Genomic DNA, 288,358 nt, shown 5'->3' with positions numbered 1-288,358 from the left:
GAGGCAGAGGCTGGGCCGCCTCGACTGTCTCACCCTCCCCGGGGACAGACTCCTCCCGCCTACGGCGCTGCTTGGGGGCGCTGGTGGGGGACGCGGGACACGCGGCAGGCACCGACTCCTCCGCGGAGGGGTGTTGCTCCCCCTCCGCCTCAACGGAGCGGCGCCTCCTTTTGTTGCTGGAGGTGCGCTGAGGCAGGGAAACCTCCATGTCTGCCGAGGCCTCCCGCTCCGCCCCCCCCTTTTCCTTTTCTTGCCCCCGCCCGGGCCCCTCTGCGGTGTTGTTCAAGGGCTCGGGCACGGGCTCAGGGCACCCCGCGCTCGCCGGTGGCTGGGTTGGGCTGAGCGCGGTGGTCAAACTTTCCGGCGCACTGAGGGGACCCGCCTCTAGATGTCTCATCTTCTTCCGCGCCTTCTTTTCGATCGGACGCTCTCCCTCCCCCCCGCCGGAGGCCGTGAAAACAAAGGCCCCCGACGATGCCCGCGCACCTACGGCTCCCGGCACGCGGACGCAACTAGGGGGAGGGGTGGCGGTGGCGCCAGCCTTGGCCGCCCTCGGTGGTTTGGCGGCCTTGGAGGCGGGGCAGTTCTTACGAACATGCCCCACCTCCCTACAGGCATGGCACCGCACGCCGTCCGACGTCCAGAAGACGCGGTAGGCAGTCCCCTCGTGCACCACATTGAAATTTCCCTCCGTCGTCTCCTCCCGCGCCAGCCGGACAAAGAGCTGGCGGCGGAAGGAGAACACGTGGCGCAGGCTGTTCTCCCTGAGGCCGAGCGGTATGGGGTTGATCCCCGACCTTACCTCCCCCAGTTGTTGTAGGTGAGGGAGGAGGAGCTCAGCGGGAACAAAGGGCGGGACGTTTGAAACGATGACCCTCTGCGCGGTGGCCTCGAGAGGGTCCACCGGCAGGAACGTCCCGCCCACCGTGAGCCCCTTTTCGAGGGCCAGGGACACCGCCCGCTCCGACCCCAGGAAGAACACGGCCTTCCCAGACATCTTGGAGGCTGCGACAATGGCCGAGGGGCCGACTACCCCAGTCATCGCCCGCACGCACTCCTCGATGGTCATTGTGGGGTGAGTGTAGCTCTTGACCCCGTGTTTTTTTGTAATAAGTTGAAAAGGTGGCAGGGCAGCGGGTGGCGCAGGAGGTGCCGTGGAAGCGGTTGCCACCTGCGCATATGTCCTTGCTGGCCCTGCCACCGGCGTGGATGGGGTCGCCATCACGGGGTCCCTTTAAGGGCTACACCCACCCCAAAGTCACAGGCCTTAATGGTCTTAATTGGCCTCTTGTCTAAAGACTGAGCAGAGGAGCCCTTAACGAGGCACACCTCTCCCCTAGTTGGCAATTGGAGAGGGGCCTTGCTCCCTCTGCTCAGTTGTCTCAATTGTTTTTTTTTTAATTAATTTGGGAGAAAGGGGTCTCAGAGAGAGAGGGGAGAAACAGAGTAACAGAGAAAGAGAGAGGGGGGGTGGGAAGGGGGGGGAACTGCGAGGGCAGGTCTCCCCTCGCAGCTGTGGGTGGGTGCAATCCCCAGATGGCAAAAATCAAATAGTCTTTGGGGTGGTCTTCGGGTGAGGGGAGAAGACGTCTTCACCTGGGGCAGCTCGAGCCACCAGGCACGCACTCCTAACGATGTTAATAGGGTGATTAAGAAAAATCTTCAGCCTGGTAGCTCCAGCTATCCCAGGCTAGGCAAATGTGGGGGGTGGGGGGGGTTTCAATTGTGGGGGGCCTAGTTGTAAGCAAGGCCCCCACGCACACTTCCACACACACACACCCCCCGCGATGTTCCGGCCCTCAGTGGTCTTCTTTCCTCCCCCCACTGATACAACAAAGTCTTTTTGGGACTGCACCAATACACCCACCTGTAGAAGATGTAGAGTCTCCCTCCTTCCACACTGGATGTTGTTGGTCTTTCCCCCTCTCTCCAACTCTTTGCAGAATGGTAAAAAGTTGTTTAAAAGTTCTCTGCTTTTTCCTCCTCTCCCTCTGGGTGAAAGTTGGTGGTGAAGCCCCTGCCTTCCTTCTCTTCCTGGGCTGTTCTCAGGGCTCTCCAGGCAGGAGCTAAGGTTGATAGCTGCTCCTCTCTCTGCAGCTCAGCTCCAACTGAGCAGGACACGCCTCCACTGCTCCACAATTGGCCCTTGTGCATGAAACTCCCAAAAAGTTAGTTTGCAGGTGCAGCAGGTAATCAGGAAGGCGAATGGAATGTTGACCTTCATTGCGAGAGGGAAGGAGTACAAAAGCAGGAAGGTCCTGCTGCAACTGTATAGGGTATTGGTGAGGCCGCACCTGGAGTACTGCGTGCAGTTTTGGTCACCTTACTTAAGGAAGGATATACTGGCTTTGGAGGGGGTACAGAGACAATTCACTAGGCTGATTCCGGAGATGAGGGGGTTACCTTATGATGATAGATTGAGTAGACTGGGTCTTTACTCCTTGGAATTCAGAAGGATGAGGGGTGATCTTATAGAAACATTTAAAATAATGAAAGAGATAGACAAGATAGAGGCGGAGAGGTTGTTTCCACTGGTCGGGGAGTCTAGAACTAGGGGGCACAGCCTCAAAATACGGGGGAGCCAATTTAAAACCGAATTAAGAAGGAATTTCTTCTCCCAGGGGGTTGTGAATCTGTGGAATTCTCTGCCCAAGGAAGCAGTTGAGGCTAGCTCATTGAATGTATTCAAGTCACAGATAGATAGATTTTTAACCAATAAGGGAATTAAGGGTTGCAGGGAGCGGGCGGATAAGTGGAGCTGAGTCCACGGTCAGATCAGCCATGATCTTATTGAATGGCGGAGCAGGCTCGAGGGGCTAGATGGTCTATTCCTGTTCCTAATTCTTATGTTGTTATGTTCTTATGTTCTGGGGCCAGCCAGTCACTCATGGGCGTTCAGCAATTCGAGAAGCTATGGCCACTCAAAGCCAGTAAACCGAAATTAGAATGTATTGAGACACAATTACGATTTTACACTAAGGAAATCATTCCGGTGCTAGGCAGTGCAATGATGGCTGTCACACACAATGGGTTAGTGAACCAGCTGCCACTCTGGATTGTCCAGGGCAATGGTCCCGCTCTGTTGGGGAGGAGCTGGTTAGCCTAGATGAATTGGAAATGGGGGGATGTTCACGCATTGTCCTCAGTGGAGCGAAGTTCATGCTCACAAGTCCCACAACAATTCGAGTCACTATTTCAACCGGGCATCGGGACTTTCAAAGGCACTAAAGTAAGGATTCACATCACCTCGGATGCCAGGCCAGTGCACCATAAAGCCAGAGCGGTGCCGTATGTGATGCGGGAAAAAAATCGAGAGCGAATTGAACCGGCTGTTGCGAGAGGGCATCATCTCGCCTGTTGAATTCAGCAACTGGGCGAGCCCCATCGTTCCGGTTCTAAAAGCGAATGGCTCTGTCAGGATCTGTGGCGACTACAAGGCCACCATGAATCGGGTGGCCCTACAAGACCAATATTCGCTCCCAAGAGCGGAGGACCTCTTCGCCACGCTGGCAGGTGGCAAGCTGTTCACCAAGTTGGACCTCACTTCAGCCTATATGACCCAGGAACTGGCCAACGAATCCAAACTACTGACCACCATCACCACGCACAAGGGACTGTTTGCGTATAACAGGTGCCCTTTCGATCAGCGGCCGCGATTTTTCAACGCAACATGGAAAGCCTGCTTAAATCCATTCCTGGAATTATCGTATTCCAGGAGGACATCCTCATCACGGATCAAGATACCGAGGAACACCTCCACAACCTGAAGGAGGTGCTACGCCGACTGGACCGGGTAGGCCTGTGACTCAAGAAGTCTAAATGTGTGTATTTAGCTCCTGAGGTTGAGTTTCTGGGCAGGAGGGTTGTTGCAGATTGAATTCGGCCCACTGAATCCAAAACAGAGGCGATTCGATGAGCACCCAGGCCCTGCAACACATCGGAGCTGCGTTCATTCCTGGGACAGTTGAACTATTTTGGGAACTTTCTGCCGAACTAGAGCACGTTGTTGGAGCCGCTACACGTGCTCCTGCGTAAGGGTTGCGATTGGTTTTGGGGGGACTGTCAGGAACGGGCTTTTGATCGGGCGCGAAACCTACTTTGTTCAAACAAATTGTTGACCCTGTATGACCCCTGTAAACGTTTAGTTCTGACTTGTGATGCATCGTCCTATGGGGTTGGGTGCGTGTTGCAGCAGGGTAATGCTGAGGGTCAACTACATCCTATGGCTTATGCCTCCAGGTCGCTCTCTCAAGCAGGACAGGGATATGGGATGGTCGAGAAGGAAGCGCTTGCATGTGTCTATGGTGTAAATAAAATGCATCAGTACCTCTTCGGTAGGAAGTTTGAATTAGAGACAGACCACAAGCCACTCACATCCCTGTTGTCAGACAGCAAGACTGTCAATGCCAATGCCTCAACTCGCATACAGCGATGGGCCCTCATGTTAGCTGCTTATGACTACTCCATCCGACACCGGCCCGGCACTGAGAACTGCGCTGACGCACTCAGCAGGCTTCCACTGGCCACCACTGAGGGGGCAGCTGAGCAAAGCGCTGAGATGGTCATGGCTGTCGATGCCTTTGACAGCGCAGGCTCCCCCATCACAGCCCGCCAGATCAAAATCTGGACAAAAAGAGATCCCCTCCTATCCTTGATTAAGAAATGTGTCCTGACTGGGGATTGGGCGCCCGCACACGGAGCATGCCCTGAGGAGGTCAGACCGTTCCACAGGTGGATGGATGAGCTCTCCATCCAAGCCGACTGCCTACTATGGGGCAGCCGGGTAGTCATGCCCCAGAAGGGCAGGGAGGCATTCATCAGGGAACTCCACAGCGAGCACCCAGGCATTGTGATGATGAAGGCCATTGCCCGGTCACACATTTGGTGGCCTGGAATTGATTCAGACCTGGAACACTATGTTCACAGGTGCACGACGTGTGCCCAGCTGGGCAATGCCCCCAGGGAGGCCCCACTCAGCCCGTGGCCCTGGCCCACCAAGCCATGGTCACACATTCACGTTGACTACGCAGGTCCGTTCATGGGGAAGATGTTCCTCATTGTAGTCGATGCATACTCGAAATGGATCGAGTGCATCATCCTGAATTCATGCACGTCATCCACCACCGTGGAAAGCCTATGTGCGATCTTTGCAACCCATGTCTTGCCGGACATCCTGATTAGTGACAATGGCTCATGTTTCACGAGCTATAAATTCCGGGAGTTTATGTCGGGCAATGGCATCAACCACGTCAGGACTGCGCCGTTCAAGCCAGCCTCCAATGGCCAGGCGTAACGGGCAGTCCAAATCATTAAGCAAGGTATGCTCAGGATTCAAGGACCCTCTCTACAATGCCGCCTATTGCGCCTCCTGCTGGCCTATTGATCCCGCCCGCACTCGCTCACGGGGGTCCCGCCCGCAGAGCTACTCATGAAATGGACACTCAAAACTCGGTTGTCCCTCATCCACTCAGTCCTGACCGACATAGTTGAGGGCAAGCGCAAGTCATAAAACGAGTACCATGACCGTAATCCAAGGGGGAGATGTATCGAAATAAATTATCCTGTATTCGTCCTCAATCACGCCATGGGGCCCAAATGGCTTGAGGGCACTGTAATTGGCAAAGACGGGAATAGGATCATCGTGGTAAAACTCAACAATGGCCAGATATGCCGCAAGAATCTGGACAAAATAAAAAAAAGGTTCCGCATGGACACGGAGGAACCTGAAGAAGACCATGAGATGGAGCTCACACTAACGGCAGCGAACATGCAACAAGAGCAATCAGAAGAATGCACAGTCCCTGAGATCAGGCCGGAATCACCACAGGTGACAGACACTCACATCAGCGTCCAACAACCAGAGCCCCAACTGCGGCGCTCCACGAGGGAACGTAGACCATCTGAAAGACTGAACCTATGATCCCAGTAAGACTTTGGGGGGGAGGGGAAGGTGATGTCATGTTTGTAACTACAATGTAACACCACTGTATTACTGTATACACTCAACTTAGATGCACACCTTGACCACAGGGGGTGAACTTGTGGGAGACACTCCTTACCTGATCACACAGGTATATAAAGGGAGGTCCCATGCAGAATCATCACTTCTGGAGTCCTGTAATAAAGAGCTCAGGTCACAGAGTGGCCTTGTCCCTGGAATGTGCCTCGTGTGGTTTCATGCTGTAGAGTAAGGACTTTACACTAAGGGTTGGATTTTCGATTCTGCTCATTTCGGGGCAGTAATGGCGGCGGGACGGTGAAGTTTGCGCCAGGATACAGTTTGCGCCTCAGTCAGCAAAATTCATCAGCTGGGCTCTGAGTGTGGGGTGGAGCGCTAAGGGAGGACAGGGTGCCAGGCCGGCTGAGCAAGTGAAAATCTAGAGCTAAACAGCTGGCCTTGAAGCGCTCTAAGAGAGGCTTGGGAGGGGGGAAAAAACCTGGAAAAAAACCCACCAAAAACTTTCCCAATAAATAACTCACGTCACCACAACATAAATTCCCCCAAAAAACCAACACACTTACCTAAGGTCCACATTGCTTACCTCACTGTGGCCGCTACAACTCGGACCACCAGCTTTCATAAGCGGTCCCAGCAGGGCGCTCTATGGAGCGCTACGGATTCGGGCGAAAGCCAAAAATAGAGCCGGTGTTGCAACAAGAGATGTTGCACACCGGCTCACCTCTTCCGGGTGGTAATGCTCCGCTTCCCGTCAGAACCGGCACTGAAAGTCTCGGCGGGGCACTGGAAGCTGGTCGCCCGCCCGGAAGATCTTACCGCCACCTTTGCCGCCCCTCCAGAGCACGAATAGGGGCGGCAGAAGACCTAAAATCCAGCCCTAAAAATACACACAAAGAAATTGTTATTCTGGAGTGTTTTTCATATTTGCATCCATTCATTTTATCAGAATAAATCAATTGTTTTCTATTTGTAAAAAGGAATAAAACTGATGGAAATCTGAAGCAAAAACAGAAAATGCTGGAACAGCTCAGTCAGGATCTGTTGAGACAACTGACAAATTAACATTTGGGTGTAATCCTTCATCAGAATTGGAAAAAATGAATAGCATTTAAATAGGAACAAAACTAATCAATGGCCCCATGCCTCACTTCTTCAACCTAAATATCTGGAGATGTATTCCAACTTGCCAGCTGAAAAAAATGATAGGCTTCCTTTGACTTACACAACTTTGGCACGGTTTCCCAACTCCTATATGGCTCCTATAACTACTCCTACAACATACATGCAGCTCACCTTTTACACCAAGAGAAATGTAGGCTGCTCATTGGAATGCTCCTCCTGTTACTTCCTAATTCTTAAAGGGTCTCTTTCTTCTCTTTTCAGCAGTGGCGCTAACAGCCGCTGCAAGGTACCCTGAACTGGATACCACACTTAAGAGGCCATTTTGGGTGCTGCTCCTGAAGGTTGGTGTTTATTGTCTGCATAGCGATCTTTTGATAACTTGCTCTATTGGTGACTGCAAAGAAAACAAAGCTCCTGTGATGTTTCCACAAACGAGAATCACACCCGTCAGTTGCCGCACATCCTCAAAGATTTGCACTCAGAGCTTTCACATAGGTATGATGTTCCTCTAACTTCCTTCTTTTAGGGCAAGTACCAATGCCCTCTGGGTCCAACAACTTGGAAGCCCCTTTTTGTCCTCCTCTCTTGAATGTGCACCCATTGCTGGGCTATGTTCAACAAGTATTGATAGCCCTCCAGTTCTTGCACAAGTGGCCATTCTTGAAACATGAGCCTTCAAGTGAGTCCACTCCTATCCTTATCTAACATCCATACACTCGCATTTTCCATCAAGGAATGGAGGTCAGAAGCAGGACATCTGACTGATTTTATACATCCCTATCCCTGAGGTGCTGTGGTCAACTGTAACACCCCATCTGCGATGAACTAACTGAACATAAAGCAGAAATTGAACCTTGAACCATCCTGGGCTGTGCCATTCAGTTTAACATTGGGCTTTGCATTTAACCAATTATCCATTGAAGAAGATCCAAAAGTATATTTAGCTCATTTCACTGATCTTTAAAATCTGAACAACAAATTAATTTTGAATATTGTAGATTTTCATTTAATGAACATTAGAATTACCAAAAATCTGGCAGTACAGCTGTAGCCCAACCCGAAGATGCTTTTGTAAGATTTAATTCTCTCTTTCTCATTTGAGAGGCCAATATTTCAAAGGCACATAAAACCAGTATTGATTTAAAAATATAGTTGGAAACTGTTGTCTGTGATCTGGACATGAGTCAAAAGTCTTCAGCCCTTCCAGTGTACTGCCATCGTCACTCCTGTGGGAGTATAGTGGCTGGGCTTGCACTCAGATAAGCTGAATGGTAACCAAAGTTCAGAGTTAGCAATTTTAACCCTACCCACCTGGCGGAAAGCGGGTAAAAGCACATAGCTTACTTACCTGGCAGGATCCTGCCATTCTGCCGATTTTAACCTATGTTGGTCTTTACAATATGTATGTCAGGATCCGGCGAAGTCTTCGGCACCCAGCAGCAATTTTAGAATATAAGAACATAAGAAATAGGAGCAGGAGTAGGCCATTTGGCCATTCGAGCCTGCTCCGCCATTCAATAAGATCATGGCTGATCTGATCACGGACTCAGCTCCACTGCCCTGCCCGCTCCTCATAACCCTTTACTCCCTTATCACTCAAAAATCTGTCTATCTCTGCCTTAAATATATTCAATGACCCAGCCTCCACAGATCTCTGGGGTAGAGAATTCCACAGCTTTACAACCCTCTGAGAGAAGTTTTAAATGGACGGCCCCTTATTCTGAGACTATGTCCCCTAGTTTTAGTTTCTCCTATGAGTGGAAATATCCTCTCTGCATCCAACTTGATGAGCCCCCTCATTATCTTATGTTTCAATAAGATCACCTCTCATTCTTCTGAACTGCATTGTGTATAGGCCCAACCTACTCAACCTATCCTCATAAGTCAATCCCCTCATCTCTGGAATCAACCTAGTGAACCTTCTCTGAACAGCCTCCAATGCAATTATATCCATCCTTAAATACGGAGACCAAAACTGTCGCAGTACTCCAGGTGTGGCCTCACCAATATCCTGTACAGTTGTAGCAGGACTTCTCTACTTTTATACTCTATCCTCAGACCTGAGTGGGAAAGCCATTGTGCCAGGCCAACCTGCGACAGAAGAAGCTGAAAAGGTATGTGTTTTTTTCATCTGTGTGGCCAGGAGCAGCAGGACTCGCTTGCCATGGGCTTCCCGCCCCTTCCTGGATATAAGACCCCTGCACGATGGCTCCTTGTGTTGGTGGGCGGCCTCCAGACTGCACGATTTTCCATCACTTCCTAACAGGTGGAAAGTTGTCCAACGGGATTTAAATGAGGCTTGGGAGTAAAATAGCCCAAGTGAAAATCGTGGCCTTTGTTTGGGAGAAGAGTAACAGCATTCGTTATATCTCAAGCACTGTGTATTGGGCTGCTTCAAAAACTATTGTGGCTCAATTACCTTTAAGCATGTGCCTGATTATAATTCTGGGCACATTCTTTGGCTTGTGAGTTCACAATTACTGTCAGAGAAAATGGACATGGGGATTTCTGAATTGATCGCTCATCTCATTTGTGCTCACAGAATATATTGCTGGATGGGATTAAGTCTCTTGCTCTTCAAAACAAGACTAATGGGCTTTTAAATGGCTTTTTAATTGAACTCTGAAGTAAGGGTATAGAACAGCTCTAGAGACTTGCTGTCACATCCAATGAAAAGTCACAAAGTAGGGCACGGTAATCTATAGTTGCAAATTCAAAAATTGATTTTCAGCTTCAACTTCAGCGGCATCAGAATCTCACGTGACCTTTCTGATCAATTTAGGGTGAAGTACCTACACAGAGTGCTCAGTGTCCTCGAAAACCTGTCATGTTTTAATGCATCAAGCATTGATTTAATTGATTCATATGTGTAATTACAAAAATAATTTGGTATTACTATTGATTGCTTGTGTTTTGGAACTGGGCATTAAGCATGAATGCAGATATGTTGAATTTGGGTCTCAGATTAAAACGGAAATTTTCTCAATAATTCTGTTTTATTGCAAGCCCCAGAAAACCAAGTCATTGCAATTCATGGGCATCAGATCACTCACCTTCAGCACCTCAAACAGTGATACGTGATTGTGTGAAAGCTAGCTTAATTGTGGTGGCACCACTTAAAACAAGAATCAATTCAACTGATGCTTCAGCCTCAAAATACTCAGTAGCTCAGACAGTCGCACGAGGACACAAAGTGACCCACCCCTCAGTCATTCAAACCAAAGACCAGCCATTGGTTGTGTCTGCTTCCCTCAGTTCTCCATTCTCTGCCGGAGGCTGTCATGTATCTTACATTATTATATATAACTGTATCCCAACATGCTATACATGACTGTAATAAGATATGACCTGTAACCACCAGCATACCTTACCACCGGGGGTGCACTTGCAATAGACAGGTATATAAGCACAGGTCTCAGGCAAGTGCAGCATTCCAGAGCTGTGAAATAAAAGGTACAGGTCCAGAGTGATCTTGACTTCACTACATGCCTCGTGTGAATCTGTACTGAGGGGACAGGACTTTACAGTGGCGACGGGTTACGGGATTACAGAATCCACAGAATGGCGAACAACGGATCAGATGAAAAGTACAATGCGGGAGACAATTGGGAGGACTTTATAGAAAGGCTCCAACAAAGCTTTGTAACCAAAGACTGGTTAGGCGACGATACGGCAGACAAGAGAAGAGCCCATCTCTTGACCAGCTGTGGCTCGAAAACATACGCTTTAATGAAGGATCTGTTGGCATCTGAGAAACCAGCAAGCAAGTCGTTTGAAGAATTGAACACACTGGTAAGAGACCACCTGAAGCCAGTGAGCAGCCTACACATGGCCAGACACAGGTTCTACAACTACAGACGCTGTGTGGGCCAGAACATACCCGACTTCGTGGCGGAACTTCGGAGGTTGGCTAGTTTATGTGAGTTCTCCGATGAACTGAGGAGAGAAATGCTGAGAGACTTTTTCATTGAAGGAATAGGCCACGCAGGCATATTCCAAAAGCTCATAGAGACCAAGAACCTGACCTTAGAGGCAGCAGCACTGGTTGCACAGACATTCTTGGTAGGGGAAGAAGAAACGAGGTTGATTTACAATGCAGGTACGACAACTAACGAAATAATGGAACAAGGAGTTCACAGCATTAGAAAAGCTGCTACCTCCACACACAGGCAAAACCGGGAGAACAGACTTTCGACAGCAAGCAGTGGCAACAGAAGCCATCAAGGGCCACAGGAACGGCCGTTCACACCTCATCAACCCACAATGCGAGCAATCAACTACAAACTGAGAGAAGCTCAAGAGAGATCAGCCAGACGCAGCTCATTCTTTGCAAGCAGTCTGTGCTGGAGATGTGGGGGTGGGCACTCATCAAGGGAATGTCGATTTCAACAGGCTGTTTGCAGGAACTGTGAATATACAGGGCATTTGGCCCGCATGTGCAAAAAAAAGGCAGCTCGGCTGGTATACGAATCGGATGGGTCGGAAATCGGACCAGAAGACATTGGGGACAGTACCCGGGACACCGGTCTACAGCGGGTCAACACGATCAATGGCCGCTGCTCCTACGACGGGATGCCTCCTATAATGATGAGGGTCCTACTCAATGGGATATCTGTCAACATGGAACTGGATACAGAAGCGAGTCAATCTCTCATGGGCGCTCAACAATTTGAACAACTGTGGCCGCATAAAAGAGACAGACCAAAACGCACAAGGGTCAACACCAAACTAAGGACCTATACCAAAGAAATTGTACCAGTCCTCGGCAGCGCCATGCTCTCTGTCACACACAAAGGGACAGTGAACCGACTTCCCCTGTGGATTGTCCCCGGAGACACCCCAGCACTGCTGGGGAGAAGCTGGCTGGCAAAACTAATCTGGAAATGGGATGATGTCCATGCCATGTCATTAGAGGAACAGACCTCCTGCTCAACAGTTATAAAGCGATTTGAACATCTCTTTCAGCGAGGTGTGGGCACTTTCAAAGGGGCCAAAGTCAAAATCTACATCACACAGGATGCTAGACTGGTCCATCACAAGGCCAGAGCTGTACCCTATGTGATGAGGGAAAAGATTGAACACGAACTAGACAGGCTTCTGCGGGAAGGCATTATATCACCTGTGGAATTTAGCGACTGGGCAAGTCCCATCGTCCCAGTCATGAAGCCTGATGGATCCGTACAAATATGTGGGGACTACAAATCTACCATAAACAAAGTCTCCCTACAGGACCAGTACCCGCTGCCCAGAGCGGAGGACTTATTTGCCACATTGGCTGGAGGTAAACTTTTCTCAAAATTAGACCTCACATCTGCGTATATGATGCAAGAATTGACCGAGGAATCCAAGCTACTCACCACCATCAACACACATCGAGGCCTTTTCATGTACAATCGATGCCCATTCGGCATCAGGTCGGCAGCTGCCATAGTCCAGCGCAACATGGAGAGTCTGCTCAAGTCCATCCGGGGAAGGTTGTATTTCAAGACGACATACTTATCATGGGCAGGGACACCGACTCCCATCTCCGTAATTTAGAGGAAGTACTAAAGCGGTTGGATCGGGTAGGCCTACGAGTCAAGAAATCCAAGTGCCTGTTTCTCGCACCCGATGTTGAATTTTTGGGCAGAAGGATTGCCGCTGATGGAATCTGCCCAACAGAGTCCAAAACAGAAGCAATTCGCCTGGCACCCAGGCCCCGGAATGTCTCAGAATTGCGCACCTTTCTCGGGCTACTCAATTACTTTGGGAATTTTATGCAGAACTTAAGCACGCTGTTGGAGCCTCTTAACGAATTACTTAGGAAGGGGTGCGATTGGTTTTGGGGGGACGCCCAGGAACGCGCCTTCAATAAGGCACGCAACCTTCTGTGTTCCAACAGTGTTTTGACTTTCTTTGACCCAGGTAACAAGCTAGTTCTCACATGCGATGCGTCAGCGTATGGGGTCGGGTGCGTTTTGCAACATGTCAATAGTGCGGGCAAATTACAACCCATAGCTTATGCCTCCAGGTCACTTTCGCGGGCGGAGCACGGGTACGGAATGGTAGAGAAGGAGGCGCTCGCATGCGTGTACGGTGTCAAAAAGATGCACCAATACCTTTTCGGGGCCAAGTTCGCGTTCGAAAATGACCACAAGCCCCTCACGTCCCTCCTATCCGAGAGCAAGGCAATAAACGCCAACGCCTCGGCGCGAATTAAACGGTTGGCACTCATGCTGGCGTCCTACGACTATACCATAAGGCACAGACAACTGTGCCGACGCGCTCAGCAGGCTACCCCTGGCGACGAACAAAACTGTGAGATAGTCATGGCAATCAATGCCTTTGAGTCCACAGGTTCGCCCATGACGGCTGGCCAGAGACCCCATGTTATCCTTAGTAAAAAGATGAGTCCTAACCGGTGACTGGGCAGAGGCTCGCGATGCCTGCCCCGAGGAATTAAAACCCTTTCACAGGCACATGCATGAGCTATCACTACAAGCAAACTGCCTGATGTGGGGCAGCCGAGTAGTCATGCCTCTGCGAGGCAGAGAGGCATTTGTCCGGGAGCTCCACCGCGAGCACCCGGGGATCATTCTCATGAAGGCTATAGCGAGATCCCACGTCTGGTGGCCTGGTATTGACGCGGACTTGGAGCTCTGCATCCGAAGGTGCACCATTTGTGCCCAACTCAGCAATGTCCCCAGGGAGGCTCCACTGAGCCCCTGGCCCTGGCCTACCAAACCGTGGTCGTGGGTGCACGTAGACTATGTGGGCCCATTCATGGGCAAAATGTTCCTCGTAGTTGTAGATGCATTTTCAAAGTGGATCGAATGCACCATTTTAAACTCGAGCACAACCTCCACCACTGTGGAGAGCCTCGCAACCATGTTTGCAACGCACGGAATCCCGGACATATTAGTCAGTGACAATGGTCCGTGCTTCACCAGTGCAGAATTCCAAGACTTTACAATTGACCACGGCATAAATCACGTCAAGACAGCACTGTTCAAGCCGGCCTCCAACGGCCAGGCGGAGAGAGCAATGCAAATCATTAAACAAGGCATGCTTAAAATCCAAGGTCCCACGCTGCAGGGTCGCCTGTCGCGACTGCTGTTGGCATACAGATCTCGTCCGCATTCACTGACTGGGATCTCCCCCACGCAACTGTTGATGAAAAGGACTTTAAAAACAAGGCTCTCATTAATCCTCCCAGACATGCACAAAATCGTTGAGGCAAAGCGCCAAGTACCATGACAGAAATTCGAGGGAGAGATGGAATGAGATAGGGGACAAAGTGTTTGTACTAAACTATGGCAGGGGTCCCAAATGGCTTGCAGGGACAGTAACGGGCAAGGAAGGAAACAGGCTACTGGTAGTACAAATGGACAATGGCAAAACCTGCCGGAGGCATGTAGACCAAGTCAAAAGCAGATTTACCAGCAGCACTGCGGAACCAGAGGCAGACTACAATGTGGAACTCGCACCACACCTGGTGAACAGACAGAGGGACAAACCTGAGGAAAGGGCAATCCCAACAGACAGCCCAGGCGAGTCAACAACAATCACACCAATCGAAACAGACAGCCCAGGCGAGATACCAGCAACCACACCCAAAGAAAAACAGACACCAATGCAAATAACTGAACGTAGCGAGAGTGTAGACCACCTGAGAGACTGAACCTATAAAGACAATAAAACCTTGGGGGAGGGTGATGTCATGTATCTTACATTATTATGTATAACTGTATCCCAACATGCTATACATGACTGTAATAAGATATGACCTGTAACCACCAGCATACCTTACCACCGGGGGTGCACTTGCAAGAGACAGGTATATAAGCACAGGTCTCAGGCAAGTGCAGCATTCCAGAGCTGTGAAATAAAAGGTGCAGGTCCAGAGTGACCTTGACTTCACTACATGCCCCATGTGAATCTGTACTGAGGGGACAGGACTTTACAAAGGCGATGACAGAGAGAGCTTTCCATCTTTTCCTGGAAGGCTGTTCTCCCCATCAGAAAATGACCGGTGTCTGAAACTTCACAGCTCAAGGAAAGACTGCTTTGATCTCAATAGTGATGGATCAGATGATAAATGGTCAGCAATTTTGACAAATTAATTAAAGGTGCAACAAGTGATACTATTTACATTCAGGAAGAGCCAAAAGCAGAATCAGTAACTTACAAAAAGATGGAAATGTGCAATACTGAAATTTCAGCCAAATCAAACCTGACTGTCGTGAATCAAAGCTCATGTTTGAGCAAAACAACAGAAGCCAAGTTAAAATTCTCCCAGTTTTCTGATGAGCGCACAGTCTGAGTTTTGGATCCAATGAGCCTAAGGTCATTTGGAGTAGTGAATCTCAAAGACATAGAACTACCCTCAGCCAATTCATTTACAGAGGGTCTTCGAGACATGCGGCAGGTTCAAAAGATCTCTAATCAACCAGAGTGTGTGGGAAAAACCTATCTAGAAACAGACATAGACACCATCAAGAGTGAAGACACTGAAGAAGGGGTCGGTACATCAGAACAAACTGAGGAAGTTCTACACGGCAGCTGCACTTGCACGGAGAAGAAAGAAGATTCGGGTAAAACATAGAAACATAGAAACATAGTAAATAGGTGCAGGAGTAGGTCATTCGGCCCTTCGAGCCTGCACCGCCATTCAATGAGTTCATGGCTGAACATGCAACTTCAGTACCCCATTCCTGCTTTCTCGCCATACCCCTTGATCCCCCTAGTAGTAAGGATTACATCTAACTCCTTTTTGAATATATTTAGTGAATTGGCCTCAACAACTTTCTGTGGTAGAGAATTCTACAGGTTCACCACTCTCTGGGTGAAGAAGTTTCTCCTCATCTTAGTCCTAAATGGCTTACCCCTTATCCTTAGACTGTGATCCCTGGTTCTGGACTTCCCCAACATTGGGAACATTCTTCCTACATCTAACCTATCTAAACCCGTCAGAATTTTAAACGTTTCTATGAGATCCCCTCTCATTCTTCTGAACTCCAGTGAATACAGGCCCAGTTGATCCAGTCTTTCTTGATAGGTCAGTCCCACCATCCTGGGAATCAGTCTGGTGAACCTTCACTGCACTCCCCCAATAGCAAGAATGTCCTTCCTCAAGTTAGGAGACCAAAACTGTACACAATACTCCAGGTGTGGCCTCACCAAGGCCCTGTACAACTGTAGTAACACCTCCCTGCCCCTGTATTCAAATCCCCTCGCTATGAAGGCCAACATGCCATTTGCTTTCTTAACCGCCTGCTGTACCTGCATGCCAACCTTCAATGACTGATGTACCATGACACCCAGGTCTCGTTGCATCTCCCCTTTTCCTAATCTGTCACCATTCAGATAATAGTCTGTCTCTCTGTTTTTATCACCAAAGTGGATAACCTCACATTTATCCACATTATACTTCATCTGCCATGCATTTGCCCACACACCTAACCTATCCAAGTCACTCTGCAGCCTCATAGCATCCTCCTCGCAGCTCACACTGCCACCCAACTTAGTATCATCCGCAAATTTGGAGATACTACATTTAATCCCCTCGTCTAAATCATTAATGTACAATGTAAACAGCTGGGGCTCCAGCACAGAACCTTGCGGTAACCCACTAGTCACTGCCTGCCATTCTGAAAAGTACCCATTTACTCCTACTCTTTGCTTCCTGTCTGCCAACCAGTTCTCAATCCACGTCAGCATACTACCCCCAATCCCATGCGCTTTAACTTTGCACACTAATCTCTTGTGTGGGACCTTGTCGAAAGCCTTCTGAAAGTCCAAATACACCACATCAACTGGCTCTCCCTTGTCCACTTTACTGGAAACATCCTCAAAAAATTCCAGAAGATTTGTCAAGCATGATTTCCCTTTCACAAATCCATGCTGACTTGGACCTATCATGTCACCTTTTTTCAAATGTGTTGCTGTGACATCCTTCGTAATTGATTCCATCATTTTACCCACTACCAATGTCAGGCTGACCGGTCTATAATTCCCTGTTTTCTCTCTCCCTCCTTTTTTAAAAAGTGGGGTTACATTGGCTACCCTCCACTCCATAGGAACTGATCCAGAGTCTATGGAATGTTGGAAAATGACTGTCAATGCATCCGCTATTTCCAAGGCCACCTCCTTAAGTGCTCTGGGATGCAGATCATCAGGCCCTGGGGATTTATCGGCCTTCAATCCCATCAATTTCCCCAACACAATTTCCTGACTAATAAGGATTTCTCTCAGTTCCTCCTCTTACTAGACCCTCTGACCCCTTTTATATCCGGAAGGTTGTTTGTATCCTCCTTAGTGAATACCGAACCAAAGTACTTGTTCATTTGGTCTGCCATTTCATTGTTCCCAGTTATGACTTCCCCTGATTCTGACTGCAGGGGACCTACGTTTGTCTTTACTATCCTTTTTCTCTTTACATATCTATAGAAGCTTTTGCAGTCCATTTTAATGTTCCCTGCAAGCTTCCTCTCGTACTCTATTTTCCCTGCCCTAATCAAACCCTTTGTCCTCCTCTGCTGAGTTCTAAATTTCTCCCAGTCCCTGGGTTCGCTGCTATTTCTGGCCAATTTGTATGCCACTTCCTTGGCTTTAATACTATCCCTGATTTCCCTTGATAGCCACGGTTGAGCCACCTTCCCTTTTTTATTTTTATGCCAGACAGGGATGTACAATTGTTGTAGTTCATCCATGCGGTCTTTAAATGTCTGCCATTGCCCATCCACTGTCAACCCCTTAAGTATCATTCACCAAGCTATCCTAGCCAATTCACGCCTCATACCTTCAAAGTTACCCTTCTTTAAGTTCTGGACCATGGTCTCTGAATTAACTGTTTCATTCTCCATCCTAATGTAGAATTCCACCATATTATGGTCACTCTTCCCCAAGGGGCCTCGCACAATGAGATTGCTAATTAATCCTCTCTCATTACACAACACCCAGTCTAAGATGGCCTCCCCCCTAGTTGGTTCCTCGACATATTGGTCTAGAAAACCATCCCTTATGCACTCCAGGAAATCCTCCTCCACCGTATTGTTTCCAGTTTGGTTAGCCCAATCTGTATGCATATTGAAGTCACCCATTATAACTGCTGCACCTTTATTGCATGCACCCCTAATTTCCTATTTGATGCCCTCCCCAACATCATTACTACTGCTTGGAGGTCTGTACACAACTCCCACTAGCGTTTTCTGCCCTTTGGTATTCCGTAGCTCCACCCATACCGATTCCACATCATCCAAGCTAATGTCTTTCCTTACAATTGCATTAATTTCCTCTTTAACCAGCAACGCCACCCCGCCTCCTTTTCCTTTCTGTCTATCCTTCCTAAATGTTGAATTACCCTGGATGTTGAGTTCCCAGCCTTGGTCACCCTGGAGCCATGTTTCCGTGATGCCAACCACATCGTATCCGTTAACTGCTATCTGCACAGTTAATTCGTCCACCTTATTCCGAATACTCCTCGCATTGAGGCACAGAGCCTTCAGGCTTGTCTTTTTAATACACTTAGACCCTTTAGAATTTTGCCGCAAAGTGTTTTATGCCTCGGGTTTCTCTACCCTCCACTTTTACTCATCTCCTTTCTGTCTTTTGCTTCTGTCTCCATTTTGTTTCCCTCTGTCTCCCTGCATTGGTTCCCATCCCCCTGCCATATTAGTTTAACTCCTCCCCAACAGCACTAGTAAACACTCCTCCTTGGACATTGGTTCCGGTCCTGCCTAGGTGCAAAACAAGCCCACAGATTCCCATACTGCTGACGTCATCTCCAAGCACAACTTGCTTAAAATGCAGGTCTTCATCTTTACTCAAATATTAACATGGTAAGTTTAAAATTCAAGTTAAGATATTACATATTCTTATAAACACTAGCGGGTCAATGTTAACTTGCCAAAATCAGCATTATTGTGTTGATAATGCCCTGATAATGGGTCTGGTAGACTTACCGCTCCGTTAATGTCAATGCGATACCCGCTGCCATTTTTATAGGGGCATGAGGGTGGGAGACCAAACGCCTGCTTGTTTCAGAGGTTGGTCACTTTTAATATGGAAATCGGGGTCCTCTGATGTACATAGGACCTCCGATTGCCATTTTAGGATAGAACTGATTGAAGCATATGCCGTGCACTCCCTCTCTGTAATCACGAACCCACCCCCCCCACCAACCTACCTCGCTGCCGTCCATTTGAGACGGTAGTGCACCGGGTCAGGTTAAAAGAGGCCCGGATGAGCAGGCTTTCGGCACGCTGCACCAGAAGTTAAAATCAACCCATGGGGTGAAATTCAACATTGGTGAGAGTGCAAAACTCCTTTCCACTGTCTGAATGTTAAATTAATTCCATTGAAATAATGCATGTCAAAATTTAAGATGACAGATAAATATATTTAAAGTTTGATCAAAAAAGATTAAACATTTTTGTTTGACATGATAAAAAGCTGGAAAAATTGTATTTGTCCCAGTACTAACTGATGCATTCCATAATAGTACATTCTTTCCTTCTTCCTCGCCTGTCTCAAAAAGGTTTTCCTAATCTCATTACAATGCATATATTTCAAGAGACACAACAGTGTACTATGGTCAGTGTCGATGAAGCTCATTTGTAATTCAGTGCTGTGATTTATTCAGCTACATTAGTTGTTGACCCAATGAGCAAACTGCGTTTCTGCAAACATTATTTTTCCTTATGAATATATTAATGATGTTTACTGTGCAGATGGATTTATTGAGGTTTTAGAAACATTTATCGTTTTAAATCCTTTCTAAACTACCTTATCATAGAGTGCACACATATTTTAACTAAGCCTTTAATATTTATTATTTTTAATTTAATTTTCCTTCAGGTCCCAGTTGCCAAAATGGAGAAAATAAGGTATGTTAATCTGTTGCAAATGTTAACACTTTCACACCAACGCAGAGAAAAACAGTCAATTCCAATTGAAAATATTGGAAATTTCTTCATGGAAAAATGATGGAAGATGATAGGGTAAAAAGTATGATTTAAAGTTTGGGTTTCATTTACTGCTGTTTTTATTGTAAAGTCTCCAGACTGCAGTGTCATGTACTGTGACTCTCCAGACTGCACTGTCATGTACCGTCACTTGTCAACTCCAGTTTCACGAACCTGCAAGTGAAGCTATAATCGGGAGTATCATGGATGCCCACAGTCACTTTACACTCAAATCATAATTCAGAAAATTATTTGTAATATCTGCTTTAATAACGTTTGTTAACATTTAGCATATTGAAGTGCCTTAACTTTGTACACTTTGCTACAAGATGTCCCTTCAATGAGAATATCCATCACATTTTGCATCTGAGTATTTCTTTAGAGAAGATGAGCAAATGGCTCCTGAGGTTTGAGAAATGTATTTCCTAAATCCCTGGTAATCGAACAGTCTGTTATATGATTTCATTAATTTGCTCTAAACATTTTTGAACAGAATTCATAACTGAATTCAAAATGAGTATTTATAGAAAGTTAGATAACAAAAATATTAATTTTTAACTCAATTATTTTTAAATTAAACTAGACACAAGCATCTAATTTAAATAAATGAGGCACTAAGCATATTTATTCAATGAAAACAAAAACAAGTTCTTCAAAATTGTTCCAAATTATATAATAACTTTGGCAATCACACAAGAGCCACAGGTTAGTATAATTTACTTAATGTACTATTTATGTGTTGTGTCCCAAGTTATTATGTCTAATGTAGCATCCTATGTAATAGAGACATATTGAAACACGACAGTTAAATGTCAAGATACTGGCTTTTTTTTAAAGATATCAATCCTTCTCCACAATATATTATGAGCTGTCCTTTTCAAAAATCATGTGCTCCTTGTATTTTACTCTAAGGTTTTGGGAAGAACACATTCAATATGATAATATAAATTAAATCAAATTGTAATTGTACTACGGTTTATAGAGCAGAATATAATACGGATATGTTGAAATTGTTTGGTAATGCTTAAGTTAAAAAATATCTTTCAGATGTGTTGGCCTGATATGAAACCATGGCATACTAACATACAAGGGCTTAACACATTCATCTGAAATTCCTCTCTGTTATTTTAGCACCCAGCGTGGAAGTCCCGCCCCCGATGCTGAATTGGGCCTACTGCCACCTCAAAGGAAGCGGAGCGCTATCTCCGGCGTTCCGCTTCCTGTAGGGGCGGGTCTCAGGGTGCTACTGTGATGCTCAGTTCCACGCTAGGTGGATGCTCCACATAGCGCTGAGGCTCTACAACACCCCTCCTCTTCGATTAAGGGGGAGGGCCGCTGCGCACTCTGCAGGACCTTTGATGGCCGCCACTGGGCCACCAGGATAGAGTGAGACCGGGCCAGCAGCCCGGCTCCCAAGACAGAGTGCCGGGCTGCACGATGGCTGCTACGTCTATGCTAGGCCCAACATGATCGAGCCGACCCGACGAAAAAAACCACGGCCTGGGGCACTGGCACCCTCCCCTTTAACTACTGCCCTGAGAGCGGATGACGGCCTAGCGGCCCATGGGGCAATTTCCCCTGCGGGGCAGTAAGGGGTCAGCATGGGGCAATGGGGGGGTACCACGCATGGCGATGACATCATCGCCAGTTGCGTGGCAGCCTGGGGTGCTAATCGGGGGGCGCATCGCTGCTATGGCAGCGCCTCCACAATTTTCCGGGAGGCGGTAGTGCCAGCTCCCCTGGGCAAAGACTGCCTTGCGCCCCCACCCCCCCCCAGAGGTGCTAACAGGGCTATAAATAGGTGCACTCCCTCAGCACTGCACTGGAGTGTCAGCCTAGATTTTTGTGCTCAAATCCCTGGAGTGGGACTTGAACCCACAGAGGTGACTCAGAGGTAAGGGTGCTACCCACTGAGCCATGGCAGACACAAATAACTCTTGGGTCCGAATGAAATCCAGCAACCAAGAAAGTCAAGTATTGTAGACACATGACCAATGTTGGAGGTGTGGTCTTGAGCAGGAAGGAGGTTCAAGTCTACATGTTGCATGGATTGTCTGTTCTGGAGAAGCATACAAAGGGAATTTCTTTGGAACTGCTTCTGTCCCACCGTTGTATCTTCACCAGAAGAGCTGCGCAAACGCTGTTTACACACTCCTGGGATTGTCTATGTAGCACATACCGGAGATGGTAATCCAGAGTATTTCTTTTCAGATAATGTGTAGATAAATGTATAGGAATATCAGCATTAGGAAAGAATTCCAATGAAGCACCTCTCCTGCAACAGGGAAGAAAAATGTTTCTGCCTGAAGCAAAGTTAGAGATACCAGTATGCAAAACAAATGGTCAGCCTTCCCGGGTCCGTACACACTCCGCATGGATCTGGGGAGGCCGGGATTTCTAGGCCATTGCTATTAATGAGAAAAAAAAACAAACACACTACACACCATAAAGAATAAAAAACACACCTCAGATGATTAAAATTAACTGAAATTAAAATGTTTTAGAAAAATATATATGTTTTGGTTTTTGTTTAAGTGTTTCAATAGGGTTTAAAATAAACTTAGTGGACAGGGTTTTTAACATAAAACTGTTTTTAATTTTTATTTTTAGGTGTTTTAAAACTGTTATGCTGGTAAAAGTAGGCTATGCGACCTGCTTTAACCAGGTGCAAGGGTTTTAAGGACATTCGCTGGGCAAATAGCCCAATCTCGCCCGTGTGCATATCCTGCTGCAGGGATGCGTGCGATCTGTCAAGCCAGAACGTGACAGATGGGAAAAGCTGTTTTTCGGTGCAAGCGCATTGCACGCCAAAAAACGGCTTTTGTGGGGCCTCACTGGGTCTGTACGTATTCTGTACAGACCCGGCAAGGCCGGAATTTTGGCCCTCATAAGTCCCAGTTTAAAAAAAAACTGATTTCAACTTGTGCTGTATTAATTGCTCATATATGCCAATAAAAAGATACATTTTGATCTATCAATAACAACAACAACTTGTATTTATATTGCGCCTTTAACATAGTAAAACATCCCAAGGTACTTCACAGGAGCATTATAAAACAGAAGTTGATGCGAAGCCATATGAGGAAAAATTAGCGCAGGTGACCATCTTCATCATAGGCGGGCCCTCGAACGAGGATGACTTGCTTCCACACCAAAAGGGATGAGTTCATAGATGTTTCAATGGAGGACCTAATATTCCAGACCTGAACTCCAGGGGTGGAAAATGCCTGCATGTGGATTTTTTTAATGCGTGGTGACCGTTGCATATCAGCCACTCCATGGGCTTGACAGCGTGAGGCCTTTATCCAATGGCAAGGGTAAACCAGGACGAATGAGGAACTGCTCTGTTGCACAGACCTAGTGCACACACATGTAAGAAAATAAGAACATAAGACATAGGAGCAGGAGTAGGCCACACGGCCCCTCGAGCCATTTAATACGATCATGGCTGATCCGATCATGGGCTCAGGTCCACTTCCCTGCTCGCTCTCCATAACCCCTTATTCCCTTATCGTTTAAGAAACTGTCTAATTCTGTCTTCTATTTATTCAATGTCCCAGCTTCCACAGCTCTCTGAGGCAGCGAATTCCACAGATCCACAATCCTCTCAGAGAAGAAATTTCTCCTCATCTCAGTTTTAAATGGGCGGCCCCTTATTCTAAGATCATGCACTCTAGTTCTAGTCTCCCCTATCAGTAGAAACATCCTCTCTGCATCCACTTTGTCAAGCCCCCTCATAATCTTATACATTTCGATAAGATCACCTCTCAGTCTTCTGAATTCCAATGAGTAGAGGCCCAACCTACTCCTTTATCAGTAGGTAACCTTTATCATTGTTGCCAAATTAAGTTAATCTAGGGGTTAAGTCATGGCAGGAGAGCTCGGACACGTGTCATGCTCCTCCTGTGCTATGTGAGAACTCAGGGACGCTTCCAGTGTCTCTGACAACTACATATGCGAGAAGTATATCCTGCTGCAGCTCCTGACAGACCGCATTGCGGCACTGGAGCTGCGGGTGGATTCAGTCTGGAGCATCTGCGATGCTGAGGATGCCGTGAATAGCACGTTTAGTGAGTTGGTCTTACCGGAGGTAAAGGTTACACAGACAGATAGGGAATGGGTGACCAACAGGATGAGCAATGGAAGGAAGGTAGTGCAGGAATCCACTGAGGTCATCCCCCTCAAAAACAGATACACCATTTTAGGTACTGCTGGGGGCGATGACTCAACAGGGGAGGGCAGCAGCGGACAAGTCCATGGCACCGTGGGTGGCTCTGCTGCACAGGAGGGCAGTAAAAAGAGTGGGAGAGCTATAGTGAAAGGGGATTCTATTGTAAGGGGAATAAATAGGCGTCTCTGCGGCCACAATCGAGACTCCAGGATGGTATGTTGCCTACCTGGTGCAAGGGTCAAGGTTGTCTCGGAACGGTTGCAGGACATTTTGGAGGGGGAGGGTGAACAGCCAGTTGTCGTCGTGCATATAGGTACCAACGATATAGGTAGAAAACAGGATGAGGTCTTGCAAGCTGAATTTAGGGAGCTAGGAGTTAAATTAAAAAGTAGGACATCAAAGGTAGTAAGCTCAGGATTGCTACCAGTGCCACGTGCTAGTCAGAGTAAGAATTTCAGGATAGCTCAGATGAATACGTGGCTTAAGGAGTGGTGCAGAAGGGAGGGATTCAAATTCCTGGGACATTGGAACCGGTTCTGGGGGAGGTGAGCCCAGTACAAACCGAATGGTCTACACCTCGGCAGGAGCGGAACCAATGTCCTCGGGGGAGTGTTTGCTAATGCTGTTGGGGAGGGGTTAAACTAATATGGCAGGGGGATGGGAACCTATGCAGGGAGACAGAGGGTAGTAGAATGGGGGCAGAAGCAAAAGATAGAAAAAAGAAAAGTAAAAGTGGAGGGCAGAGAAACCCAAGGCAAAAATCAAAAAGGGCCACATTACAGCAAAATTCTAAAGGGGAAAAGTGTGTTAAAAAGACAAGCCTGAAGGCTCTGTGCCTCAATGCGAGGAGTATTCGTAATAAGGTGGCTGAATTAACTGCACAGGCAGGAATTAATGAATATGATATAATTGGCATCACGGAGACATCGCTCCAGGGTGACCAAGGCTGGGAACTCAACATCCAGGGGTATTCAACATTCAGGAAGGATAGACAGAAAGGAAAAGGAGGTGGGGTAGCGTTGCTGGTTAAAGAGGAAATTAATGCAATAGTAAGGAAAGACATTAGCTTGCATGATGTGGAATCTGTATGGGTGGAGCTGCGGAATACCAAAGGGCAGAAAATGCTAGTGGGAGTTGTGTACAGACCACCAAACAGTAGTAGTGAGGTTGGGGACAGCATCAAACAAGAAATTAGGGATGTGTGCAATAAAGGTACAGCAGTTATCATGGCCGGCTTTAATCTACATATAGATTGGGCTAACCAAACTGGTAGCAATATGGTGGGGGAGGATTTCCTGGAGTGTATTAGGGATGGTTTTCTAGACCAATATGTCGAGGAACCTAGACTGGATGATGTGTAATGAGAAAGGACTAATTAGCAATCTTGTTGTGCGAGGCCCCTTGGGAAAGAGTGACCATAATATGGAAGAATTCTTTATTAAGATGGAGAGTGACACAGTTAATTAAGAGACTAGGATCCTGAATTTAAGGAAAGGTAACTTCGATGGTATGAACTATGAATTGGCTAGAATAGACTGGCAAATGATACTTAAAGGGTTGATGGTGGCTAGGCAATGGCAAACATTTAAAGGTCACATGGATGAACTTCAACAATTGTACATCCATATCTGAAGTAAAAATAAACGGGGAAGGTGGCTCAACCGTGGCTTACAAGGGAAATTAAGGATAGTGTTAAATCCAAGGAAAAGGCATATAAATTAGCCAGAAAATGCAGCAAACCTGAGGACTGGGAGAAATTTAGAATTCAGCAGAGTAGGACAAAGTGTTTAATTAGGAGGAGGGAAATAGAGTGTGAGAGGAAGCTTGCCGGGAACATAAAAACTGTCTGCAAAAGCTTCCATAGATATGTGAAGAGAAAAAGATTAGTGAAGACAAACGTAGGTCCCTTGCAGTCAGATTCAGGTGAATTTATAATGGGAAACAAAGAAATTGCAGACCAGTTGAACAAATATTTTGGTTCAGTTTTCACGAAGAAAGACACAAATAATCTTTCGGAAATAATAGGGGACAGAGGGTCTAGTGAGAAGGAGGAACTGAAGGATATCCTTATTAGGCGGGAAATTGTGTTAGGGAAATTGATGAGATTGAAGGCCAATAAATCCCCGGGGCCTGATAGTCTGTATCCCAGAGTACTTAAGGAAGTGGCCCTAGAAATAGTTGATGCATTGGTGATCATTTTCCAACAGTCTACCAACTCTGGATCAGTTTCTATGGACTGGAGGGTAGCTAATGTAACACCACTTTTTAAAAAGGAGGGTGAGAGAAAACGGGTAATTATACACCGGTTAGCCTGACATCAGTAGTGGTGAAAATGTTGGAATCAATTATTAAAGATGAAATAGCAGCACATTTGGAAAGCAGTGACAGGTTCGGTCCAAGTCAGCATGGATGTATGGAAGGGAAATCATGCTTAACAAATCTCCTGGAATTTTTTGAGGATGTAACTAGTAGAATGGACAAGGGAGAACCAGTGGATGTGGTGTATTTGGACTTTCAAAAGGCTTTTGACAAGGTCCCACACAAGTGATTGGTGTGCAAAATTAAAATGGCATTGGGGGTAATGTACTGATGTGGATAGAGAACTGGTTGGCAGGCAGGAAGCAAAGAGTAGGTATAAATGGGTCCTTTTCAGAATGGCAGGCAGTGACTAGTGGGGTGCCGTAGGGCTCAGTACTGGGACACCAGCTATTTACAATATACATTAATGATTTAGATGAAGGAATTGAGTGTAATATCACCAAGTTTGCAGATGACACTAAACTGGGTGGCGGTGTGAGCTGTGAGGAGGCTAAGAGGCTGCAGGGTGACTTGGACGGGTTAGGTGAGAGGGCAAATGCATGGCAGATGCAGTAAAATGTGGATAAATGTGAGATTGTCCACTTTGGGAGCAAAAACACGATGGCAGAATATTATCTGAATGGCGGCAGATTAGTAAAATGGGATGTGCAACGAGACCTGGGTGTCATGGTACATCAGTCATTGAAAGTTGGCATGCGGGTACAGCAGGCAGTGAAGAAGGCAAACAGTATGTTGGCCTTCACAGCTAGGTGATTTGAATATAGTAGCAGGGAGGTCTTACTGCAGTTGTACAGGGCCTTGGTGAGGCCTCACCTGGAATATTGTGTTCAGTTTTGGTCTCCTGATCTGAGGAAGGACGTTCTTGCTATTGAAGTAGTGTAGCGAAGGTTCACCAGACTGATTCCCGGGATGGCAGGACTGACATATGAGGAAAGACTGGATCGACTGAGCCTGTATTCACTGGAGTTTAGAGGGATGAGAGGGGATCTCATAGAAACATATAAAATTCTGACTGGACTGGACAGGTTAGATGCAGGAAGAACGTTCCTGACGTTAGGGAAGTCCAGATCCAGAGGACACAGTCTAAGGATAAGGGGTAAGCCATTTAGGACTGAGATAAGGAGAAACTTCTTCACTCAGAGAGTTGTTAACCTGCGAAATTCCCTACCGCAGAGAGTAGTTGATGCCAGTTCATTGGATATATTCAAGAGGGAATTAGATATGGCCCTTACGGCTAAAGGGATCAAGGGGTATGGAGAGAAAGCAGGAAAGGTACTGAGGTGAATGATCAGCCATGATTTTATTGAATGGTGGTGCAGGCTCAAAGGGCTGAATGGCCTACTCCTGCACCTATTTTCTATGTTTCTATGTTTCCTGGCACCTGAAGTGGAGTTCCTGGGGAGAAGAATCACGGCAGATGGCATCAGGCCCACCGATTCAAAAATGGAGGCAATCAAAAACGCACCAAGACCACAGAACGTGATGGAGCTGTGGTCGTTTCGAGGACTCCTGAACTATTTTGGTAACTTCTTACCAGGTCTTAGCACATTGTTAGAATCCCTGCACTCTTTACTGCGTAAAGGAGATGAATGGGTATGAGGTAAAAGCCAACAAAATGCCTTTGAGAAAGCTAGGAATCTGTTATGTTCAAACAACTTGCTTGTGTTGTACGATCCATGTAAACGTTTGGTACTAGCATGTGATGCGTCATCATACGGGGTCGCTTACCCCGAGTCGTGCTTAGTTATCACACAAGACCCCACTCGCTCATCGGGGTCCCTCCCGCTGAACTGATCATGAAAAGGGCACTTAAGACAAGGCTCTCGTTAGTCCACCCTGATCTACATGAACAGGTAGAGAGCAGGCGGCTTCAACATAATACATATCATGATCGCGCAAATGTGTCACACGAAAGGTGAGTGGGCAAATGCATGGCAGATGAAGTATAATGTGGATAAATGTGAGGTTATCCACTTTGGTGGTAAAAACAGAGAAACAGACTATTATCTGAATGGTGACAGATTAGGAAAAGGGGAGGTGCAACGAGACCTGGTTGTCATGGTACATCAGTCATTGAAGGTTGGCATGCAGGTACAGCAGGCGGTTAAGAAAGCAAATGGCATGTTGGCCTTCATAGCGAGGGGATTTGAGTACAGGGGCAGGGAGGTGTTGCTACAGTTGTACAGGGCCTTGGTGAGGCCACACCTGGAGTATTGTGTACAGTTTTGGTCTCCTAACTTGAGGAAGGACATTCTTGCTATTGAGGGAGTGCAGCGAAGGTTCACCAGACTGATTCCCGGGATGGCGGGACTGACATATCAAGAAAGACTGGATCAACTGGGCTTGTATTCACTGGAGTTCTGAAGAATGAGAGGGGGCCTCATAGAAACGTTTAAAATTCTGACAGGGTTAGACAGGTTAGATGCAGGAAGAATGTTCCCAATGTTGGGGAAGTCCAGAGCCAGGGGACACAGTCTAAGGATAAGGGGTAAGCTATTTAGGACCGAGATGAGGAGGAACTTCTTCACCCAGAGAGTGGTGAACCTGTGGAATTCTCTACCACAGAAAGTTGTTGAGGCCAATTCACTAAATATATTCAAAAAGGAGTTAGATGAAGTCCTTACTACTCGGGGGATCAAGGGGTATGGCGAGAAAGCAGGAATGGGGTACTGAAGTTGCATGTTCAGCCATGAACTCATTGAATGGCGGTGTAGGCTAGAAGGGCCGAATGGCCTACTCCTGCACCTATTTTCTATGTTTCTATGTTTCTATGAAATTGAAGTAAATGATCCTGTATTTTTGTGGATTGCTGGCACTGTTTTGGCCAAAGAGGGGAGTAGGGAGTTTGTGGTCAAACTCGCAAATGGACTCACCTGCAGAAAACACTTAGACCAAACCAAACTCAGATTTACAGACTATCCAGAACAACCCACAATGGACTCTACCTTTTTCAACCCTCCAACACACACACAAGTGGCAACCGACCCAGCGGTTGACCACAAAGCAGAACCCATCACCTGCAGTAGCCCAGCAAGACTCACCACCCCCCAGCAGTCCAGCAAGGCCAGCTGCGCAGCAGCTCAGCGAAGGCCCAACAAACGACTCACCAACACCAGCATTTGAACCGAGACAATCAACCAGGGAAAGGAAGGCCCCAGATCAACTCACATTGTAAATAGTTACACTATTGACTTTGAGGGTGAGTGTTATGTATGTAAACCTGTAATTACTATGTCTAACCCCCATAGGATTTATCCGCTGGAGTCCCAAGGGATCCCACAATCCCTTGGGAGCACCTGTATATAAGGAGGCCTCACAGGCTGGAGAGACACTCGGAGATCTGGAATAAAGGATTACGGTCACATTTACTTTGAGCTTGTAGTATCTAGTCTGACTCTTTATCTAAGACATAACAGTTTACATGGGTCATAATGTACCAGCAGCTTGTTAGAGCAAAGCAGATTAGTGGCTTTCTTAAAAGGTCTGTCTTGAGACGCACCCCACACTCAATTATCGCCTTTTCTTAGCAGCATGTGCAGTGGTTCTAATAAGGTGCTCAATTTAGGTAGGAAGTTACTGAAGTAGTTGAGTAGACCCAGAAACCAACGCAGCTCCGTCACATTCTGCGGCTTGGGTGCATTCTTGATGGCCTTGGTTTTCAAGTCCGTGGGCCTGATGTCGTCAGCAGCAATTTTTCTCCCCAGGAATTCGACCTCTAGTGCCATGAAGACGTACTTAGAGCATTTCAGTTTGAGTCCCACTTTGTCCAGACGATGTAGAACCTCTTCCAGGTTGTTCAGATGTTCCTCGGAGTCACGACCTGTGATAAGGATGTCATCTTGGAACACGACAGTTCTGGAAACGGACTTCAGTAGACTCTCCATGTTCCTCTTAAATATTGATGCAGCCGAGCGAATTCCAAAAGGGCACCTGTGATAAATAAACAGTCCTTTATGCGCGTTAATGCACGTTAGTCTCTTCGATATCTCGACCAGCTCCTGTGTCATATAGGTCAACATCAGGTCCAGTTTGGTGAATAACTTCCGCCCGGCTAGCATTGCAAACAAGTCATCAGCCTTCGGTAACGGGTACTGATCCTGTTTCAAAACCCTGTTGATTGTAGCCTTGTAGTCTCCACAGATTCTGACTGTGCCATCACTTTTCAGCACAGGAATAATGGGGCTAGCCCATTCATTAAATTCAACTGGTGATATGATCCCTTCACGCTGAAGCCTGTCCAGTTCAATTTTGACCTTCTCCCTCATCATATACGGAACTGCCCGAGCTTTATGATGGACAGGTCTTGCATCCGAGTCCACGTGGATCTGCACCTTGGATCCCGTGAAGTTGCTGATGCCTGGTTCGAACAACGAGAGGAACTTGCTGGGTACTTGGGCACATGTATCTTTCTCCGACGACAATGCCTTGATGCCGTTCCAATCGCATTTGATTTTTTCAAGTCAGTTCCTGCCGAACAGCGTTGAGCCATTGCCTGGGACAATCCATAGCGGTAACTCGTGAACCGCACCATCATACGACACTTTAATTCTGCACTGCCAATCACCGTTATGAGTTCTTTGGTGTACGTGTGCAACTTGGCATTTACTGGACTCAGCCTGGTCCTCACAGCCTTAGTATCCCACAGCTTGTCAAATGCCCTCTGGCTCATTATCGATTGACTCGCTCCCATGTCCAGTTCCACCGATACCGGCACTCCATTAAATTACACATTGATCATTATCGGTTTGCTCTTAGTTAGGAACGAGTACAGTCCATACACTTCCTCCTCTGGTATCTTGGATTGCGTATCCGGATCCGCGCTAGTCTGACCATCATCCTCCATGTAGTGTGTCGCAGCATGCTTGCTCATCTGCGGACACTTGCGCTGGAGATGCCCCACTCTCAGACAGCCTTTGCAACTATATTGCTTAAATCAGCACTGCTGGTGCCGGTGATTTCTCCCACAATGCTAACACGGAGAAATCAGATGCATTCCCAATGGCGGACTTTGGGCAGCCACAGGTTTCGCGTACGCTGTCGGGTAGGCCCTGCCATGTGCTGCTCTGCCGAACGCCGAATCAATCATATTTACAGTACTTGCCGAGTTTCGATTTTTCACTGATATCTGCTTTAGACTTCTATCCGGCGTCATGCATGACTGAGCGATCGTGATGGCCCTGTTCAAGTCCAATGTCTCCACCACCAGTAGTTTACGCAGGATTACCTCGTGGTTGATGTCGATTACAAAGAAGTCCTGCAGCATGTCTGCCAACACAACCCGAACTTACACGGTCCCACTAGACGTCTCAGGTCAGCAACGAATTCCACTGCATTCTGGCCCTCTGAGCGAACGTACGTGAAAAATCTGTATCTCGAGATGATGATGCCTTCATCTGGCTTAAGGTGGTCCTGTACCAGTGTACACAATTCTTCATACGTCTTCTCTGTAGGACTCACAGGCAGGAGTAGATTCTTTATCAGACCATAAATTTTTGGACCGCAAACCGTGAGGAACACCTCCCGGCGCCGATCTGTGTCGCCGACCTCCTCCATTTTATTGGCCACGAAGAACTGGCTCAAATAGTCTGCCCAATCTTCTCCTTCCACAAATCACTCCAACAATCCAATTGTGCTCATTGTTGCATGCAAAGGTTCTTGTTGCCTCATCATCAAATGTTTGTGTATACAATAACTGTTAGACTGAGTACTGTTTAACTTAAGAGGTATGGAGTTATTAAGGTGCAAAGTGACTAATATACAAAATGGCTGGCCTTTTATACTTGGGCTGCAAACAATTCTGCAGCTTAATGGCCTCCAACAATGACGCCATCTAGTGGCTAGTGATCCCAAAATTACATACATGACAGGGAGGTTCAAGGATATGGAGGGATTTGAAAACAAGGGTGAGAATTTTGAAATCAAGGCGTTGCTTAACCGGGGGCCAATGTAGGTCAGCGAGCACAGGGTTGATGGGTGAATGGGACTTGGTGCGAGTTAGGACATGGGCAGGTGAGTTTTGGTTGACCTTAAGTTTACATAGTTTAGAATGTGGAAGGCCGGCCAGGGGCGCATTGGAATAGTCAAGTCTAGAGCTAATAAGGCATGGATGAGGATTTCAGCAGCAGATGATCTGAGGCAGGGGTGGAGTCGAGTGGTGTTACAGAGATGGAAACAGGCAGTCTTAGTTATGGCGCGGACATCTGATCGGTAGCTCATTTCAGGATCAAATATGACACCAAGGTTGCTGTCAGTTCAAGTGGTGACTGCTTGGTATGCCCTCAGATGGCAATTTATACATATAGGCCCCAAAATTCCACACAGCAAATTACACCGGATTGCATCAGTGAGACAGGATTTTCATCTATTGACATTCTGCAGTACTTGCCTTGCCATTGCTTCCTGGGTCAACTCATTTCAATATGCATAGGCAGTTTTCTAGAGCAAATCCCATATAAAACAAGAGCACAGTGCTGGGGTTGCTTGGAAATTAGAGTGTAGCCTTTCAAAAGCCAAGTCTGGCTGATGATTGCAGGCTGAGGGAGCAGCGGGTAAGCAAAGTATTTGGTTTGCTGAGTTGACTGTCAGATAGCTGCACTGGATGGCTCACATGTGATTTTTGTCCCAATATTCAGGAATGTCTACCATGGGAGGCACTGGCAGGGACAGTGTAAGAATGAAGAAGGCCGTATTTAAGTTATTGCAACCCTTATTTGTGGCAACATGAGAGAAGCATTTTTTTCATTGCAAGCATCAATAGAGCGTGTGCCAGTGTCATTGGTCCTCATTTAATAATGGAGATTTAATGGGCGGATGACAGAAAAGGGCTAAATCACATTTGGAAGTATGGGTGCATAATTTCTGGGGCAGAAAACCAGCAGAAATGGGTTCAATCTGTTGCTGGCCAGGAAAAGAGATGTCACAATCTTAGGCCCCAGAAACACCAAAATTGTAATGAGATTTCAGGACTATAATCTTAAACATTAATATTCCCACAATAGAGTGAACACCTTTCTTGCCTGCTTCCAGATTGTGATCTCTGAAAACCTTGCAATAAGTTTTTACAGTATCCATTTGAATGCTGAATGCCTGTTCTAAGGAGACACATAATATAAATGTAATTAACTGGAACTGAAAGCTTTTTGAAGTATTCACTACAAAAGCACAATGGTTTACAGCGAAGTCTGCAGCTATAATACCAATGTTCTGTCAGTCTAAGTAATGCAATGCAATGTTAATACAGAAATGTCCTTGACACATATATAAGCATTGTGACAATTTGAATAACATAATTTTTTTTTTTATTCGTTCACGGGTTGTGAGCATCCCTGGTAAGGCCAGCATTTATTACCCATCCCTAATTGCCCTTGAGAAGGTGGTGGTGAGCCACCTTCTTGAACCGCTGCAGTCCGTGTGATGATGGTACTCCCACAGTGCTGTTGGGGAGGGAGTTCCAGGATTTTGACCCAGCGACGATGAAGGAACGGTGATATGCTTCCAAATCAGGATGGTGTGTGACTTGGAGGGGACCGTGGAAGTGGTGGTGTTCCCATGTGCTTGCTTCCCTTATCCTTCTATGTGGTAGAGGTCGTGGGTTTGGGAGGTGCTGTCGAAGAAGCCTTGGCAAGTTGCTGCACTGCATCTTGTAAATGGTACACACTGCAACCACGGTGTGCTGGTGATGGAGAGAGTAAATGCTGAAGGTGGTGGATGGGGTGCCAATCAAGCGGGCTGCTTTGTCCTGGATGGTGTTGAGCTTGTTGAGTGTTGTGGGCGCTGCACTCATCCAGGCAAGTGGAGAGTATTCCATCACACTCGTGACTTGTGCCTTATAGATGGTGGAAAGGCTTTAGGGAGTCAGGAGGTGAGACACTCACCGCAGAATACCCAGCCTCTTGTTGTCACAGTATTTATGTGGCTGGTCCAATTAAGTTTCTGGTCAATGGTGACCCCCACCAGGATGTTGATGGTATTGTGTTCCTAACACAGATGAGACTGCACACAGGGAGGTTAAAGTAACAGTGACCTCAGTCTTTATTAAGACATTCCAGAGTGAGGAACAGGCCTTAGGGGGCCGGCTTATATACAGTGCTCCCGAGGGATGTTGGGATCCCTTGGGCCTTCAGGGGATGCGTTCCCTGGTGGCGGAACATGGGAGTGCATGCTTTACAGATACACAACATCACTCACCCCAAAGTCAGTGAAAACTATTTACAAGTTGAGGCGGTCGGGAGCCTTTCTTTCCCTGGTGGACCGCCTCAGTACAAATGTCTGTTCTGGTGTGTTGGCTGTGCCCTCGCTGGGCTGGCGTGTTGTTAGCCCTGCAGGGCAGCTGGGTGAGCCTGGCCTTGCTGGGCTGTTGGGCATGATGGGTTTGATTTCCTGCTCCGGGGTGGTGTTGTTGATCCTTTAGGTGTGTGTTGTGGGCTCGAAAAAGGTGGTGTCTGCTGTGGGTTGTTCAGGGTAGTCTGTGAACCGCAGCCTCGTTTGGTCCAGGTGCTTTCTGCAAATTTGTCCATTGTCTACTCCCTTCTTTAGCTATCACTGTGCCCGCGATCCACTTGGGACCATGTCCATAGTTTAGCATATACACAGGGTCATTCAGATCAATTTCCCGTGACACAGTGGCGCGACCATCGTTTACATTTTGTTGCTGCCGATTGCTCTCTACCTGATCATGCAGGTTGGGGTGAACCAGCGAGAGTCTGGTTTTAACTGCCCTTTTCATGAGTAGCTCAGCTGGGGGCACCCCTGTGAGCGAGTGGGGTCTCGTGTGATAGCTGAGCAGTACTCGGGACAGGCAGGTTTGGAGTGAGCCTTCTGTGACTCTTTTAAGGCTCCGTTTGATAGTTTGTACTGCCCGCTCTGCCTGCCCATTGGAGGTTGGTTTAAACAGGGCCGAGGTGACATGTTTGATCCCATTGCGGGTCATGAATTCTTTAAATTCTGCACTGGTGAAACATGATCCGTTGTCACTGACCAGTATGTCAGGCAGGCCGTGGGTGGCAAACATGGCCCTCAGGCTTTCAATGATGGCGGTGGCGGTGCTTCCTGACATTATTTCACATTCAATCCATTTTGAAAAAGCATCCACCACCACCAGGAACATTTTATCGAGAAACAGGCCCGCATAGTCGACATGGATCCTCGACCATGGTCTGGAGGGCCAGGACCACAAACTTAGTGGTGCCTCTCTGGGCGCGTTGGTCAACTGAGCACATACACTGCATTGCTGTACACGACTCTAAGTCAGAGTCGATACCGGGCCACCACACGTGGGATCTGGCTATCACTTTCATTATTACTATACCTGGGTGTGTGCGTGGAGATCTGAGATGAAAGTCTCCCTGCCCTTTTTGGGTAGCACCACGCGGTTACCCCACAACAGGCAGTTTGCCTCAATGGATAGCTCGGCCTTTCGTCGCTGGAACAGCTTGATTAGCTCTTGCATTTCAACGGGGATGCTGGCCCAGCTCCCATGCAGTACACAGTTTTTTTACTAGGGACTGCAGAGAATCTTGACTGGTCCAAGCCCTAATCTGGCGGGCCGTGACAGGTGATTTATCATTTTCAAATGCTTCCATGACCATCAACAAGTCTGCGGGCTGCGCCACCATCAACAAGTTTGCAGGCTGCGCCATTTCCACCCTCGTGGTGGGCAATGGTAGCCGACTGAGAGCATCCGCACAGTTCTCGGTGCCTGGCTTATGGCGGATGGTATAGTTATACGCTGATAGCATGAGTGCCCACCTTTCTATGCCGGCTGAGGCATTTGTATTGATCCCCTTGTTTTCAGCGAACAGGGATATGAGGGGCTTTTGATCGGTTTCCAGCTCAAATTTGAGGCCAAACAGGTACTGATGCATTTTCTTTACACCGAACACACACGCTAATGCTTCTTTCTCAATCATGCTGTCGGCCCTCTCGGCCTTAGACAAACTCCTGGAAACATAGGCGACAGGTTGCAACTTCACCACAACATTAGCTTGTTGTGATACACACCCGACTCCGTACGACGACGCATCACATGCTAGCACAAGTCTTTTACACGGGTTATACAATACAAGCAGCTTGTTGGAGCATAAAATGTTTCTGGCTTTCTCAAAAGCAATTACTTGTTTTTTTTCCCCTGACCCAGTTCTCACCTTTACGCAATAACACATGCAGGGACTCTAAGAAGGTGCTTAACCCCAGTAGGAAGTTACCAAAATCATTGAGAAGTCCCAGGAATGACCGCAGCTCCGCGATGTTCTGTGGCCTGGGTGTGTTCCTGATAGCCTCTGTCTTGGCATCTGTGGGCTGAATGCCGTCCGCCGCGATCTTTCTCCCTAAAAACTCCACTTCTGTTGCCATGAAGATGCATTTTGACCTCTTCAGCCGCAGCCCTACGCGATCCAGTCGCTGGAGGACATCCTCCAGGTTGTGTAGGTGCTCGACGATGTCCCGACCCGTGACCAATATGTCGTCCTGAAAAACCACCATGCGTGGTACCGACTTGAGTAGGCTCTCCATGTTTCTCTGGAAGATCGCTGCAGCCGACCGAATTCCAAACGGACATCTGTTGTAGATGATCAGTCCCTTGTGCGTGTTGATGCAGGTGAGGCCCTTTGAAGACTCCTCCAGCTCCTGCATCATGTAGGCCGAAGTCAGGTCGAGCTTGGTGAACGTCTTGCATCCTGCCAGCGTCGCAAATAGGTCGTCTGCCTTAGGTAGCGGGTATTGGTCCTGTAGCGAGAAATAATTAATAGTTACTTTATAATCGCCGCAAATCCTGACTGTTCCATCAGTTTTGAGTACTGGAACAATCGGGCTGGCCCACTCGCTGAATTCCACTGGGGAGATAATGCCCTCGCATGGCAGCCTGTCCAGCTCAATTTCCACTCTCTCCCTCATCATGTGAGGAACCGCTCGCGCCTTGTGGTGAATGGGTCGTGCCTCTGGGACCAAGTGGATCTGCACCTTCGCCCCGGAAAAGTTTCCAATGCCTGGCTCAAAAAGGAAGGAAATTTGTTAAGAACCTGGGTACATGAGGCCTCATCGACATGTGAAAGCACTCGGATTTCATCCCAGTTTCAGCGGATTTTACCCAGGCAGCTCCTTCCAAGCAGTGTGGGGCCATCGCCCGGGACAATCCAGAGTGGCAGTTCGTGCACTGTGCCCTCGTAGGTGACCTTGACCATGGCGCTGCCCAGGACAGTGATGAGCTCTTTGGTGTACGTTCTCAGTTTCGTGTGGATGGGGCTCAGGGCTGGTCTGAGTGCCTTGTTGCACCACAGTCTCCCAAACATCTTTTTATTCATGATGGATTGGCTAGCGCCAGTGTCCAGTTCCATGGCTACGGGTAAGCCATTCAATTTTACATTTAGCATTATAGGTCGACATTTCGTCGTAAATGTGTGCACCCCATGTACTTCAGCATCTGCCTCCTCTCTCTGAGGCTCGAAATTGCTTTGATCCACCATGGACCGATCTTCCTCTGCCACGTGATGGTTAGCAGGTTTTGCAGAGCTTGTAGCTCGTCTGCAAGCTCGTTGGAGGTATCCCATTGTTCCACAGCTCTTGCAAACATACCCTTTGAAGCGGCATGAATAGGCTGAATGGAAGCCTCCACAACACTAATAAGGTGTGAATTGCCTTACATTCATCATTTGTTGTGGACTCTAAGTCATCTGGGTCACCTGAGGCCTGCTGGCAGTTGCAGACTCGTGGTTTCTGCCCTGTACATTTCTGCTTGCAAACACAGTTCCAGTTAATTTATGAACATTGCTAGCACTTGTGTGCCGAGAGATGTATTTGGTGTTATCACTGGTGGACATAAAAGCCTGTGCTATCGCAATGGCCTTACTGAGGGTCGGTGTCTCTACAGTCAAAAGTTTTCGTAGGATGGTCTCGTGGCCAATGCCCAGTACAAAAAAGTCTCTGAGCATCTGCTCCAGGTAGCCATCAAACTCACATTATCCTGCAAGTCACCTTAGCTCGGCCACTTCCTGACCTTCAGATCGCTGGCACGTGTAGAACCGATACCTCGCCATCAGCACACTCTCCCTCGGGTTAAGATGCTCCCGAACCAGTGTATACAGCTCCTCATACGACTTATCTGTGGGTTTCACCGGAGCCAGAAGATTTTTCATGGGGCTGCAGGTCTGTGCCCCGCAGACTGTGAGGAGGACCGCTCTCCTTTTTGCAGCGCTTCCTTCTCCGTCCAGCTCGTTGGCTACAAAGTATTGGTCTAGCCATTCGATGTAGGCTTCCCAGTCCTCACCCTCCGAGAACTTCTCCAGGATGCCCACAGTTTGCTGCATCTTTGCGTTGGATTTGTATACTCGTCGCCAGTTATTGTGTTCCTAACACAGATGAGGCTGCACACAGGAAGGTTAAAGTAACAGTGACCTCAGTCTTTATTAAGACACTCCAGAGTGAGGAACAGGCCTTAGAGGCCGGTTTATATACAGTGCTCCCAAGGGATGCTGGGATCCCTTGGGACTTCAGGGGATGCGCTCCCTGGTGGTGGAACATGGGAGTACATGCTTTACAGATACACAACAGATGGTAGGAGATTCGATGATGGTAATGCCATTGAATGTTAAGGGGTGGTTAGATTCTCGCTTTTTGGAGATCGCCATTGCCTGGCACTTGTGTGGCGCAAATGTTACTTGCCACTTATCAGCCGAAACCTGAATATTGTCCAGGTCTTGCTGCTTGCGGGCATGGACTGCTCCATTATCTGAGGAGTTGTGAATTGAACTGAACACTGTGCAGTCATCAGCGAGCAACCCCACTTCTGACCTTATGATGGAAGGAAGGTCATTGATGAAGCAACTGAAGATAATTGGATCTAGGATACTGCCCTGAGGAACCCCTGCAGCGATGTCCTGCGACTGTGATGATTGACATCCAACCACCACAACCATCTTCCTTTATGCTAGGTATGACTCCAGCCAGTGGAGAGTTTTCCCCCTGATTTCCATTGACTTCAGTTTTACTAGGGCTCCTTGATGCCACACTCGGTCAAATGCTGCCTTGATGTTGAGGGCAGTCACTCCCACTTCACCTCTGGAATTCAGCTCTTTTGTCCATGTTTGGACCAAGGCTATAATGAGGTCTGGAGCCGAGTGGTTCTGACGGAACCAAAACTGGGCATCGGTGAGTAGGTTACTGGTCAATAAGTACTGCTTGATAGCATTGCCTGTGACACCTTCCATCACTTTGCTGATGATTGAGAGTAGACTGATCGGGGCGATAATTGGTACATCAGCGAGTTCACACTGGGGAGAGGCTGTTCACCTGCTATGAGTGTGGGAGGGATTCACTCAGTCATCCAACCTGCTGGCACACCACCGAGTTCACACTGGGGAGAGGCCGTTCACCTGCTCCATGTGTGGGAAGGGATTCACTCGGTCATCCGACCTGCTGACACACCAGCGAGTTCACAAGTGACTGCAAGGTTTGGATTCTGCTGTTATTTCTGCTGTTATTCATATCCTACTGAACTGTATTCATTCTGTTAGTTGGCGTTTATTTCTGCTGATGTCAACTAGGCTGGAGTTTAATATTTTGATATTTCAAATAACAGTGTTGATACTTGATGTCTCAAAGATAAGAGGGGACTAATTGATGTCCTGTTTCTGACTGCTCCATTTTTCATCGTGGCGGAGGAGCAGTGAGATTGGGGCCCAGGAGCGTCGTGATCGGGTCCCAGGAGAGCCGACAGCCCAGGGGCAGCACGGGCCAGCCCACACTGTGATCTATGGATAGTAGGAGCATGCGTGCGCACTAGGTCCGTGCAGCAGAGCTTGGTCTCCAGTCGTCTTGGTTAATCCTTGCCACTGGATCAAGATCTAGCTCTGTCAAGCCCGTGTGGTGGCTGGTGTGCAACGGCCACCCCATGTTAAAAGAATCCATGCACAGGCATCTTCCACCCTTCAGTATGTAGTTCAGGACCTAGATTGTCAGGTCCCTCATTGAAACACATGTGAACTCATCCCTTTTTGGTGTGGAAGCAGGTCATCCTTGATACGAGGGACTGACTCTAATTGTCCGGATTGCATTTGTCCTACTTTTTGTGGACAGGACATACCTGGGCAGTTTTCCACATTGTCGGATAGATGCCAGTGTTGTAGCTGTACTGAAACAGCTTGGCTAGAAGCCCAGCTAATTCAGAAGCACAAATCTTCAGCACGACAGCCGGTATGTTGTCGGGGCCCGTAGCCTTTGCTGTATCCAATGCCTTCAGCCGTTTTTTGATATCATGAGGAGTGAATCGAATGGGCTGAAGACTGGCTTCTGTGATGGCGGGGGCCTCAAAGGAGGCCGATATGGATCATCCACTCGGCACTTCTGGCTGAAGATGGTTGTAAACATTTTAGCCTTTTCTTTTGCACTCATGTAATGGCCTAGAAATTCAGGTATGGCCTGTTTGGGAGCGGTAACCCTCACGAGGTTGCGCAGCGGGCGGTCTTAGAATAAGGTGGAGGAGAGATGGGTGGGTGCAGCCTTTCTTTGCTGTTGCTGTTGTTATTATTGTTGTAACTGTTCCCAAATTTAAAGTTTTTTGTAAGCTATGTCAATTTACAAATTTGTAAGTGATTTTAAAGTTTTTAAGTGATCTTAAAGAGAGATCTTAAAGTAAAGTTTTATGCAAGAATAATTTTATTTAAGTTAAGTACATTGTTAAACTTTTAAATAAAATATATTTTACATTAAAACTGAATCATGTTCCATTAACATAACACAACATTACAGAACAGCTCCAAACAGTAAACATGTCCATGTGGAATAGTTGTCGCTTAGCCCTCAGGCATCAGTAAAGCGTTCACGGATGAGCTGCTGGCGCAAGGCTCGAGCAATCGTTAAAGGGGCACCCTCCTCCGCCGTCGTGCTCTGGCCTCAGGCACTTGCATGACTTCCTCAGCTTCATCGTCCTCCTCCTCCTGCTCATCACCTGCATCTCCACATCATTTATCATCAGCCACTCTCATCGCAGGTGCATCTTCCACTACCAGGTACTGCTGTCTCATGATGGCTAAGTTATGCAGCATGCAGCACACAACAGTGAACTGACCGACAATCTCAGGGGAGTACAGCAAGTAGCCTCCAGAATGGTCGAGGCATGGAAATGCTGCTCGAAGATGCCAATTGTCCTCTCTATGATGCTGCATGTCGCAATGTGCGACATAGTATATTCACGGTCAGCTTCCGTCCGGATTACGCGTTGGGGCATCATGAGCCAGGTGGCGAGGCTGTACCCTTTGTCTCCCGTAGCCAGCTCTGCCCTTCTGGCTGCTGCAAATGAAACATGAGGGATATAATGCTGTTGCGTAGGATGGACGCATCATGGGTGCTCCCAGGGTATCTTGCATTGACTGACATGATATGATGCAGCCAATCGTCTCAGGTCTGCAGCATATTTTGTGATTTCTTGGCCTTCGGGCCACCGGTGTGTGTAGAACCCATGTCTGGCTGTGAGGATGCTCTCTTTAGGCTTGAGCTGTTCCTGTATTATCGTTACGAGTTCCGCGAACATTTTGGTTGTCGTCTTCTCTGGGGCTAGCAAGTCCCTGACAAGGCCATGAACGGTGGGCCCACAACTGCTGAGCAGGATAGCTCTGTGCTTATCACCCAGTGAGGTCGGTGTGTCTCCAGCCAGGTCGTTCGTGATAAAGTAGTGTTTGAGCCTTTCCACAAAGGCATCCCAATCTTCCCCATCAGCGAATTGTTGAAAGTTGTCCAGGCTAGTCATTCTTCGCATAGAAATTCGTATTCTCATTGCCAGTTATTGTGTCTGTAAGCACTCTAGTAATGATTCCACGAGGTAAGGTATTGCACTTGAACTTTTGTGACCTTAGTCCATTTATTGCAGCTGCTGAATGAGGGTACAGTAAGGTGAGTTCCCTTTTATACTTGGTTACTTGCAGTGTGCAGGTGACCTCTGGGTCTCCACCAGTTGCACCCTCTGGTTGTACAGGCATACTGTATACAGTGTGAAGATACATTCAATGGTCTTATGTAACTGTACATTAAGTATACAGGGTATATACATACACAAGAGGAATCCTCCAAAGGTGCTCACAAGGTGATGTGGATACAATCAATGCAGCCCTGTACCTTTGGGAAGCCAGCAATCCTGGAGAAGCCCACAGCCCTGTCATAGATTGCTTGGATGGTCATGGGGAACTTTATGAAGTCATTCCTCCGTGCATATAGTTCAGCCATCACCTGGAGAATGCAGACATGTGTTGTATGTTGAGAGATGGCGCACGCATCCTCAGTTGTATCTTGAAACGATCCGGAGGCATAGAATGAAAGTGCAGCTGTAACCTTCACTTCAACTGACAAAGCAGTCCTCCTGATGCTTCTCGGTTGCAGGTCTGCTTTGACTAACACACAGATCTCAGTTACAACTTCTTTGCGGAAACACCGCCTTCTGACACAGTCTGCATCACTCAGGTGAAGGTACAAACTCCTGTCCCGAGGTGGGCAAGGTCTTCTGCCCAGCACCTTACTTGCTCTGATGTTCCTGATGTGATGAAGTCAAATCAATTGTCTCCTAAGTAGCACCATGATGAAGAAAGCTCGCACAAGGTATGGCATTGTCAGTATTACCCCCATACTTAAATTTAACCTTTGAAAGAAGCTCAAAATGGAAGGAAAGAAGGCAGGCAGGACAGGTTCACAGTTCTCTCCCTCCGTAAGGTTTGTATGGATGGACCACACCCAAAGGTCTTGTGACTTCTCCTCTCTCCCCCCCCCCCACTTAACTAAATGCAGTCATGTGACTTTTCCTCCCCCCCCTCTAACTAATTGCAGTCTTGTTACTTCTCCACTTCTCTCTCTCTCCCCCGTACCCTCACCCCCCACGCCACTCATTGCAGTCTTCAGTGCAGAAGGCTTCTGATCGGCCTCTCTCTCTCTCTCTCTCTCTCTCTCTCTCTCTCTCCTCTCTCCCCCCCCCAAGGCTTGTTTTGTAGCCGAGCCCCTGTGTCTTCTGCCGGCCAATGCTACGAACCCCCAGCCCTGCTTCAAGACATTCGGTGGTGGCGTGTGAGTGATAAAAAAATTAGAAAACTTCTGAAATCCAACACACTTACTATTGTGACAGGTAAAGAAAGTTGAACTTTATTATTGATTTTGACAGTGTTCTTGGCTCCCTCCAAAATCTTCGATTTAAAAACAATGGTGTCTTTCAGCATCGATTTGTGAACGTGCGCTGGTTTTTTTTTTAAGTGCCCAGAAGGTTTTTCGGGAGTGGCCAGATAGGCCGACCTAGGAGGAAAAAAGTTGGCCAACTGCAAAAAATGTTTAAAAATGCGCAGACATGAGGGAACGTAATGAACAAGATGACGTTAAAAAAAAACTGGCCTAGAAAAATCATAAATAAGTCAGTTACAGTGGCGCAGATCACAGAGGGAAACTTGGAAAGAAATAAATACGCCCAAAAAAACGGTGCAAATGACTGGAGAAAATTGAGCCCATGGAGTGGGTTCTTAATAAATCCAGTTATTTTCTCATAAGTCTTTTCAAGAAATGGGAACGTTGCAGGCTCCCATATCTAGATTCACAACTAATAACAGTGTGATTACTACTAGCAAGGAACTCATTTCCTGATGCTTAGATAACCAACATTTTCAATTAGTTTCATAACATTCATCCATGGAACTGCATATTTGAAACTTGATTTGGTTATTACTTCTCGTGCACACGTAGTCACTTGCGATAGACAAATCAAATTATTAATTTTTGCACAGGATTTTCTAAATAAATCATTTCTGTCACGGAAAACTATTCGAGTATTGTTGCAATTTAGGATTTGTATAGAACTGTTTTTCTCTCTCAAAGGTTTCACAGTGTTTCCTGTCAGTGAACCTTGTCCCTGAATGTAGAAGCCCTACCTTTTCAGTAGTCTGGGATTGAAGAATCCTAGGACCCATAGGATTAATCAGATTTTTTACTTTTGACGAATAGAATAGGAGCGATTTTCGATCCAGGCATAATGGGTGAGGCTGCATAATACAGTTAGTAGGATGGCCAATATCTGTTTGTGCTCAAGGCTCATTAACATTGAGTCGGCGATCTGCCACTGCTAATCAAGCTCCTTGTAGACAGCTCACCGATTGGGGAGTGGCGGGGGTGGAGGCAGGTAGGGGGTGGGAGAGTGGGACATCTGGTAAGTCCACTGATCCTGATGGGCCTACAGCAGTATCCTAAAGGGGCATGGTGAAAGGGAACAGCAGTGTACTGTGCCAGTGAAAATATTTTGCCTTCTATGGCAGCAAGGATATCAAAGATTGGAAGGCTTTAAGGCTGAAAACATACAAGTGACTGCATTAAAACTTAATGCCAGACCTCCTTCCAGCTTTCCCTGACTGCAGCTAAGAATCCCTTTAAATACCACTGGAAATGGCTGTCTTGATACTTGTGCCACCCAGGATTTGTGGTCGATTTGAGAAACTGGCAGTAGCAAATCATGTGGAGACAAAAGTAGCGTTGGCATCTGAACAATGTAATTTCCCCCCGATTTGTATATATTAATGAGCCACTGCCAATTACAAACAGGAGCTCAATCATGGACTGCCCAAAAATTGGAACGAATAGACAACAGTGGTAAGCCAGTGGGTCAATCCTCCTTGCGCTATTGGACCCTGGGCAGAGAAAAAATCGTTCTCATATGTCTGACATTTATCTTAAACTAACTTGCCTTATATGGAAAAGAAAATCAGACGCTGTGTAATTTTAATGTACATGAACAATTTGGAGGAAGGACTTGTCACACAAGTTGGAAGGATTATAAATTGTAGGAAACAGAAGAACCATTTAGGAACATAGGAAGAGGAGTAGGCCATTCAGCCCCTCGAGCCTGAGGTGTAGAGAGAACTGATGGGTTGAAGTGGGTTGATAACAGTCAATGCAAAAGATTCAAAGTCATGAAGCTGGGAAAGGGAAACAATTTGGGTGGAATTTTAACTTGAATAATGAGTGGGTTGGGAGCGTGAGGATAATTAAAATGTTAAAAATGTGAATTCCAACCTGACCCCGTCTCCAACCTGCCCACTTCTGGGCCGTGATATTGCCGGCCGAGGTAAGTGACGCATTGAGACCCTGCTCCCAGTTCTGTTGGTGATTTTGAACTGATTGGGCTTGTTAAGCCCGCCCTGCGAGGTTTCCAGCCAATTAACTGGAAGTGGGTCTGATGATGCCATTTGATAACGCATCATCAGCCGGTTTCCATAAAGGGACCAGGCCCACATTCATTTTGACAGTTGTGCTCTCAGTGTTCTACAGCATTGCGGTGCTGCAAACACTGACAAGCACTGCACAGAGGTGGATGGCTGCACCCAGGCTCTCCCATAACGCCCTCCAAACGCTTATGGAGAGAGTCACAGCATGCAGGGAGCTTCTCTGCCCTTCCCATGGGTGGAAGAGACCTCCCCAAGAGACCAACACTGCCTGGTTGCACATTGCACCAGGGGACACAAGCAGGGATGTTATCAGGAGGACCAGGCTTCAGTGGCACAAACCTTTCAATGATCTCAGTAGATCACAAAATGTTACTGCAAAGCCACACTCAACCTCATCCTGCTGTGCCACTCATGACATCCCCATCACTCTGCCTTCCCTACCCTACTCCTGCACATCCTTACTCACAACAACTTACCTTGCACCTCTACCCATCCCTCTCTCTCTATCTACATTATCACACCCCTCTCACGACCCTCATCCTTGTCCAATCATATCAACTAACAACACACAAGGGTAGGCACTTGGGTCTTTTAGCCAATGTTCAAGTCAAGTTTCTGTTAATGTGTTGTCGAACATTGAAATCTATATTTCAACACTTTGCCTTCTTGGACAGATCTGTGTGCACCTTTGGAAGTGGCTCAGTGAGTTGTAGTAAATGGTGAGACATAATGGTACCCCCCGCAATGGTGATGAGTGTGAAGGGAATGGCTTGGATATTGTGGGGATAATTTATGGTGTTGGTGTGGGGTGGTGCCAACCTGGCGCATCATGTGGCAACCAGGGTGTACAGCGCCAGGTAAATCTGACCATGGTGAGGCCATCCCTGGCCTCCCGAGCAGCAATGTGGTCATGTGCTGATGCCCTGTGTCCAGTTCAGCATCAGGTGATTGCGGAGAAGGTTGGTGCTGTTGTTGGTGATGTTGGTGTGCCTGTTGATGTTGGTGTTGGGGCAGATCATGGTGAGATACTGAGGACCAAGGTGAGATTTTTTTCAATGGTACCGATGCTGCTGGAATAGATGGCAGCTGAAGTTGAGATGACAGAAGTGATCTGTCAATGCTGAGATAAGTTGTTCTAAGGCGGCGACAGAGAATAGAGAATATATTCCAAAGGGAAGTGGCCCTAGAAATAGTGGATGCATTGGTGTTCATTTTCCAACAGCCTATCGACTCTGGAGCAGTTCCTATGGACTGGAGGGTAGCTAATGTAACACCACTTTTTATAAAAGGAGGGAGAGAGAAAACAGGTAATTATAGACCGGTTAGCCTGACATCAGTAGTGGGGAAAATGTTGGAATCAATTATTAAGGATGAAATAGCAGCGCATTTGCAGAGCAGGATTGGTCCAAGTCAGCATGAATTTATGAAAAGGAAATCGTGCTTGACAAATCTTCTGGAATTTTTTGAGGATGTAACGAGTAGAGTGGACAAGGGAGAACCAGTGGATGTGGGGTATTTGGACTTTCAAAAGGCCTTTGACAAGGTCCCACATAAGAGATTGGTGTGCAAAATCAAGGCACATGGTATTGGGCGTAATGTTTTGGCGTGGATAGAGAATTGATTGGCAGACAGGAAGCAGAGAGTCAGGGTAAATGGATCCTTTTCGGAATGGGAGGCAGTGACTAATGGAGTGCCGCAGGGATCAGTGCTGGGACCCCAGCTCTTTACAATATATATTAATGATTTGGATGAAGGAATTGAGTGTAATATCTCCAAGTTTGCAGATGACACTAAACTGGGTGGTGGTGTGAGCTGTGAGGAGGATGCTAAGAGGCTGCAAGGTGATTTAGACAGGTTAGGTGAGTGGGCAAATGCATGGCAGATGCAGTATAATGTGGATAAATGTGAGGTTATCCACTTTTCTGGCAAAAACATGAAGGCAGAATATTATCTGAATGGCGGCAGATTAGGAAAAGGGGAGGTGCAATGAGACTTGGGTGTTGTGGCTCATCAGTCATTGAAAGTTGGCATATAGGTGCAGCAGGCGGTGAAGAAGGCAAATGACATGTTGGCCTTCATAGCTAGGGGATTTAAGTATAGGAGCAGGGAGGTCTTACTGCAATTGTACAGGGCCTTGGTGAGGACTCACCTCGAATATTGTGTTCAGTTTTGGTCTCCAAATCTGAGGAAGGATGTTCTTCCTATTGAGGGAGTGCAGCAAAGGTTCACCAGACTGATTCCAGGGATGGCTGGACTGACATAAGAGGAGAGACTGGATCAACTGGGCCTTTATACACTGGAGTTTAGAAGGATGAGAGGGGATCTCATAGAAACGTATAAGATTCTGACGGGATGGGACAGGTTAGATGTGGAAAGAATGTTCCCGATGTTGGGGAAGTCCAGAACCAGGGGACACAGTCTTAGGATAAGGGGTAGGCCATTTAGGACTGAGATGAGGAGAAACTTCTTCACTCAGAGAGTTGTTAACCTGTGGAATTCCCTACCGCAGAGAATTGTTGATGCCAGTTCATTAGATATATTGAAGAGGGAGTTAGATATGGCCCTTACAGCTAAAGGGATCAAGGGGTATGGAGAGAAAGCAGGAAAGGGGTACTGAGGTGAATGATCAGCCATGATCTTATTGAATGGCGGTGCAGGCTCGAAGGGTCGAATGGCCTACTCCTGCACCTATTTTCTATGTTTCTATGTTTCTAAACACTTCCAAACTGCATAAAGCTCAAAAGTGTATTCCAGATCCTGAAGGTTCCAGCTTCTAAGATTGGAACATGAACAGCTGTGAAATGGTAGCTTATACAGGTACAACAACCCGAATCCAGAATTCCAAAAACCGGAATTGTCTGAAAACCGGACATTTTTTAGGTGGCCAAGGTGGTGACATCAGACAGTGAGGGACGAGGAAACTTGTAAAAAAGACAGCGCTGGGGGGTCGCGGATGGCGGGAATCGGCGGGCAGCGAGGACCGGAAGAGCAGTGGGAATTAGCGAGCGGCGAGGAGCAGAGGAGCGCAGGAGCGGCAGGAATCGGCGAAGAGTGGAGGAGCGGCGGGAATTAGCGAGAGGTGAGGAGTGGAGGATCGATGGGCGGCGAGGTATGAAATTCAGTAAAACTCGAAATCCGGCACAGATTCAGTCCCGTGGATTCTGTATTTCAGACAATTGATTTCCTTGTCCAAAATCCGGCAAAACCCAAAATCCGGCAGGAAGTTGGTCCTGAGGATTCCAGATTTCAGACGTTGTCCCTGTATACCGGTTTTGCAGCTGTCAACTAGTCAAAGCCATGGAGAGTCACTGAAAATCCAACATACTTACTTGACAAGATCCCCAAGCGACAGGAACCTCGTAAAAAAGTTGAAAAAATGGTTAGTAGCTGGTAAAATGTTGCCCTCTTAAGTATTTCAGTTGGCTCACCTGCAAGGCATACACGGCACTTGGGAAAACTTACAAGGTGGCGGGTTCAGAGTGGGATTCTGCCCCACTGTCAATTTTTAGATTGTGCCTCCGAATCCACCCTCTGAGCGGTGGTAAAATCCAATCCCTGGTTTTAACGGAGGTGGGACGGGGGGCGTGGTGTCAGGCAGCCAACACAAATATTATAATGAACAGGCAGCCTCTTTAACCTCTATTTTATGTTTAATTGTAGTTGGTCAGGCTTTACACACTTTGTAAAACCCAGCAGCTATAGCATGGCGAGGACTGCTGCATTCAGGAGGTAAGTGCCTTTACCTTCTGGATCCAGGGTCCCTTCCCATCCTATCCCCCCCAGAGATCCCACCTGAGGCCTCCTATCTTCCCACCTGGCCTCTGATTCCCCCCACCCAGCCACTAATCAGCCCTCACACCCACCCCCAGGCCTCCGATGCCTACATGAGGTCTTCGCCAGCCTTCCCCGCGGCCTATTTCCCCATGATCCTTGGCAGATCCCCACCCCTTTCCATCCCGCCCAACCCTAGCCCCTGATCCTCCTCGTAACCCCACTGCCCTGGCCTCCAAGCACCTGATTTTCCTCATATCCCCTCCAATCCTTCGCCGGCAGCCATCCGGTTTTCCTCTCCCCCGATCCTAAGCAACCCCCTCCCCAACCCATGCTGATCTCAGCCCCACCCCGTGTTCCTCCAGCCGACCCTGGCACTCCCAGTGATCCTTCCCGCCCTCTCTCTTCTGTGCGGCCTAGTGCCGCAGGTCTACCCACCCGGAGCCAGCCACCCTCTCAATCTGGCTGGCTGCAGGTGGGAAACAGACAGAGGCTTTGCATTCAAACCCCTCCCCAACCCGCCTTCCCCATCAAAATTCAGACCAATCAGTGAGAGCTCAAATGAATGGGAACAATCTACAGGGCACAACACCAGGAGGAAACTGATAGGTTTATTGGAATAAAAGCTTGAACAATCAGCCCAATGTGCAGCAGTTGTGCAAAAGGCAAACAGGATGAATAACTTGAGACAGAGCACAAGTTCCAGGAATAATTAGTTTGTGAAGATTACTGGTCCACATCCAGCTTGAGTACTGTGTATATGTATTGTATTTCAGGGATGGAATAGGAGTAGAAAGAGGAACTAAATTAATAAATGGGATTGTATGCCTATGGTATGAGTAAAAACTGTGGGAGCAACTTTCAACTTGGCAGAGGTGGAAAATTGAGATGGCCGCGGTGTGTAACAGCCAGTTGATCCACTGCGGCCAGTTTTCCACCCACACCGTTGTTAAAACTGATCCCCCATGGATACTAGGAATGTTTCCATTGGAAGAAAGGAAGTTTGCTGAGATATTCAAGATCCTAAAAAGAACAGATAAACTGTCCTGCCAGAGTAATGTTCAAAGTTACCACAAGCTCTAGGAGAAGGGAATATGGATTCAAGCTGAGATAAGAAAAGGTGAATAGACAGTTGCGGTGTAACTTGGTGAATATATAAAATAGCTTACCCAGCAAGGCAATGTACTTGGAAGATGTAACAACTTTTGAGAGCACGAACGATACATTTTTGGCAAACAGGGCTATTAAAAGATACTAGAAATAAAGTGGGGTGGGATGTGTTTGATCTTTGGGATAGGCTCAATCGATGAAAGTTGGATTTCCCAGACTTAATGCAGTTGTATTTAAAAAAAGTATTAAATAAAATGAGCAACCCCCCCCACTACCACAATCTGAATGACAATGAAAGATTCAGATAACAAGCAGTATCATGGTTATTAGCCAGCATTATACACCATGAGTGTTTTCCTATTTGTTGGATTTGTCTCTCAGCTGCCTCATTGTCCTGAAGCATGTGTTGGGAACAAAAAAAAAGGGCACTTGAATACTGTTTGGAGTGTCTCCGCCTCCCCCCCCCCCCCCCCACCCCTTTAATCAGGCGCACTTGATTTAATGTTTATTTTGTTTTCAACAAAAGAGTTGTATAGGTGTTAGGTTATAAAGGTTTTTTTTTAAACTCATTCACGGGATGTGGGCAATGTTCCCTGGCAGCTGTTTGCCAGGCCCGCCCAGCCCAGGACCGTTTTTTTCAATTTTAAGTTTCACATTTGCATCAAACTGTGAATGGCCGTGCAGACCCTTTAAAGGCGCCACGCAACCAAAAAGAAATTAGAGGGAACATTGGATGTGGGTGTCTCTGGCAAGGTCAGTGTTTATTGCCCATCCCTAATTGCCCTTGAGAAGGTGGTGGTGAGCCACCTTCTTGAACCGCTGCAGTCCATGAGCGGAAAGTATTCCCACGGTGCTGTTAGGAAGAGAGTTCCAGGATTTTGACCCAGCGACGATAAAGGAACGGCAATATACATGGAGACCTAAATTGACCTGATGGTCAAATTTCATCAATTAAATTTTCTCCAATTAAATATTGGGAAGACCAAAGCCATTGTCTTTGGTCCCCGTCACAAATAGTGTTCCCTAGCCACTGACTCCATTGCGCTCCTTAGCATCTGTCTGAGGCTGAACCAGACTGTTCGCAACCTAGGTGTCATATTTGACCCTGGAATGAGCTTCCGGCCACATACCCATGGCATAACTAAAACCACCTATTTCCATCTCCATAACATTTCCCATCTCTGCCCCTGCCTCAGCTCATCTGCTGCTGAAACCCTCACCCATGCCTTTGTTACCTTTTGACTTGACTACTCCAATGCACTCCTGGCTGGCCTCCCACATTCTCCCCTACGTAAATGTGAGGGCATCTAAAATTCGGCACCCCTGTGCCCACTGACCTACATTGGCTCCCAGCTAAGCAACGCCTCAATTTCAAAATTCTTATCCTTGTTTACCAAACCCTCCATGACCTCACCTCTCCCTATCTCTGTAATCTCCTTCAGCCTCACAACCCCCAGAGATGTCTGCGTTCCTCAAATTCTGCCATCTTGAGCATCCCTGATTATAATCGTTCAACGATTGGTGGCCGTGCCTTCAGCTACCTCGGCCTCAAGCTTTGCAACTCTCTCCCTAAACCTCTCCACCTCTCTACCTCTCTTTCCTCCTTTAAGACGCTCCTTAAAACCTACCTCTTTGATCAAGCTTTTGGTCATCTGCTGTAATTTCTTCTTATGCGGCTCGGTGCCAAATTTATTTGTTTTGTCTTATAGCACTCCTGTGAAGTGCCTTGGGATGTTTTACTATGTTAAAGGCGCTATATAAATACAAGTTGTTGTTGTTGACCTAAGTCCTAGAACCATCGTTGCCAACCTCCTCTGAATATTTTCTTTCATGAATGTATTTTAAGCATAGGATACTCAACAATGTATATTCTATTCTAAATGTGGCATCATCTACTTGTATAAGTTAAACAGAATCAAAATAATGATTTTGATTTACAATCACGTATCTCCCCCTTACTGCTTTAAGACTTATTTGTTGTCATTGATTTACAAATGATACATACTATTGGCCTCACCTAGTTCCATTTTATGTGATCTTACTCCTTTAGCATATCACTGCTTTTGAAAGAAAGAAAGACTTGAATTTATATACCGTCTTTCACGACCACCAGACGTCTCAAAGTGCTTCACAGCCAATGAAGTACTTTTGGAGTGTAGTCACTGTTGTAATGTGGGAAACGTGGCAGCCAATTTGCGCAGAGCAAGCTCTCACAAACAGCAATGTAATAATGACCAGATAATCTGTTTTGTTACGTTGATTGAGGGATAAATATTGGCCAGGAAACCGGTGATCACTCCCCTGCTCTTCTTCCAAATAGTGCCATGGGATCTTTGACGTCCACCTGAGACAGCAGACGGGGCCTCGGTGTAACATCTCATCCAAAAGATGAGATTTTGGGAGAAGATTATTTTGTTCCACTAGTCTCGGTTGAGATCTTGGCTAATCTTAATCATTTATTATATTCATTGTTGCAACGCCACGTAACAGAAGGCAGTAATCCCTCTAGAGAGCATCACTTACTCCAAAGTGTGCACATTACATTCAAAATAATTGTAGGATGGAAGAAATTTCACTACAGAAGGACGCCAATATAACCTAGGTTTATTATAAATTTGTGAAAACCTATTTTTCATAACTCCTTTCAGGTTTTATAAACCATTTTGTCCCTTCTGGGTGACTTGCATGCAATAATGACGTATTACAGGAACATCTCCTGATTCGAGAAACCACAGTAGTGTAAATTTTAGTTTCATCTCTTCAGAATTGTCTTATTACTTTTATTTGAAAATATAACTTATTCATAACATAATCACAAGTACCATTTAACGTATTAGGGGTTGAAAATCCATGGCTATTCCAGTAGTTTGCTGGGAAATTAGGCCAGAAAATGGATATGCCAGGTCATGACCTTATGTAGGGCATTCCGTGCACTTTGATAGAAACATAGAAACATAGAAATCTACAGCGAAGAAAGAGGTCATTTTGGCTCATCGTGTCCATGCCGGCCGACAAAGAGCCACACAGCCCTTAGTCAGCAGCCCTGAAGGTTGCATATAAACCTATGAACAATGAACAATGGCGGAAAGGCAAAGAGCACCCAGCCCAACCAGTCCGCCTCACACAACTGCGACACCCCTTGTACTGAAACCTTCTACACTCCACCCCAACCGGAGCCATGTGATCTCCTGGGAGAGGCAAAAACAAGATAAAAACCCAGGCCAATTTAGGGAGAAATAAATCCGGGAAAATTCCTCTCCAACCCATCCAGGTGATCAAAACTAGTCCAGGAGATCACCCTGGCCTTATTCGATTCCCTACAGTACTTACCATTATTTCTGCGCCGGCCAACAAAATGTTATCCAGTCTAATCCCAATTACCAGTAGGTCCATAACCCTGCAGGTTACGGCACTTTAAGTGCCCATGTAACCATCTCTTAAAAGTGGTGAGGGTTTCTGCATCCACCACTCTTCCAGGCAGTGAGTTCCACATCCCCACAACCCTTTGCATAAAGAAGCTTCCCCCTCAAATCCCCTCTAAACCTTCTAGCAACCACCTTAAAACTATGCCCCCTCATAATAGACCCCTCCACTAATGGAAATAGACCCTTACTATCCACTATGTCCAGGCCCCTCAATATTTTGTACACCTCAATGAGGTCTCCTCTCAACTTCCTCTGTACCAATGAGAACGAACCCAGCCTATCCAATCTGTCCTCATAACTAAGATTCTGCATTCCAGGCAGCATCCTAGTAAATCTCCTCTGCACCCTCTCTAGTGCAATCACATCCTTCCTATAATACGGCGACCAGAACTGCATGCAGTACTCCAGCTTTGGCCTAACCAAAGTATTATATAATTTAAGCATAACCTCCCTGCTCTTATATTCTATGTCTCGGCCAATAAAGGCAAGCATTCCGTATGCCTTCTTAACCATCTTATCCATCTGGCCTGCAACTTTCAGGGATCTGTGGACAAGCACCCCAAGGTCCCTTTGTTCATCTACACTATTAAGTGGCCTACCACTTAATGTGTATACCCTTTCCTTATTAGCCCTCCCAAAGTGCATCACTTTACACTTCTCGGAATTAAATTCCATTTGCCACTGCTCTGCCCACCTGACCAGTAGATTGACATCCTCCTGCAGCCCATGACTTTCTTCTTCATGATCAACCACACAGCAAATTTTAGTGTCATCTGCAAACTTCTGAATCATACTCCCTATATTCAAATCTAAATCGTTGATATACACCACAAAAAGCAAGGGACCCAGTACTGAGCCCTGCGGAACCCCACTGGAAACATCCTTCCAGTCACAAAAACATCTATCAACCATTACCTTTTGCTGCCTACCTCCAAGCCAATTTTGGATCCAACTTGCCACTTTGCCCTGGATCCCATGGGTTTTAACCTTCGTGACCAGTCTACCATGTGGCACCTTATCAAAAGCTTTGCTAAAGTCCATATACACTACATCGTACGCACTACCCTCATCGACCTTCCTGATTACCTCCTCGAAAAATTCAATCAGGTTAGTCAGACACGATCTTCCTTTAACAAATCCATGCTGACTGTCCCTAATTAATCCTTGCCTTTCCAAATGTAGATTTATCCTGTCTTTCAGGATTTTTTCCAATAATTTTCCCACCACTGAGGTTAGGCTGACAGGCCTGTATTTACTCAGCCTATCGCTTTCTCCCTTCTTAAACAAGGGTACTACATTAGCAGTCCTCCAATCCTCCGGCACTGTGCCCAAATCCAAAGAAGACTGGAAAATTATGATCAAGGCCTCTGCTATTTCCTCTTTTACTTCGTTCAACAGCCTGGGATGCATTTCATCCAGGCCTGGGGATTTATCTACTTTCAAAGCTGCTAAGTCCCCTAATACTTCCTCTCTCGCTATATTTATTTCATCCAGAATATCACACTCCTCCTCGATAGCAGTATCTGCATTGCCCCTTTCCTTTGTGAAAACAGATGCAAAGTATTTGTTAAGAACCTTCCCAACATCTTCTGCCACCACACAAAGATTACCCTCATGGTTTCTAATAGGCCCTACCCTTTCTTTAGTTACCCTCTTACTGGTAATGTATTTGTAGAACATCTTAGGGTTTTCCTTAATTTTACTAGCCAAGAATTTTTCATGCTCTCTCTTAGCATTTCTAATATCCTTTTCAATTTTGCCTCTTAACTTACTATATTCCTCTAAAGATTCTATAGTATTTAGCCATTGGTATATGACATAAGCATCCCTTTTTTTCTTTATCCTCCCCTGTAAGTCCCTAGACATCCAGGGGGCTCTAAAATTATTATTCGCACTTTTTTTTTTTTTTAAGGGCACATGTTTGGCCTGAGCCTTCCGGATTTCCTCCTTGAATGCCTCTTAGGGTTGAAGCCTGCACTTGCCTCTTACAATGCTGTAACAGATGAGGAGTTAGGCCAAGTGGGGGGGGGTGGGGGGGGGTGCGGGGGGGGGGGCCATAACGAGTGATTCCGTATCACTAGGGGGTCCAGTCTGGGATCCCTGAAGAAAGACGTGTTTTCAAAAATAGTTAAATATGCACCCCTTAAAAAATGACCCACTTGAGGCACTTCACCATTCTTTCTGGGATTCTCGACAACCCCCGCACCCCATCCCAATGCGTGCCCCCCCGCACCCCCCCCCCCCCGCCCCCGGAAGTCACTTTTCTAATGCCAATTGCCATTCAAATAAAGGGACTTCCACCTGACACCGTGAACATTGACATCATCAGTGGCTGATGTCCCAGATGGGTGCACTCAACATTTAAGGCAGGATATGCCATTTACCTTGACCTATATGGATTTTCAGCCCCTTTAATGTAATTACTTCAAATATTGTTTGTAGAAACTTTCTTTAAGAAAGACAGATCTTCCATTTATATAGCGCATCAGGTCATAACGTAGGTCCCTTGCAGTCAGATTCAGGTGAATTTATAATGGGGAACAAAGAAATAGCAGACCAGTTGAACAAATACTTTGGTTCTGTCTTCACGAAGGAAGACACAAATAACCTTCCGGAAATACTAGGGGACCGAGGGACTAATGAGAAGGAGGAACTGAAGGATATCCTTATTAGGTGGGAAATTGTGTTAGGGAAATTGATAGGATTAAAGGCTGATAAATCCCTGGGGCCTGATAGTCTCCTTCCCAGAGTACTTAAGGAAGTGGCCCTAGAAATAGTGGATGCATTGGTGATCATTTTCCAACAGTCTATCGACTCGGGATCAGTTCCTATGGACTGGAGGGTAGCTAATGTAATACCACTTTTTAAAAAAGCAGGGAGAGAGAAAACAGGTAACTATAGACCGGTTAGCCTGACATCAGTAGTGGGGAAAATGTTGGAATCAATTATTAAAGATGAAATAACAGCGCATTTGGAAAGCAGTGACAGGATTGGTCCAAGTCAACATGGATTTATGAAAGGGAAATCTTGCTTGACAAATCTTCTGGAATTTTTTGAGGATGTAACTAGTAGAGTGGACAAGGGAGAACCAGTGGATGTGGGGTATTTGGACTTTCAAAAGGCTTTTGACAAGGGCCCACACAAGAAATTGATGTGCAAAATTAAAGCACATGGTATTGGGGGTAATATACTGATGTGGATAGAGAACTGGTTAGCAGACAGGAAGCAGAGAGTTGGGATAAATGGGTCCTTTTCAGAATGACAGGCAGTGACTAGTGGGGTGCCGCAGGGCTCAGTGCTGGGACCCCAGCTATTTACAATATACATTAATGATTTATATGAAGGAATTGAATGTAATATCTCCAAATTTGCAGATGACTCTAAACTAGGTGGCGGTGTGAGCTGTGAGAAGGATGCCAAGAGGCTGCATGGTGACTTGGACAGATTAGGTGAGTGGGCAAATCCATGGCAGATGCAGTATAATGTGGATAAATGTGAGGTTATCCACTTTGGGGGCAAAAACACAAAGGCAGAATATTATCTGAATGGCAGTGATTAGGAAAAGGGGAGGTGCAACGAGACCTGGGTATCATGGTTCATCAGTCATTGAAAGTTGGCATACAGGTACAGCAGGCAGTGAAGAAGGCAAATGGTATGTTGGCCTTCATAGCTAAGGGTTTTGAGTATAGGAGCAGGGAGGTCTTACTGCAGTTGTACAGGGCCTTGGTGAGGCCTCACTTGGAATATTGTGTTCAGTTTTGGTCTCCTAATCTGAGAAAGGACATCCTTGCTATTAAGGGAGTGCAGCGAAGGTTCACCAGGCTGATTCCCGGGATCGCTGGACTGACATATGAGGAGAGACTGGATCGACTGGGCCTTTATTCACTGCAGTTTAGAAGGTTGAGAGGTGCTCTCATAGAAACATACGAAATTCTGACGGGACTAGACAGGTTAGATGCAGGAAGAATGTACCCGATGTTGGGGAAGTCCAGAACCAGGGGACACAGTCTTAGGTTAAGGGGTAAGCCATTTAGAACTGAGATGAGGAGCAACTTCTTAACTCAGAGAGTTGTTAACCTGTGAAATTCCCTACTACAGAGAGAGTTGTTGATGCCAGTTCATTGGATATATTCAAGAGGGAGGTAGATGTGGCTCTTACGGCTAAAGGGATCAAGGGGTATGGAGAGAAAGCAGGAAAGGGGTACTGTGGTGAATGATCAGCCATGATCTTACTGAATGGTGGTGCAGGCTCCAAGGGCCGAATGGCCTACTCCTGCACCTATTTTCTATGTTTCTATGTTTCTCAGGACCTCCCACAGCTAACAGTACTTTTGACATGTAGTCACTGCTGTAGTGCAGGGAATCATCGCCGAGAGCATGCAGAAATCAAGCGCAGGCAGCGGAAAGAGCGTGTGGCAAAGCAGTCCCACCCACCCTTTTCCTCATCATCTATCTGTCCCACCTGTGACAGGGAATGTAGTTCTTTTATTGGACTGTTCAGTCACCGAAGGACTCATTTTTAGAGTGGAAGCAAATCTTCCTCGATTCCAAGGGACTGCCTATGATGATGATGCAGGGAAATGCAGCAGCACTTTGTGCACATCATTGTCCCACAGATCACGTCAAAATGTATTATCATCACACCAATTGCTTGTGATATTATTATGAAAAAATGAAACATGGTCCCAAATAAAAAATGTTCACAAATCACATTTTGTCACGTTTTAGAGTTGGGGGAAAATACTTGATGTTGAGAATTATCTCTAGGTGGTTCTTGGCTAACTGAGCAGCATCAATGGAGAGAGCATGATTCTAGCCATACAAGAATCCAACCTCTCAGTACAGAAGATGCATGGAATTCTTAAAGATATGCTTTAAGCAGTTCGAGCAGTCAGTCGAGGAGGCGGGAGCTCGGAGCAGCGCGAGTCCGGAGTCGGCAAGAGGCCTATAAAGGCCAGCGGGAGTCGAGCAGTTCGAGCAGTCAGTCGAGGAGGCGGGAGCTCGGAGCAGCGCGAGTCCGGGGTCAGCGAGAGGCCTATAAAAGGCCAGCGGGAGTCGAGCACTTCGAGCAGTCAGTCGAGGCGGCGGGAACTCGGAGCAGCGCGAGTCCGGGGTCAGCGAGAGGCCTATAAAAGGCGTACATGTGCAGCTACAGGGAGAAGGCAAAAAAGAAGTAGAAAGAAACAGAAAGGTGATGTCACAGCCAAGGGGGTAAGTGATTGGCTGGTGATTGGTGAGTAGTTTTTCTTTTTTCTCTTCTACAACAGTTAGTAACTTTTAACATTGTTGTTGCCAATTTAAGTGTATCTAAGGGTTAATTCATGGCAGGGGAGCTCGGTCACGTGATATGCTCCTCCTATACCATGTGGGAACTAGGGATGCTTCCGGTGTCCCTGACGATTACTTGTGCGGGAAGTGTATCCACCTCCAGCTCCTGACGGACCGCGTTGCGGAATTGGAGCTGAGGGTGGATTCACTCTGGAGCATCCACGATGCTCAAGAGGGAGTTAGATGTGGCTCTTACGGCTAAAGGGATCAAGGGGTACGGAGAGAAAGCAGGAAAGGGGTACTGTGGTGAATGATCAGCCATGATCTTACTGAATGGTGGTGCAGGCTCCAAGGGCCGAATGGCCTACTCCTGCACCTATTTCCTATGTTTCTATGTTTCTCAGGACCTCCCACAGCTAACAGTACTTTTGACATGTAGTCACTGCTGTAGTGCAGGGAATCATCGCCGAGAGCATGCAGAAATCAAGCGCAGGCAGCGGAAAGAGCGTGCGGCAAAGAAGTCCCACCCACCCTTTTCCTCATCATCTTGAGTAGCTCATGTAGCGAGTTGGTCTTACCGCTGGAGAAGGGTCCACAGCCAGCTAGGGAATGGAAGACCAGCAGGAAGAGTAGTGCAAGGAAAGTAGTGCAAGGGTCCCCTGTGGTCATCCCCCTGCAAAAGAGATACACTGTTTTGAGTGCTGTTGAGGGGGATGACTCATCAGGGGAGGGCAGCAGCAGCCAAGTTCATGGCACTGTGGCTGGCTCTGTTGCACAGGAGGGCAGGAAAAAGAGTGGGAGAGCGATAGTGATAGGGGATTCAATTGTGAGGGGAATAGATAGGCGTTTCTGCGGCCGCAACCGAGACTCCAGGATGGTATGTTGCCTCCCTGGTGCAAGGGTCAAGGATGCCTCGGAGCGGATGCAGGACATTCTAAAAAGGGAGGGAGAACAGCCAGTTGTCGTGGAGCACATTGGTACCAATGACATAGGTAAAAAAAGGGATGAGGTCCTACGAAACGAATTTAAGGAGCTAGGAGCTAAATTAAAAAGTAGGACCTCAAAAGTAGTAATCTCGGGATTGCTACCAGTGCCAAGTGCTAGTCAGAGTAGGAATCACAGGATAGCGCAGATGAATACGTGGCTTGAGCAGTAGTGCAGCAGAGAGGGATTCAAATTCCTGGGGCATTGGAACCAGTTCTGGGGGAGGTGGGACCAGTACAAACCGGACGGTCTGCACCTGGGCAAGACCGGAACCAATGTCCTAGGGGGAGTGTTTGCTCGTGCTGTTGGGGAGGAGTTAAACTAATATGGCAGGGGGATGGGAACCAATGCAGGGAGACAGAGGGAAACAAAAAGGAGACAAAAGCAAAAGACAGAAAGGAGATGAGGAAAAGTGGAGGGCAGAGAAACCCAAGAAAAAGAACAAAAAGGGCCACTGTACAGCAAAATTCTAAAAGAACAAAGGTTGTTAAAAAAACAAGCCTGAAGGCTTTGTGTCTTAATGCAAGGAGTATCCGCAATAAGGTGGATGAATTAACTGTGCAAATAGATGTTAATAAATATGATGTGATTGGGATTACGGAGACGTGGCTCCACGATGATCAGGGCTGGGAACTCAACATCCAGGGGTATTCAACATTCAGGAAGGATAGAATAAAAGGAAAAGGAGGTGGGGTAACATTGCTGGTTAAAGAGGAGATTAATGCAATAGTTAGGAAGGACATTAGCTTGGATGATGTGGAATCTATATGGGTAGAGCTGCAGAACACCAAAGGGCAAAAAACATTAGTGGGAGTTGTGTTCAGACCTCCAAACAGTAGTAGTGATGTTGGAGAGGGCATCAAACAGGAAATTAGGGGTGCATGCAATAAAGGTGCAGCAGTTATAATGGGTGACTTTAATATGCACATAGATTGGGCTAGCCAAACTGAAAGCAATACGGTGGAGGAGGATTTCCTGGAGTGCATAAGGGATGGTTTTCTAGACCAATATGTCGAGGAACCAACTAAGGAGGAGGCCATCTTAGACTGGGTGTTGTGTAATGAGAGAGGATTAATTAGCAATCTCGTTGTGCGAGGCCCCTTGGGGAAGAGTGACCATAATATGGTGGAATTCTGCATTAGGATGGAGAATGAAACAGTTAATTCAGAGACCATGGTCCAGAACTTAAAGAAGGGTAACTTTGAAGATATGAGGCGTGAATTAGTTAAGATAGATTGGCGAATGATACTTAAGGGGTTGGCTGTGGATGGGCAATGGCAGACATTTAGAGACTGCATGGATGAATTACAACAATTGTACATTCCTGTCTGGCGTAAAAATAAAAAAGGGAAGGTGGCTCAACCGTGGCTATCAAGGGAAATCAGGGATAGTATTAAAGCCAAGGAAGTGGCATACAAATTGGCCAGAAATAGCAGCAAACCCGGGGACTGGGAGAAATTTAGAACTCAGCAGAGGAGGACAAAGGGTTTGATTAGGGCAGGGGAAATGGAGTACGAGAAGAAGCTTGCAGGGAACATTAAGACGGATTGCAAAAGTTTCTATAGATATGTAAAGAGAAAAAGGTTAGTGAAGACAAATGTAGGTCCCCTGCAGTCAGAATCAGGGGAAGTCATAACGGGGAACAAACGGCAGACCAATTGAACAAGTATTTTGGTTCGGTATTCACTAAGGAGGACACAGACAACCTTCCGGATATAAAAGGGGTCAGAGGGTCTAGTAAGGAGGAGGAACTGAGGGAAATCCTTATTAGTCGGGAAATTGTATTGGGGAAATTGATGGGATTGAAGGCCGATAAATCCCCAGGGCCTGATGGACTGCAACCCAGAGTACTTAAGGAGGTGGCCTTGGAAATAGCGGATGCATTGACAGTCATTTTCCAACATTCCATTGACTCTGGATCAGTTCCTATCGAGTGGAGGGTAGCCAATGTAACCCCACTTTTTAAAAAAGGAGGGAGAGAGAAAACAGGGAATTATAGACCGGTCAGCCTGACCTCAGTAGTGGGTAAAATGATGGAATCAATTATTAAGGATGTCATAGCAGCGCATTTGGAAAGAGGTGACATGATAGGTCCAAGTCGGCATGGTTTTGTGAAAGGGAAATCATGCTTGACAAATCTTCTGGAATTTTTTGAGGATGTTTCCAGTAGAGTGGACAAGGGAGAACCAGTTGATGTGGTATAATTGGACTTTCAGAAGGCTTTCGACAAGGTCCCACACAAGAGATTAATGTGCAAAGTTAAAGCGCATGGGATTGGGGGTAGTGTGCTGACATGGATTGAGAACTGGTTGTCAGACAGGAAGCAAAGAGTAGGAGTAAATGGGTACTTTTCAGAATGGCAGGTAGTGACTAGTGGGATACCGCAAGGTTCTGTGCTGGGGCTCCAGCTGTTTACACTGTACATTAATGATTTAGACGAGGGGATTAAATGTAGTATCTCCAAATTTGCGGATGACACTAAGTTGGGTGGCAGTGCGAGCTGCGAGGAGGATGCTATGAGGCTGCAGAGTGACATGGATAGGTTAGGTGAGTGGGCAAATGCATGGCAGATGAAGTATAATGTGGATAAATGTGAGGTTATCCACTTTGGTGGTAAAAACAGAGAGACAGACTATTATCTGAATGGTGACAGATTAGGAAAAGGGGAGGTGCAACGAGACCTGGGTGTCATGGTACATCAGTCATTGAAGGTTGGCATGCAGGTACAGCAGGCAGTTAAGAAAGCAAATGGCATGTTGGCCTTCATAGCGAGGGGATTTGAGTACAGGGGCAGGCAGGTGTTGCTACAGTTATACAGGGCCTTGGTGAGGCCACACCTGGAGTATTGTGTACAGTTTTGGTCTCCTAACTTGAGGAAGGACATTCTTGCTATTCAGGGAATGCAGCGAAGGTTCACCAGACTGATTCCCAGGATGGTGGGACTGACCTATCAAGAAAGACTGGATCAACTGGGCTTGTATTCACTGGAGTTCAGAAGAATGAGAGGGGATCTCATAGAAACGTTTAAAATTCTGACGGGTTTAGACAGGTTCGATGCAGGAAGAATGTTCCCAATGTTGGGGAAGTCCAGAACCAGGGGTGACAGTCTGAGGATAAGGGGTAAGCCATTTAGGACCGAGATGAGGAGAAACTTCTTCACCCAGAGAGTGGTGAACCTATGGAATTCTCTACCACAGAAAGTTGTTGAGGCCAATTCACTAAATATATTCAAAAGGGAGTTAGATGAAGCCCTTACTACTAGGGGGATCAAGGGGTATGGCGAGAAAGCAGGAAGGTGGTACTAAAGTTGCATGTTCAGCCATGAACTCATTGAATGGCGGTGCAGGCTAGAAGGGCCGAATGGCCTACTCCTGCACCTATTTTCTTTGTTTCTATGTTTCTATGCTTACAGCTGAGAAGATATTGACAAGTAATTGTCTGTCCAGATAGAAGGAGCTCCTAATGTTACATGAAATATCTGATACTTAAAGTTGTTATGATGCTTGAAATTACAAATGATTATCCTGCACAACACTAACATCCCACAATGTAGAAACAGACACTTTCTTCTACTATATAGACAACTAGTAATTACTTCAAGTAAAGAAAAACATGCAAATAAAAGAAAAGAGGCTATGTGGCATGTTATTCTTTCAAGTTACAGACAATGGCACCTAATGTTGAAAGAGAAGCAATTTATTGAAATGGAAAAAAAACTTACAACCTTGAAAATTTTCAATTAAAGACTTAATTTCTGCCAATTATGAAATGCACATCAGATTCGGGAGATAACACAACATTAAAATACACCAGCATGTGAAATAAACACTGATGCTACAGTACAAAATGTACATTGTTGCAGGAGCAATTTAATCTTAAGTACTCCCCTGGATTATCATGCTTATATTGTTATTTACTGAACTTCAAAGCATTGTTCAATATTAAAGGCAGTTGACATTTACTGCCAGTGAAGCCACAAAAAATAGCATGGTGGTGGTGACATGTTCCAAAGGTAGATTTTCCTAAGTGGTTAGAAACATGTAATTCTGATTTATATATGGAAGGGAAACTTGAAAAAGCAATCACAATGATATATTTTATTTCAGTTCTTCACAAACACAGAATGAGCAGCTGCAGAATCACCAACAGGACTCAGAATTTGACACAACTCACCTGTACCTGAAGACAGGCCGCAGCGCGCACAGGAGGAGCTGAAAAAACTGACAGGAAAAATTACAAAGGTTCATTTTCAGAGAAAATGGTTCTAGAAACAAAATTAACAATTCGATTAGACCTCAAAACACATTCAATTCTATTCTTTAATACATGTAAAATACTCCAATGAAATGTTTACCATTTTACCACTCCGACCAAAACAAAATGACTATTGTTTCCCAAAAGAGCAGTGACCACAATTTAATTTTAACTAATTTTGTAACAATTAGTTGCTTATTATTTCAATTTATTTTTTTAAGGAGTGCCTGTTATGTATCTGGAGCTAACTGGTCATCACTGTGACGGTGTTATTCTGTGGTAATGACAATAAGCATAATAATCTTAAATTGATACAATTTGGCCCCAATTTGTAACTGTCACTGGCATTAATTTTGTTTCATTGGGACTACGATGAAACAAAACATTGGCCTAGAATTTGGTTCACTGCCGACACGAACTAGGCACAGGGAAAGATTCCAGCACTGGAATGGATAGGCCCAAGGGATACCTGATATTGGGGAAGTGATCAGGAAGGTGGGAAGCGATCGTGAGGGAGGGTGACGATCAGGATGTGGGGGTGTTCAGGAGGGAGAGGATATGATTAGAAGGGGTCAAGCAGCAGCTGGCAACGGTCTTTGGCACTGCAGTGGAGCCGGGACAAATAAGCATTTTTGAACAAACTTACCTTTTTGGTGGCATCATCCATCGGTCTTAAGGTTCGGCCACATTAACCTAAATGGAACTGGCCTGGTGCCAATTTTACAAAGTGGGCCTCAAACAGATGTTATACCCCTTATTTACATATGCCTGTTTCAGGTGCGGCCCTCGACACCCCTTTTCCTGCATTTAACAAAATGCCGGGCAACATACTTCCAATGCAGAATGTGCTTGTGGGTGCTACCTGCTATATTGGATGAATTTCTGGGCCACTACTTTATTTGTTTAAATTATCAATTAGAAGTGAGTAATAAGGTGCAATGTTAACCCTGGGGGTTAGATAATGTCAATGAAACTATGGCAGCTTTGCTCATCTGTCTTATATTCTACAGTGATGTGGAGGTTGGGAACTGTACATAAGAAATAGGAGCAGGAGTAGGCCATTTGGCCCCTCGAGCCTGCTCTGCCATTTAATATCATGGCTGATCTGATCCTGGGCTCAGCTTCACTTTCCTGCCCTCTCCCCAGAACCCTTGACTCCCTTATTGCTCAAAAATTTGTCTATCGCCACCTTAAATATATTCAATGACCCAGCCTCCACAGCTCTCTGGGACAGAAAATTTCATAGATTTACGACCCTCTGAGGGAAGAAATTCCTCCTCATCTCAGTTCTAAATTCTTAAACTGTGCCCCCTAGTTCAAGATTTCCACACAGGGGGAAACATCCTCTCTGCATCTACCTTATCGAGCCCCTTCAGTATTTTGTATGTTTCAATAAGATCACCTCTCCTTCCTCCTGCTGATAATTTTAGCAAAAATGTCAGTGTGAGTACAAAATATGATTTCCCATTTGGTACTCTTGCCAACTTTTGCGACTAAATTATTGGCAGGAGAAACTTTACACTCATGGTGACTTCTAAATTCAATTAAATCGCAGTCTTATTACTGACTCCAACCATATCATAGTTTTACTTATACATGTACCATGCATATATCGGTGGTTTGTACTTCCACTGGTGCTACTTCTTTCCTTTGCAATAAATGGGTTTTATGATGCACCTGTTACTCACATTCTTCCTGATTGCACTCTCCAGAGGCTGGAATTTTCCCTACCGGGTCGGGTGCGTGCGAGCCGCATAGCTGGTTGGTCCCGCGATGTATTGATCAGCCCGTACTTCAGAGTGACATTAGCGTAACGGCCCCTATTAAGGCAGACATGCATTTTTCCCAGCCCTATTAAATGGTACAGGCCTGATGACATCATCGATGACTCATTTGCAATGGAGATATTTAAAGCAGCCTTGGCCACATCACATTTGCAAGTGTGGAGGGAGGATTGGAGAGGATTGTCTTGCTGCGGAGAAATAGAAAAAAATTACTTCCCAAAGACAGGGTTGCACCCCGCTTTTCTGATGAATTGCAACATATTCTTGTGGAGGGAGTCAGAGCACACAAGGAAGTCCTCTTCCCTGCAGATGGACAGAAGAGACCTCCCCAAGAGACCAAAAGTGCCTGTCTCCCAATTGCTGAGGAGACCAATAGCAGGGCTGTCGTAAAGAGGACTTGGATGCGGTGCAGGAAGTGCTTGAATGATCTGTTAAGATCAGGAAAGGTGAGTGCAAAGCCACACTCGCCTTTATCCTGTCCCCATCAGTCCTCCTTCCCAGGCCCACTTCTGCATATTATTCCTCACACCAACAAACCTTACACATCCACTCATCCCTCTCCCTCTATGTACATATTCACATTCCCATCTGACTAACCACCCCTCACTCTCACCCTTATCCTAATGTAATCATACCAAGTAACACCACATTTGGCATTTGGCACCACACTCCCACATAGTCACCCTCTACAGATGTAACCCACACATTCCTTACACTCATGCCATCACACTCATTCAAACTTCTCCTCTTTGCTTCCTTGCAGAAGACAGCTGACAACAACAGGGAGAGAGTGGACGTTGGCCCTCCATCCTTCAGTACTTTAACTGCAGCAGTGGAGGTGGCCCTGGAGGTCTCAAGAGTTGCAGAGCAGCTGGCGATGGGAGACGGAGAGAAGGAGAACTCTTCGCAACTTGCTGACAGAATTATATCGTATACAGCCACACGGCATGCACCAGTCACTCATATGGTGACTGATGTCAGCAGCCAGTGAATGTTCATTATGTGCATAATGGTATCCTCCAGCCTCTGAGGGTGCACTGTCAGCAGACCCAAGCGCACCCAGCACCAGCGCAGATACGCGCACCTTATTGGGTCCTGTAAGAGATAGATTAGTGTAAGAACATAAGAACATAAGAACATGGAACAGGAGTAGGCCATCTAGCCCCTCGAGCCTGCTCCGCCATTCAACAAGATCATGGCTGATCTGGCCGTGGACTCAGCTCCACTTACCCGCCCGCTCCCCGTAACCCTTAATTCCCTTATTGGTTAAAAATCTATCTATCCGTGACTTGAATACATTCAATGAGCTAGCCTCAACTGCTTCCTTGGGCAGAGAATTCTACAGATTCACAACCCTCTGGGAGAAGAAATTCCTTCTCAACTCTGTTTTAAATTGGCTCCCCTGTATTTTGAGGCTGTGCCCCCTAGTTCTAGTCTCCCCGACCAGTGGAAACAACCTCTCTGCCTCTATCTTGTCTATCCCTTTCATTATTTTAAATGTTTCTATAAGATCACCCCTCATCCTTTGGAACTCCAACGAGTAAAGACCCAGTCTACTCAATCTATCATCATAAGGTAACCCCCTCATCTCCGGAATCAGCGTAGTGAATCGTCTCTGTAGCCCCTCCAAAGCTAGTATATCCTTCCTTAAGTAAGGTGACCAAAACTGCACGCAGCATTCCAGGTGCGGCCTCACCAATACCCTATACAGTTGCAGAAGGACCTCCCTGCTTTTGTACTCCATCCCTCTCGCAATGAAGGCCAACATTCCATTCGCCTTCCTGATTACCTGCTGCACCTGCAAACTCACTTTTTGGGATTCATGCACAAGGACCCCCAGGTCCCTCTGCACCGCAGCATGTTGTAATTTCTCCCCATTCAAATAATATTCCCTTTTACTATTTTTTTTTCCCAAGGTGGATGACCTCACTTTCCGACATTGTATTCCATCTGCCAAACATTAGCCCATTCGCTTAACCTATCTAAATCTCTTTGCAGCCTCTCTGTGTCCTCTACACAACCCACTTTCCCACTAATCTCTGTGTCATCTGCAAATTTTGTTACACTACACTCTGTCCCCTCTTCTAGGTCATCTATGTATATTGTAAACAGTTGTGGTCCCAGCACCGATCCCTGTGGCACACCACTAACCACCGATTTCCAACCTCTGCTTTCTGTTAGCCAGCCAATTCTCTATCCATGCTAATACATTTCCTCTGACTCCGCGAACCTCTATCTTCTGCAGTAACCTTGTGTGGCACCTTATCGAATGCCTTTTGGAAATCTAAATACACCACATCTATCGGTACACCTCTATCCACCATGCTCGTTATATCCTCAAAGAATTCCAGTAAATTAGTTAAACATGATTTTCCCTTCATGAATCCATGTTGCGTCTGCTTGATTGCACTATTTCTATCTAGATGTCCTGCTATTTCTTCCTTATTGATAGTTTCAAGCATTTTCCCCACTACAGATGTTAAACTAACCGGCCTATAGTTACCTGCCTTTTGTCTGCCCCCTTTTTTTAAACAGAGGCGTTACATTAGCTACAGAGGTGTTACATTAGTTACATTAGGGTGCAAGAAGTTCCCAGCTCGGCTCAGCTGCATGCAGACGCTGAGCCTTGGGGGCCATCAAGAAAAAGGGTAATCCTGAAGGGGCAGCAAGAAATGCAGGAGGCTCTGGGAGGTTTTTCAGCTGCGATGTTTGTAAATGTGCAGAGAACGACAGAGTTCATCTCCAACATGAGCACCACCATGTTGCAGACAATGGCGGCGATATTCTATTCCATGGAAAGGATGGCCACCTGCATGGAGCAGCTACTGTGCCACTCACATGAGCACATGCTATCTATGCAGAACAGACGGCACAGGCTCATAGACCTCCTCTCTAGGAGGGATCTAAACATAGACTTGGCTCCTCATGGCCCCACTGCTGTGCAGCAAGGTGATCTCCAGCTCCTTGCCAGGAAGTGCGGGTGGCCCATGAGAGAGATGATGGTGAAAGGGGACATGGAAGTGGGAGCTCCTCTCAAAGCACTCCCACTTCTCCCCCATTACCCCTGCCCCCCAAGTCAGAGAGCCCCAAATGCTTCCTCGGATCCCTATGGCCAAGTTCGCCCCTGCACAGTCGCAGGAGGAGCAAACTTTGGCGGGGCCATCACATGCTCCAAAACCCAGAGGACATCCTCCAAAAGTGTCAAAGCATTTGCAGCAGGAAATTGAGCAGCCTGGCTCTACCTCTGCTGAAGCCACAGGGTCTTGTAGAAGCACACATGAAAAATGACACAGAAGTAGATGCACAAAGCTAAGCACATGGGTGTATAAAGAAGTGTTATTGTTAAGGTTCCGTTACTGTTATCACACAGATAAATCTACTTTTTTTCACCACTTTTCAGTCATGCCCATTTATGTCTGCTACTTTGGAAGTGGCTTTGTGAGTGGTAATGAATGGTGAGACATAACATTACCTCCAGCAATGGGGGTCAGTGTGAATGGAATGACTTGGTCATTGTAGGGATTCATTATGATGTTTTGGGAAGTGGGGAGGAAAACTTGGCACACAGCATGTGGCAGCCATATGGGTGTATAGCATGAAGTTAAGTAAATCTGGCCATCCCTGGCCTCCCGGGCAGAAATGTGCTCTGGTCCTGTTCCATCTGGACCTTGGGTTCCTACTGCTCCTCTTCTTCGTCTTCCAGCTGATGCTCTTCCTCCTCCTCTGAAGAGACTGTGTTCTCTGAACCTTGCTCCTCATGCAGCTCTAATCCTCATTGCTGTGCTATCTTGTGCAGTGCACAGCAGATGACAACGACGATTCTGGAGAGTGGTGCGTACTGAAGGGCTCCTCCAGACCTGTCAAGGCATCTGAAGCGCATCTTCAGCATGCCTATTGGTTGCTCTACAACTACCTGACGCAATAGCCTGAGCCTTCTGAAGCACTGCTGCTCAGTAATGTTGAGGATACTCATCCTCTCCCTGTTTACCCTGTGTTGGGGGTATCGCCTCTGGCGCGGTGCAGCCCTGCGCTGATGCCCTCTGTCCTGTGGAGCATCAGGTCATTGAGGAGAAGGTTGGTGGTGGTGTTGCTGTTGCTGCTGGTGTGTTTGGTGCTGCTGGTAGATGGGCTCATCCTGGTCTGATTCTGAGGACCAAGGTGAGATAGTGTAAGCGGCACACATGCTGATGTAATAGATGGTAGGTCAAGTAGAGATCAGAGGAGCAATCAGTCAATGGTGTGATAATTACTAACAATGTGGTGAGAGTGGCTTCTGAGATTGCAGAAAAGACTTGCAAATTCTAGACACCTAAATCTGTGCTCAAAATGTACTCCGCAAGAGCCTTTCCCTTTGACTAGTAAGCAGGGGTCGTGTGGGAGGTTTCATTTGGATTTCCATGCTCAATGGCCAGAGCTTCTGCCTCAGGTTCCCAAGCTGTGCGATTTCCATGGTCATCCAGTGAAAATCAAAAGCTGTGGTTAAAATCCCTATTAAGGAGCTCACAACAAGGACTTAATGAGCTTAATTAGGTCGCCGTTCGGATCTGCGGCGCGTTGGCAAACGCACCGAGTTAAAGGCGCGAGGAGGCGGGATGACGGCGCGTTCCCGACACATTCGCATTTTCTGCAACTTTTCCTGCCAACCCGCCTCCAAACCCACATACACGGCCTCTGTTTCACAGCATTTCCTCTCAAGGTTATTCACAGACATACATGCTGGATTTCTGCCAAAGCATGATGTCTCTCTGCCCTACCCCCACTCTTTTACAAGGGTGCAAACACAATCCTGTCTTGGTGTTCTTCCCTGAAATGTGGTTTGAAATTAGTCACAGGAATAATAAATCAGCACTCAACTTTAAGTGGGTCAGAATGTGGAATATGTCAGGGATATACATAGCAGACTTGAAGTGTCTAAGAAAATGAATTACCAAATGGCACCCACTGCGTATCTCATGAGTATCGTCGGTGGAAATGAGTTAAATTGGCCAGAGCATAAGTTGTACTGTGCACACAACATACACTGCTGGAAGCATGGCACATGATAAGGTAGTGAATCAATCATAGACATTCTGTGGCTTCTCCAAGCTTCAGCTGCAGCTGTCCCAGAAAGAATGTGCAGGGCCACATCATATGACATCATGATCCCTATTATTTTGCTAGCTAGAACACTAAGTATGGCTGTAAATAGCAAGAAAATAAATAGAAATAATAATTAAATACTTCAATACTATGTAGTGCAATGTACATGTTATATAAACTGATCATACCACAGGAATGATCACCTACTGAAGTAAATAATTTGCACTGTGGCTAATAAAGCTCATTTGTGGTAAAGATGCTCCTGATTTATGCAGTAGGTGCCATTCAATGCTTTAGAAATTTTCAGTCTGCTATCTGTATATTCTATATATTCCACATTCTTCCCCAATTAAAGTTAAATGCAGACATGTTCATTCTCAGGGTGCATTCACACTGCATCATCATATCATCATCGGCAGTCCCTCGAAATCGAGAAGTGAGTTCTCGGGTGACTGAACAGTCCAATGCGGGAATTAAAGTCTGTCACAGGTGGGACAGACAGTCATTGAAGGAAAGGATGGGTGGGGAGTCTGGTTTGCCGCATCCTGCTTCCGCTGTCTGTGCTTGCTTGTTAGACGCTCTCGGCGATGAGACTCGAGGTGCTCAGCGCCCTCCACAAGTTTAGCATCAGTACGAAGCACTTTTGGTTTCACACCTACTCTAACCTTTGAATGTAAATCACGTACCATGGCCCACTGAGTCCTGAGTCAAATGGAATAAGACTGTCTCCTCCAGGAAGTTACGCTCTGCTACCTTTCCATGTCAGGCCAGGCCCTGAGGCTGGATTCAGGCTGCATTAACACTGTAACTGCAGCACTGATGCAAAGCAAAACTGCTTCTCACTGAAGCTACAGTTGGAAGTTAAATCCAGTCTCACACTCCGTATGTGTCCCTTGAAAAGATCATTACATTTACATTGGTAAAAATTCAAGAGAGAAAAAATAATGTAAACCTTTCCATTATAATTTCTATCATTGTTCTGCTTTAGGATACAAAACAATCATACAGCATTGCAAAGAGTTAACCAGGAACTTGAAAATAAGCTACAGAGGATGGTGAGTGAACAGCACAGCTACTCACAATAACATAATCTGTTGTAATATTGAGTACCACTGACTGTAAATGCAATATTCAAAGTAATGGAACTGGCTGGAGGAAAATGCCATGGAAAATATTTTAATGATTTCTTCAGCATGTCCATTAATTTATCTGTACTGTTATCTTTTTGGGTGTTTTCCAAAGTGCTTACCTTAGATTATTTCGGCTCTAGTATCTTAGGTCTTTTATGAGTGAATTCCAACTCCCCATATCTTCAAGAGTACCTATCCTTCCCTTAAGATTTAAGTAAGCTTTCAGCGATGTGCCAGGATAAGACTGACAGCAAACACTGTTTGGTAATTGCTTTTAGATACTGTCCTATCTGATGCTTCCATAAAATTTTCAAGAGCATTCGATCAGATTATATCACATTGGCCCAGAAATTCCGATATCCCGGGCCCGCACGAAGTTTCTACGGACCCGGGAAGGCATCGGAAAAGATGGTTTTCAGCGCGCAATGCGCACGGGCTGAAAACCGGCTTTTCCGATCTATCAAGCTGGAGCTTGAAAGATGATCCACAGATCGGGAGCGAGGATGTTTGTTCGTGGAAGTTTGGGCTATTTACCCATATCTTGCACGGCAAATGTCTTCAAAACTCTTGCACCTGAAAAAGCAGGCGCATAGCCTGCTTTTACAGGTGTAAGAGTTTAAAAACATAGAAAAAACATGATTAAAATTAAAATTTTAAAACCACATTTATGTCAAAACCCTGCCCACTCAGCTAATGTTATTTTCAACCCTAATCCTAACATTTTTTTTAAATCGGGAATTTCCTTACGAATCTCCTATTACTATGAATGAGAAAATGCTTACCTGTGATTGGGTGTCTAGGCACACGTGACTCCTGCGGATGTCCCGATGTGCACGCGCTGCGCGTCGCAGGGAGAGGAGGCCTGTGGATCGTGAGTTCCAGCGGGCGCAGCAGCTTCTGATAAGTGCGCATTTTATTTCTATTTTTTCTTGATTTGCCCGCGCGCGGGAAGCCCTCCTCGGAATTTCTGCCCCATTATATTGTCTATAAAGTTTTCGAAAATTAAAATACTACCCATTGAGATAAATCAAATAGCTGACAAATGCCCAAACTTACTGTTACATTTGTAATTGTTCCAGGCATTTAGAAGATTAAATACAGTTGTGCCAACATCCTCACTTCAATGACTGTTGTCTGTTTGGAAATGTCCAAGCTGCTATCTGTAATGGCTGTTCCACCATGGGATCCAGCTATAAAGACGTTGCAGTTTTGCATTGTCCTGAAGGCACTGAATTGCTCAAGTCAGGTATCCATGAAGTCACCTTTATATCTTTGAAATATATTTTAATTAACAGTTCTTTACCAGAGGGTGAAGTGAGCCTTCAGCATTGTGTCAGAAAGTGCAGGAGTTGAACCCAACTAGACAGTCCCGGCAAGTGGAGACTGGAGCTCTGGCACTCAATTCTGAGTTGACATCCACTGGGGTACTTGTGCCCAGTGGGTATGGGTGGCCCTCCCCCTTTCATTGTATGGGTTGCTGGAGCCCATAAAGCCGCCTTGCCACAAAGGACCCGATTGGCTGGAATAACGATTGTTACAGCAATGGAAGGAGCATTCACATCAGGGTCTGTCAGAGACTGCCCGAACCTTGGGACAAACGTGACAAACATCTCTTTGTTTAATTCATGTTCTATCGTATTTATAAGTTGCTGTGATAAGGTACATCTCTGTGTAATGATGTGCATTCCATCTTTTTTTTTTAATTTATCGAAGGACTATTGTTATCAAAAAATGGTTTAAAAGTTACTGGTGAGAAATTAAGAATTGTCCGACTATTTTCATCTGCTGATTAATTCCTGATTCTGTAACATTTTGCTTCTTAGAATAAACTGAATTAGTAATTTTAAGTCTGAACTATTTAGCCTGTCAGTATGGTGGTTTTCACCAGTGGGCAGGCAGTAGTATTTCCAGTGCATATCCCAATGCTAGAAAATCTTTTCCTTCATCTCTTGACATGCAATCTCACATTCTTTAAGCGTAATGTCAAGTATCAGTTCATAGGAAGCACAAACTAGCCAATAGAAGCTAACATGATGCATTGAGCACAAGTAAAATATATTGGCGAAAAGCTTGAATTGTAATACACATCACCTGGCTCTTCTCTCTCCTTAAAATAAATCATGAGGGCAGTGTTTTCTGAAAGTCTGGTTGCTATGGTTTCATGGACTCTCTCCTTTCATTGACAACACTGACTGGTTAAAAACAGATCATTTTAACAAGATTCATGTAGAAGATTAAATGTCAGAATTGAGAAATTGAAGCACCGTAGTGTTCAATCTCATTTGTGTGAGTGCAGGTGCTCATTCGTGTATGAAATTGTAGCTTTCAAATATTAGATTTGATTGAGTGATAACAAACTAAGTGATAATCATTATCTTTATAAGTACTTGGCTGCTCATGATAAGTATGACTTAGTCGCAAACAAAATTCAGAACAGAAGGAGAAAGTGACCTGATAGAAATTATACCTAAACAAACCTTTCGAATTGATAAGTAACTATTTGCTATGCAGCCAATTAATTTGATTATTTTAAGGCATTTGCTTTCATATTCATTTTTAGAATGGGGAATGTGGACACACTCAGCAGGTCAGACAGCATCTGTTTCCAGTATTATCTGGTTTTATTTCAGATTTCTATCATCTGCAGTTTGTTTTACTTTTTGTTCATTTTTAGAATGCTGTTCATCTTAATAAACATGGTCTCTATAGCATTAAAATCAGCCCTGAGAAACACATCATGCTGACCTTAACCAGCTTCCTTTTCAATTCTTTGTTTGCTGGTTGTTCTCACTATGATGGTGGTTTCCAGATTATAAAATGCAGCTAAACTCTATTACATTGATTATGGAAGGCAGCTCCTGCAGATTGATTGATAAGGACTAATGAATTGAGAAAATTGAACAACAATCATCATAGGCAGTCACTCGAAGTCGAGGAAGACTTGCTTCCACTCTTAACATGAGTTCTTAGGTGACTGAACAGTCCAATACGAGAACCACAGTCTCTGTTACAGGTGGGACAGATAGTCGTTGAGGGAAGGGGTGGGTGGGACTGGTTTGCCGCACACTCTTTCCGCAGCCTGCGCTTGATTTCTGCATGCTCTCGGCGACGAGACTCGAGGTACTCAGCGCCCTCCCGGATGCGCTTCCTCCACTTAGGGCAGTCTTTGGCCAAGGTCATGGCAGACATTTAAATATCACATGGATGAACTACAACAATTGTACATCCCTGTGTGGCGTAAGAATAAAAAAGGAAGGTGGCTTAACCTTGGCTAACCAGGGAAATTAGGGAAAGTGTTAAACCCAAGGAAGAGGCATATAAATTGGCCAGAAAAAACAGCAAACCTGAGGACTGGGAGAAATTTGGAATTCGGCAGAGGAGGACTAAGGGTTTAATTAGGAGGAGGGAAATGGAGCATGAGAGTAAGCTTGCAGGGAACATAAAAACTGACTGCAAAAGCTTCTATAGATATGTGAAGAGAAAAAGATTAGTGAAGACTAATGTAGGTCCCTTGCAGTCAGAATCAGGGGGATTCATAATGGGGAACAAGGAAATGGCAGACCAATTGAACAAATATTTTGGTTCTGTATTCAACAAGGAAAGTACGAATAACTTCCCGAAAATACTAGGGGACCGAGGGTCTAGCAAGAAGGGGGAACTGAGGGAAATCTTTATTAGCCAGGAAATGGTGTTAGGGAAATTGAAGGGACTGAAGGCCGATAAATCCCCAGGGCCCGATAATCTGCATCCCAGAGTATTAAGGAAGTGGCCCTAGAAATAATGGATGCATTGGTAATAATTTTCCAACATTCTATAGACTCTGGTTCAGGTCCTATGGATTAGAGGGTAGCTAATGTTACCCCACTTTTAAAAAAAGGAGGGGGAGAGAAAACAGGGAATTATAGACCAGTTAGCCTGACATTGGTAGTGGGTAAAATGTTAGAATCAATTGTTAAAGATGTAATAGCAGTGCATTTGGAAAGCAGTGACAGGATGGGTCCAAGTCAGCATCGATTTATGAAAAGGAAATCATGCTTGACAAATCTTCTAGAATTTTTTGAGGATGTAACTAGTAGAGTGGACAAGGGAGAACCAGTGGATGTGGTGTATTTGGACTTTCAAAAGACTTTTGACAAGGTCCCACACAAGAGATTAGTGTGAAAAATTAAGGAACATGGTATTGGGGGTAATGTATTGATGTGGATAGAGAACTGGTTGTCAGACAGAAAGCAAAGAGTGGGAATAAACGGGTCCTTTTCAGAATGGCAGGCAGGGATTAGTGGGGTGCCGCAGGGTTCAGTGCTGGGACCCCAGTTTTTACAATATACATTAATGATTTAGACGAAGGAATTGAATGTAATATCTCCAAGTTTGCAGATGACACTAAGCTGGGTGGCAGTGCGAGCTGCGAAGAGGATGCTAGGAGGCTGCAGGGGACTTGAACAGGTTAGGTGAATGGGCAAATGCATGGCAGATGCAGTATAATGTGGATAAATGTGAGGTTATCCACTTTGGTTGCAAAAACAGGAAGGCAGATTATTATCTGAATGGTGACAGATTAGTAAAAGGGGAGGTGCAATGAGACCTGGGTGTCATGGTACACGAAGGTAGGCAAGCAGGTACAGCAGGCAGTAAAGCAGGCAAATGGCATGCTGACCTTCATAGCGAGGGGATTTGAGTATAGGAGCAGGGAGGTCTTACTGCAGTTGTACAGGGCCTTGTTGAGACCACACCTTGAGTATTGTGTGCAGTTTTGGTCTGCTAATCTGAGGAAGGACATTCTTGCTATTGAGGGATTGCAGCGAAGGTTCACCAGACTGATTCCCGGGATGTCAGGACTGACATATGAAGAAAGACTGGATCGACTAGGCTTATAGTCACTGGAAATTAAAGAATGAGAGGGGATCGCATAGAAACATATAAAATTCTGACGGGGTTAGACAGGTTAGATGCAGGAAGAATGTTCTCGATGTTGGGGAAGTCCAGAACCAGGGTTCATAGTCTAAGGATAAGGGGTAAGCCATTTAGGACCGAGATGAGGAGAAACTTCTTCACTCAAACAATTGTGAACCTGTGGAATTCTCTACCACAAAGTTATTGAGGCCAGTTCGTTAGATATATTCAAAAGAGAGTTAGATGTGACCCTTATGGCTAAAGGGATCAAGGGGTATGGAGAGAAAGCAGGAATGGGATACTGAAGTTGCATGATCAGCCATGATCATATTGAATGGTGGTGCAGGCTCGAAGGACCGAATGGCCTACTCCTGCACCTACTTTCTATGTTTCTATGTTTCTTCCAGGTGTCAGTGGGGATGTTGCACTTTATCAGGGAGGCTTTGAGGGTGTCCTTGTAACGTTTCCTCTGCCCACCTTTGGCTTGTTTTCCGTGAAGGAGTTATAAGTAGAGCACTTGCTTTGGGGGTCTCGTGTCTGGCATGCAAACTATGTGGCCTGCCCAGCGTAACTGATCAAGTGTGGTCACTGCTTCGATGTTGGGGATGTTGGCCTGGTCAAGGACGCTAATGTTGGTGTCCTCCCAGGTGATTTGTAGGATCTTACGGCGACATCATTGGTGGTATTTCTCCAGCGACTTGAGGTGTCTATGTACATGGTCCATGTTTCTGAGCCATACAGAAGGGCGGGTATCACTACAGCCCTGTAGACCATAAGCTTGGTGGCAGTTTTGAGGGCCTGGTCTTCAAACACTCTTTTCCTCATGCGGCCGAAGGCTGCACTGGCGCACTGGAAGCGGTGCTGGATCTCGTCGTCAATGCCTGCTCTTGTTGATAGGAGGCTCCCGAGATATGGGAAGTGGTCCACATTGTCCAGGGCCGCGCCATGGATCATGATGACTAAGACAGTGCTGTGTGGTAAGGACAGGCTGGTGGAGGACCTTTGTCTTGCTGATGTTTAGCGTAAGGCCTATGCTTTTGTACGCCTCAATAAATACATCGACTATGTCCTGGAGTTCAGCCTCTGTATATGCGCAGACACAGGCATCATCCACGTACTGTAGCTCGACGACAGATATTGGGGTGGTCTTGGACCTGGCCTGGAGACGGCGGAGGTTGAACAGGTTCCCACTGGTTCTGTAGTTTAGTTCCACTCCAGCGGGGAGCTTGTCAAATGTGAGGTGGAGCATGATGGCGAGGAAGATTGAGACGAGGGTTGGCCCTGTTTGACCCTGGTCCGGACATGGATTGGGTCTGTAATGGATCTTGGTAAGGATCACGGCCTGCATGTCGTCGTGGAGCAGGCGGAGGATGGTGACGAACTTTTGGGGGCATCCGAAATGGAGGAGGACGCTCCATAGACCCTCACGGTTGACATTGTCAAAGGCCTTTGTAAGTTCAAAGAAGGCCATGTATAAGGGCTGGTGCTGTTCCCTGCATTTTTCCTGCAGCTGTTGCGCTGTAAAAATCATGTCCATTGTGCCCCATAGTGGACGAAATCTGCACTGTGACTCCGGGGGGAGCTCCTCAGCCATAGGGAGAAGATGGTTGAGGAGAACTCTAGCGACAACTTTCCCAGTGGCTGATAGCAGGGAGATTCCTCTGCAGTTGCCGCAGTCGGACTTGTCCCCATTTTTAAAGATGGTCACGATCACTGCATCTCTGAGATTTCTCGGCATGTTCTCCTCCCTCCAGATGAGCGAGATGACGTCATACATCCGCACCAACAGTGCCTCTCTGCCATACTTTAGCACCTCAGCAGGGATTACATCCGCTCCCGAAACTTTGTTGTTCTTAAGCCGTCTTTTGGCATTTTCTACCTCATGCAGTGTTGGGGTTTTACTGAGGTGGTGGTGAATAGCATGCTGCGGAATGGAGTCGACAGCACTCTGGTCAAAGGCAGAGTCTCGGTTGAGGAGATCTTCGAAGTGCTCCTTGCAGCGGGCCCTGACAGCCTCAGTATCTTTGATCAGTGTTTCCCCATTCTTGGTCAGCAGTTGGATGGGGCCTTGGGTGTTTGGCCCATAGGTGGCCTTGACTGCGATGAAGAACCCTCGCACATCATGGCTGTCGGCCAGCTGCTGTATCTCCTGTGCTTTCTCCATTCACCAGCTGTCCTTTAGGTCCGAGTTTTTTGTTGGACCTCAGCCTGGAGGCGTCTGTAATGCTGCTTTGCTGCTCCGGAGTTGGGTTGTTGCTTAAGGCTCAGAAATGCCCTGCATTTGCGATCTATTAGCTAGCTCTTGGATCTCCTGATCATTCTCATCAAACCAATCCTGGTGTTTCCTGGTCGAGTGACCGAGCGTCTCTTTGCAGGCACTCGCTATGGAGGCCTGGAAGGCAGACCAAGCACTGTGGGCATTCTGCGTCTCGGGGTCATCAAGGCACGTCAGGTTAGCTGTGAGGTGCTGGCTGTAAAGGGCTCTCTTAGCTGGGTCTTTAAGTGCCCCGGCATTGACTTTCTTGCGGCACTGCTTCTGCTGCCCCCTCCGCTTTGGGGCTATCTTGATGTCAATGACACATCGGATTAAGCGGTGGTCCGTCCAGCAGTCGTCAGCTCCTGTCATGGTGCAGGTGATGCGCACATCCTTGTGATCCCTGGTTCGGACAATGACATAGTCGAGCAGATGCCGGTGTTTGGAGTGACGGTTTTGCCAAAATGCCTTCTATTTGTCCCTCTGGCGGAACAAAGTGTTGGTGATGACAAGTTCATGTTCTAGAAATGTTGTCAGGAGTAGGGTACCGCTGGAGTTGGCTTTCCCTATCCCCTCTCTGCCAATCACACCTCCCAGAGGGCTGTGTCCTTGCCGACTCTGGCGTTGAAGTCACCAAGGAGGATCAGTTTGTCGTCCGCGGGGACACGGACAGGGATTTTTCGAGGTTGGAGTAGAAACCCACTTTGGTCTCATCTGTTGCATCGAGTGTTGGGGCATATGCGCTGATGACCGTGGCACATTGATTCCGGGATAGGGTGAGTCGAAGAGTCATGAGGTGTTCGTTAACTCCGCAGGGGGAGTCTTTGAGGCGGTTGACCAGCTCGTTTTTGATGGCGAAGCCGACACCTTGGCGGTGGCATTCTGCCTCTGGTTTCCCTTTCCAGAAGAAGGTGTAACCTCCACCTTGTTCCTTGAGTTGGCCTTCCCCTGCCCGCCGGGTCTCGTTTAGAGCGGCGATGTCGATATCAAAGTGTCTGAGTTCCCGGGCAACAATGGCAGTGCCCCATTCCAGCCTGTCGCTGTTGGGGTTGTCCATGAGGATCCTGATGCTCCAGGTCCAGAACTTCAAGTTAGAGGAATGGAAGATGCCTGTGCGAGAATTCTTTTAACGTGGGGTGGTCGTTGCACACTGGCTACCACGCAGGCTTAGCTGAGCAAGGTCTTCATCCAGTGGCAAGAGGGTCCAAGATGACTGAAGACCAGACTCTGCTATATGAGCCTAATTGCTAAAGCGAGTTGTTGGCCGCAGGCTCGGTGCTGAGTAGTGCCCTTGGTGGTCCGAGGCTTGGCTGGGGGCAGGCATTGGGGGAATCAGTGGTCCACTAGGGTTCAGAGTGGGGGGGTCAGTGGGGTCACAGCCATGATGCTCACTACGTGCTGGAGGAGAAGGAGAGCTCCAGTCATCACTGAAGACAGCGGTAATCGGGCCTACACTTCTCCAGCGGCGATCGGGTCTCTCCTCGACGACAGATGGACCTCTCCTTTCCCACAGGTGAACAATAATATGGTTGTATTGAATATGATGTGACATATAAATTTCACATAAGGGCCCGGGAACAGTTTCAGTAAAATGTGTCCATTTTCATTTATTAACCTGGTGTAGACTAATGACTGCCTCCTTTTGGAATCATCCAGGCAATCAACTAACTAATGCAAGTGTAATAACAATTATAAGCACATTAGTGATGTTCATCCTCAGATATGTGCCTGATTTCAAAATGAAATGGAAATTCAGCTCATCTGCTTTCACAGTAAAAATTTATTTTTTTATTCATATAGGTATATTATACAAAAACATTTATTATAGCACAAATTAACTTTGGACTTGTGCCTCATTTTTCAGATCCTACATAAATACTAGTGGGTAGTGTATGGTACAGTGGTGTAGAACACTGACCTTTCATCTATGGGACCTGCATTTAAATCTAAGCCTAGATTGGTGAGATGAAAATCTATTCTTTCTGCCAACTAAACTCATTTCCCCAAGTGTAGATACAGCAGAAAACTACGAAGCAGTTGGCATTAAATTCATCTGAGAGACCGTAAGCATAATTAATGTAGGAAAAGGAGGGATGTACTCTGTTGCAGTAAGTGGTGCTGTTCTGAGGCTGGTATTATGGGGAAGAGTAGAAACAGCATTTGGTGCTCAGTCACCCTCTTTAAGTCTAAAGGAGTAGAGAAATGAATTTGGAACATCTCCGCCTAGTTCCTACTGTGTGTAATGTAGATAATGTCGATCATGACAAGCTATTTCACCTAGTTCGGAACATTTGAACCAGAGGGCACGGCCTGTGGATGAAGGGGACTAAATTCAAAATGAATCTGCGGAAACAATAGAGGGAATTTTAACCCCTCCCCCCAGGATAGGTGGACTCGAGCCGGTTGGGGGGCAAGCAACTAACCTTCTCTCCAGAGGAGAGTATGTTATTTATATATTTTAATGAGGCTGCATGCCTCAAATTTAACCACAGTGTTAATCTTAATGCCCGTGGGCCAGTTTTCCCAGGGCACATGAACCCCAGAAGCTGAAGGGAGGCGAGAAGGACAAGATCCGTCAGGTAAGTGCCTTTACAGCACTGCTTGTGGGCCAGAAGGAGCAGGAGTGCTCCCCCCCCCCGGGACCACAAAGCAAACCTGCTTCCCTCCTCGCAAATATTGGGGCCAATATTTCAGTGAGCAAGTGGTCAATCTATTGAACAGGCTCCTTAGGGAGACAGTGAAAGCAGTTAGTATCGATTCATTCAAATGCAAATTAAATCGATTCCTTTTAGAAAATAACATTTTGGGATACAGTAAATGAGTAATTTGAGACATGAGATGGTAAGTGCGACATGCTTGAGACCAACGTTCGCTATAAGCTGTGCTGCCTCCTGTGCGGCCTGCCTCCCCATTGCGCGGCCCATACAAAGTTTTGTGCACGCACGATAGCTACAAATTGAAAGCTGCTGAGCGGCATGCGCGGAACCTTTTCGATGACTGCGCGGCCCCGCAGCTTAACAGGAACATTGCTTGGGACTCCTGTTGGAGAAAGGCAGTTAATGGATTTAATTTGAAATAAAAACAGAAACTGCTGGATACATTCAGCAGGTCAGGCATCACCTGTGGAGAAAGAAGCAGAGTCAATGTTTCAGGTTGATGACTTTTTGTAAGAACTTTATTTGAAAAGTTTATTTGAAAAACTGGTAGATAATATACAAAGATTATCTCAGTGAGGCAATGAAAAGGCAAAGATCAAAAGGGCATGAAAATAGCTAAGTCAAGGAAAGATACAAAAAAACTCCAAATAATGGCAAATGGAATTTTAAAAAAACATACAAGGTAATGGGGAAGGGAGCTAAGATATGAAGTCGGTAACGACACAATTCAGAGCTAATGGCTGCAGAATGCCAAGAAGAAAGTTAAGACACCACTGCTGAAGCCTCTATTGCATTTGGTTGGGATAGTGGAAGAGCCAAAGGAAAGATCACAGCGAGAGTCAAGAGGGAATTTGAATTGACAATCTACAGAGAGGTCAGGATCACACTTGCAGACAGAACAGAGTGGTTTGGCAAAGTGCTCTTCACATTGTAAAGACCGTATTGTGAACATTAGACTGGATTGGAAGGATTGCACATGAATTGCTGTATTACATGGAAGGAAAATTTGGTGCCCTTGGCATGAGCATGGAAAGATGTGAATCAGCAAATATTGTATTTGTTACAGTTGTGCAGGGAAGTACCAGTGAAGGGCAGCTGGAAATCAGTGCCAAGGGAAAATGAACAAGGGTATCACAGCGGGAATGGTCCCCCATAAAGCAGAGACAGAAATGGAGAAGATAAAGTCCTTAGTAGTGGATTTTTGTAAGTGGTAGAAATGGCAGTTGATCTGGCAAATGTGGAAGCTAGTAGAATGGAAGGCGAAGAGAAACCTCTCCCTGGAAGAGAGGAGTGAAAGTGGAGACATGAGAAATGGGACAAACATGGTAAAGGTCACTGTCAATCTGAGGAACAAAATACATTTCAGAAGCTCTAAGGATAATCCAGTCAGCAGAGCAGATATGATAGAAGCTGGGATAAAGAGATGGGAATTTTACATGTAACAAGGTGAAAAGAAGACTAATTTTTCTTAACATTTAATGCTCATATGTTCTTATCAGGTGGGAAATTGGAGTTGAGGTCGAAGATCAGCCATGAACTTATTGAATGGCAGAGCAGGCTCGAAGGGCCATATGGCCTCCTCCTGCTTCTAATTCTTGTTATGTTCTCAGATAGTTGTGCTATTGTCTTTTTTGGTGTATGACCAACAACAACTACTTGTATTTATATAGCACCTTTAACGTAGTGAAATGTTCCAAGGCGTTTCACAGGAATATTATGCGATAAAAATTTGACACCGAGCCACATAAGTAGAAACTAGTGCAGGTGACCAAAAGCTTGGTCAAAGAGGTATGTTTTAAGGAGTGTATTGAAGGAGGAAAGAAAGGTAGAGAGATGGAGAGGTTTTGGCAAAGAGTTCCAGAGCTTGGGGCCCAGGCAACAGAAGGCACAGCCACCAATGGTTGCGTGATTATAATCAGGGCTGCTCAGGAGGGCAGAATTAGAGGAGCGCAGACATCTCGAGGGAGTTGTGGGGCTGGAGAAGCTTAGAGATAGCGGGGGGTGGGGCGGGGGTGCCATGGAGGAATTTGAAAATAAGGATGAGAATTTTGAAATCAAGGTGTTGTTTAACGGGAAGCCAATGTAGGTCAGCGAGTACAGGAGTGATGGGTGAGTGGGACTTGGTGTGAGTTAGGGCACAGGCAGACAAGTTTTGGATCACCTCTAGTTTATGTAGGGTAGAATATGGGAGGCCAGCCAAGAGTGCATTGGAATTGTCAAGTCTAGAGGTAACAAAGGCATGGATGAGGGTTTCAGCAGCGAATGAGCTGAGGCAAGGGTGGAGATGGGCGATGTTACAGAGGTGGAATTAGGCAGTCTTAGTTATGGTGTGGATATGTGGTTGAAAGCTCATTTCAGGGTCAAATATGGCACCAAGGTTGCGAACAATTTGGTTCAGCCTCAAACAGGAGTTGGAGAGAGGGATGGAGTCAGTGTCTCGAGAATAGAGTTCATAACAGGGACCACAAACAATGGCTTTGGTTTTCCCAATATTCAATTGGTGATAATTTCTGCTCATCCAGAACTGGATGTCGGACAAGCAATCTGACAATTTAGAGACCATGGAGGGGTCGAGAGAAGTGGTAGTGAAGTAGAGCTGGATGTCAACAGCGTACATGTGGAAACTGACAGTGTTTTCGGATGATTTTGCCAAGGGGCAACATATAGATGAGAAGTTGGAGGGGGCGAAGGATAGATCCTTGGGGGACACCAGAGGTAACAATGCAGATGATTCTCTGGCTACGACCAACAGTATATAATTGTCCAGGTAGTCCCGTAGCATGCAGATGGGAAGGAAATAGTACAAAAAGGTGCCCATTGCTTTTGGAAACAGAATTGCAATGTGTTTACATTGCCTTTTCATTACTGCACCTGATAACACTTTAGAATTTAGCACAGCTGCCAAAAATTATATGTTTGGTGTATTGTGTTCTGCAGATGTTGTATTTGAAATTAAAATGTTGAACAGTGTGTTTTGTTAAAACTGGATCTAACCTCTGCTCATGTTCCCTTCCTTATTTCTTAGTTCACAATCAGTGAGGAAAAAGCAGAGGACAGTGCTATTTGTAATCAAGTTAACAGACCTCTAGTAGGTGTCTGTGGAAAGTTTGCTGCTAGAGGAAAGTCTCGGCAGAAAAGTATCAGCAATTGACCATGTAAAGGAAATGGAAATTGGAAGTGAAGTTAATTAAATTCACTAGCTCAAAGAAAGAGCTGGAAATGGCACCAACATAGTCATAAACGTAATGGAGAAATGGGCCAGAGAGGGGCCTGAATAAATTCAGAACAATTAATATTACAGATATCCTACAAAAGACAGACATCACTGGGTTCCCATAGTGATACCTTGTATCTGGATGAATTGAGTGAAATGAAGAGAGTTGTTCAGTGTGAGAAGTTGTTCAACCAAGCATTCTTGGGTGAAGACAGGTTGGGCTTCTGTTCAAGGAAACATAGAAACATAGAAACATAGAAACATAGAAAATAGGTGCAGGAGTAGGCCATTCGGCCCTTCTAGCCTGCACCGCCATTCAATGAGTTCATGGCTGAACATTCAACTTCAGTACCCCATTCCTGCTTTCTCGCCATACCCCTTGATCCCCCTAGCAGTAAGGACCTCATCTAACTCCTTTTTGAATATATTTAGTGAATTGGCCTCAACAACTTTCTGTGGTAGAGAATTCCACAGGTTCACCACTCTCTGGGTGAAGAAGTTCCTCCGCATCTCGGTCCTAAATGGCTTACCCCTTATCCTTAGACTGTGACCCCTGGTTCTGGACTTCCCCAACATTGGGAACATTCTTCCTGCATCTAACCTGTCTAACCCCGTCAGAATTTTATATGTTTCTATGAGGTCCCCTCTCATTCTTCTGAACTCCAGTGAATACAAGCCCAGTTGATCCAGTCTTTCTTGATAGGTCAGTCCCGCCATCCCGGGAATCAGTCTGGTGAACCTTCGCTGCACTCCCTCAATAGCAAGAATGTCCTTCCTCAGGTTAGGAGACCAAAACTGTACACAATACTCCAGGTGTGGCAGAGGGCCTGGTGACCAGCCTGTTAAGGGATGGAGGTGGAAAGGGACTATAAATATATCATAATGAAAAGGAAATAAATGACAATTTCAGGTTCTCTGGCCTCAATGCAGCAGAAAGCACCTGATGAGTCACAGCTGCAAGTTGGTAGAGATTAGACAAGAGAGGGAAAAACAGAGTCAGGAGACTATCTTGGTTTGGCAGGAGCTGAAATCTGAAGAGAAAAGAAAGGTTAATATATTTTTGTTTGCTTTTGAGAGTCAAGGAAACGAACAATAGTGTACTCAGAAAAAAAACTATTTAGATGCTTAAACTGAATATTGTTTTGTCAGATTAACTTTACTGAAGCATTACACAAACTGAAATGTTATTTTAAATGTTCCTAGCTTGCCATGTTTACCAATTAAATAAAAACACAATGCCAACTAAATGTATTTGAATTTACTGCAGTGCTTTAATGAATCCATGATTCTTTGCAATAAATACACAATCAGAATAAACTTTAAATACATTCTTTTGCAAGTTATTAACATGGCTTAACATTTCATCACAATGAAAACAGTGCACTATTATTTTACAAAGCATTATTATTTTGTTGTTTAATCTGATATGGAACATTTCTTGTAAAATATATAGTTCAAACAGACTAGCTAAGTCATCATGTGCAACATTTGACTCTGTTCATTATGTGCATATAGGCACAACTACATGAAGAGGAAAAGAAGAATCTCAGCCATGAAGTAATCACTTTAACCAATCATCTAATGGAAGCCAAGATGACCATGGATAAATTAACAGAATACAGTATAAGTACCCATAAACAAACACATCCCCAGGGCTTCACATAAAACATTAAGCAGTGCGACCCTGAATTTCATGCTGGAATGATGTTACGACATTTTAAGGCCTCTCAAATTTGGATGGGACCTGGTTACACCAGGTTTCCATCCCGTAATGGCAGTAGCATCATTTTCAGTTGCGCTTGGGAACTCCCCATGATCTCCCTGCTGTTTCTGCAGTCACCTAATTTAAATAAATTGAAACAAAAGAAATAGTCAAAATCATGGATGTTATGCTCCCAGGTAAGCGAGAACCAAATAAATTAGGCACATCTGTTGCCATTATCAACTGATACTGATGGAAATGCTTCTAGTTTGTAGCCTGGAAAGCTTCAAAAAGTGATTTCTGGAGTTTGAAGTAATTTTTTGGAGCAGTTTCTTTTTTGCAGTGCACCTCTACAAAGGTGAACTTGCTTCTGATAGCCCAAGTCTGGGAAATGTTCACATTCACCTAAAGCAAGAGTTTCCCACTGCACATTCTCTTGTTCACCATTTTAACGGAGATGGAGGAATATAGGAGAATGATGCAGCATCTGAGGAGGATCTGATCACAAGATAATAACCCCCCAAAGACTTTGTAGGCCACACAGATCTTTTGAAGATCTCAGGAAGGACCTCTGCAAGAGTAGAGTATGGTTCACAGAAAAGATTGTAGGAGAGCTATGTCAGCTTCTGCATGAAGACCTGCAGCCAAGATCATCTACCCAAACAGCTTTGTCCATGGCTGTGAAAGTAACCACTGTTTTCAATGTCGATGCCACTAGCTCCTTTCAAACAGCCACGGTTGGACCACTGTGACATCACAAAGGGTGCTATCTGGTTATTCATTCACCAAGTCACTGATGTGATTTTCAAAAATCAGGGAAATACGTGCAATGTAGGATGATAGCAAGGCAGTCTTGTGATAGAGCTATACATCTTTTCCAAGTTGCTGGTTTCACAAAGTTCTGATGCAATAAATGGCATACACATACTACTGATCGTTCCTACAGTTAACCCTTTGAACTTTGCGAATAGAAAGGGATAATACTCAATGTTCAGATAGTGTGCGACCAACTCCAAAGAATTCTGTGAATATAAAAGCATGTTATGACGCCGTCATCCTCAGGAATTCTAACCTCTCTGATTTGTTCAAGGAAGGGAGTGAAATGTGTAGATGGTTTTTGGGCAATAAGGCTTAACCCTTACTTCTATGGATAATGACTCTTCTGTGCATGGTAAGAACAATAGCTGAGGAGCATTACAACAAGGCGCATACCCGTACTAGAGTGCTTGTAGAGAGAACTATAGAGGTCTTGAAGGTCGCTACAGCATAGGAAGGAGACTGCAATATGTGCCTGAGTGTGCCTCCTGTATTGCGGTAGCTTCCTGTGCCTTGCAGAACTTTGATATCCAGAAAGACCTACATAAGAACATGAGAACATAATAATTAGGAACAGGAGTAGGCCATCTAGCCCCTCGAGCCTGCTCCGCCATTTTAAAAAGATCATGGCTGATCTGGCCATGGACTCAGCTCCTCTTACCCGCCCGCTCCCCATAACCCTTAATTCCCTTATTGGTTAAAAATCTATCTATCTGTGATTTGAATACATTCAATGAGCTAGCCTCAACTGCTTCCCTGGGCAGAGAATTCCACAGATTCACAACACTCTGGGAGAAGAAATTCCTTCTCAACTCGGTTTTAAATTGGCTCCCCCATATTTTGAGGCTGTGCCCCCTAGTTCTAGTCTCCCCAACTAGTGGAAACAACCTCTCTGCCTCTATCTTGTCTATCTCTTTCATTATTTTAAATGTTTCTATAAGATCACCCCTCATCCTTCTGAACTCCAACGAGTAAAGACCCAGTCTACTCAATCTATCATCATAAGGTAAACCCTCATCTCCGGAATCAGCCTAGTGAATCGTCTCTGTACCCCCTCCAAGACTAGTATATCCTTCCTTAAGTAAGGTGACCAAAACTGCACGCAGTACTCCAGGTGCGGCCTCACCAATACCCTGTACAGTTGCAGCAGGACCTCCCTGCTTTTGTACTCCATCCCTCTTGCAATGAAGGCCAACATTCCATTTGCCTTCCTGATTACCTGCTGTACCTGCAAACTAACTTTTTGGGATTCATGCACAAGGACCCCCAGGTCCCTCTGCACCACAGCATGTTGTAATTTCTCCCCATTCAAATAATATTCCCTTTTACTGTTTTTTTTTCCAAGGTGGATGACCTCACATTTTCCGACATTGTATTCCATCTGCCAAACCTTAGCCCATTCGCTTAACCTATCTAAATCTCTTTGCAGCCTCTCTGTGTCCTCTACACAACCCGCTTCCCCACTAATCTTTGTGTCATCTGCAAATTTTGTTACACTACACTCTGTCCCCTCCTCCAGGTCATCTATGTATATTGTAAACAGTTGTGGTCCCAGCACCGATCCCTGTGGCACACCACTAACCACCGATTTCCAACCTCTGCTTTCTGTTAGCCAGCCAATTCTCTATCCATGCTAATACATTTCCTCTGACTCTGCGTACCTTTATCTTCTACAGTAACCTTTTGTGTGGCACCTTATCTAATGTCTTTTGGAAATCTAAATACACCACATCCATCGGTACACCTCTATCCACCATGCTCGTTATATCCTCAAAGAATTCCAGTAAATTAGTGAAACATGATTTCCCCTTCATGAATCCATGTTGCGTCTGCTTGATTGCACTATTCCTATCTAGATGTCCCGCTATTTCTTCCTTAATGATAGCTTCAAGCATTTTCCCCACTACAGATGTTAAACTAACCGGCCTATAGTTACCTGCCTTTTGTCTGCCCCCTTTTTTAAACAGAGGCGTTACATTAGCTGCTTTCCAATCCACTGGTACCTCCCCAGAGTCCAAAGAATTTTGGTAGATTATAACGAATGCATCTGCTATAACTTCCGCCATGTCTTTTAATATCCTGGAATGCATTTCATCAGGACCAGGGGACTTGTCTACCTTGAGTCCCATTAGCCTGTCCAGCACTACCTCCCTAGTGATAGTGATTGTCTCAAGGTCCTCCCTTCCCACATTCCCGTGACCAGCAATTTTTGGCATGGTTTTTGTGTCTTCCACTGTGAAGACCAAAGCAAAATAATTGTTTAAGGTCTCAGCCATTTCCACATTTCCCATTACTAAATCCCCCTTCTCATCTTCTAAAGGACCAACATTTACTTTAGTCACTCTTTTCCTTTTATATATCAGTAAAAGCTTTTACTATCTCTTTTTATGTTTTGCGCAAGTTTACTTTCGTAATGTATCTTTCCTTTCTTTATTGCTTTCTGAGTCATACTTTGCTGTCGTTTAAAATTTTCCCAATCTTCTAGTTTCCCACTAACCTTGGCCACCTTATACGCATTAGATTTTAATTTGGTACTCTCCTTTATTTCCTTGGTTATCCACGGCTGGTTATCCCTTCTCTTACTGCCCTTCTTTTTCACTGGAATATATTTTTGTTGAGCACTATGAAAGAGCTCCTTAAAAGTCCTCCACTGTTCCTCAATTGTGCCACCGTTTAGTCTATGTTCCCAGTCTACTTTAGCTAACTTTGCCCTCATCCCACTGTAGTCCCCTTTGTTTAAGCATAGTATGCTCATTTGAGACACTACTTCCTCACCCTCAATCTGTATTACAAATTCAACCATACTGTGATCACTCATTCCGAGAGGATCTTTACTAGGAGATCGTTTATTATTCCTGTCTCATTACACAGGACCAGATCTAAGATAGCTTGCTCCCTTGTAGGTTCTGTAACATACTGTTCTAAGAAACAATCCCGTATGCATTCTATGAATTCCTCCTCCAGGCTACCCCGTGCGATTTGATTTGACCAATCGATATGTAGGTTAAAATCCTCCATGATTACTGCCATTCCTTTTTCACATGCCTCTATTATTCCCTTGATTATTGTCCGCCCCACCATGAAGTTATTATTTGGGGGCCTATAAACTACGCCCACCAGTGACTTTTTCCTCTTACTATCTCTAATCTCCACCCACAATGATTCAACATTTTGTTCATTAGAGCCAAAATACATTTCTCACAACTGCCCTGATATCATCCTTTATTAACAGAGCTACCCAACCTCCTTTCCCTTCTTGTCTATCCTTCCGAATTGTCAGATACCCCTGTATGTTTAATTCCCAGTCTTGGCCACCCTGCAACCACATTTCTGTAATGGCCACCAAATCATACCCATTTGTAATAATTTGTGCTGTCAACTCATTTACTTTATTTCGAATGCTGCGTGCGTTTAGGTAGTGTTTTAATACTAGCTTTTAAACCATGATTTTTAGTTTTGACCCCTCCTGCAGCCCCTTTATCTTCATACATATTGTCCCTTCCTATCACCTTGTGGTTTACACTTACCACAGTGCTACTCTGCTCTGTTGCCTCCTGCCTTTTGCATTCTTTCTTGGGGTCCTGTTCATCTGCGCTCTCACCCACGCTAGCTCAGAGCCCTCTCCTGGGTTCCAATACTCCTCGCCTTGAGGCACCGAGCTTTCAGGCTTGCCTTTTTATTACACTTTGACCCTTTAGAATTTTGCTGTACATTGGCCCTTTTTGTTTTTTGCGTTGGGTTTCTCTGCCCTCCAGTTTTACTCATCTCCTTTCTGTCCTTTGCTTCTGTCTCCATTTTGTTTCCCTCTGTCTCCCTGCATTGGTTCCCATACCCCTGCCATATTAGTTTAACTCCTCCCCAACAGCACGAGCAAACACTCTCCCTAGGACATTGATTCCGGTCCTTCCCAGGTGCAGACCGTCCGGTTTGTACTGGTCCCACCTCCCCCAGAACCGGTTCCAATGCCCCAGGAATTTGAATCCCTCCCTGCTGCACCACTGCTCAAGCCACGTATTCATCTGCGCTATCCTGCGATTCCTACTCTGACTAGCACGTGGCACTGGTAGCAATCCTGAGATTACTACTTTTGAGGTCCTATTTTTTAATTTAGCTCCTAGCTCCTTAAATTCGTCTCGTAGGACCTCATCCCTTTTTTTTAACCTATGTCGTTGGTACCAATGTGCACCACGACAACTGGCTGTTCTCCCTCCCTTTTTAGAATGTCCTGCACCTGCTCCGAGACATCCTTGACCCTTGCACCAGGGAGGTAACATACCATCCTGGAGTCTCGGTTGCGGCCGCAGAAACTCCTATCTATTCCCCTTACAATTGAATCCCCTATCACTATCGCTCTCCCACTCTTTTTCCTGCCCTCCTGTGCAGCAGAGCCAGCCACAGTGCCATGAACTTGGCTGCTGCTGCCCTCCCCTAGTGAGTCATCCCCCTCAACAGTACTCAAAGCAGTGTATCTGTTTTGCAGGGGGATGACCGCAGGGGATCCCTGCACTACCTTCCTTGCACTGGTCATCCCCCTCAACAGTACTCAAAGCAGTGTATCTGTTTTGCAGGGGGATGACCGCAGGGGATCCCTGCACTACCTTCCTTGCACTGCTCTTCCTATTGGTCTTCCATTCCCTATCTGGTTGTGGACCCCTGCCTAATCTATTCCCTACTGCCTCCAGGTCTGCAGTCTGTACTTTTATGGAGGATGAGGCAACCATTAGTCCTGCACCACTTATAAGCTCGGTAATTGTACAGATTCTAATGAAGCTGCCACACTCCATTGATGCCTACAATGATGTTACACACCAGAGTCATACCCGTCATTAAAAAAAAAAAATTTCAGGATGTGGGTGATGTTGGCATGGCTTATTACTCAGAGGGGAATGTTCCTACTTAGCCAAGGTGGTTACTTGTGCAGTGCTATCTAATGGCACAGAATTGCTGCTGAAATGAATGCAAACCAGCTGCTCTTGCACTACTTCATGCATACCACTGCAACTCCTCACAAGGTCCATGTGGATGAGAAATTTCAGCCTTTTCAGGCTGCACTCTGAAATTCTCCGTCAAATTCCTCCATCTTGTCACATCTCTCTACAACTTCGAAAGTTCCTTAAATTGATAGAACATTGTTTGTTGTTGCATGTACTCAAGTGCCAAGTGGAAGTCAACACATTGCATTGATGTGTCTGTACTGTACTGTATTCATTATTTATGTGAAACCAGTTTGAGGCTTTCCTGACCATTTATTTATTAATCACAGCAGGCAGCAGAAATTCAAGAAAGAGTCAGAGTCTACAGGGAGAAATTTGGATGTGGTCTTCCTGGGACTGCATGTCATTCATCTTTCTCCGACACCCGAGCTAGGGTTTTAGAAAAACCTGAACCAATCAGTTTTCCAGGCTCCCCTATTCCTGCCTCGACCTCAAGGCAGATTATACAGGGCCATTTGAAGAATATTGACAAATTTGATCAAGGATCTCCATGCAAAGCTAATTTATATTGTAGTGACACAGCTCTTTATTGCCCTGCAAAACAAAGGAGAGGCAGAATTCAGGTTAGAAATACACAAAATAGAAATGTTGGGCTTTATCGAACACAGAGCTTTACAGATAGCTCTACAGAAGCAGAGGGCTTTAGTACAAGTCTCTCAAGTGAGCCCCTTTCCAATTATGCCACTTCAGTAACACGTTCTTCCAGCTATCCAAGCTGCACCATGACAGCTGAGAAGGGACCACACAAGCTAAAACCACCTTGAATCCCACCCAACAAGTTGCATCTATTGGTTTGAGAGATGATAATTATGAAAGAAAGTGCAAGACTTCACAAGAGCAAGGAAATAACAAGTCTGGTTTGGTTCAGGCAAGGCCCCTACAACAATTCACAGATGTGGCACATGGTCATCAGGATGGCACTCAGCACTGCTATTCATGTCTTTCAACACACTTTAGTGATTCACTGCAACACTCGAGGATGAATAATCAGCACGCAAGGGACCCAAAACTATACAGTGATCAAAGGAATATGTTTGCTCCAGAAAAAAATATAATGGGTCAATGTAGAAAAGTCAACATGCATTATTAAAATACTTCTTCATTTCGGGTTTCCAGAAAGATTTCACCGAGTAGCCATAACGAGCAGCAACCCGGTAGTAGTCTGATGAAAAAAATCAAACCAAGTAAACCAGTTTTTCACTACTTCTTCTCGAGAAGATCATTTCTCAAAGTAACTTTACAGAGGCGGGCTTTGGAACCATCAACTGCCAATCTAGTTTAGAAATTGATGACAATAATGATCAGCAAGAAGAGAACCTCTCCACACCTAGGCACAAATGGGCCCAAGATTCGGGCCGCGCCGCCCGTTTTTCACGCCACAAAGTGCGCCTAAAAAAAACTCTTCTCCGGCTCCTTGCAGGTCCTCTGGAGCTGGGCGCGGCGTAGCATGAACTGTGGGGGGGCGGAGCCAGGTTCCTGCGCTGAAAACAGTGCCGGGACCTCTGCACATGCGCGCTACAGTGGGCGCGCGTGTGCAGTAGCTCCAGGTGCCCAAAACTGTGGGATGGGCCCGAAGCACGCAGCCCCTAGCCCTGGCCGAATGGCCTCACTGGGGCTGCATGGATAAGGCTGGCCTCCCACCGGACCGGACCGGACCGGACCAGACCAGACCTGCGCTCTCCCGATCGACCTCCGCTCCACCCGCCCCGGCGATCCGACCTCCGCTCCCCCCCTCCCCACCCCAGCGACCCGACCTCCGCGACTCTACCCCCCGACCTCCGCGACTCTCTCTCCCTCCCGACCTCCGAGACTCTCTCTCCCCCCCGACCTCCGCGACTCTCTCTCCCCCCGACCTCCGCGACTCTCACCCCCTGACCTCCGAGACTCTCTCTCCCCCCCGACCTCCGCGAATCTCTCTCCCCCCCGACCCTCTCTCCCCCCCGACCTCCGCGACTCTCACCCCCTGACCTCCGAGACTCTCTCCCCACTGACCTCCGAGACTCTCTCCCCCCGACCTCCGAGACTCTCTCCCCCCGACCTCCGTGACTCTCTCCCCCCCCGACTCTTCTTCCCCACCCTGTGACTCTCCTTCCCCACTCCCCGAGACTCTCCTCCCCCCCACCCCGAGACTCTCCTCCCACCCACCCACCCCGAGACTCTCCTTCCCCCCCCCGAGACTCTCCTCTGCGCCCCCCTCCCCGCGACCCTCCTCCGCGCCACCCCCGCGACTCTCCTCCGCCCACCCCGCAACTCTCCTCCGCCCCCCCGTGACTCTCCTCCGCCCACCCCCCGCGACTCTCCTCCGCCCACCCCGCAACTTTCCTCCGCCCCCCCGTGACTCTCCTCCGCCCACCCCCCGCGACTCTCCTCCGCCCACCCCGCAACTCTCCTCCGCCCCCCGTGACTCTCCTCCGCCCACCCCCCGCGACTCTCCTCCGCCACTCCCCACCCCTCTTCTTCCCCCCCCTGTGACTCTCCTTCCCCCCGAGACTCTCCTCCCCTCCATCCCGAGACTCTCCTCCCCACCCCCCCGAGACTCTCCTTCCTCCCCCCCCCCCCCGAGACTCTCCTTCCCCCCCCCCCGAGACTCTCCTCCGCGCCCCCGCGACCCTCCTCTGCCCCCCCGCGACTCTCCTCCGCCCACCCCCCATGACTTTCCTCCGCCCCCCGCGACTCTCCTCCGCCCCCCCAGACTCTCCTCTGCCCCCCCCGCGACTCTCCTCCGCCGCCCCGCGACTCTCCTCCACCCCCCACGACTTTACTACGCCCTCCGTCCCCCGCGACTCTCCGCCCCCCCCCCCCCCACCCACCCCGTGACTTTCCTCCGCCCACTCCCCGCGACTCTCCTCCGCCCCCCCCCGCGACTCTCCTCTTTCCCCACCCCCCGCGACTCTCCTCTCTCTCCCCCCCACCCCCGAGACTCTCTACCGCCCCCCCGCTACTTCCCCCCACCCCCCTACCCTTCCCCCCCCAGGACCGGACACCACCTACCTTTACATCCAGCCCGAAGTCTTGGGCCCGGCCATTCAGCCTCCTTCCCTCCCTCCCCTCTCCCTCCCTCCCTCCTTCCTCTCCTTCCCTCTTCTCCACCCCACTCCCCCCTCTCCTTCCCTCTCCTTCCCTCTCCTCCACCCCCCTCCCCCCTCTCCTTCCCTCTCCTCCACCCCCCTCCCCTCCTCCTCCTCCCCCTGCTTCCCCTCCTCCCTCCTTCTCCTCCTCTTCCCCCCCTCCTCCCTCCTTCTCCTCCCCCCCTCCTCCCTCCTTCTCCTCCTCTTCCCCCCCTCCTCCCTCCTTCTCCTCCTCTTCCCTCCTCCTCCTCTCCGCCGCCTCCTCCTCCTCTCCGCCCCCTCCTCCTCCTCGCCGCCTCCTCCTCCTCTCCGCCTCCTCCTCCCCCCCTCCCTCCTTCCCTCCCTTCACCCCCCCCCCTCCTCCAGGGACACAGAGCATACAAAAATCTACACTTACTCCATTCTAAGTTAGTTTGGAGTATGTTTTCACTGCCTAAACTTTCAAAACGGGCGTAAGTGGCCGGACACGCCCCTTTTTGAAAAAAAAATCTGTTTCAAACTGAAACTTGATATGTCCTTACTACACAGTATAAATGCACACGAGGCCCATGCTTGAGAGAAGGTCAGTCTGTGACCTGTCCTTTATTCCTTAGCACTCAAGTGATGAAGGTGGGTGGAGCTTCCCCTTTTATACTTGAAGGTCCAGGTTAGGAGTGTCTCCCACCTAGTGGTCAGTGTTCTCACGGTGTACAACTTAGGTCAGTTTATACATGGGTTACAATGCTGGTTGAATACATGACATCACCTCCCCCCCCCCCAAAGTCTTATTGGGATCACAGGTTAAGGCTCTCTGGTGGTTTACGCTCCCTTGTAGAGCGCCTGAGTTGGGGCTCCGGTTGTTGGGCGCTGGCCTGAGTGTCTGCTGTTTGCAGTGCCTCAGGCCTGTCCGGACTGCTCAGTGATAGGGCTCTCCTCCCTTTGGTTCCGGTGTTCGGTCACCTGTGGTGGAGTGAACTCTATCTCGTGTTCTTCCTCTGCTTCTTCTATGGGGTTGCTGAACCTCCTTTTTGTTTGATCCACATGTTTGCGGCAGATTTGTCCATTGGTAAGCTTAACTACCAGAATCCTATTTCCCTCTTTGGCAACCACAGTGCCTGCGAGCCATTTGGGCCCTGCAGCGTAGTTGAGGACAAAAACAGGATAATTTACATCAATACATCACGCCCTCGCATTCATGTCATGCTAGTGATAGTGTGACTGGCGCCTGCTCTCAACAATTTCTTTCATGGTGGGGAGTATAAGGGATAATCGGGTTTTGAGCGTCCTTTTCATTAGTAGCTCTACGGGTGGAACCCCTGTGAGCGAGTGTGGTCGGGATCTATAGGCCAACAGGAAGCGTGATAAGCGGGTTTGTAGGGAACCCCCTTGGAATCTGAGCATCCCCGGTTTGATTATCTGCACTGCTCATTCTGCCTGGCCGTTTGAGGCCGGCTTGAACGGTGCCGTTCTAACATGGTTAATTCCATTGCCTGCCATGAAGTCCTGGAATTCAGTGCTTGTGAAGCACGGGCCATTGTCGCTGACCAAGATGTCCGGAAGACCGTGGGCGGCGAACATTGCCCGTAGACTTTCTACCGTGGCAGAGGATGTGCTTGAATTTAAAATGTCACACTCGATCCATTTGGAGTAGGCGTCTACTACAACCAAAAACATGCGTAGTCCACATGGATGCGTGACCAAGGCTTGGCTGGCCATGGCCAGGGGCTAAGGGGGGCTTCCCTGGGCGCATGGCCCAGCTGGGCACACGTGTTGCATCTGCGAACACAAAGTTCCAGATCTGCGTCTATCCCTGGCCACCAAACGTGTGACCTGGCAATTGCCTTCATCGTGACAATACCCGGATGCCCATTGTGGAGTTCTCTGATGAACACCTCTCTGCCCATCTGGGGCATGACTACGTGGTTTCCCCACAGTCGGCAATCGGCCTGAATCAAGAGTTCATCCTTGCGCCTGTGAAATGGTTTAAATTTCTCAGGGCATGCCCTGTACGTGGCTGCCCAGTCCCCATTCAGGACACATTTCTAGACTAGAGACAATAGCGGGTCTCTATTTGTCCAGACTTTAATCTGACGGGCTGTCACGGGTGAGCCTTCGCTTCCGAAAGCTTCAACAGCCATGACCATCTCAGCACCATGCTCGGTAGCCCCCTCAGTGGTGGCTAGTGGGAGCCTGCTGAGTGCATCGCGCAGTTTTCGGTGCCCGGTCTGTTCCGAATTGTGTAGTCATAGGCAGCTAACGTGAGTGCCCACCTCTGTATGTGGGCCGATGCGTTTGCATTTATGGCCTTGTTGTTGGCCAAAAGGGACGTTAGGGGTTTGTGATCTGTCTCCAGCTCAAATTTCCTGCCAAACAGGTACTGATGCATTTTCTTTACCGCATATACACATGCGAGCGCCTCCTTTTCTACCATCCCGTAGCCCCTTTCTGCCAGGGACAGACTCCTGGAGGCATAAGCTACCGGCTGTAACTGACCCTTGGCATTGACATGCTGCAACACACACCCGACACCATAGGACGACGCATCGCACGTTAACACAAGTTTCTTACATGGGTCATATAGCGTTAACAGATTGTTGGAACGTAACAAATTGCGTGCTCTATTAAAAGACCTTTCCTGGCTGTCCCCCCAGAGCCATTCGCGACCTTTGCGTAGGAGCACGTGTAGCGGCTCTAGCAGCGTGCTCAATTTGGGAAGAAAGTTACCAAAATAGTTCAGGAGCCCCAGGAACGAACGCAGCTCCGTCATATTACGGGGTCTGTGTGCTCACTGGATCGCTTCCGTCTTGGATGCAGTAGGGCTGATCCCGTCTGCTGCTACCCTCATCCCCAGGAATTCTACCTCTGGAGCTAGGAAGATGCACTTCGCCTTTTTCAGTCGCAGACCTACCCGGTCCAGTCTGCGTAGCACCTCCTCCAGGTTGTGGAGGTGTTCTTCAGTATCGTAACCCGTAACGAGGATGTCGTCCTGAAAAACCACCATCCCTGGAATCGACTTGAGGAGGCTTTCCATATTTCGTTGGAAGATCGCGGCGGCCGAGCGAATCCCGAACGGACATCTGTTGTACTCAAACAACCCCTTGTGTGTCGTGATGGTGGTCAGCTTCTTCGACTCACTCGCCAGCTCCTGGGTCATGTAAGCTGAGGTCAGGTCCAATTTTGAAAAATGTTTGCCACCGGATAGCGTCGCAAAGAGGTCCTCCGCTCTCGGTAGCGGGTACTGGTCTTGGAGTGACACCCGATTGATGGTGGCCTTGTAATCGCCACATCTCCTGACCGACCCATCCGCCTTGAGCACCGGCACAATCGGGCTCGCCCAGTCACTCCATTCGACTGGCGAGATGATGCCTTCCCTCAGCAGGCGGTCCAATTCGCCTTCTATCTTTTCCCGCATCACGTACGGCACCGCTCTGGCCTTGTGGTGTACTGGTCTGGCGTCCGGGTTTATGTGAATCACTATCTTGGTCCCCATGAAAGTGCCAATGCCGGGTTGAAATCATGAGTCAAATTTGTCCAGGACCTGTGAGCATGATACTCGCTCCACAGAGGAAATTGCATTGACATCGCCCCATTTCCAGTTCATGACAGCAAGCCAACTCCTCCCCAGTAGTGCGGGACCGTCCCCTGGGACAATCCAGAGTGGCAACCTGTTCTCCGAATCTTTGTGGGTCACGACTACCGTGGCGCTGCCTAGCACCGGAATGATCTGCTTTGTGTAAGTCCGTAGCTGTGCGTCAATCGGCGATAATTTTGGCCTCCTGGCCTTGGATGCCCACAACTTTTCGAACTGTTTGATACCCATCAGGGACTGGCTGGCACCCATGTCTAACTCCATTGATACTGGGATGCCATTGAGGAGCACTTTAATCATTATCGGTGGCGTCCTGGTGTATGAACTGTATACGTGCTCCACATGAACTTGCTGAACTTCAGCTTCCAGCGATTTCCCCCAGTGTCCATTTCTGCAATTTCTGCAGGTATTTTGCTCATCTCTGCAAACTCCGGCTGAATGTATGCCTCCACGCCTCCAGTATGAATTGCGGTTTGAAACAAAAGGTCCCTTGCCAGTCGATCGTCCCTGACTGCCCCTGTTATTGTCCTTGAGTGCACCATTAACAGGTGTTGATGGCCCCATTACTGGCCGCATTGTCCCTTGCAATGGCGTGAATCACTGTTCAGCTTGCCATTGTCTCTGTCAAACTCCCCCTCTGGGTTCGACTACATGTTGGGGCATGCCTGACTGCCCTTGTCTGCCTGGAGAACTGTGTGCTGCTTTAACAATGTTGAATCTCTGTCCCAACCATTCCTTAACACAGTACCTCCCGTCTGTTCTGCTAGTGGTCATGCTCGCGTGGTTTAAATCCCAGTTTCTTGTCGCCATTGATACGTCCCTACTACACAGTATAAATGCACACGAGGCCCATGCTTGAGAGGTCAGTCTGTGACCTGTCCTTTATTCCTTAGCACTCAAGTGATGAAGGTGGGTGGAGCTTCCCCTTTTATACCTGAAGGTCCAGGTTAGGAGTGTCTCCCACCTAGTGGTCCGTGTTCTCACGGTGTACAACTTAGGTCAGTTTATACATGGGTTACAATGCTGGTTGAATACATGACAAAACTGTTCTAACTAACTAGAACTGGAGCAAACTAAATGCCGAGAATTGCAATTTCTAAGATACTCCTTTCTAAACCAGTTGCTCCAAAAAAACAGGAGGAACTCAGGCCGAAACTTGGCCCCAATGATACTGAAGGAGACCCTAAAATTTTGCTGAATGAAAAGAACACAAATCAAACAGGCATCAAAAATGCAAATAATGTTGCTAACATTAAAAAATATGTTGATGTTGCTCCAAAACCTGCAGTACAGAACTTGTGTCGACATTCCATTAAATTATTCATGGTCCATAATGTTCCCTTGGATGATCTGGTTTTGAATAGTAAACAAGAAAAATCCTCAAAGATAAGCGGCCTTTACAGGAAGGACAGCCTCACAAAAGCTCAGCTTTATGGAAACCTGTTAAATTAACAGTGCAAAGTCTATGTTAAATCAATGATGTTGAAAATAATGAATTGTATGGGTCATGTATTCAACCAGCATTGTAACCCATGTATAATCCGACCTAAGTTGTACACTGAGAACAATGACCACTAGATGGTGAACTTGTGGGAGACACTCCTAACCTAGACCTTCAGATATAAAAAGGGAAGCTCCACCCACTTCCTGCTCTTGAATGCTATGAAATAAAGGACAGGTCGCAGACTGACCTTCTCTCAAGCATGGGCCTCGTGTGCATTTATACTGTATAGTAAGGACGTATTAATGGCGACAAGAAACTGGGATTTAAACCACGTGAGCATGGCCACTAGCAATAACAGGGGCAGTCAGCGACGATTGACTGGCAAGGGACCTTTTGTTTCAAACCGAAGCTCATGCTGGAGGCATGGAGGCACACACTCAGCCGGAGTTTGCAGAGGTGAGCAAAATACCTGCAGAAATGAACACTGGGGGAAATCGCTGGAAGCTGAAGTTCAGTGCGTTCATGTGGAGCACATATACAGTTCATATACCAGGACGCCACCGATAATGATGAAAGTGCTCCTCAATGGCATCCCAGTATCAATGGAGCTAGACACGGGGGCCAACCAGTCCCTGATGGGTATCAAACAGTTCGAAAAGTTGTGGGCGTCCAAGGCCAGGAGGCCAAAATTATCGCCGATTGACGCACAGCTACGGACTTACACAAAGCAGATCATTCCGGTGCTAGGCAGCGCCACGGTAGTTGTGACCCACAAAGATTCGTAAACAGACTGCCACTCTGGATTGTCCCAGGGAACGGTCCCGCACTACTGGGGAGGAGTTGGCTTGCTGTCATGAACTGGAAATGGAGCGATGTCAATGCAATTTCCTCTGTGGGGCGAGTATCATGCTCACAGATGCTGGACAAATTTGACTCATTATTTCAACCCGGCATTGGCACTTTCATGGGGGCCAAGATAGTGATTCACATAAACCCGGACGCCAGGCCAGTACATCACAAGGCCAGAGCGATGCCGTACGTGATGCGGGAAAAGATAGGTGGTGAATTGTCCGCCTGCTGAGGGAAGGCATCATCTCGCCAGTCGAATTCAGTGACTGGGTGAGCCCGATTGTGCCGGTGCTCAAGGCGGATGGGTCGGTCAGGAGATGTGGCGATTACAAGGCCACCATCAATCGGGTGTCACTCCAAGACCAGTACCCGCTACCAAGAGCAGAGGACCTCTTTGCGACGCTATCCGGTGGCAAACTTTTTTCAAAATTGGACTTGACCTCAGCTTACATGACCCAGGAGCTGGCGAGTGAGTCGAAGAAGCTGACCACCATCACGACACACAAGGGGTTTGAGTACAACAGATGTCCGTTCGGGATTCACTCGGCCGCCGCGATCTTCCAACGAAATATGGAAAGCCTCCTCAAGTCGATTCCAGGGACAGTGGTTTTTCAGGACGACATCCTCATTATGGGTTACGATACTGAAGAACATCTCCACAACCTGGAGGTGCGACGCAGAGTAGACCGGGTAGGGCTGCGACTGAACAAGGCGAAGTGCGTCTTCCTAGTTCCAGAGTTGGAATTCCTGGGGATGAGGGTAGCAGCAGACGGGATCAGCCCTACTGCGTCCAAGACGGAAGCGATCCAGAGAGCACCCAGACCCCGTAACACGACGGAGCTGCGTTCATTCCTGGGGCTCCTGAACTATTTTGGTAACTTTCTTCCCAAATTGAGCACGCTGCTGGAGCCGCTACACGTACTCCTACGCAAAGGTCGCGAATGGGTCTGGGGGGACAGCCAGGAAAGGGCTTTTAATAGAGCACGCAAATTGTTATGTTCCAACAATCTGTTAACGCTATATGACCCATGTAAGAAACTTGTGTTAACGTGCGATGCGTCGTCCAATGGTGTCGGGTGTGTGTTGCAGCATGTCAATGCCAAGGGTCAGTTACAGCCGGTAGCTTATGCCTCCAGAAGTCTGTCCCAGGCAGAAAGGGGCTACGGGATGGTAGAAAAGGAGGCGCTCGCATGTGTATATGCGGTAAAGAAAATGCACCAGTACCTGTTTGGCAGGAAATTTGAGCTGGAGACAGATCACAAACCCCTAACGTCCTTTTTGGCCGACAACATGGCCATAAATGCAAACGCATCGGCCCACATACAGAGGTGGGGACTCACGTTAGCCGCCTATGACTACACAATTCGGCACAGACCGGGCACCGAAAACTGCGCTGATGCACTCAGCAGCCTTCCACTAGCCACCACTGAGGGGGCTACCGAGCATGCTGCTGAGATGGTCATGGCTGTTGAAGCTTTCGGAAGCGAAGGCTCACCCGTGACAGCCCGTCAGATTAAAGTCTGGACAAATAGAGACCCGCTATTGTCTCTAGTCAAGAAATGTGTCCTGAATGGGGACTGGGCAGCCACGTACAGGGCATGCCCTGAGAAATTTAAACCATTTCACAGGCGCAAGGATGAACTCTCGATTCAGGCTGATTGCCTTTTCTGATGAAACCACGTAGTCATGCCCCAGATGGGCAGAGAGGTGTTCATCAGAGAACGCCACAATGGGCACCCGGGCATTGTCACGATGAAGGAAATTACCAGGTCACACATTTGGTGGCCAGGGATAGATGCAGATCTGGAACTTTGTGTTCGCAGGTGCAACACGTGTGCCTACTGGACAATGCGCCCAGGGAAGCCCCCCTTAGCCCCTGGCCATGGCCAGCCAAGCCTTGGTCACGCATCCATGTGAACTACGCAGGTCCTTTCATGGGGAAAATGTTTTTGGTTGTAGTAGACGCCTACTCCAAATGGATCGAGTATGACATTTTAAATTCAAGCACATCCTCTGCCACGGTAGAAAGCCTACGGGCAATGTTCGCTGCCCACGGTCTACCGGACATCTTGGTCAGCGACAATGGCCCGTGCTTCACAAGCACTGAATTCCAGGACTTCATGGCAGGCAATGGAATTAACCATGTTAGAACGGCACCGTTCAAGCCGGCATCAAACGGCCAGGCAGAATGAGCAGTGCAGATAATCAAACAGGGGATGCTCACAATGCCGCTTATCACGCCTCCTGTTGGCGTACAGATCCCGACCACACTCGCTCACAGGGGTTCCACCCGCAGAGCTGCTAATGAAAAGGACGCTCAAAACCCGGTTATCCCTTCTACACTCCACCATGAAAGAAATTGTTGAGAGCAGGCGCCAGTCACAATATGACTACCTTGACAGGAATGCGAGGGTGCGATGTATTGATGTAAATGACGGTTTTTGTCCTCAACTACGCAGCAGGGCCCAAATGGCTCGCAGGCACTGTGGTTGCCAAAGAGGGAAATAGGATTCTGGTAGTTAAACTTACCAATGGACAAATCTGCCGCAAACATGTGGATCAAACAAAAAGGAGGTTCAGCAACCCCATAGAAGAAGCAGAGGAAGAACACGATGTAGAGTTTACTCCACCACAGGTGACCGAACACAGGAACCAAAGGGAGGAGAGCCCAGTCACTGTGGGCAGTCCGGACAGACCTGAGGCACCGCAAACACAGACACTCAGACCAGCGCCCAACAACCCGAGCCCCAACTCAGGCGCTCTGCAAGGGAGCGTAAACCACCAGAGAGCCTTAACCTGTGATCCCAATAAGACTTTGGGGGGGGGGAGGTGATGTCATGTATTCAACCAGCATTGTAACCCATGTATAATCCGACCTAAGTTGTACACTGAGAACACTGACCACTAGATGGTGAACTTGTGGGAGACACTCCTAACCTAGACCTTCAGATATAAAAGGGGAAGCTCCACCCACTTCCTGCTCTTGAGTGCTATGAAATAAAGGACAGGTCACAGACTGACCTTCTCTCAAGCATGGGCCCCGTGTGCATTTATACTGCATAGTAAGGATGTATTAGTATGCTTGAATGTAAAATTTCACAAATGTGTCCCATATTAGTGAAGATGTCCTGATTGAGCTTAAAAGTATTTAATTGAAATATTTGATTCTTATGTGGAGGTTAGCAAGCAATGCCTGTAGATTTTTATAACCCCAGACCGAGCAAGATGGTTGAATTTTTAAATTACTAGGAGAAAACAAACTGATGGATTTCTTTGCACTTTTTTCATATATATAAGTGAATGACAAAGCTGTCTGCATTGTGTGCACAAAGCATTCTCGCTACTACTGAATAAATAAGGGACAGAATTTGTTTTGAAAGTGCTTAATTAAGAGACCTGCCACGGTCAAATACAGACAAAGTTAATACAGCTGTTAAGGTAGTTACTGATTGTTCCTTGTAACTCATAGCTGCATAATGCCAGCTGCTCCAGCTTCCCTATCCACTTATTTGTCTGGCTTTTACTTCCTTAGTTCATCTAATAGCTTTAAGTATACCCTTTTTCGCAGGTTTCCCTTTTTGCACTTATCTCCTACCCCTCCATGGCTTGCCCATTGTTCTATAATGTCCCATGTCCATTTCTGGGCTGCATGAATGGAGGTCCCCGACATTGGGGGTGTGAGGGTGGTGGGTGGGGGTGAGCCAGAGTGACAGCGGACCAGGCTAGTTTTGTGGAACTTGAAGAAGCAAGTCTGCTTCTTCCTGTTGCACAATAAAAAGAGCAACTTACTTTTGGGATCCCCTTCAGACAGGCTGGAGTGGATACTGGCCGGCGTGTGCTCACCCAAAAATGGCAATCAGGGTCCTATGTACGTCATAGGACCACAATTAGCATTTTAAATGGACCTACCGCCTGACTCGGGGGTTGCTTCAGCCGCCTACCTGTAGACTCCGGGGAATATTGCCAAGGCCACAGCAATGGTGGCAGGTCTTTCTGAAGGCCACTACCACCCCTTTTCTAGCAGGTGGGAGGCCTGGAAATTCAACCCATCCTTTATCGTATTCTCTCCCCAAAACAACTTTAACTTTATAGCTCCCTGCCTTTAAAAGCCTCCTGAAAATGTTTTTCAACTGTGTCACTGATCTCTCACTTGCCAGCTCTACCACCCCTTTTCCTGCTGTTGTCCTACCTCTTCTTCCTTGTAGTGTTCCAATGTGTTTTCATGTGAGGAGTGCTATATAAATGTTGTCGAAGTGCAATCATTATTTTTTTACTGACTTTACGAGTCCTAGTCAAAAAATGCATACATTAAACTGCTGAAAGGGGCAATAATCGCATAATGATATAGCACATGCTGATCGCAAATGATTATTCTCCATTCCTTTTCATGTGCATTGTTCTAGTCCATTGTAGCTGCACTTATTTAAATGTAAAGTGTTTTGTTTCTGACTTATTTCACATGCAAATACAAAATCTTGATCCAAAAGTACACTGTTATCCAATTATTTCATCTGAATGTCAAAATAAAGGATAGAGGCCCACAAATCGGAATTAATAGGTCATTAAAAACAATATATTGCGTCTTATGAATCTTTCAATAAAATAACTAGATTAATAGATGAGAGATAACCAGGAACACATGGCAACATCACAAGCCACTGAGCTGATATTTTTAAAGATTGGGACATACAAAACAGGAAAAATAATAAACATAAGCAAACCGACCCTTTTAGTGAGCTAAAGGAAACACTGACATAAAAATAGAAAATGCTGGAAATCTCATTCGATAAGGTGCCACATAAAAGGTTACTGCACAAGATAAGAGCTCTTAGCGTGGATAGAGGATTGGCTAACTAACAGAAAAGAGAGTCGGGATAAATGGGCCATATTCAGGTTGGCAAACTGAAACTAGTGGGGTGCCACAGGGATCAGTCCTGGGGCCTCAACTATTTACAATTTATATCAATGACTTGGATGACGGGACCGAGTGTAATGCAGCTAAATTTGCTGATGATACAAAATAGGTGGGAAAGCAAGTGAGGAGGACGCAATGAATCTATAAAGGGATATAGATAGGCTAAGCGAGTGGGCAAAAATTTGGCAGATGGAGTATAATGTGGGAAAATGTGAGATTATCCATTTTGGTAGGAAAAATAAAAAAACAATTGATTATTTAAATGGAGAGAGGTTACAAAATGCTGTGGTACAGAGGTATCTGGGGGTCCTTGTACATGAAACACAAAAGGTTAGCATGCAGGTACAACAAGTAATCAGGAAGGCAAATGGAACATTGGCCTTTATTGCAAGGCAGATGGAGTATAAAAGTAGGGAAGTCCTGCTACAACTATACAGGGCGCTGGTAAGACCACACCTGGAGTACTGCGTACAGTTTTGGTCTCCTTATTTAAGGAGGGATATACTTGCATTGGAGGCAGTTCAGAGAAGGTCCATGAGGTTGATTCCTGAGATGAAGGGTTTGTCATATGAAGAAAGGTTGAGCAGGTTGGGCCTATACTCATTGGAGTTTAGAAGACTGAGAGGTGATCTTATTGAAACGTATAAGATTCTGAGGGAGCTTGACAAGGTAGATGCAGAGAGGATGTTTCCCCTCGTGGGGGAATCTAGAACTAGGGGGCATAGTTTCAGAATAAGGGGTCGCCCATTTAAAACGGAAATGAGGAGGAATTTCTTCTGAGAGGGTCGTGAATCTTTGGAATTCTCTACCCCAGAGAGCTGTGGAGGCTGGGTCTTTGAATATATTTAAGGTGGAGATAGACAGATTTTTGAACGATAAGGGAATCGAAGGTTATGGGGAGCGGGCGGGGAAGTGGAGTTGAGGCCAGGATCAGATCAGCCATGATCTTATTGAATGGCAGAGCAGGCTCGAGGGGCCAAATAGCCTTTTCTTCCTGCTCGTATTTCTTATGTTCTTTCCTGTCTTCCACCTATCACAGACCTTCCCTTTTGTTCTTTCCTCCCTTCCTCCTTTCAGTGCTCCTTAAGAATCTGTTAATTTCGAACTTTCGCCAGTTCTTTCTCTCCACAGATGCTGCCTGACCTGCTGAGATTTCCAGCATTTTCTGTTTTTATTTCAGATTCCAACATCTGCATTTTATTGCTTTGGTATTTGACTTTACTTTGACAGTCATTTTCTTTGGAACCTGGCTAGCTAGCCAAGAATATGTCAGTTTTCTTTTTCTGCCTAGACTTTAATGGCCTCCCTCTAAGCAGCAACTGACATCCCAGCATGTGAGTCTTTGTTATTTGCTTTCCAATCCCACAGGAAGTTAGGACTCAGCTCTTGATCTCTCCTCTTGTTCATGGCTGGCCTGAAGGGCTACTAATCAAGGCTGCTAATGCCCTCACCTCCCAAGTGTGGGCCTCCTGCGATTCTTAAAATGAATGGAACTGCATTGACATCAGGAGTCTAGCATGAGCCATTTAACTCTTATTGTCTCATTATGAGTAGCGTAATGTATGTTGCAAAGAAATGTAACTGTACCCTCACCCATTCCGTGTACTGTATAGTGCCACTAGTAAAGCAATATGATGACTATTATAATGTATCCTGGATTGTACTGAAATGTACCTCGAAATGTAAAGTGAAAATGGGGCGCTGTGGAGTGAAAACGGGGCGCTGCGCACAGCAATGACATCTTCATTGTCGGCACTGCGGCCCGGGGCGCTTCCGGCAGGAGCAGGGCACTGCCGATTTTGTGCTTTCGCTAACTCCCGCGGGAGCCTATAGCGTCACCCCCCACCCGTGGGCGAAAACCTATTTGCCCCCCCCAGAGGCGCTAACGATAGGCAAACAGCAGCCCAATTTCGCTCCCATAGATTGTCCACACTAAACTGGGCAAATCTGTTAATGGGTGAAACAACAGAATATCAATGAGAGATGTTCAAAAACCCTTGAGGAGCAAGATCTCTTCTTGTCAAAAAAAGCAGCCATGGACAACCGAGGTGAGGGACAGCATAAAATCAAAAGAAAAAGCATACAAAAATGCAAAAAATAGCACAGATCCCGGCAAATGGGAAAAATGCAAAGAACAGCAAAGGGTCATAAAACAGATTGTAAGAGCTACAAAAGGGAGTGTGAAAAGAAACTTGCAAAGGATATCAAATCAACACAAATAATTTTTACAATTATATTAGGAAGTCAAGAGCAATGTTGGTCCCTTAAAGTGATGATATTGTCAATAATAAGGAAATGGCATACATGTTAAATAATTACTTTGCATCAGTACAGTAAAGGAAGAGGATAGCATGCCAGAAATCCCAAGGAACTATCAGGGACAGGGACTCTATAAAATTAATATAAGTAAATTTGCAGATGATACAAAACTTCGAAGTATAGTGAACAGAGAGGAGGCTAGTGATAAGACTTCAAGGTGACATTGACAGGCTGGTAGAATGGGCGGACACGTAGCAGATGAAATTTAATGCAGATAAGTGTGAAGTGATACATTTTGGTAGAAAGAATGAGGAAAGGAAATATAAACTAAAGAGTACAATGCTAAAGGGGGTGCATGAGCAGTGAGACCTAGGGTTGTATGTGCACAAATTGTTTAAGGTGGCAGGGCAGGGCAGGTTGAGAAAGCTTACGGGATACTAGTCTTCATGAATAGAGGTTTAGAGCACGAAAGTGTGGAAATTATGATGAACCTGTGATAAAACACTGGTTCGGCCTCAACTAGAGTATTGTGTCCAATTCCGGCCCCCGCATTTTAGGAAGGATGTGAAGGCCTTAGAGAGGGTGCAGAAAAGATTTAGGATATTGACTCTAGGGATGAGCGACTTCAGTTACGTGGATTGACTGGAGAAGCTAGGATTGTTTTCCTTAGAGGAGAGAAGATTGAGAGGGGATTTGACAGAGGTGTTCAAAATCATGAGGGGTCTGGACAGAGTAGATAGAGAGAAACTGTTCCCATTGGCAGGTCAAGAGTCAGAGGACACAGATGTAAGGCGATTGGCAAAAGAACCAAAAGCGACATAAGAAAAAATGTTTTTACACAGCGAGTGGTTAGATCTGGAATGCATTGCCTGATAGGGTGGTAGAGGCAAACACAATCACTGCTTTCAAAAGGGAGTTGGATAAACACCTGAAAGAAACAAATTTGCAAGGCTACAGGGAAAGGGCAGGGGAGTGGGACTAGTTGACCTGCTCATGCAGAGTCGGCATGAGCTCGACGGGCCGAATGGCCTTCTTCCGTGCTGTAACCATTCTATTAAGGCTTTAAACATTTCCAACAACTTGGATTTATTAAAATACAACAAGTTTTGAACTTTCCCAGGCTAAACTCTAATATTTTGACTCCAATGCTTACCCACTCGTCCATTGCAGCTGCATAAGCGCAGTAGCCAGGTAAAATTCACAAATCGCTGACCCTGCACTGACTGTTTTAATGTCGGCAACGATGATTTTGCTGGTTTCCTGATATTCAATTTGCTGCAAATTCATAAAATTAAAGAGTCGCAGCGATCATTACAGTAAACTAAACCCTCTGATATTTAAGAGTGCACTTTGGCAGAAATAAATCAAAGAGCAAGTTATTATTTAAATGGAGAAAGATTGCAAAGTGTCGCAGTACAGCGGGACCTGGGGGTACTTGTGCATGAAACACAGAAGGATAGTATGCAAGTGATCAGGAAGGCCAATGCTATCTTGGTCTTTATTGCAAAGGGAATGGAGTATAAAAGCAGGGAAGTCTTGCTACAGTTATGATTTTGCTGGTTTCCTGATGAGGCCACACCTGGAATACTGCGTGTAGTTTTGGTTTCCATATTTACGAAAGGATATACTTGCTTTGGAGGCAGTTCAGAGAAGGTTCACTAGGTTGATTCGGGGTGAGGGGATTGACTTATGAGGAAAGGTTGAGTAGGTTGGGCCTCTACTCATTGGAATTCAGAAGAATGAGAGGTGATCTTATCGAAACGTATAAGATTATGAGGGCACTGGACAAGGTGAATGCAGAGAGGATGTTTCCACTGATGGGGGAAGACTAGAACTAGAGGGCAGCATCTTAGAATAAGGGGCCGCCCATTTAAAACAGAGATGAGGAGGAATTTCTTCTCTCAGAGGGTTGTATATCTGTGGAATTCGCTGCCTCAGAGAGCTGTGGAAGCTGGGAGATTGAATAAATTTAAGACAGAAATAGAGAGTTTCTTAAACGATATGGGAATACGGGGTTTTGAGGAGCGGGCGGGGAAGTGGAGCTGAGTCCATGATCAGATCAGCCATGATCTTATTGAATGGCGGAACAGGCTCGAGGGGCCATACGGCCTACTCCTGTTCCTATTTCTTATGCTCTTATGCAACATGTTGAGAATAGTACTGAATATTCAGCAGGATAATGATAACGAAAAGAAAATAACAGTAATGACAAAAATAATGGCACTAAGGAGAGCCACATCTCCAGGACCAGATGGTTTCCATCCCAGGGTTTTAAAGGAAGTAGGTGAGCACATTGCAGATGCTCTAACTATAATCTTCCAAAGTTCTCTCGATTCAGGAACCGTTCCTTTAGATTATAAAATTGTGTATGTCACTCCACTGTTTAAGAATGGTGAGAGAGGAAAACCAGGGAATTATAGACCACTTCACCTAACATTTGTTGTCGGGAAATTACTAGAGGCTATAATTAAGGATAGGGTGACTGAACACCTCAAACATTTTCAGTTGATCAGAGAGAAACTGCATGGATTTGTGAAAGATAGGTCATGCCTGACAAACCTGATTGAATTTTTTGAGGAGGTAACTAAAGTAGTGGACAGGGGAATAGAAACATAAAAACATAGAAAATAGGTGCAGGAGTAGGCCATGTGGCCCTTCAAGCCTGCACCACCATTCAATAAGATCATGGCTGATCATTCACCTCAGTACCCCTTTCCTGCTTTCTCTCCATACCCCTTGATCCCTTTAGCCGTAAGGGCCATATCTAACTCCCTCTTGAATATATCCAATGAACTGGCATCAACAACTCTGAGGTAGAGAATTTCACAGGTTAACAACTCTCTGAGTGAAGAAGTTTCTCCTCATCTCGGTCCTAAATGGCCTACCCTTTATTCTTGGACTGTGTTCCCTGGTTCTGGACGTCCCCAACATTAGGAACATTCTTCCTGCATCGAACCTGTCCAGTCCCATCAGAATTTTATATGTTTCTATGAGATCCCCTCTCATCCTTCTAAACTCCAGTGAATACAGGCCCAGTCGATCCAGTCTCTCCTCATATGTAAGTCCTGCCATCCCTGGAATCAGTCTGGTAAACCTTCGCTGCACTCCCTCAATAGCAAGAATGTCCTTCCTCAGATTAGGAGACCAAAATTGAACACAATATTCCAGGTGAGGCCTCACCAAGGCCCTGTACAACTGCAGTAAGACCTCCCTGCTCCTATACTCAAATCCCCTAACTATGAAAGCCAACATACCATTTACTTTCTTCACCGCCTGCTGTAGCTGCATGCCAACTTTCAATGACTGATGTACTATGACACCCAGGTTTCGTTGCACCACCCTTTTTTCTAATCTGCCGCCATTCAGATAATATTCTGCCTTCGTGTTTTTGTCACCAAAGTGGATAACCTCACATTTATCCACATTATACTGCATCTGCCATGCATTTGTCCACTCACCTAACCTGTCCAAGTCACCCTGCAGCCTCTTAGCATCCTCCTCGCAGCTCAGACCACCACCCAGCTCAGTGTCATCTGCAAACTTGGAGATATTACACTCAATTCCTTCATCGAAATCATTGATGTATATTGTAAATAGCTGGGGTTTCAGCACTGAGCCCTGCGGCACCCCACTAGTCACTGCTTGCCATTCTGAAAAGGACCCGTTTATCCTGACTCTCTGCTTCCTGTCTGCCAACCAGTTCTCTATCCACGTCAGTACATTACCTCCAATACCATGTGCTTTAATTTTGCACACCAATCTCTTCTGTGGGACCTTGTCAAAAGCCTTTTGAAAGTCCAAATACACCACATCCACCGGTTCTCCATTTCCACCCTACCAGTTACATCCTCAAAAAATTCTAGAAGATTTGTCAAGCATGACTTCCCCTTTATAAATCCATGCTGACTTGGACTGATCCTGTCACTGCTTTCCAAATGCGCTGCTGTTTCATCTTTAATAATTGATTCCAACATTTTCCCCACGACTGATGTCAGGCTAAGCGGTCTATAATTACCCGTTTTCTCTCTCCCTCCTTTTTTAAAAAGTGGTGTTACATTAACTACCCTCCAATCCATAGGAACTGATCCAGAGTCGATAGACTGCTGGAAATTGATCACCAATGCATCCACTATGTCTAGGGCCACTTCCTTAAGTACTCTAGGATGCAGACTATCAGGCCCTGGGGATTTATTGGCTTTCAATCCCATCAATGTCTATTGATATTATTTATATGGACTTCCAGAAGACATTTGATAAAGTCCCACATAAGAGACTGTTAACAAAGGTGGAAGCCCATGGAATGGAGGGCAAGTTATTGACCTGGTTAGGAAATTGGTTGAGCGGCAAGAGACAGGCAGTAGGGATAATGGGTAGATACTCAAATTGGCAGGATGGGACTAGTGGTGTCCCGCAGGGATCTGTATTGGGGCTGCAACTATTCACAGTATTTATAAATGACTTAGATGATGGCATAGAAAGCCATATATCCAAATTTGCCGATGACACAAATATAGACGGCATTGTAGGCAGTGTAGATGAAAGCATCAAATTACAAAGGCATATCAATAGATTAAGTAAATGGACAAAACTGTGGCAAATGGATTTCAAATGCAAGGTCATCCACTTTGGACCTAAAAAGAATAGAACAGGATACTTTCTAAATGGTGAAAAGTTAAAAACAGTGGAAGTCCAAAGAAATTTGGGGGTCCAGGTACATAGGGCCCAAAATTGATGATATCGTGCTGCCGCCCATTTCTCGGCAGTATTCGGGCGCCCCTTCATTTTTTACAGCCTGCTGCCGCTGAGATCCTCCAGCGCGAATTTCATGGTGATGTAGCGGGCGGGAGCAGGGTCTAGCTGCCGTTGGCAGGCAGTGCAGGCCACTAGATTCGGCAAAGTTTGGAGGCCGAGTTCTGCGCATCCGCGATTTTTTTTTTCGCCGACCGAGTTCTGCGCATGCGTCCATCAAGCTGCCAACCTGACTCTCCCCCGCTCCGGCCCAGACACAATGAAGGGGCGGAGAGGGGGGTGGAACGGAAAGAGCGAGAGACTGAGAGGGAGAGGGAGAGAGAGCCTGGGGGCGAGGGGGGCGGAAGAGAGGGACATGGGGGAGAGGGAGAGAGCCTGGGAGAGAGAGGCTGGGCGGGGGGAGAGAGAGGCTGGGGGGGCAGGGGGGAGAGAGAGAGACTGGGGAGAGAGGGAGACTGGGGGAGAGAGAGGGAGACTGGGCGGGGTGGGGGGGGAAAAAGAGAGAAACTGGGGGTGGGGGGGAAAGAGGTGAGAGAGCCTGGGAGAGAGAGGCTGGGGCGGGGGGAGAGAGGCTGGGGAGCCGGGGGGGAAAGAGAGAGACTGGGGAGAGAGAGCCTGAGGGGGAGGGGGGGGAAAGAGGGGAGAGAAAGAGCCTGGGGCGGAGAAAGAGAACCGGGGAGGGGGGGGGGGGAGAGAAAGAGCCTTAGGGGAGAGCAAATGAACCTAGGGGTGTTGTGGGGGGAGGGGGTGGAGGGGTGAGTGAGAGAAACAGGGGGGTGGGGAGGGAAGGAGAGAGAGCCTGGGGGCGGTGGGGGGGGGGGGGGAGAGAAAGAGAAACAGAGAGAGCAGGGGGAGAGAGCGCCTGGGGGGGGAAAGAGAGACAGAGAGGCTGGGGGAGAGAGCGCCTGGGGGGGGGAAGAGAGACAGAGAGGCTGGGGGGGGGAAGAGAGACAGAGAGGCTGGGGGGGAAGAGAGACAGAGAGGCTGGGAGGAAGAGAGACAGAGGCTGGGGGGGAAGAGAGACAGAGAGGCTGGGGGGAAGAGAGGCTGGGGGGAAAGCGACACAGAGGCTTGGGGGAGAGTGCAATAGGCTGGGGGGAGAGAGAGAGAAGGGCATGACAGTGAGAGAGAAACGGGAGAGAGAGAGAACGGGGGAGAGAGAGAGAGAGAGACACGGGAGCGAGAGAGAGACACGGGAGCGAGAGAGAGAAAGAGACACGGGAGCGAGAGAGAGAGAGAGAGAGACATGGGAGCGAGAGATATATACGAGAGAGAGAGAGATACGGGCGACAGAGAGGGCACATGGGGAGAGAGGGACGCGGGAGAGAGAGAGACGCGGGGGAGAGAGAGAGAGAGACGCGGGGGAGAGAGAGAGAGAGACGCGGGGAGAGAGAGAGAGACGCGGGGGAGAGAGAGAGAGATGCAGGGGAGAGAGAGAGACGCGGGGGAGAGAGAGAAAGACACGGGGGAGAGAGAGACGCGGAGAGAGAGAAAGATGCGGGGGAGAGAGAGAGAGACACGGGGGAGAGAGAGAGAGACGCGGGGGAGAGAGAGAGAGAGACGCGGGGGGGAGAGAGAGAGACGCGGGGGAGAGAGAGAGAGAGAGATGCGGGGAAGAAAGAGATGGGAGAGAGAGACACTAGTATTAAAACACTCTACCTAAACGTACGTAGCATTCGAAATAAAGTAAATGAGTTGACGGCACAAATCATTACAAATGGGTATGATTTGGTGGCCATTACAGAAACGTGGTTGCAGGGTGGCCAAGACTGGGAATTAAACATACAGGGGTATCTGACAATTCGGAAAGATAGACAAGAAGGGAAAGGAGGGAGGGTAGCTCTGTTAATAAAGGATGATGTCAGGGCAGTTGTGAGAGACGATATTGTCTCTAATGAACAAAATGTTGAATCATAGTGGGTGGGGATTAGAGATAGTAAGGGGAAAAAGTCACTGGTGGGCATAGATAACGGGCTCCCAAATAATAACTTCACGGTGGGGCGGGCAATAATCAAGGGAATAATGGAGGCATGTGAAAAAGGAACGGCTGTAATCATGGGGGATTTTAACCTACATATCGATTGGTCAAACCAAATCGCACGGGATAGCCTTGAGGAGGAATTCATAGAATGCATACGGGATTGTTTCTTAGAACAGTATGTTACAGAACCTACAAGGGGGCAAGCTATCTTCGATCTGGTCCTGTGTAATGAGACAGGAATAATAAACGATCTCCTAGTAAAAGATCCTCTCGGAATGAGTGATCACAGTATGGTTGAATTTGTAATACAGATTGAGGGTGAGGAAGTAGTGTCTCAAACGAGCGTACTATGCTTAAGCAAAGGGGACTACAGTGGGATAAGGGCAGAGTTGGCTAAAGTAGACTGGAAACACAGACTAAACGGTGGCACAATTGAGGGTCAGTGGAGGACTTTTAAGGAGCTCTTTCATAGTGCTCAACAAAAATATATTCCAGTGAAAAAGAAGGGCGGTAAGAGAAGGGATAACCAGCCGTGGATAACCAAGGAAATAAAGGAGAGTATCAAATTAAAAACCAATGCGTATAAGGTGGCCAAGGTTAGTGGGAAACTAGAAGATTGGGAAAATTTTAAACGACAGCAAAGAATGATTAAGAAAGCAATAAAGAAAGGAAAAATAATTACGAAAGTAAACTTGCGCGAAACATAAAAAGAGATAGTAAAAGCTTTTACAGATATATAAAACGGAAAAGAGTGACTGAAGTAAATGTTGGTCCCTTAGAAGATGAGAAGAGGGATTTAATAATGGGAAATGTGAAAATGGCTGAGACCTTAAACAATTATTTTGCTTCGGTCTTCACAGTGGAAGACACAAAAACCATGCCAAAAATTGCTGGTCACGGGAATGTGGGAAGGGAGGACCTTGAGATAATCACTATCACTAGGGAGGTAGTGCTGGACAGGCTAATGGGACTCAAGGTAGACAAGTCCCCTGGTCCTGATGAAATGCATCCTAGGGTATTAAAAGAGATGGCGGAAGTTATAGCAGATGCATTCGTTATAATCTACCAAAATTCTCTGGATTCTGGGGAGGTACCAGCGGATTAGAAAGCAGCTAATGTAACGCCTCTGTTTAAAAAAGGGGGCAGACAAAAGGCAGGAAACTATAGGCCGGTTAGTTTAACATCTGTAGTGGGGAAAATGCTTGAAGCTTTCATTAAGGAAGAAATAGCGGGACATCTAGATAGGAATAGTGCAATCAAGCAGACACAACATGGATTCATGAAGGGGAAATCATGTTTAACTAAATTTACTAGAATTCTTTGAAGATATAACGAGCATGGTGGTTAGAGGTGTACCGATGGATGTGGTGTATTTAGATTTTCAAAAGGCATTCGATAAGGTGCCACACAAAAGGTTACTGCAAAAGATAAAGGTACGCGGAGTCAGAGGAAATGTATTAGCATGGATAGAGAATTGGCTGGCTAACAGAAAGCAGAGAGTCGGGATAAATGGGTCCTTTTCGGGTTGGAAATCGATGGTTAGTGGTGTGCCACAGGGATCGGTGCTGGGACCACAACTGTTTACAATATACATAGATGACCTGGAAGAGGGGACAGAGTGTAGTGTAACAAAATTTGCAGATGACATAAAGATTAGTGGGAAAGCGGGTTGTGTAGAGGACACAGAGAGGTTGCAAAGAGACTTAGATAGGTTAAGTGAATGGGCTAAGGTTTGGCAGATGGAATACAATGTCAGAAAATGTGAGGTCATCCACCTTGGGAAAAAAAAACAGTAAAAGGGAATATTATTTGAATGGGGAGAAATTACAACATGCTGCAGTGCAGAGGGACCTGGGGGTCCTTGTGCATGAAACTCTTTTTGGATCCTTGTGCATGAATCCCAAAAAGTTAGTTTGCTGGTGCAGCAGGTAATCAGGAAGGCGAATGGAATGTTGACCTTCATTGCGAGAGGGATGGAGTACAAAAGCAGAAAGGTCCTGTTGCAACTGTATCGGGTATTGGTGAGGCTGCACCTGGAGTACTGCGTGCAGTTTTGGTAACCTTTCTTAAGGAAGGATATACTAGCTTTGGAGGGGGTACAGATACGATTCACTAGGCTGATTCCGGAGATGAGGGGGTTACCTTATGATGATAGCTTGAGTCGACTGGGTCTTTAGTCGTTGGATTTCAGAAGGATGAGGGGTGATCTTATAGAAACATTTAAAATAATGAAAGGGATAGACAAGATAGAGGCAGAGAGATTGTTTCCACTGGTCGGGGAGACTAGAACTAGGGGGCACAGTCTCAAAATACGGGGGAGCCAATTTAAAACCGAGTTGAGAAGGAATTTCTTCTCCCAGAGGGTTGTGAATCTGTGGAATTCTCTGCCCAAGGAAGCAGTTGAGGCTAGCTCATTGAATGTATTCAAGTCACAGATAGATAGATTTTTAACCAATAAGGGAATTAAGGGTTACGGGGAGCGGGAGGGTAAGTGGAGCTGAGTCCACGGCCAGATCAGCCATGATCTTGTTGAATGGCGGAGCAGGCTCGAGGGGCTAGATGGCCTACTCCTGTTCCTAATTCTTATGTTCTTATGGGAGGGAGAGACACGGGAGGGAGAGATGGGAGAGAAAGACAGACGAGAGAGAGACACGGGAGAGAGAGAGAGACACACGGGAGAGAGAGAGAGAGAGAGAGAGACACGGGGGAGAGAGAGAGAGAGAGAGACATGGGAGAGAGAGAGAGACACGGGAGGGAGAGAGAGAGAGTGAGAGAGACACGGGAGAGGGAGAGGGAGAGAGAGAGAGATACGGGAGAGAGAGAGAGACACGGGAGAGAGAGAGAGAGAGAGAGAGAGAGACACGGGAGAGAGAGAGAGACACGGGAGAGAGAGAGAGAGAGAGAGAGACACACAGGGGAGAGAGAGAGAGAGACACGGGAGAGGGAGAGGGAGAGAGAGAGACAGGAGAAAGAGGAGAGATGGGAGAGAGAGAGAGACGGGAGAGAGAGAGACGGGAGAGAGAGAGAGTGACGGGAGAGAGAGAGAGACGGGAGAGACGGGAGAGAGAGATACGGGAGAGAGAGAGAGACACGGCAGAGAGAGAGAGAGAGACACGGCAGAGAGAGAGAGAGACACGACAGCGAGAGAGAGAGAGAGAGAGAGACACGGGAGCGAGAGAGAGAGAGAGACACGGGAGCGAGAGAGAGAGATGGGATGGGGGAGAGAGACAGAGAGAGAGAGAGAGAGATATGGGCGACAGAGAGGGCACATGGGGAGTGAGAGACGCGGGAGAGTGAGAGACGCGGGAGAGAGAGACAGAGACGCGGGAGAGAGGTAGAGAGAGAGAGAGAGACGCGGGAGAGAGAGAGACGCACGAGAGAGACAGAGACGCGGGAGAGAGAGAGAGAGAGACGCGGGAGAGAGAGAGAGACGCGGGAGAGAGAGACGCGGGAGAGAGAGAGAGAGACGCGGGAGAGAGATGTCATGTATTCAACCAGCATTGTAACCCATGTATAAACTGACCTAAGTTGTACACCGTGAGAACACTAACCACTAGGTGGGAGACAATCCTAACCTGGACCTTCAGGTATAAAAGGGGAAGCTCCACCCACCTTCATCACTACCTTGGCCCCCATGAAAGTGCCAATGCCGGGTTGAAATAATGAGTCAAATTTGTCCAGGATCTGTGAGCATGATACTCGCTCCACAGAGGAGATTGCATTGACATCGCCCCATTTCCAGTTCATGACAGCAAGCCAACTCCTCCCCAGTAGTGCGGGACCGTCCCCTGGGACCGTCCCCTGGGACAATCCAGAGTGGCAACCTGTTCTCTGAATCTTTGTGGGTCACGACTACCGTGGCACTGCCTAGCACCGGAATGATCTGCTTTGTGTAAGTCCATAGCTGTGCATCAATCGGCGATAATTTTGGCCTCCTGGCCTTGGATGCCCACAACTTTTCGAACTGTTTGATACCCATCAGGGACTGGCTGGCACCCGTGTCTAACTCCATTGTCGAAAGCTTCAACAGCCATGACCATCTCAGCACCATGCTCGGTAGCCCCCTCAGTGGTGGCTAGTGGGAGCCTGCTGAGTGAATCAGCGCGGTTTCCAGTGCCCGGTCTGTGCCGAATTGTGTAGTCAAAGGCAGCTAACGCGAGTGCCCACCTCTGTATGCGAGCCGATGCGTTTGCATTTATGGCCTTGTTGTCGGCCAAAAGGGACGTTAGGGGTTTGTGATCTGCCTCCAGCTCAAATTTCCTGCCAAACAGGTACTGGTGCATTTTCTTTACCGCATATACACATGCGAGCGCCTCCTTTTCTACCATCCCGTAGCCCCTTTCTGCCTGGGACAGACACCTGGAGGCATAAGCTACCGGCTGTAACTGACCCTTGGCATTGACATGCTGCAACACACACCCGACACCATAGGATGACGCATCGCACATTAACACAAGTTTCTTACATGGGTCATATAGCGTTAACAGATTGTTGGAACATAACAAATTGCGTGCTCTATTAAAAGCCCTTTCCTGGCTGTCCCCCCAGACCCATTCGCGACCTTTGCGTAGGAGCACGTGTAGCGGCTCTAGCAGCGTGCTCAATTTGGGAAGAAAGTTACCAAAATAGTTCAGGAATTACTATACATTATAAATGCACACGAGGCCCATGCTTGAGAGAAGGTCAGTCTGTGACCTGTCCTTTATTCCTTAGCACTCAAGTGATGAAGGTGGGTGGAGCTTCCCCTTTTATACCTGAAGGTCCAGGTTAGGAATGTCTCCCACCTAGTGGTCAGTGTTCTCACGGTGGACAACTTAGGTCAGTTTATACATGGGTTACAATGCTGGTTGAATACATGACATCACCCCCCCCCCCCAAAGTCTTATTGGGATCAAAGGTTGAGTCTCTCTGGTGGTTTACGCTCCCTTGTAGAGCGCCTGAGTTGGGGCTCGGGTTGTTGGGCGCTGGCCTAAGTGTCTGCTGTTTGTGGTGCCTCAGGCCTGTCCGGACTGCCCACAGTGACTGGGCTCTCCTCCCTTTGGTTCCGGTGTTCGGTCACCTGTGGTGGAATGAACTCTATCTCATGTTCTTCCTCTGCTTCTTCTATGGGGTTGCTGAACCTCCTTTTTGTTTGATCCACATGTTTGCGGCAGATTTGTCCATTGGTAAGTTTAACTACCAGAATCCTATTTCCCTCTTTGGCAACCACAGTGCCTGCGAGCCATTTGGGCCCTGCAGTGTAGTTGAGGACAAAAACAGGATCATTTGCATCAACACATCGCGCCCTCGCATTCCTGTCATGGTAGTGATATTGTGACTGGCGCCTACTCTCGACAATTTCTTTCATGGTGGGGTGTATAAGGGATAATCGGGTTTTGAGCATCCTTTTCATTAGTAGCTCTGCGGGTGGAACCCCTGTGAGCGAGTGTGATCGGGATCTATAGGCCAACAGGAGGCGTGACAAGCGGGTTTGTTGGGAACCCCCTTGGAATCTGAGCATCCCCTGTTTGATTATCTGCACTGCTCGTTCTGCCTGGCTGTTTGAGGCCGGCTTGAACGGTGCCGTTCTAACATGGTTAATTCCATTGCCTGCCATGAAGTCCTGGAATTCAATGCTTGTGAAGCACGGGCCATTGTCGCTGACCAAGATGTCCGATAGACCGTGGGCGGCGAACATTGCCCGTAGACTTTCTATCGTGGCAGAGGATGTGCTTGAATTTAAAATGTCACTTGATCCATTTGGAGTAGGCGTCTACTACAACCAAAAACATTTTCCCCATGAAAGGACCTGCGTAGTCCACATGGATGCGTGACCAAGGCTTGGCGGGCCATGGCCAGGGGCTAAGGGGGGCTTCCCTGGGCGCATGGCCCAGCTGGGCACACGTGTTGCACCTGCGAACACAAAGTTCCAGATCTGCGTCTATCCCTGGCCACCAAATGTTTGACCTGGCAATTGCCTTCATCGTGACAATGCCCGGGTGCCCATTGTGGAGTTCTCTGATGAACACCTCTCTGCCCATCTGGGGCATGACTACGCGGTTTCCCCACAGTAGGCAATCGGCCTGAATCAAGAGTTCATCCTTGCGCCTGTGAAATGGTTTAAATTTCTCAGGGCATGCCCTGTACGTGGCTGCCCAGTCCCCATTCAGGACACATTTCTTGACTAGAGACAATAGCGGGTCTCTATTTGTCCAGACTTTAATCTGACGGGCTGTCACGGGTGAGCCTTCGCTTCCGAAAGCTTCAACAGCCAATCCCATTCTCATCGCCATTGATACGTCCTTACTACACATTATAAATGCACATGAGGGCCATGCTTGAGAGGTCAGTCTGTGACCTGTCCTTTATTCCTTCGCACTCAAATGATGAAGGTGGGTGGAGCTTCCCCTTTTATACCTGAAGGTCCAGGTTAGGAGTGTCTCCCACCTAGTGGTCAGTGTTCTCACGGTGTACAACTTAGGTCAGTTTATACATGGGTTACAATGCTGGTTGAATACATGACAAGCGGGAGAGAGAGAGAGAGAGACGCAGGAGAGAGACGCGGGAGAGAGAGAGAGAGACGCGGGAGAGAGAGAGACGCGGGGAGAGAGAGAGAGAGAGAGACGCGGGGGAGAGAGAGAGACGCGGGAGAGAGAGAGACACGGGGGAGAGAGAGAGAGAGACACGGGAGAGAGAGAAAGGCACGGGAGAGAGAGAGACGCGGGGGAGAGAGAGAGAGAGACACGCGGGGGAGAGAGAGAGAGAGACACGCGGGGGAGAGAGAGAGAGAGAGAGACACGAGAGAGAGAGGGAGAGAGAGACACGCGGGAGAGAGATACACGGGAGAGAGATGGAGACACGGGAGAGAGAGGGAGACACGGGAGAGAGAGGGAGAAACACGGGAGAGAGAGAGACACGGGAGAGAGAGAGAGAGACACGGGAGAGAGAGAGAAAGGCACGGGAGAGAGAGAGAGAAAGGCACGGGAGAGAGAGAGAGAAAGGCACGGGAGAGAGAGAGAGAAAGGCACGGGAGAGAGAGAGAGAAAGGCACGGGAGAGAGAGAGAGAAAGGCACGGGAGAGAGAGAAAGGCACGGGAGAGAGAGAGAGAAAGGCACGGGAGGGAGAGAGAGAAAGGCACAGGAGGGAGAGAAAGGCACGGGAGGGAGAGAGAGAAAGGCACGGGAGAGAGAGAGAGAGAGAGAGAAAGGCATGGGAGAGAGAGAGAAAAAGGCATGGGAGGGAGAGAGAGAGAGAGAAAGGCACGGGAGAGTGAGAGAGAGAGAGAGAGAGAGAGAGAGAGAGAGAGAGAGAGAGAGAGAGAAAGGCACGGGAGAGAGAGAGAGAAAGGCACAGGAGGGAGAGAGAGAAAGGCACGGGAGAGAGAGAGAGAAAGGCACGGGAGAGAGCGAGAGAGAAAGGCACGGGAGAGAGAGAGAGAGAGAGAAAAAGAGAAAGAGAGAGAAAGGCACGGGAGAGAGAGAGAGAGAAAGGCACGGGAGAGTGAGAGAGAGAGAGAGAGAGAAAGGCACGGGAGAGAGAGAAAGGCACGGGAGAGAGAGAGAAAGGCACGGGAGAGAGAGAGAGAGAGAGAGAGAAAGGCACGGGAGAGAGAGAGAGAGAGAGAGAGAAAGGCACGGGAGAGAGAGAGAGAGAGAGAAAGGCACGGGAGAGAGAGAGAGAGAGAGAAAGGCACGGGAGAGAGAGAGAGAGAGAGAAAGGCACGGGAGAGAGAGAGAGAAAGGCACGGGAGAGAGAGACACGGGAGAGAGAGACACGGGAGAGAGAGGGAGAGACAGGCGGGGGAGAGAGGGAGAGACACGGGGGAGAGAGGGAGAGACACGGGGGAGAGAGGGAGAGACACGGGGGAGAGAGGGAGATACGGGGGAGATCGGAGGGGAGGGAACTTAGGGAAGAAGGATCACGTTCTTCCAACCCCCTACAAGGGACTTCACTGGAGTGGATGATATCCAGAAGTCATGACACTGTCACTATTCACTTCATACCCAATAACCCTGTTATACAATGCCCCATCATTGGTGCAGGGTGGGTGAGGAGGGGTGGTGGTGGGGGGAGGGATGTACATGGACTGGGGTAAGGCACCTTGGCTGGAGGAGGCATGCACTTGGACTGGGTGAGGCACTTCGGCTGGGGGAGGGATGTACTTGGACTGGGATAGGCACTTCGGCTGACTCTTGCTGTCTTCCGGGGAGCTCTGGCCTCTGTCGTTTCAGGAAGTCAAAGTGGATCGAGTTACAATTTGCAAAGTCAGTGAGACCTTGGGATGGGCAGATCCAGTGACACATTCCTGTGAAACTTCAGGGTGTGGCTTATCCTCCAAGGGGACCAATCAGAAACAAAGAGTGGAGCATATTGGCCATTTTGGCAGTACCCTAACCCTAACCCTAAATGTCCTTATTTTAAATGGCTGAACTAAACACATTGACATTAAATTGGTCCCATAATTTACCAGGTTCCAACAGGACATTACTTCTGGATATACTCCATGATGCAAAGCAATCTCTGCAAATTGTAGAAGGCAATTCAAGGGTCAAACAACTAAATAGTAATTAAAAAAAACAGCTGGCTTCATATAGCTAATATACCCAAATATTAAAGAAATGTATGGAAATATTGAAGTAAAATTAACAACTTTAATTTCCTCCTTCAAATCAAATAATTTATCCTTTATTCAATTTTATGAAAACTTTCATTTTATGTTGCCAGCTTCAACAATTAATTTTATATATTTCACAGAACAAGGCTCAGCATTGAATCTGGTCATCTTGAGTTGCTGATCAGCCCTGCGAGCACACGATTTGCCTTCATCGACTCTTCCATTCTGTTGGTTACAGGTTGCCAGAGAGATCTGGTCAGCGTTTCCAGAGATTGTTGAACAACATAACCAAAGTACCATAAAAATGTATTACAGGTGACATCTAACGACATATTGTTGATATGGAAATCGCGCACTAGGTCCGTGTAACAGAGCAGGTTTCCAGTCGTCCTTGTTCAATCCTTGCCACTGGATAAAGGCCTAGCTCTGTCGAGCCCATGTGACGGCTGATGTGCAACGGTCACAGGCATCTTCCACCCTCTCAATGGCATCCTCGTTTGAGGGACCGTCTATGATGAGTGAGACAGCAATGACATTGCATGTCGACAATTATAAATACATGTGGCATCATTGTTTTGAAGTTATAGTTGCAACTATAGGATTCCAGCTTCTGTAGTGAATGATACACTACTAAATCAAATGTATGCAACTCAGACCAACAACTTGTTTAATATCATAATCTGTTGAAGTGTTGGCTCGTTTCACTTTTTAAAACACTAAACTATCACTAAATAGCATTGGTCCTTTTAACCATGGCCAATATTTAGTTGCACAGAACAATGTATGTATTCTGTATGCCAAGGCCTTACCTGCACTGCAAGAGTCTGGGTATATTGGCCTCAGTCCATCTTAACCACTAATCTAGTATGCAAATTCTTCAGGCTTGTTTGACCCTCATGTTTCTGTATTGTACATACCTGATAACAAACCGAGTATACATGGCTGAATTAATCAGCAGACTGTTCCGTGAATAAAGGGAAATTAATTTTGCTAGTTTTCTTGGAAGTTGCAAATTTGTTTTGTGATTAAGGAACAAAATAATGAATGATAATACGCACTTACACCTCAAGTTCAGCTTTCACTTACTGCTCTTTTACTGGCCATCACTGCCATACTTTGATTTCTCCACTCCAGTCACAAGTTGCAATAATAGACGGGTGTACAGGGTGAAACGAAACATCAATGCAGGCCTGCTCGTGGGCAGGCAAAGTATGAATTAGTTTTGAATTCAGATAGTTGTAAAAACAGACTGTCCCATCAGCACTTCCTGTGGCAATCAGAGCCCCATCAGTTGAAAATTCACAGCCCACTGCATATCCTTCCACCTGTAAAATATGTAAGAAGTTCATTTACCAAATATAATGATGGTTAATGAAGTCCTGTTAATGCAGATGTTTTCATATTAGTGCTACATGTTGAAGCAACGTTTTACAATTTACTTGAGTTCTACAATATGCAAAACTAAATCAAAATATTTAAGTTGCTACGCATCCATTTAGAAAAATAAAAATGGAAAATTGGGAGTCTGCAATGTCAGTGTGACAAATTTACATGGGCAGTGCTTTTTTATAATTATTTATGGGATGTGGGCATCGCTGGCAAAGCCAGCATTTATTGCCCATCTCAAATTGCCCTCGAGAAGGTGGTGGTGAGCTATTATAAATGTGAACAAAAGAGTGCACATGTATATATTATAGATAGAGATAGAAAAGTGAAGGAGGGAGAATGAGAGAAAGGTGGATAAAAACATTTACAGAAAGAGAAAATATTACAGAAACTGTAGCAAGGGAGGGAAATGAATGGGAGAAGGGGGGGGAGGGGATAACACAGCAATTAGAAAGTGAACAGGACAGAATGTGTGTGTGTGTGTGTGTGTGTGTGTGTGTGTGTGTGAGAGAGAGAGAGAGGAAATAAACACAGGCATCTAGAAAGAAAAAATACTACAGAAACTATAGAAACAAGGACAGAGATAAAATATAGATACCACAAGTAGAATACAGAAATCGGAGACCATTAATAAAACTAGAAAGGAGCAGGAAGAATGTTTGTTGCTGGAGCTCTCGGTGGGCCCAGATTTTAAAACAATGTATCCTCTGACTCACCATGAACAACAAGACAAGAATTCCACTACTATATAATTTCTTCTTTATGCTATCCTATTTCATTCTTATTTTACTTTTCTACTGTGCCACTACTTCTGAGCTGGGAGTTGTATCTTTGCCGTTTGGGGCTAGAATTTCCACTGGCTTATCGCCCGGTTTCTGGGCGGCATTGTCCATTGTGGGCGATAACCAGGTGAGCGAGAAATTGCCCATCTGAGTTATGCCGGTGGTTTCGAGGTACCGCTGGGGAGGGGACTGCCGGTGTGCACGGTCCTCAGATCGCGATATTTGGCTCAGCGGTGACCTATAGGCAAGTATGAAAAAAAACGCCCACGAGACTCAGCGGAGCTGGGTGGTAGGTGAGCAGTTCTGCAAAAAAAAGGTTAGTAGTTGTTTTTTTACTTATTATTTTAAAATTCTGTTGTGGTGATTTAGGTTAAAAAAGCCTGGAGAATGTTCAATGATTTTTTATGTTCTATTTTTTGAAAAAATTATTTTTAGTGCTTTTCTGCTCCTAGGCTCAACCCGCAGCCTCGAGGTAAATTTTTAATGATTTTATTATTTATTGTCCATTTTCTTTAGGAACCGCCCAATTGACCCTAAATTCCACTTTTTCGCCGAGAATCGGGGTGCAACGCCCATTTATTTCGCTGGGCGGATTTTTTTGGGGGGGGAGGGGCAAGTTTTCGCCGGCGATAATCTTGGGAATCTTAACGGTCTTTTGGGCGGCAATCGGGCGCTGGCGGATTGTTAGAAAATTCTAGCCCCGGTCTCTAATTGGCTGAAAACCAATTTTGAATTAATTGATCTTGAAAGCAACCAGTTCAAATTAATGATGATTAAGTTAAGCTGATATAGGACACTTAAGTGCTCAATAATATTTCTTCAGGTGGTCCAGAAATACTGGCTCCACCAAAACAAATTATTCCATTAGCACTGCCTAAGAGTTAACTCAAATAATCAGAGATGATAGACCTAAAGTGATGCCCTCCGTCACTTTAACAGTTTCCAGTTTCCCAGTCCCAACCGTCTCCTTTTCACCATGGATGTCCAATCCCTCTACACTTCCATCCCCCACCAGGATAGCCTGAAGGCGTCCGTTTCTTCTTCGAGCACAGGCCCAACCAGTTCCCATCCACCACCGCCCTCGTCTGCCTGGCTTAACCTGTTCTCACATTGAACAACTTCTCCTTTAACTCCACTCACTTCCTCCAAATTAAGGTGTTGCTATGGGAACCCGCATAGGTCCTAGCTATGCCTGCCTTTTCGTGGGATATGTGGAATATTCTTTGTTCCAATCCTACTCGGGTCCCCTCCCTCACCTCTTTTTCCGGTACATTGATGACTGTATCGGAGCCGTTTCATGCTCTCATCCTGAACTTGAAAATTTCATTCACTTTGCACCCAATTTCCACCCTGCCATCACCTTCACATGGTCCATCTCCGACTCTTCCCTTCCCTTCCTTGACTTCTCCGTCTCCATCTCTGGGGATAGGCTTTCGACCAGTATCAACTATAAGCCCCCTGACTCCCACAGCTACCTGGACTACACTTCCTCCCACCTCGCAACCTGCAAGGACTCCATTCCAGTCTCCCAGTTTCTCCGTCTCTGTCGCATCTGCTCTGACGACGCCACCTTTCACACTAGTGCCTCTGACATGTCTTCCTTTTCCTCAACCGAGGATTCCCTCCGCCATGGTTACCATGGCCCTCGACCGTGTCCGTTCTATTTCCCGCACCTCTGATCTTACCCCTTCCCCTCCCTCTCAGAACCATGACAGGGTTCTCCTTATCCTCACCTTTTACCCCACCAGCCTTTTCCGCCACCTCCAGCATGATCCCACCACCAATCACATCTTCCCCTCCCCACTCAGCGTTCTGAAGGGACCGCTCCCTCCGCAACACCCTGGTCCATTCCGCAGTCACTCCCAGGACCCCTTCCCCTTCCCACGGCACCTTTCTGTGCAAGCGCAGGAGATGCAACACCTGCCCTTTTACCTCCTCCCTTCCCAGGGCCCCAAATACACCATCCAGGTGAAACGGCGATTTACTTGTACTTCTTTCAATTTAGTATACTGTATTTGCTGCTCACGATGTGGTCTCCTGTACATTAAGGAGACCAAACGTAGATTGGGTGACCGCTTTACGGAGCACCTCCGTTCAGTCCGTAAGTGTGACCGTGAGCTTCCAGTTGCCTGTCACTTTAATTCTCCACTCTATTCCCACTCTGACCTCTCCGTCCTCAGTCTCCTCCACTGTTCCAATGAAGCTCAATGCAAGCTCGAGGAACAGCACCTCTTCTTTCGTTTAGGCACTTCACAGCCTTCTGGACTCAACATTGAGTTCAACAATTTCAGAGCGTAGCCGCTGCCCTTTCCACAATCCCCCCCCCCCCCCCCACCTGCACCCGAGAGCCTGTTTCTTTCTTTCTTTTTTTTTTTCCTTGTTTCTAATGGCAGCTGGACATTATCCCACCATTCACACCATATCTTGACTAATGTTTTTCTAACTCCTGACATTACCATATGAATTTGGGCCATCATCCCTTTTGTTTCTCTAATCTCTCCTGTCTTCCAACCTATCACAGACCTTCCCTTTTGTTCTTTCTTCCCCTCTCCCTTTCAGTGCTCGTTAAGAATTAGTTCTTTCCGAACACTTTGCAGTTCTGACGAAATGTTAATTCTGCTTTCTCTCCACAGATGTTGTCTGACCCGCTGAGATTTCCAGCATTTTCTGTTTTTATTCCAGATTCTAGCACCCGCTGTATTTCGCTTTTGTGTAGGTATTTACAGCATCTGATAAAAACTGTTAATATATGTGGCGCTGACTTGAGCAGATCTGTTTAAATCTAACAAATAAAATAATGCATTAAAATGAACTACAGCCATTCCCATTACAAATAGAAAAAACAGATACTATGTGCAGCTGTCCCCTTCCCCCAGTTGATTTTATTCATGTTTGGCCCAATGTCTGCTGGTCTCTTGATGTGCCTGACGGGAGTAAAACAGAATCAATAAAATTTTAATTTGATTTTAAATGTCTAAAGTTTAATTTGTTTATTGTGCCGGTTTTAGTGCCCACCCCCCCACCCCCCCCCGCCCTTTTAGCCAGGGGGCACTTGTATAATTTGTGTTTTCAGTGCCCTAAAAAAAAACCAAAAAAAAACAAAACAAGGGGGCCTTGTTTGAAAGTGTTTGGTGTGCCCCCACCCTCCCCCCCTTTATTCAGGGGGTACTTGAATTAATTGTTTCATTCAAAATAGTTGTAGCAATACACACCAAGGTCAAGCTTGTTTTACAATGTTAGGTTTTAAAAGTCAAACTGTTAACACAGATCGTTAATAATGTAACTATTTAGTGTCTAAATATCACTTCAACTATGCTGAAAAGTATTATGGTTAACAAGTTCTAACCACACCAGAGAAAATGCAAAGTATATACCCTGTAATAAAGAAAATAAAGAGAGACACACACACCAGTAGCAGAAAGTGAGATCGTAGACATTAAGAGCAGACAGAGACTTGCATATAAGGTGACCCTCCTATTTTCAACCCCAGTAATCTATATTTCTTGTCTTATGTGTGAGTATATATAGTGCACGTAGTCCCTTTTCGCGTACATGCTCTGAACAAAAAGTATGAGTTGGCTGCCAGTGTCATGGACCCTGAACCTATTATGTCACACAAGTGGTGGGATATGGGTTGCACTAATGATTTCCCGCAGACTAATTTTGTCTAATGTCTGCCACTGAGGGGAGGCATCAAGTGGAGACGATGCACATCCCCAGAGTGTCGTAAGCAGAATTTAAAAAAAAATTGGGTTGGTGTTTGGATATGAGTTTTGCAAGACCAAAGAAACCTACTTCAAAAGGTCTATTTTTCAAATAGGAATGTCACAATAAAGTTCAAATAGAAATATTATTAATTCCATTAGTCTAACAATTCAAATAAAACAAATGAAAAGAAAAAAAAATCTTGTTTGAGGAAAAATTCTAAAGCACAAAGTCTATCAATAACATCATTACTATTCACTGCTACATCCCAGTGAACATTTAGAAACACAAGAACAACTAATCAGTTTTCACGGCTCAAATTGCAGTACCGAATAAGCTCTGGAAGAACAACCGTTGTTTTCTGTGTTCTAGCAAATGATCTGAGGCACATTCTTTTAAAAGGAGTGGTCCAATAAAAAAAAATGCAGAAATTTCAGGGGATGTTTGAACATCCTGAACATCTCTCCCCCTCCTGCCCAGGCCACTGCTTCCTCCGAATGACAGACGGAAAATCAGAGGGAGTCATATCCAGCAAATAATTTCAGAGCAGTACTGGTGAATATGTTAATATGCATTGTACACATGCATCCTAACAAGAATAATGGAAAAAAAATCTAACTTTAACAAAATAAGTGAAAAAATCTGAATGAGGTCAAACTGGCACTTATGCTCATATGAAGCTACCTGTTAGGCTGTGAAATTATATTCACAGTAAAGTGCAAAATATTAATTTGAAGATCTGCCAGTTGGAAAAGCTGTTTTGTGAACAATTTCTATGCTATGTAGCTGTTACATCTTAGCTGGTTACGTCATCGGGATAACTCACTAATGGTGCTCTTGTTGGATTTTATTGCCAAGTCAGAAAGAGAGGCATTGCTGAACAGAACGATGGTTTCTGTTCAATACTTCTTCTCCAATATTAAAACAATTTATTAAAAAATACCTTATGTCCTTCGTATCGTTTCCTTTTGTTCATCCTGTATGGTCGCTGGGTAGAAAATAGCACCATATAGTTGCCATTGGTTTGAGCAATGAAGACAGATTCTTTGGGATGAACAGCCATGCACGGGATAGTGTATCTTTCCTATGGGGGAGAAAGGGGTTAGAAAATCTCAATTAAATTCTGTGCAAATCCACAATAGTGATGCCTCAAATGGTTTCAGCAATGAAATAAATAAAGACTACAATGGCCATTTTGTTCAGGGACTGTAATCTAGCTGTTTTCGGAGAAATAGGCTGGCAGAATTTCTTTGGTATGCAATAAATATCACTGTCAAACATTCTCACTGGCCTCTTACCATTCTGACAATGAGCTCAATCTAGATTGTAAATGTCAGTAAAAATGTATTTTGATTCCTAGACAATAGCACACCATTTATCTTATTCCTAACAATTAAACTTTCTGGCTTCAAAAGAGTACTTTTCAGCTTTTATAATCTGCACTTGTTATGTTGGATTGCATTCTGGAAAAATAATCTTCTGTCAGTTTCTATTATTAAATACTTCAAAAGTATAATTATCCTTTCACAATGCATGAAGCTAGAATGGATGAATTACTTTCAGTGGTTGCCAAACTTTGGCATGATTTGATGCATGAATAAATACTGGCCCAGATTTTGTTGGAGAGTGGGCATCTCACGGCGTGCCCCGTTAATTAGACTTTTTCCCTCACCCTTCAGCTCGAAAATGTTTCGCCCTGCAAGTTGCTGGAAGTGTGAGCTGATTAAGGTGTGGACAACAGGGCATCTGGGACCTTGCTGAATGACAGGACCAGCAGTCTATCTCCTTAACCAATGAGAGTTAAGGATTGAGAAAGAAACAGAGGAACGACGGAGAAACCCTAACTTTCAGTAGTGAATTTAATTGGTAATTAATGTTAAACTCACAGGGAGGTTGAGGCCGAGCTGCTGTTTTTGTGAGGCTAACAATGGAGCAGATCAAACCGTCCAGCAACGTGTGGCAATTCTCAATTCACCGCGTAGCTTTTCCTCGCCACAAATTGTTGGACGATTTACACATTAATAATGGTGTGCGTATTAAACTCATCGTTATTTTGGCAGAAAAATTTGAGCCATTATCTTGTTAACTTGCTACAACCTGTGGTTTCCTATGCAGTACTGGAAAAGGTAACTGTAATAGTGTATTTCAGATCTCATTAAAAGACAGATTCAATTGAGAACATTTTGCTGCAGTACAACCAGCAGTTGTTACAACTAAATAGACAATTAAAAGCAATAGCTCAGTTGCAGTGCATAACCCTTCATGAACTCCAAGTACCTGTATAGTGTGACTGAGCTGATTGATTCAACTGCTCTCAATACTTAACTGAAAACATACATCTTTTGAGCTTACGTGGAATATCTGATTGGATATTTTTGCGGAAGTCTGGAAATCCCAGGCAATGATTGTACGATCTGCTGAGTCTCTGCTGACAGCATCTGTGCTGGTAAGAAATTCTTTCCCACCCGGAAGAAAAAGAATAGAGAGTGTTTGCTGTATTCCAGCATTGTATTCATTCACTACCTGGAATAAAATAGTGAATACAATTTACAGGCCATATCAAAAACATCCATTTCTTCTCAGCCCAGACACAAGGACAGTGCTGATAAAATAAATTTTCTTTGCAAAGAGTGATCAGAATTTTTTAAATGCATGGTATCTATATATACATAATGGGAGCAGTATAAATATGTTTTCATTTACAAATGAACAAAAATTACATTTTAAATGAGACTGTCTTAACTTTAAAAGTACATTTCCGGCTTCTTAAAATTAATGAACACAAAATCATGGGCTGGGGGGGCGTGCAATGTCCTGATATGTGCCAGAGAATGCACTAGTAGCAAGTTTGCTGACTTATAGTGGCTGATTTTCCTGGGTATAGAGCCGCAGAAGTGACTGAACTGGAGATGCAGAGCACCAGAAAAATAGGTGGAGCCCCATGACACCATGTCTCCACTCCAACTGCGCTACCACAAAGCTCCTGCAACACTATTTTAGAGACCCACATCACTGCCAACAGCAGGAGCTCGAATGTAAATTAAGGGTTATATTGTATTTATGATGTCACAGACATGAGACAAAATTTCCTGATCGTATGATGGTCACAGGTTGTTTGTAAGTTACCCAGGTAAAAAGAAGGTGCTACCAAAAAAAAAGTACTTGGAGGCTTGGGTTTGCAAGAATTTTAAGGTAAAGGAACTTTAGTTACTAATAATACTTTGTTCATGTTCTAGCCATTAAAGGGATTGTATCTCTTATATGCTTTGGCTGTAATAAGTCATCATCATCATCATAGGCAGTCCCTTGAAACAAGGATGACTTGCTTCCACGCTGAAAATGGATGAGTTCACAGGTGGTTCAATCATATTCTAGATCCCAAACTACATCCTGGTATGGAAGATGCCTGTGCATGGATTTTTTTTAACGTTTGATGGCCATTGCACCCCAGCCACCAAACGGGCTTGACAGAGCTAGGTCTTGGTCCAGTGGCAAGCATTAACCAAGACAACTGGAGACCAGCTCTGCTGCATTGAACTAGTGTGCACACATATCGCAGTGTGGGCTGGCCCGTGCTGCCCCTGTAATAAGTACAACTGTGTCAAAGCTACATGATGGGGCTACTGTTTACAATCTCTCTTTACATGTGAAATCTGGCCTAGGAGGAGGAATTGGCAGGAAGCTGTGCAGAATGTACAGTTAGTGAGGCAGCACCAGAGGAGGAGTGCACCAGCTCAGAGGTAACAGAGTTGAGAAATTTTATAGATTGAGGTCAACACTGCTGGACCATAGTGAGGGGCTATGCTTCTGGAGACTTCCGTTTAATAACAAAGTTAGTAAAAAGTCTTGTCACAGGCTGAGAGAGGACCTGCAACCCCAGTACTGAGGTTCCACCATAGTTCCACCTTGATTTTTACACCACTGAAGGCTTTCAGGGAACCACTAGGGACATAGCTTGTATAAGCTGTGTATTGTTGCAGACACTAGGTCATGGATGCCTTTGTTTGTCAGGGCAAATTGATACATTTGTCTTCTGAATGTATGCCAGGAAGCAGCAAGCTCATGTCCTTGACTCTTACTACTTGCTGGTTTGCCCAAGGTGCAAGGTGTGATAGAAGGGACCCATGTAGGCACATGTGCTCCCACAGACAGGAGTGCCTCTTACAAGATTCAAGAGGCATTACTCCATTAAGGTCCAGCTAGTGTGATTATGCAAGTGAATGCCAGGTTCTCTCAGACAATCAACCGTTCCACCTTTGTTAGAAGAAGCAGTTTTACGAAGGCAGGACATGAACTGGCCATCAAATTGTGGACTGGGAAGTAGATGAAGCTTTTTAGACTGAATTGTACTCGGTGGAAAATTGATGGTGGAAAATTAGCATTCTAATAATATACAGGTTGAGCGTCCGAAATTTGGAAACCTCAGGACCGAGGCCGTTCTGGATTCTTGGTATTTCCAGATTTTGGAACGTCTTTGCCTGGGTCGAGGTCGGTGGGCTCTAAGGGGGGAGAAGTGGGGGAGCCGGGTCGGGAGGAGAAGGGGGGAGAAGGGGGGAGCCGGGGCCGGGGCGAGGTCGGGCTGCCAAGGGCTGGGGCGGGCGAAGTCGCGATGCAGTTGGGCCGGAGGTCGGACCATCGAGTGCCGGTGCGAGGTCGGGTCACCGAGAGCTGGGGCGGGCGAAGTCACGGTGAAGTCGGGATGGGCGAAGTCGGGCCACTGAGGACCAGGGCGAGGTCGGGGCGGGCGAGGCGGGAGGAGTTTGGATTTCGGAACATTTTCCGGTTTCCAGATGATCCCACCACGGATCGGCTCGGTGTCCGGATTCCGGAACATTCCGAATTTTGGAACTCCGGATTTTAGACGCTCAACCAGTATGATATTAAATATAGAAAAAAGATGCAAAGTAACTTGTACTATTTATTAAATTCAACTTACATTAAAATGTCTTCATACAAGTTTGCTACCACTTGTAAAAACTGGTGTGTGTGGACTTGTGCAAGCATGAATTCTACCGGTCAGGGTATATTTAGAGAACCCATTTAAACATTCCTGGAAGGGGACATACTTTACATTGAAAGTACTATTCTCCCACTTCCCAAGGTAACATTCCCTTTAAATGAGGAGTCCTATATTGAATCTTGCCAAAATAACAGTTACAAATAAATATTTAAATGTGCCATTTACCTACTTCCCTGAAGTGCCTCAAGTTCAAACCACATGGCATTTAACTTTTAAATAGTGGCATTTGGCAGATATATAATATAAATGTATTTGCCTTAATTCATCTCTCTACTCAAACTACTATTGAAAATGTGATTGAAAAATAACTATGCGGAGTTATTAAAAATATATAATTTTGTACCCCAAATCTGAAAATTGTGGACCTAGGCAGATAACCGAGTTTAAAGCAATAATTAAAACCTGATGGTATATTAAATCTCACTCCATCCTGGCAGCTTTAAATTGCTTCAGGTCAAAAAATGTGTGTAAGTCGTGAAATATTACTGTACCTTGCAACTTCTTGTATCCCATGCTTTCACTGTTGAGCTGAACCCTCCACTCAAGAAGACATTTTGGTTCACAGGATTGAATGCCAAGCAAGTGATTTGAAATTCATTACGAAAACTGATGATTTGTTTACCTGTATTAACAAAAATGAGATTTTATTAAGAGCAAATCAAGAACTTAAAAAATCTTCTGTGGTTTAATGATCCCATTTTTATTATTTTGAAAGCACAAGTATAACAAAACTGGATATTTATGTTAATAAGATGTTACTATATGTGTGGCTTCCCTAATGGTTTAATTGGTAATAAACCATGTTGCATGGCACTGAAGAAGAAAAAAATTGGTACGGTTCCAGGTTTGATTCTGTTTTGCGTTGATTTAACTAATTTTAACCGGGTGGAGATGAGGGTAGAGGGGAACAGAGTTTTCAAAAGAACATAAGAAAGAGGAGCTGGGGTGGGCCATTTGGCCCTCCGAGCCATTCAACAAGTTCATGGCTGAGCTTCTACCTCAACTTCTTGCACTATACCCACTTCCCTTAATTCCCCAAAATTAATCGACCTCGGTCTTGGATAATACTCAATGACTGAGCATCCACAGCTCTCTGGGGTAGAGAATTCCAAAGATTCACAACCCTTTGAGTGAAGAAATTTCTCCTCATAGTCCTAAATTGCCTATCCCTTATTCTGAGACTGTGACCCCGTGTTCTAGATTCTCCAGCCAGGGGAAACATTTTCTCAGCATTAACCCTGTCAAGCCCCTTAAGAATCTTATATGTTTCAATTAGATCACCTCTCATTCTTCTAAACTCTAGGGAATATAGGCCTCTCCTACTCAATCTCTCCTCATAGGGCTATCCCCTCATCCCAGAAACCAGTCTAATGAAACTTTGTTCACTCCCTCTAAGGCAAGTATGTCTTTCCTTAGGTTAGGAGACCCGAACTGTACACAGTACTCCAGGTGTGGCCTCACCAATGCCTTGTATAATTGTAGTAATACTTCTTTACTCTTATACTCTAATCCCTTTGTAACAAAAGCTAACATACCATTTGCTTTCCTAACTGCTTGCTGTACCTGCATGTTAATTTTCTGTGATTCATGTACAAGGACACAGAGGTCCATCTGAAGGTAAACATTTCCCAGTCTCTTACCATTCAAAAAATATTCTACTTCTTTGTTTTTCCTACCAAAGTAGATAACTTCACACTTCTCCACGTTGTATTCTATTTGCCATATTCTTGCTTATATTTCTCTGCATCCTCCTCACAGCTTACTTTCCCACTTCGTGTCATCAGCAAACCTGGATACATTAATGACTTTGATGAAGGGACTGAGTGTAATGTTATGTCCAGAATAAAGTAATGTGATTGAGTACTGTAGACGTGAGTAAGTGTGACCTTAGTATCTTTAATCTAACTCCAGAGTGTTGGTACAGCATGGGAGGCCTGCTTATATACAGTGCTCCCAAGGGATGCTGGGATCCCTTGGGACTCCAACAAATACGCCCTCTAGTGGCGGTAGAATGCTGGTTACATAGGGTTGCATACATAACATCACTCCCTCCCAAAGTCAATTGTACACTTATTTGCAGGGTGAGACGATCTGGGGCTTTTTGCTCCCTAGTCGATCGTCTCGGTACAATGCAGGCGCAGGTGAGTTGGTTGGTTCTTCACTGGGCTGCTGCGCAGCTGGCCTTGCTGGGCTGCTGGGGATGATGAGTTCAGCTTCGTGGTCAACAGTGATGTCCGGTTGCAACTGGTGTGTATGTCGGAGGGTTGAAGTTGGTGGTGTCCTCTTCAGGTTGCTCGTGGCTGCCTGCGAATCGCAGTTTGGTTTGGTTCAAATGCTTTCTGCAAGTTAGTCCATTTGCGAGTATGACCTGAAACACCCTACTCCCTTCTTTGGCTATGACAGTACCCGCAAGCCGTTTGGGACCATGTTCATAGTTGAGTACAAATACAGGGTCATTAACTTCAATATCGCGTGACAAATTTGCACGATCATGGTACATGCTTTGTTGATGCCGCCTGCCCTCGACGTGATCATGGAGATCAGGGTGGACGAGAGAGCCTTGTTTTGAGCACCCTTTTCATGAGCAGCTCGGCTGGGGGAACCCCGGTGAGCGAGTAAGGTCTGGTGCGGTAGCTGAACAGGACTCGGGACAGGCGGGACTGCAGGGAGCCTTCCGACACGCGTTTCAAGCTTTGCTTGATGGTTTGGACTGCCCGTTCTGCCTTGCAGTTAGATGCAGGCTTGAACGGGGCAGATGTGACGTGCTTGATCCCATTGCAGGTCATGAATTCCTTGAATTCAGCGCAGGTGAAGCACGGCCCGTTGTCGCTGACAAGGACATCAAGCAGGCTGTGCATGGCAAACATGGCTCGTAGGTTTTCGATGGTGGCAGTGGACGTGCTTACAGACATTATTAGACACTCAATCCACTTTGAATAAGCATCCACAACAACCAAGAACATTTTGCCTAGAAACGGGCCAGCGAAGTCAACGTGGATCCTAGACCACAGTTTGGAGGGCCATGACCACAAACTTAGTGGTGCCTCGCTCAGTTCAGAGCAAGTGTTGCATTGGCGCACGCACGACGCCAAATCTGAGTCGATGCCGAGCCACCACACATGGGATCTGGCTACAGCTTTCATCATTACTATGCCTGGGTGGGTACTGTGCAGGTCGAATATGAACGTTTCCCTGCCTTTCTTGGGCAAAACCACGCGATTACCCAGCTTGTATGGACATTTCGTCTTTACACCGATGGAACGGCTTGATCTCTTCATGCATCTCCACTGGGATGCTGGACCAGCTCCCATGGAGGACACAGTTTTTTTTTACAAGGGACAGTAAAGGATCCTGGCTAGTCCAGGTCCTGATCTGGCAGGCCGTAACGGGTGACTTTTCGTTTTCAAATGCATCCAGCACCAAAAGCAAGTCTGCAGGCTGTGCCATTTCCATCTCGGTGGTGGGCAATGGTAGCCGACTAAGGGCGTCAGCGCAGTTCTCTGTACCTGGCCTGTGGCGAATTACATAGTTAGATGCAGACATCGTGGGCGCCCATCTTTGGATGCGAGCAGAGGCATTGGTATTGATACCTTTGCTCTCTGAGAATAGCAATATGAGCAGCTTATGGTCAGTTTCTAACTTGAACTTAAGCCCAAACAGATATTAATGCATTTTTTTAACCCCGTAAACGCATGCCAGAGTTTTTTTTTCAATTATCCTGTAGGCCCTTTCAGCCTTGGACAAGCTCCTGGATGCATAAGCGACCGGTTGCAATGTTCCCGATTTGTTTGCTTGTTGTAACACAGACCCGACCCCGTACGAAGACGCATCGCAAGCTAGCACTAAACTTTTACAAGAATCATACAGGAGAAGCAGTTTGTTGGAACATAACAGATTTTGGGCTTTCTCAAAAGCTGTCTCTTGTGATTTCCCCCATACCTAAGTCATCTCCCTTGCGTAGCAACACGTGTAGAGGTTCTAGCAAGGTGCTTAAGCCGGGTAGGAAATTACCAAAATAATTGAGGAGTCCCAGGAACGACTGCAGCTCCGTCACAATCTGTGGTCTCGCTGCTTTCTTGATGGCCTCCGTCTTGGAGTCGGTGGGTCTGTTGCCGTCTGCCGCGACTCTTCTCCCTAAAAACTCGATCTCTGGCGCCAGGAAAACACACTTCGAGCATTTCAACCTGAGTCCCACACGATCTAACTGACTTAGAACCTCTTCCAGGTTTTGCAAGTGTTCGATGATGTCCCGACCTGTGATCAATATGTCGTCCTGGAAAACCACGGTGCGCGGAACCGACTTTAGCAGACTCTCCATGTTCCTTTGAAAAATAGCCGCGGCCGATCGAATCCCAAACAAGCATCTATTGTAGATGAACAGACGTTTGTGCATGTTGATCCAGGTGAGGCCTTTCGAAGATTCCGCCAGATCCTGCGTTATGTAGGTCAAGGTCAGGTCCAACTTGGTGAACATCTTTCCTCCTGCCAGCGTCGCAAATAGGTCATCTGCCTTGGGTAGCGGGTACTGGTCCTGCAGCGAAAATCGTTACTTTATAGTCCCTACAAATTCTGACTGTGCCATCGCCCTTGAGAACCGGAACAATTGGACTGGCCCACTCGTTGAACTCCACCGGCGCGATGATGGCCTCTCGTTGCAGTCTGTCTAGCTCGAGCTCCACTTTCTCTCGCATCATATATGGCACCGCCCGTGCCTTGTGGTGGTTGGGTCGTGTACCGGGAATCAAGTGGATCTGCACCTTCGCCCCCGAGAAACCTCCGAGGCCTGGCTGAAACAACGACGGAAACTTGCTCAGAACCTGGGTACATGAGGCGTCGTCGATGGACGAAAGCGCTCGGATGTCATCCCAGTTCCAACGGATTTTTCCCAGCCAGCTTCTGCCGAACAGTGTGGGGCCATCTCCTGGTACTATCCTTAGTGGTAGTTCGTGCACTGCTCCATCATAGGAGACTTTTACTACTGCACTGCCAATTACAGGGATCAGCTCTTTAGTGTACGTTCTCAGCTTGGTATGAATAGGGCTCAGCTTGGGCCTTTGTGCCTTGTTACACCACAGCCTGTCGAAGGCGTTTTTGCTCAATGGACTGACTCGCACCTGTGTCCAATTCCATGGATGCTAGAATTCCATTCAGTTCAACTTTTAGCATGATCGGTGGACATTTCGTGGTGAAGGTGTATACCCCGTACACTTCTGCCTCCTCGGTTTGAGTCTCTAGTTCAGTTTGATCTGCCATGGATCGGTCTTCCTCTGCAACGTGGTGGTTTGCAGGGTTGCAGCTTGTCTGCACATTTGCTGGAGGTGTCCCATTGTTCCACAGCCTTTGCACGCATAGTGTTTGAAGTGGCATTGATGGGCTCGATGATCACCTCCGCAGCACCAACAAAGTGTTAACTGCCTCGCATTAACGCTTGATTGCGGACTCTGAGTCATCTGAGGTCGTACAGCTGCAGGCGTGTACGTTCTGCCATATGCATTCCTGCCTGAAAACGACGTTACTTTGTGTACAGTACTTGCCGAAACATCTTTATGCTGAGAAATTTGTTTGGTGTTATCGCTGGTGGACATAAATGCCTGGGCTATCGTTATGGTTTTGCTCAGGTTCGGTGTTTCAACAGTCAATAGTTTGCAAAGGATAACGTCAAGGCCAATGCCAAGCACAAAAAAGTCTCTTAGCATTTGCTCCAGGAATCCATCAAATTCGCAACATCCTGCAAGGCGCCTTAGTTCGGCGACATAGCTCGCCACTTCCTGGCCTTCAGACCGTTGACATGTATAAAATCGGTACCTTGCCATCAGAACATTCTCCTTCGGATTTAGGTGCTCCCGGACCAGCGTACACAGTTCTTCATACGATTTGCTTGTTGGTTTCACCGGAGCAAGAAGATTCTTCATGAGGCTGTAGGTTGTTGCCCCACAGATGGTGAGGAGGATCGCCCTTTGTTTGGCAGTGTTCACACTCCCTTCCAGCTCGTTGGTTGAATATTGGTCAAGTCACTCCACGAAGGCCTCCCAATCATCCCCTTCTGAGCATTTCACTAGGATACCAACAGTTCTCTGCATTTTCGCGTGATGGTTCATTATCTCGTCGCCAGATGTTATGTCCAGAATAAAGTAATGTGATTGAGTACTGTAGACATGAGTAAGTGTGACCTTAGTCTCTTTAATCTAATTCCAGAGTGTTGGTACAGCATGGGAGGCCTGCTTATATACAGTGCTCCCAAGGGATGCTGGGATCCCTTGGGACTCCAACAGATACACCCTCTGGTGGCGGTTTAATGCTGGTTACATAGGGTTGTATACATAACAATTAATATCAAAGAATCATAGAAATTTACAGCACGGAAGGTGGCTATTTTGGGCCGTCGTGTCCGTGCCAGCCGACCAAGAGCTATCCAGCCTAATCCCACTTTTCAGCCCTTGGTCCGTAGCCCTGTAGATTACGGCACTTCAAGTGCACACCCAAGTATTTTTAAAATGTGGTGAGGCTTTCTGCCTCTGCCACCCTTTCAGGCAGTGAGTTCCAGACCCCCACCGCCCTCTGGGTAAATACATTTCTCCTCTATACCAATATAGATTGTAAATAGCTGAGGCCCAAGCACTGATCCTTGCGGAACCCCGTTAGTTACAGCCTGTCAAACTGAAAAAGTCCTGTTTATTCCTACTCTGTTTTCTATCCATTATCCAATCCGCAATCCATGCTAATACATTATCCTCAATCCCATGAGTCCTAATTTTGTGTAATAACCTCTTGTGGGGCACCTTATCAAATGCTCTTTGAAAATCCAAATACACTACATCCATTGGTTCCCTCTTAACCATTCCTACCAGTTAAATCTTCAAAAAACTCTATAACAGATTTGTCAAACACTATTTCCCTTTCATAAAATCATGTTGACTTTGCCTAATCATATTATGATTTTCTAAGTGTCCTATTACCACGTCCCTAATAATAGAGTCTAGCATTTTGCCTACTACTGATGTCAGGCTAACTGGCCTATAGTTCCCTGTTTTTTTCTCTTCCTCCTTTATTAAATAGCGGGGTTATGTTTGCTACCTTCCAATGCTTGAGAACTGTTCTAAAATCTAGGGAATTCTGGAAGATTAATACCAGTGCATCCACTATCTCTGCAGCTATTTCTTTTAAAACCCTTAAATGCAGGTCATCAGATCCAGAGGATTTCAGAACATAAGAAATAGGAGCAGGAGTAGGCCATTTGGCCCCTTGAACCTGCTCCACAATTTAATAAGAACATGGCTGATCTGGTCATGGACTCAGCTCCACTTCCCTGCCCGCTCCCCATAACTCTTTATTCCCTTATCGCTCAAAAATCTGTCTATCTCCGCCTTAAATATATTCAATGACCCAGCCTCTTTGGGGCAGAGAAATCCACAGATTTACAAACCTCTGGGAGAAGAAATTCCTCCTCATCTCAGTTTTAAATGGGCAGTCCTTTATTCTGAGACAATGCCCTCTAGTTTTAGTTTCCCCTATGAGTGGAAATATCCTTTCTGCATCCACCTTGTCGAACCCCCTCTTTATCTTGTATGTTTCGATAAGATCACCTCTCATTCTTCTGAACTCCAATGAGTATAGGCCCAACCTACTCATACCTATCTTCATATGTCAACCCCCTCATCTCCGGAATTAACCTAATGAACCTTCTCTGAACAGCGTCCAATGAACGGCTTTATCTCTTCCTGCATTTCCACTAGGACACTGGACCAGCTCCCGTGAAGCACACAGCTTTTGACTAGAGATAATAAGGGGTTCTAACTTGTCCAGGTTTTGATCTGCCGGGCAGTGACAGGTGATTGCTCACTCTCAAATGCTTCCATAACCATGGCTAGATATGCGGGCTGTGCCATTTCCACCCCCGTGGTGGGCAATGGCAGCCTACTGAGAGAATTGGCGCAGTTTTCTGTGCCTGGCCTGTGGCGGATGGCATAGTTGTATGCGGATGTTAGCGCCCATCTCTGGATGCGGGCCGATGCGTTGGTATTAATCCCTTTACTCTCGGAAAACAGGGATATAAGTGGCTTATGGTCAGTATACAATTCGAATTTTAGCCCAAACAGGTATTGATGCATTTTCTTTACCCCATAGACACACGCTAACGCTTCTTTTTCAATCATGCTGTAGGCTCTCTCGGCCTTCGACAGACTCATGGATGCATAAGCAACCGGTTGCAGTTTCATGAAATAATTAGCCCGACGCCATATGACGACGCATCACATGCTAGTACCAAATGCTTAAATGGATCATACAACACAAGCAATTTGTTTGAGCATAACAATTCTCTCGCTTTTACAAAGGCATTTTCTTGGCTTTTGCCCCAAACCCATTCGCCCCCTTTTCGTAGTAAGACATGTAGTGGTTCTAGCAGTGTGCTGAGACCCGGTAAGAAGTTACCAAAGTAGTTCAAGAGTCCCAGAAACGACTGCAGCTCTGTCACATAGAAACATAGAAAATAGGTGCAGGAGTAGGCCATTCAGCCCTTCGAGTCTGCACCACCATTCAATAAAATCATGGCTGATCATTCACTCAGTATCCTTTTCCTGCTTTCTCTCCATACCCTTTGATCCCTTTAGCCGTAAGGGCCATATCTAACTATCTCTTGAATATATCCAATGAACTGGCATCAACAACTCTCTGCGGTAGGGAATTCCACAGGTTAACAAGTGAAGAAGTTTCTCCTCCTCTCAGTCCTAAATGGCTTACCCCTTATCCTTGGACTATGTCCCTTCGTTCTGGACTTCCCCAACATCGGGAACATTCTTCCTGCATCTAACCTGTCCAGTCCAGTCAGAATTTTATATGTTTCTATGAGATCCCCTCTCATCCTTCTAAACTCCAGTGAATACAGGCCCAGTCGATCCAGTCTCTCCTCTTATGTCAGTCCTGCCATCCCGGGAATCAGTCTGGTGAACCTTCGCTGCATTCCCTCAATAGCAAGAATGTCCTTCCTCAGATTAGGAGACCAAAGCTGAACACAATATTCCAGGTGAGGACTCACTAAGGCCCTGTACAACTGCAGTAAGACCTCCCTGCTCCTATACTCAAATCCCCTAGCTATGAAGGCCAACATACCATTTGCCTTCTTCACCGCCTGCTGTACCCGCATGCCAACTTTCAATGACTGATGTACCATGACACCCAGGTCTCATTGCACCTCCCTTTTTCCTAATCTGCCGCCATTCAGATAATATTCTGCCTTCGTGTTTTTGCCACCAAAGTGGATAACATCACATTTATCCACATTATACAGCCATGCATTTGCCCACTCAACTAACCTGTCCAAGTCACCCTGCAGCCTTTTAGTGTCCTCCTCACAGCTCACACCGCCACCCAGTTTAGTGTCATCTGCAAACTTGGAGATATTACACTCAAGTCCCTCATCCAAGTCATTAATGTATATTGTAAAGAGCTGGGTCCCAGCACTGAGCCCAGCGGCACCCCACCAATCACGTTGTGTAGCCTTGGGTGCATTCTCGATTGCCTCTCTTCGCGTTGGTGGGCCTGATGCCATCCGACGCAATCCACCTTACCAGGAACTCTACTTCAGGCGGCAGGAAAATGCACTTCGAGCATTTTAACCTGAGCGCCACGCGGTTGAGTCGGCTAACAACCTCCTCCAGGTTTTGCAGATGCTCGAATGTGTTCCGACCTATGACCAAGATGTTGTCCTGGAAGACCACGGTGTGCGGGACCGACTTCAGTAAACTTTCCATGTTTCTCTGGAATATCGCCGCTGCAGATCGGATTCCAAACGGGCATCTGTTATAAACAAAAAGACCTTTGTACGTGTTGATGCAGGTGAAGGCCTTCAATGATTCCTCCAGTTCCTGCGTCATGTAGGCCGAAGTCAAATCCAGCTTCGTGAACGTCTTTCCTCCCGCCAGCATTGCAAAGAGGTCATCTGTCTTTGGTAGTGGGTATTGGTCCTACAGGGAGAAACGATTGATAGTTACTCTGTAATCACCACAGATTCTGACGGTGCCATCTCCCTTGAGGACTGGGACAATAGGACTGACCCACTCGCTGAACTCGATCGGTGAAATGATGCCCTCTCGTTGCAGCCGATCGAGCTCGATCTCTACCCTTTCTCTCATCATGTACGGTACTGTTCTCGCCTTGTGATGGATGGGTCGCGCCCCCGGAATTAGGTGGATCTGCACTTTTGCTCCTTGGAATTTCTCGATGCCTGGTTCGAACAGCGAAGGAAATTTGTTTAAGACCTGGGCACATGAAGTGTCGTCAGTGGGCGATAGCGCTCGGCCGTCGTCCCAGTTCCAGCATATCTTTCCCAACCTGCTCCTGCCAAGCAGCGTGGGACCATCCAGAGTGGTAGCTTGTGCACCGGTCCATCGTAGGAGACCTTTACAGTAGCACTGCCGATTACAGGAATCAGTTGTTTCGTGTAAGTTCTTAGTTTCGAGTGAACTGGAGTTAAGACTGACCTTGAGGCCTTGTTGCACCACAACCTTTCGAAAGTCTTTTTGCCCATGATGGACTGGCTCGCACCCGTGTCCAGCTCCATTGACATCGGGAGTCCATTTAGTTCAACATTCAGCATTATCGGGGGACAATTCGTGGTGAATGTGTGCACCCCATGTACCTCTGCCTCCTCTATCTAAGGCGCTGGTTTGTCGTGATCTTTCATGGATCTGTCCTCCTCTGCAACATGGTAGTTTGCAGGTTTAACAGGCTTTGCAGCTCGCCTGCACACTCGTTGGAGGTGTCCCATTGTTCCACAGCCCTTGCAAATGTACTCTTTGAATCGGCATGAATGGAAACGATGATCACCCCCACAGCACCAACAAGGTGTTAATGGCCTTGCATTCATCACCCTTGATGGTGGACTCAGTCATCTGCGGACGTGCAGCTGCAGGTATGTGTGACCTGCTCTGTACTTTACGATTCGAAAACAACATCACTTTGTTCACAGTATTTGTAGCAGCACTTGCGTGCTGAGAGATTTGCTTCGTATTGTCACTGGTGGCAATGAACGCCTGGGCTATCGCTATGGCCTTACTCAAGGTTGGGATCTCTACAGTCAACAGTTTGCGAAGTATGGTTTTGTGGCCAATGCCAAGTACGAAAAAGTCTCTGAGCATATGCTCCAAATGTCCTTCAAATTCGCAATGTCCTGTAAGGTGTCTTAGCTCGGCGACATAACTCGCCATTTCCTGACCTTCAGCCTTTTGTAGGTATAGAACCGGTACCTCGCCAACAGAATACTTTCCTTCAGGTTCAAATGCTCTCGGACCAGTGTGCACAAATCGTCGTACAATTTCTCCGTGGGTTTCGCTGGAATGAGCAGATTCTTCATGAGGCCATACGTTGGTGCCCCACAGATGGTGAGGAGGATCGCCCTTCGTTTTGCAGCGTTCTCTTCCCCATCTAGCTCGTTGGCCATGAAGTATTGGTCGAGTCGCTCCACAAAAGTTTCCCAATCATCACCCTCCAAGAATTTCTCTAGGATGTCCACTGTTCTCTGCATCTTTGGGTTCGCTATTTGTATCTCATCGCCAGTTGTTGTGTATGGAGAAACAGTCAGACTGAACACTGTGAGCTCAAAGTAAAGTGTGACCGTAGTCTTTTATTGCAGGTCTCCAGAGTGCCTCTCCAACCTGTGAAGCCTCCTTAAATACCTGTGCTCCCAAGGGATTATGGGATCCCTTGGGACTCCAGGGGATGAGCCCTCTGGTGGCTGTACAGAGTAAATACAAGTCCATATACATAACACTAGCTTTTTGTGTTTCATGCACAAGGACCTCCGGAACCTCTGCACTTTACAATTTTTTTCCATTTAAATTATAATTTGCTTTTCTATTTTTTCTGCCAAAGTGGATAACCTCACATTTTCCCACATTATATTCCATCTGCCAAATTTTTGCCACTCACTTAGCCTGTCTATATCCCTTTGCAGATTTCTTATGTTCTCCTCACAATTTGCTTTTCCACCCATTTTTGAATCATTAGCAAACTTGGCTACATTACACTCGGTCCCTTCTTCGAAGTCATTAATATAGATTGGCCCCAGCACCGAACCCTGCAGCACCCCACTAGTCACTGTTTGGCAACCAGAAAATGACCCATTTATCCCGACTCTCTGTCTTCTGTTAGTTAGCCGATCCTCTATCCATGCTAGCATATTACCCACAACCCTGTGAACTTTTATCTTGTGCAGTAACCTTTTATGTGGCACCTTATCGAATGCCTTCTGGAAATCCAAATACACCACATCCACTGGTTCCTTCTTATCCACCCTGCTCGTTACATCCTCAAAGAACTCCAGCAAATTTATCAAACATGATTTCCCTTTCATAAAACCATGCTGACTTTACTTGATTGAATCATGCTTTTCCCAATGTCCTGCTACTGCTTCCTTAATAATGGACTCCAGCATTTCCCCAATGACAGATGTTAGGCTAACTGGTCTATAGTTTCCCGCTTTCTTTCTGTCTCCTTTTTTTTTAAATAGGGGCGTTACATTTGCGGTTTTTCAATCTACTGGGAACTACCCAAATCCAGGGAATTTTGGTAGATTACAACTAATGCATCCACTATCTCTGCAGCCACTTCTTTTAAGACTCTAGCATGCAAGCCATGAGGTCCAGGGGTCTTGTCCGCCTTTAGTCCCATTATTTTACCGAATACTACTTCTTTAGTGATAATGATTGTACTAAGTTCCTTGTCGCCACTTAGTCCCATTAATTTTGTCAGTACTATGTCTTACTTATACTTTCATAATAGGGAAGGGAAAATAAAAATCCACTCCTGACCATTATCCAATAACCTGTATGCAGATGTGGATGTCAGACTTGGCTGTAACACCCCTTGAATGAGTATGTTGAGGCTCACACACAAGGAATAGTTACTTCAGTGACGTATCAGAGGGCTGCCAGAATCTATTGAATTGTACACCAACTGTGTGTATTGAATGATGTCTACAGCAAGTAGTCAGTTGTAAAGATCTCAACTGCGAGAAGGTTGTGGCTTCGCTCACAACTGGGGAACGGGGATGGAGTTTTGATACATCTAATTAAGCTACCTAGAGTGGGTAGAAAGTAAATACACTCCATTGATAGTTAACATTTAAATGCAAACAATCCATCATTGTGCAAGTTGCTTTGATGCCACTGTATAGAGTCTAAAGCTGCAATTGGATTTTTTTTTAATTAAAATTTTGTGTAAAGTTAAATCTGGTAGAAATATTTCCTCTGTTAATTTTACTGTAAATATGGTGATTGATATGTCAAGATAGGGACATAAATTGTACAGAGGAATTGCTGGGTGGGGTTTGGAGCACCCAAGATAGAATAAGTAAAGCCATGGAATCATTATCTGCAGCTCTAGATGAGGAAATTAAATCAATGATAGGGGTTGGGGGAGCTCTGTGACAATTACCCCGACGATAAGTGCTGTCGCTGGATTGGCCCATTTGATATGGGAAACCAGATAATCTCCGGTAGAAACCTGTTAGAAGCAATAATTGTCACTGCAATAATCACTGCCCTGTCAAATATCTGTATGGAAAGAAGGAGCTCACTATGTTGAGCATGCAATAATGGAGCACAGTCTCCCAGTGACTGGCTACATTTTAGATGTCAATATATAAGGAAAGATGAGGAAAAGTGATACCTGGATAGATTTCCAAACCTCTGGAAGGGGAACCTCACCAGTGGTTTGCAGTAAGTAAAAGTAGGTCTGGTGAATTCTCTCTATTGTACAAACAAGCTTTCTAAACCCCGGGGTGGGATAACCATATCATAGAATCATAGAAATTTATGGCCCATTGTGTCCGCGCCAGCTAAGTTCATTTTCCTGTTGAGCTTCATTATGATACCTTGTGCTAGTGTAATAAACACCTCTTCAACATTTAAGCTGGATTTTGCACTGGTCTCCAGGAACTTTATTCCATAATCTATCATTAACTTCTCCCCTTGTTCTTTTGACACCTGCCTTTTCTCATTCATATCACACTTTTTGCCCTGAATCATCCTTTCCATGTCTGAAGATGCATGCTCTTCAATATTACTTATCCAGTTCTTTGGGCCCAAGTTTCCACATGATTTGCATCTGATTTTTAAGAGCAACTGGTGGAGAACGGACTATCTTAGAAATCGCAATTCTCCATATTTTTTTTTCTGCAGTACTAGTCAGATAGAACAGTTCCACTTTGGAACAGAATTTTTTCTTCAAAAGTTTCCACAGTGAAAACGTACTCCAAACTAAGTTAGAATGGAGCAAGTGAAGATTTTTGTAGAACTGAAAAAACCTTGTCTACACATTAAAAAATCAGGCGCAGGTTACAAATTAGGCGTCCAGAACGAGGTGGGGGGGGGAGGGGGGTGGGGGGGGGGGGGGAAAGAAAGTCATTAAATTCTACAATAAACCCTTATTTATACTTATACAAATATTATACAAATAAATCCAACCTGAATAAAAATTTATAAGCAAAGAAAAGATTAAATAAACCATGTTCCTACCTGTGTGAAAGGCAGCAGTTTGCCGTCGGGACCGAAGGCCTAACGGGCCAGGCCCGAGACTTCAGGCAGGGCCCGTCCCCAGCACCAGATTTACAGGTAGGTGGCGTTGGGTCGGGTCGGGGAGGGAGGTTCGGTTCGGTTCGGGTTGGTGGTTGGGGGGGGGGGGGGAGGAGAGGGAGGGAGGGAGAGAAGGAGGGAGGGAGAGAGGTCGGGGAGCGGGAGGTCGGGGAGGGGGAGGTCAGGTCAGATCCAGTCCGGGGGCGGGGGCGGGAGTAGAGTCGGGTTGAGTCGGGGGGGAGCGGGAGCGGCAGTCGGGTCTGGTCGGGGGGGGGGGGAGCAGGAGAGGCAGTCAGGTCGAGTCCGGTCCGGGGGGGGGGGAGCGGGAGCGGGAGCGGGAGTCGGGAGGAAGCAGGAGCTGGCCGTGGGAGGAGCCTTATTCACGCAGCCCCAGTGAGGCCATTCGGCCAGGGCTAGGGGCTGTGTGCTTCGGGCCCCTCCCACACAGTTTTGGGCGCCTGGAGCTACTGTACTTGCGTGCCCACTGTAGCGCGCATGTGCAGAGGTCCCGGCACTGTTTTCAGCAAAGGGACCTGGCTCCGCCCCCCCTACAGCTCCTGGTGCACTGCGCCGAGGGTCAGAGGGCCTGCAGGGAGGTGGAGAATACGGAGGTTTTTTTTAGGCGCACTTTGTGGCGCGAGAAATGGCCATCCAGGTCGGGACTGCGCCGTTCTAGGCACGGCTCGAAACTTGGGCCCTTTATGTTGTCAAAAGACTGCTCATTTGTGATGACCTAAACCAACATTATTCACAAAGCTCCCCTGTAGTATGCTGTTGTGATGGTACGAAATCTTTCTTGACCTACTGTGTCCCATATCTGTAGCTTGATTTTCTTCCCATCTAGTTCTTCTGTTTGTATTTTGAAATCAATTCCTATGGTGGGTATATCTGATGGGAATTCCTAACAAGAAGGACTCACTACCTATACTTGTGTGCTCCATGTGATGCAGTGGAGAGATATACAAGAGATCAAGGAAGCACATAATGAAAACAATGTGGTCATAACAGAAGATTTTCATTTTCTCATAGACTGGAAGAAGCAGAACAATTCAAGTAGTAAATACAATGAATTTCTAGAATATATTCAGGAAAGTTTTCTCGAACAATATGTTTTAGAACCAACAAGGGGACAGCCCATACTAGATTTAGTGATGAGTAACAAACCAGAATTAATTACCAATCACATGGTAAGGGGTTATCTTGGGAATAGTGACCACAATATGACTGAATTTTATATTAAGTTTGAGGGAGACTCACAAAAAAGATTTTACTGAAGCAAACTTCAAAGGGTGAGAAATAATTGACCATAGTAAACTGAGCTGAATTGCTCATGGATGAGTCTACAAACAGCAGGAAGTAGTCAAATAAATATTTGGTATGATACAAAACACAAAATGTGAGGAAATTAGAGATGCACTCGTCATAAATTATAATGGCTGCACTTGTGTAGTTAAGCAACCACGGTCAATAAAAACAGTATCAAGCTAAAAAGAAAAGCTTACATAAATGCAAGGAAAAGTGTAAATCCCAAAAAATCTAGGAGAGCTATAAAAGACAAAAAAGGGATACAATGAAAGTAATGAAGTGCAAAAAAGGAATATGAAAAAAGAACTTGCAAGCGATATCAAACAACAAAGGTGTTTATAAATATATCAAGAGAGTGGTAAAGGTGAATATGAGCCTATTAAAGACAGATGTAGGTAATACTATAATGAACAATAAGGAAATGGCACACGTGTTAAATTAGTACTTTGTATCCGTTTTTACAGTGGAGAAAAAGCACACAATACTGGCGATACAAGGTCACCTAAAAATAAGTCAAGGGGAGGAACTTAGTAAATTTAATATAAGTTTAAAAAATGGTATGGAGAAAATATTGGGACAAGATAGACAAAGCTCCAGGACCTGATAGTTTCCACCCTCGGGTATTAAAAGAAATGTGAGGGAATTGGAGATGCATTAGTCATCATTTTCCAAAACACTCTAGATTCAGGAATTGTGCCTTTAAAATGTCAGTTTAACATCAACTGTGGAGAAATTACAGGAATCTATCAGAGTGACTGAATACTTGGAAAGGTATCAGATGATTTTTGAGATCACTGGTGTGGTGGAAAGGGGGTGTTTAATAGATGTTGTCTATATGGACCTTCAGAAGGTATTCGATAAGGTTGGAGATATCCCAGTGACCTGGGTGGGCAATTAGTTGGGAGGCAGGAGACAGAGAGTAGGGATAAAGCGAATAAAGATATGTTTCCCAGGGATCTGTACTGGGGCCCCAGCTTTTCAGCATATCATAGAATCATAGAATGGTTACAGCACAGAAGGTGGTCATTTAGCCTGTCATGCCAGCTCTCTGCAAGAACACTTCTGCTAGTCCCACTCCCCTGCCCTTTCCCCGTAGTCCTGCAAATTTTTTATATATACCAATGACTTAGATGAATAGATAGAAGGTTGTATATCCAAGTTTCCAGGTTTATAGTTATGTAGCTGGGAGCAGGACGTTACAAAGAGATATTGGGCTAGATTTTCCACTTTTGTGCAGATCGCCCAAAAATGGGCTTAATTCCGGCGTGGGCGGTAAATATGGGTTTTCAGATCGCTGGATTGTCGCCCATTTTCAAAGCCCCTAGCTTCCATTTTAAAAATTGGGCATTACCGCAAGCGATCTGAAATGGGCGTTAGCGTTAAATCTCTGTGACCTTCTGCCGTAAAATGTCGCCATCCTTAGCCACGGCATGGCAACGCTCGTTTCCTGTGATTCAGGTCGTCAGGGGTCATAATTACATGTGCATAAGAGACAGAGAGAGAGGGAGCAGAGAGGGAGTGAAGGCGTGTGTGGGTGTGATGTGTGCTTGCTTGGCTGTTGTGGGAGGCACGAGGGAGATACACCAGCAGCAAAAGCCTACTAAGCACCAAGAAGATAGTTGGAACTGAGTTTCGAGCTTTATAGCAAATTGTGCAAAAAAAGTTAGCTGTTACCAGCCAGATATTTTCACGAATTTGGTGCCTATAATGGAGGAGGCGACCTAGCATGCTGTGGAGACTGACCCTGGTGAGAGCAATGAGCTGGGAGAGGAACAAATGGGAGGACGAAAGAGAGCAAGGAGGTTCTCGGACGAAGCAAATGCCTCTCTCATACAGGAGGTCGAGTCACGCTGGGGTGATGTGACCCAGGGAGGGGGTGGGAAGCCCACCCCAAAGGCCTACCAGAAGATATGGGCCGAGAAAGCAGAGGTGGTCTCGTCGGCGACCAACGAGGTATAATGCCGCAAGCGATGGAACGACCTTGTCGGATCCGCAAAAATAAGTATTACATTTATTTACATGTACTTATATATTTAAATAATTTGATTTGTAAGAGTTATGAGTGACTATAATCAAATGTGAGGTCTTTCACTTTTACCGGGAATGTTGTACTCAAAGCCTGTGGTCACGGTGTACGTCTTTAGGTAAAGAATGATAATTATTATAATAATCATGATTACATCTGTCGGTTATGTGTTGTATCAGTCTCTGTGACAGTACCTAGCAATGATGTCACACACAATGATCTCATGTCATATCGTCCTGTTGTTACTTTTTACAGAAGCTGCTTTCGAGTAATAGGTCCGAGCAGAGGCGAACGGGTGGGGGGCCACCAGTCATCAGCGACCTCACTGACATCGAAGAGCGGGTGCTCTCACTTGTGGGAACCCACCCCCGGACGGCCACGCAGGCAGCTGCAGAACCTGAAGTGATGCCACGTGAGTAAAGTATACACCATTGCGTGATGTGAAGTCAATAGATGCCACACCCACTCATCCGAACAATAATATATGATAAATGATTGCTAAAAATGTTCTCTAAATAATGCTAGCCTCATGAGAATCATTGCAATGCAGAATGTGTTGATGGTCATGAAATGTGATGTCTGTGATGATTTTGATCGCGATGGTGCTTTTGTCGTGCATATGCTGTGTGTAACGCTGGACTCACCTTGTGACCCTAGCACCCCCTTCTCCTCTAATAACCTCATTTGTGTTTTGCAGCTCAGCCAGCAGTGCGTCCCAAGGCAAGACCACTGAGCCCAGAAGATGGGGGCGCGGGGCCAGACTCGCAGGACTCTCTTACATCTCGTGCTGAGGAGCTCCGATTCTCGCCCGTCAATCTGCTGGGTCCGTTCTCTACGGATGACAGCGCGGACTTTGAAGAGCCTGCATTGCCAGGCTCCAGAAGGCATTTGACCCCAACAATATCTAGTGCTCCTCCAGCCATTCCCACCTCCACAGTGGACCGGGCCCAAGCAACTCGCCACAGGACACCCCAGGTGTCCCCAGGATGATGCCAACCTCGTGGAGGTTTCGTAGACAGAGCAGGTCTGCTCCACGAGCGCCAGATGAGAGGGACGACATGGTAGAGTTGTCCAGAAGGACTATCGACATAGGTCACCAGATCCTACAGGCATTGGGGGGCATATCTCAACAGCTGGCCAGCATCTCCAGCACCATGACGGAGTACACGTTCCGCGGATGGCGAAAGCCCTGGAGGCGATAGCCAGGAACACTGGTGGCACAAGTCTCCCAGTGGTCCTGGAGTGCGGCATTCCACCCCTAGGTTCCGCACCCCCAGTGCCAACAACACGAGAGGCAGGAGCAAGATCTTGCTTCTGGATCCGAGAATGTTCCCACCTCGGTACCCCCCACTCCCATATCCATGCAACCACCGGCTCTGCCTTCATCCCCCGCAATGAGGCATCGCCTGAGGAGTGCCTCAGCGAGGCAGCGTGGAGCAAGGAGGGGAAGGGGTAGAAGGGGGAGGAGAAGGGGAGGGGGGGGGGAAGGAACGTGAGATGCATGTCTGCAGATGATGACTTTGTTATATCTCTATCTCGGTGTATGCAATTTGTTGTAATGTATGCGGGGAGGGGGCCGTCCTGTTGGTTTGCATTGTGTTCTGTGTTGCTGGACATGTTGACCATTTGATTGATGACAATGTTCTAAAAAATGTTGTGGGGTGGGGTGGGGGTGGGGTGTTTTTGACCGTTATACTTATGATTTCAGACCAATGATCGTATTAAATGTTTTTTTATTTAACATAACCTTGTTGCGTATTGTCTCAGATAGCTGGACCGTTACACACTGGTGATTCCTTAACATGAAAGACTTTAATTAAACTCAACTTCAATCAACATAAACTTTAACTGGCACCAAGGTGATGTCCACCATTGATGTCTGAGCTGCACACACTACAGTGTGTCAGCTTTGTCAATAACAGCAACATTCTTTCAGGCAAAGTGCTCATTTATGAGCTGCTGCCATAAGAGTCTTGCATCTATGTAGCCACCACGGGCCCTTTCCTGGAGGGGAGCATGGGTATGGTTGCATAGTCACAGCCTGATTGTCTGGCCCTAGATCAGCGTCCAGCCCCTCCTCCTCTTCCTCTCTCTCCTGAGGTGGACCATCAGTTCCTTCTGGCAATTCTTGCCCCCTCCTGATAGCCAAGTTGTGCAGCATGGAGCACACGAATTGAGCTACCTGATCAAGGTTGTATTGTAGCTCCCCTCCTGAGTGCTCCAGGCATCTAAAGCACTGATTAAGCACACCAATGGTATTCTGGACCACATTGCGTGTGGCTCTGTGGCTCTCGTTGTATTGCTTCTCGGCCTCGGTGTGGGTGTTACGAAGGGCGGTCATCAGCCAGGTGGCTAGGCCATATCGTTTGTCAACAAGCATCCAGCATTGACCTTATGGCTGACTGGTAAACATGTCCAGTGGCAGCGAGAGGCGGCGGCAGTCCGAGAGGCGGGAGTGCGTGATTGGTGAGGCCTATAAAAGGCCCAGCGGCAGCGAGAGGCAGCGGCAGTCCGAGAGGAGGGAGTACATGGTTGGTGAGGCCTATAAAAGGCCCAGCGGCAGCGAGAGGCGGCGGCAGTCCGAGAGGCGGGAGTTCGTAGTTGGTGAGACCTATAAAAGGCCCAGCGGCAGCGAGAGGCGTACTTGTGCAGCTGCAGCGGGGAGAGAAGGCAAAAAAGAAGTAGAAAGAAATCAAAAGGTGACGTCACAGCTAAGGGGGTAAGTGATTAGCTGGTGATTGGTGAGTAGCTTTTCCTTTTATTTTTTATATCAGTTAGTAACCGTTTAACATTGTTGTTGCCAATTTAAGGGTATCTAAGGGTTAAGTCATGGCAGGGGAGCTCGGTCATGTGATATGCTCCTCCTGTACCATGTGGGAACTCAGGGACACTGGACGACTACGTGTGCGGGAAGTGTATCCACCTCCAGCTCCTGACGGACCGTGTTGCGGAATTGGAGCTGAGGGTGGATTCACTCTGGAGCATCCACGATGCTGAGAATGGCGTGAGTAGCACGTGTAGCGAGTTGGTCTTACCGCAGGAGAAGGGTCCACAGCCAGCTAGGGAATGGAAGACCAGCAGGAAGAGCAGTGCAAGTAAGATAGTGCAGGGGTCGCCTGCGGTCATCCCCCTGCAAAACAGATACACTGCTTTGAGTACTGTTGAGGGGGATGACTCATCAGGGGAGGACAGCAGCAGCCAAGTTCATGGCACCGTGGCTGGCTCTGTTGCACAGGAGGGCAGGAAAAAGAGTGGGAGAGCAATAGTGATAGGGGATTCAATTGTAAGGGGAATAGATAGGCGTTTCTGCGGCCGCAACCGAGACTCCAGGATGGTATGTTGCCTCCCTGGTGCAAGGGTCAAGGATGTCTCGGAGCGGGTGCAGGACATTCTGAAAAGGGAGGGAGAACAGCCAGTTGTCGTGGTACACATTGGTACCAACGACATAGGTAAAAAAAGGGATGAGGTCCTACGAGATGAATTTAAGGAGCTAGGAGCTAAATTAAAAAGTAGGACCTCAAAAGTAGTAATCTCGGGATTGCTACCAGTGCCACATGCTAGTCAGAGTAGGAATTGCAGGATAGCGCAGATGAATACGTGGCTTGAGCAGTGGTGCAGCAGGGAGGGATTCAAATTCCGGTTCTGGGGGAGGTGGGACCAGTACAAACCGGACGGTCTGCACCTGGGCAGGACTGGAACCAATGTCCTAGGGGGAGTGTTTGCTAGTGCTGTTGGGGAGGAGTTAAACTAATATGGCAGGGGGATGGGAACCAATGCAGGGAGACAGAGGGAAACAAAAAGGAGACAAAATCAAAAGACAGAAAGGAGATGAGTAAAAGTGGAGGGCAGAGAAACCCAAGGCAAAAAACAAAAAGGGCCACTGAATATAAAGGGGCTGCAGGAGGGGTCAAAACTAAAAATCATGGTTTAAAAACTAGGATTAAAACACTATCTAAATGCACGCAGCATTCGAAATAAAGTAAATGAGTTGACGGCACAAATCATTACAAATGGGTATGATTTGGTGGCCATTACAGAAACATGGTTGCAGGGTGGCCAAGACTGGGAATTAAACATACAGGGGTATCTGACGATTCGGAAAGATAGACAAGAAGGGAAAGGAGGTCGGGTAGCTCTGTTAATAAAGGATGATATCAGGGCAGTTGTGAGAAATGTATTTTGGCTCTAATGAACAAAATGTTGAATCATTGTGGGTGGATATTAGAGATAGTAAGTAGAAAAAGTCACTGGTGGGTGTAGTTTATAGGCCCCCAAATAATAACTTCACGGTGGGGTGGGCAATAATCAAGGGAATAATGGAGGCATGTGAAAAAGGAACGGCAGTAGTCATGGGGGATTTTAACCGACATATCGATTGGTCAACTCAAATCGCGTGGGGTAGCATGGAGGAGGAATTCATAGAATGCATACGGGATTGTTTCTTAGAACAGTATGTTACAGAACCTACAAGGGAGCAAGCTATCTTAGATCTGGTCCTGTGTAATGAGGCAGGAAAAATAAACGATCTCGTAGTAAAAGATCCTCTCGGAATGAGTGATCACAGTATGGTTGAATTTGTAATACAGATTGAGGGTGAGGAAGTTGTGTCAGAAACGAGCGTACTATGCTTAAACAAAGGGGACTACAGTGGGATGAGGGCAGAGTTGGCTAAAGTAGACTGGAAATACAGACTAAACGGTGGCACAATTGAGGAACAGTGGAGGACTTTTAAGGAGCTCTTTCATAGTGCGCAACAAAAATATATTCCAGTGAAAAAGAAAGGCGGTAAGAGAAGGGATAACCAGCCATGGATAACCAAGGAAATAAAGGAGAGTATCAAATCAAAGACCAATGCGTATAAGGTGGCCAAGATTAGTGGGAAGCTAGAGGATTGGGAAAATTTTAAACAACAGCAAAGAATGACTAAAAAAGCAATAAAGAAAGGAAAGATAGATTTCGAAGGTAAACTTGCGCGAAACATAAAAAGAGATAGTAAAAGCTTTTACAGATATATAAAACAGAAAAGAGTGACTGAAGTAAATGTTGGTCCCTTAGAAGATGAGAAGAGGGATTTAATAATGGGAAATATGGAAATGGCTGAGACCTTAAACAATTATTTTGCTTCGGTCTTCACAGTGGAAGACACAAAAACCATGCCAAAAATTGCTGGTCACAGGAATGTGGGAAGGGAGGACATTGAGACAATCACTATCACTAGGGGGGTAGTGCTGGACAGGCTAATGGGACTCAAGGTAGACAAGTCCCCTGGTCCTGATGAAATGATTCCCAGGGTATTAAAAGAGATGGCGGAAATTATAGCAGAAGCATTCGTTATAATCTACCAAAATTCTCTGGACTCTGGGGAGGTACCAGCGGATTGGAAAGCAGCTAATGTAAGCCTCTGTTTAAAAAAGGGGCAGACAAAAGGCAGGTAACTATAGGCTGGTTAGTTTTTAACATCTGTAGTGGGGAAAATGCTTGAAACTATCATTAAGGAAGAAATAGCGGGACATCTAGATAGGAATAGTTCAATCAGGCAGACGCAGCATGGATTCATGAAGGGGAAATCATGTTTAACTAATTTACTAGAATTCTTTGAGGATATAACGAGCATGGTGGATAGAGTTGTACCGATGGATGTGGTGTATTTAGATTTCCAAAAGGCATTCGATAAGGTGCCACACAAAAGGTTACTGCAGAAGATAGAGGTACGCGGAGTCAGAGGAAATGTATTAGCATGGATAGAGAATTGGCTGGCTAACAGAAAGCAGAGAGTCGGAATAAATGGGTCTTTTTCGGGTTGGAAATCGGTGGTTAGTGGTGTGCCACAGGGATCGGTGCTGGGACCACAACTGTTTACAATATACATAGATGACCTGGAAGAGGGGACAGAGTGTAGTGCAACAAAATTTGCAGATGACACAAAGATTAGTGGGAAAGTGGGTTGTGTAGAGGACACAGAGAGGCTGCAAAGAGATTTGGATAGATTAAGCGAATGGGCTAAGGTTTGGCAGATGGAATACAATGTCGGAAAGTGTGAGGTCATCCACCTTGGGAAAAAAAAACAGTAATAGGGAATATTATTTGAATGGGGAGAAATTACAACATGCTGAGGTGCAGAGGGACCTGGGGGGTCCTTGTGCATGAATCCCAAAAAGTTAGTTTGCAGGTGCAGCAGGTAATCAGGAAGGCGAATGGAATGTTGGCCTTCATTGCGAGAGGAATGGAGTACAAAAGCAGGGAGGTCCTGCTGCAACTGTATAGGGTATTGGTAAGGCCGCACCTGGAGTACTGCGTGCAATTTTGGTCACCTTACTTAAGGATGGATATACTGGCTTTGGAGGGGGTACAGAGACGATTCACTAGGCTGATTCCGGAGATGAGGGTGTTACCTTATGATGATAGATTGAGTAGACTGGGTCTTTACTCGTTGGAGTTCAGAAGGATGAGGGGTAATCTTATAGAAACATTTAAAATCATGAAAGGGATAGACAAGATAGAGGCAGAGAGGTTGTTTCCACTGGTCGGGGAGACTAGAACTAGGGGGCACAGCCACAAAATACGGGGGAGCCAATTTAAAACCGAGTTGAGAAGGAATTTCTTCTCCCAGAGGGTTGTGAATCTGTGGAATTCTCTGCCCAAGGAAGCAGTTGAGGCTAGCTCATTGAATGCATTCAAGACACAGATAGATTGATTTTTAACCAATAAGGGAATTAAGGGTTATGGGGAGAGGGCGGGTAAGTGGAGCTGAGTCCACGGCCAGATCAGCCATGATCTTATTGAATGGTGGAGCAGGTTCGAGGGGCTAGATGGCCTACTCCTGTTCCTAATTCTTATGTTCTTATGTCAGATACAGTGCTCTGACGCAGGCTGTGAGCCTCATCAATGCTGCCCGGATATTTGGCATTTACTGCCATAATTATCTGGTTGTGGTCGACAACGAGTTGGACTTTGAGAGTGAAATCCTTTTTGGTTGCGAAAAATCTCTGCGTCCTGAGAAGGTACCCGCATGGCAATGTGCGTACAGTGTATTGCTCCCTGCATCTTGGGGAAATTAGCAATTTGGTAGAATCCTAGAGCCCAGTCAGTCTGAGCCTTGGTGGTCATAATGAAGCTGATAAAGGCTATCCACGTGCATTTAGGGCTTCAGTGACCTGTCTAATGCAACAATGTGTCATCATCATCATCATCATAGGCAGTCCCTCAGAATGAAGGAAGACTTGCTTTCACTCTTAACATGTGTTCTTAAGTGGCTGTACCGTCTAATACGAGAACCACAGTCTCTGTCACAGGTGGTTTGAACTGGTTTGCCACACGCTCTTTCCACTGCCTGCGCTTGGCGATGAGACTCGAGGAGCTCAACGCCCTCCTGGATGCAGTTCCTCCATTTCGGGCGGTCTTTGGCCAGGGACTCCCAGGTGTCAATGGGGATGTTGCACTTTATCATGGAGGCTTTAAGGGTGTCTTTGTGACGTTTCCGCTGCCCACCTTTGGCTCGTTTGCCGTGAAGGAGTTCCGAGTAGAGCGCTTACTTTGGGAGTCTCGTGTCTGGCATGCGAACTATGTGGCCTGCCCAGCAGAGCTGATCAAGTGTGGTCACTGCTTCAATGCTGGGGATATTGGCCTGGACGAGGACGCTAGCGTTGGTGCGTCCCAGGGGATTTGTAGGATCTTGCGGAGACATCATTGGTGCTATTTCTCCAGCGACTTGAGGTGTCTGCTGTTTCTGAGCCATACAGGAGGGCTGGTATTACTACAGCCCTGTAGACCATGAGCTTGGTGACAGTTTTGAGGGCCTAGTCGTCAAACACACTTTTCCTCAGGCGGCCGAAGGCTGCACTGGCACACTGAAGGCGGGATTGGATCTCGTCGTCAATGCCTGCTCTTGTTAATAGGAGGCTCCCAAGATAAAGGAAGTGGTCCACGTTGTCCAGTGCTGCGCCGTGGATCTTGATGACTGAGGGGGCAGTGCTGTGTGGAGAGGACAGGCTGGTGGAGGATCTTTGTCTTACTGATGTTTTGTGTAATGCCTATGCTTTCGAACGCCTCAGTAAATACGTCGACTATGTCCTGGAGTTCAGCCTCTGTGTGCGCGCAGACACAGGTGTCGTCCGCGTACTGCAACTCGACAACAGAGGTTGGGGTGGTCTTGGAGACGGCGAAGGTTGAACAGATTCCCACTGGTTCTGTAGTTTAGTTCCACTCCAGCGGGGAGCTTGTCGACTGTGAGGTGGAGCATGGCAGTGAGGAAGATTGAGAAAAGGGTTGGGGCGATGACCAGTGATCGTGACCATCTTTAAAAGGGGGACAAGTCCGACTGCGGCAACTACAGAGGAATCTCCCTGCTATCAGCCACTGGGAAAGTCATCGCTAGAGTCCTCCTCAACCGTCTTCTTCCCGTGGCCGAAGAGCTCCTCTCGAAATCGCAGTGCAGATTTCGTCCCCTACGGGACACAATGGACATGGTGTTTGCAGCAATGTGTGGCATGCTGAGGTATAGCACAAATCGACCATGGAGGCCTGAAAGGAACCAGACGCATAGAACGACAATGCCGCAGTGACCTTGGCCTCGACGGACAGTGATGTCCTGAAGGTGCCGGCAGGCTGCAGATCTGCCCTGATGGGCTGGCATGTCTCACTGATAACCATTTTGTGGAAGCGCAGTCTCCGAAGGCAGGTGTTCTCGGATAAGTCGAGGTAAGACTGCTTCTCCCTGTAAGTGCGGGGGTGTATGGTCTGGTCCTCCTCATCAGTCTGGCACGTCTTAGATTGGGCACATAATGCTGTGGATTAGACATTGTGCCATTTGCATTCTGCAGCATCTGCGTTGTAATTGCTGCAGGCTGAGAAATGGCTTGTCCCATTCCAATAACTATAAGTATAATGCCAATTGTTCACAAGCAATAAATTTCCCCACTAAGATACCTAAAGTAAAATTCATCGTCCACAGTATGATAAGATGTCTGTTCAGATGGTCACATCAGCTGAAAAGAACTCCAAAGTACATCCAACTCCCCTGAAGTTGAAGCAGCCTTTTCAATGAAGCGACCTGCGATTTATAAAATGGCGTCCACACCGCTGTGATTAGTTCAGATCAGTTCAATTTTTTTAACCAGTTTTTTCGGCGAGTGAGATTGTGGGCGATGTTTGTGCTAGATGCTGAAAGTGACGCTGGGCGATATACTGGGCATTAGTTTCAGCAAATGTGATCTTTATGACAAAAAAAAAGTGGGCGGTCGGTATTATTGAATCTCAGCGTTATGTACATGCCAAAAGTAACGCTCGGCGATAAGTGACCGAGAAATGGGTGTCAGTTTCCATTTTGTGGCTAAATGGGCGATATATGGGGATTTTAACCTCATTTCAGCGTTAAAATGGACATTAAGTGGGCGGTATGCATGCAAAAATAATGGAAATTCTAGCCCATAGACAGACCAAACGAATGAACAAAACAATAGCAGATGGCGTTCAATGTGGAGAACTGTGAGATCATCCACTTTGGATCCAATAAAGACAAATTGGAATATTTTCTTATTGGGGAGAGATTAGGAGGTGTAAAGGGATTTAGGTGTCCATTTACAGAAATCACCAAAAGCTAGTGCACAGGTACACAAAGCAATCAAAAAGGTTAAAGGAATGTTGGATTTTATCTCAAGGGGGTTGAAATACAAAAGTAAAAAAATTATCCTTCAGTAGTACAGAGCCCTGGTCAGCATCCATCTGAAGTACTGAGTTCAGTTTTGGGCACTCAACATCAGGAAAGATATAAAGGCCTTGGAGAGCGTACAGTACAGATTCTCCAGAATTATACCAGAGTTTAAACAATTAAATTATGATGACAGGTTGCATAAACTTGGTTTGTATTCCCTCGAGTTGAGAAGATTGAGGGGTGATCTAATTGATAAATTTAAAATGGTAAAGTGATTCAATAGAGTGATGCAGATAAATTATTCCTTCTATTTTATCTCACAAAAAGTAGTCAAAATCTAAAATCTTCTCTCCCCAAATGGCTGTGGAAGCTGAACCAATTGACAGTTTCAAGATTGTGATCAATAGATGTTTGTGAAGCAAGGGTATCAAGTGATGTGGAGAAAAGCCAAGTAATGGAGTTGACCTACAGATCAGCCATGATCTAATAGAGTGGCGGTACATGCTTGAGGAGCTGAATGTCTTCCTGCTGTTCCTGTAGTATCCCACTTTGGAAGCTTGTTGTCACACCTTACAAAGTAAGAATGAGTCTCAGTAATTCTGAGAGGGCTCATCATAAAATACCAGATTGCACTGGGGTCTGTGGCTTCAACAACCTCTAAGGTTACGCAAAAGAAAAAAGAAAGACTTGCATTTATATCACGCCTTTCACGACCACCAGATGTCTCAAAGCACTTTACAGCCAATGAAGTACTTTTGGATTGTAGTCACTGTTGTAATGTAGGAAAAGTGGCAGCCAATTTGCTTCCACAAACTGCAATGTGATAATGACCAGATAATCTGTTTTTGTTATGTTGAATGAGGGATAAATATTGGCCAGGACACCGGGGATAACGCCGCTGCTCTTCTTTGAAATAGTACCATGGGATCTTTTATGTCCACCTGAGAGAGCAGACGGGGTCTCGGTTTAATGTCTCATTGAAAGGCGGCACCTTCGACAGTGCAGCTCTCCCTCAGCATTGCACTGGAGTGTCAGCCTAGATTTATGTGCTCAAGTCCTTGGAGTGGGACAGAGGTAAGTGTGCTATCGACTGAGCCACAGCTGACAGGGAGAACTGGCACTTAGTGAAGTATATTACATGCAAAAAGGTTGAACATCCCAGGGTAAACTGCCAGACAATTGGTCATATTCTATGCATATATGTTTCTTCAATGTTCCTCAATGCTGGCACTGATATATATTCTATTTAGGCAAAGCTTATGAAAATCTAATGTTTTGTGTTTATGTGACACCATATACAATTATACATGCTGATGGAGAGTCACCCATTTAGTGCAGGAGTGTTACTTATCAGCTGTCATTGGTACGAGCAGTACTGATGTAGCCTGTAGCATAAGCCAATGCTGCAGCACTACAGCAAATTTAACAGCATCTTTTTTTGTAATGTTTATTCAAATTTTAAAAAGCTACTCTCTGACAATCTCTGATCAAAGTTGTTATTTCACGTGTACAAGCCTGGGGAGCAAGCAGTAACCACAGCTGGCTATTTAGTCATGGAGGTAACACAGCTGATCTGATCCTGTCATCACTCATTATCCACATGAGCAGACTCTCTAGCAGCCAGGGATCAGTGTATAGTGGTCAGTAGTGAAAACCCTGGTTTATTCCACCCCTCCAGTCCCACCCTGCCCCAGCTCCCCACCCACCCTCCCTTGTTCGATCATGCTGGGGAATTTTATTTTTTAAATTAGAAGTGAACCAAACCATTGTGAGAAATATGAAAAACTAAACATGCATGAAAGCTGCCAGAACACTTTGCTGAATAAAAAGATTTTATAGAGATTTCATCTTGAATTCAGGGAATCTCCAGCACAAAACTCCTGAGGTTATTGTAATATAAGCACTGCCTCTTTTTAGTCAGCAATCCAACTACATCAGCAAACACCAAGTTTGTTTATTTTCCCTCAGGAACAGTTAACATTTGTGATATAAATTAATTAGATCATTAATGAGAAACTTGGTGTTCTTTTTAATATAATTTTTGCTTTTAAGTTTAATTTACTACAAAAACAAAATAAATTTCTATAACAATGACTCTAACCATGCAATACAGTTTAGTGATGATCACAGTATCCTAATCCAGTGACGTATGGTACTTAATCATATCTCTTCTACAATTAGGTCCTTCTTGTAATTTTCCTTTCAAGTACCATTATCATGAGCATAAGCACACTTCCAGATGCTGTTCTTTACCTTGAAAGTAATAATTTCCTCTAGAGAAATAACCTATAAAATAACTTCATCGTGACAAGAATGAGTCTGACTACTGATCTCAAGCCAAGCTATTGTAACTGAATGAGTATCACGAGAAGTTATGAAAAAGCATTTTTCAAACTAGCTGTGCAACATGTCCCTGCTTCCAAACTAGTATACTGATTAACAAGAAGCACTTGTTCTGAATGACTAAATTCACATTTGTTTCAAAATGATGCAATGTGCTACATTTGGTAAACACTAAATGTATAAATCAATGAAAGCTAACAAGAAGCATTTATGATATATATTAACCATATTCTTCATATCAAATCTGAGATGAATTACTGATAAAGCACAAGTAGAGAACCAATCGAATGAAGCATAGGAGCCAAGAATGGAGAGCAGAAGGCTCACGCCACGAGAAGAGATGTAAAACTGCCCATGATAAGGTGACTTGAAAAGAAAGAAGAAACTCACATTTAAATAGCACCTATAATTATTAGTTACTAAGCCCTTAGCTCTTCAGGTCCCTGAAGGCTGTACTATAATCTAAAATGCAGACTATAGAGAACATATAAACAAGAAGATTGCATCTCTAGAATATATGACGGTGACAGACAGCCTGTGGGTTGTAGAATGGACTAAAAGGAAATTGAAGGATAGAGATCCTGCCAAGAAATTGCCCTTTTAATCCTTTCATACCGATGGAGAGAAAATATCCACAGTGATCAAACCTGCCAGGCAGATGTGGTTTTCAAACTATAATTACATTTTTAGAATTTCACAGTTCAAGGCATCAATCTCAAAAAGTCAGGGATGGAAATAGAACAAACCCAGGTTTGGAAGAAAAACAAAGTCTGATAGGGAAATATGTATGTGTGACCTTTCACTTCCTCCTTCACAGTCTTAATTTGCTTAATTGGAACTACATCCAAGATTAACATGAAAACATCTGAAAATTAGTTAAAAAAAAAGCTAACAGCACTGTACCTGTTTCAATATCCGTCAGATGAAGCATAGAATCAAATCCACCACTGAGGATCTGTCTTCCACACAAAGACCACTGAGCATCACGAACTGCCCCTGAATGGCACAAGTAAGTCTTTAAGCACCTGCTTGTTTCAATAGCATCCCATATCTATATGAAGGGCAACCAAGAGATTAGAAATAGATTTTTTTTTTGAATTGCATCTATTTTTACAACCAGCTTCAAACCCACTTAAAACAGACCCACATAGATAAGATTTGGAGTACAATAGGATAAATCAATTTTAAAGTAAACTTGATGATAACTGTAAATATAGCTCCAGATTCTCTGACAAAACACATGAATATCTGCCTAGGCAACTGTGAAGATATTTGTAGGAACATGGAAAGAGAGTACATGTGAATTGCTGAAATTCTTAGTGCAGTTAAGAGGACAGAATTTGGGAAGCCTTATGAGAAAGCAATAAATTATGGTCTCAATGATACATTGTATATTGTTCTGCATATCTTAACCTCAATGCTACCCTGTAACCTTGAGCTGGTTAAGAACCATATTGCAAGAGCAACCGTTCGATGAGTGATCGTGGAGTGACGTGATCGGGGCCCAGGAGAGGCGTGAGTTCAGGACCCAGAAGAGGCGAAGGTCCAGGGGCAGTACGGGCCAGCCCACACTGCAATATGTGCACACACTAGGTCTGTGCAGCAGAGCTGGTCTCCAGTCATCTTGATTAATCCTTGCCACTGGAGCAAGACCTAGCTCTGTCAAGCCCATGTGGTGGCTGGTAAAAAAATCCACGCACAGGCATCTTCCACCCTTCAACATGTAGTTCGGGACCTGGAATATTAGGTCCTTCATTGAAACACCTGTGAACTCATTTCTTTTTGGCATGGAAGCAAGTCATCCTCGATACGAGGGACAACCTATGATGATGATGATGTGCTGCAAGAAGCATACAGGGCAACACAGAGAACGTGGAAAAGCTGACGAACAGCTTAAAAAAGTGACACAGCCCTAAAACTTTGTCAACTCAAAAAACAAGATACAACTGAAAAACAGCCATAAATATAGGTCTTTGACCAATGTCACTGCATGAAAATCCCTGATAACAAAGCCCACAATGGCTTTCACAGCCTCAAAGCTTTAGCTAAGGAGATGTATAATTCCAGTCTATTCAATTGCTGCAGAGTGAAACCTGTTTTGGTCTCAGACATGTAGTATAATGGCATCTGATGAGGCTCTTAAAAACCTTTGAGGCTTTTTATAAAAAATGTTCCCAAATTGAAGTTTTTCAGTAATTTTCTTTTACCAACATTCAGTGTTTGTTATTACAGCTGAATGAGATGCATATGGTAGCTCCTGACTTACAGAGCTATTACTGAAATCCATGATCTATTTTGCAGGCAGTTAATTACTTTACTACCTGGGAGACGGCAAAAACTATTTGCGCCTTTATTATCAGCCTCAAATGCTACAGTAAGATGCTATCCTTGAATTATGTAGACATGCTGTTTTCTGCCACGGTAACATTATTCAAACACCAAATTAAGGATGTGCTGCATTCAACATGACCTCAGTGTAGTATAGACAAGTCTGTTAAATTGGCTTCCAAGCACAAGAAGTTTGATCTTTAGGTCATAAATGAGTTTTCCACTTGGATGGAAGTTCTGTCAGCTATAAATCATTCGGTTTTGCTACTTACTAATTTAAAAGCTGTATAATGTTTGAAAAATGAGCTCCTACACTTTTAAAATATGGTACATCTATGCAACAGTTCTTTTTTAAAATTGTGGAAAACAGAATCCCCAATGTTTCAGTGGGTAAATGTAGCACATGGCATGGTACTGAGCCTGTCCAAGGAAGTCCCAGGTTTGATCTTGGGTCTGTGCTGAGGTAGTATATCTCAGCTGAAATAGATGTGGAGGTGCCATAATTGGCCTTAGAGCCCTGGGATAAGGGACATAAACAAAAATCAGCCACATTACCCACTCCTGACTGCTATTCAGTAAATCATGTTGGAAAGTGTGCTTGTGTATATCACATTAGGACAGGATTGGGCTCAGTTGAGAACACCAGCAATTATTAATTGATGACAAATAGACCCCACAGTATAAGCGATGGACACTCACAGCAAGGGAACTGGGTCATGTTGTAGAAACAATTCAAACAGAAGGGGCTTGCTAATATAAATGTGTTATTACCAAAATTAGAAACTTCAAAGAGTTAATGTTTGAGGTTGATGATCAACCAGAAATGTTAACTCTATTTGTCTCTCCACAGATGCTGCCTGACCTGATTATTTCCAGCATTTTCTGTTTTTATTTCAGATTTCCAGCATCCGCAGTATTTTACTTCATAACAGATGGCAACTCAATTAAGAAATAATCAGTGCAAATCTGCTTGAGACATGTCCTGTATGACAAAATGCTGGAGTACCTGCAATCATAAATACCACGATCGATTTAAATTAGTGACTGAAGGCTCCAAGCACAAGTTTAAAGTTATTTTTTTTAACAACTGAAATCAAAGTTCAATTTAACTGCAACTGAAGCACATGCTCAATTATGTGGATTTATCACAAGTGATAGACTGCCACACGATTTTCTTAAAGGAATGTAATGATCATGCTCTCCACCTTTTTCAGAAGTGGGGATCGACTCCAAGAGCATCTCCATAGACAGTCACTATCACTTACTCATTGGTTACTTTTCTAGGACACCCATTTAAACAGAGCAGGAAGGGTGAAGAATTTTCTCCATGGGCTAAACTGAAATTTTCCTCAAGTTGGTTGAGTCTGCAATCAGACATGGCAGCCGTCAGCGATTCCCGACTTGTGTCTGCATACCAGTGTTGACTGTCAAAATTCATAGCAACATAGCAACAAGAGTAGGCCATTTATCCCCTTGAGCCTGTTCGCCATTCAATGAAATGATGGCTAATCTGCAACCTAACTCCATATACCCGCATTTGGCCCAAATCCCTTGATACCTTTGGTTAACAAAAAGCTATCAATCTCAGATTTAAAATTAACAAATGATCTACCATCAATTACGGAAGAGAGTTCCAAACTTCTACCACCCTTTGTGTGTAGATGTGTTTTCTAATTCCATTCCTGAAAAGTCTGGCTCTAATCTTTAGACTATGACCCCTAGTCCTAGAATCCTCAGCTAGCGGAACTAGTTTCTCTCTATTTACTCTATCTGTTCCCCTTAGTATCTTGAAAACATCAATCAGATCACCCCACAACCTTCAAAATTCTATGGAATATAACCCTAATTTGTATAATCTCTCCTCATAATTTAAACCTTGGAGTCCAGGTAACATTCTGGTAAACCTATGCTGCACTCCCTCCAAGATCAATATATCCTTCCAAAGGTATGGTGCCCAGAACTGCTCACAGTACACCAAATGAGGTCTGACCAAGGTTTTGTATAGCTGCAGCATAACTTCTATTCCATTGTATTTTAGTCCTCTAGATATAAAGGCCAGCATCCCATCAGCCTTCTGATTATATTCTTTATCTATTCATGACATTTTAACGACCAATGTACCTGAACCCCCAAGTCTCTTTGGAGCTCCACTGTTTTTAACTTTTTACCATTTCGAAAGTGGACGACCTCACATTTGCCTACATTGAAAACCATTTGCCACAGTTTTGTCCATTCACTCAATCTATCAACATGCCTTTATAATTTAATGCTTTCATCTACACTGCCCACAATACCGACTATCTTTGTGTCATTGGCAAATTTGGATATATGGCTTTCTATGCCATCATCAAAGTCGTTAATAAATACTGTGAATAGTTGAGGCCCCAACACAGATCCCTGTGGGACACCACTAGTCACATCCTACCAATTCAAATACCTACCCTTTATCCCTACTCTCTGTCTTCTGTCGCTCAGTCAATTATGTGGGACTATATCAAATGCCTTCTGGAAGTTCATATAAATAACATCCATAGACATTCCCCTGAACACTACTTTAGTCACCTCTTCAAAAGGGATCAGCGCATCCAGCACAGCATGGCCCATCTTTTGTCGGCCCCTTCCCCACCCTGAATGCCTCACAATTTGATTCTGCCTTCCCACCAAAAGGAGCTTGTGCGCATCTGCAATGATCTGTGTCCCTTGCTGTCTGTCTCCTGTTCAAAAGTTATTCCAGAATGCACATAATTGTGTTTTGCATATGCATAATCATGTGACTCCTGCGTTAACTCAGCCGTAAAGCACCAGGAATTATCAAAATGCCAGGAGCTGCTGGGAAGTAACTCATTTTTTTAGGTGGCCATCATGGTGATGTTGTTTCAAATAGCCACTTTTAAAAGAACTGTCCTCATATCTGCATTCACCTGCATTCTCCCCATAACATTTAACCGATGTTCATTGAAATGTGCTCTAATATAAAAAGATAAAATATTGCTGCTCTTTCTATTCTCGTTCAGTGTAAGGGATTAAAAGAATGTTGTGGATACACGCCTACCGGCCGAGTGCCTGCACCATTTTTATGCAACTGGGGTTTCCACTTCAGTGGGGAGAAGGAGACACTCTGGTGTTCACAGCTCCCACTCTAAATGATTCCCTGCCCACCCAATATTCAGCATGGGTTGTCATGCTTGGCGGGTGCTCGGAGGTTGTCACAGAATGAGACAGGAATATCAACTGCACACATGCAGAAATTGAGCACATGCATAGAACCTGTGTGCTTGTCTGACAGGCAATTAGGTCACGCTGGCTTGTGATGAGGGGCACCCAGTAATGTTGAAGTATTTTAAGCCTTTAGGAGGAGATAGATTCAGAGACTGATCATATAAATTGTACTGAAAGACTATATGATATAAAATGTATCAAGACGAAAAATGCCACATTTGTAAAATGTATTGAAAAGTGATGTAATCTGCACAGTTCGGGATGTGACATATATGCCGTGTTAAGATTACTGCTCTAGGCAAGGGAGGGGAAAATGGCAATAATCTTGGGAGGACAATGGCAAGAACCGTGGATTTGCTTTGCAGCTAGCTCTTGTGAGGCTGGTAAATAGGACTTCTGTTTGAAGTACACAATCTTTGATCTAGAATCATCGTCATCATAGACAGTCCCGCGAAGTCGAAGATGACTTGCTTCCACTTCGAGGGACTGTCTATGATGACGATGATTCTAGATCAAAGGTTGTTCAGATGACTGAGGAGTCCAATGCGGGACCTACAGTCTCTGTCACAGGCGGGGCAGACAGTGGTTGAAGGAAAGGGTGATCGAGGAGCCTGGGTTGACGCATGCTCCTTCCGCTGTCTACTCTTGGTTTCTTCATGCTCTCGACAATGAGACTCGAGGTGCACAGCGCCCTCCCGGATGCTCTTCCTCCACTTTGGGCGGTCGTGGGCCATGGATTCCCATGAGTCGGTGGGAATGTTGCACTTTGTCAAGGAGGCTTTGAGGGTGTCCTTGAAGTGTTCCTCTGCCCACCTGCTTGTCGTGTCGAAGCTCCACATAGAGCATTTGCTTTGGGTGTCTCGTGTCGGGCATGCGGACGATGTGGCTCACCCAGCGTGATCAATCCTTCGATGCTGGCGATGTTGGCCTGAGCAAGAACACTGATGTTGGTGCGTCTGTCCTGCCAATGGATTTGCAGGATCTTGCGGAAGCAGCGCTGGTGGTACTTCTCCAGTGTTTTGAGGTGTCTGTTGTATATAGTCCACGTCTCTCAGCCTTATAGGAGGGCAGGTATCACTACTACCCTATAGACCATGAGCTTGGTGCCGGATTTGAGGTCCTGGTCTTCAAACACTCTCTTCCTCAGGCAACCGAAGCCTGCGCTGGCACACTGAAGGCAGTGTTGGACATAGTCATCAATGTCTGCTCTTGCTGACAGTTGGCTCCCGAGGTATAGAAAATGGTCCACTTTGTCCAAAGCCTCATCGTAGATTTTGATGATCAGGGGGCAGTGCTGTGTGGCGGGATCAGGTTGGTAGAGGACCTTTGTCTTACGGATGTTTAGCATAAGGCCCATGTTTTCGTATGCCTTGGTGTTGATGATGGCTTGGAGTTCAGTCTCCGAGTGTGCGCAGATGGAAGCGTCATCTTTCAATGACAGAGGATGGGACGACCTTGGATCTGGCCTGGAGGCAGCGGAGGTAAAACAGATTCCCATCTGTTCTATAATTTAGCTCCACTCCGGCGGGGAGCTTGCTAAGGGTGAGATGTAGCATTGCTGCTTTCTTGCTCTCATATTGGGTTGCTGTTTTAAGTTCAGAAATGCCTTGCGCTTGTGGCTAATTAGCTCCTGGATCTCCTGCTTGTTCTCGTCAAACCAGGCTTGGTGTTTCCTGGTCGAGTGACCGAGCGTCTCTTCGCAGGTGCTGATTATGGAGGCCTTGAGGGCGGACTTGTCGCTGTGGGCACTCTGCGTCTTTGGCTTATCAAGGGTCGCCAGGTTGGCAGTGAGGCGCTGGCTGAATAGGGCTTTCTTAACAAGGTCTTTAAGTGCCTCTGCGTTGATTTTCCTGCGGCATTGTTGTTGTTGCCTTCATTGTTTTGGGGCTATATTAATGTTAATGACAGAGTGGATTAGGCGGTGGTCCGCTCAGCAGTTGCCCGCTCCTGTCATGGCGCGGGTGATGCGCACGTCCTTCCGGTTCCTCAATCGGACGATGACATAGTCGAGCAGATGCCAGTGCTTGGAGTGAGGGTGCTGCCATGATGCCTTGTACTTGTCTCTCTGATGGAATAAGGTCATGGTGATGACAAGGCCATGTTCTAAGCATTTCGTCAGGAGCAGGGTGCTGCTGGAGTTAGTTTACCCTATGCCCTCTCTGCTGATCACACCTCCCCAGAGGTCTGTGTCCTTTCCGATTCTGATGTTGAAATCGCCAAGAAGGATCAGCTTGTCGTCCGTTGGTGCTCGGGACAGGGATTGTTCGAGGCTGGAGTAGAATTCCTCTTTGGTCTCCTCTGTAGCATCCAGCGTTGGGGCGTATGGGCTGATGATCGTAGCGCACTGGTTCTGGGCTAGGGTGAGCCGGAGAGTCAAGAGACATTCGCTTATCCTGCAAGGGGAGTCTCTGAGTTCGTTCTTGATGGCGAAGCCAACTCCATGGAGGCGGCGTTCTTCTTCTGCTTTGCCTTTCCAGAAGAAGGTGTTACCACCACCTTGCTCTTTGAGCTGGCCTTCCCCTGCCCACAGAGTCTCACTTAGGGCGGCGATGTCAACGTCGAAACGTCTGAGTTCCTGGGCAACGATAGCAGTGCAGCATTCCGGTCTGTCACTGTTGGGGTTGTCCATGAGGGCCCTGACGTTCCAGGTCCCGAACTTCATTTTGAAGGGTGGAAGATTCTTGTGCGCGAGTTCTTTAAATGTGGGGTGGCTGTTGCACACCAGCTACCACATGGGCTTAGCAGAGCGAGGTCTTAGGCCAGTGACAAGGGGGTCCGAGACTGGAGACCAGGCTCTACTGTATGGACCTAATTGCATACGGTGGGATGTGAGCCGTAAGCTCGCCGCTCAGCAGCGCCTTTCTGGGAGATGGTGAGATATCCGAGGTGTGGAGCGTGGGACTGAGAGATTTGAGGCAGTGCTTCCCTCTCCCAGGTATTAGCTCCCGGCTAAGGGCAAGCATTGGGATGGCCAGAGATCCAGTTCGTAGGAGGAGGAGAGGTCCGAGTGGCCACCGCCAGTGCACGCACCACATGTTCGACAGGAGCTCCGCCGCAGTTGAGTGGGACCGGCAGCCGGAGGGAGGCCAGGACGTCACCGGAGTCGGATGCGGAGAGAGAGGCTAGAGCCGGGGCGCCAACAGAGTCGGGTGTGAGGGCAGAGAGGGTAGGGTCCAAATCTGTGGTCGGAGCTGATCGGAGGCTCCCCAGACGCCATCGGAGATCAAGAGGAGCAGCTTAGTTGGCCGTATCCAGTGGGGGAGCGAAGGTCCGATAGGCTGGAAGATCGAATTGGGTGGTAAATCCAGCGCTCACTAATGGAGGTAAGGAGCAGGCATGGTTGGGGGATGGGCAGTGGGCTCAGGTAGTTGCCCTTGCAGCATGGATTTTATGGGTAAGGAATGCACTTGAGGGGTAAGAATTGCACCCACTATTAGGGCCAGGGGAAACTTTGACAGTTGGGGGGGGGGGGGGCGGGGGGAGATTGGGGGGAGAAAAGAATGAAGGATGGTAACGGATAGCAAGAGATAAAGTTGTTCAGAGAGAGTTCCCGAGGGAGCTGCCATCCCGGAGTCCATCTTGGATACTCACATCTAGAATACAACTGTGATGTCTATCCACAAGAAGGGAATTCCTAGCGAGACCAAAAACTACCAAGGAATCTTGCTGATATCAGTGGCCTGTAAAGTGATTCTACATTTCATCCTATCTTGTCGATCAGATGTTGGAGAGGCTTGCAGAATAATCAAAGAGGGACACATGGTATTTTGCTCTTCTGACAAAAGTTGTGGTTTTATACAAGATCATGGAGTGTTTCACTCGAGGAGCGCTTGCAACCCTGAGGAAACAGCAAGAAACTATGGGAATTGATGGCCAAATCTTGGATGTAGTCTTACTCCAGCTTCAAGATTTGTGTATAGATAGATATTTACGTGAATTTGTCTCTTCCAAAAGATAGTCTATTGTCACAGTTTATTCAATGTCTTTATCAATGATGATCAGCCATGATCTTATTGAATGGTGGAGCAGGCTCGAGGGGCTGTATGAACAGTACTCCTGTTCTTCATCATAGTCAGTCCCTCGAAATCAAGGAAGACTTGCTTTCACTCTAAAAGCGAGTTCTCAGGTGACTGTACAGTCCAATTCAAGAATTACAGTCTCTGTCACAGGTGGGACAGCCAGTCGTTGAAGGAAAGGGTGGGTGGTTCTTATGTGATGGATGGCAGCCTTTAAGTATTTGATCGAGACATTTCTGTAATATGCTTCTTTTCGCAGATTATATTGCATTGTTGGCAGACTCTGGCAGATCTAATGCATTCTACTCATTTTTGGCTTCAAAAACAATACAGTAACTGGAAATGCTGGATATCAGAAATATTTAATCCTTCATAATACTTAATTCATGAAAAGACTTCTTAAATTTTAAAAGCATTTCAAACTATACTACAGCAGTATATGACATGTATTACAGTAACCTAAATAATTGTAATGCAGCTTTTCTGATGTTTTCCAAAATATATATTTAGACGGTGAAGTCTCCTTAGATTTGGATTAGTATTAGGCTGTCCCTCATAACAAGGATGACTTGCTTCCACACCAAAAAGGAATGAGGGACCTGACAATCTAGGTCCCGAACTACATACCAAAGGGTGAAAGATGCCGGTGCATGGATTCTTTGAACATGGGGTGGCCGTTGCACACCAGCCACTACATGGGCTTGACAGAGCTAGGTTTTGATCCAGTGGCAAGGGTTAACCAAGACGATTGGAGACCAAGCTGTGAATCCTGAGTACCTTAATCTATAGTATCAAGAATGTTCTAACATCTACTAAAATTGTGTTAGAAAATTACAAACCTTCCCAAAAGTTTGATTTACTCTCAGCAGATTTAATTTATATTTTAAACATAAAGGGCCGAAATTGCCCCTTTTTATAGCCCCGTTACCGTCTACAGGGTGCGCAATGTAGTTTTCGCCCTTAGGAAGGGGGCCTCTGGGGAAATTGCCCTGGAAGTTTGGATGACGTTATCGCCCATGCGCAACGACCCCCGCGCCGACTCATTTGCGTCTCGCGGGGCACAGGCGGATGTCAACGCCAGCTTCGCAGGTTACTCCACGATCACCCAACCAGCAGTTGCAAGTTAAGCTGGAGTTGCTAATCACCCTGTAACTCTCCCATATGGCAGTGCCATAATTCATTCATAAACTTGGCCCAAAATTGTTTAAAATGCTGGACTCTGTAATTCTGCATGTTTGTGGCTCAACCCATTACTTCTTGGGTGGGAGGTTAAGTGATTTAATCTCTTGCTCTGCAGCGTTACATTTTATAACCTGAACTGATTAGCAGCCTTAATATGATTTTGATTCAGACAACCCATCTCTCCCAACAAATACACTTTCAGGTATATGCTATCAGTAATTAAACTTCCCCACATTCTAGCATACAAATTGAAAGAGCAAGTACTTTGTGATACCTGGTTGCAATTCCCAACTTTGATACCAGAAAAAAATTACCACAAAAGCTGCAGGATTGCCTTTTAGAAACCCAACTGGCTCACTAATGTCCTTCAGGAGAGGGAACCTGCTACCGCTACACAGTCTATCCTACACGTGATTCTACTCCCAGAACACGTGGCTGACTCTTAATGTCTTTAGAAAAACTAGAGACACATGTTAAATCCGCCTCACTAGCATCGCCCACATCACAAGAATGAAAACATGGGACTTCATGTCAAGCCCAATCCTGTCCTCAACAAATATCCACAGCTCACTTTAACCCAGGAGTACTGTGGCCATTGCAACACCATTTCCGCTGGCCAAATTGAAATCAGCTAACTCAGCACAGACTCTGGATCAAACCTGGGACCTTCCTGGGTTGAATGGTTCAGGTACTCACTGATTTATCAAGCTGAGAGAACAACTGAACATGATTTTAAAGAAGGAACAGTTTATACTTTTCCATCAAGGTCAATAGGCCGTTCAAGAGATACTTGTAGGTGTAGATTTCATAAATGCTTAGTGCCCCAGACTATTTTTGTGCTGATGCATTTTAATACTCAGTGTTTGCACAGAAGAGAAACTGTTTTACAACACATAATTAGGGTAAATTAATAAATGATATAATTTAATTAGCAATGAGAAGCACACTAAATATACACAAGGAATTAATAAAGGTTAATAATAAAGATATTTTAATAAGAAATCAATAAGGATACTTTTATGTTGGTTTTACATGCTTAACATCTGAAGATCTGGGCTTCAGGCAACAAAATTAAATAAAGATTGGGACTTCTAGGGAAAATTAGAGATCGAAACTTCTCTGGGGAAAAGAAATTAAATAACGATCGGGGCTTCACTCGGGAAAATTAATAATAAATTGGCGATTCTTTGAGGAAAATTAATGAAATACAAGACCATTGATACAAATACTTTATTTATTTATTCTTCCTCCATTCCCAAAATCTTTTTCTCAGTTATTTACATGACTATAAGAGGTACCCCCAACCATTTCTTCCACAGCCCTTTCGTAGTTCTTAGCATTGCACTATACCAAGGAAGTTTTTCCCACCTCCAATTTCCAGCATGCATTGACTTGAGCAGGTGTTCAATTTCCAAGATCTGGACATAGCTAACTGGTTGAGCCCCACAGCTTCAAGCTGCTGAGGCCTTGCTACAAACATAAGTCTTCCTTTACAACACAAAAAACTCACCCCAAACACCTTTAACTCCAAATTCATATTTGACAGCTTAAATTGTATAAAAATTTTAAAAATAATTACGCTGATTTTCTTTGACATCCGTGCCTCAACCTTCTTTGTAAATCTTTAGTTGTAAATCTGCGTAGTCAGCAAGGTGCACCCAGAGTATTGTAATTCCATAGCACTAGGATGGAATCTACAATGCTTCGGATGCATCTTTCCCTCGCACACAGAATTTGTCCACAGGGCTGGCAATTTCCAGCAACAAAGGCTTGGGTGATATATCTGACTCTGGAACTGAAGCAGAACTCCAACCACAGGCTGCAGAGAGAACAGCAAATCTCTGTGGGGGACATTTCTAGTTGGGTTTTTATGGGGAGTTTTTGTGATTTTGTGCAAATGATTTATTTCTACATGTTTAAATTGTAAATTATATTTAGAACTATATGTTCTGCTTGGATTAGAAATCCAAGATGGTGGCTGGAAGCATTTTGGAAAAATAAACCGAGCACTGCAATTTTAGTGGGATCTTTTTCTGATCTATATGGAAGCAAATTAATATAACTAACTTCCTTATTTGAACTAATCATCAAAGTATAACCATTTTTAATGAAAATTTAATGTCCTTCCTAAATATTTTATATAACATCCTACATATTTAATGTAATGCACCTTATGCATGACTATCAATTATGCAGATTTTGGTCTTCGTGGGACCTTGCTATGTGCAGAATGGTTACCATATGCACCTACTTCAGGTACTACACTTCAAAACTATTTAATTGATTGTGAAGAACTTTGGGACATCCAACGGTGACATGTAAAAGAATTTCTTCCTTCAGATAGATGGATGATTAAAAAGGGCTAAACTGTATAGTAGTTGGATATTCTCAGATGCTACATTTAAAAAAGGAGTCTAGAGGCAGTAATTTTTCTCCCTTTTTCTACAGCATACTTACAGCTGAGAAGATGATGGAGGAGGAAAGCAGGAAAGGGGTACTGAGGGAATGATCAGCCATGATCTTATTGAATGGTGGTGCAGGCTCAAAGGGCCGAATGGCCTACTCCTGCACCTATTTTCTATGTTTTTTTTATATTGGAAAAAAGTGAATTCTTTCCTAATTTTCTGTCCTTCACTACAGTAAAGTACGTGGCTTCCACTTATCACTCCCCAGTAATGGCACAGATGAGATTAGACACTCAATACATTAAAAATAATGCACAACCTGCCCAGTGTACTGTGTTACTGCACTAGCCTGTTTTCAGTTTTTCATTTTTCAAATTAAATATTCAGGAAGCCCACAACAACACTTTCAGTTAAAGACATACATTTATAAAATTCCTTATCGTGTATCTAAGAAATGTCTCAAAGTACTGCACATATAAGTTACTTTGACAAGCAATGAAAGATGCAGGCAAATAGTTAATTTGATATCACTGTACTTATATGGAAAGATATTAATACAGCTGTGAGAAGCATCAGATCTGCAACAGGCAATTTTTTTTTTATGTGTAGAAAGTTGTATTAATACTGGAGTATAGTAATGTTGGTAAGACACTGGGACAGAATTTCCGATGTCCTGGGCCCGTACGAAGTTTCTACGGACCCGGGAAGGCATCGGAAAAGCCGATTTTCAGCGCGCAATGCGCATGCACTGAAAACCGGCTTTTCCGATCTGTCAAACTGGAGCTTGACAGTGATCCACAGATCGGGAAGCGAGGACATTTGTACGTGCAAGATTGGGCTATTTACCCATATCTTGCCCAGCAAAAGTCCTCAAAAATCTTGCGCCTGAAAAAGCAAGCGCATAGCCTACTTTTACAGGCGCAAGAGTTTTAAAACACACAAAAAGAATTGTAAAATAAAATTATAAACACATAGTTTATTGTCTAAAAACCCTCCCCACTATGGTAAGTTTATTTTTAACCATAATTAAAAAAACTTTTTAAAATATTGGGAAAATATTTTATTTTTATAAGACATCATAACTTTAATTTCAATTAATTTTAAATATGCGAGGTCTGTTTTTTATTTTTTATTATTTTGTGTGATTGCTTTTGTTCCCATTAATAGCATTGAGAACTCGTAATTACGCGAGTCTCAGTGCTATTAATGGGAATCTGTGAAATACTTACCTGATTGGCTGAGCAGTCACACATGACTGCATCTTCTGCGTCGGGACCCTCTGTATGGGAGTAGGCCTTCCCATCGGAAATCCGGACACCTCCTCCTAGACCACCTGGTAAATTCGTAAAAAATATCCAGCGAGGAGGCAATTGCCCGCGGGAAGACCCCCAGAGGAATTTCTGGGCCAATGTTTTGGGTTCCTGCACTGCAGGAATAACAAACAGAATGCCCCCACATCGTCTGAATACTTGTGCGATGTGACTAACAGTTCTTCACTGGTAACTTTATTGTAAAATAATATTTTCCAAAAAAATGTACAACTTGCTACATAAAATTTCTATAATGCTCCAACACCAAATTTTACCTATGTAGTTACTAAGGCTGTTAGAAATCTTATTCATATAACGACAATGGTTATAAACAGGAGTATAGTAGCAGTACCTTTTTGGACTTCATTAAAAAAAATCTTAACTTATTTAACTGATGCAAAGTAACTTGGCCTTTAGTCCCACTGGGCTACCATGTACTCTCACTTCACAAAACATACATAGAGATTTGTGGCCAAACACTGATAATCTGGCTATACAGATACCTGCACATCAACTCTCATGAACTGTTTGAAGAAAGAAAAATCTTTGGTTACATAGGGTTGTAACAGTAATAGTAATTTAAGCCATCTAGTACATTCCAGCCAGTTACAATATTTGTTCTTTTAGCAGGTCAGATGCTACTCTGGAGCTTCTTTACAATCCACTATTTGACATTCTAGTCAGAATAACATCAATATCCGCCAGACTTTGTCATTCAAAAATAGGACACCAATATAAAAACAAAATAATGCGGATGCTATAATCTGAAATAAAAACAGAAATTGCTGGAAATACACAGCAGGTCAGGCAGCATCTGTGGAAAGAGAAACAGAGTTGACGTTGCATGACCCCGAGCTTCTGGTCGCTTGTCATTTTAATTCTCCGCCCCATTCCCACTCTGATCTCTCTGTCCACAGCCTCCTACGCTGTTCCAATGAAGCCCAATGGAAGCTTGAGGAACAGCACCTCATCTTTCGATCAGGCACTTTACTGCCTTCCAGACTCAACATGGTGTTCAACAATTTCTGATCATAACCACTGCTCCCATTTTTTCACATGGCAGCTGTTGCTGATAATATTGCTATTCCCATTTACACCTCCTCTAGACCCATCTTTTGTTTCTTTGCCTGTCCCATCACAATCCCCTTTTGCCTTGCACCATCATGCCTTGTGTCATTTATTCTCTCCTACCTTCCACCCTATCACAGACCTTCTCTTTTGTTTTTTTTCTCCCCTCCCATCTTTCCCTGTCTCTTTACTTGCTTAAAACCTGTTACATCCCAGCACCGACCTGTCCAATGTGATTTTGATCAAAACTAAGAATAGGTCTTCTTCAAGGGAAAACCCCAAAGCACAATTGCTTGAGTCAGAACCAATGGAACTCTTTATCCCCAATCAGAACATTTTCTCTCAATCATTCTATATTCCCAACCTCCTTCTTGCTCCTTCATTGACTCATTCACTGTATCGCCAACATCCTTTATCTTGAATGTTCAGTTTAAAAAAAAATATGCCCCATAGAGAAAAGTTATGAATTACCACAAGAATTCAGGAATTCTACTGGACTAGAGCAAGCACAGAAGCTGTACAGTAGTGTAGTGGCCATATTACTGGATTAGTTAACCCAGAGATCTGGACTAAATGCAGAAAATTTGAGCTCAAATCCCATGAGTTCCAGAATTTGAATTTAGTTTTAAAAAAAGTCTGGAAATCAAAAACTGATATCAGTAAAAACAATCAAGGTTGTTCAATTGTTGTGAAAATCCATCTGGTTCACTAATGCCCTTTAGGGAGAGTAACCTGCTGTCATTATCTGGTCTGGCCTATATGTGACCAGTCGCACGCCAACATGGTTGATTCTTAACTGCCGTCTGATGTATCATGGCAAGCAACTCAGTTCTATCAAACTGCTACCTAACAACATTGTGGTAGCTTCTTCACCACACGGACTGCAGCAGTTCAATGCGGTGGCTCACCACACCTTCTGAGGGCAATTAGGGATGGGCAATAAATGTCCTCATCAGCGATACCCACATCCTAAGAATTAATGTAAAAAAATGAAAGCTGTGAGTTCCTGCTCATTGGGGAAATAGGGCTTAATTTCCTCCAACACAAATTGCAGAAAGCTGTTTACTCTCCAGGCAGCATTTCTAATTTAGTTGAGGAAAATTCATGATTATAACTCTGAAACAAAATAAATAATTTCCTGTGAGCCAAGACAGACGCCAGAATGTCGCAAAAAGGAAGCTCTGGATAGCATTACAATGACTGATGAAACACTTATTCCCACAATGCCATTTAAGAGCTGCTTTAGCCAACACAGTCACACTAAACAATGGCAGGAAAGATGATTAATGATGTGACATTTAAAGAAAATGAGGTGTTTCGGACTTCAATGTTAACAACATATCTGACCTTGACCATATGAATATAAAATGCAAAGCATTATTCACTGATGTTCATTGAACTACTGAATATCTTAGAGATAATAATTTATATTTGCAACTCTGATAAGAATAAGAACATTAAAAGGCTTTTGATATTTTAATGCTGTTGTACTAAATAAAACAAGTCACTGGTTACATAACAATCTATCTTAACACACTATGCATGGATGAAAGAAATCCCCCTGCAAAACAGATACACCGCTTTGGGTACTGTTGAGGGGGATGACTCATCAGAGGAGGGCAGCAGCAGCCAACTTCATGGCACAGTGGGTGGTTCTGCTGCACAGGAGGGCAGGAAAAAGAGTGGGAGAGCTATAGTGATAGGGGATTCGATTGTAAGGGGAAAAGATAGGCGTTTCTGCGGCCGCACCCGAGACTCCAGGATGGTATGTTGCCTCCCTGGTGCAAGGGTCAAGGATGTCTCGGAGCGGGTGCAGGACATTCTAAAAAGCGAGGGTGAACAGCCAGTTATCGTGGTGCACATAGGTACCAACGATATAGGTAAAAAATAGTACACTGTCCTTTCTCCTCTTGGATCTGGGTTTCAATCTAGTTTTGAATGATGGTATAAAAGTTTTTTTGAAATTCAATTTTTTTTTAAGTAAAACAAAATAGACTTGACAACCAACAAAAAATTTGCATTATTCATACAGTTATCTTCCCTTAAAGTTTGATCAAGTGTTCTTTCTTTTCAATGGTGTAAATTAATTTTAGTTATATCCAAGACTAATTTAATTTAGCAGGTCCTTGTAGAGCTCATTAAAAAGACTTCAAAGTGGATGGAGCCAGTAGAATTTATACTGCTCTAAAATTAGACATCTCACATTACATTAGCTTACCAGACTTCTGGAAACAGTAGCCATGATGGTACATTATAGTCACGTCCACTAGTACGGCACAGTGTGCAGATCTTGCAGAGATGATCAAATAAACAAAGAGATAAAGAAATAATTGCGTTTTGTTTCTCTGTTTATGCCAAATTTATGGCCATAGCAACATACATTTGGCTTGCAATCTCATCCTGTGCTACAATATAGCGTGCTTTTCTTCATTTGAGTCATGATCAATGCACCAGACAACTAGTGGATGTGGTGTATTTGGACTTTCAAAAGTTTTTTGACAAGGTCCCACACAAGAGGTTGGTGTGCAAAATCAAAGCACATGGTATTGGGGGTAATATAATGACGTGGATAGAGAACTGGTTGGCAGACAGGAAGCAGAGAGTTGGGATAAACGGGTCCTTTACAGAATGGCAGGCAGTGACTAGTGGGGGGCCGCAGGGCTCAGTGCTGGGACCCCAGCTCTTTACAATATACATTAATGATTTAGATGAAGGAATTGAGTGTAATATCTCCAAGTTTGCAAATGACACTAAGCTGGGTGGCGGTGTGAGCTGTGAGGAGGACGCTAAGAGGCTGCAGGGTGATTTGGACAGGTTAGGTGAGTGGGCAAATGCATGGCAGATGCAGTATAATGTGGATAAATGTGAGGTTATCCACTTTGGGGGCAGAAACACGAAGGCAGAATATTATCTGAATGGTGGCAGATTAGGAAAAGGGGAAGTGCAACGAAACCTGGGTGTCATGGTACATCAGTCATTGAAAGTTAGCATGCAGGTACAGCAGGCGGTGAAGAAGGCAAATGGTATGTTGGCCTTCATAGCTAGGGGATTTGAGTATAGGCGCAGGGAGGTCTTACTGCAGTTGTACAGGGCCTTGGTGAGGCCTCACCTGGAATATTGTGTTCAGTTTTGGTCTCCTAATCTGAGGAAGGACGTTCTTGCTATTGAGGGAGTGCAGCGAAGGTTCACCAGACTGATTCCTGGGATGGCAGGACTGACATATGAGGAGAGACTGGATCAACTGGGCCTGTATTCACTGGAGTTTAGAAGGATGAGAGGGGATCTCATAGAAACATGTAACATTCTGATGGGACTGGACAGGTTAGATGCAGGAAGAATGTTCCCGATTTTGGGGAAGTCCCGAACCATGGGACACAGTCTAAGGATAAGGGATAAGCCATTTAGAATTGAGATGAGGAGAAACTTCTTCACTCAGACTTGTTAACTTGTGGAATTCCCTACCGCAGAGAGTTGTTGATGCCAGTTCATTGGATATATTCAAGAGGGAATTAGATATGGCCCTTATGGCTAAAGGCATCAAGGGGTATGGAGAGGAAGCAGGAAAGGGGTACTGAGGTGAATGATCAGCCATGATCTTATTGAATGGTGCTGCAAGCTCGAAGGGCCAAATGGCCTACTCCTGCACCTAATTTCTATGTTTCTTCAAGCCTGCACCGCCATTCAATAAGACCATGGCTGATCATTCCCTCAGTACCCTTTCCTGCTTTCTCTCCATACCCCTTGATCCCCTTAGCCATAATGGCCATATCTAACTCCCTCTTGAATACATTCACTGAACTGGCATCAACAACTCACTGCAGTAGGGAATTCCACAGGTTAACAACTCTCTGAGTGAAGAAGTTTCTCCTCATCTCAGTCCTAAATGGCCTACCCCTTATCCTAAGACTGTGTCCCCTGGTTCTGGACTGCCCCAAAATCGGGAACATTCTACCCGCATCTAACCTGTCCCATCCCGTCAGAATCTTATATGTTTCTATGAGCTCCCCTCTCATCCTTCTAAACTCCAATGTATAAAGGCCCAGTTGATCCAGTCTCTCCTCATATGTCAGTCCTGCCATCCCGGGAATCAGTCTGGTGAACCTTCGCTGCACCTTCAATAGCAAAAACGTCCTTCCTCAGATCAGACGACCAAAACTGAACACAATATTCCAGGTGAGGCCTCAGCAAGGCCCTGTACAACTGTAGTAAGACCTCCCTGCTCCTATACTCAAATCCCCAGCTATGAAGGCCAACATTTGCCTTCTTCACCGCCTGCTGTACCTGTATGCCAACTTTCAATGACTGATGAACCATGACACCCGGGTCTCGTTGCACCTCCCCTTTTCCTCATCTGCCACCATTCAGATAATATTCTGTCTTCGCGTTTTTGCCCCTAAAGTGGATAACCTCACATTTATCCACATTATACTGCATCTGCCATGCATTTGCCCACTCACCTAACCTGTCCAAGTCACCCTGCAGCCTCCTAGCGTCCCCCTCACAGCGCCACCCAATTTAATGTCATCTGCAAACTTGTATTTACATATTTATATAACTTTAACAGAGTAAAAGGTCGCAAGATGCTTCACAGGAGAATTATACAAAAATTTGACACTGAGCCACATAAGGAGAAATTAGAGCAGATTACCAAAAGCTTGGTCAAAGAGATAGGTTTTAAAGAGCATCTTAACAGAGGAGAGAAGTGAAGAGGCAAAGGGGTTAGAGAGGCAATTCCATAGCATTGGGCCTTGGCAGTTGAAAGCACGGCCACCAATGATGGAGCGATTAAAATCAGGGATGCTTAAGAGGACAGAATTAGATGAGCGCAGATATCTCAGGGGGGTTGTGGGGCTGGAGGAGATTACAGAAATAGGGAGGGATGAGGTCATGGAGGGATCTGAAAACAAGGGTGGGCATTTTGAAATCGAGGCATTGCTTAACCGAGAGCCAATGTAGGTCAGCGAGCACAGGGACGAGTGAACAGGACTTGGTGCGAGTTAGGACACGGGCAGCCAAGGTTTGGATGACCTCAAGTTTATGTATAGTAGAATGTGGGAGGCCAGGCAGGAGTGCATTGGAATAGTCAAGTCTAAAGGTAAGAGAGACATGGCAGAGATGGGCGATGTTACGGAGGTGGAAATAGATGGACTTAGTTATGCTGCGGATATGGTCAGAAGCTCATTTCAAGGTCAAATATGACACCGAGGTTGTGAACAGTGTGGTTCAGCCTCAGACAGATGATAGGAATAGGAAAAGAGTCAGTGGCTAAGGAACGGAGTTTGTGGCAGGAACCAAAAACAATGGCTTTGGTCTTCCCAATATTTAATTGGACAAAATTCTTGCTCATCCAATACTGGACAGACGACAATTTAGAGACCGTGGAGGGGTCAAGAGAAGTGGTAGTGAGGTAGAGCTGGGTGTCCCTGGAATCCAACATTATTAAGACCACAGGAGGGGGAATTTAAAATTTGCCCAACCAACTTCAGCAATGTAATCAAAGGGCAATCAATTTCGCTTTTCCCCTTCCTCACCGAGCCCCGTGGGATCACAAATAGTAAACAAGATGCGCTGCAAAATTCCTCCCCCATCCATTTAGGTAAATAACCAGTTGAATCAGCCTGGTAGGTACATCCACCCATCACACTTAAATTCCCCAAATCCCAGGATTTCTGTTGGCGTCAGGGACTTCAACACTGGGTGGGCAATTACACTCCGTTCCAGATCCGCTCCTACGGTTTCCTAGGAATATCAGGGTCTTATGAGTTTCTGCAGGGAGTGGAACATAGACTACACAAGTGAGGTCATAGATTTTTAATGCACCTCACTGTGCTACCTTAAGTATAACATCAGCATTAAATATATGGTACTGAGCATTGATCCTCTGTGAAAACACTCTCCAATTCTTAAGAAAATGTCAGTCTAAATTGGTACAATATACTACCTTCGAACAACTAAATAACTGTTTTAATTTGCTTGCAACTCAAACAGCATTTCTCTGGAATCCTTTAATGTAGAAAGCTTGGAATACAGATTTGATAAAATTAGGCTCGAGTCAATAAATCTGCAAACATACATCATACTTCACCATGATTAGGAATATTGGGCCCAAGTTTGCCCAGGAGTTGTTCCATTTTTTTGGAGCAACTAGATTTTTTTTGAGTATCTTAAAAATCACAATTCTGCCCATTTAATTTGCTCCAGTGTAAGTGAGTTAGTTAGGTTTTTTTTTAAAGTTTAGTTTTTTTTCCAAAAGGGTGCGTTACCAGCCACTTATGCCTGTTTTGGCAATTTAAACAAGTTTAGACAGCTAAAAGTTACTCCAAACTAACTTAGGCCAGCGTATGTGGCCACTTGTGGCCACACAGAAAAACCTTGCCGTGAATTAAGAAATCAGCGCAGGTAGCCAGATATGGGGGGGAGAAGGGAACTGAGAGGACTTTGCAAAGCACTAACACCTTCACAACAACATTAAAGAAGCATAAGTACATTTAAAGCACCAAGCACTAAACAAAGCATAAAAAATAAGCATTCATTAACAAATAGAAAATACAAGGAAGCTGAGAGGACCTGCATCTAGCACCAAGACTTACAAAGCACGAAACAACTAGATCTGTACTCCAGCATTTTCTGTTATGATTTAAGATAAAAGGTCTCTGAAACAAATCTAAATGATGCGCTATCTGGTTGTGGGTAAAAGATCGCCTTTCAACCTGACCACCAAACTGTTACTTGTATCTCAGGGAGAAAATTAAGAAATCAACGAAAATTGTTCACAGGAGGGAGATTGCATTTCAGAAAGGTTAGCTTGTAGACACCAAATTGCTTATCAGTAATCTGCAGAACAATTTGCACATCTATTGTCCAAACTGTGCATTAGTGGTCCGGTCTGCTGGAGCAGCTCTCTGCACTCACCCTGATTATGAAATGTATTTGAAGTTTATTGTGTGCAGGATCATCTTAACTTTCATGCTTTGGTATCTCTTTTGATTTAACCTCAGCTTTCTCCCCTCCTCTCCTAGAGGCAAAATTTAATTTTGGTGGGGGCGCAGCTCTGCACACTCTGGCCGCCGATGAGGGAGCCCATTCGGCCAGGGCTAGGGGCGGCATGCTTCTGGCCCCTCCGACACAGCCTGCAGCTCACGCAGAGATTGTGGGGGCGAGGAGCTACAGCACATGCGCGCACACTCTAGCGCGCATGTGCAGAGGTCACGGCACTGTTTTCAGTCCCAGTACCTGGCTCTGCCCCCCACTACTTGTGCTGCGCCATGCCAAGGGCCTGCAACATTCCAGGAGCAGGGAGAATACCGAGGTAAGTTTTCGGCGCAATTTTTCTTCTACAAAGTTGCCGCACCTCATGGAGGTGCGCCGCTTTAACCGGGGAGGGGGCAAACTTGGGCCCATTAATAGTACAGTAGAAGCAAAGTTTAAAATCAATATATCAGATTAACATACCAAATTCATCTGAAACTTTTGCATTGAAATAATGGGAGAGAGATATTGCTTACTGAAGTAAAGAATGAGTGCCAGTTCTGATTATTATTAGATATTAGAATTCTTTAAATTTCTAATTTTGCATCACAGGCTGTATAATTTATTAACATAGGAAAATGGCAGCTGTTTGTTAATGACAGGGTATCATACTTTATTCCATCAGTTGCAATCTCACACTGAACAAATATATAACAATCGTTGCAATAGACAGAAATAATCTGTGGCACAATGCAACAGCCCTTCCTTTTATTTCATTACGTAAGGAGTAACTTGCCTTTATACAGCATCTTTCACATCCTCAGGATTTCGCAAATGATTCATAGTTAATTCATTACTGTAGTTGCTGTTATTGTGAAAGCAAATGTGGCAGCTGGTCACGTAAACAGTAGAGATAAATGACCAATTAACTTACTTCTGTGGTATTTGTTGATCTCCCAGGCTGCTCTTCAAATAGATCTTTTACATCCACTCGAACATGGAGACAGGGCCTCAGAATAACATGTTAGTACTGAGACTGAAATATTAATCAGCATTATGTGCTCAAGTCCAGCAGTAGGAGGTTACTCACAACTTTCTGGCTCAGAGCTAAGTTGGCATTTGATTACCCAAGGGATAGATTGGTGAAATTTTTATATAATCTCAAAATAAGGTGAGAATTAGTCTAATACATTACATAAATCCTATGTTTTGAACCTTGATAATGTAGAGCTTTGACTTTTAATAAATTACTGCTGCTTTTATTTTGTTGTGAATATAGCTCAACATCTTTCTGTTTGGCTGTATTTTGTGTTAGTACACTAACCATTTTGGAAACATATCTTTTAATTTTTCTTACAGCAAGTCTATTTCTTCTTATGTTTCTTCATCAAATTATTTTACCTGAAAGCTTTCTTTGACTAATTTTCTTTATTCTATAACTTGCATTTTAAATGTTTTCTACAAGCAGTTTTAATGGCAAATCTACTTTGCATTTTTACTGAGGCCTGTCAGATTAAACTGTTAGCATTGTCTTATTAACCAGGGTCTATGTAACAGAGTTTATAATGGAGGTTGATAATGGCCAGTGTATTGAATGTGCATCATCAACAAAAATAAGCCAGAGTGAAAATATTTTGCACAATGTTTGCAAGCTTGTTCAGGCAACTCACAAGATGCTGTATTCAATGAATTTTCATTTTTCAATCCTTCATCGTATTTATACCATATGCATTTTACAAAATAGTAACTTTCAATACATACTATGTGATCACCCATAAAGTGGTTCATGGGTATACAGGAATCTGGAGCAGTGCAGTGATTTTGGCTGCTAGGTGGGTCTGTAATTTCAGGGGACCTTTCCCATTAAGGCTCAACAATTGTTTTTTTAGGATTTGTCAGTTGTAACTGATTGCTATTTTATAAATTACATTTTAACTAATCGGGTACATGTTTAATAGTGTGTGATACTTTTGAGATGAGATGGACACAAAACTTTATTTATATACTGGCAGCTCTCACATAGCATTGCTCAGGGTGAGTCAAAGGGTACACTGTAACTAGGATAAGGAGGGTGTATAACTCCACTGATAAAATTTTGGGGGAAAAATCTAAGCGATCTCTTCCAAGACATTGAAGCAAGTGTTTTTTAATTGAATCTTGCTAAATAAATACCACTGTTACATCAGTAAATGTCACTGAACAAATCAGATTTTTTTGAATTCTCAGTATAAACAAAAAATAGGCAGGTGTTGTAACCAGTCAGAATACATTATAAAGTACTCTGGGATTACATTTCCCCAGCCGCCTAGAGCGGCGCAGTTAGGGGTGGCACGCCGACTTTCTAAGCCAAGAAAAGCGTCAAAAACGTACCTTCCACTGTGGCCGCTCCCTCGTCATCCAGATCCATTGGCGTAGGGCTGCAGAGCCTGCGGGGAGCAGAGCTTGGGTCCAGCGTTTTGTGGAGTGCCGGCAGGGGGAAGCATGTCTGTTTGAGCGTGCGCGCATGCGCAGTGCAACAGGAAGCTTGGCAATCGGCCAATTAAAGGGAGCGTGTCCTCAGTATCATTGGTAATGGAGCATATATAAAGGTAAGGTTTAAATATTGATTTTTGTGTGGCTGAGGGAGTGAAAAGGCGTGCTGGATAGGAGGAAGAAAGGTGTAAGTGTGATTTTTGAACATTACCTGAGTGTAAGTCCAATACACGAATAGCGCAAGAGCGTGCAACATGAACAAAGAATTTCCTCCATAAGGAAGTGGAGAAGCTAGTGACTGTCATTGAGAAATGACTGGAGCTCGATATCAGCAAAAGTGGTCGTCAAAAGTTTCACCCAAGGAAATGAGAAGAAGATGGAACCTAGTTGCAGAAGAATACTCCACAGGGGTCAATACCACAAGATCTGGAAGCCAGTGCAAGAAAAAATGGCAGGATGTTGGTCAAGTAGTGAGTGCAAGTAATATCTTCATCTTTAAATTGAATGACAATTGAAAATGTGACCATCTGTATGTGTCCCACCCATCAGAAGCGCACCATGTGTGAAACTTAATATTTTCATCTTTGCAGAAGAAATTGGCCCACAACAAAAGGGAAAGACTTAGAACAGGAGGAGGTCCGCCAAATCTGCACCAACCGTCACCCCTGGAACAGGGGGTTGCTGCCTTGCTGAGTCGCATGGGTAGAAAAAGAATCAGCTCTGCACAAGCTGGACCCACATGCAAGGGTGAGGGTGAGTCATTAAAATGCATAGTCACCCTTCAAATCAACCAGCTAACTGGCCTGCTACGCATCAGACTACTCATGCCACCCATCCTGCCCCCTCCTGTGCTGCTAACCATTTGACTGTCCTGTTGTATTTTGCAGAAGAAGTCGTCATCCTGAAGATGCTCAACATCCTGAAGATCCACCAGAAGATCCAGATGCATGTGCTCCAGACCAAGGTGGGGGGGCGGTGGAGGGGTCCATGGAAATGTGTTCACGGGAGAATGCTGGCCACGATATGGATCAGTCCATAGTACAGGGCATCACACTGCCAGAAACCTGCATGAGCTCCTCGGCAACATTCTATGGTTTCATACCTTCCAATGTCACGGGTGCCAGTGGTGGTCGTGAAATGCATGTTGGAATACCCAGTGCCCCACCGTCCCAGCCTGCACCTCACACTGGAGGGGTGCCACGAGGCAGACCCACGGCGAGGGGAAGGAGAAGCCGACCAGTCTCTCCTGAGATGCAGCTTTCAGCAGAGGTTAATCAGGTTCTGTCATTGGGTGAGGAGACCAGTGTCCTCACAAGATCACTCGTGGCAGCCGTCAGTGGGGTGCATGATGAGGTAGCAACACTGTCAGGTGAAATCTCAGCACTGAGACGGGAAGTGAGGGCGGGCATTTCAGAGGGGTGCAAACGATGGCAGATGCCATGAGGGAGCTAGCTTCTGCAATAAGGGCACAAAGGCCAGATTCTCAAATGCCACTCCCACTTCAATCCACGCACCAGCCACCGGTGAGACACAAGCCGGGCCCCCAACCACCCCAACCACGACTACCCCCACCACCACCACCGACCCTATGAAGAAGTGCACTTTCCCCGAGATGTGGGTGAGGGATGGGTGCAGCCTTTCTTTGCTGTTGTTGTCGTTGAAGTGCACGGTAAAATATCCAATAAAAGATATTTTGCATTAAAACTGAATCATGTTCCATTAGGACCACACAACATTTAGGGACAACTGTAAAAAGTAAAAATCCCTCATCCCTACAGTCATGTGTGCCTGCCACCCCTAGCCCTGGCGGGAGAGCTAGCCAGTGCGTTCTGCAGTCAGCAAGGTAGGACTGCTCTATTTTCAGTAGCTGATTTATCTTTCATTTTTTTTGATGATGTTGTGCTGAAGATGTTGTAATGTTGTGCTGATGTTGTGAAGGTCTTTAGTGCTTTGGAATCCTCTCACTCACCTTCCCCCCAACGCGCCCCCCCCCCCCCACCCCGCGGCTACCGGCGTTGATTGTCAGGTTTTTCTGTGCCTACAAAAGTGGTCACATACACTGGCCTGTTAGTTTGGAGTAACTTTCAGCAGGTCAAATTTGCTTCTATGGCCAGAAGAGGCGTAAGTGGCTTGCCACGCCCTCTTTTGGAGAGAACAAACTAAACTAGAAAAACACCCAACTAACTGACTTACACTGGAACAAGTTAAATGGGGAAATTTGCGATTTTTAAGTTACTCCAAAAAAAGCTACTTACTCCAAAAATAACGGGGCAGCTCCTGAGGAAATTTGAGCCCATTCCCACTTTTTAAATATTATTTTGTCAAATGTAACCTGCTGTAAATAATGCCCAAATATAGTTAACTAAATTTTTTCAGCAAAATTACCCTGGAAGATGATGAAACAGTTATGCCTTACCTGGAGGAAATGGAATGTGGCAGAAACTCATCAAAAAAAACGCACGGTTGTTTTTATAAACAACAGCAACAACTTGTATTTATATAGCACCTTTAACATTGAAAAACCTCCCAAGGCGCTTTAGAGGAGAATTATAAAACAATAAAATTTGACACCGAGTCATATAAGGAGAAATTAGGTCAAAGAGGTAGATTTTAAGGAGCGTCTTAAAGGAGGAAAGAGAGGTGGAGAGGTTTAGGCAGTGAATTCCAGAGCTTAAGGCCATGGGCATCAAGGAGCCTTAGTAACATTGAAGTCAATGGGAATGAGGGGGAAAACTCTCCACTGGCTACCTAGCACAAAGGAAGATGGTTGTAACGGAGGACAATCATCTCAGCCCCAGGACACCACTGCAGGACTTCCTCAGGGCAGTGACCACGGCCCAACCATCTTCAACTACTTCATCAATGACCTTTCTTCCACTATGTCAGAAATGGGGATGTTCGCTGACAATTGCAATGTTCATTTCCATTCGCAACTCCTCAGATATTGAAGCAATCCATGCCCGCTTGCATTCGTTGTCGGAGAGGCCAGAGGGAGGTCGGAGGGAGACCGATAAAAGGCCCAGCAGTCGGAGTGGCGGGAATTCGTCATCGGAGAGGCCAGTAAAAGGTCGGTGGGAAGCCTATAAAAGGCCCAGCAGTCGGAGCGGCAGGAGTTCGTCGTCGGAGAGGTCAGAGGGAGGTCGGAGGGAGGCCTATAAAAGGCCCAGCAGTCGGAGCGGCAGGAGTTCGTCGTCAGAGAGGCCAGCGGGAGGTCGGAGGGAGGCCTATGAAAGGCCCAGCAGTCGGAGCAGCGGGAATTCGTCGTCGGAGAGGGCAGCTGGTGCAGCTGCAGGGAGAGAAGGCAAAAAAGAAGTAGAAACAAATCGAAGGGTGACGTCACAGCCAAGGGGGTAAGTGATTGGCTGGTGATTGGCGAGTAGTTTTTCTTCTTCTTTTCCTTTATCAGTAGATAACCTTCATCATTGTTGTTGCCAAATTATCTAGGGGTTAAGTCATAACAGGACAGCTCGGACATGTGTCATGCTCCTCCTGTGCTATGTGGGAACTCAGGGACGCTTCCAGTGTCGCTGACGACTACATGTGCGGGAAGTGTATCCTGCTGCAGCTCCTGACAGACCGCATTGCGACACTGGAGTTGCGGGTGGATTCACTCTGGAGCATCCGCGATGCTTAGGATGCCGTGAATAGCACATTTAGTGAGTTGGTCAGATCGCAGGTAAAGGTTACACAGACAGATAGAGATTGGGTGACCAACAGGAAGAGCAGTGGAAGGAAGGTAGTGCAGAGGTCCCCTGCGGTCATCCCCCTCCAAAACAAATACACCGTTTTGGGTAATGTTGGGGGGGATGACTCATCAGGGGAGGGCAGCAGCAGCCAAGTCCATGGCACCATGGGTGGCTCTGCTGCACAGGAGGGCAGGAAAAAGAGTGGGAGAGCTACAGTGGTAGGGGATTCTATTGTAAGGGGAATAGACAGGCGTTTCTGCGGCCACAATTGAGACTCCAGAATGGTATATTGCCTCCCTGGTGCAAAGAGCAAGGATGTCTCGGAGCGCCTGCAGGACATTTTGAAGGGGGAGGGTGAACAGCCAGTTGTCGTCGTGCATATAGGTACCAACGATACAGGTAAAAAACAGGATGAGGTCCTACAAGCTGAATTTAGGGAGCTAGGAGTTAATTTAAAAAGTAGGACCTCAAAGGTAGTAATCTCAAGATTGCTACCAGTGCCACGTGCTAGTCAGAGTAGGAATCTGAGGATAGCTCAGATGAATACGTGGCTTGAGGAGTGGTGCATAAGGGAGGGATTCAAATTCCTGGGACACTGGAACCGGTTCTGGGGGAGGTGGGACCAGTACAAACCAGACGGTCTGCACCTGGGCAGGACCGGAACTAATGTCCTCGGGGGAGTGTTTGCTGGTGCTGTTGGGGAGGGGTTAAACTAATATGGCAGGGGGATGGGAACCTATGCAGGGAGACAGAGGGAAGGAGAATGGGGGCAGAAGCAAAAGATAGAAAGAAGAAAAGTAAAAGTGGAGGGCAGAGAAACCCAAGGCAAAAATCAAAAAGGGCCATATTACAACAAAATTCTAAAGAGGCAAAGTGTGTTAAAAAGCCAAGCCTGAAGGCTCTGTGCCTCAATGCGAGGAGTATGCGTAACAACGTGGATGAATTAACCTCACAGGCAGCAATTAATGAATATGATATAATTGGCAGCACGGAGACATGGCTCCAGGGTGACCAGGGCTGGGAACTCAACATCCAGGGGTATTCAACATTCAGGAAGGATGTTGCTGGTTAAAGAGGAAATTAACGCAATAGTAAGGAAGGACATTAGCTTGCATGATGTGGAATCTGTATGGGTGGAGCTGCGGAATACCAAAGGGCAGAAAATGCTAGTGGGAGTTGTGTACAAACCACCAAGCAGTAGTAGTGAGGTTGGGGACAGCATCAAACAAGATATTAGGGATGCGTGCAATAAAGGAACAGCAGTTATCATGGGCGACTTTAATCTATATATAGATTGGGCTAACCAAACTGGTAGCAATACGGTGGAGGAGGATTTCCTAGAGTGTATTAGGAATGGTTTTCGAGACCAATATGTCGAGGAATCAACAAGAGGGCTGGCCATCCTAGACTGGGTGATGTGTAATGAGAAAGGACTAATTAGCAATCTTGTTGTGCGAGGCCCCTTGGGAAGAGTGACCAGAATATGGGAGAATTCTTTATTAAGGTGGAGAGTGACACAGTTAATTCAGAGACTAGGGTCCTGAACTTAAGGAAAGGTAACTTTGATGGTATGAGATGCGAATTGACTAGAATAGATTGGCAAATGATACTTAAAGGGTTAACGGTGGATAGGCAATGGCAAACATTTAAAGATCACATGGATGAACTTCAACAATTGTACATCCCTGTCTGGAGTAAAAATAAAATGGGGAAGGTGGCTCAACCGTGGCGAACAAGGGAAATTAAGGATAGTGTTAAATCCAAGGAAGAGGCATATAAATTGGCCAGAAATAGTAGCAAACCTGAGGACTGGGAGAAATTTAGAATTCAGCAGAGTAGGACAAAGGGTTTAATTAGGAGGGGGAAAATAGAGTATGATAGGAAACTTGCTGGGAACATAAAAACTGACTGCAAAAGCTTCTATAGATATGTGGAGAAAAAGATTAGTGAAGACAAACGTAGGTCCCTAGCAGTCAGATTCAGGTGAATTTTAATGGAGAACAAAGAAATGGCAGACCAGTTGAACAAATACTTTGGTTCTGTCTTCACGAAGGAAGACACAAATAATCTTCCGGAAATACTAAGGGACCGAGGATCTAGTGAGAAGGAGGAACTGAACGATATCCTTATTAGGCGGGAAATTGTGTTAGGGAAATTGATGGGATTGAAGGACGATAAATCCCCAGGGCCTGATAGGCTGCATCCTTAGAGTACTTAAGGAAGTGGCCCGAGAAATGATGGATGCATTGGTGATCATTTTCCAACAGTTTATCGACTCTGGATCAGTTCCTATGGACTGGAGGGTAGCTAATGTAACACCACTTTTTAAAAAAGGAGGGAGAGAGAAAACGGGTAATTACAGACCAGTTAGCCTGATATCAGTAGTGGGGAAAATGTTGGAATCAAATATTAAAGATGAAATAGCAGCACATTTGGAAAGCAGTGACAGGATCGATCCAAGTCAGCATTGATTTATGAAAGGGAAATCATGCTTGACAAATCTTCTGGAATTTTTTGAGGATGTAACTAGTAGAGTGGACAAGGGAGAACCAGTGGATGTGGTCTATCTGGACATTCAAAAGGCTTTTCACAAGGTCCCGCACAAGAGATTGGTGTGAAAAATCAAAGCACAGGGTATTGGGGGTAATGTACTGATGTGGATAGAGAACTGGTTGGCAGACAGGAAGCCGAGAGTCGGGATAAACGGGTTCTTTTCAGAATGGCAGGCAGTGACTAGTGGGGTGCCGCAGGGCTCAGTGCTGGGACCCCAGCTATTTACAATATACATTAATGATTTAGATGAAGGAATTGAGTATAATATCTCCAAGTTTGCAGATGACACCAAGCTGGGTGGTGGTGTGAGCTGTGAGGAGGACGCTAAGAGGCTGTCAGGTGATTTGGACAGGTTAGGTGAGTGGGCAAATGCATGGCAGATGCAGTATAATGTGGATAAATGTGAGATTATCCACTTTGGGGGCAAAAACATGAAGGCAGATTATCTGAATGGTTGCAGATTAGGAAAATGGGAGGTGCAACGAGATCTGGGTGTCATGGTACATCAGTCATTGAAAGTTGGCATGCAGGTACAGCAGGCGGTGAAGAAGGCAAATGGTATGTTGGCCTTCATAGCTAGGGGATTTGAGTATAGGAGCAGGGAGGTCTTACTGCAGTTGTACAGGGCCTTGGTGAGGCCTCACCTGGAATATTGTGTTCAGTTTTGGTCTCCTAATCTGAGGAAGGACGTTCTTGCTATTGAGGGAGTGCAGCGAAGGTTCATCAGATTGATTCTCAGGATGGCAGGACTGACATATGAGGAGAGACTGGATTGACTGCGCCTGTACTCACTGGAGTTTAGAAGGATGAGAGTGGGTCTCATAAAAACATATAAGATTCTGACAGGACTGGACAGGTTAGATGCAGGAAGAATGTTCCCGATGTTGGGGATGTCCAGAACCAGGGGACACAGTCTAAGGATAAGGGGTAAGCCATTTAGGACTGAGGTGAGGAGAAACTTCTTCACTCAGAGAGTTGTTAACCTGTGGAATTCCCTACTGCAGTGAGTTGTTGATGCTAGTTCATTGGATGTATTCAAGAGGAAGTTAGATATGGCCCTTACGGCTAAAGGGATCAAGGGGTATGGAGAGAAAGCAGGAAAGGGGTACTGAGGTGAATGATCAGCCATGATCTTATTGAATGGTGGTGCAGGCTCGGAGTGCCAAATGGCCTACTCCTGCACCTATTTTCTATGTTTCTAAGACCTGGATTACATTCAGGCTTGGGCTCATAAGTACCATTAACATTCACGCCACACTTGTGCCAGGCAATGACCATCTCCATCAAGCGAGAGTCTAACCACCGCCCCTTGACATTCAATGGCATTACCATCGCTGTAACCCCACCATTAACATCCTGCGGGTCACCATTTTCCAGAAACTAAACTGGACCAGCCACATAAATACTGTGGCTACAAGAGCAGGTCAGAGGCTGGTATTCTGCAGCGAGTGTCTTACCTTCTGACGACCCAAAGCCTTTCCGCCTTCCACAAGGCACAAGTCACGAGTGAAATGAAATACTCTCCACTTGCCTGGTTGAGTGCAGCTCCATCAACATTCAAGAAACTTGACATCATCCAGGACAAAGCAGCCCGCTTGATTGGCACCCCATTCACCACCTTCAACATTCACTCCGTCCACCAACGGCGCAGCGTAGCTGCAATGTGTACCATCTACAAGATGCACTGCAGCAACTCGCCAAGGCTTCTTCGGCAACACCTCCCAAACCCACAACCTCTACCTTGAAGGACAAGGGCAGCAGGCGCATGGGAACACCAGCACTTGTAAGTTCTCTCCAAGTTGCACTCCATCCTGACTTGGAAATATATCGCCATTCCTTCGTCGCCACTGGGGCAAAATCCTGGAAGTCCCTCCCTAACAGCACGATAGAAACATAGAAATTTACAGCACAGGAGGAGGCCATTTCGGCCAGCCGACAAAGAGCCGCACGGCCCTTGGTCAGCAGCTCTGAAGATTACATATAAACCTATGAACAATGACGGAAAGGCAAAGAGCACCCAGCCCAACCAGTCCGCCTCACACAACTGTGACACCCCTTATACTGAAACATTCTACACACCACCCTAACCGGAGCCATGTGATCTCCTGGGAGAGGCAAAAACCAGATAAAAACACAGACCAATTTAGGGGGAGAAAAAAAGCTGGGAAAATTCCTCTCCGACCCATCCAGGCGATCGAAACCAGTCAGATCACCCTGGCCATATTCTATTCCCTGCAGTACTTACCATTATATCTGCGCCATCCAACAAAAGGTCACCCAGTCTAATCCCAATTACCAGCTCTAGATCCGCAACCCTGAAGGTTACTGCACTTTAAGAGCCCATCCAACCATCTCTTAAAAGTGGCGAGTTCCAGATCCCCACAACCCTCTGCATAAAGAAGCCACCCCACAAATCCCCTCTAAGCCTTCCACCAACCACCTTAAAACTATGCCCCTTCATAATAGGCCTCTCCACCAATGGAAATAGACCCTTACTATCCACTATGTCCAGGCCCCTCAATATTTTGTACACCTTGATGAGGTCTCCTCTCAACCTCCTCTGTTCCAATGAGAATAAACCCAGCCTATCCAATCTGTTCTCATAACTAAGATTCTCCATTCCAGGCAGCATCCTAGTAAATCTCCTCTGCACCCTCTCGAGTGCAATCACGTCCTTCCTATAATACGGTGATTAGAACTGCACGCAGTACTCCAGCTGTGGCCTAACCAAAGTATTATACAATTCAAGCATAACCTCCCTGCTCTTATATTCTATGTCTCGGCCAATAACGGAAAGCATTCCGTATGCCTTCTTAACCACCTGGCTTGCAACTTTCAGGGATCTGTGGACAAGCACTCCAAGGTCCCTTTGTTCATCTACACTATTAAATGGCCTATCGCTTAATGTGTATACCCTTTCCTTATTAGCCCTCCCAAAGTGCATCACTTCACACTTCTCAGAATTAAATTCCATTTGCCACTGCTCTGCCCACCTGACCAGTAGATTGATATCCTCCTGCAGCCCATGACTTTCCTCTTCATTATCAACCACACAGCCAATTTTAGTGTCATCTGCAAACTTCTTAATCATACTCCCTATATTCAAATTTAAATCGTTGATATATACCACAAAAAGCAAGGGACCCAGTGCTGAGCACTGCAGAACCCCATTAGAAACATCCTTCCAGTCACAAAATCATCCATCAACCATTACCCTTTGCTTCCTACCACCAAGCCAATTTTGGATCCAACTTGCCACTTTGCCCTGAATCCCATGGGCTTTAACCTTCATGACCAGTCTACCATGTGGGACCTTATCAAAAGCTTTGCTAAAGTCCATATACACTACATCGTACGCACTACCCTCATCGACCCTCCTGGTTACCTCCTCAAAAAATTCAATCAGGTTGGTCAAACACAATCTTCCCGTAACAAATCCATGCTGACTGTCCCTAGTTAATCCTTGCCTTTCCAAATGTAGATTCATCCTGTCTTTCAGGACTTTTTCCAATATTTTTACCACCACTGAGGTTAGGCTGACAGGCCTGTTATTACTCGGCCTATCCCTTTCTCCCTTCTTAAACAAGGGTACTACATTAGTAGTCCTCCAATCCTCCGGCACCATGTCCAAATCCAAAGAGGACTGGAAAATGATGGTGAAGGCCCCTGCTATTTCCTCTTTTACTTCGCTCAACAGCCTGGGATGCATTTCATCCTGGCCTGGGGACTTATCTACTTTCAAAGCTGCTAAACCCCTTAATACTTCCTCTCTCACTATAGTTATTTCATCCAGAATATCACACTCCTCCTCGATAGCAGTATCTGCATTTCCCCTTTCCTTTGTGAAAACAGACGCAAAGTACTCGTTAAGAACCCTACCAACATCTTCCGCCTCCACACAAAGATTACCCTCATGGTCTCTCATAGGCCCTACCATTTCTTTAGTTATCCTCTTGCTCTTAACATATTTTTAGAACATCTTAGGGTTTTCCTTAATTTTACTAGCCAAGAATTTCTCGTTCTCTCTCTTAGCATTCCTAATATCCTTTTGAATTTTGCCTCTTAACTTTCTATATTCCTCTAAAGATTCTATAGTATTTAGCCGTTGGTATATGACATAAGCGTCCCTTTTTTTCTTTATCTTCCCCTGTAAGTCCCTAGAGGTCCAGGGGGCTCTAGAATTCCTAACTTTTTTCTTTAAGGGCAAGTAAGGTGACCAAAACTGCACGCAGTACTCCAGGTGCGGCCTCACCAATACCCGATACAGTTGCAGCAGGACCTCCCTGCTTTTGTACTCCATCCCTCTCGCAATGAAGGCCAACATTCCATTCGCCTGAGCCTTCTCCTCCTTGAATGCCTCCCACTGTTCCAACACTGTTTGACCCATAAGTAGCTGTTTCCAGTCCACTGTGGCCAAATCACTCCTTAACTTAGCAAAATTAGCTTTTCTCCAATTCGGGACTTTTATTCCAGGCCTATCCTTGTTCTTATCCATAACCAACTTGAATCTGACTGAATTATGGTCACTGGCGCCCAAGTGCTCTCCCACGAATACCCATTCAACATGCCCAGCTTAATTCCCGAAAACTAAATCCAAGATCGCCCCCTCTCGTGTTGGGCTTGCTACATACTGACTAAAAAGTTCTTTTGAATGCATTTCAAGAATTCCACACTCTCTATACCCTTCACACTATATTTGTCCCAATCAATATTTGGATAGTTAAAATCCCCTGCTATTACTACCCTATGGCTTTTGGACTTCACAGCAATTTGCCAACATATTTGCTCTTTTATCCCCCTCTCACTGTTTGGGGGTCTATAATACACGTCTAGAAGTATGATCGCTCCTTTTTTATTTTTTAATTCAACCCATATGGCCTCATTTGATGATCCCTCTAACATATCATCCCTCCTCACCGCTGTAATAGTTTCTTTAATCAGTACCACAACACCTCCCCCCCCTTTTTATCCCCCTCTCCATCTTGTCTAAAACTCCTGTAACCAGGAATATTGAGCTGCCAAACCTGCCCCTCTTTCAGCCATGTTTCTGTAATGGCTATAGTGTCATACTCCCAAGTGTCTACCCTGTGCTCTTTGCTCATCTGCCTTATTTACTATACTCCTTGCATTAAAGTATGTACCATTTAGCACAGGAAGACCTCCTTGCTTACGACATACTAAGCCTTGTTTCCTCTGTTTTACAGATTCACTTTCTTGATTCTTGCTATCCAATTCCTGCTTTACTTCCTTTCTTTTTGAATTTGTTCTCAGGTTCCCAACCCACTGCCAAGCTAGTTTAAACTCTCCCCAACAGCACTAGCAAAACTCCCCGTGAGGATATTGGTCCCGGCGCTGTTGAGGTGCAACCAGTCTGGTTTGTACAGATCCCATCTGCCCCAGAAGCAGTCCCAATGCCTCAAGAATTTAAAGCCCTCCCTCCGACACCAACTTTCCAGCCACGTGTTCAACCTCTCTATCTTTCTATTCTTGTACTCATTAGCACGTGGCACTATGGGAGTGCCTTCACCACAAGGACTGCAGCAGTTCAAGAAAGTGGATTGCCACCGCCTTCTCAAGGACAATTAGGGATGGGCAATAAATTCTGGCCTTGCCAGTGACGCCCTGATCCCAGGAATGAATTTTTTTTTAAACTCAAGAAAGCTGTGAGTTCAGGGCTAGAGGAAGTTTGCCCCAGTGGGCTAGGGTAAGTGGCAGAGGCAGCTGAACAGGTATCAATCTTAGAGACAAAAAAGTCCACGAACTCCTCACACTCGTTGTCGGAGGTGAAGGTGGAGGAGATAGAGGAGAGGGGTTGAAGACGACGGTTAGCGGTGGAGAATTGAAGCCGGGGTTTATCTTTGCATTCCAGAATGATTCTGGAATAGTGAGCAATTTTGGCAGTCGAGAGTAGGACCCGATAATGCTTTGTGTGGTCCAGCCAGATCTGGTGGTGAATGACTAAACTAGTTGTCCGCTATATCCGTCTGCATCCCTTGGACTTAAGGGAGTGAAGATGAGTGCGAACCAGATGGGATGGCAAGGGTGAGTGAGAGTAGTTGTTTTAATACGGATTAGGGCATCAAAGGTGGTGGTGATGGTGTGGTTGAGCAGATTGGTAACTGCAGAAATGTCATGGTAAATGGAGAGCCAAAGGCTGGACAGTTGGGATTTTGGTAAGTGCAGCTGTAAAAGAGTTGGGAGTGAGATTTTTTCCAGGGGCGGACACAGAAGGAAGTAGGGTTTCAGGGGGTGGGGGGTAAGATAGAGTGGAACATAAATTAAACAATGAAGTAACCCCTTAAATAAAGTTATTTACACAATTTACCTCAGAAAAAGTCAGAAGCTTCTAGAATATGTTGTTCTCAGTTTTTTAAATACAAAATAAATCCATTACCTCATAGGTTGCCAGGCTTTTCCACTGGAATCATCATCATAGGCGGTCATGGAAACATAGAAAATAGGTGCAGGAGTAGGCCATTCGGCCCTTCTAGCCTGCACTGCCATTCAATGAGTTCATGGCTGAACATGCTTCAGTACCCCATTCCTGCTTTCTCGCATTACCCCTTGATCCCCCTAGTAGTAAGGACTTCATCTAACTCCTTTTTGAATATATTTAGTGAATTGGCCTCAACAACTTTCTGTGGTAGAGAATTCCACAGATTCACCACTCTCTGCGTGAAGATGTTTCTCCTCATCTCGGTCCTAAATGGCTTACCCTTTATCCTTAGACTGTGACCTCTGGTTCTGGACTTCCCCAACATTGGGAACATTCTTCCTGCATCTAACCTGTCTGAACCCATCAGAATTTTAAACGTTTCTATGAGGTCCCCGCTCATTCTTCTGAACTCCAGTGAATACAAGCCCAGTTGATCCAGTCTTTCTTGATAGGTCAGTCCCGCCATCCCGGGAATCAGTCTGGTGAACCTTCGCTGCACTCCCTCAATAGCAAGAATGTCCTTCCTCAAGTTAGGAGACCAAAACTGTACACAATACTCCAGGTGTGGCCTCACCAAGGCCCTGTACAACTGTAGCAACACCTCCCTGCCCCTGTACTCAAATCCCCTCGCTATGAAGGCCAACATGCCATTTGCTTTCTTAACCGCCTGCTGTACCTGCATGCCAACCTTCAATGACTGATGTACCATGACACCCAGGTCTCGTTGCACCTCCCCTTTTCCCAATCTGTCACCATTCAGATAATAGTCTGTCTCTCTGTTTTTACCACCAAAGTGGATAACCTCACATTTATCCACATTATACTTCATCTGCCATGCATTTGCCCACTCACCTAACCTATCCAAGTCACTCTGCAGCCTCATCGCATCCTCCTCGCAGCTCACACTGCCACCCAACTTAGCAAATTTGGAGATACTACATTTAATCCCCTCGTCCAAATCATTAATGTACAGTGTGAACAACTGGGGTCCCAGCACAGAACCTTGTGGTACCCCACTAGTCACTGCCTGCCATTCTGAAAAGTACCCATTTACTCCTACTCTTTGCTTCCTGTCTGACAACCAGTTCTCAATCCATGTCAGCACACTACCCCCAATCCCATGTGCTTTAACTTTGCACATTAATCTCTTGTGTGGGACCTTGTCGAAAGCCTTCTGAAAGTCCAATTATACCACATCAACTGGTTCTCCCTTGTCCACTCTACTGGAAACATCCTCAAAAAATTCCAGAAGATTTGTCAAGCATGATTTCCCTTTCACAAAACCATGCCGACTTGGACCTATCATGTCACCTCTTTCCAAATGCGCTGCTATGACATCCTTAATAATTGATTCCATCATTTTACCCAATACTGAGGTCAGGCTGACCGGTCTATAATTCCGTTTTCTCTCTCCCTCCTTTTTTAAAAAGTGGGGTTACATTGGCTACCCTCCACTCGATAGGAACTGATCCAGAGTCAATGGAATGTTGGAAAATGACTGTCAATGCATCCGCTATTTCCAAGGCCACCTCCTTAAGTACTCTGGGATGCAGTCCATCAGGCCCTGGGGATTTATCGGCCTTCAATCCCATCAATTTCCCCAACACAATTTCCCGACTAATAAGGATTTCTCTCAGTTCCTCCTCTTACTAGACCCTCTGACCCCTTTTATATCCGGAAGGTTGTTTGTGTCCTCCTTAGTGAATACCGAACCAAAGTACTTGTTCAATTGGTCTGCCATTTCTTTGTTTCCCGTCATGACTTCCCCTGATTCTGACTGCAGGGGACCTACGTTTGTCTTCACTAACCTTTTTCTCTTTACATATCAATAGAAACTTTTGCAATCCGTCTTAATGTTCCCTGCAAGCTTCTTCTCGTACTCCATTTTCCCTGCCCTAATCAAACCCCTTGTCCTCCTCTGCTGAGTTCTAAATTTCTCCCAGTCCCCAGGTTCGCTGCTATTTCTGGCCAATTTGTATGCCACTTCCTTGGCTTTAATACTATCCCTGATTTCCCTTGATAGCCACGGTTGGGCCACCTTCACTTTTTTATTTTTACGTCCCTTGAAACGAGGATGACTTGCTTTCACGCCTAAAAGGGTGGGACTTACAAAAAGTAAATCCTGGCATGCTCATTCAAAATGTTCATTAACTCAGCAGAAAAGGATCCTTAATCATTTTCTGAAGCCAAAGCGGAGAACAATGTCAGCCCTGGATACTTGTGTCTACTTAGATGACAAACATCAGTGAACACTTGGTGCAAGAGCGATACAGATGCTGCTTATTCATCTCAAAAACTGATCAACATTACAAGATATTCCAAGACAGATGATGATTCCAGCAACTCTACATTATCAATACTATCATCTCACTTTTTTGTATCAAATTTTGGTTATGTGGCCTTGACTAGGAAAATAGATTAAAGTATTGGACGGTTGATGAGCAGTGGCAGACATTTAAGGAGATATTTCAAAACTCACAACAAAAATATATCCCAATGAGAAGGAAAGACTGTCAGAGAAGGGATAAGCATCCGTGGCTAACTGAGGAAGTAAGGGATGGTATCAAATTGAAAAGGCACACAATGTGGCCAAGACTAGTGGGAGGCCAGAGGATTGGCAAACTTGGAAAAGCCAGCACAGAACGACTAAAAAAATAACAAAGAGGAGGAAAATAGATTATGAAAGTAAACTAGCATAAAATATAAAAACAGATAGTAAGATTTTCTACAGGTAGATAAAAAGGAAAAGAGTAGCTAAAGTAAATGTTGGTCCCATAGGGGATGAGACTGGGGAATTAATAATGGTGAACAGGGAAATGGCAGAGATGTTGAACAAATATTTTGTATCGGTCTTCATGGTAGAAGACACTAAAAACATCCCAATAGTGGATAATCAAGGGGATATAGGGAGGGAGGAACTTAATACAATCACGATCACTAAAGAAGTAGTACTTGGTAAATTAATGGGATTAAAGGTGGACAAATCCCTTGGACCTGATGGCTTACATCCAAGGGTCTTAAAAGAAGTGGCTGCAGAAATAGTGGATGCATTGGTTATAATCTACCAAAATTCCCTGGATTCTGGGGAGGTCCCAGCAGATTGGAAAACAGCAAATATAACGCCCCTATTTAAAAAAGGAGGCAGACAAAAAGCAGAAAACTATAGACCTGTCATTGGGAAAATAATGGAGTCCATTATTAAGGAAGCAGTAGCAGGACATTTGGAAAAGCATAATTCAATCAAGCAGAGTCAGCATAGTTTTATGAAAGGGAAATCATGTTTGACAAATTTGCTGGAGTTCTTTGAGGATATAACGAGCAGGGTGGATAATGAGCAACCAGTGGATATGGTGTATTTGGATTTTCAGAAGGCATTCGATAAGGTGCTACATAATAAGTTACTGCACAAGATAAAAGTTCACGGGGTTGGGGGTAATATATTAGCATGGATAGAGGATCAGCTAACTAACAGAAAACAGAGAGTGAGGATAAATGGGTAATTTTCCAGTTGGCAAACGGTAACTAGTGGGGTGACACAGATCGGTGCTGGGGCCTCAACTATTTACATATATTAATGACTTGGATGAAGGGACCGAGTGTAATGTAGCCAAGTTTGCTGATGATACAAAGATGGAAAGCAAATTGTGAGGACACAAAAAATCTGCAAAGGGATATAGACAAGCTAAGTGTATGGGCAAAAATTTGGCAGGTGGAGTATAATGTGGGAAAATGTGAGGTTATTCACTTTGGCAGAAAAAAATAGAAAAGCAAATTATAATTTAAATGGAGAAAAATTTGCAATGTGCTGCAGTACAGAGGGACCTGGAGGTCCTTGTGCATGAAACACAAAAAGTTAGTATGCAGATACAGCAAGTAATCGGGAAGACAAATGGAATGTTGGCCTTTATTGCAAGGGGGATAGAGTATAAAAGCAGAGAAGTCCCGCGATAGGGTATTGGTGAGTTCACACCTGGAGCATTGCATACAGTTTTGGTCTCCGTATTTAAAGAAAGATATGCTTGCATTGGAGGCTGTTCAGGGAAGGTTCACTCGGTTGATTCCGGAGATGAGGGGGTTGACTTATAAAGAAAGGTTGGGACTATACTCATTGGAGTTCAGAAGAATGAGAGGTGATCGTATCGAAACATAAAATAATGAGGGGGCTCGACAAGGCGGATGCAGAGAGGATAGTTCCACTCATAGAGGAAACTAAAACTAGGGGACATAGTCTCAAAACAAGGGGCTGCCCATGTAAAAATGAGATGAGGAGGAGTTTCTTCTTTCTGAAGGTTGAAAATCAATGGAATTCTCTGCCCCAGAGAGCTGTGGAGTCATTGAATATATTTAAGGCGGAGATGGACATATTTTTCAGAGATAAGGGAATAAAGGGTTATGGGGAGCGGGCAGGGAAGTGGAGCTGAGTCAATGATCAGATCAGCTGTAATCTTACAAATGGCGCAGCAGGCTCGAGGGGCCAAATGTCCTACTTCTGTTCCTATTTCTTATGTTCTTATGTCTTGAAATTTGATCTCTCCCTCCCTTCAGGCATACAAATTTTACCTGCAATGGTTAGTTAAAGCTGTGTCAATATTTTAGATATAATTTGCGCACAATTTCTTATCAATGGTGTCTACTTTTTTGAGATGATGTTCACTTTTGATTTCAAATGGTCCAATGAACAAGAATTTTACATTCTTGTACCAAATCTTCTGCCATTGGAGTGTCAACATACATTGCAGCAACATGGTTGCCTTTTAGGGTGAACTGATGGTGCAATTCACTTGACATTGGTTTTATGAATGCTATTTCCCTGGCTGATTCAAGAGTTATTGATCGGATGTTTGAGAATGATGATCCTGTCTAAAAGGCACACATATGAAGGAGATCTTTTTTTTAAAACTAAGCACATAACAGTAGCCTACAATATCTACAGCAGTGAGAGAATCTGCTGGCATGTCTTTTATGAAATGCCACTGCTCAGTTTGCAGTTTCAATGCAGACATCTCTTTTCCTTGTTATATTTTTGTGACTTAACATTTTGACTATAGACCATCACTGCTCTGTGAATCATAGCAACATGCTAGATTTATTGTGCTGTAAAAATAGCTTATTATTTTTGACATTTTCTATTGCTGGTTTTGAGTTAAGAATAACACGGTCAGTTGCATCTTCAGGATTCCAATGAGCATCGTCATAAATCAACAGAAGTTACATCAGCTTTAAGACAGAGCAGACCAGGACATAAGCCAGCAGTCAACTGAGGAAAGAATGTAAGCAGACAATTAAACAAGTGTACAATGTTGAGTTCTATATGTAGGTTTTCTACTGAGGCAGTCATCAGGTTAGAGACTTCCTTGAGAAAATAATTACATTCCAAGATTGCAGCACTTAGAGATCTGTATTGGGAACATTTTTATTATTTATTTAGCATTTTTTTAAGACTTAATAAAAAACTTTTTTGAAAGACATTGCTCAGCTTGGAGAGGACAACATTCCATTAAACTTGGAGGGGACAGTGAAGCACTTAATAGTTGAAATACAAGTGATATTTTCAATATAAACTGTCCAGTAAATCATAAAGGGCACAGAGTGGCTACCAGTGAATTACGAAAGTTATGACGCACACACTGGACTAGACAATGCAGTGGTTACAACATTGTATTTTCACCTCTAGAAAATGGGATTCAATCCAGCCCAGACTGAAAACAGAAATGTAGCAGTGAATGCTCAGCATCGGTGTCATCACTCTTGGCCAGGTATAGCATGATTAGTTGCAAAGTTAACCTCCCTTTACTCTACCCCAGCAATGCGACTGAGCCTTAACCTTAGAAGAACACCCCCAACCGTACCATTTTTTTTGCAGCCTCAGTGCCATTCCCAATTTGTGCTAAATTAGAGGCATTTTAATGTCCATTAGTTCAGCTAATACTGCCAAAACTAATTCCACTTGGCTTTTAGTCAGCAGACAGTGGAGATTTCCATCCCATTAATTTAGATGGGATTGTATCATGGATATCAGAGGTGAAAGTGTCTAACCCTTTGATCCAGTCACCATATGCCCTGCTTTTAATCTTCATTACATCAGACCTATGAGTACTTAATGCTGATATCAGTGCTGTGCAATAAAAGTAGAAATATGTCCTACTTCTAAGAAGTGACATTCTTCACATTGAAAGGCACAAAAACATCAAAAATGTCAAGATTTTAAAATGGTCCACACCACATTTCAAGGTGCTTGAGATTTTCATAATCATAAATGGACTACATAGAGCAGGGAAGTGGGACTAATTGGATAGCTCTTTCAGAGCCTGTACAGGCACGTTGGGGCGAATGGCCTCCTTCTGTGCTATATGACTCTATGATACATTAAACGCAGTTAAAACCCTACCAGTTTGCACAATTAACCATTTTTTTTTCTGGACTTAAATAGAGTTACTATTTCAATATGTGAAAGACAGTAAAAAGGTAAGCACAAGGCTGGTGATAAAATTAAAGGCACACTTGGTATTTTCAACCAAGAGATTATCTGCATTAGAATGCAACTTTAAGCCCATCACATAATCCATAATAGAGAATGCAAAACCGGCACAATCAAACCCGTCAATGAAGTTTTTCTGTTGCAAAGACTGAAGCTGACTCCTCCATCAGTCAGGCCAGCACAGATAAACGAGATACACAATCTTGTATAGCTATGGTGATGAAACCAAATCTTTCATAACCTAGGATTTTGTCCTCAGGTTGTTGTTCTTCATAAGCATCATCATTCATTTATAGAGATCATGCATTTATATAGAGCCTTGAGACTTTTTTTTACATTAAAGGCGCTATATAAATGCATGATGATGATTACGAAGAACCTGAGGACAAAATTCTTGGTTATGGAAGATTTGGTTTCATCGCCATTGCTATAAAATATTCTGTATCTCGTACAACTGTGCTGGCCTGACTGATGGAGGAGTCAGCTTCAGCCTTCGCTCCATCAAAGTTCATTGAAATATATGCTTTAATCTTAATTAAAACCCACATGATAATAGTGTTGCCATTAACAGCAGTACAATTCCCACAGCAGTGCTATAATGAAAGTGAGGTAACACTGCAGCTTCAAGGGAACTATTCTGAAGAGGTGATATTTAGCTGTTCGTCAGGAGGCAGCTGTGCCATTGGCAGCAAATGCACGTTAGAAGCTTTTGGTGATGCATGGCACCACGATTCTTAGCCATGCACTGTCTCATCTTTCACCCCACCCATACAGGTTAGCAGTGTAGTTTTGACAGAATTGTAAGTCATGATTACAACTTGCAAGTAAATGCATATATAACTGCAAATATACCATTCTGCCAAGTTGTCTTTATATTGCCACTGATCCTGTCAAAATAACTCTGCAGTGTAAATGGAGTAAATTCTACACGGTTGCATCCCCACATCAGAGAACTGGTTGAGGTAGAAGTGATTATTTGGCATAAATAGGTGTATGACTGAAATAAACAGAGCTACAGTTTGTACTTGCAATTTTAAGGCTTAAAATCCAACATAAATTCTCAACACCAATATAAATTTTAATTTACATATAAGCTGATTTAGACTAAAACATTTGAATTTTCAGCAAAAATAAGTTGCGAATCTGTAATAATTTATTTTTATTTTTAAATAGAAAATTTTACTCTATACCGAATCATAAGCTTAACCAGTAACCAGATTATTTGACTCTGATACATGGAAGTCAGTAATGTCATGCTTAGAACAAAATCAGAAAATGCTGGAAACACTCAGCAGGTCAGGAAACATCTTGGATAAAACATACAAGACGTTTTGAATATGGCCCCTTTCTCAAAACTGAGTCCTGAAGAAGGGTCTGCACTCGGGACGTGCTATCTGTTCTCTCCACAGATGTTGCCTGACCTGACAAGTGTTTGGAGTTTTCTGTTTCAGAATTTCTCCAGATGCTTTAATGTCATGCTGGGGTCAGTCAGTTATAATCAATGATCATTAAGTTCTATGCTTGGCAGTACATTATTGACTTGGAGAAAAAGAACATTTGAGCAAGAACCCAGAACTACACAAAACAGAAATAATGTAAAATTTGCCAATGCAGGAGAAAATGTTTTCTTTGGTAGAATGAACCATAAGTGATGAGTAAATGGTTAATACCTGTCTGTATGGTGCAGTGATGGATTGCTGCACTGCTCTTTTACTTCTGGGATCTGGCCTAGAATGAAGAAATAATTGGCTGGTGGGGCTCTTATGTGAAAGGATATACTTGCTTTGGAGGCAGTTCAGAGAAGGTTCACTAGGTTGATTCCGGGGATGAGGGGTTGACTTATGAGGAAAGGTTGAGTAGGTTGGGCCTCTACTCATTGGAATTCAGAAGAATGAGAGGTGCTCTTATCGAAACATATAAGATTATGAGGGGGCTTGACAAGGTGGATGCAGAGAGGATGTTTCCACTGATGGGGGAGACTAGAACTAGAGGGCATGATCTTAGAATAAGGGACCGCCCATTTAAAACAGAGATGAGGAGAAATTTCTTCTCTCAGAGGGTTGTAAATCTGTGGAATTCGCTGCCTCAGAGAGCTGTGGAAGCTGGGGCATTGAATAAATGACAGAAATAGACAGTTTCTTAAACGATAAGGGGTTATGGAGAGCGGGCGGGGAAGTGGAACTGAGTCCATGATCAGATCAGCCATGATTTTATTGCATGGCGGAGCAGGCTCAAGGGGCCATATAGAAACATAGAAAATAGGTGCAGGAGTAGGCCAATCGACCCTTTGAGCCTGCACCATCATTCAATAAGATCATGGCTGATCATTCCTTCAGTTCAGTACCCCTTTCCTGCTTTCTATCCATACTCCTTGATCTCTTTAGCCGTAAGGGCCATATCTAACTTCCTCTTGAATATATCCAATGAACTGGCATCAACAACTCTCTGTGGCAAGGAATTCCACAGGTTAACAACTCTCTGACGAAAGAAGTTTCTCCTCATCTCAGTCCTAAATGGGCTACTCTTTATCCGAAGACTATGTCCCCTGGTTCTGGACTTCCCCAACATCGGGAACATTCTTCCCGCATCTAACCTGTCCAGTCCCGTCAGAATCTTATATGTTTCTATGAGATCCCCTCCCATCCTTCTAAACTCCAGTGTATAAAAGCCCAGTTGATCCAGTCTCTCCTCTTATGTCAGTCCAGCCATCTCTGGAATCAGTCTGGTGAAACTTTGCTGCACTCCCTCAATAGTAAGAACGTCCTTCCTCAGATTAGGAGACCAAAACTGAACACAATATTCCAAGTAAGGCCTCACCAAGGCCCTGTACAACTGCAATAAGACCTCCCCGCTCCTATACTCAAATCCCCTTGCTATGAAGGCCAACATAGCATTTGCCTTCTTCACCGCCTGCTATACCTGCATGCCAACTTTCAATGACTGATGAACCATGACACACAGGTCTCGTTGCACCTCCCTTTTCCTAATCTGCTGCCATTCAGATAATATTCTGCCTTCGTGTTTTTTCCCCCAAAATGGATAACCTCACATTTATCCACATTATACTGCATCTGCCATGCATTTGCCCACTCACCTAACCTGTCCAAGTCACCCTGCAGCCTCTTAGCGTCCTCCTCACAGCTCGCACCGCCACCCAGTTTAGTGTCATCTGCAAACTTGGAGATATTACACTCAATTCCTTCATCTAAATCGTTAATGTATATTGTAAAGAGCTGGGATTCCAGCACTGAGCCCTGCGGCACCCTACTAGTCACCGCTTGCTATTCTGAAAAGGATCTGTTTATCCCGACTCTCTGCTTCCTGTCTGCCAACCAGTTCTCTATCCACGTCAGTACATTACCCCCAATACCTTGTGCTTTGATTTTGCACACCAATCTCTTGTGCGGGACCTTGTCAAAAGCCTTTTGAAAGTCCAATTACACCACATCCACTGGTTCTTCTTTGTCCACTCTGCTAGTTACATCCTCAAAAAATTCTAGAAGATTCGTCAAGCATGATTTCCCTTTCATAAATCCATGCTGGCTTGGACCGATCCTGTCACTGCCTCCAACATTTTTCCCACTACTGATGTCAGGCTAACCGGTATATAATTACCCGTTTTCTCTCTCCCTCCTTTTTTAAAAAGTGGTGTTACATTCGCTACCCTCCAGTCCATAGGAACTGATCCAGAGTCGATAGACTGTTGAAAAATGATCACCAATGCATCCACTATTTCTAGGGATACTTCCTTAAGTACTCTGGGATGCAGACTATCAGGCCCCAGGGAATTATCGGCCTTCAATTTCCCAAACACAATTTCCCACCTAATAAGGATATCCTTCACTTCCTCCTTCTCACGAGACCCTTGGTTCCCTAATACATTCTGAAGGTTATTTGTGTCTTCCTTCGCGAAGACAGAACCAAAGTATTTGTTCAATTGTTCTGCCATTTCTTTGTTCCCCATTATAAATTCACCTGAATCCGACTGCAAGGGACCTACATTTGTCTTCACTAATCTTTTTCTCTTCACATATTTATAGAAGCTTTTGCAGTCACTTTTTATGCTCCCTGCAAGCTTCCTCTTGTACTCTATTTTCCCCCTCTTAATTAAACCCTTAGTCCTCCTCTGTTGAATTCTAAATTTCTCCCAGTCCTCAGGTTGTTGCTTTTTCTAGCCAATTTATATGTCTCTTCCTTGGATTTAACACTATCCTTAATTTCCCTTGTTAGCCACAGTTGAGCCACCTTTCCCGTTTTATTTTTACTCTAGACAGGGATGTACAATTGCTGAAGTTCATCCATGTGATCTTTAAATGTTTGCCATTGCTTATCCACCGTCAACCCTTTAAGTATCCTTTGCCAGTCTATTCTTGCCAATTCACGACTCATACCGTCGAAGTTACCTTTCCTTAAGTTCAGGACCCTAGTTTCCGAATTAACTGTATTACTTTCCATCTTAATAAAGAATTCTACCATATTATGGTCACTCTTCCCCAAGGGGCCTCGCACAACAAGATTGCTAATTGTTCCTTCTCATTACACATCACCCAGTCTAAGATGGCCAGCTCTCTAGTTGGTTCCTCGACATATTGGTTTAGAAAACCATCCCTAAAACACTCCAGGAAATCCTCCTCCAACACATTGCTACCAGTTTGGTTCGCCCAATCCATATGTAGATTAAAGTCGCCCATAATAACTGCTGTACCTTTTTGCACACATTCCTTATTTCTTGATTGATGCTGTCCCCAACCTCACTACTACTGTTTGGTGGTCTGTACACAACTCCCACTAGCGTTTGCTGCTCTTTGGTATTCCGCAGCTCCACCCATATCGATTCCACATATGGCCTACTCCTGTTCCTATTTTTTATGTTCTTATGAGACTGGGCAGTCTCATCTTGGGTAGGATTTCATAGCACAAAAGCAATTAAACAGCAGTTGTAAGTTGAGTCTCACTCAAAAGTCACAGGATTGACTGTCTCGTAAATGGAAAGCAGTTATTTTGGTACAGTAACGAGCGACCTTCAGAATCATAGAATAGTACAGCACAGGAGACCATTCGATCCATCAAGTCTGCACTAGCTCTCTCGCGAAGAGCAATCCAGTTAGTACCACTCCCCAGCTCTTTCTTCATATCCTTGCAATTTTTTCTCTGTTATGTTTTTCCTCCAATTCCCTTTTGCAAGCTATTATTGAATCTGTTTCCACTACCCCATCAGCCAGTGCATTCTAAATCCTAATCACTCATTGTGTAAAATAGTTTTTCCTCATGTCGCCTCTGGTTCTTTTGCCAATCACCTTAATCTGTGCCCTTTCATTATCATTATCAATTAGCCATTGGAAACAAGAAGTTGATGTTGAAGCACACAGGTGAGGTGGAGCATGGTGGCGAGAAAACTGTCAATGGTGAATGTGGGCAGTGAGTGTCAAAAATGTTCCATTCAACAGGATCCATTACCTCAACTGAGCAGAAAGACTCGCCCCCACCACACCACACCCCACACCCTGCCAAAAAAGTGAAAAAAATATTTGACAAAAGTGGTGTGAGCAGAATCAGACTGGCTAATCAATTTGATTGATAGACCACATGAAACCAGCTGATACATAAAATATGTTACTAAGCAAATTGCAACTTAATCTTTCTTTGTGGGACATTGAAGATAAAACAGCTGGTGTTTAAAAGTTATCCTTCATTTCATCTTAATACTTAAACACAGCTCAGTGAACAGTATTGATGTAGATTTGAGTGTTACTGGATTTAGATTTAAATTACAATTCTTTTGTTGAAACAAAAACTTGCCTACTGAATAGATGTTTAAAAATATTAAAATGACTCAGACCTTGATTTTTATAACCTATTCTCAGGATGTGGTGACACTGGCAAGATTGCATTGTATTACTCATCCCTAGATGCCTACTCCTAAACCACTGCAGTCCTTGTGGTGCTGCTGCTCCCACAATTGTGTTAGGCAGGTATGCCGGAGAGGCACTGCTGGCGCGAAGACACGACCTCATCTCTCTCATCTGGAGGGAGGAGAGCATGCCGGGAGATCTGAGCGATGCAGTAATCGTGACCATCTTTAAAAAAGGGGACAAGAATCTCCCTATCAGCCAGTGGGAAAGACGTCGGTAGAATCCTCTTCAACCGTCTTCTTCCCGTGACTGAGGAACCCCTCCCGGAGTCACAGTGCGGATTTCGTCCTCTACGGGGTACAACAGACATGATTTTTGCAACGCGATAGCTACAGGAAAAATGCAGAGAAAAGCGCCAGCCCTTATACATGGCATTCTTCAACCTTACAAAGGCCTTTGACACTGTCAACTGCGAGGGTCTATGGAGCGTCCGCCTCCATTTCGGATGCCCCCAACATCACCATCCTCCACCTGCTCCACGACGACATGCAGGCCGTGATCCTTACCAACGGATCCATCACAGACCCAATCCACATCCGGACCGGGGTCAAACAGGGCTGCATCATCGCCCCAACCCTCTTCTCAATCTTTCTCGTCGCCATGCTCCAACTCACAATCAACAAGCTCCCCGCTGGAATGGAACTAAACTACAGAACCAGTGGGAACCTGTTCAACCTGCGCCATCTCCGGGTCAGGTCCAAGACCACCCCAACCTCTGTCGCCGAACTACAGTACGCGGACGACGCCTGCGCCTGCGCACATAGAGAGGCTGAACTCCAGGACATAGTTGACGTATTTACTGAGGCGTACGAAAGCATGGGCTTTACGCTAAACATCTGTAAGACAAAGATCCTCCGCCAACCTGTCCTCGCCGCACAGCACTGCCCCCCAGTCATCAAGATCCACTGCGCGGCCCTGGACACCGTGGACCACTTCCCATATCTCTGGAGCCTCCTATCAAGAAGAGCAGGCATTGACGACGAGATCCAACACCGCCTCCAGTGCGCCAGTGCAGCCTTCGGCTGCCTGAGGAAAAGAGTGTTTGAAGACCAGGCCCTCAAAACTGCCACCAACCTCATGATCTACAGGGCTGTAGTAATACCCGCCCTCCTGTATGGCTCAGATACATGGACCATGTACAGTAGACATCTCAAGTCGTTGGAGAAATATCACCAACGATGTCTTCGCAAGATCCTACAAATCACCTGGGAGGACAGGTGCACCAACATCAGCATCTTCGTCCAGGCTAACATCCCCAGCATTGAAGCACTGACCACACTCGATCAGCTCCACTGGGCAGGCCACATAGTTCACATGCCAGACAAGAGACTCCCAAAGCAAGTGCTCTATACGGAACTCCTTCACGGCAAATGAGCCAAAGGTAGGCAGCAGAAACGTTACAAGGACACCCTCAAAGTATCCCTGATAAAGTGCAACATCCCCACTGACACCCGACAGTCCCTGGCCAAAGACTGCCCTATGCATCCGGGAGGGCGCTGAGCACCTCGAGTCTCAGCGCCGAGAGCATAAAGAAATCAAGTGCAGGCAGCGGAAAGAGCGTGTGGCAAACCAGTCCCACCTACCCCTTCCCTCAATGACTATCTGTCCCACCTGTGACAGAGTCTGTACCCATCAGAATGGACTGTTCAGCCACCAAAGAACTCACCTCAGGAGTGGAAGCAAGTCTTCCTTGATTCTGAGGGACTGCCTATGATGGATGGGTTAGGCAGGAATGTACAAATAAAAAATTGTTATGCAAATAACTAAATATTGTATTAATAATATTGCTGCATGATCTTTACATCAAATACATGTTAAAATAGAATCCTCTATAAAATTTGGAGATATTTAACTCCTAAAATAATGTAGATGGCCACTATCAATATCTATGCACCCGCAAAAACTCAAATATTTCTTATCCCCACATATATCCGACAAAGACGGATTGCCAGAAAGAAAGAACTTGCATTTGTATAGCACCTTACACATCCATGAAGTGCTAGCATGCAATGTTCAGTAGACAGCACAAGCACATTTATTTAGTCTGATGAAGGGTAAACATCCGAAATGTCATAATCTGTCTTTTCTCTCCACAGATGCCGATTGACCTACTGTGTATTTCCACTATCTTGTTTCTATTTCAGATTTCCAGCATTTGCCGGTTTTCCTTGCTGTTTTACTACATTTATATAGCAAGGGTGGTATTAGCAGTTTATTGTAATTTGCTGCCATTGTCAGGTCAGAATGCAACAAGAAAAGTAGAACCTTAAGATTACCTTTTTCAATACTGGCTGAAAAGAACAGCAGCATTTATATTGGGAAACTAAAGGCTGGGAGGATTTGTGCATTCTCATTGAGGGATATAGTGATATCGGTCAACAGTGGTTCCAAACAGCTGTAAGATCTCCACTGCAAACCTGTACTAGATCATCTGACACAACTCTTAGCTAGCATAGATTTTATTAGGTTGCCTCTGAAATAACTAACCCGCATTTACCCTGTAGAAAATATGCCAAGATTCACATAGAAACATAGAAATTAGAAATTTACGACACAAAAGGAGGCCATTCAGCCCATTGTGTCTGTGCCAGCCAAGCAAGAGCTATCTAGTCTAATCCCACTTTCCAGCTCTTGGTCCGTAGCCCTGTAGGTAATGGCACTTCAAGTGCATATCCAAGTACCTTTTAAATACAATGAGGGTTTCTGCCTTTTAACCCTTTCAGGCAGTGAGTTCCAGAGTCCCCACCACCCTCTGGGTGAAAACAGTTGACAACGTCCCTCTAATCCTTCTACCAACTACTTTAAATCTATGCCCCCTGGTTATTGACCTCTCTGCTAAGGGAACTAGGCCCTTCCTATCCACTCTATCTAGATTCCTCCTAAGTTTATACACTTCAATAAGGTCTGCCCTCAGCATCCTTTGTTCCAAAGAAAACAACCCCAGCCTATCCAATTTTTCCTCATAACAAAAATTCTCCAGTCCTGGCAACACCCTCGTAAAGCTCCCTGTACCCTCTCTAGTGCAATCACATCTTTCCTGTAATGTGGTGACCAGAACTGTACAAAGAGCTCGAGCTGTAGTCTAATTAGTGTTTTATATAGTATGCCTTCTTAACCACTTTATCTACCCTGTCCTGCTACCTTCAAGGATCTGTGGACATGGACTCCAAGGTCCCTCTGTTCCTCTACACTTTTCAGTATCCTTCCATTTATTGTGTATTCCCTTGCCTTGTTAGTACTCCCCAAATGCATTACGTCACACTTCTCCGGATTGAATTCCATTTGCCACTTTTCTGCTCACCTGACCAGTTCATTGATATCCTCCTTGAGTCTACAGCTTTCAACAACAACTTGAATTTATATAGCACCTTTAACGTAGTGAAACATCCCAAGGTGCTTCACAGGTGTGTTACGAAATTTAAAAAAATTGACACCGAGCCGCATAGTTAGAAATTAGCGCAGGTGACCAAAAGCTTGGTCAAAGAGGTAGGTTTTAAGGAGCGTCTTGAAGGAGGAAAGAGAGGCAGAGAGGTGGAGAGGTTTAGGCAAGGAGTTCCAGAGCTTGGGGCCTAGACAACAGAAGGCAAGGTCACCAATAGCTGAGCGATTATAATCAGGGATGCTCAAGGGGGTAGAAAGAATTAGAGGAACGCAGACATCTTGGTGGGTGGGGGAGGGAGTTGTGGGGCTGGAGGAGATTACAGAGATGGGGAGGGGCGAGGCCATGGAGGGATTTGAAAATAAGGACGAGAATTTTGAAATCGAGGTGTTGCTTAACCGGAAACCAATGTAGGTCAGCGAGCGCTGGGGTGATGGGTGAGCGGGACTTGGTGCAAATTAGGACATGGGCAGCCGAGTTTTGAATCACCTCTCGTTTACATAGGGTAGAATGTGGGACGCCAGCCAGGAGTGTGTTGGAATAGTCAAGTCTAAAGGTATCAACAGCATGGATGTGGACTTCAGCAGTGGATGAGCTGAGGAAAGGGCGGAGATGGGCGAGGAAATAGACGGTCTTAGTTATGTTGTGGATATGTGGTCGAAAGCGCGTTTTGAGGTCAAATATGACACCAAGGTTGCGAACAGTCTGGTTCAACCTCAGACAGAAGTTGGGGAGAGGGATGGAGTCAAGGGTAGGGAACGGAGTTTGTAGTGAGGACCGAAAACAATGGCTTCTGTCTTCCCAATATGCAACTGGAGAAATTTCTGCTATCCAGAACTGGATGTTGGACAAGCAGTCTGACAATTTAGAGACCGTGGAGGTAGTGAGATAAAGCTGGGTGTCATCAGCGTACATGTGGAAACTGACGCTGTGTTTTTGGATGATGACGTCAAGGGGTAACATGTAGATGAGAAATAGGAGGGGGCCGAGGATAGATCCTTGGGGGACACCAGAGGTAACGATGTGGGGAGAGGAAGAGAAGCCATTGCAGGTGATCCTCTGGCTACAATTAGATAGATAAGAATGGAACCAGGCAGTTCCACCCAGCTGGAGAGGTGTTGGAAAAGGATGGCGTGGTCAACCGTGTCAAAGGCTGCAGGCAAGTCAAGAAGGACGAGGAGGGATAGTGTGCCTTTGTTATAGTCACAAAGGATGTCATTTGTGACTTTGATGAGAGCTGTTTCGGTACTGCGGCAGGTGTGGAAACTGGATTGGAGGGATTCAATGGAATTGCGAGAAAGATGGGCACGGATTTGGGAGGCGACAACATGTTCAAGGACTTTGGAGAGGAAAAGGAAGTTGAAGATAAGGCAGTAGTTTGCAAGGATGGACGGGTCGAGGATTGTTTTTTTTGAGGAGAGGGGTGATGATGGCAGATTTAAGGAAGAGGGGGACAGTACCCGAGGAGAGAGAACCATTAACAATATCCTCACTATCAAGCATACGGCCAATATTTGTATCATAAACCAGCATAATATAAAAAGTCTTTGTTTCTGAACTGACCCTTGCACGAAGGAACACCAAGTACTGAAAAATGAATACTGTCGGTAAGACCAGCAGATTACAGCACCTCTGCCCCAGAACTCAGATTCCTAAGCAACCAATGAAAGCTAAATCCAGCCAGAAACAGGGTAACATCCAACAAGAAACATGACATGAAAGCTAAAATAGTGAAATTAGTCCTAACATTTAAAGAGGTAAAGTAGTAAATTGCCCATGGCATTGCAGAGTCAGGTTACAAATGTAAGCTTTTTTTATACAATTTGGTGACAGAGATCGTGGATATTATTTACAAATTAGTGCCACAGAGCCATCTAGTGGCCAGAGACTGCAACTACTGCAAGCCAGGTGACAAAATAAATGTGAATTGGAAACGTCGACATAGCATTACAACGTTATATGTTAACAGAAAAGTGTACGATATGGAAGTCTCAATGCATTTACCTCTTTATACATCTAACAGGGTTTCCTCTCAACACAAGCAATTCAATATGTATAATTTTAAAGGAGTTTCTCCATAAAATATCATAGGTGGTCCCTCGAACGAGGATGACTTGCTTCCACGAGAGTTCACAGATATTTCAATGAAGGACCTGATGTTCCAGTCCTGAACTTCAGTTGAGGGAGTGGAAGATGGCTGTGCATGGATTTTTTTTTAATGTGTGATGACAGAGCTAGGCCTTTATCCAGTGGCAAGCATTAACCAGAACAACTGGAGACCTGCTCTGCTGCACGGACCTGGTGCGCACACATATCGCAGTGCGGGCAGGGCCGTGCTGCCCCTGGGCCCTCTGCTCCTCTGGGCCCCGCACCCTCATTCACCGCACCTTTGCCACGATATTCCAGGGCCCGGTGCTCCAGCTCTATTTATAACCCCGACCTGCGGCGGTGTTCTCGCACAGGTCGGGGCGGCCGATGATGTTCCAGGGCCCGGCGCCTGCAGTGGTGTTCTCGCACAGGTCGGGGCGGCCCATGATCCATAAAATATAGTAGGTTAACAATTGACGAAAACTAATATACAGCGTCAACACAACAACTTGTATTTTATATAGCGCCTTTAACATAGTAAAATGTCCTAAAGCACTTCACAGGAGCGTTATAAAACAAAATTCGACACCGAACCACATGAGGAGATATTAGGGCAGATCAAAAGCTTGGTCAAAGAGGTAGGTTTCAAGGAGTGTCTTAACGGAGGAGAGGTAGAGAGGTGAGAGGTTTAGGGAGGGATTTCTAGAGCTTCGGGCCTTGGCAGCTGAAGGCATGGCCGCCAATAGTGGAGCAATTAAAATTGGGGATGTTCAAAAGGCCATAATTGGAGGAGTGCAGAGGGCTGGAGGAGGTTACAGAGATAGGGAGAGGCGAGGCCATGGAGGGATTTGAAAACAAGGATGAGAATTTTAAAATCAAGGCGTTGCTTAACCTATCAATTGTATCCTCATTGTATCTTGTTCTCAATTAACCAATATGCGGTTAAGTGAATAGATGAACCATATTGACCAGAAAGATCGCAGATTCAATCCACAGTCTTTGCTGACTTATCTAATCCCATCCAGGGCAACAAATGGTGGCAAAACAATTGACCCCAGTGCCCCTGAGCTAGAGGTGAAGATGATTAGCCATGGTTCTTGCTGATCACTATCCAGTGATTCCTACAAGATGTGCACATGCATGGACAGTGGGTGAGGTCAAAACTGAACTGAGTTCTGATCCCCGAGAATTAAATATCATGCTAACACTAGCATCGCACATGAAGAATGACCAGTTGGAAGAGTTACCAGAGGGTGACTGGTGCTCATAGTTTTACACCCCAGCGTTAAGAGAGGAGGATGGCGGGGGAAATCTAGTAGGAAAAAACAGCTCCAAACACTAAATTGTGCCAACTTTGTAGCAGTCAGTGTTCCCTGGCAATTGATTCTGAAGAGGACATTTCCATTTCCCCCAGTGAATTAAGAGTAAATGGTTCTCAATGGCAAGCTCTAAATGGTGACCAACATGGTGGATGGGGGAAATGCAATGCATGTCGTGCAGATAGCCCTCGACAATGTACTGCACAGGAAACTATTGGAGAAGATTAAGGGGTACTTAATCAGCAGAACTTTTCCAAACAGCATTCAACAGCAGTGGATCATTTTGAATTCTACATTCTGATTTATAATAGTTATAAGGGGTACTTAGAACAGCAGAAACTTGGATTAAGAACTGGTTGGAAGGGAGGAAACAGAGAACAGGAGTAAAAGACAGTTTCTCTGACAGGTTGGAAGTGGGTAGTGATGTCCCACAGGGTTTTGTTCGAGGACAATTTCTGTTCACTGTGTTAATCGATACTGTGGATATAGGACTAGAGGGAATGGTGTCCAAATTTGCAGACTATATTAAACTTACAAGCACAGTATATAATTCTGAGGAACAAAGGAAGCTGTAGGAATGTACTTATAAGATGGTAGAATAGGCAAAAATGCGGCAGATTGAATTTAATGTCAGTAAATGTGAGGGTACATTTTGATTTTAAAAATATTTTAACTGGGGAAATGCTGGGTGATATGGAAGGACAGAGGGAGTTAGGGTTCAGGTTCACAAGACATTAAAAGCAGAGCTTCAAATGGATAAAGCCATAAAATTGAGAATGGAATACTGGGTTTTATGGAAAGAGGTATAGAATATAAAAGTCGAGATATAATGGTGAATCTATATAAACCTTAAGTAAGACTGCAGTTGAGAGTAGTGTGTGCAGTTACGGACGCCACACTATATAGGAAGGATGTTGCAGCAATGGAGAGGACACAGACAAGATGCTACCTGGTGTGAGAAAGAAAAAACTTGTATTTGTTTAACGCCTTTCATAACCTTAGGATGTCCTAAAGTGATTCTCAGCCAATTAAATATTAATATGTTATATAATAACATAAAGTAAGTTTAATAAACATGAGGTACCACTGGCAAGCACTTTGGGTTTCATTTTTATGTAATGATCTCAATTTTGAAGTAAGATTTTGATGGTAGGAAGTTGCAGATAATATAGAATTGGTTCAACAGTTTTAAATTAGAATTATGAACGTACTGACTTTTCCCCATTCCCAGCATTAATCATAAAGAGAAAATGACCCAAAGATATCTGAATATAAATATAAAAGATACAGTAATATACCACAGGATACCAACTCCCACATACATTGGAGTACGCATACACAACGTATTTGTGAACGATCCTGTATCACAATTTAAAATTAAGGCTCCAAAGGCACACCACAGGACATATGCCATCACTTGCATCCCACAATTGCAAAGATGTCCGGTTTATATTAGCTACACCACATTAAAAACATTCAGATCTTGAAAAAAGGCTGAGGGGTGACCTAATAGAGGTCTTTAAAATTATGAAAGGTTTTGATAGAGTAGACAGAGAGAGTGTTTCCATTCGTGGAGAAGGGCAAAGCTGGAGTCCATCAATATATGATAGTCACCAAGAAATCAAATAGAGAATTCAGAAGAAATTTCTTTACCCACAGAGTGGTGCGAATGTGGAACTCGCTATCGCAGGGAGTGGTTGAGGCAAATAGTATAGATGCATTTAAAGGGAAGCTAGATAAGCATGAGGGAGAAGGGAATAGGGGGTTAAGCTGCAGAGTTCGATGAGGAAGGATGGGAGGAGGCTCGAGTGGAGCATAAACACCGGCATGGACAGGTTATGCCGAATGGCCTGTTTCTGTGTTGTAATTTTATATAATTGTATGTAGTCTTAGAACATAGGAACATAAGAAATAGAAACAGGAGTAGGCTATTTGGCCCCTCGAGTCTGTTCCGCCATTCAATAAGATCATGGCTGATCTGATCCTGGCCTCAACTCCACTTCCCCGCCCGCTCCCCATAACCCTTGACTCCGTTATCCTTCAAAAATCTGTCTATCTTCACATTAAATATATTCAAAGACCGAGCCTTCACAGCTCCCTGGGGTATAGAATTCCAAAGATTCACATCCCTCAGAGAGAAGAAATTCCCCCTCATTTCTGTCTTAAATGGGCAACCCCTTATTCTGAAACTATGCCTCCTGAGTTCTAGATTCCCTCAGGAGGGGAAACATCCTCCCTGCTTCTATTTTGTCAAGCCCCCTCAGAATCTTATGTTTCAATAAGATCACCTCTCATTTTTCTAAACTTTAATGAGTACAGGCCCAACCTTTCTTCATATGACACCCCTTCATCTCAGGAATCAACCTCAAGAACCTCTGAACTGCCTCCAATGCAAGTACAGGTTGTACCTCTCCAGTCCGGGACCCTCTGATCTGGCACCACCCGTGGTTCGGCATCAGTCCTGTGCCTGGAGTATGAGCAGCGACAGTGCGGCGGAGGATACAGGTGTGGCGGCGGAGGGGGGTGTGGCAGGGTGGCGACGGTAAGGGGTCCGGGTTTGGGGCAGTGGCGGCCGGGTCGGGGGCGGCGGATCCAGGACCAGAGGCGGCCAGGGACGGCAGCGGGGTCCGGGGGGGGCGGGGGGGGGCCGCGGCAGTGGGTCGACACGACCTTAAAAAAAAGAACAGCAAACCAGCATGGAGAGAGCGAGGTCCTAGTTTCGCAGCCGGAGGCGTTCAGGAGCCCGGGCACTGTCTTCAGGTACCGGTAGGCCAAGGCTAGGCGTGACCTCCCGTGGTTCAGCAAATTCTCTGTTCCGGCACAGGTCAGGTCCCGAGGGTGTCGGACTGGAGAGATATAACCTGTATATCCTTCCTCAAATAAGTAGACCAAAACTGTACGCAGGACTCCAGGTGTGGTCTTACCAATACCCTATACAGTTGGAGCAGGACTTCCCTGCTTTTATACTCCATCCCCCTTACAATAAAGGCCAACATTCCATTTGCCTTCGATACAATGATTATTGCTGTACCTTTCTGACAAGCCTCCATTATTTCTTGATTTATACTCCGTCCTACAGTGTGGCTACTGTTTGGTGGCCTGTAGACTACTCCCACCAATGGCTTCTTTCCCTTATTATTTTTTATCTCCATCCAAACTGATTCTACATCTTGATCTTCTGAACCAATATCATTTCTCACTACTGCACTGATCGCATCCCTTATTAACAGAGCAATCCTATCTCCTTTTCCTTTCTGCCTATCCTTACGAAATGGCAAATATCACTGAAAGTGCAACCACGTCTCTGTAATGGCAATGAGGAGGCAGACAAAAAGCAGGAAACTATAGACCAGTTAGCCTAACATCTGTGGTTGGGAAAATGTTGGAGTCCATTATTAAAGAAGCAGTAGCAGGACATTTGGAAAAGCATAATGCAGTCAGGCAGAGTCAGCATGGATTTATGAAGGGGAAGTCATGTTTGACAAATTTGCTGGAGTTCTTTGAGGATGTAACGAACAGAGTGGATAAAGGGGAGCCAGTGGATGTGGTGCATTTGGACTTCCAGAAGACATTTGACAATGTGCCACATAAAAGGTTACTGTACAAGATAAAAGTTCACGGGGTTGGGGATAATATATTAGCATGGATAGAGGATTGGCTAACTAACAGAAAACAGAGAGTCGGGATAAATGGTTCATTCTCTGGTTGGCAACCAGTAACTAGTGGGGTGTCGCAGGGATCAGTGCTGGGACCCCAACTATTTACAATCTATATTAACGACTTGGAAGAAGGGACTGAGTGTAATGTAGCCAAGTTTGCTGATGATACAAAGATGGGAGGAAAAGCAATGTGTGAGGACGACAAAAAAATCTGCCAAAGGACATAGACAGGCTAAGTGAGTGGGCAAAAATTTGGCAGATGGAGTATAATGTTGGAAAGTGTGAGATCATGCACTTTGGCAGAAAAAAATCAAAGAGCAAGTTATTATTTCAATGGAGAAAGATTGCAAAGTGCCGCAGTACAGCGGGACCTGGGGGTACTTGTGCATGAAACACAAAAGGATAGTATGCAGGTACAGCAAGTGATCAGGAAGGCCAATGGTATCTTAGCCTTTATTGCAAAGAGGATGGAGTACAAAAGCAGGGAAGTCTTGCTACAGCTATACAAGGTATTGGTGAGGTCACTGCGTGCAGTTTTGGTTTCCATATTTAGGAAAGGATATACTTGCTTTGGAGGCCGTTCAGAGAAGGTTCACTAGGTTGATTCCGGGGATGAGGGGGTTGACTTATGAGGAAAGGTTGAGGAGGTTGAGCCTCTACTCATTGGAATTCAGAAGAATGAGAGGTGACCTTATCGAAACATATAAGATTATGAGGGGGCTTGACAAGGTGGATGCAGAGAGGATGTTTCCACTGATGGGGGAGACTAGAACTAGAAGGCATGATCTTAGAATGAGGGGCTGCCCATTTAAAACAGAGATGAGGAGAAATTTCTTCTCTCAGAGGGTTGTAAATCTGTGGAATTCGCTGCCTCAGAGAGCTGTGGAAGCTGGGACATTGAACAAATTTAAGACAGAAATAGGCAGTTTCTTAAACGATAAGGGGATAAGGGGTTATGGGGAGTGGGCGGGGAAGTGGAGCAGGGTCCATGATCAGATCAGCCATGATCTTATTGAATGGCGGAGCAGGCTCGAGGGGCCGTGTGGCTTGTTCCTGTTCCTATTTCTTATGTTCTTATCAGATCATACATTGCATCAATCAGTTTCATTATCCTTTGAATATACCTCCTTTCAGCTATCTCCTCTGCTAGTGCTCATCTGTTAGGTATTGATTAGGTTATTCTTCCATTAAAGGACAAAAAGCCACGGTATAGCTATCACTCAATATAGTGAATAGGCAAAATTTTTATTTTTTTTCTGGATTTTAAAATATGCCCCAGAATAGCCTTAACTTGAAAACAATCCAAACTCAATTTTATTTAATTGATGAGGCAAATTAACGTAGCGATTTGATGTATTTGTTCCCCTTTATAATTATACAGACCAAATTAGGACTAGAGATTAATATGCAGCAGTTAAAAATCTGTACTTAGCCATACACACATGGTTGACAGTTCTTTATATTACTAGATCTCTGTAATTAGAGTCAGAGATGGATTTTTTCTATAGAATCATAGATCATGATTCAGAGTCAGTGATACCCCACCTCCTAAATTGTTTGTATTCTGGAAAAACACTTTCAATTATTGTGAGGGGGGAGGGCTTTATTTCAGTGATGTACGTGTTATGCTCCTCCTGTACTATGTGGGAAATCAGAGACGCTTCCAGTGTCCCTGACGACTACGTGTGCAGGAAGTGTATCTGCCTCCAGCTCCTGACAGACCGCGTTGCGGAATTGGAGCTGAAGGTGGATTCACTCTGGAGCATCCACGATGCTGAGAATGACGTGAATAGCACGTTTAGTGAGTTGGTCTTACCGCAGGTAAAGGGTCCACAGCCAGATAGGGAATGGAAAACCAACAGGAAGAGCAGTGCAAGGAAGGTAGTGCAGGGATCCCCTGCAGTCATCCCTCTGCAAAACAGATACACTGCTTTGAGTACTGTTGAGGGGGATGACTCATCAGGGGGGAGCAGCAGCAGCCAAGTTTATGGCACCATGGCTGGCTCTGCTGCACAGGACGGCAGGAAAAAGAGTGGGAGCGCGATAGTGATAGGGGATTCAATTGTAAGGGGAATAGATAGGCGTTTCTGCGGCCGCAACCGAGACTCCAGGATGGTATGTTGCCTCCCTGGTGCAAGGGTCAAGGATGTCTCGGAGCGGGTGCAGGACATTCTGAAAAGGGAGGGTGAACAGCCAGTTGCCGTGGTGCATATAAGTACCAACGATATAGGTAAAAAATGGAATGAGGTCCTATGAGACGAATTTAAGGAGCTAGGAGCTAAATTAAAAAGTAGGACCTCAAAAGTAGTAATCTCAGGATTGCTACCAGTGCCACGTGCTAGTCAGAGTAGGAATCACAGGATAGCTCAGATGACTACGCGGCTTGAGCAGTGGTGCAGCAGGGAGGGATTCAAATTCCTGGGGCATTGGAACCGGTTCTGGGGGAGGTGGGACCAGTACAAACCGGACGGTCTGCACCTAGGCAGGACCGGAACCAATGTGCTAGGAGGAGTGTTTGCTAGTGCTGTTGGGGAGGAGTTAAACTAATATGGCAGGGGGATGGGAACCGATGCAGGGAGACGGGAACCAATACAGGGAGACAGAGGGAAACAAAATGGACACAGAAGCAAAAGACAGATAGGAGATGAGTAAAAGTGGAGGACAGAGAAACCCAAGGCAAAAAACAAAAAGGGCCACTTTACAGCAAAATTCTAAAGGGTCAAAGTGTGTTAAAAAGGCAAGCCTGAAGGCTCTGTGCCTCAATGCGAGGAGTATTCAGAATAAGGTGGACGAATTAACTGTGCAGATAGCAGTTAACGGATACTATGTGGTTGGCATCACGGAGACATGGCTCCAGGGTGACCAAGGCTGGGAACTCAACATCCAAGGGTATTCAACATTTAGGAAGGATAGACAGAAAGGAAAAGGAGGCGGGGTGGCGTTGCTGGTTAAAGAGGAAATTAATGCAATTGTAAGGAAAGACATTAGCTTGGATGATGTGGAATCGGTATGGGTGGAGCTACGGAATACCAAAGGGCAGAAAACGCTAGTGGGAGTTGTGTACAGACCTCCAAACAGTAGTAGTGATGTTGGGGAGGGCATCAAACAAGAAATTAGGGGTGCATGCAATAAAGGTGCAGCAGTTATCAAGGGTGACTTTAATATGCATATAGATTGGGCTAACCAAACTGGAAACAATACGGTGGAGGAGGATTTCTTGGAGTGCATAAGGGATGGTTTTCTAGACCAATATGTCGAGGAACCAACTAGGGGGGAGGCCATCTTAGACTGGGTGTTGTGTAATGAGAGAGGATTAATTAGCAATCTCGTTGTGCGAGGCCCCTTGGGGAAAAGTGACCATAATATGGTGGAATTCTACATTAGGATGGAGAATGAAACAGTTAATTCAGAGACCATGGTCCAGAACTTAAAGAAGGGTAACTTTGAAGGTATGAGGCGTGAATTGGCTAGGATAGATTGGCGAATGATACTTAAGGGGTTGACAGTGGATGGGCAATGGCAGACATTTAGAGACCGCATGGATGAACTACAACAATTGTACATCCCTGTCTGGCGTAAAAATAAAAAAGGGAAGGTGGCTCAACTGTGGCTATCAAGGGAAATCAGGGATAGTATTCAAGCTAAGGAAGTGGCATACAAATTGGCCAGAAATAGCAGCGAACCCGGGGACTGGGAGAAATTTAGAAATCAGCAGGAGGACAAAGAGTTTGATTAGGGCAGGGAAAATAGAGTACGAGAGGAAGCTTCCAGGGAACATTAAAATGGACTGCAAAAGCTTCTACAGATATGTAAAGAGAAAAAAGTTAGTAAAGACAAACGTAGGACCCCGGCAGTCAGAATCAGGGCAAGTCATAACAGGGAACAAAGAAATGGCAGACCAATTGAACAAGTACTTTGGTTCGGTATTCACTAAGGAGGATACAAACAACCTTCCGGATATAAAAGGGATCAGAGGGTCTAGTAAGGAGGAGGAACTGAGGGAAATCCTTATTAGTCGGGAAATTGTGTTGGGGAAATTGATGGGATTGAAGGTCGATAAATCCCCAGGGCCTGATGGTCTGCATCCCAGAGTACTTAAGGAGGTGGCCTTGGAAATAGCGGATGCATTGACAGTCATTTTCCAACATTCCATAGATGCTGGATCAGTTCCTATGGAGTGGAGGGTAGCCAATGTAACCCCACTTTTTAAAAAAAGGAGGGAGAGAAAAAACAGGGAATTATAAACCGGTCAGCCTGACATCGGTAGTGGGTAAAATGATGGAATCAATTATTAAGGATGTCATAGCAGCACATTTGGAAAGAGGTGACATGATAGGTCCAAGTCAGCATGGATTTGTTAAAGGGAAATCATGCTTGACAAATCTTCTGGAATTTTTTGAGGATGTTTCCAGTAGAGTGGACAAGGGAGAACCAGTTGATGTGGTGTATTTGGATTTTAGAAGGCTTTCGGACAAGGTCCCACACAAGAGATTAATGTGCAAAGTTAAAGCACATGGGATTGGGGGTAGTGTGCTGACGTGGATTGAGAACTGGTTGGCAGACAGGAAGCAAAGAGTAGGAGTAAATGGGTACTTTTCAGAATGGCAGGCAGTGACTAGTGGGGTACCGCAAGGTTCTGTGCTGTGGCCCCAGCTGTTTACATTGTACATTAATGATTTAGACGAGGGGATTAAATGTAGCATCTCCAAATTTGCGGTTGACACTAAGTTGGGTGGCAGTATGAGCTGCGAGGAGGATGCTATGAGGCTGTAGAGTGACTTGGATAGGTTAGGTGAGTGGGCAAATGCATGGCAGATGAAGTATAATGTGGATAAATGTGAGGTTATCCACTTTGGTGGTAAAAACAGAGAGACAGACTATTATCTGAATGGTGACAGATTAGGAAAAGGGGAGGTGCAACGAGACCTGGGTGTCATGGTACATCAGTCATTGAAGGTTGGCATGCAGGTACAGCAGGAGGTTAAGAAAGCAAATGGCATGTTGGCCCTCATAGCGAGGGGATTTGAGTACAGGGACAGGGAGGTGTTACTACAGTTGTACAGGGCCTTGGTGAGGCCACACTTGGAGTATTGTGTACAGTTTTGGTCTCCTAATTTGAGGAAGGACATTCTTGCTATTGAGGGAGTACAGCGAAGGTTCACCAGACTGATTCCCGAGATGGCGGGACTGACCTATCAAGAAAGACTGGATCAACTGGGCTTGTATTCACTGGAGTTCAGAAGAATGAGAGGGGATCTCATAGAAACGTTTAAAATTCTGATGGGTTTAGACAGGTTAGATGCAGGAAGAATGTTCCCAATGTTGGGGAAGTCCAGAACCAGGGGTCACAGTCTAAGGATAAGGTGTAAGCCATTTAGAACCGAGATGAGGAGAAACGTTTTCACCCAGAGAGTGGTGAACCTGTGGAATTCTCTACCACAGAAAGTTGTTGAGGCCAATTCACTAAATATATTCAAAAAGGAGTTAGATGTAGTCCTTACTACTAGGGGGATCAAGGCATATGGCGAGAAAGCAGGAATGGGGTACTGAAGTTGCATGTTCAGCCATGAACTCATTGAATGGCAGTGCAGGCTCGAAGGGCCGAAGGGCCTACTGCTGCACCTATTTTCTATGTTTCTATGTAATTAATAGATTTGTGTAAAGCAACATAATAACAGCGCATTTGACATGCTCCCAATAGCGGTTGCTTTGGAATTTCAAAAAGAACAAAGCTACTTGCAAGATTAGTCCAAAAGCAATAAAATGTGTTGTATCACATTCCAGTCGTAAAGGCATTTGAAGAGGGAAAAAATAAATTATGAATGGAAGATTTATGAAAAGCTATATTTCCAATTATATTAGGTTGCAATTGGCCAATAAGGATTTTAATAAATTGCATCGCCTTTTAGTACAAACCGATACCCAGCATCTATTGTCTACTTGACATCTAATGTTACTCTACCTTTATGGACTTATCCATGGAGGCAGAGAGCAGTAAGTGACTGTGTTGCTGCATAGGACACCACTGTATTGTAGTTACTGGTCCCTTGTGCTGAGACATCTGAAACACCAAGCGCTTTGCGATGTTTGAAGTTTTGTATTGGTTTTCCAAATAGGGCTTAATGAAGTCTGAAACTCTGCTCAGCAGGTTTAACTGCTGTTCTTCTGGTGCAGTATGGTTTATCTCGGAGTGCAAAACTTCGGTGCTGTCTTTGAACTCTTCATTTTCATAACTTACTACTTTCTTCTGCCTCAGTCTTTTGGGTATGTAAGGTTTCATATTTTGAGTAGAAGCCACCGAGTCTTGAAATAATCTTTTCTGAACTGAGGGGATCATCTTTGCAGAAGTTCTGTCAGATTTATGCACCAGATCCAATGCATTTTCATAGTCATTTTTAGGAAACTGAAAATATGTCTCATCATTGAAAGTCATTTGTTGAGATCTGGGAGTTACACTAAATCTCTGTGCATGTTTCAGTGTATTTTTCCATTTGCATTCCATATTGCTACCTCCAGTAGCTGCACGTTTTACCTCTAAACCACATCTAGAAGATTCCAGTCCTGTTGTAGTTGGAAATATAGATTGAACTTGAAATTTAGAGTGAACAAAATCATCTCTCTGAAGATAATTGACTTCTCCGTTTTTGTCATTATCCGTCTCTGAATCTGACGATTCATAGGCAACCAGAGAATTCATGTTGCACTCTGCAATGGATAGGATGCGTACGCTTCTGGCTGTGAACCTGATGGAGCCTCCTGTAATTACACCATTTTTATTAATTGAAAGAATTAAAGTTATGATGCAAATCTCTACTTCTGTTTATTTTAAAATTAAACAATTACTATTGTGGCTTCATTAAGTATTTATACTCCAAATGGTTAGCTTACACCTCTAAAATATGGATTCTTCCCCTCCTTTCTAATAAAAACACAAGTTCATTAGAGGCCAGGCGGTATCTGCAGTTCAAGCAACTGTAGTAAGTAAATCAGATATCCCTGCTGTAACAGTGCTCAACTGTGGAGATGTTATGGGATCATATAGAAGAACAAGGTTATATAGGAACACTTGCAAGTCCCATGCTTTCTAAGCACTACACACAAAAGAAAAATCTAAATTGCAAGTCTACATATGTACTGCCACGAGAGAGAATATATTAAGAAAAATATTGGAAACCCATTTAAATATATTCAAAAAGGCAAAAAGGGATAAACCATATAACTGTAGACCTGCAAGTCTAATACCATGGGTGAGTAAGCTTCTAGAGGCCAGAATACAGGTTAAAATTGATACTTACCTAGATGCACGATTTTAATAAAGGACAAGCAACATGGATTTGTAAAAGAGAAATTGTGTCTGAAAAATTTCATATAACTTTTTTGAGGCAACAAGAGTACACACCAAAAGACTTCTGATAAAATGTCACACAAGAGGCTTTCCAAATAATTTTGAAAAAGACAAAATTTCAACAGCTTTATGGTAGTTTATATTAAATTTTTATTTAAAAAAAAGAGACTTGTGTTGCCTGTTTGTGAAAGAAAGATAACAGTGCACTCATTACAGCGTTTGTGTTCTATAAACTTTACATATTTATATCTATAAATATTACAACACATCACCCACCACCTCCCACCCAAAAGAAAAGAAAAAGAGGACAGAGTGAAGCAAAAAAAGTTAAGAAAATGGCAGACGAGAAAGATAGGGAAACCACAACACAAAGACAAGAGAAATTATATTCACTGATAGGAAGTGCATTAATATTCAAAAATCTTAAATCTGCGCATACTTACTACCAACTTTTAACCTTTGTAAATTCCTGCAACCAAATTTGTAATGGAAACTATTTAAAATTGTCATACTGTAATTACACCCTCCCCCAATAGTGATCGAATTCCAAATTACATTTGTATGCTCAATTATCCTCAACCTCCAACTCCATGTCACCTGAAAATTAGTTAGTCTTGACGTCCTATGCAATGCCATAGATTGGCAAGTCTATAAAAATGAACTGAATTGGGGTATGAGGCACAATATCAACATTTGCAGATGGCACAAAAATAGGGACTATGTATATCTGTGAAAGGGAATATATGTGACTTCAAGAGTACATAGTGAGGTTTGTAGATTGGGCAGATGGATGCCTGTCAAGTGAAATTTAATGCACAGAAATGAGATGATATGCTTTGAGACAAATAGGAAAAGACATGCAATATCTTTAAAAGTAGAGAAGAGATACTTAGGGGTGCAGATAAACATTTTTTTTTAAAGTAAAGAAGTAATGCTAGATATAAAACCGACATGAATCATTGGTTAGACGACAGTTAGATTGTGCCCCGTTTTGGGCACCTTGCTTTAGGAAAGGATGTCAAGGCAATGAAGACAGGGCAAAAGAAGTTCAATGTTATACCAGTTATGAGAGGCTTTAGTTATGAGGTGAAACTCGGGCACTTTTCATTGGAACAAAAATGGGTAAGAGGAAATCTAATAGAGTTGTTCAAAATTACAAGGGGATTTGAAAAGGTAAATAGGGCAAAACTATTTTCACTGGTAGCTAGTGGGAGTAAATTGAAGATCATTAATAAAAAAAACATGCATTTATATAGCGCCTTTAACATAGTAAAGCATTCCAAGGCACTTCACGAGAGCATTACAAGACAAAATATATTTGACACCAAGCCGCACAAGAAGAAACGATGGCAGATGACCAAACGTTTGGTCAAAGAGTTAAGTTTTAAGAAGCATCTTAAAGGAGGAAAGGGAGGTAGAGAGGCAGTGGTTTAGGGAGGCAGCTGAAGGCATGGCCACCAATGATTGAGCAGTTATAATCAGGGGTGCTCAAGAGGGCAGAATTAGAGGAGCACAGATATTTCTGGGGGGTGGGGGTTGAAGGAACAGAATTTTAATTTGATTTGATTTGAAAAAGGTTCCATTTAGTTTTCAATTGTTAATTTGTGGTTTTTGGTGCCCTCAAAAAAAAAAGTGGGGACACTTAATTGAAAGTTAGTTTAAAATAGTTGTGAGGCCAAAGGAGATTACAGAGATGGGGAGGGGCGAGGCCATGGAGAGATTTGTAAACAAGGATGAGAATTTTGAAATCGAAGTGTTGCTTAACCGACAGCTTATGTAGGTCAATGAGCACAGAGGTGATGGGTGAGCGGGATGTAGTGCAAGTTAGGACACGGGCTGCCAAGTTTTGGATGAATGTGGGAAGTCAGCTAGGAGTGCGTTGGAATAATCACATCTAGAGGTTAAAAAAAGGGGAAATTAGGTATTAAAAAAAAACCTAAAGGGCTGTTTGACTCGGAATGCTCTACCAGAAACAATGGTGGTAAGTGAACCCACAATAGTTTTTATAATAACAAAAAATGCTGGAAATACCCAGGTCAGGTAGCATCTGCAGTTTCGAATTGTTGACCTTTCATCAGAACTGGAAAAAGTTAGATGTTACACGTTTTAAGCAGAGGCAGGTAAAGCTTTTATTAGAGAACTGAAAATTTGGCAAAAAACGAGAGGGAACTGGGACTAAGCAGACAGCTCTTTCAGGGAGCCGAAAGGCACAACTTTTCTACAATATAATATTCGATATGGAGGTTTGTTTTAAGAAATGAAGAGTGGTGTCTTCATAACAATACATTATGCTGTTGGGCCATAAACAAACAAAAACTCGACTAGTCTGCCCACCAGACTCACGAGGATGTACATGTCGCACCTACACAGCAGTGAGTTACATTATTGGATTAGACGGTCAGAATATGAACATTGCTTGTACTGGCACGGTGTGACCCACTCACACGGGCTGCCCGACACCTGCACATTTTTTAAACGGAACTGGCCAGTTTTTTTGAGTAAGCCGTTTTAAAACTTTGTAAACTATGGATAAAAAGACATCCAATACCCCCTCATACGAGGAGAAGCATTGGTCATTTCAGTTAATGTCAAGCTCAAACTGTCAACCCACCAGCTTCCGGCTCCCGGCTCCCGTCCCCCCGACTTCCGGGTCCCGCTCAGCTCCCATCCCTCCGCAACAACCCGCTTTTCAGTTAGTTCCGGAGCACAATTGGATGTAAGTGCGACCGGCTCCGGGATCTGAGCGCTGATGTGTCCGGTCCGTAGCTGAGGGAAGAGGCGAAACGTTTCGCTAAATCTGAGGATTGGACAGGCGGCGATCGGAAGTGCTGCGAACGCCCGCCTGCAACGAGTCCGATTCCGAGCAGGTCACGGAATTTCTGATGCAATCGGGGACCGTTCGTGAGGGGCCGGGATCAGGCTGTGTGAGGGGCCGGGGGAGTGAGAGAGGGGCCAGGTTCAGGCTGTGCGAGGGGCCGGGGGAGTGAGAGAGGGGCCGGGATCAGGCTGTGAGTGAGGGGCCGGGGGAGTGAGTGAGGGGCCGGGATCAGGCTGTGTGAGGGGCCGGGGGAGTGAGTGAGGGGCCGGGATCAGGCTGTGAGTGAGGGGCCGGGGGAGTGAGTGAGGGGCCAGGTTCAGGCTGTGTGAGGGGCCAGGGGAGTGAGAGAGGGGCCGGGATCAGGCTGTGAGTGAGGGGCCGGGGGAGTGAGAGAGGGGCCAGGTTCAGGCTGTGAGTGAGGGGCCGGGGGAGTGAGAGAGGGGCCGGGATCAGGCTGTGAGTGAGGGGCCGGGGGAGTGAGAGAAGGGCCGGGATCAGGCTGTGAGTGAGGGGCCGGGGGAGTGAGTGAGGGGCCGGGATCAGGCTGTGTGAGGGGCCGGGGGAGTGAGTGAGGGGCCGGGATCAGGCTGTGAGTGAGGGGCCGGGGGAGTGAGTGAGGGGCCAGGTTCAGGCTGTGTGAGGGGCCGGGGGAGTGAGAGAGGGGCCGGGATCAGGCTGTGAGTGAGGGGCCGGGGGAGTGAGAGAGGGGCCAGGTTCAGGCTGTGAGTGAGGGGCCGGGCGAGTGAGAGAGGGGCCGGGATCAGGCTGTGAGTGAGGGGCCGGGGGAGTGAGAGAGGGGCCGGGATCAGGCTGTGAGTGAGGGGCCGGGGGAGTGAGTGAGGGGCCGGGATCAGGCTGTGAGTGAGGTGCCGGGGGAGTGAGTGAGGGGCCGGGGGAGTGAGTGAGGGGCCAGGTTCAGGGAGTGAGTGAGGGGCCAGGTTCAGGGAGTGAGTGAGGGGCCGGGGGAGTGAGTGAGGGGCCAGGTTCAGGGAGTGAGTGAGGGGCCGGGGGAGTGAGTGAGGGGCCAGGTTCAGGGAGTGAGTGAGGGGCCGGGGGAGTGAGTGAGGGGCCGGGATCAGGCTGTGAGTGAGGGGCCGGGGAAGTGAGTGAGGGGCCGGGATCAGGCTGTGAGTGAGGGGCCGGGGGAGTGAGTGAGGGGCCAGGTTCAGGGAGTGAGTGAGGGGTCGGGGGAGTGAGTGAGGGGGCCAGGTTCAGGGAGTGAGTGAGGGGCCGGGGGAGTGAGTGAGGGGCCAGGTTCAGGGAGTGAGTGAGGGGCCGGGGGCTGAGGGGCCGGGATCAGACAGTGAGTGAGGGGCCGAGGGAGTGAGTGAGGGCCCGGGGGTGGGGGGGGGTGAGTGAGGGCCCAGGGGGTGAGTGAGGGGCCGAGGGAGTGAGTGAGTGAGGGGCCGCTGGAGTGAGTGAGTGTGAGTGAAGGGCTCGGGTCCGGGATCAGGCTGTGAGTGAGGGTCCGGGGCCGGGGGAGTGAGTGAGGGTCTCGGGATCAGGCTGTGAATGAGTGGCCTGGGGAGGGAGTGAGTGAGGGGCCCGAGCTGTGAGTATGAGCATCCTGCAGCATTGATAACTATATCTGGCTTATTCACAGGTCCAAATATTAAAACAAGTGGTCCGTTTTAAAGAAGATGTCAACTCCTCATAACCGTGAAATGTCTTCATCTACAACCCCCATGGAATTGTATGAGAAAGTGGCTGTGCAAGGGGACACTGTCCGATTGCTAAAATCAAACAAAGCACCAAAGGTAAAATGTCTGGATTAATTAAGTATAGAAACTAGTATCAGTAAGTGTAAATTGGCTAACATTTTAAATTGTTACAAAACCTTCCTTCACTTTTACAAAGAGGATCTAAGAAATGTGAAATATTCATAACTCTATAAGGAGCCTCATAAACTTGAGATCATCCAAAACTCGGCTGCCAGTATCCTAACTCGCACCAAGTCCCGTTTACCCATCGCCCCTGTGCTCACTGCCCTACATTGGCTCCTTATTAAGCAACGTCTCGATTTCAAAATACTCATCCTTGTTTACAAATCTTTCCATGGCCTCGCCCCTCTGTAATCTCCACCAGCCCCACAAACCCCCGAGATATCTGCGCTCCTCAAATTCTGCCCTTTTGAACATCCCTGATTATAATCGCTCAACCATCTGCCTTCAGCTGGCTAGGCCCTAAGCTCTGGAACTCTCTCCCTAAACCTCTTCGCCTCTCTACCTCTCTTTTGTCCTTGAAGACACTCCTTAAAACCTACCTCTTTGACCAAGCATCTGCCGTAATTTCTTCTTATGTGGCTCGGTGTCAAATTTTAGCCTTATAACACTCCTGTGAAGCGCCTTGGAATGTTTTACTACATTAAAGGCACTATATAAATACAAGTTGTTGTTGTTGTGCCATTAATTATTATTTCATGCTTTTATTTACCTCTTCCTTTTCTTAAAAATACTTTTTAATTTTTTTTATATGAATACATGGAGCATTACTTTCCTCCCTTTCATGCCCTACCTTTATGCCAAATCTACTAATTATTTGCACTCTGGAAAGCCTCCAAACACCACCGAGATGTGACAAAAAGTATTGTGGGGGGAAAATTGCGGTTGGAGGCTTCCTTCGGGCGAACGCCTCTGACCGGAATTTTTTTAACAAAAATACCTGGTAGTCCCGGAGGAACATCTTCTTAGGCAGTCCCTTGGAGTCGTGAATGACTTGCTTCCACACTAAAAATGAGTTCTAAGGTGACTGAAGTGTCCAATGCGGGACCCACAGTCTCTGTCACAGGTGGGGCAGACGGTGGTTGAAGGAACAAGTGAGTGGGGAACCTGGGTTGCCACATGCTCCTTCCGCTGTCTACGCTTGGCTCAGCTTGCTCTCGGCGATGAGACTCGAGGTGCTCAGCGCCTTCCCGGATGCTCTTCCTCCACTTTAAGCGGTCTTGGGCCAGGGACTCCCAGGTGTCGGTGGGGATGTTGCACTTTTTAGGGAGGCTTTGAGGGTGTCCTTGAAGCATTTCCTCTGCCCACCTGGGGCTCGCTTGCCGTGTTGAAGCTCCGAGTTGAGCGCTTGCTTTGGGAGTCTCGTGTCGGGTATGCAGATGATGTGGCCTGCCCAACGGAGATGATTGAGCATGGTCAATGCTTTGATGCTGGGAATGTTGGCCTGAGCAAGAACAATGGATTTGCAGGATCTTACGGAGGCAACGCTGGTGGCATTTCTCCAGCATTTTGAGGTGTCTGCTGTACTTAGTCCACATCTCTGAGCCACATAGGAGGGTATCACTATTGCCCTGTAGACCATAAGCTTGGTGCCGGGTTTGAGGTCCTGGTCTTCAAACATTTTCTTCCTCATACGACCGAAGGCTGCACTTGCACACTGAAGGCGGTGTTGGACCTCATCATCGATGTCTGCGCTTGTTTACGGTAGGCTCCCAAGGTATGGAAAATGGTCCACGTTGTCCAAGGCCTCATTGTGGATTTTGATAACGAGGGGGGCAGTGCTGTGTGGCAAGGTCAGGTTGGTAGATAACCTTTGTCTTACGGATGTTTAGTGTAAGGCCAATGCTCTCATACGCCTCGGTGAAGGTGTTGACAATGGCTTGGAGTCGACCTCCGCATGTACGCAGGTGCAAGCGTTGTCTGCGTAATGTAGTTCAATGACGGAGGATGGGACGACCTTGCATCTGACCTGGAGGCGGCAGAGGTTGAACAGATTCCCATTTGTTCTATAATTTAGCTCCACTCCAGCGAGGAGCTTGCTGAGGGTGAGGTGGAGCATTGCAGCAAGGAAGATTGAGAAGAGGGATGGTGCGATGATGCAGGAACATAGTATTGCAGTCAAAGACTTCGTTTCGCAGTCCAGCGTAAGGGAATATGTCTTCCAGGTACGTATGTGGGCATGGATCACCAATGAACATCGAGTATTCACATTGATAAAAATGGGAATGCCGTTTGTACGAGCTCCCATTACTATCAATGAGAATACCCCCCAAAAACAAGAAACAAAGCACACTAAATAAAAAAAAAAATCTCACGTACTTAAAATTAATTGAAATTGAATGTAATTAAATGTTTTGGAACTTTTTAAAAAATTTGTTTCAATAGGGTTAAGAAAAAACTTACCTTAATGGACAGGGTTTTTAATATAAAAAATATTGATTAAATTAAATTTTTCTATGTTTTAAAATTCTTACGCTGGTAAAAGTAAGCTGTACGCCTGCTTTTACCAGGCGTAAGAGTTTGAAGGACATTCGTTGGGCAAATAGCCCAATATCTGCTCCGCGGATTTCCTTCCTGCAGGGATGCGGCGCTCTGCCAATGAAATGTTGACAGATCGTACGCACCCAGAGAGGTCGCAATTTTTAAGAAACCTTCCATTTTAGTAAGATAAGTTGGATGATCAAATTAGTATGTACGGCAATAAGACAGAAAAGTAGGAGTCTTTTACTATAAATTTCTAAAATATATATTAACTTTTTTTCCTTTAAATAGAAGATCAGATTATAAAACTATTGTTGCAATCATATTTCTGTTTAATGATTTGCTTGATGTATTTGTTAACAAAGGATAGTACATGTTAAAGAAGCAGTGTGTCTTACAAATATTTTTAAAAATAAGAATTTTCTGTCATTCCTCTAAGATAGTATGATAACTTTTTATTTTATTTGCTTATATGCTTGGAATTGTTCCAGATCACTGTTTACACAGCTGGTCCTGTCTCATTCCAGATCAGCTGGTGACATGCAACAGCAAACCGTGCATATTTGTTTGTCTCCTGCAGCAGCTTGTAATACTGACCCGGACCAGATTCCATGGAGTAAGGGAATGCATTGCTGCTGATTATTCTGGCTGACCTTAAACCCCTGTCCCCTCTCCCCAGTCTCCACCCTCACCTCCGACAATAAGTGTGAGCAGTTCATGACGTTCTTTGTCTCTAAGATTGAGAACATCCATTCCACTGCCTCTTCCCTTCCTTCCCCTAGCCCACTAGGCCAAACTTCCTCTAAGGATCCCCCCTGCCCCAGCCCTGACCTCACATCTTTCTCCAGTTTCTCTCCGATCTCCCCTCTTGACTTCTCCGAGCTCATAGAAACATAGAAAATAGGTGCAGGAGTAGGCCATTTGGCCCTTCGAGCCTGCACGCCATTCAATGAGTTCATGGCTGAACATGCAACTTCAATACCCCATTCCTGCTTTCTCGCCATAACCCTTGATCCCCCTAGTAGTAAGGACTACATCTAACTCCTTTTTGAATATATTTAGTGAATTGGCCTCAACAACTTTCTGTGGTAGAGAATTCCACAGATTCACCACTCTCTGGGTGAAGAAGTTTCTCCTCATCTCGGTCCTAAATGACTTACCCCTTATCCTTGGACTGTGACCCCTGGTTCTGGACTTCCCCAACATTGGGAACATTCTTCCTGCATCCAACCTATCTAAACCCGTCAGAATTTTAAACGTTTCTATGAGATCCCCTCTCATTCTTCTGAACTCCAGTGAATACAAGCCCAGTTGATCCAGTCTTTCTTGATATGTCAGTCCAGCCATCCCGGGAATCAGTCTGGTGAACCTTCGCTGCACTCCCTCAATAGCAAGAATGTCCTTCCTCAAGTTAGGAGACCAAACCTGTACACAATACTCCAGGTGTGGCCTCACCAAGGCCCTGTACAACTGTAGTAACACATCCCTGCCCCTGTACTCAAAATCATTTAGCTATGAAGGCCAACATGCCATTTGCTTTCTTAACCGCCTGCTGTACCTGCATGCCAACCTTCAATGACTGATGTACCATGACATCCAGGTCTCGTTGCACCTCCCCTTTTCCTAATCTTGTCCATGAGACCCACTTCCTGCTCCCTTGACCCTATTCCCACCAAACTGCTGACCACCTAACTTCCTTTTCTGGCTTCCATGTTAGCTGACATTGTTCATGGTTCTCTCTCCTCAGGTACTGTCCCACTCGCCTCAAATCTGCCGTCATCATCCCCTCCTCAAAAAACAACCCTTGACCCCTCCGTCCTTGCAAACATCTGTCCCATCTCCAGCCTCCCTTTCCTCTCCAAAATCCTTGTACGTGTTGTCGGCCTCGTCTCATGTGATGTGCCCATCTTTCCCGTAACTCCATGTTTGAATCCCTCCAATCCGGTTTCCGCCCTTGCCACAGTACCGAAGTGGCTTTCATCAAAGTCACAAATGACATCCTTTGTGACTGTGACAAAGGTAAACTATCCCTCCTCGTCCTTCTTGACTTGTCTGTAGCCTTTGACACGGTTGACCACTGTATCCATCTCCAATGCCTCTCCACCGTCTTCCAGCTGGATTCCTGGTCGCCTGGTTCCATTCTTATCTATCAATCATAGCCAGAGAATCACCTGCAACGGCTTCTCTTCCCACCCCGCATTGTTACCTCTGGTGTCCCCCAAGGATCTATTCTTGGCCTGCTCCTATTTCTCATCTACATGTTGCCCCTTGGCGACATCCGAAAACACAGTGTCAATTTCCACATGTACGCTGATGACATCCAGCTCCACCTCACTACCTCTTCTCTCGACCCCTCCTCAGTGTTTAAATTGTCAGACTACTTGTCTGGCATCCAGTTCAGGATGAGCAGAAATTTTCTCCAATTAGATATTGGGAAGACAAAAGCCATTGTTTTCGGTCTCCGCCACATACTCTGTTCCCTAGCCACTGACTCCATCCTTCTCCCCCAAGTTCTGTCTGAGGCTGAACCACACTGTTCGCAACCTTGGTGTCATATTTGATCCTGAAATGAGCTTTCGTCCACATATCCACAGCATAACGAAGACCGCCTATTTCCACCTCTTGTAATATCGCCCGTCTCCACCCTTGCCTCAGCTCTTCCACTGCTGAAGCCCTCATCCATGCCTTTGTTCCCTCTAGACTTGACTATTCCAGCGCACTCCTGGCTGGCCTCCCACATTCTACCCTATGTAAACTCGAGGTGATCCAAAACTCGGCTGCCCGTGTCCTAACTCGCACCAAGTCCCACTCACCCATCACCCCTGTGCTTGCTGACCTACATTGGCACCCGGATAAGCAATGCCTCAATTTCAAAATTCTCATCCTTGTTTTCAAATCCCTCCAATCGCCCCTCCCAATCTCTGTAATCTCCACCAGCCCCACAACCTCCAATATGTCTGCCCTCCTCTAATTCTTCCATCTTGAGCATCCCTGATTTTCATTGCTCAACCATTGATGACCCTGCCTTCTGTTGCTTAGACCCTAAGCTCTGGAATTCCCTCCCTAAACCTCTCCGCCTCTCCACCTCTCTACCTCTCTTTGCTTCTTCAAGACGCTCCTTACACCTACCTCTTTGACCAAGCTTTTGGTCACCTACCCTAATTTCTCCTTATGTGGCTTGGTGTCAAATGTTTTTGTCTCCTAATACTCCTGTCAAGCACCTTGGGACGTTTCACTACATTAAAGACACTATATAAATACAAGTTGTTGTTGTTGTGCTAAATCCTGATGTTCTGGTCAGTTTCAGAGGGCTAATGACAGCGGACGCTGACGGTTTCGCCGCCATTACCACCGCAAAATCCAGGCCATTGTGATTCTGTGCTTATGATACCATTTAAGAAATTGAGCTGTTTTTTAAAATATGCACCATATTATATAAACCAAGCAGAACAGGTTGATGTACTGTGATATAGCATGCTCTGAAATTGGGTTCCTGCTTAGATTTTATTTTTCCTCATCTGGTAAAGTCCAAACTTTAGCATTGCTGTTGAAAATGGCATTGAGTGGAGTTGTGGCTCTTTATAAATGGAAATAAAACTGAAAGGTGACCCAGCTCACATCACGCTGACCACCTTTTTAAAAAAAAAAAATCATTCTTGGGATATGGGTGTCGCTATCAAGGCCAGCATTTATTGCTCATCCTTTTTCAAATATATTTTATAATATTACATTACCTTTAATTTCCTTTAAAAGCGCTTTAGGATGTCCTGAGCTTGTGAAATACAAGTTAGTTCTTTCTATAAGCTGCAGAGCAACATTAGCAGAGGCCTGGAATAAGTCACCAGTTCACCTTCCTGGCTGACTTATAATGTATAGCATTGGAGAACTAAAGAGAGAGCAAAAAATAACTAATGGAATGCACCTAATATATGACCCTTTCTTTCATTTTAATTGTTTTGAAAATAATATTAATTTTCCAAACTACTACTTTTTATGCAGGAAGAAACTGATGCAGCAGTAAAGGAGCTGTTGGCACTGAAACTGGACTATAAAACATTGACAGGCCAGGAGTACAAGGTTGGTATCCCACCCACTAACAACACGCCAATTAATAGTAATAGCCCGGCTGCTGCAGAAGATGATGGTGACTATGTGGATCCATGGACAGTACAGACATCCAGTGCCAAAGGGGTGGACTATGACAAGCTGATTGGTGAATATCCCTTTCCTTTAGTTGTTTTTATTGCTGGAAGTGATGTAAATTTGCACATTTTAAAAATAGCGTTGTAGAATGAATGTTAGCTAATGATTTAGACGAGGGGATTAAATGCAGTATCTCCAAATTTGCGGATGACACTAAGTTGGGTGGCAGTGTGAACTGCGAGGAGGATGCTATTAGACTGCAGAGTGGCTTGGATAGGTTAGGTGAGTGGGCAAATGCATGGCAGATGAAGTATAATGTGGATAAATGTGAGGTTATCCACTTTGGTGGTAAAAACAGAGAGACAGACTATTATCTGAATGGTGACAGATTAGGAAAAGGGAAGGTGCAACGAGACCTGGGTGTCATGGTACATCAGTCATTAAAGGTTAGCATGCAGGTACAGCAGGCGGTTAAGAAAGCAAATGGCATGTTGGCCTTCATAGCGAGGGGATTTGAATACAGGGGCAGGGAGGTGTTGCTACAGTTGTACAGGGCCTTGGTGAGGCCACACCTGGAGTATTGTGTACAGTTTTGGTCTCCTAACTTGAGGAAGGACATTCTTGCTATTAAGGGAGTGCAGCGAAGATTCACCAGACTGATTCCCGGGATGGCGGGACTGACCTATCAAGAAAGACTGGATCAACTGGGCTTGTATTCACTGGAGTTCAGAAGAATGAGAGGGGACCTCATAGAAACGTTTAAAATTCTGACAGGTTTAGACAGGTTAGATGCGGGAAGAATGTTCGCAATGTTGGGGAAGTCCAGAACCAGGGGTCACAGTCTAAGGATAAGGGGTAAGCCATTTAGGACCGAGATGAGGAGAAACTTCTTCACCCAGAGAGTGGTGAACCTGTGGAATTCTCTACCACAGAAAGTAGTTGAGGCCAATTCACTAAATATATTCAAAAGGGAGTTAGATGAAGTCCTTACTACTCGGGGGATCAAGGGTTATGGCGAGAAAGCAGGAAGGGGGTACTGAAGTTTCATGTTCAGCCATGAACTCATTGAATGGCGGTGCAGGCTAGAAGGGCTGAATGGCCTGCTCCTGCACCTATTTTCTATGTTTCTATGTTTAAGTGTGCTGCATTACTTTGAAGCAAAGATGCTACAGAAAAAAAACGTGTATGAGTTACAAAGGCTTTGTAAAAAAACAAAAAAAGTACAAACTGAAGGAACAGCAATGTAGTGGTTATGTTACTGGACTAGTAATCCAGAGAATGTGAGATTGAGAATTTGAATTCAGTTTAGAAAAAAATCTGAGAATTAAAAAAAAAACTTATCAGTAAAAGTAACTGTGAAGCTGTTGATGATTGTAAAAATGCAACTGGTTCTCTAATGTCCTTTTTTAGGGAAGGAAACCTGCCATCCTTACCCAGTCAGGCTGAGATATGACTTTTAATTGCCCTCTGAAGTGGCCAAGCAAGCCACTCTGTTTTATCAAACTGTTACAAATCCTAACAGCATTGTAGGAGCACCATCAGCACATGGACTGTAGCGGTTCAAGAAGATGGCCCACACTTTCTCAGGGCAACTATGGATGGGCAATAAATGCCAGCCTTGACAGCAATGCCCACAACCCTAGAATGATTTTCTTTTAAACCTGATGGCTTAGAGCAATATTATGTAGAGATGACTAGATAGGAACTATTAATTTGGTGCAAGCCAAAATAATTAGTGAGAATAATTAGAATGAAGAATGATGTGTAAAATGGACAAATTACAATCATTTGAAATATATTTTGACCTTTTTTAAAAAGGGGAAAAAATGTAATATAGAAAGAAAGCAATAGAGGACAGCATAATATGTGCTAATAACATAGAAAAACATTCCACGGTAGAAGTCTTGCAGTAAACGTATTATTTTTGATATAACACACTATTTAAACATCTCACTCTTGCTTGGAGTATCTAAAGATGTTTTTTGTGCATCATTATTGATGACTTACTTGCAACTTCATTACATACCTTCATAGAGCTAGAAACTCATTTTAATCTTTTAACATTTCATTGATATTTGAATAAGAAATATTATGATTTAATATTTCCTTAATATATATTATATTTGTGGTGCTGTACTGCACCAATGTAGTAATTGTGAAAACATCATTATTTACAGTTCGGTTTGGAAGCAACAAAATTGATCAGGCATTAATTGACCGAATAGAACAAGTCACTGGTCAAAAAGCTCATCACTTTCTTCGTAGAGGAATCTTCTTCTCTCATCGGTTGGCAAAGCTTCTCATCTTTTTTTGTACCCGTTATAAATTATTCTTCAATACATGTGACTTATTCATAACTGCTGAACTTTCTTTTTAGGTTGTTACTATAACAAGTGACATTTTCTAAATTTACCAATATTTTACATTCTGAACAACTTTTCCAGATCCAAGATAAATTTTTCAGATCCAAGATCCAAGATGTATTTTTAAGATAATCTTTTCAAGTTTGAAACTTCCAGCTTTGCTTTATATTCAATTACTGTGTTCTCTTCTGAATTACTAAGACAATAAGGGACAAAGCAGTAGGATTTCATTATAAATATGATACATGTTCACCACCCTATTACTGCTTCCTCTCTCACTTGATAATTGCTATAAACTGTCATAAAGAAAATAAGTTTCTAAGTAGTAGCCTTTTTAGGGGCTGTTTCAGCATCACTGAATATATGTAATTAGCCACTGATATTAGAACATACCTAAACAAAACAGATTTTTGCTTTCTCATTGAATGTTTACATCAAAGTATAGGACTTGAAAGCACTAGAGATTTCATGTGAAAATAAGTGAATCAAAATAATGGCAATTGTAGTATAATTGGAATCATACTGTTAGTAAAATGCTATTGGAATTAGTTCAACTTGAGTGTGTTTCAATTATTAATTAAAGAGACGTAGGATTATTAGACTGATGTGCATTTATTTGAAAATGGGTTTGTTTTGTGATTTCCCAGCCCCAGAAAATTGCTGCTCACATATTCCTATCCAGTTTTCCTGTGTGGAAAGTTCTATCAATTGTATTTTTGAAGTTGTGCTTTTGATCATTCTTTTTTCAAAGGGATTTGCAGCAGATCCTTGATGCTTTTGAAACAAAAAAGTCATTCTACCTGTATACTGGGCGGGGTCCTTCATCGGAGTCTATGCATATGGGCCACCTTATCCCATTCATCTTCACAAAGTAAGTTTGGATAATACTTGTGCAGTACATATGTTCACTGAGAGAGCAATCCCTGTGTGTGCTTCTTAAATTTATTAGGGTCAATTATAACTTCCCGAAATCGACATTAAAATTGAGTCGGTAGACTTACTGCTCTAATAATCCAACGCGTTGCCTGCTGACACCTTTACAGGGGCCGAACACTGGGCAACCAAACATCTGCCTGTTTGGCATACATGTGACCCCAATTACAATTTCAGGACAGGATTCTTCAGAGCATGCGCTGTCCAACCAGTTTTACTGACGAAAGAGCTGAAGAGGCCCTGAAAAAATAAGTTTTACATTATTTTTGTAAGGCCAGGAGGCGCACGACTTGCCTGCTGTCAGCTGGGTGGCCTCTCGGCTGCCCAATAATTGCACCAACCTGAATGCAGTGAGCCGCGTTAGGAGGTGAGCTGCTCATTTGGCACCTAGATCTTCTCGGTTCTGTTTAAATCAGGCCAGGTGCCAGAACTGGTGGGTTGCTGGTGCACTCTGCTGGTTGGCCGCTTGAAAGTCAAAATCAATGTCTTGACTCAGGAGAGATCCGAGTGACATGCTATAGCATGTTCACAGGAAATATTATTCAAGAGTTTACTAGTTTTGTAAGAATATACTATGCGTAGAGTTTGTAAGCTCATTCTCTGTCCAGCAGTCTGACAACTTGGTCATGTCCACCATTTTACTAGAAAAATGTTGCATGGTGCTTTTTACAGGGATCAATAATATTTGCACCTTTTACATTTTTTGGTGTGTGTAGGGTAGGCTTTCATGTTAATGCATGCACTTAAATTGTAAGTGTTAGTACTTTATCCATGATAATGCTCATTGAAAATGCTTCCACAACTAGATTAAAATTTGCGACCAATACTGCACTGATGATTGTATTTTTCCAACCTGTAGATTGTTCCATTGAAAAGGATTTAGCTTGGTCATACCTATATTTTCCATTAAATAGATGGCTACAAGATGTTTTCAATGTACCTCTTGCAATTCAGCTGACCGATGATGAGAAATACCTGTGGAAAGACATAACATTAGAACAGGCCTATAAATATGCTGTTGAGAATACCAAAGACATCATTGCTTGTGGCTTTGATGTGAATAAAACCTTCATCTTCTCTGATCTGGATTACATGGGGTATGTCCAAAGTAGTATTAGACCTGTGGTTTCATTGATATTTTTCATTGGAAAGATAGTTTTAATGTAAATAAGAGGTACAGTAGTAATGGTGAGTAAGCTAGAGAGAAGTTTTAAATATGGAATGTAGGTTAGATTATTAAAGTTTTTTGTATGTTGTGATGCAACCAATCTTTTCTGTTAATACTGGAAATTATTTACACTATTGAAAGTAAAATATTCTACAGCTTGGTGCTTTCCTTCTGGAGATTAGTCCACAGAAGTTTTTTTTTAAGTGGCATTGCAATTGTACACCTTCCCTCCTCACCCCAAACTTAGCATATAGTGAAAATGTGCCACCGTGTCTAGCCTTAGTCCCTAAAGACAGTACAAAAACACATAGAACACAATAAAGACAAACAAATAGTGCTTTCTATACTTGCAGTCTCAGCTGGGGAACAGATCCCTTCCCAAACTGCTCAACTACAATCAGCCATTGAGTACATCGATAAGATAGTGAACAAACTACTGAGCGAAGAGGATGACATGTTTGCAGCAGAGGAGGGGGAAAATGCACACAAAAATGGCATTATTTACAGTTTGGTAAAACTGAGTGGAAAAACAACATGAAAAGACGTTTACTTGAAAAGCGTGACTGAAGAGAATCAGACAACCTTTGCTTATTCCTGTTGAATTATTAATAATTACAGTGCTCGCAGCATTACATGTGAAGAAAAAAAAATTACCCAGTTAGGACTAAGCTTGATCCTGTCAACGGTAAAGATCACATACTAATCAAGCATGAAAGTGATTAAAATTACTACACTTTTAAAATTGAAATGAATTAACATCTACACCAGGCTGATAGAATGGGTTGGACACTTGCTCCCAGGCCTCCCTTCCGCCAGTGCTGCACAACAACCAGCTGCTGGAAGTGTGAGGTCAACCCAAGGTAACTGGCCCTTTTCTTCCTTTTCTGTTCATCGTCACCGTGAGACCATGGTCAGGCAAAGTCAACATGGATTTATGAAGGGGAAGTCATGTTTGATAAATTTGCTGGAATTCTTTGAGGATGAAACAAACAGAGTGGATAAAGGGGATGTGGTGTATTTAAATTTCCAGAAGGCATTTGACAAGGTGTCACACAAAACGTTACTGCACAAGATAAAAGTTCACGGGGTTAGGGGTAATATATTAGCATGGATAGAAGATTGGCTGACAAACAGAACACAGAGAATTGGGATAAATGGTTCATTCTCTGGTTGGCAATCAGTAACGAGTGGGGTGCCGCAGGGATCAGTGCTGGGACCCCAACTATTTACAATCTATTTTAACGACTTGGAAGAGGGGACTGAGTGTAACATAGCCAAGTTTTGCTGACGATACAAAGATGGGAGGAAGGGTAATGTGTGAGGAGGACATAAAGAGGCTGCAGGAGGACATAGACAGGCTAAGTGAGTGGGCAAGAATTTGGCAGATGGAGTATAATGTTTGAAAATGTGAGGTCATGCACTTTGGCAGAAAAAAATCAGAGCAAGTTATTATTTAAATGGAGAAAGATTGCAAAGTGCTGCAGTACAGTGGGGCCTGGGGGTACTTGTGCATGAAACACAAAAGGATAGTATGCAGGTACAGCAAGTGATCAGGATGGCCTTTATTGCAAAGGGGATGGAGTATAAAAGCAGGGAAGTCTTGTTACAGCTGTACAGGGTATTGGTGAGGTCACACCTGCAATACTGCGTGCATTTTTGGTTTCCATATTTACGAAAGGATATGCTTGCTGTGGAGGCAGTTCAGAGAAGGTTCACTAGGTTGATCCCGGGGATGAGATGGTTGACTTATGAGGAAAGGTTGAGTAGGTTGGGCCTTGGAATTCAGAAGAATGAGAGATGATCTTATAGAAACGTATAAGATTATGAGGGCGCTGGACAAGGTGGATGCAGAGAGGATGTTTCCACTGGTGGGGGAGACGAGAACTAGAGGGCATGATCTTAGAATAAGGGGCTTCCCATTTAAAACTGGGATGAGGAGAAATTTCTTCTCTGAGGGTTGTGAATCTGTGGAATTCGCTGCCTCAGAGAGCTGTGGAAGCTGGGACATTAAATAAATTTAAGACAGAAATAGACAGTTTCTTAAACGATAAGGGGTTATGGGGAGCTGGCAGGGAAGTGGAGCTGAGTCAATGATCAGATCAGCCATGATCTTATTGAATGGCAGATCAGGCTCGAGGGGCCTCATGGCCTACTCCTGCTCCTATTTCTTATGTTCTTATGAAATCAAAAATGCATTCTGACACCATGGCACAGTGTATAGGAGCTCCAATGCACTGTGCCATTAAATGTACTTCTGATACACAGCTAACCAGTATTTTCCTCAATTTAGTCAGATAGATTATGACATGAAAAATACATTGTGATAAATTTAGAACTTAACTATAAATCAAGAGTTTTTTTTCCCCAAATCTGTAAAGTATAATGTTTTAATTCTGTTTTGGCTGCAGACAGAGCCCAGGATTCTATCAGAATGTGGTTAAAATCCAGAAACATGTTACTTTTAATCAAGTGAAGGGGATCTTTGGCTTTGGAGATAGTGACTGCATAGGTAAGATTAACACTGCTTATTTTCAAAATTTAGTTGGAAGTTTGACCTTGTGGACTGACCCCATCATTCTCATATAAGATCTGTCACAGTCAGCTTAATCTGACATAAGAGATTTGTCCGTGGCCACAACAAACCACGCTGGATACAGGTATATTGTTTATCAGCACAACATATTTTATTAAGTAATTTACATCCAGTACAAAGAAATAATTTTTAACAAGGTGATAGTTGACAATCTGTTCCTTGAAACCTCGGCAGTAGCCCTCCAAGTGATTATGTTGATTGTAGTTCTCTTCCAGTCTTCCTCTGTGTTCGCGCTGCCTTCAGGGTTCAATTGCTGCTGCTCATACCTTTTGTTTCCTTTCACACACTTGTGACAGCTTGCAGCTGCCTGGGCATTCATCACATCTATTACAATACTCTAGATTTTAACATAAGCTGTTGAAGGTCAGGGAATGCCTATCTCGCTATCCTCCTTTTTGCAGAGGAGCCCTTTTACTCTGAGAACTTTCACAGACAAGTACACAAGTTTCATAGTTTACTTTAGCGACAAGGAATGATATATGCTGCAGACCCTTTATCTCATTTCGTAGCTAATTAATGTTCTGTCCTTTACTATATTCTGTTTCTAACATAACAGAGCATTCTAAACTGCTTCAGTATATTTCTTGTAGTTAATGTAATATTGGCTTAATTTACCATCATGCTTTGCTTCTCAACCTTGTTCCATGGTTAGCTATGCTTACACACATTGCAGTTATTTTTATCATATAATAGTTAAACAGCAGCATTATTATACATCTGAAAACATCATCGCAACATGCAGGTAAGTTCGATTTTACACTCATTCCATCTTCAGTAAATTCATTTCTTGTTTCTCCTCATCAACAATCTAATTGTTTTATTGGGATTTCACCAAACTTCATCAAATGTTTTCTCTGAGCAGACTTTTGTTCCTTTTGATAGCTATCCCCTAACATCCCCTAACCCACCGGGGTCCAAGGATCTCCCCTGCCCTAGCCCTGACCTCACATCTTTCTCCAGTTTTTCTCCGATATCCCCCTTATGACCTTTCCGAGCTCATTACATAAGAATGTAAGAAATAGGAACAGGAGTAGGCCATATAGCCCCTCGAGCCTCCTCCGCCATTCAATAAGATCATGGCTGATCTGATCATGGACCCAGCTCCACTTCCCTGCCCGCTCCCCATAATCCCTTATTTCTACAGCTCTCTGAGGCAGAGAATTCCACAGATTTACAATCCTCAGAGAATAAATTTCCCCTCATCTCTGTTTTAAATGGGCGGCCCCTTATTCTAAGATCATGCCCTCTAGTTCTAGTCTCCCCATCAGTGGAAACATCCACTCTGCATCCACCTTGTCAAGCCCCCTCATAATCTTATACGTTTTGATAAGATCATCACTCATTCTTCTGAATTCCAATGAGTATGAAGCCCAACCTACTCAACCTTTCCTCATAAGTCAACCCCCTCATCCCTGGAATCAACCTAGTGAATCATCTCTGAACTGCTTCCAAAACAAGTATATCCTTTCATAAATATGGAAACGAAAACTGCACGCAGTATTCCAGGTATGGCCTCACCGATGCCTTATATAGCTGTAGCAAGACTACCCTGCTTTTATACTCCATCCCCTTTGCAATAAAGGCCAAGATATGAGGAATATTCGTAATAAGGTGGACGAATTAACTGCGCAGGCAGCTATTAATGAATATGATATAATTGGGGTTATGGAGACATGGCTCCAGGGTGACCAAGGCTGGGAACTCAACATCCAGGGATATTCAACATTCAGAAAGGATAGACAGAAAGGAAAAGGAGGTGGGATAGCGTTTCTGGTTAAAGAGGAAATTAACGCAATAGTAAGGAAGGACATTAGCTTGGATGATGTGGAATCTATGGGTAGAGCTGCGGAATACCAAAGGGCAGAAACCGATACAGAGAGTTGTGTACAGACCACCAAACAGTAGTAGTGAGGTTGGGGACAGCATCAAACAAGAAATTAGGGATGTGTGCAATAACGGTACAGCAGTTATCATGGACAACATGAATCTACATATAGATTGGGCTAACCAAACTGGTAGCAATACAGTGGAGGAGGATTTCCTGGAGTGTATTAGGGATGGTTTTCTAGACCAATATGTCGAGGAACCAACTAGAAGGCTTGCCATGCTAGACTTGGTGATGTGTAATGAGAAAGGACTAATTAGCAATCTTGTTGTGCGAGGCCCCTTGGGGAAGAGTGACCATAATATGGTAGAATTCTTTATTAAGATGGAGAGTGACACAGGGTCCTGAACTTAAGGAAAGGTAACTTCGATGGTATGAGACGTGAATTGGCTAGAATAGACTGGCGAATGATATTTAAGGGGTTGACGGTGGATAGACAATGGCAGACATTTAAAGATCACATGGATGAACTTCAACAATTGTACATCCCTGTCTGGAGTAAAAAAAAAACGAGGAAGGTGGCTCAACCGTGGCTAACAAGGGAAATGAGTTAAATCCAAGGAAGAGGCATATAAATTGGCCAGAAAAAGCAGCAAACCTCAGGACTGGGAGAAATTTAGAATCCAGCAGAGGAGGACAAAGTGTTTAATTAGGGGGGGGGAAATAGAGTATGAGAGGAAGTTTGCTGGGAACATAAAAACTGACTGCAAAAACTTTTATAGATATGTGAAGAAAAAGAGATTCGTGAAGACAAACGTAGGTCCCTTGCAGTCAGAATCAGGTGAATTTATAATGGGGAACAAAGAAATGGCAGATCAATTGAGCAAATACTTTGGTTCTGTCTTCACGAAGGACGACACAAATAACCTTCCGGAAATACTAGGGGACTGAGGATCTAGCGAGAAGGAGGAACTCAAGGAAATCCTTATTAGTCAGGAAAGAGTGTTAAGGAAATTGATGGGATCGAAGGCCGATAAATCCCCAGGGCCTTATAGTCTGCATCCCAGAGTACTTAAGGAAGTGGCCCTAGAAATAGTGGATACAATGATGATCATTTTCCAACAGTCTATTGATTCTGGATTAGTTCCTATGGACTGGAGGGTAGCTAATGTAACACCACTTTTTAAAAAAGGAGGGAGAGAGAAAACGGGGAATTATAGACTGGTTAGCCTGACATGGGTAGTGGGGAAAATGTTGGAATCAATTATTAAAGATGAAATAGCAGCGCATTTGGAAAGCAGTGACAGGATCGGTCCAAGTCAGCATGGATTTATGAAAGGGAAATCATGCATAAAAATTTTCAAGAATTTTTTGAGGATGTAACTAGTAGAGTGGACAAGGGAGAACCAGTGGATGTGGTGTATTTAGACTTTCAAAAAGCTTTTGACAAGGTAGAAACATAGAAAATAGATGCAGGAGTAGGCCGTTCGGCCCTTTGAACCTGCACTACCATTCAATAAGATCATGGCTGATCATTCCCTCAGTATCCCTTTCCTGCTTTCCATACCCCTTGATCCCTTTAGCCGTAAGGGCCATATCTAAGTCACTTTTGAATATATCCAATCAACTGGCATCAACAACTCTCTGCGGCAGGGAATTCCACAGGTTAACAACTCTCTGAGTGAAAAAGTTTCTCCTCATCTCAGTCCTAAATGGCCTACCCCTTATCCTAAGATTGTGTCCCCTGGTTCTAGACTTCCCCAATATCGGGAACATTCTTCCCGCATTTAACCTGTCCATAATCTTATATGTTTCTATGAGATCCCCTCTCATCCTTCTAAACTCCAGTGTATAAAGGCCCAGTTGATCCAGTCTCTCCTCATATGTCAGACCAGCCATCCTGGGAATCAGTCTGGTGAACCTTCGCTGCACTCCCTCAATAGCAAAAACATCCTTCCTCAGATTAGGAGACAAAAACTGAACACAATATTCCAGGTGAGGCCTCACCAAGTCCCTGTACAACTGCAGTAAGACCTCCCTGCTCCTATACTCAAATCCCCTAGCTATGAAGGCCAACATACCATTTGCCTTCTTCACCGCCTGCTGTACCTGCATGCCAACTTTCAATGACTGATGAACCATGACACCTAGGTCTCGTTGCACCTCCCCTTTTCCTAGTCTGCCGCCATTCAGATAATATTCTGCCTTCGTGTTTTTGCCCCCAAAGTGGATAACCTCACATTTATCCACATTATACTGCATCTGCCATTCATTTGCCCACTCACCTACTCCTGTCCAAGTCACCCTGCAGCCTCTTAGCATCCTCCTCACAGCTCACACCGCCACCCAGTTTAGTGTCATCTGCAAACTTGGAGATACTACACTCAATTCCTTCATCTAAATCATTAATGTAAATAGTAAAGAGCTGGGGTCCCAGCACTGAGCCCTGCGGCACCCCACTAGTCACTGCCTGCCATTCTGAAAAGGACCCGTTTATCCCGACTCTCTGCTTCCTGTCTACCAACCAGTTCTCTATCCACGTCAGTACATTACCCCCAATATCATGTGCTTTGATTTTGCACATCAATCTCTTCTGTGGGACCTTGTCAAAAGCCTTTGCAAAGTCCAAATACACCACATCCATTGGTTCTCCCTTGTCCACTCTACTAGTTACATCCTCAAAAAATTCCAAAAGATTTGTCACGCCTGATTTCCCTTTCATAAATCCATGCTGACTTGAACCGATCCTGTCACTGCTTTCCAAATGTGCTGCTATTTCCTCCTTAATAATTGATTCCAACATTTTCTCCACTACTGATGTCAGGCTAACCTGTCTATAATTGCTCGTTTTCTCTCCCCTTCCTTTTTAAAAAGTGGTGTTACATTAGCTACCCTCCAGTCCATAGGAACTGATCCAGAGTCGATAAACTGTTGGAAAATGATCACCAATGCATCCACTATTTCTAGGGCCACTTCCTTAAGTACTTTGGGATGCAGACTATCAGGCCCCGGAGATTTGTCGTCCTTCAATCCCATCAATTTCTCTAACACAATTTCCCACCTAATAAGGATATCCTTCAGTTCCTCTTTCTCACTAGACCCTCTGTCCTCTAGTACAATCGGAAGGTTATTTGCGTCTTCCTTTGTGAAGACAGAACCAAAGTATTTGTTCAGTTGGTCTGCCATTACTTTGTTCCCCATTATAAATTCACCTGAATCCAACTGCAAGGGACCTATATTTGTCTTCACTAATCTTTTTATCTTCACATATCTATAGAAGCTTTTGCAGTCAGTTTTTATGTTCCCGGCAAGCTTCCTCTTGTACTCTATTTTCCCCCTCCTCATTAAACCCTTTGTCCTCCTTTGCTGAATTCTAAATTTCTCTGAGTCCTCAGGTTTGCTGCTTTTTGTGGCCAATTTATATGCCTCTTCCTTGGATTTAACACTATCCTTAATTTCCCTTGTTAGCCACGGTTGGTGAGGCCTCACCTGGAATATTGTGTTCAGTTTTGGTCTCCTAATCTGAAGAAGGATGTTCTTGCTATTGAGGGAGTGCAGCGAAGGTTCACCAGACCAGGGCTGAATGGCCGACTCCTGCATCTATTTTCTATGTTTCTATACCATTGGCCTTTCTGATCACTTGCTGTACCTGCAAACTATCCTTTTGTGTTTCATGCACAAGTACCCCCAGGTCCCGCTGTACTGCAGCACTTTGCAATCTTTCTCCATTTAAATAATAACTTGCTCTTTGATTTTTTCTGCCAAAGTGCATGACCTCACACTTTCTGACATTATATTCCATCTGCCAAATTTTTGCCCACTCACTTAGTCTGTCTATGTCCTTTTGCAGATTTTTTGTGTCCTCCTCACACATTGCTTTTCCTCCCATCTTTGTATCGTCCATGAGATCCATTTCCTGCTCCCCTGACCCTGTTCTCACAAAACTGCTGACCACCCATCTTCCTTTACTGGCTCCCATCTTAGCTTACATTGTTAAAGGTTCTCTCTCCTTAGGTACTCTCCCTCAAATCTGCTGTCATTGCCCCTTTCCTCAAAAAAAACCCCTTGCCCCTCCATCCTTGCAAACTACCACCTCATCTCCAACTTCCTTTTCCTCTCCAAAGTCCTTGTATGCGTTGTCGCCTCCCAAATCTGTGCCCATCTTTCCCGCAACTCCGTGTTTGAATCCCTCCAATCCAATTTCCGCCCCTGCCACAGAACCGAAGCGGCTCTCATTAAAGTCACAAATGACATCCCTTGTGACTGAGACAAAGACAAACTATCCCTCCTTGTCCTTCTTGACTTGTCTGCAACCTTCGACATGGTTGACCACTCTATCCTTCTCCAACGCCTCTCCACCATCGTCCAGCTGGGTGGGACTGCATTCGTCTGGTTCCATTCTTATCTATCTAATCATAGCTAGAAAATCACCTGCAATGGCTTCTCTTCCCACCTCCGCATCGTTACCTCTGGTGTCCCCCAAGGTTCTATTCTTGCCTCCCCCTCCTATTTCTCATCTACATGTTGCCCCCGCCACAAACTCCGTTTCCTGGTCACCGACTCCATCCCTCTCCCCAACTTCTGTCTAGGCTGAACCAGACTGTTTGTAACCTTGGTGTCATATTTGACCCTGAAATGAGCATTTAACCACATATCCGCAGCATAACTATGACTTCCTATTTCCATCTCCGTACATCGCCTATCTCCGCCCCTGCCTCAGCTCATAGAATCATTACAGCATGGAAGGAGGCCATTTCGGCCCATCGTGTCCGTGCCGACCAACCAAGAGCTATCCAGCCTAATCCCACTTTCCAGCTCTTGGTCCGCAGCCCTGTAGCTTGCGGCACACTGCTGAAGCCCTCATCCATGCCTTTGTGACCTCTACACTATTCCAATGCACTCCCAGCTGGCCTCCCACATTCTACCCTACGTAAACTAGAGATGATTCAAAACTTAACTGCCCGTCTCCTAACTCCGCACCAAGTCCCGCTCACCCATCACCCCTGTGCTCGCTGACCTGCATTTCCTCCCGGTTAAGTCACGCCTCGATTTCAAAAAAACTCATCCTTGTTTTCCAATCCCTCCCTATCTTTATAATCTCCTACAATCCCCCTAACATGGGAGCCAGAAACAGACGTTGGGTGTTCAGCAATTTGATGGGAATAGAGTCAAGGGAGCAGGAAGTGGTTCTCATGGACAGGATGAGCTCAGAAAGTTATATGGGGAGGTCGGAGAGAAAGTAGAGAAAGATGTGAGGTCAGGGCTAGGGCAGGGGGGATCCTTAGAGGAAGTATATCCCAGTGGACTAGGGTAAGGAAGGGAAGATGCAGAGGCAGCCCAACAAATGGTCTTCGAGTCAAAGAAGTCCATGAGCTCTTCACACTTATTGTCGGGGTGGAGACTGGGGAGAGGTGTTTAAAACGACGGTTAGCAGTGCCAAATAGAAGCCAGGGTTTATCTTTACATTCCAGAATGAATCTGGAATAGTGAGCAATTTTGGCAGACGAGAGCAGGGACCTGATAATGCTTTGTGTGGTCCAGTCAGATCTGGCGGTGAATGGCTAAACCAGTTGTCCGCCATAACCGTTCAAGTCTGCATTCCTTGGACTTGGTGAATGTCATGGTGAATGGAGGGTCAAAGACTGGACAGTTGGGAGTTCATAAGTGCAGTTGTAAGAGAGTCAAGAGAGAGTTTTTTTCCAAGGTGGACACAGAAGGAGGTAGGGTTCGGGGGATGGCGGGGGGGAGGGTGGGGTGGTGGAACGAGGATGTGTATGGGGAGCGATACGAAGAAGTGGTCAGAGAGAGCCTTATTTGCGATTGACACGATGGGAGTAGTGAGGCCACGAGAGAATGCAAGGTTGAGGAGGTGGCCGTGAATATGGGTTGGGGAGTTCACATGGAGGGAGAGATTAAGGGAGGATAGGAGGCCAGTGAACTCCGAGGAGAGAGCGCATGATGAATTGAGATGGAGGTTGAAATCACCGAGGATGAGACGTCGTTTGGTGCAGAGGGAGGAAAGTAGTGAAGAAATAGCGGTATTAATATTTTCATGGTACTTGGGTGGGCGGTAGAGAATGAGAATTTTAAATGAGAGGTGAGAGGGGTGGAATAAGTTGAGATGCTCAAAGGAGGAGAAAGTGCTGGAGTAGGGGGGCAGACCAAGGTGTGATTTGGCGATGTGAGTCACACTGCCACCACGGCGGTCTGAGCGGAGAAAGTGGTGGAAGGTATAGCCAGGTGGGAAGGCTTCATTTGAAGGTAAGGTGTCATCATCCCTCAACCAGGTTTCCGTCAGGGCCATGATGTTGTGCCATCGTCCACGATAAGCTCATGGATGTGAAGGGCCTTGTTCGCAAGCGAACGGACATTCTGGAGGGAGATGCGGAAAAGGTCGGTAATGGCTGCCCCACTGCCTGCGTCCACAGAGTCTGTGCTGGGGGAGGGGGGGTTGAGTTGAACGGGGAGGAGATTGGCAGGATTAGCCCCCAGTGAGCTCGCTGGGCAGGAAGGTCGGCGAGAGAGTAGAATGGAACAGTTGGGTGTGCTACTCGTAAGGAGGCAGCAACGATGGGCACTTCGTAGGATGCCAAGAAGCACAGAGGAAAGCTGTAGGTTTATCTAGGAGGGAGTCAAGCCTGGGACGGCGGCAGGAGAATAGGAAGGTCGAAGAGTCACGAAGGATTAGGATAGGGATTTGTGAGAGCAGAGTATTCGAGAGAGGAGAGATGAAAGCAGCCAAAGTGCGCACGCGAATGGACAGGGGCAAAGCTCAGGTTACATAGACCTGTTTAAATGTAGCAGTTAATGGGATACAATAGTAGGGAGACCAGGGTCAATGTAAGAGGGTCCCATGGAAGGACAAAGCCTACATGAACAGGATGGGGCCAGCACGGAGCATCGATGAATTGCTGTCCAAAGCAGGCGAGTGAAGCTATTTGAAGTGTAGAAAGATCAAGGATGCATTGTCAGAAGGAGAGTTGGTAGCGGTGCAGGAATATAATGGCGACGTCACAAGTTTGTGGATCGTGGTAAATCGCCGTAAAACCATAACCAGCGGCCAGTAAAGTTGAAAACCAGGAGGACGAGTGAACCAGCAGCTGTTAGCAAGAAGCCAGCAGAGTTGAAAAACCAGTAGAACCAGTTCAGCAGAGACACAGTCGCGGTTAAAAGGAAAAATAAACTTTTAGCAGCAGAAATTGTGAAACAGCAGGATGTCTTATGGTATAGTCCAGTGTAGTCCACTGCAGAAATGTAGCGGTGTAATGCAGTGTAGTTCAAAGCAGAAATGTAGACTAGCGATGTCCACCGAAGTCCAGGAGATCGGAAGCCAATTTGACAAAGAATTCAGAGCAAAGACTTGAAGCGACTGAAAGCAGAGCAAAGCCACAGCCGATGAGTCAAACTGTGCAGCCAGTAGAGTTACAAAGTCCTGTTCACAAGTGAAGAAAATCAAGTTTCTTCAGCGATCGAGGCGTTGCAAGCTCTGAGACAAAGAACAAGGGCTCGCCGGGGATGGGTAGTGGGCCCTGCAGGCTTTGAACTTGACTTGTAGCTTGTAGCTTTAAACTAGCAGGTTGAACTTGTAGTTTGGGCTGAAATGCCTTCACTGTCTTAGGCAGGATAACTTAAAACAGTGGAAGAAAGGAGATTTGAGGAAGAAGGGCAAAGGATGGCCATGGATGACCACGGATATAGTTGAGCAGGTCAGAAAGGAGCTTCCACCCCAGAAGCCATCTTCAAATTGTATATAGTATATAGTAACATTAATAAACCTCAAAGAACACAAGTTATTACTTGTACCTGTACAGCAAAATTTTATGTTTAGGTCTTTTATGGCAAACATTTATACTAACTTTTTTTTCAATGTTTGACTGCAATGTAAGAAACTTACTTAATGATTAACTCAGTATTTTTAATTGACAGGAAAGATCAGTTTCCCTGCAATACAGGCTGCTCCATCTTTCAGCACCTCATTTCCACAAATCTTTAACGGCCAAAAGGATATTCAATGTCTCATTCCCTGTGCGATTGACCAGGTCAGAGCTAAGTACCAACTAATGAAAATACATATGCTTGAAATGTGCCATGCCTTTGTATTATAAAGATTGCAGCATAAGTAATTTCCCCATTGTATTCAAGTTTACACTGCATGGAATTGTGTGTTTTTCCCCCCACGAGTCATATCATTATACACTATCTGCAGCCGAAGAGCCCAGAGGACAGGCAGACCTATGTCAATGCCTGAGCAAAAGTGACAACTAAGATGTTTTCATTATTTGAAGAAGAGCGGGAGAATTCTCCCAGTGTCATGATCTATATTTATCCCTCAACCAACACAACCAAAAGAAGATTATCTGGCCACATTTTCCTACATTACAAGGTTGACTGCATTTCAAAAGTACGTCATTGGTGTGAAATACTTTGGGATGCCCTGAGGCCATGAAAGGCACTATATAAATGCAAGTTATTTCTTTAAGATGTTTGGAAAAGCGGCCTTGCGATGGATGTCTGTATTGGATCGGGTTTCACATTGCAGAATCTGCCAATTGCATGACGCATCTAAACAATAACACTGCTGAGCGCAACAGTTCATGGTCCAGGCATCACCATATAGATTCTCGTCTCACTACTTGATGGTTCCATACAGTGATGCAAAGAGTTGTTCTACACAGCTAGGTCTAAATATAATTTTGGTGCAGAAGATTTGAATTTATTATAATTTAGAATGATTTATACTTAAACCATATATATTACTACACGTATGTCAAATTAGTAATACTAAATGACAAATTTAGAATATTTAACAGTGATTATTTCTGTAAGCTAATGTTCTTGTAAGTAAGCTTTGTGAAATTCAAGATTTTAAGGGTAGTTTCTCTAAGTTTATTTTTCATTAAAACTATGTACCTCTAATTGCTTAAATTTTACTGCATTTAATATTAAGTTCCAGAATCAGCTTTGAGAACAAAACTTTTTTGTTTTATCATCTGTATTTCTACTTTTTCATAGGACCCATATTTTAGGATGACCAGGGATGTTGCTCCAAGGATTGGCTATCCAAAACCAGCATTGTTGCATTCAGTCTTCTTCCCCGCTCTGCAAGGAGCACAGACAAAGATGAGTGCCAGTGATCCCAACTCTTCCATCTTCCTCACAGATACCCCAAAGCAGATCAAAACAAAGGTAATGTTCACCATATATATATATATATGTGTGTGTGTAAGATGGAAATGTATTCCCTTATTTGGTGGTCAAAACAGGGGCTTCCTCTTACATGCAAGTAAGGTTTCATCCAGATTAATTTGGTAGTACTATTCCTTGAAGATATGTGTCAGCAATAGCAGTTGCTTATGAACTATTACCAGTAAAATAATGCAAAATATACTAATATGCAACAATATTAATGTAGTTAATTTAACTAATAATTCTTCCTCAGATCAACAAGCATGCTTTTTCAGGGGGTAAGGATACTATTGAAGAACACCAACAATTCGGTGGGAATTGTGAAGTGGACGTATCTTACATGTACTTGACCTTTTTCCTGGAAGATGATGAGAAACTGGACAAAATAAAGCAGGTCAGTGCAGTTTATTTCATTTTAAAACTATTTTTAACGTTTATTCATTTACGTCCCCTAAAATAATATCTCTACACAATCACATACTATGACCTCAATGCAGCATTAAGAATCAACGCGCAACATGTCCAACGAATAAGTGCAGCAATCAACAAGGCCGATAAAATGTTGAACTATATTACTAACACAGTACAATAAAAGTCAGAGGAGGTTGTGATCAAATTGTACCATGCTATATTCATACCACACCTTGAATACTGCTTCCATTTCTGGTCATTCAATCGCTGGCTTATCCCTAGCTTCAGCAGTCTGAGTTATGATTAAAAACTGGAGAAACTTGGGCTTTTCATTTTGGAAAGAGGTATCGAAGTAATCTTTGTAAAGATATTGGAGTGAAAATCTTGGATTTATTTAAGAAACAATTGGATGCTGCAATGAAAAGACTATAGGATCTTTCTGGATGGATGAATTAAGATGGGCTGAATGACCCTCCTCATCCATAATCTTAATGTTTTTAATGCATATTAGTTACATCTAAGAATTATTTTCTTTAGGATTATTCAAGTGGAAAGCTTCTTACAGGAGAGCTGAAGAAGATTCTTATTGAAACACTGCAGCCTATTATAGCAGCACACCAAGTCCGACGCAAGCAGGTGACCGATGAAATGGTGAAACAATTCATGACTCCACGGAAACTGGCATTTGACTTTTAATGACTTGTTTTGGAATTTATGATGCTCTGTATAAAGAATCAAGTCAATTTTCATTCATCAGAATCTTAACATGCTGAAGTTGTGTAACATTATTATGGACAAATGATTTAGAATATATTAATAAATGTCACTAAATTATAACCAATTATTTCCAGAGCGGTAGTGATAACTGTGTTTTAATCACTTCTGTTGTAGATGAAAGATTTTGGTTTGCCTTACCGCAATTTCATACAAGCCCATTTAATATTTTAATTTGAGTATTTCTGGTTCAAAAGATTTGGCACCCTCGTTCTAGTTTCACAAAGAAATGGCTGAAATCCAGTTTTCATACAGCACTATTACAGTTGTCTTAGCTTGTTGAAAGGCTTTTTAAAAAACATATCAAGATCACAAGTTCCCAGCATGAAAATATTTTGTATTCTAAAAAGTATTCATATTCAACCCTTTAGGGAAGCACCAAGTTTGTTACATTTGTTTGACGAGTGTGCGCATCTTCAGTCTCTGGGATCTGATTTATAATAAGGCACTGCTGCTTTTCTTCTATCCCATTAAACAAAAATTCTATCATGGTAGATAATTACAATTCCATCCTTCACTAGGCCTCTAATTCACACTATCTGCATGTATTACTGCACTGAACAGCACATCGGAGAAGCTCAAAATTGTGCAAGGAAAGCAAATTTACAATACCAGGTTAATGGACAAATACTTGAAGGAGAAAAAATTGCAGGGATATGGGGAAAGAGCAGGTGAATGGGACTAACTGGATTGCTCTTTGAAAGAGCTGGTGCAGACTCGATGGGCCGAATGGCCTCCTGTGCTGTACTATTTTATGATTATATTTTTTTAAACAGTTTACGTGTACAGGAGAAATAGATCAAATTTGCCGTTTATGTCTAGGTTTTCATAGACAATGCTTGTATTACTTTGAACTATTTTTATAACTGTCTGGGAGGTATTAATTAAGTCAAGTTTTCTTGTATTAATTCTTGGAATGTGGGTGTCACCAGCAAGGCCAGCATTTATTGCCCAGCCCTTGTTGTCCTCGAGAAGGTGGTGGTAAGCTGCTGCCATGAACCGCTGCATCCGTATGATGAAAGTATTCCCAGAATGCTGTTGGGTAGGGAGTTCCAGGATTTTGACTCCGTGCTGATGAAAGAACGCTGATATACTTCCAAGTCAGGATGGTATATGATTGGAGGGAACTTATAGGTGATGGTGCTCCCATGCACTTGTTGCCCTTGTCTTTCTAGGTGATGGTGGTCATGGGTTTGGGAGGTGCTGTCGAAGAAGCCTTGGATAGATAGTACACGCTGCAGCCACGGTGGTGGAGGGAATAGATGTTTAAGGTACTGGATGCGAGCCAGATCAAGCAGACTGCTTTGTCCTGGGTGATGTAGAGTTGCTTGAGTGTTGAAGCTACACCCTCCCAGGTTAAATGGAGAGTATTCCATCACACTCCTGACTTGTGCCTTGTAGATGGTGGAAAGGCTATGGGGGGCTCAGGAGGTGAGACACTCGCCACAGAATATCTAGCCTCTGATCGGCTCTAGTAGCCATGACATTTATGTGGCTGGTCCAGTTCAGTTCCTGGTCAATGGTGACCCCCAAGATGTTGATGGTTGAGGATTCGGCGACGGCAATGCTATTGAATGTCAAGCGGCGGTGGTTCGACATTCTCTTGTTGGAGATGGTCATTGTCTGGCATTTGTGTGACGCGAATGTTACTGCCACTTAGCAGTCCAAGCCTGGATATTGTCCTGGTCTTACTACTTGTCTGAGGAATTGTGAATGGAGCTGAATAGTGAGCAGTCATCAGTGAACACCCCCACTTCTTACCTTATGATGGAGGGAAGGCCATTGGTGAAGCAGCTGAAAATAGTTGGCCCTAGAATGCTGCCCTGAGGAACATGTCCTGGGGTGAGATGATTGGCCTCCAACAACCACAACCATCTTCCTTTGTGCTAGGTATGACTTTAGCCAGTAGAGAATTTTCCCCCCTGATCTCCAATAACATTAACAGGAGCAAATAAAGTACTACGACAAATGCAACTTTTACTTGCTAAAGGCATCGAGGACTGAGTTGGACACACAAATCTATTACTAATATCACTTTATTTGGCTACATCTGCTATAGTACGATTAGTACCGTCACAAGGTGTGGTGTTGCCGTTTACCAAAATAATAGATAATTGATGTAAATTGCCAGGATGTGTGTAAGCATAGTAGTAAACTTACTTGAGCATACAAACATTTTCTGGATTTTGATTAACCGCATATGATGTGATGTTCAAGATTACTGCATAAACTCAACAGATTTTTGAGCGATAAGGGAGTAAAGAGTTATGGGAACGGGCAGGGAAGTGGAGCTGAGTCCATGATCAGATCAGCCATGATCTTATTGAATGGCGGAGCAGGCTTGAGGGACCAAATGGCCTACGTGTGCTCCTATTTCTTATGTTATGTTCTTACGGTTAAGTTCATTATTCAGGTGGCATGGTCGGGTTCTAAATGCTAACTTGTCCCTTTGATTACAAGCATAAAGGCTTTCCTTGGGTAGCAGTCTGCTTGTGGCATCAGGCAGCTCCTCCTTCCTCTGCAATGTTAGGTTACACCTCTGGGTTATGTATGCAGTGAGTCATTGTGGCCACAGTCCTTTTTTGTTTTCTCTTTCAAAGTTCTGTATTTTCTTTGATTGTTATATTGTACATTCTCTCTGCTTGGAGCTTATGTGATTGAATTAATTATAGGAATACACTTTCTCTACTATAAAACCCTACTATAAAACACTTCTGAAACATTCTAACTTTGTAAAACATTCGACCCCCCTTTCAGAACCACTCAATTTTCAAAAACCTTATGAGTTGGGTGAACAATGTCTGATTACAAACTCGTAATCCCACTTCAGGTGACCTGATTGATCATCGTGACAAATTCAGCTACATAGATCACTTTCCGAGGTCATTCAACTAAACAGACACGTATTGGAAACTATAATTGTGACATTTTAATTGGGTTTACCAAAATCTTACTTCCAGTTCATTTTGATCCTTCAGTCTCCTAATATATATACATCAGCAGGAAGGAAGATACATTAGTTATGTTCTCTCAAGGTCTCTTGTTATCATATCAGACCAAGGACCATGAAACATAAATCTGCCTTTTTATACTTAATTTTAGAACCAAGCTCATCCTGATACGTGCAGTAATGGCTTTACCAAGGCATATTCGTACTAGAGTTTTGAACCATTTAAGGGAGGATGTTTTCTCGTGATAAACCGGGAGACACGGTGACAAATAGTTTTTTTCCTTTTGTGCACCATTCCTGGTTGTTGCCCTCCTCGCCAAAAAGGAAAGAGTGGAATTTTTTTTTTAAACTGCTGTTGCTTGTTCAGACCTGCTCAAGACTTGTTAATGAGCTTTCAGAGAAATATACAGTAGTCTTCCACTGTGCTGGACAACAGGAAGTACTTCAGAGGATAATAGAGTAGTTTGAACATGTGGATGAGGGGAGTTAGGGAATCATGGTCACAATCATAACCAGGTAAGAATTGGCTCACATGCTGAGTTGAGGTTAATTCAACAATGGAGCATTTAATCTCTGGCACAGTATTGGTTCAGTGTGGATTTTACTGCAATTGTTCCATGAACTGATGGTTTTGCGAGGAAAAAGCTGCTAGGAGTGCGGGCTTCACAGGAGACTAAGCATTCTTCCGCACTAACTAATATGGAAAATATCTATGTTGCACTCACAGGGCACTTTAATTAGCTCTACACTAAATTGGGGAAGACTCAACGTGCTGCTCAGCTCCATATTTCATTATCTCTCCTGGGGAAATTGAGAATCCGAAGGTTTGAATATTTACAAATGCAAAGCCAGAAGTAGCGTAAACTAAAACGTAAATTGTAATTTATTCTTTGTTTCCAATGTTATCACATATAAAAGTCAATACTATGGGGTCAAGTTTCAGGCCGCGCCTAGAACGGCGCAGCCCCGACCTGGACGCCTGTTTCTCGCACCTAAAAGTGCGACAGAAAAATACCTCTTAATTCTCCGGCTCCTTGCTGATCCCTGGGAGCTCGGCGCAGCGCGCACACAGCAGCGGGGGGGGGGGCGGAGCCACAGAGTCGCGCCCATTCTGCAAGTGGAGGGGGGTGGGGCTAAGTTAAATGAGGCAACGTCATGCCGGCAGCCTTGCACGTTGGAGCGCGCGTGCACACGCAGTAGCCCAGAAACATTGCCCATTTTTAAAGGGCTTAAAGAAAAGTGCTGATTTGTCTCGTGGACCCCTGGAAAGGTTTGGGATTGAATTTTGGTGATTTCTCTGTCTGAAGGAGTGCTTTTAGCAGCAATGTTGAATAAATCACCTGCTGAAATCAGTGAGTGCTGCTTTTCACTGCTAAACTTTCAGAACAGGTGCTGCATTGGTGCATGCAAATTAAGGACTGTGTGTTTTGAAAAATAAGAGTGTCAATTCAATACAATAAAAAATAAGAGTGTCAATTCAATACAATAAAAAATAAGAGTGTCAATGCAATGGAACAACGTCCACCAAGAACAAAGAATTTCTTGCATGAGGAAGTGGAGATATTAGTCAACGTCATTGCGCAGAGATGGCAGGAGCTAGATACCAGCAACAGAGGTCGCATAAAAGTGCCACCTAAAGAAATGAAGAAACGCTGGAACCAAGTTGCAGAAGATTACTGCGCAGTGGCATACCATGAGATCTGGAAGCCAGTGTAAAAAGAAATGGCACGACCTTGGTCAAGTAGTTAGTGTAAGTAATATTTTCCATTTTTAATGTAATCGTAATTGTAATGTGACTATCTGTATGTCCCACCCTGCAGAATGACGCACTCTGTAAAAAGTTATCTTTTACTCTTTGCAGAAGAAATTGGCCCACAACAAAAGGGAAGCAACTCGAACAGGAGGAGGCACGCCCAATCTGACACCCTTGGAACAGAGGGTAGCTGCTATGATGAGTCGTACATGGAGAAAAGCAATCAGTACAGCACAAGCTGGGCCTGCACTAGAGGAAGAGGGTAAGTGCTGAAAATGCATCGTGGCCCTTCAAATCAACCTGCTGCCTGACCTGCTATGTGTGAGAGTACTCATGCCACCCATCCTGCCCCCTCCCTTGCTGTTAAACATTTGATTGTTCTGATGTATTTTGCAGAACATGATGATGCTGCTGTCAATCCTGAGGATTCTGAAGATACAGAACAAGAACCAGTACAACCAGATGCGGACGAACCAGACTGGATGATGGCGGCGATGACTGAAATGTCTACAGGGGAAAGCTTCCAAATTAATGTTAATGAACCCCCAATTAAGGGGCATCAGAGTTTCAACCCCTTGCATAGGTTCTGGTTCCACCTTTCATGGTTTTGATTCCGATGTTGCGGGTCCCAGTGGTGTTGCTGGTGTAATGCAGCAGTTTACAGCCAGTGCCCCACCGTCCGAGCCTGCGCCTCCCACTCGTATAGATTCTGGTTCCACCTTCCATAGTTTTCATTCCGACATTGCAGGTCCCAGTGGTGTTGGTGATATAATGGAGCAGTTTACACCCATTCACCCACCATCTCAGCCCATGGCTCGCACTCGAGTGCTGTCGTCTGGAACACCGAGCGCCCTACCGTCCCAGCCCATGCCTCTCTCTCCAGTACTGCCATCTGGAACACAGAGCGTCCCACAATCCCAACCCCCGCCTCTCTCTCTAGTGCTGCCGTCTGGAGCACAGAGCGTCCCATCATCCCAGCCCGCGATTCCCTCTGTAGTGGTGCCGTTTGGAACACTGAGCGTCCCACCGTCTGTGCCTGCGTAGTGGTGCCACGAGGCAGACCCAGGCAGAGGAGAAGGAGATTGGAGATACACTCTCCTGAGATGCAGTGTGCAACAGATGCGGCTCAGGTTGTGGCATTGGTCTCCATACCCAATGAGCTTACCCGATCACTCATCAGCAGCGTCAGTGCAGTGGGTGAAGAGGTGACGGTCCTGACGGGAGAAATAGCAGTAATGACACGGGAACTTAGGGAGGGAATGTCCGAGGGAGTGCAATCGACGGCACAGGCCGTCAGGGAGGGCATGCAAGTGAGGGCACAGGCCATCAGGGAGGTAGCTGCTGCAATCAGGGCACACAGCCCGGCCGATCAAATGACACCCCCCATGAAGAAGTGAACATTCACTGAGATGTGGATGAGAGATGGTTGCAGCCTTTCTTTGCTGCTCTTGTTATTGTTCTTGATGTAGCTGTAGTAGCGTTTTTCACATTGAAATTGTTTTGTAAGTTTTGTAACTTTACAAGTTATAAGTAATCTTAGGGTTTTTAAGTGATCTTATCGTGTAACTGCGCTCACATTTTGTATCTTATTTAATTTTGCACCTAAAAAGTGATCCTGAAGTCTAAGTGATCCTAAGAGTGTAAGATTTTTCAAATTGAAATTGTTTTGTAAGTTTTGTAACTTTACAAGTTTACAAGTGATCTTCAAGAGTCATATTAAAAAGTAAAGTTTGATACAACAAATATTTTATTGCAGTGACATTAACTTTACAATAAAATATATTTTCATTAAAACTTATTCATCTTCCATTAACACAACACAACATAGGAACAACTGCAAAGAATAAACATGTCCATGCGCAACAGTGGTCGCAGAGCCCTCAGGCATCAGTAATTGAAGCGTTCACGGATGGGCTGCTGGCGCAGAGCTCGAGCAATCGTTAAAGGAGCACGATGGACAACCCTCCTCTGACCTCGTGCTCCGGCATCAGTCACTTGCATGCTTTCCTGATCGCCGTCATCATCCACATCCTGCTCTTCCGTAATACTATCATCATGCACTGGACCCTCACGTGAGTCTTCTGGTTCCACTACCAGCTCCTGCTGCCTCGTGATGGCTAAGTTATGGAGCATGGAGCATGCAGCACACAACAGTGAAGTGACCGACAATCTGAGGAGAGTATTGCAAGCGGCCTCCGGAATGGTCCAGGCATCGGAAACACTGTTTCAATATGCCAATGGTCCTCTCAATGATGCTGCGCGTCGCAATGTGCGCCATGTTGTATTGACGGTCAGCTTCTGTCCGTGTCATGCGTAGCGGCATCATGAGCCAGGTGGTCAGGCCGTACCCTTTGTCTCCCAGTAGCCAGCTCTGTCCTTCTGGCTGCTGCTCAAATATGTCAGATATAACGCTGTCGCGTAGGATGAATGCATCATGGGTGCTGCCAGGGTATCTCGCATCGACTGACATGATGCGCTGCTTTTCGTCACACACGAGCTGAACATTGATGGAGTGGAAACCTTTTCTATTTCTGTACTGCTCGGAATCCTCCACAGGTGCTCGCAAGGCTATGTGGGTACAATCAATGCAGCCCTGTACCTTTGGGAAGCCGGCAATCCTGAAGAAGCCCACAGCCCTCTCATGGATCGCTTGTGCGGTCATTAGGAAATTGATGAAGTCATTCCTCCGCGCATACAGTGCAGCCGTGACCTGGTAAACGCAGGCATGTATTGCACGTTGAGAGATGGCACACACATCTCCAGTTGTAGCCTGAAACGATCCTGAGGCATAGAAGGCAAGTGCAGCTGTTACCTTCACTTCAACAGACAAGGCAGTTGACGTTCTGCTTCTGGGCTTTAAATCTGCTCTGAGCATATCACAGATCTCAGTGACAACTTTTCTGTGGAAACGCAGCCTTTTGACACAATCAGCCTCGTTCATGTCCAGGTACGAGCGCCTGGCTCGATATTGCTGACGTGGGTAAGGTCTCCTGCCCATCAGCCGATGGGCTATGACGTTCCTAGTGCGGTGAGCTCTAATCAATTCTCTCCTATGCAGTGAATTTCTGGCGAACCATTGCATAATCCATGGTGTTGACAATGCAGCACCCATTCTGCAAATTTAAGTTTCAAACTGGCTATCTGGCTGCCTCTCCCTGTCCCTGGCCGAATGGCCTCAGTCTCCCTCGCAGCTCGAAGACTGCTTGCTGTGTCTTCAGCCGCCGTCAGCTACTGCTGCCGTCCCTATCCCATGGCCGAATGGCCTCATCTTCCCTTGCAGCTCGAAGGCTGCTTGCTTGCTGTGTCTTCGGGCTGCTGTCAAGCCACTGATGCCGCCCCTGTCTCCAACATGGAAGGCCTGCCTGAAGCACCGCAGCTCGAAGGCTGCTGCTGCTTCTCACAGGTAGGAATATTTAATATTTTGTCTTTGCTTCGTTTATAATTTTTTTAGTCAGGATGGCTCTTTATTTGTATAAGTAAGACTGTTGAATGCTTGTAGAATTTAATTACTTCCCTCCCCTCCCCTCCCTCCCCCCCCCCCCCCCCCCTCGTTCCCTACGCCTGATTTGTAACCACGCCTGATTTATAAATGCAGGCAAGGTTTTTCTGAGTGTACAAAAATCTACACTTACTCCATTCTAAGTTAGTTTGGAGTAAGTTTTCACTGCCTAAACTTTCAAAACAGGCGTAAGTGGCCGGACATGCCCCCTTTTGAAAAAAAAAATCTGTTCCAAAATGAAACTGTTCTAACTGACTAGAACTGGAGCAAACTAAATGCCGAAAATTGCAATTTCTAAGATACTCCATTCTAAACCAGTTGCTCCAAAAAAATAGGAGCAACTCAGGCCGAAACTTGATCCCATAGATTCAAATGCCTTGGATCTGTAATTCAGTCTTTCAAAATCATAAAATAGCCACATCAGTGAATTGGGATGTACAAAATCACTGTTTTACTTAATTTCCATAAGTTTCTCTCCAGCTCCCTTGTAGTCTTTGGCTAAACTTGATTAGTTCAGTGGCCTTTAAGCCATTTGAGAGACGCAAAATGAGGATTACTGTAGCTGAGTCCTGATCATCCAAGATTCTGCTTTCAAAGCTGACAAATTGCTGCAGAGAAACTCCACAGACAGAATTAACACTTCTATGTGTTGCTTTAAAAATAAATAAAACAAGATGAAGACCATTGCTTCTAAATGTGGAGAATTTTAAAATATGTTTAAGATTGCCACAAATTTTTGAACTAGATACTGAAAACTATAATCGGGATGATGCAGATGCTGTTTAGATTTCAACTTTATGTAGAAGTTGGCGCAGAAGTGCTGCCCCACAACTTCAACAACTCTTCCTCCGTACCCCCCAACCCCAACAAAGATGGAGCACAACCCTACTGGACCCATTGTACCCAGCCCCCCTTCTCTATGGACATCCCCAGCACACATACAGGATCTTGACCGTACTATTTCTTCCCCTTAAACAACCAATACCTATTGCTGACCAAAGCCCAGTACTCCCAGCAACGTGAGTCCCAAAACAATCCATAGAGGACCAAGCCCTAAAACCTGCAAGCACATTTCTTGCACCATGAAACAACAAAACAGTAGTCTGGCTATTGGCTAGTGCACAACCCCCAGACCAAAGCATTGTATCACAAAAATTATCAGTCGGCCATTCACATTATATACATAGACCTTTATGCAAATTCCCATCCGGTGTACCAAGATAAAGAACTAGAGCAGGGGAGTGTTCCTACTGATCAACCAGTGTTTCCTTTTGCCCGGGACGTCCCTAAATTCTCCACCTCAGCATTCCACTCGTGCCTCCACATGTAAGGCACAGTGATCTTGGGTGGAGATTTAAACCACAATGTCCACTCCAGCTGAACAAGCTCCCAGTCATCACAAAGCATCCCCAGGGCAAGCTGCCAGAACAATCTAAGAATGGTGTCAAGGCCTTGTAAATCTTTAGGAGTCCAGAATCTAATATTTATTTTTGAAATAGACACGCATATCTCAAATCAAAAGCTACCTTATCAGGTACATAACCATCTTTAACCATGCATGAATCTCTCCCTCTCTCTCTCTAACTCACACTTAGCAACATATCACCCTTTACCTGAAACTGCTGTCCTCCCTGCAGACCTAGGTCACCTGTTGTAAAGAAGAAAATGGGGATCTCTACAATTCTCTAACCATCAAGGCAGTGCTGAGGGGTGGTATTGTTGTCCTCTCCTTTACCAAGAGACATAATGTACTACAAATCCAGAAAGGCCAGGAACAAAGAGTAGTGGAGCCTTTAATCAGTGGCACATCAATTAGGAAAGCAGAGGGCACTGAAATCAACAAAGAATTTACAGACCATTATATCGCATACCTCAGAGTTCCAGACCACCTTGGAAGAAACAACTAGCAAATACCTAGCAAAACGCTCCCTCACTCAGCTCACCCAAACAGAGATGCGGACATTCGACTGCCTGTCTATTTCAACATCACTGCAACAGCATTGCACCTCCTCCCAATACGCTCCCTCAACAGAGCGAAAGTCTTTGAATAAATGGAAGGGCATTTCCTTCTCACCTCTCGTCTTCAGTGATGCATTCTGGAAGTGGAGTTAAATCTTGTACTCTAACCCCATGTGCACTAAAATTACCTCAGTGACCCAGCATTCCCTTTCCAAAGCTGTACCAGACAAGGGTGCCATGTGTCGCCCTCCTCTTTGCAATAGGTCTACAGTGCTCAGCAGGAAACATTAGAATAGATCTATGAAATATGGTAGTTGCCAGAGAAACTGAACACAAAATCTAAACATATTTTGTGACAATGTCCTACTCGATGTAATTAATCCCACCACCTCACACCCAACATTGGGAACATTCTTCCTGCATCTAACCTGTCTAAACCCGACAGAATTTTAAAAGTTTCTATGAGGTCCCCTCTCATTCTTCTGAACTCCAGTGAATACAAGCCCAGTTGATCCAGTCTTTCTTGGTAGGTCAGTCCCACCATCCCGGGAATCAGTCTGGTGAATCTTCGCTGCACTCCCTCAATAGCAAGAATGTCCTTCCTCAAGTTAGGAGACCAAAACTGTACACATTACTCCAGGTGTGGCCTCAGCAAGGCCCTGTACAACTGCAGTAACACCTCCCTGCCCCTGTACTCAAATCCCCTCGCTATGAAGGCCAACATGCCATTTGCTTTCTTAACCGCCTGCTGTACCTGCATGCCAACCTTCAATGACTGATGTACCATGACACCCAGGTCTCGTTGCACCTCTCCTTTTCCCAATCTGTCACCATTCAGATAATAGTCTGTCTCTCTGTTTTTACCACCAAAGTGGATAACCTTACAGTTATCCACATTATACTTCATCTGCCATGCATTTGCCCACTCACCTAACCTATCCAAGTCACTCTGCAGCCTCATAGCATCCTCCTCACAGCTCACACTGCCACCCAACCTAGTGTCATCCGCAAATTTGGAGATACTACATTTAATCCCCTCGTCTAAATCATTAATGTACAGTGTAAACAGCTTGGGCCCCAGCACAGAAACTTGCGGTACCCCACTAGTCACTGCCTGCCATTCTGAAAAGTACCTATTTACTCCTACTCTTTGCTTCCTGTCTGACAACCAGTTCTCAATTCACGTCAGCACACTACCCCCAATCCCATGTGCTTTAACTTTGCACATTAATCTCTTATGTGGGACCTTGCGGCACCTGGGCAGGACCGGAACCAATGTCCTAGGGGGAGTGTTTGCTACTGCTGTTGGGGAGGAGTTAAACTAATATGGCAGGGGGATGGGAACCAATGCAGGGAGACAGAGGGAGACAAAAATGAGGCAAAAGCAAAAGACAGAAAGGAGATGAGGAAAAGTGGAGTGCAGAGAAACCCAAGGCAAAGAACAAAAAGAGCCACTGTACAGCAAAATTCTAAAAGGACAAAGGGTGTTAAAAAAACAAGCCTGAAGGCTTTGTGTTTTAATGCAAGGAGTATCCGCAATAAGGTGGATGAATTAACTGTGCAAATAGATGTTAACAAATATGATGTGATTGGGATTACGGAGACGTGGCTCCAGGATGATCAGGGCTGGGAACTCAACATCCAGGGGTATTCAACATTCAGGAAGGATAGAATAAAAGGAAAAGGAGGTGGGGTAGCATTGCTGGTTGAAGAGGAGATTAATGCAATAGTTAGGAAAGACATTAGCTTGGATGATGTGGAATCGATATGGGTAGAGCTGCAGAACACCAAAGGGCAAAAAACGTTAGTGGGAGTTGTGTACAGACCTCCAAACAGTAGTAGTGATGTTGGGGAGGGTATCAAACAGGAAATTAGAGGTGCATGCAATAAAGGTGCAGCAGTTATAATGGGTGACTTTAATATGCACATAGATTGGGCGAGCCAAACTGGAAGCAATACGGTGGATTTCCTGGAGTGCATAAGGGATGGTTTTCTAGACCAATATGTCGAGGAACCAACTAGGGGGGAGGCCATCTTAGACTGGGTGTTGTGTAATGAGAGAGGATTAATTAGCAATCTCATTGTGTGAGGCCCCTTGGGAAAGAGTGACCATAATATGGTGGAATTCTGCATTAGGATGGAGAATGAAACAGTTAATTCAGAGACCATGGTCCAGAACTTAAAGAAGGGTAACTTTGAAGGTATGAGGCGTGAATTGGCTAGGATAGATTGGCGAATGATACTTAAGGGGTTGACTGTGGATGGGCAATGGCAGACATTTAGAGACCGCATGGATGAACTACAACAATTGTACATTCCTGTCTGGCGTAAAAATAAAAAAGGGAAGGTGGCTCAACCGTGGCTATCAAGGGAAATCAGGGATAGTATTAAAGCCAAGGAAGTGGCATACAAATTGGTCAGAAATAGCAGCGAACCCGGGGAGTGGGAGAAATTTAGAACTCAGCAGAGGAGGACAAAGGATTTGATTAGGGCAGGGAAAATGGAGTATGAGAAGAAGCTTGCAGGGAATATTAAGGCGGATTGCAAAAGTTTCTATAGGTATGTAAAGAGAAAAAGGTTAGTAAAGACAAACGTAGGTCCCCTGCAGTCAGAATCAGGGGAAGTCATAACTGGGAACAAAGAAATGGCAGACCAATTGAACAAGTACTTTGGTTCGGTATTCACTAAGGAGGACACAAACAACCTTCCGGATATAAAAGGGGTCAGAGGGTCTAGTAAGGAGGAATTGAGGGAAATCTTTATTAGTCGGGAAATTGTGTTGGGGAAATTGATGGGATTGAAGGCCGATAAATCCCCAGGACCTGATGGACTGCATCCCAGAGTACTTAAGGAGGTGGCCTTGGAAATAGTGGATGCATTGACAGTCATTTTCCAACATTCCATTGACTCTGGAACAGTTCCTATCGAGTGGAGGGTAGCCAATGTAACCCCACTTTTTAAAAAAGGAGGGAGAGAGAAAACAGGGAATAGTAGACCGGTCAGCCTGACCTCAGTAGTGGGTAAAATGATGGAATCAATTATTAAGGATGTCATAGCAGTGCATTTGGAAAATGGTGACATGATAGGTCCAAGTCAGCATGGATTTTGAAAGGGAAATCATGCTTGACAAATCTTCTGGAATTTTTTGAGGATGTTTCCAGTAAAGTGGACAAGGGAGAACCAGTTGATGTGGTATATTTGGACTTTCAGAAGGCTTTCGACAAGGTCCCACACAAGAGATTAATGTGCAAAGTTAAAGCACATGGGATTGGGGGTAGTGTGCTGACGTGGATTGAGAACTGGTTGTCAGACAGGAAGCAAAGAGTAGGAGTAAATGGGTACTTTTCAGAATGGCAGGCAGTGACTAGTGGGGTACCGCAAGGTTCTGTGCTGGGGCCCCAGCTGTTTACATTGTACATTAATGATTTAGACGAGGGGATTAAATGTAGTATCTCCAAATTTGCGGATGACACTAAGTTGGGTGGCAGTGTGAGCTGCGAGGAGGATGCTATGAGGCTGCAGAGTGACTTGGATAGGTTAGGTGAGTGGGCAACTGCATGGCAGATGAAGTGTAATGTGGATAAATGTGAGGTTATCCTCTTTGGTGGTAAAAACAGAGAGACAGACTATTATCTGAATGGTGACAGATTAGGAAAAGGGGAGATGCAACGAGACCTGGGTGTCATGGTACATCAGTCATTGAAGGTTGGCATGCAGGTACAGCAGGCAGTTAAGAAAGCAAATGGCATGTTGGCCTTCATAGCGAGGGGATTTGAGTACGGGGCAGGGAGGTGTTGCTACAGTTGTACAGGGCCTTGGTGAGGCCACACCTGGAGTATTGTGTACAGTTTTGGTCTCCTAACTTGAGGAAGGACATTCTTGCTATTGAGGGAGTGCAGTGAAGATTCACCAGACTGATTCCGGGATGGTGGGACTGACCTATCAAGAAAGACTGGATCAACTGGGCTTGTATTCACTGGAGTTCAAAAGAATGAGAGGGGACCTCATAGAAACGTTTAAAATTCTGACGGGTTTAGACAGGTTAGATGCAGGAAGAATGTTCCCAATGTTGGGGAAGTCCAGAACCAGGGGTCACAGTCTAAGGATAAGGGGTAAGCCATTTAGGACCGAGATGAGGAGAAACTTCTTCACCCAGAGAGTGGTGAACCTGTGGAATTCTCTACCACAGAAATTAGTTGAGGCCAATTCACTAAATATATTCAAAAGGGAATTAGATGAAGTCCTTACTACTCGGGGGATCAAGGGGTATGGCGAGAAAGCAGGAAGGGGGTACTGAAGTGCATGTTCAGCCATGAACTCATTGAATGGCGGTGCAGGCTAGAAGGGCTGAATGGCCTACCCCTGCACCTATTTTCTATGTTTCTATGAAAGCCTTCTGAAAGTCCAAATATACCAAATCAACTGGTTCTCCCTTGTCCACTTTACTGGAAACATCCTCAAAAAATTCCAGAAGATTTGTCAAGCATGATTTCCCTTTCACAAATGCATGCTGACTTGGACCTATCATGTCACCATTTTCCAAATGCGCTGCTATGACATCCTTAATAATTGATTCCATCATTTTACCCACGACTGAGGTCAGGCTGACCGGTCTACAATTCCCTGTTTTCTCTCTCCCTCCTTTTTTTTTTTTAAAAGTGGGGTTACATTGGCTACCCTCCACTCCATAGGAACTGATCCAGAGTCAATGCAATGTTGGAAAATGACTGTCAATGCATCTGCTATTTCCAAGGCCACCTCCTTAAGTACTCTGGGATGCAGTCCATCAGAACCTGGGGATTTATCGGCCTTCAATCCCATCAATTTCCCCAACACAATTTCCCGACTAATAAAGATTTCCCTCAGTTCCTCCTCCTTACTAGACCCTCTGACCCCTTTTATATCCGGAAGGTTGTTTGTGTCCTCCTTAGTGAATACCGAACCAAAGTACTTGTTCAATTGGTCTGCCATTTCTTTGTTCCCCGTTATGACTTCCCCTGATTCTGACTGCAGGGGACCTACGTTTGTCTTTACTAACGTTTTTCTCTTTACATACCTATAGAAACGTTTGCAATCCGCCTTAATGTTCCCTGCAAGCTTCTTCTCGTACTCCATTTTCCCTGCCCTAATCAAACCCTTTGTCCTCCTCTGCTGAGTTCTAAATTTCTCCCAGTCCCCGGGTTCGCTGCTATTTCTGACCAATTTGTATGCCACTTCCTTGGATTTAATACTATCCCTGATTTCTCTTGATAGCCACGGTTGAGCCACCTTCCCTTTTTTATTTTTACGCCAGACAGGAATGTACAATTGTTGTAGTTCATCCATGCGGTCTCTAAATGTCTGCCATTGCCCATCCATAGTCAACCCCTTAAGTATCATTCGCCAATCTATCCTAGCTAATTCACGCCTCATACCTTCAAAGTTACCCTTCTTTAAGTTCTGGACCATGGTCTCTGAATTAACTGTTTCATTCTCCATCCTCATGCAGAATTCCACCATATTATGGTCACTCTTCCCCAAGGGGCCTCGCACAATGAGATTGCTAATTAATCCTCTCTCATTACACAACACCCAGTCTAAGATGGCCTCCCCCCTAGTTGGTTCCTCGACATATTGGTCTAGAAAACCATCCCTTATGCACTCCAGGAAATCCTCCTCCACCGTATTGCTTCCAGTTTGGCTCGCCCAATCTATGTGCATATTAAAGTCACCCATTATAACTGCTGCACCTTTATTGCATGCACTCCTAATTTCCTGTTTGAAGCCCTCCCCAACATCATTCCTACTGTTTGGAGGTCTGTACACAACTCCCACTAACGTTTTTTGCCCTTTGGTGTTCTGCAGCTCTACCCATATAGATTCCACATCATCCAAGCTCTGCAACTCCTTGCAAAAGGCCTCTTGGTCCATTCCTCAATGTACATAATGAGGAACTTCAGAGGTATTTGAGAGATAGGTTCCAAATCTGACAAGAGCGTCACTCAATTTGGTCAAATTCTCAACAAGAGGCCAGATTATGCCGCCCCCCGCCACTTTCTTGTGCAACTGTCAGTGTTAGCTTTATGCCAATGCATTCCCCCCAAAATGAAACATCTCTGTAAGTAAACATGCAGATGAAACATTTGTAAGACAGTCTACATAATGGGTAACTCAAGAGGTATATGATCGGTGGGTTCCAAATTTGAAATGACAAGAGCATGACAGAAGTTGGTCAACATCTCGAGAAGAGGCCAAATTATGAATATCTCCCCCGTGCCCCCCTCGCCCCCACAGTTTTTGTGCAGCTGTCAGTGTTAACTTTATGCAGATGCATTCCCACCACAATGGTAAACCACAGCCAATCCTATAAGTAAACATGCAGATGAAATATCTGTGAGAAGTATCCCAATCAAAAAGGGTGATGTATGTATTTCTTTGAAATTTGGCAAATATCAGGCAGTCTGGAACCCACCTTTGGAACCCCACACATCCCAAACACTTACCACACAGAACCAGACCAGCCCTCCAGTAAATCAAAGGGAGATGGCTAACTTGGAACACCCTAATACTCTACAAAGGCCAAAGCCTGAACCCAGAAGACCCATTATATCTGCAAGAAGAATGAGAGGTGATCGAAACATAAAAACATAGAAAATAGGTGCAGAAGTAGGCCATTTGGCCCTTCAAGCCTGCACCACCATTCGATAAGATCATGGCTGATCATTCCCTCAGTATCCCTTTCCTGCATTCTCTCCATACACCTTGATCCCCTTCACCGTAAGGACCATATCTAACTCCCTCTTGAATATATCCAATGAACTGGCATCAACAACTCTCTGCGGTAGGGAATTCCACAGGTTAACAACTCTCTGAGTGAAGAGGTTTCTCCTCATCTCAGTCCTAAATGGCTTACCCTTATCCTTAGACTGTGTCCCCTGGTTCTGGACTTCCCCAACATTGGGAACAATCTAACCCGCATCTAACCTGTCCCTTCCCGTCAGAATCTTGTATGTTTCTATGAGATCCCCTCTCATCCTTCTAAACTCCAATGTATAAAGGCCCAGGTGATCCAGTCTCTCCTCATATGTCAGTCCAGCCATCCCGTGAATCAGTCTGGTGAACCTTCGCTGCACTCCCTCAATAGCAAGAACGTCCTTCCTCAAATTAGGAGACCAAAACTGAACACAATATTCCAGGTGAGGCCTCACTAAGGCCCTGTACAACTGCAGTAAGACCTCCCTGCTTCTATACTCAATTCCCCTACCTATGAAGGCCAACATACCATTTGCCTTCTTCACCGCCTGCTGTACCTGTATGCCAACTTTCACTGACTGATGAACCATGGCACCCACGTCTTGTTGCACCTCCCCTTTTCCTAATCTGCCACCATTCAGATAATATTCTGTCTTTGCGTTTTTGCCCCCAAAGTGGATAACCTCACATTTATCCACATTATACTGCATCTGCCATGCATTTGCCCACTCACCTAACCTGTCTAAGTCACCCTGCAGCCTCTTAGCGTCCCCCTCACAGCTCACACCGCCACCCAGTTTAGTGTCATCTGCAAACTAGGAGATATTACACACAATCCCTTCATCCAAATTATTGATGTATATTGTGAAGAGCTGGGGTCCCAGCACTGAGCCCTATGGCACTCCACTGGTCACTACCTGCCATTCTGAAAAGGACTCATTTATCTCGACTATCTGCTTCCTGTCTGCCAACCAGTTCTCTATCCACGTCAGTATGTTATCCCCCAATGCCATGTGCTTTGATTTTGCACACCAATCTCTTGTGGGACCTTGTCAAAAGCCTTTTGAAATTCCAAATACACCACATCCACTGGTTCTCCCTTGTCCATTCTACTAGTTACATCCTCAAAAAATTCCAGAAGATTTGTCAAGCATGATTTCCCCTTCATAAATTTATTCTGACTTGGACTGATCCTGTCACTGCTTTCCAAATGCGCTGCTATTTCATCCTTAATAATTGATTCCAACATTTTCCTCACCACTAATGTCAGGCTAACCGGTCTATAATTAACCACTTTCTCTCTCCCTCTCTTTTTAAAAATTGGTGTTACATTAGCAACCCTCCAGTCCATAGGAACTGATCCCGAGTCGATAGACTGTTGTAAAATGATCACCAATGCATCCACTATTTCTAGGGCCACTTCTTTAAGAACTCTAGGATGCAGACTATCAGGCCCCGGGGATTTATCGGCCTTCAATCCCATCAATTTCCCTAACACAATTCCCCGCCTAATAAGGATATCCTTCAGTTCCTCCTTCTTGTTAGATCCTCGGTCCCCTAGTACTTCCGGAAGGTTATTTGTGTCTTCTCTCGTGAAGACAGAACCAAAGTATTTGTTCAATTGGTCTGCCATTTCTTTGTTCCCCATTATAAATTCACCTGAATCCGACTGCAAGGGACCTACGTTTGTCTTCACTAATCCTTTTCTCTTCACATATCTATAGAAGCTTTTTCAGTCAATTTTTATGTTCCCAGCAAGCTTCTTCTCGTACTCTATTTTCCCCCTCTTAATTAAACCCTTTGTCCTCCTCTGCTGAATTCTAAATTTCTCCCAGTCCTCAGGTCTGCTGCTTCTTCTGGCCAATTTATATGCCTCTTTCTTGGATTTAACACTATCCTTAATTTCCCTTCTTAGCCACAGTTGAGCCACCTTCCCCATTTTATTTTTAGTCCAGACAGGGATGTACATAGCAACATAGAAACATAGAAAATAGGTGCAGGAGTAGGCCATTCAGCCCTTCGTGCCTGCACCGCCATTCAATAAGACCATGGCTGATCATTCCCTCAGTACCCCTTTTCAGCTTTCTCTCCATACCCCTTGATCCCCTTAGCCGTAATGGCCATATCTAACTTTCTCTTGAATATATCCAATGAACTGGCATCAACAACTCTCTGCGGCAGGGAATTCCATAGGTTAACAACTCTCTGAGTGAAGAGGTTTCTCCTCATCTCAATCCTAAATGGCCTACCCCTTATCCTAAGACTATGCCCCCTGGTTCTGGACTTCCTCAACATTGGGAACATTCTTCCCACATCTAACCTGTCCAGTCCCGTCAGAATCTTGTACGTTTCTATGAGATCCCCTCTCATCCTTCTAAATTCCAGTGAATAAAGGCCCAGTTGATCCAGTCTCTCCTCATATGACAGTCCAGCCATCCATGGAATCAGTCTGGTGAACCTTCGCTGCACTCCCTCAATAGCAAGAATGTCCTTCCTCAGATTAGGAGACCAAAACTGAACACAATATTCCAGGTGAGGCATCACTAAGGCCCTGTACAACTGCAGTAAGACCTCCTTGCTCCTGTATTCAAATTCCCTATGAAGGCCAACATACCATTCGCCTTCTTCACCGCCTGCTGTACCTGCATGCCCACTTTCAGTGACTGATGAACCATAACACCCAGGTCTCGTTGCATCTCCCCTTTTCCTAATCTTCCACCATTCAGATAATATTCTGCTTTCTTGTTTTTGCCCCCAAAGTGGATAACCTCACATTTATCCACATTATACTGCATCTGCCATGTATTTGCCCACTCGTCTAACCTGTCCAAGTCACCCTGCAGCCTCTTAACGTCCTCCTCACAGCTCACACCGCCACCCAGTTTAGTATCAAAAGCATATTTTGGAGATATTACACTCAATTCCATCATCTAAATCATTAATATATATTGTAAAGAGCTGGGGTCCCAGCACTGAGCCCTGTGGCACTCCACTAGTCACTGCCTGCCATTCTGAAAAGGACCCGTTTATCCCGACTCTCTGATTCCTGTCTGCCAACCAGTTCTCTATCCACGTCGGTACATTACCCCCAATACCATGTGCTTTGATTTTGCACACCAATCTCTTGTGTGGGACCTTGTCAAAAGCCTTTTGAAAGTCCAAATACATCACATCCACTGGTTCTCCTTTGTCCATTCTACTAATTACATCCTCAAAAAATTCCAGAAGATTTGTCAAGCATGATTTCCCTTTCATAAATCAATGCTGACTTGGATCGATCCTGTCACTGCTTTCTAAATGCGCTGCTATTTCATCCTTAATGATTGACTCCAACATTTTTCCCATTACTGATGTCAGGCTAACCGGTCTATAATTACCCGTTTTCTCTCTCCTTCCTTTTTTAAAAAGTGGTGTTACATTAACAACCCTCCAGTCCATAGGAACTGATCCTGATTCGATAGACTGCTGGAAAATTATCACCAATGCATCCACTATTTCTAGGGCCACTTCCTTAAGTACTCTGGGATGTAGACAATCAGGCCCTGGGGATTTATCAGCCTTCAATCCCATCAATTTCCCGCCTAATAAGGATATCCTTCAGTTCCTCCTTCTCACTAGACCCTCGGTCTCCTAGTACATCTGGAAGGTTATTTCTGTCTTCCTTTGTGAAGATAGAACCGAAGTACTTGTTCAACTGGTCTGCCATTTCTTTGTTCCCCATTATAAATTCACCCGAATCCGACTGCAAGGGACCTACATTTGTCTTCACTAATGTTTTTCTCTTCACATATCTATAGAAGCTTTTGCAGTCAGTTTTTACGTTTCCTTCAAGCTTCCTCTTGTACTCTATTTTCCCCTTCTTAATTAAACCCCTTGTCCTTCTCTGCTGAATTATAAATTTCTCCCAGTCCTCCGGTTTGCTGCTTTTTCTGGCTAATTTGTATGCCTCTTCCTTGGATTTAACACTATCCTTAATTTCCCTTGTTGGCCTTAAGTTCCCCGTTTTATTTTTACTCCAGACAGGGATGTACATTTGTTGAAATTCATCCATATGATCTTTAAAGGTTTGCCATTGCCTATCCACCATCAACCCTTTAAGTATCATTTGCCAGTCTATTCTAGCCAATTCATGCCTCAAACCATCAAAGTTACCTTTCCTTAAGTTCAGGACCCTAGTTTCTGAATTAAGTGTGTCACACTCCATCTTAATAAAGAATTCTACCATATTATGGTCACTCTTCCCCAAGGGGTCTCGCACAACTAGTTAGATTGCTAATTAGTCTTTTCTCATTACACATCACCCAGTCTAGGATGACCAGCTCACTGGTTGGTTTCTCAACATATTGGTCTAGAAAACCATCCCGAATACACTCCAGGAAATCCTCCTCCACCGCATTGCTACCAGTTTGGTTAGCCCAATCAATATGTAGATTAAAGTCACCCATGATAACTGCTGTACTTCTATTGCATGCATCCCTAATTTCTTGTTTGAGGCTGTCCCCAACCTTACTACTACTGTTTGATGGTCTGTACACAACTCCCACTAGCGTTTTCTGCCTCTTGGTATTCTTATTGAAACTTATAAGATAATGAGGGGGCTTGACAAGGTGGATGCAGGGAGGATATTTCCACTCATAGGGGAAATTAAAACTAGGGGACATAGTCTTCGAATAAAGGACCACCCATTTAAAACTGAGATGAGGAGAAATTTCTTCTGTGAGGGTTGTAAATCTATGGAATTCCCTGCCCCAGAAAGCTGTGAAGGCTGGATCATTGAATATATTTAAGGCGGAGATAGACAGATTTTTGAGTGATAAGGGAGTAAAGGGTTATGGAGAACAGGCAGGGAAGTGGAGCTGAGTCCATGATCAGATCAGCCATGATCTTATTGAATGGCGGAGCAGTCTTGAGGGGCCAAATGGTCTACTCCTACTCCTATTTCTTATGTTCTTATATTAAGGTTCTTTCTGCCCCCAACCCAGTCAAACCTCATGGACTATTTGTGAGATCACCCTGATGAACCTTAAATCGTGTTTCCAATTTGTACATAATCTACTAACTAACCTTGTGCATCAATTTATAAGTACTGTACAGTAGTATTGACAGGTAGACATAGGTGCAAAAATTGCTGTTACTTTTTAAATATGTACATATATTTTTCTGAAGAAAAAATGTAAACACTTTAAAAAAAAATTAAATTACTTCTTCATTTTGGATTAGTTTATTAAAATGCTCTCCTCTTCCTATCATAACTGGAGCACTAGTGAAGGTCAACTGACAAGTTATTATTAGCTGTGCCTTTATCAGTAACTGATTTACGGCTATCACATTTCCGCACAACATGCAGTGTCCCAGAAATTGTTCTCGTGGATAAGCATGTAGATATTGATTTTCTAATGAATTGGCTGTAGTATCTCACTAGCAAAAAATAACCTTGTTAATGCCCTTTGATGTGATTATGGTAGCATATAATTAATTACATTGTATTACAGTCATATAGGCACTCATGCCTTTCCACATTAGAAACATAGAAACATAGAAAATAGGTGCAGGAGTAGGCCATTCGGCCCTTCGAGCCTGCACCACCATTTGATAAGATCATGGCTGATCATTCCCTCAGTACCCCTTTCCTGCCTTCTCTCCATACACCTTGATCCCTTAAGCCATAAGGGCCATATCTAACTCCCTCTTGAATATATCCAATGAACTGGCATCAACAACTCTCTGCGGCAGGGAATTCCACATGTTAACAACTCTCTGAGTGAAGAAGTTTCTCCTCATCTCAGTCCTAAATGGCCTACCCCCTATCCTAAGACTGTGTCCCCTGGATCTGGACTTCCCCAACATCGGGAACAATCTACCCGCATCTAACCTGTCCAGTCCCGTCAGAATCTTGTATGCTTCTATGAGATCCCCTCTCATCCTTCTAAACTCCACTGTATAAAGGCCCAGTTGATCCAGTCTCTCCTCATATGTCAGTCCGGCCATTCCGGGAATCAGTCTGGTGAACCTTCGCTGCACTCCCTCAATAGCAAGAACATCCTTCCTCAGATAAGGAGACCAAAATTTAACACAATATTCCAGGTGAGTCTCACCAAGGCCCTGTACAACTGCAGTAAGACCTCCCTGCTCCTATACTCAAATCCCCAAGCTACGAAGGCCAATGTGCCATTCGCCTTCTTTACCACCTGCTGCACCTGTATGCCAACTTTCAATGACTGATGAACCATGACACCCAGGTCTCGTTGCATTTCCCTTTTCCTAATCTGCCACCGTTCAGATAATATTCTGTCTTCGTGTTTTTGCCCCCAAAGTGGATAACCTCACATTTATCCATATTATACTGCATCTGCCATGCATTTGCCCACTCACCTAATCTGTCTCACCCTGCAGCCTCTTAGCGAACCCCTTCACAGCTCATACCGCCACCCAGTTTAGTGTCATCTGCAAATTTGGAGATATTACACTCAATTCCTTTCATCCAAATCATTGATGTATATTGTAAAGAGCTGGGGTCCCAGCACTGAGCCCTGCGGCACTCCACTGATCACTGCCTGCCATTCTGAAAAGGACCCGCTTATCCCGACTCTCTGCTTCCTGTCTGTCAACCAGTTCTCTTGTGTGGGACCTTGTCAAAAGCCTTTTGAAAGTCCAAATACACCACATCCACTGGTTCTCCCTTGTCCACTCTACTGGTTACATCCTCAAAAAATTCCAGAAGATTTGTCAAGCATAATTTCCCCTTCGTAAATCCATGCTGACTTGGACCGATCCTGGCACTGCTTTCCAAATGCGCTGCTATTTCATCTTTAATATTTGATTCCCACATTTTCCCCACTACTGGTATCAGGCTAACCGGTCTATAATTTCCCATTTTCTCTCTCCCTCCTTTTTTAAAAAATGGTGTTACATTAGCTACCCTCCAGTCCATAGGAACTAATCCAGAGTCGATAGACTGTTGGAAAATGATCACCAATGCATCCACTATTTCTAGGGCCACTTCCTTAAGTACTCTGGGATGCAGTCTATCAGGCCCCGAGGATTTATCGGCCTTCAGTCCCATCAATTTCCCTAACACAATTCCCTGCCTAATAAGGATATCCTTCAGTTCCTCCTTCTCACTAGACCCTCGGTCCCCTAGTACTTTCGGAAGGTTATTTGTGTCTTCCTTCGTGAAGACAGAACCAAAGTATTTGTTCCACTGGTCTGCCAGTTCTTTGTTCCCCATTATAAATTCACCTGAATCTGACTGCAAGGGACCTACGTTTGTCTTCACTAATCTTTTTCTCTTCACATATCTATAGAAGCTTTTTCAGTCAGTTTTTATGTTTCCGCCAAGCTTCGTCTCGTACTCTATTTTCCCGCTCTTAATTAAACCCTTTGTCCTCCTCTGCTGTATTCTAAATTTCTCCCATTCCTGAGGTTTGCTGCTTTTTCTGGCCAATTTATAGAAACATAGAAAAAATAGGTGCAGGAGTAGGCCATTCGGCTCTTCAAGCCTGCACCGTCATTAATTGAGTTCATGGCTGAACATGTAACTTCAGTACCCCATTCCTGCTTTCTCGCCGTACCCCCTGATCCCCCTAGCAGTAAGGACTACATCTAACTCCTTTTTGAATATATTTAGTGAATTGGCCTCAACAACTTTCTGTGGTAGAGAATTCCACAGGTTCACCACTCTCTGGGTGAAGAAGTTTCTCCTCATCTCGGTCCTAAATGGCTTACCCCTTATCCTTAGACTGTGTCCCCTGGTTCTGGACTTCCCCAACATTGGGAACATTCTTCCTGCATCTAACCTGTCTTAACCCGTCAGAATTTTAAACGTTTCTATGAGATCCCCTCTCATTCTTCTGAACTCCAGTGAATACAAGCCTTTGATCCAGTCTTTCTTGATATGTGAGTCCCGCCATCCCGGGAATCAGTCTGGTGAACCTTCGCTGCACTCCCTCAATAGCAAGAATGTCCTTCCTCAAGTTAGGAGACCAAAACT

At 45.2% G+C, this 288,358-nt stretch overlaps 2 protein-coding genes across 4 annotated transcripts; one reads left to right on the top strand and one right to left on the bottom strand.

The window, feature by feature from the left end:
• Positions 1-87,185: 87,185 nt before the first annotated feature.
• On the bottom strand, positions 87,186-235,702 carry wdr25 (WD repeat domain 25). Of its 3 annotated transcripts, XM_070879375.1 has the most exons (8): positions 235,091-235,157; positions 231,677-232,470; positions 166,139-166,286; positions 135,834-135,964; positions 132,675-132,845; positions 131,266-131,406; positions 125,536-125,774; positions 87,186-87,350 (listed from the first exon to the last, which is right to left on the bottom strand). In XM_070879375.1, exons 1-7 carry the CDS (start codon positions 235,104-235,106, stop codon positions 125,553-125,555), a joined length of 1,623 nt encoding a protein of 540 aa, XP_070735476.1. In that variant the 5' UTR covers positions 235,107-235,157; the 3' UTR covers positions 87,186-87,350; positions 125,536-125,552. The 3 variants fall into 3 exon arrangements, with proteins under 3 accessions (XP_070735476.1, XP_070735477.1, XP_070735475.1); XM_070879376.1 differs by lacking the exons at positions 87,186-87,350; positions 235,091-235,157 and adding an exon at positions 235,671-235,702 and having other exon boundaries at positions 124,523-125,774; XM_070879374.1 differs by lacking the exon at positions 87,186-87,350 and having other exon boundaries at positions 124,523-125,774.
• Positions 235,703-235,723: 21 nt separating this feature from the next.
• LOC139263375 (tryptophan--tRNA ligase, cytoplasmic-like) lies at positions 235,724-263,964 on the top strand. Its single transcript, XM_070879377.1, has 11 exons — positions 235,724-235,926; positions 237,481-237,634; positions 244,079-244,292; positions 246,400-246,508; positions 247,337-247,456; positions 248,433-248,615; positions 251,095-251,195; positions 261,031-261,143; positions 262,117-262,290; positions 262,544-262,684; positions 263,239-263,964. The coding sequence occupies exons 2-11, from the start codon at positions 237,518-237,520 to the stop codon at positions 263,395-263,397; spliced, it is 1,431 nt and encodes a 476-aa protein (XP_070735478.1). The 5' UTR covers positions 235,724-235,926; positions 237,481-237,517; the 3' UTR covers positions 263,398-263,964.
• The last annotated feature ends 24,394 nt before the right edge of the window (positions 263,965-288,358 follow it).

Source organism: Pristiophorus japonicus, chromosome 4, assembly GCF_044704955.1.
Source record: "Pristiophorus japonicus isolate sPriJap1 chromosome 4, sPriJap1.hap1, whole genome shotgun sequence".
Lineage (NCBI taxonomy): Eukaryota > Metazoa > Chordata > Chondrichthyes > Pristiophoridae > Pristiophorus > Pristiophorus japonicus.
The sequence above is the reverse complement of the archived record's forward strand: the minus strand, read 5'-3'. Positions and strand labels throughout refer to the sequence as shown.

Coding starts and splice junctions, on each gene's coding strand:
- wdr25 (XM_070879375.1), bottom strand. Junction 131,407..132,674: donor TATCCAATCAGATATTCCAC/GTAAGCTCAAAA, acceptor TCTCCCCCATAG/GAAAGATACACTATCCCGTG. Junction 125,775..131,265: donor AACGATACGAAGGACATAAG/GTATTTTTTAAT, acceptor CATATTTTACAG/GTGGAAGGATATGCAGTGGG.
- LOC139263375 (XM_070879377.1), top strand. CDS start 237,518: ATGTCAACTCCTCATAACCGTGAAATGTCTTCATCTACAACCCCCATG. Junction 251,196..261,030: donor TGGAGATAGTGACTGCATAG/GTAAGATTAACA, acceptor TTTAATTGACAG/GAAAGATCAGTTTCCCTGCA. Junction 262,685..263,238: donor AACTGGACAAAATAAAGCAG/GTCAGTGCAGTT, acceptor TATTTTCTTTAG/GATTATTCAAGTGGAAAGCT.